This window comes from Bacillus rossius, chromosome 16 (genome assembly GCF_032445375.1).
Source record: "Bacillus rossius redtenbacheri isolate Brsri chromosome 16, Brsri_v3, whole genome shotgun sequence".
Lineage (NCBI taxonomy): Eukaryota > Metazoa > Arthropoda > Insecta > Phasmatodea > Bacillidae > Bacillus > Bacillus rossius.
The window spans coordinates 25,751,503-26,016,403 of NC_086343.1; the positions used below are offsets into that span (position 1 = coordinate 25,751,503).

The following is a 264,901-nucleotide window of genomic DNA, read 5'->3' on the forward strand; positions in this document are numbered from 1 at the left end:
TCCATTCAATTTTTACCCACTTTCTGACGTCCGAATGTGTTGTAATTTTGCATACATAAAAATAACATATGACAATACAATATTTTGGTAACTTAAGACTTAAATGCTAAGGGTAAATGGAGTGGGGCGGTTAGAGGGTCAAAAATCCTTATTTCAATCTATGAGTAATAACCAAGCTTTTTGTGTATCCATCAGGTCGGGGCATGCTGGGAATTTTCCCCGGGATTAAGCTGTGCCCCTACGGGGGGAGGGGTTAATAAAAATTATTTAGAACATTTAAAAAATTTAATGCTTTTATAATTTTGAGTGTTTCCGAACCAAAATTTCTGGTCATGGAGGAAAATGTGCACGGGAAGGAGCGGTAAGGCCCTTACATTTCGAAAATTTCAATGATATTTTCTTTTCAATTTAGAGTTTTTTCGAGGTAATTTTATGGTGGAAAATGTGTCCGGGCTTCGTCTTTCTGCCCCTTGGAAGAGGGATAGGGTGTAATACCACAAAATTTCGAACATTTAAAAAATATATTCCTTTTTATTTAGAGTGTTTCCGAGTTCGGGTTATGGTGCAAAATGTGCCCGGGGTTCGTTAATGGCAATATGGGTATTATATAATGATATTATATGGCCACTCTTCTGGCGTGATGAAGTTTATGATACGAACATTCCATCAGTCCGTATTTATTTCGGCCCAGATGGTGCACAAGTAATTAAACCAATAGTCATTCAGTTTCCAGCGAAATACAGCTATGGTACTGCTAAAAGGTGAATGTTGTCATTAATACTGTGTTGGGCAGCCACCGTGCATTATATGCAATGCTGCACTGTAGATTATGCAGTTGTTTATTTGGGATCGCGTCTGTTATCTGCCGGACAGGCTTATGTAGATCTTAGTCGCGTAAAGTCTCTGGATTGTCTCTAAGTGGAAGAACTTGATTGCTGTAATATAACAAGAAAAGTACCATGTAATGTTGACGCACTTGCTGAAATGACTAGATAATGTCATCATTAATGACTAATTTTTAGATCATGATAACAAATAAATACTTTAACCACTCATAAGTAGTATTTTTAATTTGTTTCAATTACTCATATTCAAAATAAGAAGAATAAAATGAAATATAGTTTTAAAAACTAAAAAAAAAAAGTGCTTTTATCGTTTAATGAACAAAAATCAAAAAATTAAATTTAAATTTGAGTTTTTTGTCTAACAGCCAAATAATATAATGCACCACAACTCTGTAAAACTAAAATCGTGGTGTGCTCTCATCTTTCATTATCCCTTCTTTCATTATCCTAAAATTAGTGATAGAAAATTTAAGACGTGATATCAAGTACCCCACGTTTTTAGTTTTTACAGATTTGTGGTGGATTATTGGGCTGTGGACAATAAACTTAATTTGACATTTAATTTTTTTTTTTAAATTTTTAGGTTATTCAACGATAAACGCGTTTTTTATTACAAATTTATTTGAATTTAATTTAATATATTATGAGTCTAATTTCACTATCATACCTTGAAACAGGATCATTCACACTTTGAGATATTAGCAAATACAATATTTTTCATGCACCGATGCGACCAATTATATAGCGTAGAAAATTTACTATTTACGGAACCAAAATCACACGTCGCTTTTACTGTATCTTTGGATGTTTTTCTGTAGGTCCAGTAAAATAGAGTTTTGACTTTTGCAAAAGATTCATTTGGAAACCAGTTGCCAAGGATACTGCAAAAAAAAACTTATGAAATTTTTACAACACATTCTATGGTATTTTCGCATGTATGAAATATGGTTTTGGAAAGTATACGATATATATACACACTAAGTATGTTAAATATGGACTTCTTTTTAATAAAATCCTAAATGTTTTGAACCCTATATGAGCTTGTACTGGGACCACAAAAAGCAATAATGCCCGGGTTATAATCTGAACCCAGGAGTAATACGAAGTTGCTTTCATGTAAATGTAAACATTTACAAAAATCTGTAATTTTACACAACAATTTCAGTTACATTTACTGTGTAGGTATTTCTCATTTAGATGATCGTTACTAAAATGAAATGTGCTTATGTTATGTACGCCATAAATAATTGTTTTTAAATCCTTAAAATGTATAAAAATTGGAAAAATTACTTTTATTTATTCCAACCGCAAAGTATCTTAGTCAAGGGGTTAACTTCGGATGTGTTCGGAAATGATCGTGTGTCAGTTCAAAGATAACTACCCTAAAATCATCCGCCGAAAGTGATAAGTACTATAACCAGGAATAATTTAACAAAAAAATGTCTTTGTTTAACTGCCTGTTATTACGCAAGGGTAACTTTTTCTAAATGGATGAATCACACGAACGTACACAACCTTAAATAAATAGGTGGTTAGTAACAGGATAAAGTTAACTCGTTAAATTTCTCCATACAAAGTTCTGGTTGGATCTATTATTAACGTGACATCGTCTAATAAATCGATGAACGCCGGCTGCACGCACGAAAAAGTGTCCCGTTACGCACATAGTTCCGTTACTTTGTGTCCCGTTACGCTGTCCGCGAGTGCAGTAATAATAGGTTATGTTACAATTGACTAAAAAATTATGGTGAATCATATAATTGATGATATATATTTGATTACAGTTTATTTATATGAAAACTTGTTCATAATTATATTTAAACTTTATAGCTAAACGCCAGTTTTTAAAATTAATTACATGTCATCTACACGTGAACTGTTTCGTCGAATGTTTATAAAGTGAAGTGAAAAACTAATGTGGTTTTCATTGCTTATTACAACAACAATTTTGGTAATAAAGGTTAATTGTTCTTGCATTTTAAAAATCTGATTACTATTGTAATTTCAAGTATTTATTCTTTTATTATTAAAATAAAAATGATTCAATTTTATTCATAAAAGTATGCAATCATTTCATCAATGTTTTGTTATGACGTTGTCACGTTAAACTATCGTCCGTTAACCGACTTTACAGTCAACCAATTTTTTTTTGACGTGTAAACCTCTGAACTCAGGTACACGCAATTTGGTAGGAGTTATTTTGTGAATGGAACGGAAATCAAGTGGATCGGAAATGCGTAACCATGGTGCGGCCATCTTGGTGGATGACGCGAACCAAAGTTCACAAATAAAATTGGAAACTTTATAGTATTATTGGTTTAATGATTTTTCTCAAGATGGTCAGTATTTTAATGAGATTCCTTGTCTAAAACCAGGTCAGAAGCAGTTTTTTTTAAATATTTTATCAAGTCTTTTTCGCTTTTATCAGAACCGTTCCACTATATTGTCGCGGGTTGAAATTTTGCAGGGTTGTTGAAATCAAATTTAGGGACTTTACTGACGGGACTCTGGGCTGGCTGCTCTGTTCACTCGTCAGCGCAAGTGGCGTGACCATGTAATTGGGGCACGGGGCCGGCGCGGCGCGCTGCGGGCTTGCAGAATTTTGTTTGTTTGTTTGGCCGCGCGCTGGCGCAGCCACGGGCCGCAGTTACTGGGGCGCGCTGTCGTAACAAGCCGCGCGGTGTGGCCTGCACATTGGGGTAGAGGGGGGGTAGTCTTCCCAGATGTTCTAGTTAGTTGTTTAGTAAATTTGACTTCAATAACGAGCTTTTGTTATGGTAGGCGCGGCAGGGCGCGGCAGGGCGCGCGAATTTAAGCGCAAGTGAGTGGTGACTCGGGGCTCACACAGGCGGAGGCTATGCGTCTCACCTGTGGTCACGAGTTGTTAGTTCGTTCGTGATGTAGGAATTCAAGCTTTCGGGCGGAGGCAATGGTCGACGCCAGAGGCCACGAGTCGTTTAATTTAAGTTAGGTCATAATGTAGTCGTCAAGCTTTCGGGCGGAGGCTATGGCCCTCGTCAGGGGTCACGCGTCATAGTTTTTAAAATGTAATGTTCGTTCGGGATTTCAAGGGCAGGAGAGGCCCCTACGTTATTTTTTTAAAGTAATCGATCAAGAAAGGCTTTTCGGAAAATGTGAGTATGGACTTATCTTTGTTTTAATTTTAAGTATTAATTATGATTTGAGGTATTCGGAAGGACTAGGGAAGTGTTTAGTGAAGTTCTCTCATTCTCTCTCTTGTAAGGTCGTTCAATCGTTAAGGAAGTAAAGAGATTATTGTTTTAAATTGTAATCCCGCTATTTAAATGTTCTTTAAAATGATGTTGAGTATTTGACTTTAAGAATAAAATAATTTTAATTAAGTATTAGGTTATTTTGCAAAATCTCCTTAGTTCAGCTCTCACCAGACATCCTGTACGGGATGACGAACCTATGATCCTAGGTACAGTAAAGTATTTTATGAAGTTAAGACTAGTTGATGCCAAGCGAGTTGTTTCTATGTAAAGAGCTACGATTCTCTCCCCCCTCTGAAGGTGGATCGTGACAATATATTTTCAACTTTGATAGTCGATACAGCTGCTCCGATAACGAATTATAATGGCGGGTGCTTAAACTACGTGTGATTTGCGTAAGAAATGTAGTTTTCTTACATTTATCACGGTTGGCATGATTTAAACCAATTCTACTTTAAAATTCGTGTCCAAATTTTGTATCATTTATTTTATTTTTTTGCAGTATCAGAACACATGAATTCGCTTGATACCGAGGTTAGTTCTTTACTCATCAGTGGCGAGTACTGAAAGACTAACTAACTTTTTTTTCTGTTACAGTGATTTACATAAGGAGCGCCATAGCTAAGAATTTCTTCCTTTCGTTTTTCCATCCCGTTGGAATGAAAGGCCGTGTTATATAACCATACAGCCGATCGTAAAACAACAATGATTAGATCCTGCCGATAACGAATCTTCCGGTAGATCGTCTATAAAGTCTCAGTTTGGTGCCATTAAAAGAAAGCTCATGGAGTAGGGCACTTGAAACAATAATTGCATCTCTAGTAGATGTAACAGGCATAAGAAGAGGCTGGTGTGTCCAATTGCTTTGAATAAGTTAACTCTTTATGAAAGCTCAGAGAGTGAAACAGTCAGTCAGTGAGGGGAAATCTTCCCTCTGACATGTGGAAAGTATGTAGGTATACGTCTCATTTTCCTGTGTTATCCTCTCTCACTTTGTGCTTTCACTATCATAAAACATTTATTCATTTACACAATATACCGTGATTTCAATAACTCTTAAAGCTATGTTTAGTACACTGAATGAAAAATTTTTACTTTTACAAAAGATTCATTCGGAAATCAGTTGCCAAAATAATAGTTTGTACTAGCTACCACAAGTAAGATATTAAAACTTTGTACAGCACATGGCTATGGTTATTTTTACATGAACAAATGAATTTTTCGAGATAATAATGAGTATTTCTTAGGAAAATTGGCGCATAATTTTATATTTTGATTGATTTTTTAATAAAACATTTTTTTTAAATCATGGAAAATATAATCGAATAGTTGATGATCAGATTTTATTTGGTTTTATTGTGCTTATTAAAATACGCAGTTAATATTGGAAAGCTATTAAGGGAACTATTTACAAAATACTTGAACTATTTGAGGTAGTTACTGGGATAACACAAGGCATAAACGCCTAGATCAGAATCCTAAACCAGAATTACTGCAAGCACTGTTTTGTAGTGATACAATTGTTTTCATGTATATGTGAAAATGTATAAATATCTGTAATAAAACGAATTTTTCTGTTTCATCTACAAATAAATTATGTTCGCGGTGGTCGAGGTGTATTGTAACTCGTCTCCCGCAGATGCGATTAGGGTTCTTATACTGACGGCGTCATCCAAGAAATTTTATTTCTTAAAGGTAAAAAGTTGCAATTGGTTTGTGCATTATAATATTCATGTTTCAATACTTAACCTGTCGATACAGTCTGACCCTGCTCCATCTAACGTTTTCACTCCCTCTTACATTTGAAATGACGTTTGAGTAGATTTCATACTACAGTCATTCGTTCATAGGTATCTACCAAAATAAAATAATACCTTGTGCACCGGAATGTAATGAGAGTGCTGTGGTCCTCATGTTAAGATCAATCTGGCTCAGATTTATAATCGTCACAAAATAACTTTTCTTTTTTAATGCGTAAGCCTTACAAGAGTTTTTGTATTTTCGAGTTTAACACCATGAAATATATTATCACGATATTTTTGAACGTTGAAACCTTGGAGCCCGATTTAAGCACAAGTTTTTTTTAAGCTTTGATAAGACGAGAGAGTAAATATAAATGTAAACCCTATAAAATGCACAGTGCTGCGTTATTTTGAAAGTAATAGTGTGGTCATTTCTGGAATCACGACCAATATTATTTTACAGTTAAACATTCACTGGTGCGCGGCTAGCTTACCGTAGGAAAACTAAGCAAACTTGGCAAATAGAAATGACATACTTAAACGACATGAAAATGTTCTTTGTAGCGCGAAAACCAACATGGCTGTGGGGCCACCACGCGCGTTACAAGTGAAACTTCACAGGTAAGACGGATAGAACATTTTTTAGGGTAATATAATATTTTCTGACGTGACAACGTCTAATAAATCAATTAACGCCGGCTGCACGCACGAAAAAGGATGACTCATTGTCCCGTTACGCTCATTGTACGCTTACGCCGCATATATCTCTCTTCCACTCGATTGGAACAACCATCGATATTACTTATTCGAGGCACATTCAACTTGTAACACTCCCATTCGTTTCCTACTTTTCCTATCATCGCCCGATCCTAAACAGAAAAACACAGATAGGAAGAAGTTAAATTGCAAACATGTATAAAAGTTACAGTTAAAATAATCTCTTCGTTAATGTAATAAACATATTTGAATTAATGAGTGCAAATAAAAGTAAATTTATCAATTAAATTGTATATTTCATTTCACTCATTCTTTGTATCCATACTAAATAATGATAATTCAATAAAAATGATTCAACTTTGTTCATAAAAGTATGCAATCATTTCATCAATGTTTTTTTATGACGTCACAGACTATCATCCGTAAACTGACTTTACAGACAACCAATTTTAGGGTAATCTAATATTTACAACACGCGTAATCATGCGTTGAAAATAGACCTTCACTTCTAGTGTCTGTCCATTTAATCAATGGAATCTGAGAATGACAATGTGTAAGTTAGCTAAAATATGGAACACAACACCATTGGAAATGTGCATAACAATTCTAATGATCATAATTCTTTGGATCATAATTCACAGTTAAGAGTTTAGAGTCGCGAAAGTACGCAAAAGTATGTAAATGTATCCATGCAAACACATGCAAAACTATGCAACGTATGTAGGCGTAGGGGAGACCGGGGCAGGTTGTAACAGTTTTTGTATTTAATTTTTTTTTGTGTTCATGTATAATACCTAAGAAAAATATTTATTGGGCAAATTATGAAAGAGCCCTTCTTCTTCCATCTCAGGTATTTTGGAAACAATCCTTCTGCTATTTTTTGCTGCACAAGGGGAAAACCGCTTAAGAGAAAAGTGTTACAACCAACCCCGCTCTGGGGCTGGTTGTAACAGACACTGGGGTTGGTTGTAACAGTATTTAAAAGTGTTTAAAAATTCAAATCCAGTAGTTATTTACAATTTATTGCGAACCGTACAGGAAATATTAAAAATATAGGCCTACTTGTTTTCACATATTTTGGCAGAACGAAAAAGTCTTACGAATGCATAGTAGGTACTTAATGCTTACTCGGATAATCCATCTGATTGACAGTTGTGACAAACATACATTTTCGATTTTTTCGCACAAGAAAACTGTGACCACAATTGGCAGTCCAAACAACGAACCCACTCCTCACCAGGCTTGCTTGAAGAAAATGGTTCTAAACACACTAAACAAAAACATTCACTGTCGTCCTCTGATGAGCTGCTGTCACTTTGTAATAAATTTAATTCTTTTGGAATAAGTTTTGGCTTAGCTTTGACACATATGCACATTTGTGGTAATTTCTTCTTCCCCTTCAGGAAGACCCGATTTCTTTGTTTCTCATATTCTTCCTCCAGCGCATTATTTTCCGGAGTGTCTGTCAAAATGGCACTTTTCCTTGTTTTTCTGCCACCATTTATTTTCCTCGGTGCGGTTTTTGGAAGTGGCTGGACTGCTTCCGGGGAAAACAATTCTGGCACGAGTGAATTATTAGTACATGCTTGAGTTTGATAGTCTGGAGATTCCCTTGCCATATCATGTGAACAACTTGGTGCTACGTCTGGATTTGGTCTGTCCGTCACAAACGAAGGAGCAAAATCTGTATCATTAAATATGTCTCTGTTGTGAGGAAAAATTCCACATTTCTCAAATCCTTGTTGGATGTTTATCGGAGGTGTAGCTAGCGGGAAAGCTATTTTTAAGATCGGTGGAATATCATAGATTGTCATCGGCTTAACTGTTGCCTCTGGGGTTTTGTTGTTCCTTAAACATGCATCCATTTCTGTGTTTCTCTGTCTCTTGAGTGGTTAAAAGACACTTTGATCAAGTGGCAGAAACCGATGAGTGCAATGAGGTGGGAACGATAACATAACTATGCCATTTTGTTTAGCAAAATCTAGATAGACGGGAGATATGTGTGACTGATGATTGTCTAAAAGTAAGAGGACTGGTGTTTCTAAGCAAGGACGAACACAAGCGACAAAATGCTTAAAAAAAATCAAAAACTCGGCTTCGGTTGTCCATCCAGACTTATTTGCAGCAGCTATACACCCTGTTGGACCATCTCTGATGAAGTGATCGTAATACCTGACTCTAGGAAAGATGAACATGGGAGGAAGAGAATTGCCTGCAACATTCACTGTCACAGTTTAGGTAACCAACTGTCCTCGTTCGGCTGATGTCATCGCTACAACTTGTTTAACCCCTTTCCTTGCTATAATTTTGTAAGGATTTTGGACAGTAGTGACCCCAATTTCATCTACATTCCAAATGTCATTTGCTGTGAAAGAGACGATCGTTGTAACAGTCGACGGGGTTGGTTGTAACAACTTATTTGAGTTGTTACAACCTGCCTAAAATGACACTACTAGAGAATTCATACATTTTGACACAGTAGTATATATAATTTAAATGCCAATAATATATATGCAAAGCCAGTGTTTAGAATATGTATGTACTCCAAAGACAGTTTTTAAACAATGTAAACACAAATTACAATAATTATGAATATTAAACGGGAAATATTTACTTAACTTGTCGAAAAACAGTCTTTCTCTTCTTGTTTCTAACGAGCGTGTCTGACCGGCGATATGTTGCCATTCACACTGAGAGCAACTACGGACGCTCCCGTGACTAAATGGAGAAGACTCTCTGGTGACTGGTTGTGGAACTAACTGTCGTGTTACAACCTGTCCCTGTTACAACCAGCCCCGGTCTCCTATGTCATAGGCTTACCATCAAAGTTCTTAAGTTTATTACAAGTTTATACGGGAGAGGCAAAACACCGAATGTTTGGGATATAATGGAAAATACCATGCTGTAATAAATAAAAAAATTTAAATAAAGTGATTGATAATTATAAAGAAATAAAAATACATTGTGTAAATGAATTATTAATTTTCAAGATATACAAGTTAATGATTTCGTAATATGAGAGTTAAGGTTTCAATTAAGTCCGATAGACGTCTTTGCTTTCGTAATTCGACTTTGGATGTTTTACAGGCCTGTGTGTCAGTAATTTATGAACCAAAGTAATCTGAAAGACAAAAGTACTCAAAATTCAAAATTATGAGGTTTTGATGGTAAGCTGATGATTTAAGAGTGTGGGAAAGTACAATATGTAAACGTTTATTGGGAAGTATACCAAAACAGGCGTTTCTGCTGCTGCCATCTGTAACGTCTCCGTTATGTTTTAATTCAGAGTTTTTTTATCTTTCGTTTCTTAGTTACCTACAACCGTAAACTTTCTTAGATACGAAGAGTCATAGCCGGTTGAGTGGACCTTGATTTATTTTTCCAGGTGCTGTGTAATGGTTTAAGATCTTGAGCTCCCGGAGGAGTCAAGAAGAAAAAACAAACTCACCGCGCAGTTTAGCTGACGGTTGATTGGTCATTCCTGGAGAATGAAACGGGATATCCGGCGTAGTCATAGACTAGCTGCCTGTCCGCTGCGACCTCGCTCTACCGAGGTGGTTCGGTACTAGGTTTCTGTCGCTGGTGTCCGTGAAAGTGTTGCATTCATTCCGGCTGCAGAATTGATTCCTTCCTTTTGGTTGGAAACTCGAAGGGCATCGCTTTTTTTTTTCTTCTGCCAACGAATACCATTGTGTTTGGGCATTTTTATATCCTTCAAAATTCTTTGCTGCAGTTTATAGGATTTTCAAGAAATCTTCTAGTTGATCGCTAACGAACAATAATTTGAGGCCCAAAACACTTTTTTTTTTTTTTTTTTTAACTTGAGAATAGTCCGCCGTACAGACCACATTCGGGCTCACGAGGGAAATTTTAATTTTGATAGTTTTTTTTTTTTTTGGGACGAGCTTTGCTTCTTAACATTTTTTGCCTCTGACATTTTTCATTCACTATAAATCAAAACTGGTTTATTTGAATTGTCAAAAAACAATGACGAAACCACGATTTTTGGTAAAATTCCTAAATATGTAGATAAATTAAATATTTCCTTAAAAATTTAGAACAGTCACCATCGATTCATAGGAAATTTGCCATACAATGTATAGGTTTGAAATTTCCATTTATGAAACTACTCTTCTACGTGATTCACGGGGGCATAAAAGACTTTTTAACAGAATCCATTATTTTTTAAGAGATCAGTTTAATATTTTTTAAATATTGCCTCACTTATTTATTTTCCTATTTTGAACACAAAATATGCGAATTTTTGACATATCGTAGATCTAAGTGTTGTATGCCAATAGAAATGACGTCAAACGATGGTGCATTTTGTCCAAAATTGGACATAGTGTCTTATGCCTCCAAGGTACAGAAATAACTTCAGTGACTAAGGTACAGTGAGAATAACGTGTTTAGTAACAGATAATAAGCAACTGAGCTATACCGAAAAATGTAAAGTTGTTTAAAAAATATATTTGACAAGGTTGTGAGCATGCGAAAGTTAATAAATTAATAATTTTAACGTCGCTACTTGATATATAATACCGACGCATAAAACGAAAACCATGTCAAAATTGTTCAGTTTCAGCATTTCTCTTCTAAAATAGCGCCGACCAGTATTTTAGACACAAAAGGTTTACCAAAATATAAAAAAAAAAAATCTTATTAAAAATATTTTGCTCTCGTAGACACATAACCAAGGGAATACTGAATGAAAGGGTTGGTGTGAGAGAATGACATCATCATAATATTGTAATTGTTATTATATTTTTAATATTTATCTTTTTAAAATAAAATTTAAATTGTTTTAGATTAGTAATTATTCTATTTAAAAAATTTAAATTTAATACATTTTGTATGGTAAATGTTTGAACTAAACTTAAATGTAAAATTGGTTTGAATTATCAGTAATTGCTGCAATTTTTTAATTTGTTAGTATGTAATTTCATATTTGAAGCCTAGATATAACTTATTTATGTCTCATGATTCAGTGTAACATAAGGCGTACCTTCCTTAACCACGACAAACAAATTTGAACAAAGAAATAATTAAAACATAATAAAACAATAACTGCAAGAGAGAAACAAGGCCCTATCATATGAAGAAAGTAAAGAAATTTGTTGATGAATTTTAGCATATGGAATATTTAATTTTGCACGACCTTGCTGCTGTACTCAAAATTAACGCATAAAGATCATGAATAGAACCAGTCTTTAAAAAATACTAGTTTTTTGACAAAATTAGGTTTTTTAAGTACATGTTATTTAAACTTTATACATACCACAGAGTATCCTAAAGTGTATTAATTAATGGACAATACATATGGCACTATATATTGGGGGCTCCGAGAACTAAGTTCTAAGTGTGGTGTTTGGTGCCGACCGCCATCTTGTATTGTGACGACACGGTAGTCATTTTGGTGTCAAATATCCTAAAATTCCTCAAAATTCTTAATAATATCTCTATTTCGAGGGAAAAATTCCTTTTTTTGAGGGAAAATTTCCCAGGTTATTTGCCGAAAATGTCAGAGGCTTGAATTGTCCCCATTGAGACTGCAACTACACATTTACAAGCCTCCATGGGGAGCTTTGACCATGATATCTTGAATGACGTCAGGTCCACCATCTTGAAAAACAGTAATTTTTAAAAACGGAAAACGTGAAAATTTTAAAAATGTCTAAAAAAAACTTATTAATATTTAAAGAAACACAATACCCCATTATTTTTTAATTATATCACCGTTTCACTATTCTTTAAGGCCACCATTTTGAATATCCGTAATTTTTAAGCTAGAAAATCGGGAAAAATTAAATAAATATAAAAAATTGAATCAATTTTGGCGATAAAATATATAAGAAGGTACTGGTTTCGAAACCCTGGAAGGTCATTCGATTAAAAGTGGCAACGGATCACTCCACGGAAGCCACCAGCAGACTGACTTTCCACCATTAATTCCAAGGTAGATAAAAACGTCAGCGAGTATGACTTCATGACAGCCCATCTTATTTCTTCTGCTGGAGGTCAACATCTCATTAGAGTGCATTCGTATTTACTATCTTAATTTTTTTTGCATTAGTCAAGGATCTAACCTAGCACTTTAACAGATTTAAATCAATCATTATTTTAACAAGTTAATACATTTTTTTATGATTTTTGCATTATTTTTCGTAATTTCTAGTTTAAAATGTACAGATTTTCAAGATGGCGACCAAGATGGCCGACACGAAGGCGGATGTCAAGGTAATAAATAGTAATGCACTATAAAGAAAACAAATTAAACTAATATGAAGGCAGCGCCCTTTAACTTACAAAAACCAGATGTTGACTTCCAGCAGACGAAGTAAGTCGGCGAACATAATTGGCTGCCATGACGTCATCCTGTCTCTTTATTTTCCTTGGCATTAGTGGTGGGAAGTCAGTCTGCCAGTGGCTTCCGTGGAGGAAGGTTCTTTCGCCATTGTTAAACGATTCTACATGAATAACAAGAATACATAAAATATTCATAAGTTTAAACCTGAGAGTTTAAGACACTTACTATTCCCGTTTGTATTTATGCTGATACTTTTCTACTTGATGTAAGAATATTTCATTTTACTAATTATTCTTTTCAATCTAAAATTAAAATATTGACTTCTTTGAATACTTATTTTTTTTTTAAATCATACAGAGAAAATACTTGTTTGAAATAAACAAATAAAATTGTTTGATTTTTACAACAGATTCCAGTGGAATAAGATTATCTAATGTTTCTTAGGATTAAGTACATATTGTGGCCACCTAAATTAAGATAAACATGGATCATATATTTTCTTTAGTCTTGCAGAAGATGTGTAAGAAAATGTTTATTTAATATTTAGCTTTCAGAACTTCAATAGCTTACGTAGTTTGACAAGTATGTTTACAGAAAATTTCCTTTTAAATTGTACAAGTTTTATTCATTTTTTTTTTATTTTGTGAAATACGTGAGGTGTGATCAGGTGTGTTGTAAAGGTGAAGGTAAATCGTGAAAGAGTGGAATAAAAAGCACATAGATATATCCCATGGTTGCTACTTCTAAAAGTTTAGATGAACTTTTATTTGAACCCGTACTTTATAGCTTATAATCCACCGGTATTCGAACTCTCTGCGGTTTTTGAAGGCGATTAATTTATTTACTGCATAATTGTGGCTTCGTGCCATACAGCAAGCACATAAAAATTTTGAACTTTACTTGTAGTATTCATTTTAGTGTGCTTTTTTCATTTTTTATCGTCATGTTTTACTGCTAAAAAATTGGTCTATGAAGGACGAAATTTTATTCAGGCATAGTTGTGTTTCAGGTTGAATAAATATCGCTCATTAAGCTAAATGTCAGCTATCTCTCGATACACAAAAAGGCTTTCCATTTCAGAAACGGTGTCAACTACGTGCATTAGAATAGTTACAGAATAAAAAATAATGTTTGTGATTTATTGATCGATTTCAATTCCATTCACCCACCTAAGTGTTCAACTTTCCTGCGACTTTTATTTATCTTGTCTTACCACAGTAAGTGAAAGGGAACCTTCAGTTCAGACTACTTGCTTACCAATGACAAGTGTAATTATAAAGATACCTACACAAGAAAATATAATTCACTAAAACAAACCGTTCCAATTTACGTAATACTTTAAGGCGACAGAACCAAGACAATTTAAAGTAAGTATTTTAAGATCCAATCAAGTCAATAATTTAGATGTATTAATTTAAATCACATACCATGATTGATAATATTTTCACTAATTGAGAATCTATTCCATACACCAACAAACAAAATATATCATATCACTCAGAATCAGTATAAGGTACAATCTTACTATGCGTATGTTCGTGATGCGAATTGTTTAACTGTACATGTATCCAAACAAACTATGACTTACATGCCTTACTTTTAATATAAAAAAAACTAAATTTTAAACTTATATGGAAAAGATAGTTATATTATTGTGACAAACACCTTATCTTACAAAACATAGAAAATTGCAAAGCAATTTGAATATTTAGACTGATGTATACAAATGTTGTCAAAACTGGTGAAGAATATTTCATTCAATTGAAATCAACATTTATTTATCTAGTCGTTAGGTTGACCACATTAATGTAAAGTTTTCATCCAAGTTCAGTGTTTTAAAAAAGTAAGAAATATTTTACCCATATAAATATATGTATAAATAACAAATTAAATATAGTAAGAAAATTATCAGGGAAATATATTTGAACACATAAATATTATTAAGAATAGTGTGATTTATTTTGAATGTCTAACAAAAACTCTAACCAAAAAAAAAATAAAAATTAGGAACGCCTCACTTCCAAGCGGTATCAACGTTTGTGATAATAAGTCGTATTGATGTTTTTATATCAGTGACATAATTTTTGCATCGGGCCATTTCCGCACAACAACATAAATTACGTTGAATATGTTAACAGAAGATATAACTATTGTCAGAAAAACTTAAGGCTTATAGCCGGAACTCCAGAAATATAATATGACTATTGTTTTTGTTACTGGATCAAAAATTATAAAACAGTGAGAATACAAGCTCATACATATTTCTGTTTGGAATTATTAGGTGCTTCGTTGATTTTTGACATATTTTCTTTGAGTTCTGTTATGTATGTCAATGTATTATTGATTAACCTTGGGAGTCAATGATAAAATTTATAATAATTTATGTAGCAATCTCTATCACACACAGCTGTGAAAACTTTTAATTTTAAGTAATATAAAATTAAATTATAGAAGAAATCTAATAAAAATTAAATTTGAATAACTTTCAAATATAAAAGTTTTATAAGTAAAGCTTACGCGTCATGTATTTTCTCCGGAATAAAAACTATCCTCAAATGTGCCTGGAACGATGTTTGCTCTTTTTAGTTCTACTGAACATTAAAATGGTTCCAACCTTTTAATTCCCAAAGTACACTACTTCACATTTCAACGAAACACATTAATACAAATTATTCATATCATACTTCGAAAGTTACTACCGTTTCCTGCTCTGATAAAAAAAGTGGAAGATTTATGTGGCGTTAATTCCTGAACGTTTTTGTACATTATATACAAACCAGTTTTTGCGATAGATAACGTAAACAGGCAAAAGAGGAAATAGCCAGGTGGATTTATTAACAAAAAAAAAGTTCGGAAAAACATAATCTGCTGATACGTTAAATCATTCAAAGGGAACATTTCCGGCAGTATTTAAATGACAGTCATGGAGTATGGAAAACGAGTTTCCTGAATGTGCGTTTATCTCGCTTCTATTCGCAAAAAAAAAAGAAAAAAAAAAGTCTTTGAATACGATTAAAACGCAGCGGCTACAGCAGTTAATTAGGTTTAATACCACCAAAGAAACGGTACACAGTGCGTAAGTTGACCTTAGCAAGAAATTTACTTGCGCAAGTATAGCAAGTTAATTTTTTGTTTGGAGTAGCGAGGTCACGACTATTTCTCCCAAACAGCAACCGTAAAAACACATGTTTATGTGTATATATGTCTATGTGAATATTTGTTTATGTGTATATGCTTATATAGGTTTAATAAGCATGCAGGCTAAAGTGAAAGCAGTATTTTCAGCAAAAATTATCAAAATCAGTGTTAGGAAGGAAAAATCACGGCCTGAGTTCAAAATATAGTACAATGAGCAAAAACGAAAATCTTCGGCACTTGCACTAATATAAAAATTGGAATTTTTTTCGCAAATGATAATATTTAAAAAAAACTGATTTAAATTTGTGATGTAGTCTCAAATTTGTCTACGTTCTCTACGAAATCGGAGCCATTTATGAGCAGACTGGAGTTTTAGTACCTAGCACATGTAGGCTAACAGAAATAATACCGCTAAATATAATATTTCTACCTAACGTTACCCAAAATTATTATAGGTATCATCCCAATCATCATTGTCGTTATCACTACCGATTTATAATACTAACCGTCGTTGCAGTCAATATAAGTAGTATAGGAATGACGGTCCGAGATCAGGATGCAGGATGTGGTGGTGGTGTCAGCGTCCGCCATCTTGGATTTGTGACGTCACGGCGGCAAAAATTCCTCAAAATTCCTCAAAAATGACTCAAAAAGACTCAAAATTTCCCGTTTTAAGAAAAAATTTCCCGTTTTCGAGAGAAAAATTCCCGTTTCGAGGGAAAATTTCCCGTTTTATTCCTTCAAAATCCCAGCGGCTGAAAATTCATAAAACTGGCTTAAGCATCCTTAACTCAAGCCAACGTTAAGCCATTTATAGGATTATGACGTCACCGCTGCAGTTTCCGTTACGCCCGCCATCTTTAAATTTACTATCCGATTTAAACGAATTTTTTTTTAAATTTATACAAAAATTCAATTAATAAAATTTTAATAAAAAATATTTAAAAAACATACGTTAACGACACGGAGCTCGGAGTCCTCGGTTCGAACCCGGTGAGGGCGAAAAAAAATAAAAATGGCGACCGATCCTTCCACCACGGAAGTCACCTACAGACTAATCTACCACCACCAATAACAAGGTCAACTAGAATGATGTCATGTCCGCCATCTTGTCTTCGATGCTGGTAGCCATCATCATCTTGTTATCGTCGGCGAGAGTGCGCTGACGCCATGTTAGTTTAATTTTTATCCGCAAGAGTGCAGTAATCATTTATTATTGCTGTGACACCCGGCATCTTGTCATTTGACCGCCATCTTGGAATCGTGTAATTATTAAGCTAGAAATTCGGGAAAAATTCCAAAATTCATTAAATAAATCACTCATTAATTTACAGATTGATTCGATCAGTTTCAGTCCTTGGTTCGATACCCGATCGATGCAATAATGTTTAATTTGATGTAAAAAAATAATAATTTCATTATTCCATGTTCAACATTCTTAAAGAGACATAAAAACCTCTACTGTCATCATCATCCTATAAACCATCAACACCACCATATTGGAAATTCGTAATTGTAATGCTAGAGATTCGGGAAAAAGTTCAGAAATCATTAAATAAATTTCCAATCAATGTACTGATTAATTAGATCGACTTAGGTCCTTGGTACGATTCTGGACAATGAAAAAAAAATAACAATTTAACATAATAGTGACAGGTTCGAGAAAAAAACAAAAACAACACAAGTTCTTTCACAAACATAATATTTATTACATAATATATATTCTACTACAGGATCACTTACGAAAGCCAGCAATCTTATAATCATTTAGTTCCGCAGCGGTGTGAAATGACTAATTCTTAGCTCCAATCGGTTTATACTAGACAGAGTCCAGCCAGAACCTTTACAGACATAGTCCACCTCTTCTTGACAGAGTTTCTGGATACCGTATTTAACAGTTTGCTTCACATCGTTAGAACTGTAAATTACTGCAGCCGATGTCTTGAATGCACACTTCTTCACTTTGTCATCGAACGGATATGGCTTTCCATATATACAGTCCAACCACAAGTTATATTTCAAAGGTCCGTTTGTTGCTACATCATCAGTAAGCTGATTGATTATCTTCTGTCTGATATCGTCAAGAAAATTACAAATGTCCTTCGACTCACCGAACGTATTTAGATAATAGTAGTCTTTCAACGTTCCACGAAATGCAGACTGCGCCAAGTAGAAGCCATTATCGTTCACTTGTAATGCTCCGAACACAGTCTTAGGTTTAGTTCCATGTTCAGACTTCATAACAATCGGTTGCTGGGCATCTGTTTTTTTGGTTGTACGCTTTCGTGTCTCCAATCTAAAGCGAGGAGTCGAAATGTCGGCAGGTAGTTCAGTAGTAGGAGCACAGACTCCACCTTTACATTTTTTCGCATGATGTCGCAAACTGTCAATTCGAGTAAACCATTTAAGGCACTCATCACATCGAAACTTCATGCGAGAAGGATTCTTCGTGCATTTGCTCCGCTCATGTCTTCGTGCATCATGGGAAAATGCGAACGACGTATCACAGTAGCTGCAAGGATACCGTGGTGATGAAGACGATCCTTTCAGACCCGATCCAGATACAGGCGTTGCAACAGTAGTACCATTTCCAGGCATTCTCTTATGAACATCGATGCATCGTTGTTGTGACGAAACCTTTACTTTCTGCCGCACAGCAGGACCTTTGCATGCCTTCATGTGCGTTTTCATATTATCTTTTCTGGCAAACTGCTTATGACATTTCTCACAAACAAACATTTTACGATATAGGTTCTTGACACATTCGCTCCTCTCGTGTCACCGAGCATTGCTGTTGTTTGAGAAAATCTTGTCGCAGTAACAGCACCGATGTTCGCTAGTTGTCAAATCAGCATCCATTGAAGTCTCCATCGAGGTCGTATCGTCGATCGTCGTGGTTTTCTGCACATTCAGCTCAGTAGTCATTAAGCTATCTTCTGCTGGTGGTATCACATCTGTTGAAATCTCCTCCAATGTTGACGTCGTCGTCGTTGCCAACGAGATCTGCTCTACCATTGTCGTCGCTGAGGTCAAGGTTCCCGTAGACGATGGTACAACATCCACCGAGTTCAGCGTTAAAGTCGGTAAAGATGCCATCGAGTTCTCAAGAACATGTAATTACGCGACTTATGCACCAGATGAAATAATCTAGGTGATCCTTACACCATCGTCGACAGTAACAAACTGAGCGACCTGCTGTATAGGACTCGCTTATATACATGCACCGGATGGAATAATACGCTAGTCAAATCAAGAATCATTTACAATAATACTAGAGTCAAAAAAACATTAAAAATAGAAGGACCATCAACGAAAAGGCAGCACATTTGGAAGCACCGACAACGAAAAGACAGCACCGACAACAAAAAGGCAGCACATTTGGAAGCACCGACAAAGAAAAGGCAGCACCGACAACGAAAAGGCAGCACCGACAACGAAAAGGCAGCACCGATAACGAAAAGGCAGCACATTTGGAAGCACCGACAAAGAAAAGGCAGCACCGCCAACGAAAAGGAAGCACATTTGGAAGCACCGACAAAGAAAAGGCAGCACCGCCAACGAAAAGGAAGCACATTTGGAAGCACCGACAAAGAAAAGGCAGCACCGACAACGAAAAGGCAGCACCGACAACGAAAAGGCAGCACCGACAACGAAAAGGCAGCACATTTGGAAGCACCGACAAAGAAAAGGCAGCACCGCCAACGAAAAGGAAGCACATTTGGAAGCACCGACAAAGAAAAGGCAGCACCGCCAACGAAAAGGAAGCACATTTGGACGCACCGACAAAGAAAAGGCAGCACCGACAACGAAAAGGCAGCACTGACAACGAAAAGGCAGCACCGACAACGAAAAGGCAGCACCGACAACAAAAAGGAAGCACATTTGGAAGCACCGACAACGAAAAGGCAGCACCGCCAACGAAAAGGAAGCACATTTGGAAGCACCGACAACGAAAAGGCAGCACCGACAACGAAAAGGCAGCACATTTGGAAGCACCGACAACAAAAAGGCAGCACCGACAACGAAAAGGCAGCAAGCACATTTGGCAGCACCGACAAATAAAAGGCAGCACCGCCAACGAAAAGGAAGCACATTTGGAAGCACCGACAAAGAAAATGCAGCACCGCCAACGTAAAGGCAGCACATTTGGAAGCACCGACAAAGAAAAGGCAGCACCGCCAACGAAAAGGAAGCAAATTTGGAAGCACCGACAAAGAAAAGGCAGCACCGCCAACGAAAATGCAGCACCGCCAACGAAAAGGAAGCACATTTGGAAGCACCGACAAAGAAAAGGCAGCACCGCCAACGAAAATGCAGCACCGCCAACGAAAAGGAAGCACATTTGGAAGCACCGAAAACGAAAAGGCAGCACCGCCAACGAAAAGGAAGCACATTAATTTGTCATTGACTCCAATATTTATTGGCTCCAATATTCATTGGCACCAATATTCATTGGCTCCAATATTCATTGGCTCCAATATTCATTGGCTCCAATATTCATTGGCTCCAATATTCATTGGCTCCAATATTTATTGGCTCCAATATTCATTGGCTCCAATATTTATTGGCTCCAATATTTATTGGCTCCAATATTTATTGGCTCCAATATTAATTGACTCCAATATCCATGAGCTCCAATATCAATTGGCTCGAATTGCTCCAAAAGTTTCCATCAGCCTTTTGGCTCCAACAGACTTTTGGCTCCGATAGTCATTGGCTCCAATAGTCATTGGCTACAATATTCATTGGCTCCAATAATCATTGACTGCAATATTCATTGGTTCCAATATTCATTGGCTGCAATATTCATTGGCTGCAATATTCATTGGCTGCAATATTCATTGGCTTCAATATTCATTGGCTCCAATATTCATTGGCTCCAATATTCATTGGCTCCAATATTCATTGGCTCCAATATTCATTGGCTCCATCAGTCATTGTCAACTACAGTCTTTTGGTCCCAAAAGTCTTTTGGCTCCAAATATATTAGGCTTGAATTCTTCGAGTCTAAGAGACTATGAGACCACATGGCTACGAGTCTAAAATGATCTAGCTGGTTACGAGTTATACATGGCTTGCTCGGCTACAGAGCTACGAAGTTTCTAGTACACAGGTTTACATGACTGCGAGGATACAGGACTACAAGTCTGCAAGAGTTCTTGACTACGAAGCTACTCGTCTACAAGGCTCCAATTGACACATCTGTCTTCGATGGAATTTTCTCTTTTGCTACATCTACACCATCAGCATTATGTTATAAGATTACAAAGCTACTTGCTTACATAGCTTCAAGTCTACGAGGCTCCAATACATCATGACTACGAGACTATCGATGCCATTCTTCTTATGCGATCGATAGTGAACAACCCGCATCCCGCATAAAATAAATATTATTTTACCTGCAAGCAAAACGTGACGTCATCTGATGTTGAAAAGCGGAACTGCTTGCAGCAAGTACCTTTGCATGAAATAAAATAACTCTCACCACTGAATAGTGCTATTGTAGTCAGTTAGAGACATAAAGTTTGGTAGCCATGCGGCCAATTAGTCATGCATTCTCGTAACCATGCGTTCTGGAAGCTTCGTAGTCCTATAGCCTCGCGATGACGTAACCTTGAAGACTTGCAATCGCATAGTCTCGTAACCTCATGGCTCGTAGTCTCGTAGTCATGATGTATTGGAGCCTCGTAGACTTGAAGCTATGTAAACAAGTAGCTTTGTAATCTTATAACATAATGCTGATGGTGTAGATGTAGCAAAAGAGAAAATTCCATCGAAGACAGATGTGTCAATTGGAGCCTTGTAGACGAGTAGCTTCGTAGTCAAGAACTCTTGCAGACTTTTAGTCCTGTATCCTCGCAGTCATGTAAACCTGTGTACTAGAAACTTCGTAGCTCTGTAGCCGAGCAAGCCATGTATAACTCGTAACCAGCTAGATCATTTTAGACTCGTAGCCATGTGGTCTCATAGTCTCTTAGACTCGAAGAATTCAAGCCTAATATATTTGGAGCCAAAAGACTTTTGGGACCAAAAGACTGTAGTTGACAATGACTGATGGAGCCAATGAATATTGGAGTCAATGAATATTGGAGCCATTGAATATTGGAGCCAATGAATATTGCAGCCAATGAATATTGGAACCAATGAATATTGCAGCCAATGAATATTGGAACCAATAAATATTGCAGTCAATGATTATTGGAGCCAATGAATATTGTAGCCAATGACTATTGGAGCCAATGACTATCGGAGCCAAAAGTCTGTTGGAGCCAAAAGGCTGATGGAACCTTTTGGAGCAATTCGAGCCAATTGATATTGGAGCTCATGGATATTGGAATCAATTAATATTGGAGCCAATAAATATTGGAGCCAATGAATATTGGAGCCAATGAATATTGGAGCCAATGAATATTGGTGCCAATGAATATTGGTGCCAATGAATATTGGAGCCAATAAATATTGGAGTCAATGACAAATTAATGTGCTTCCTTTTCGTTGGCGGTGCTGCCTTTTCGTTTTCGGTGCTTCCAAATGTGCTTCCTTTTCGTTGGCGGTGCTGCATTTTCGTTGGCGGTGCTGCCTTTTCTTAGTCGGTGCTTCCAAATGTGCTATCTTTTCTTTGGCGGTGCTGACTTTTCGTTGTCGGTGCTTCCAAATGTGCTTCCTTTTCGTTGGCGGTGCTGCATTTTCTTTGTCGGTGCTTCCAAATGTGCTTCCTTTTCGTTGGCGGTGCTGCCTTTTCTTTGTCGGTGCTTCCAAATGTGCTTGCTGCCTTTTCGTTGTCGGTGCTTCCAAATGTGCTGCCTTTTCGTTGTCGGTGCTGCCTTTTCGTTGTCGGTGCTTCCAAATGTGCTTCCTTTTCGTTGGCGGTGCTGCCTTTTCTTTGTCGGTGCTTCCAAATGTGCTTCCTTTTCGTTGGCGGTGCTGCCTTTTCTTTGTCGGTGCTTCCAAATGTGCTGCCTTTTCGTTGTCGGTGCTGCCTTTTCGTTGTCGGTGCTGCCTTTTCGTTGTCGGTGCTGCCTTTTCTTTGTCGGTGCGTCCAAATGTGCTTCCTTTTCGTTGGCGGTGCTGCCTTTTCTTTGTCGGTGCTTCCAAATGTGCTTCCTTTTCGTTGGCGGTGCTGCCTTTTCTTTGTCGGTGCTTCCAAATGTGCTGCCTTTTCGTTGTCGGTGCTGCCTTTTCGTTGTCGGTGCTGCCTTTTCGTTGTCGGTGCTGCCTTTTCGTTGTCGGTGCTGCCTTTTCTTTGTCGGTGCTTCCAAATGTGCTTCCTTTTCGTTGGCGGTGCTGCCTTTTCTTTGTCGGTGCTTCCAAATGTGCTTCCTTTTCGTTGGCGGTGCTGCCTTTTCTTTGTCGGTGCTTCCAAATGTGCTGCCTTTTCGTTGTCGGTGCTGCCTTTTCGTTGTCGGTGCTGCCTTTTCGTTGTCGGTGCTGCCTTTTCTTTGTCGGTGCTTCCAAATGTGCTGCCTTTTTGTTGTCGGTGCTGTCTTTTCGTTGTCGGTGCTTCCAAATGTGCTGCCTTTTCGTTGATGGTCCTTCTATTTTTAATGTTGTTTTGACTCTAGTATTATTGTAAATGATTCTTGATTTGACTAGCGTATTATTCCATCCGGTGCATGTATATAAGCGAGTCCTATACAGCAGGTCGCTCAGTTTGTTACTGTCGACGATGGTGTAAGGATCACCTAGATTATTTCATCTGGTACATAAGTCGCGTAATTACATGTTCTTGAGAACTCGATGGCATATTTACCGACTTTAACGCCGAACTCGGTGGATGTTGTACCATCGTCTACGGGAACCTTGACCTCAGCGACGACAATGGTAGAGCAGAGCTCGTTGGCAACGACGACGACGTCAACATTGGAGGAGATTTCAACAGATGTGATACCACCAGCAGAAGATAGCTTAATGACTACTGAGCTGAATTTGCAGAAAACCACGACGATCGACGATACGACCTCGATGGAGACTTCAATGGATGCTGATTTGACAACTAGCGAACATCGGTGCTGTTACTGCGACAAGATTTTCTCAAACAACAGCAATGCTCGGTGACACGAGAGGAGCGAATGTGTCAAGAACCTATATCGTAAAATGTTTGTTTGTGAGAAATGTCATAAGCAGTTTGCCAGAAAAGATAATATGAAAACGCACATGAAGGCATGCAAAGGTCCTGCTGTGCGGCAGAAAGTAAAGGTTTCGTCACAACAACGATGCATCGATGTGCATAAGAGAATGCCTGGAAATGGTACTACTGTTGCAACGCCTGTATCTGGATCGGGTCTGAAAGGATCGTCTTCATCACCACGGTATCCTTGCAGCTACTGTGATACGTCGTTCGCATTTTCCCATGATGCACGAAGACATGAGCGGAGCAAATACACGAAGAATCCTTCTCGCATGAAGTTTCGATGTGATGAGTGCCTTAAATGGTTTACTCGAATTGACAGTTTGCGACATCATGCGAAAAAATGTAAAGGTGGAGTCTGTGCTCCTACTACTGAACTACCTGCCGACATTTCGACTCCTCGCTTTAGATTGGAGACACGAAAGCGTACAACCAAAAAAACAGATGCCCAGCAACCGATTGTTATGACGTCTGAACATGGAACTAAACCTAAGACTGTGTTCGGAGCATTACAAGTGAACGATAATGGCTTCTACTTGGCGCAGTCTGCATTTCGTGGAACGTTGAAAGACTACTATTATCTAAATACGTTCGGTGAGTCGAAGGACATTTGTAATTTTCTTGACGATATCAGACAGAAGATAATCAATCAGCTTACTGATGATGTAGCAACAAACGGACCTTTGAAATATAACTTGTGGTTGGACTGTATACATGGAAAGCCATATCCGTTCGATGACAAAGTGAAGAAGTGTGCATTCAAGACATCGGCTGCAGTAATTTACAGTTCTAACGATGTGAAGCAAACTGTTAAATACGGTATCCAGAAACTCTGTCAAGAAGAGGTGGACTATGTCTGTAAAGGTTCTGGCTGGACTCTGTCTAGTATAAACCGATTGGAGCTAAAAATTAGTCTTTTCACACCGCTGCGGAACTAAATGATTATAAGATTGCTGGCTTTCGTAAGTGATCCTGTAGTAGAATATATATTATGTAATAAATATTATGTTTGTGAAAGAACTTGTGTTGTTTTTGTTTTTTTCTCGAACCTGTCACTATTATGTTAAATTGTTATTTTTTTTTTTCATTGTCCAGAATCGTACCAAGGACCTAAGTCGATCTAATTAATCAGTACATTGATTGGAAATTTATTTAATGATTTCTGAACTTTTCCCGAATCTCTAGCATTACAATTACGAATTTCCAATATGGTGGTGTTGATGTCTTATAGGATGATGATGACAGTAGAGGTTTTAATGTCTCTTTAAGAATGTTGAACATGGAATAATGAAATTATTATTTTTTTACATCAAATTAAACATTATTGCATCGATCGGGTATCGAACCAAGGACTGAAACTGATCGAATCAATCTGTAAATTAATGAGTGATTTATTTAATGAATTTTGGAATTTTTCCCGAATTTCTAGCTAAATAATTACACGATTCCAAGATGGCGGTCAAATGACAAGATGCCGGGTGTCACAGCAATAATAAATGATTACTGCACTCTAGCGGATAAGAATTAAACTAACATGGCGTCAGTGCACTCTCGCCGACGATAACAAGATGATGATGGCTACCAGCATCGAAGACAAGATGGCGGACATGACATCATACTAGTTGACCTTGTTATTGGTGGTGGTAGGTTAGTCTGTAGGTGACTTCCGTGGTGGAAGGATCGGTCGCCATTTTTATTTTTTTTCGCCCTCACCGGGTTCGAACCGAAGACTCTGAGCTCAGTGTTGTTAACGTATGTTTTTTAAATATTTTTTATTAAAATTTTATTAATTGAATTTTTTTATAAATTTAAAAAAAAAATCGTTTAAATCGGATAGTAAATTTAAAGATGGCGGGCGTAACGGAAACTGCAGCGGTGACGTCATAATCCTATAAATGGCTTAACGTTGGCTTGAGTTAAGGATGCTTAAGCCAGTTTTAGGAATTTTCAGCCGCTGGGATTTTTAAGGAATAAAACGGGAAATTTTCCCTCGAAACGGGAATTTTTCCCTCGAAAACGGGAAATTTTTTCTTAAAACGGAAATTTTGAGTCATTTTGAGTCATTTTGAGTCATTTTTGAGGAATTTTGAGGAATTTTTGCCGCCGTGACGTCACAAATCCAAGATGGCGGACGCCGACACCACCACCACATCCTGCATCCTGATCTCGGACTGTCATTCCTATACTACTAATATATTAATGATCATAGTCATAATCTTCATCACAAGTTCGTCAGAATAATCGTCAAATACCTTATTCCTACTATTGACGTCGTCACACACGTTATCACCATAGCCATTACTATTAGTTGTTCGCCCCGAACTCAGAATTCACGTTGTTCGGTTTTTTTAATATAGAATGTACTGACCGAATTGAGTACCTAAGCCCACTTGTTATCAGAACTTGTCTATTTTTGTCCGCCTGTCATTTTTGTCATGTTTGCTTGCCATACATTATTTTCCCAAACGTTTCGAAGAATGAGCCTAAACCTGGAGGTAGGAATTGTTTGCTTGATTCCTGTCAATGATTTAACGGCCAGCTCCGGTTTTTAAGTTCTCAGGCCACCTGCCGGCTTCCAACAAGTATTCACAAATTTATTCGGAAAACAATTCCCAATGTTTATGCACGTTTCTTCTGACATGACTATTTATAGCAGGGGCATACAGATAAACCCCTAAGAAAACAGTTTGAAGTAAAATAATCAACCAAGCGAAGCAAGGTCTCCGTAAGAACTAGAGCGGTCAGCGTTTCTACGTTTAAATGTGACTGTTCGACGATAAATAACTTCCGAACGCTTGATTTTATCTTCGTAAATTTTGGTAGGTAAGCAGGCATTACCAATGTATTTTTTTTTAGTTCGTGTTCAAACTTAAAAGGTCAAGGGGTTTTTGATATATAATACTTATGTATATTTTTTCAAAATAAAACGCATTACTTGAAATTTTTTTGCTTTGAACCCAAAAAAAGATAGTGTCCAAAGGACCATGATACTGTATGCTCCAAAGTGAACTACGAAAATTGCCAGCAATCAAAAGTAACAGATTTAAGTCTACTTCAAATGATTTTTTTTGCAGTCTTGAGACGACTGTACCGTCTTGCGCATTAAATAACTTATGCGAGACAGTTCTATAGACAAGACATAAAAAGTGAGTTGTGACGGTAAGTAAAAAGATGTAACGAATGTCAATTGTCAGCCATTTGCAAATTCGAATGGGAAAATCTGTCGCCGATATTCACGAAAGTGAATAATCAGTATTAAAATCCTAGATTAGTACGAATTGTTGGTGCGACTGACGCTCACTTTAGCGTCACCCGCCGGTACTACCGTGGAGCCACCGCACATTTATCGCAGTTCGCGTGTAAGTGAAGACTGATAAAAGTTTAAAAGAATTTCGTTTAAAATATTTTTTGTTACCTGTGGAAAATTGGATTATTTATAAAACAGAACTACATTACCTTTTACCTAATGTTAAAATAAAGACTCATAAAATATATAGTTGAAAGATTACCTTAGTAAGAAAAAAAGGAAGTTAGTTTTAAAAAAGAGGAGTGAAATATATTTCTAGTAAAAATGCTAAAAAAATCTTTTATTAAATATATATATAATTTTTTCTGATAGTCTTATTCGTACAATATTCGCAGGAATTTTTACGAAAGTGAATGTCAATAAATATGCGAATATTCGCGAATGTTCTTTACATAATAATTCATTATATAACGTAGCTTTGCGAGTTCTCAGTTCGAGACTACCAGTATAAAAGATAACCCAACGATTACATTCTTACACAAGTAGTGTATATAATTCAGATACATAAAATTGATTGTTTTTTTTCTTTAGTTTACTTTGAGGCATGCAGTACCATTACATCTCTGAAAACTATTCTCTTTGAATCCCAAGCCAAAAATTAACATAATGCTTTCGATTTTGAAAAATAAATGATCGTTGGCTACAAGTGTATTTATCGAACACATCAAAATTCTTCGACCGTTTATTATCATGCACGAATTAAAAATTTCCATTGGCCATGCCTTTCTACTTAAAAATTTCAGTAACATCCACTGAACGGTCCGAAAGTTATCGCCGGACCAAGAAACATACAAACATACAAACTCCGATAGCTTTAGTTGATACGAAAGAACTCTATTCGTTCGATCTATCACTAACACCATCATCATAACCATTATTGTCATATTCATGACCTTTTTAGTAAAAATCATGATTACCATCGTATAGCAACTAAATCAACTCACGACCAAAATCTAGCCGGTGATCTAAAACGTGTAAACTTAAAAAGGGAACATCCGCTGACAGAATCCGTTAATGAACGTAAACAGGCTCTGACAAGTGAATTCCTAACATGACGAAAGAAAGGCCTGCTCTCCCAATGATTGTGATTCAAGGAAAATGCGATTTAGGGAGAAGTACGAAAAGAACCGAAGAAATCTGGTGGAACCCTAAAAGAAAAGCAAGGTGAACAGCGTGCAAAACGGAAAATTCCCTCGCCTACAGGATAGAACTGAGAGTTTCATAAATATCTACCAAAAATATAAATAGGTATTTTTCCGTTAAAAATTACACGAAGTTGTTTTTTTCTAGAATTTCTTTGTACCTGCGAATTCCGTAATAAATATGTTTTACACTTACAGACTTCTTCTGGGCGTACAAGCCGCTCTTTTTGCCTTGTTTATTTAAAAAAAAATACACAGTATCACATGATATTTTTCCTCAACCCCACGAAATATGAAGTAAGCGTTTTGGGACCTCCAAAAAAATGCCGGGCCAAGTGTATCTAATGGAGGTTGAAATTGTTTTTGTTTCAAGAATAGACAAAATCTTTTAAAACCTTGTCAACTTCTGCTTTTCATCCATCGTGCACGGGTTATATCGTGTGCTATGTGCCTAGTGGCTTGTAGGCCCGCGTTCACGACGGGTAGAAATCTAGAGTTCAGTCGAAAGTAGATACGTACATTGTAGATAATTGCATACTGATACTTTATTTCCTTCTAAAAACAAGCAAGCCACAATTGTTACGAATCATGCCACAATTAGTTTTATAGAATCACTTTTCTGCAAAATCGACAGAAATGTTTGAAGTCAAAATTAACGCAGTATGGTAAATGATACTATTCAAATTTTGATGTCAATTACCACTATCTAATTTTTTTTTATCGCCAGAGACTTATAACTAGAGACTGGAAAAATTCGCGGGTTCAATGACCTCCAGGATAGACTTCAGTATACTCTACACACTCGGGAAAATGCCACCTGTTCATTGGCTGCTGACTTGTGAGTCGTCTCGACTGAGTATCTGTGATTGGACACTTCTGTGAGTGAGGGTCTCTAATTGGCCCTCATTACCCCAGATAAACAGTGAACCAGTGGTAGAAGCAGTACTTAGGTGTAATTATTTTAATTGTAGCATATAACGAAATGAATCCGTGAATATTTCAGGTCTCTACTTATAAAATTCGATCAGTATTTTCTTTGTATAATGTTGCAAGAAACGACCTGGGAACCTGAAATGCCACATGAAAAGTGTCTTACCAGCTGGGATGGAATCACTGGTATCGCCCAGCAAACATCGCCAGTAACGACAGTGATGCGAGAGCGTGGTTCTACCACTCTGTTGGAAATTGCAGCAAATTAGCGGACTTTTAAACGAACACTTCACTGCAAAAATAAAAATAATAAACTAAGTGCTCTCCGTAATTCCAAATAATTTGAGACCCGGAAAAAATTCGCGATTTCGTTTCACGATACGCCAGAATCCAAATGCGCACAGCTTTAGGCTGCTTCTGTGATTGGCGAAGTGTTGACTTAGGAGGACTCCGAGCCAATGAATAACACTCGAAAATAAGTAGTTTCGCATCACAAGCATCAGTGTCAACAGGTGTAACGAGTCAGTAGCCAATGAGCGGGTGTAGTTTTCCCAAGTGCATAGAGGATTGTGGAGTCTATCCTAGAGGTCATAAAAATCGCGAATTTTTCCTGTCCCATCACATAACTGAATCTTCATAGAAACTACGTCCGGGTTCCTACTACTGAGCTCTGTAATCAGTTTTCGACGGAATAAACATACGAGAGATTTTGTTCGATGTACACAAAACAATGTTCAATATGTTTGGTTACGCCAGGGTCAGTAAAAATACTGTAGGCCTACCCATAAAGTAACCAAATTTCCCGAGTTATTGTAAAAAAATATATATATATGTATATAATTATAACCAGAAAATTTTTACACATTAATTTGACGTTTTTTCATTAAGAGTTTTTTTTTTGGAATATTGTTATTCTAGTAAAAATAAATAAATTATATATAATTATTATATATTTATTTGCTTGGTACCTTCAAATCCAGAATTTTTTTTTATGAGTTTAACAAACAAATTTGCGCAAAGAAAGAGAAAAACCAGCCAAGTCACGTCTAATGTTTTGCAAACACTAAACCATGCAGCACTACTTACAAAAACTATCAGCAGGTAACCAGTTCACATTAACAGCAGCATCGCGCTGGAAATGTAAACGCTACCCAACCGATTAAGACCAGCTTCATGCGATTTTTGTTGAGCAGTGCTGGCCTAATGTTTTTTCTTCATATAATTCATTAAATAACTGCTTAGTATATTATTTATATCTTTAATAATGTTATAGCATGCTCTAATTCTTTCAGTGTTAAATAAAGTTATTTATTGCAGTCCGTTAGAAATTTTCAAACCTGCGGAATTCAAAACTTTGTGCCCTTTAAATAATTAACAATCAAAAAATTAACACAATAACGTAATAATGAAGTTAAATAAATATAAAATTATTACCGTAATACAGCCTTGTACGTCAGGTAGTTCGGAAGCCCTGTTACACCACGCATTACGTTGTGCAAGTTGTTGTGTGTTGCGTGTTGGTGTTTGTGTGTGCGCGCGCGTGCGTAGGAGCAATAAAACTCCCATCCCCCTGCATGGTTGCCAACTTAGGTAACCAGGGTGAAACAATGCGGGGTAAAAAAGAAAACTGCCCAGAAAAAAGAAGAACAAGAAATATATTATTTTCGGCGGAAAGAGAGCTGCGAGATTGCGTGTAGCGATACGCGCGAGGTAAAAAAAAAAAAAAAAAAAGAACACTGATAGCGGCAACGTGTGTTTGCTTTTTGCACGCAGGTGCGTTTCTCTCGTAGAACGCAACCACGTGAACAATGCTAGGGGCGCAGGAACTGGATGACGTGGTTTCGTTGTTAATAATATTACGTCGCTCGCGAGGTTGCGAAAATTATGTAACGATACTATATATATATTATACTCCGATCGTCCATTTGGTGAATAAACAACTTTATTACAACAATGAAAGTTTGCTTAACTATCTGGCATCTAAAATTCCGTATTTTTGTCATGGTTTCACACTGAATCAATAATACTGTAACGTGGATAAAACTGGTTAGAAAAGGATGGCCCAATTAATTAAATACAATTTTTTACAACTATTTACACTATTAATTTAATTAAAACACTAAAAATGTCTGTCCGCAAATAAATCACTCGTTTAGTTCACAAACACAGCTTCCACGCTGGAGCTTGACTCGACAGTGGATCGTCTCTTAGCTCGCACCTCTGTCTCGTGGCGAGGGGGGACTCACCACAACGCCGAAATGCCACAACGCCGAAATGCCAAGTTGACCACAAAGCCGACAGCTAGAAAACTGCTGTGTACCACAACGCCGAATTACCACAACACCGAAATACACTAACGCCGAAAAATGTCATTGCAGGACTGCCACAAAGGTTAGGTTAGACTAGGTTAGGTTATACTAGGTTAGGTTAGACTAGGTTAGGTTAGACTAGGTTAGGTTAGACTAGGTTAGGTTAGACTAGGTTAGGTTGGAATAGGATAGGTTAGGTTAGACTAGGTTAGAATAGGTTAGGTTAGACTAGGTTAGGTTAGACTAGGTTAGGTTAGAATAGGTTAGGTTAGAATAGGTTAGGTTAGAATAGGATAGGTTAGAATAGGTTAGGTTAGAATAGGTTAGGTTAGACTAGGTTAGGTTAGACTAGGTTAGGTTAGAATAGGTTAGGCTAGAATAGGTTAGGCTAGGTAAGGTTAGGTTTAATTGTGGTATTTCGGAGTAAAGGTACATATAAGAAACACACACAAATTCATTTAGTTGTTATTTCGGCGTTGTGGTACACAGCAGTTTTCTAGCAATCGGCGTTGTGGTCAATTTTGACATTCGGCGTTATGGTATTTTGGCGTTGTGGTAACGACCCGTCCCGAAGCACTGCCTCGCACAAGTCACACGTCCGTCGCACACAAAACAGTCGCTGACGCACCAGTCTCCGCACACGAAAAAGCCCGTCTTTCGTCGAACGCCTTCTCTCACCAAGGGGGTCACTCGACGTCTTCACTTCACTGCCTCGGAGGTTGGCGTCACCCATTTTATACCCCTCAGCCCCCCTTCTGGAATGTTCTCGCACTCCTTTGATGTGTCTCGTCATCAGGTTGAACTTAACACTGGAATCTCCCAGAACACAGGGGTCCTAGTTACGCCACGTCACGCAGGTGGGGCTCTGTAGCTTTCCGAACAAGCAACAGACACAAGATTTCAATAGAAAAGCGCGAGGAATAGGGTACAAGGCACCATTGCTAATCCAATCAGGCGCGTAGCGATAATGGGCCGTACCCCACCCCACAGGCGAGGCGCGCGTGCTGGCTGGAGAACTGGCATGCCTCTTCCCCCCCCCCCCATCTACTATCCTCGAAACAACTCAGCTATGGTTGATAGTTAACAGATGTTCAAATCACTTAAATGAGTAAAATTTGATGGTTTTGAGATCCTTAGGAAGGCCAGTCTATATTTCAATACCAGCATTAGTTGAGAACATGTGATCTTGTGCTGAACAATTCGGACCTAACCGTTTTTGTGCAACCTTTGTCATAAAACCATGGAAATCTTTGGTTTTTAGCTTTCTCAAAAACCTAATTTTTTATATTTACGAATATAATCACTTACATAAAGAAATTTTTTCCCACAAAGGACACATAAAAAGTTTCATTCAAAAGTTTCTACAACACGATTACCTACCCTTTGTACATACTATTTGTTTAAACTAGGTTTTTAATTATAATGTGACCTTTACATTCCTCAAACTTTTTCAATAAACACTTATTAAAATAATAGAACTGTTACGAATATTTACCTAATATTATTTTATTAATTTGTTTAAATTAATGAGCATAACTACGAATGAAAAGAAGCATGAAGTGTCAACAAACTTTTTTTATCTTTTAATCATAACAATTATTTCAATTAAGTGAAACAAAAAGGCAACAAATGTATTAAGCTTATTTTTTATTTATAAAATGAGAGTAAAATGCTACTTTGATCACACGGATTTAAAAATATATATTATTTTTAAAATATATTTAAACTTTATTTTTATTTCCGAGAATAGTGTTTTGTGATATAAAATCCTTCCATTTTTGACCAACATATGGTATCTCCCTTTCCTATTCATCAAAACAATAGCAGTTGAAAAACTCTTAAATGGATCTTATTTTACTTCAATTCTATTTCATGGATAAGTAATGCAGTTTAATGGGTTTGTATGGACTGATTAAGCAAAAACTTCCCTCTTTTTACTATCTCTTAAGGTGCATCGTTTCAACATATAACGCATGCAAATAATTAAGCGGTAATGATACAACATGGAATTTTGTGTGTCATTAGTAAAATTGTAGTGAAATATTTCAATAGTTATCTCATGGTTTGTTAGATGTTTCTCCTGTAAAAAAAATCGGTGTAGTAAAATAAGTACAACAAGGTCTGTATTAAAAAAAATCTCATATTATAATAAACCAGCAATATTTATAGTGTAGATACCAATGAATATAACACATGCACAAGCGTGTCTACATGGGTGTGAAATCCAGCCAGTTGGTCAATAATTTCTTCTAATGTTTCCACTCACCAATAATTGACTGGCGTTTAACGTGACAGAAGCATCCAACACGTTTCTCTAAATCGTCGATTCAACTCTCGACTCACTCGTGGCTGTGTGTGTCAAACACGTAGGTGCAAGACGCTAAACCTTCTTTTTTTAAGAACCGGTTAGAGTTCTTTACGAACACGTCATTAGCGTAAATAAAGCGGTTTATTATTTGGGGGTACGGCGACCAGTGGGTCACCATGTTAGCAACATCGACACACACTTTAAATGGGACAATGTATAAGTAGGCCTTTTCCCCCTTCTCCTTAACTGAATAACCAAGTTTTCACCACAGGTCGTGGGGGAGGAGAAAAAAAAACCTGTTATTCCAATCCCACCAAAGAATTATTCTATTTAAATTTTTTAACGTGACAACTTCTAATAAATCGATGAACGCCGGCTGCACGCACGAAAAAGGATGACTTTTTGTCCCGTTACGCTTTGTCCCGGTACGCTCATTGTACGTTTGCGCCGCATCTATCTCTCTTCCACTCAATTGGAACAACCATCGATTTGACTTTTTCGAGGCACATTAAACTTGAAAAACTCCCATTCGTTTCCTACTTTTCCTATCATCGTCCTATCCTTAATAGAACAACACAGATTGGAAGAAGTTAAATAGCAAACATGTATAAAAGTTATAGTTAAAATAATCTGTTCGTTAAAATAATAAACATATTTGAATTAATGAGTGCAAATAAAAATAAATTTATCAATTAAATTGTATATTTCATTTCACTTCTTTTTTGTATCCATACAAAATAGTGATAATTCAATAAAAATGATTTAATTTAATTTATAAAAGTATGCAATCATTTGATCAATGTTTTGTTATGACGTCGTCACGTTAAACTGTCGTCCGTAAACCGACTTTACAGACAACCAATTTTTTTGTTTGTAATTTCAGTGTCCCAATTTTTTGCATGAACGCAATTTTTTTTCCATTGTGCCCGTTTAATTCGCGGTTGGCGAGAGAAACCGGATACATCGCACCGATATTCAGTCGGCCCACTAAACCACATCGGGATCAGAGTTTTAAGTTAAGCCCGCTCGTTTAGAAGCGACATTGCCATGGTAATAGCAGACTGTGTTATTTGGCTTCTTTCGTGTTAACCAACGAATCACACTAGGTTACGAGGATCGTGGGTTCAACACACTGAACCATGGTCTGACTCAAATGTTTGAGCCCCTATCACCAAAGATAATCAAGATGATTTTTCTACATTCATTCGGCGTGAATAATAGAAATGTGAAAATTAAAAATTTTTCCAGCCAGTTACTAAAATTCCAATACATACACAACTAAAATTTGTTTAGGTAAGGTTTTATAAAAAATATTTAGACCTCCAATCAATTAATAATTAAGCATGTGTTAACTGTGCATGATAAATAAACATACTTCAAACTAATTTTTACTATTTTCTAACGTCCAAAAATTTAAGGAGGGTAAAAGAACAGAAATATTTTCATAAAAGATTTTTACGTTCAAATTTAGCATAAATGAAGTTAAGTAACTGAAAATGCGTTAAGAACGTTAATATTTTTGAACAAATAGTTTTATTATTATTATTTAAAATTTGTCCACAATGTTTCTGAAAATAGGGTACTGAAGTTATTTCGAAATCACAACACTGAATCGGTTTGAAATAATAATAAAAAAAAACAAATATCGATGGACATATATTTTTTCCTTTATACGTTTTTATTAAGTGTGTTCAATTCATTGTAAACTTGGTTTAGAGCGTCACAATACAAGAACAATCCTAATATTTGCGTAATAGAAACCACAGGTGGTAAAATATTAGACTTTTATGAATATATGAAGTCAAATTAGGTCACTGTAAATATATATTAGTATCTACTGGTAGGTCCAAGGACAAGAGTAGGAGTGCGGTGTGTGTGTGTGTCGATGTCCACCATCTTGGATTGTGACGTCACGGCGGCCATTTCGGACGACCTTACCATGACACTTGAACTTTAACTTCAAAATAATCCCCAAAATTACCAAAAATGATTCAAAATTCCTCAAAATGCGAACGACATATCACAGTAACTGCAGGGATAGAATAATCTTTCAGGCTCGAACCAGATTATTAAACTTTGGTAGTACCAATTCTGGTGTACTCTTTAAACACATCAACCGATCGCTATTGTAACGACCTTTAACTTTCTGCCACGCAGCAGGACCTTTGCATGTCTTTAAGCGTCTTCTCAATTTATCACTTCTTGCAAATTGCTTGCCACATTTTTTTACAGCCAAAAATTTTGCGACGTAAGATTCTTAGCACATTCTCTCTTCTCGTGTCGACAAGCATTACTGTTGTTTGAAAAAATCTTATACAATGTAACGATCATCGATGCTCGCTAGTTGTTGGCGAATCACCAACCAATTGACGTATCCATCGCAGGCGAAACGTCATACATAGAGTTTTAATCTGCAGCCGGCACTATATTAAATTGAATTCTTTTCTTCTGGTGGTTACCACACCTGTTGAAGTCTCCTCTAGTGTTGTTGGTGACGCTGATACACATTCCGCCGGGATCTGCGTCGTCGCTGACGAGATCTCCGATCTCCGCATTAGATGCTACAGCTGCCGTCAAGTTCTTCGTGGTTGTCATCGAAGTTGCCAACGTGATCCGCGTCGCCATCTTCATCACTGCCACCATAGTTCCCGTAGACGAAGGTAAAGCTTTTATCGAGTTCGACGTTAAATATGGTAAATATTCCGTCAATATCTCAAAAATTAGTTAACTAAGTGACTTATGTATCAGATGAGTCAAACTAGGTGATCCTTACATTATGGTAGCCAGTAAAAAAACTTAAGAGTTACGTCGTCCATACATCCCTTATATACTCATGGCCGCTGGAATAATATGAGTCAAAACAATAACAATTTACATTAATACACGAGTCAAAATAACATTACAAAAGGAAGCACTAAAAAAGGAAACACAATTAATAGAACATACATTGCACGTACGTTTCTACTCAGTAGGATTGGATCCCAACAAAAGGATTCGATCAGCCACAATATGTGGTAGGAAGCAATGACTCCAGCTGTCTTTGGCTCCAAATGTTTTTGGCTCCAACAGTCTTAGTCTCCAACAGACGTTGGCTCAAAAAGTCGTTGATTTCAAAAGTTATTGGCTCCAAATGTCATAGGCTTAAAAAAAAATCTTTGGATCTAAATGCTCCAAAACTTTAATTGCTCCAAAGATCCAATTGCACCAAGTACTTCAAAGCTCCAAATTCTCCAATTGCTCCAACAGCTCCAAATGCTCCTAAACTTCAAGTAATCTAAATCAAAAACTTTTTTTTCTCTCGCGTGCATTTGCACTCTGCTTACAAGAGAACACGAAACTCTAAAGTAGATTTTTGGGTTGGTTTATAACGAAGAACAAGTTATTTGAAAGTACAAGGAACCATTCGTTTGTTTGATTTCCACTGTTCGCTGTAAAGTCCGTAAATCTACCGCAATTTAAAACAGTGCCATGACCAAGTTATACCGTTGATGTTAACTGTAAATGTTAATTTTCACTGTGGTTTCTACTTTTAAAGATATGATATCAATCCAGTTCTTGTAAGAAAGCTAACCGTGTTCCGGATTCGTAATTTCATTTTTTTTTTGTGGCAGTTTCCTGAGCGCGCGTCAAAATGACGGTCATTAAAACTCCCAGTCCACACGTCAGGCCGAATTTCCTCGTTAGTTATTTGCCGCTAATGAGGTAGAAAGCGAGGATTTTTGGGAGGTAGGGGAGGTGATAAGCGATTTAGTTTAGCTTGTCTTAGCTCGCGCAGTAATTATGTGCTGCGTCGCTGAACATTTAGTTTTCTTTTTTTTTTCCGGTAGTGGGCGAAGTCATTTTGATGGCACCGACTTTCTCCGGATGAAAAATTCCGTATCTTCGAAACTCCCTCCAAATTCCTTACCATTTATATTTAGGCTACTGTACATTGCAAATAAAATTTTTACGAATGAATTTTTCTTTGAATAAAATGTTTATTTAATATCTCGTCGAATTCGGGTTCGTTCATTCTCTAGTTGTTTTGTTAAAAAAAATTGATTTAATTGTGTAGAAAAATGTGACATTTTAATAGATAAAAAAACACTTTATTTTTATATTTCTGTCTCCATTGGTTTTGTTATGTGAGGGCAGCTATTTTTGCTTGCGTATGGTATAATGAAAATGATGTTGCTGCACTATTGCTAGAGATTGATTAATGTTTTAAGGACTGGAAAAATACGCGGTTTCAATGACGTCTAGAATATACTCCACGATCATCTACGTACTCCGTCAAATTACACCTGCTCATTGGCTACTGACTCGGTGACTCCTGTTAGCTGAGGTGCTTGCGATGCGATACTTCTTTTTTTTTTAAAGGGGTTTTCCATTTTCTCAGAGTCCTTTCAGGTAAACTGTGGGCCAATCACTGAGGCGAATGAGTTTTGATTCTACCATATCTAGAAATGATTCCACAAAATTTTCCGGTCTTTATTAATAGTTAGGAACGGGAAAAATTTGCTGTTTCGATAACCCTAGAGAGAGACTACACATTATTTTGTACACTCGGACAAATAACGGTAGTTCATTGGCTACTGGATTACCAATCTTCTCAACCGGTTTGCCTGTGATTCAAAAAAACGTCTTTTGGGGTTTCTCATTAGCTCAGAGTCGTCCAGATAAACAATGTACCAACAGCAAAAACTGCTTAATCGCACACACACAAAAACACACACACAAATACATATATATATATCCAAGGTAATTATAAAGTCCATGAAACATTTAATAAAATCGGTACAACGAAATGGAAAAGAATAATGTAACAAATTATATACCGAGTGAAAGAACAACTCTCGAATTTTTTTTTTAATGTAGCGCCAAATAGCTATTTAAAAAAACAACCGACAGGGGCGCTAGTGCATATAGTTGCTGAAAATGGCTGCGAACCAGGCAGAGAAAGCCTTTTGTGTGCTTGAATACTCCCGTAGCGAATCGGTAGTGAGTGTCCAAAGAGCTTTCCGTGACAAGTTTAACAAAACACCACCAGATTACAATAGCATAATGAAGTATTACAAGAAATTCGAGTAAGACGGCTGTTTGTGCGACGCAAAACGGTCGGGTCGACTAGGCGTGTTACAACATATAGTTGATTTTGTACGGCACGTGATGGTGCCGAGTCCCAAGAAGTCAACTTATCGGGCTTGTGCAGAATTGAACATCCCTCAGCCAACAGTGTGGAAAATTCTTCGTAAGCGATTAAAAGTGAAGCCGTACAAATTGCAGCTTCTGCAAGCCACCAGCCACGATGACAAATTGCTCCGAATGCCGTTCTGCATTGCCATGCAGAACCGTCTTGAAGACGATGACTTTGCAAGCAAATTAATCTTCAGTGACGAAGACAATTTTCATCTCTCAGGAAGAGTCAACCAACACAACACACACATATGGGGGACAGACAATCCACATGCAACTCTATAACACGTCCGAGATTCGCCAAAAGTTAACGAGTCTGTGCCATGTCAAACAAGACAGTTTATGGCCCCTTCTTCTTCGCTGAGAGAACTGTCACTGGTATCACCTACCTCGACATGCGGCAACAGTGGCTTATGCCACAACTTGAAGCTGATAGCAGGGACTTCATCTTCCAAGATGGTGCTCCACCTCATTACCACAATGTGGTAGGAGATTATCTGAATGAGACGTTGTCACATCGCTGGATGGGCCGTGGGGCGGCCGCTGACCAAGTGCTACTCCCGTGGCCACCACGATCACCGGACTTGAACCTTGCGATTTTTTCTTGTGGGGATACATCAAGGATAGTGTTTATGTTCCACCTCTACCACATAACCTTGACGAATTGAGACACTGCAACGTAGCAGCTGCTCATCACTCCTGATATTCTGGGTCGGGTATGGGCAGAATTGGACTATCGATTAGATGTGTGTCGTGTGACGCAAGGTGGACACAAAGAACATTTATAACTAGTGAAAAAAAAACTTTGAGAGTTTTTCTTTCATGTGTTGTATAATTTGTTACATAATTCTTAGCCATTTCACTGTACCGATTTTTTGAAATGTTTCACGGACTTTATAATTATCCTGCATATATAAATAAATAAGTTTTAGCGTATCGCGAAATGAATCCGCGATATTTTCCTGTCTCTATCCAGTTATTGGTTTATTCTATTTATGATTGTGTCCAGACTACCTAAGGTTAGTGGCATGAATTTTCGCGAAAATATCTAATATGCCCGCACTAGCCATTGTTTCCTTGTAAAGGGCGGCCGTCTGCAAGAGAAGCCATTGCCTTATTTGGACGGACCATTCAGGACGCGTTTGCTTCCGCACTCGATGGCTGTGATTAGCTGCTGGCAGTAGACATGTGCCTGAAAGAAACCTAGCCGACCAAGAGAAACAAAACCAAAATGCTTCAAAATTTAAACACTCAGTTGGTCTGGAAATATTTTCGCGAAAAGTACATGTCCCTACCTATGGTGAAGTGAGAACGGATTTCAAGAGTATATTTTTACGCATTCCGGCCTCTCTTCGAGTTTTTGCTGCAGTAGGTCCTTTGAGATGATTATTTTTCGCTGGCAAGGTTTCTTTTAAATATAGTCTAGAAAAAAACTTACGCGTACTTTTAGTATTTTCATTTGAAATATATTCTCATTCACAGGGACTTTTCGCATAATAAAAAAAATCTGATCACTATAAGACTTCTATAAACGTATGCCTAACCCAGAAAGTTCTTTCTTGTGATTGGCGGCCATCTTCAAGAGAATACATTTTCCTACTTAGCATACCACTCAGGACGCGTTACCTTCGGCACAAATGCTGCCGTTCGATTGACGACAATACACTGTAAATTATTTTTTTTAAAAAAATGGGACTGAAATAATTATGTATGCTTACAGGAATTAGTAAATCAGTACATTTTCATGAAATCAACTGTATCGCTACAAATAAAATGTTTGCCGTTAAACTGGGCTCGGATTCTTTACCGGGCATTTATGCTTCGGGTTGTCCCAGTACCAAAAATCGTTAGTAATTTTTAAACCGTTCCCTGAATAGCTTTCCAGCATTATCTGCGCAGTTTAATAAGCATATAAAACAAAGTTAAGTCAAAATTTTCGATATTTGATTTTTAAATTTATGCTTGTATAAAGACTTCTATGCACTAATTTTCGTAAGCGTGACAAGAAATAGCAACTCAATATTGTTTCCGGAGATATATTTAATATCGCCTATGCAAAAATAACCATCGTTGTACTAATTTACAACATATTTCTTGTTAGTTTAACAAATGATTTCTTGGCAACTGTTTTCCAAAGGAATCCTGTGTGAAAATACAAAAAAAAAAAAAAAAAAAATTGTGGGGCTGTATCGAAACACACGGCCGTTGGTTTGACGTGAAACATCTGTGTCAGCGAGTCACTTAGAAATGCATTTTTTTTTTTTAATAAATGGAACAGAAATTTCAATGCAGCCTTCCAGATATTTTTATATGTGTACATTTGCATGAAAACAACTGTACCACTACAGAATAGTGTTCGCAGCAATACTGGGTCCGGATTCTTACCCGGGAATTTACACTTTGTGTTTTCCCATTACCTCCAATAGTTAAAGTAATGTGAAAACCGTTCCCTGAAAAAACTTTCCAGAATTAACTGCGAATTTAATGCATTTTGAAAATTTCAATGGCATATGTAAAAAAAATGCATTAAATCAAAATTATTCATTGCATGAATCGTTTAAAAAACATATTAACTGCAAATATTGATAAACATTATAAAGCAAAAGAAGTCAAATATTTGAATATTCTTTTATATTTTACATGATTCATATAAATTAAACTTGAATGAAACATAGACATGTGTCGTTCAAAATTACAATATATTAGTTGTAGTATTACAAATTATTTCTAGACAACTGGTGTCGAAAGGGATCTTTTGTTGAAGTACGGAAAAGAAATTGTGTGCAACGTAATGGATCCGTGGCAAAAAAAAACGTGCTTCTACAAATACGAAGCGACGAGATCAAACAAAGCACCTGGGTGCAGCAATTAACGATCCGCGAAGCCGGCTAACAGAGATGTTTATCTGCGCAGGAAATTACCACGTGTCGCATGCGCTTCAGGCTGCAAGGATTCGCTCCCTAGAGCTAATCATCTCGTAATGGGTTCCACATGCCTGGCTGTGAAGAGTTTTTTTCCTTCATTTATTTTTCGCGAATTAATTACGCCTGTAACCCACGTTTCGTGTCACAGATAACGGTGAGGATTTGAAAAGAATTGCGAACACTTTGCGCAGATTTTTTTTATTAGGATTGACTAAACTTTGTTCGTCAAATTTCTAGCACACCCGGTAAGATAAGTGCTACGGTTAAAATAATGTACTCTTCGTTTGCATTTTACACTCTCGCATAGTTAAATACTACACGATGTACAGCGATATTCTTTTACTTCAGTTAACACTGTCATAATTTTCAGTATTTAAATACCCAGAGTAGAATGAACTAAATTTTAATCGCATTTACATAAAAAAATCTTTTTTAAATACGTTGCATGTCAATGTGTGATTTACCATGTTATTAACTCGTGCATTCCAAAACATATTATATGAACATAATCTAATTTCATGTTTTGAATAAAAATAAATATCTTAAGTAATTTGATACATACATGCGGTGTGCAGAGCTTCCGAGAAAAAAAAAACACGTGGTTTGAAAACTGCTTAGTATTTTGAAATTGGGTTTGTTAACGAAAATCATTTAAGAATATGTTAAGGGTGGATGAGTAGTCTGTTTCTGTATCTCTTTTTAAACTGTATTTTTAGAAGAGTTAAAATGGATGGATAAAACACATGTTTTGAGAATAATTTTTTGGCACGAACATCGATAAAGATTTTAGAAAGCTCTCAAGTGACTTGCATTACACCTTTACCTTCATTTCTCCGCGATATATTGCAAAAGTTACCAATCTTATCTTGTAGTTTCCCTATGCTCGACGAGAATCTTTGTGGCAGGTCGCAGGATTGCGCTTAGAGGCGATACCGCGCTATAAGCACCAGCGAGCGTCGTCCTTACCATTCCGCGTCACTAACACAAATACACCCGTCGCTAAGCGAATCCATTATGTATTTTTTTAAATTAATTTTCCTGCGAAATGATGGGATGATTTATTAGTTTATAAACAATGTTATAGTCCTTCTACATCTTTGATTTTTCTTCCTTTGCATGTGACTGCCTTTAATAACATTAATGGAGATGAAACAAAGAACACAATTGAAGAAAAAATATGTTTTGTACCATCTGGACTATGTGACAAACAGTTTACAGTTAACTGAGAACGCAAGTACACATTTATTTTTACCAAAAAAACACACATTTTACCGGACAACACTAAGGCCAACAATATTTCAGTCGTACACACAATGTTTACAAGCTAACTTGGTTTTTTAAAACTTTTTTTTGGTAGTGTAAATAAATCGCATTTACACTAGAAATGGGTGTAAATGTTTAAGTATAATTATTGGAGCGAATCTTTTTCCCCTGAAGAAACTTTTATTATAAGTTGGCAAAGTTCCTTCCCTTGCTTCGAAAGATTAGAGGAATCAAACTCGTTCCACACTTCATTGACATAGCCAGTGAGAACGACGCTATCACATGTCATTTGGTCACTCAATTGTTATGATTGCTAATTTATAAGGGCTATAGTTTTAAATAATTCATTAAAGCTCTGCTCTTCAATTAATGTTTCGTCACAAATTTTGTCACCCGACATTTTCTAGTAGCAGTAAAAAAAAACTCAATTGTCTAGAGATCAGAATAATTCATGATTTCATTCCAAAATCTTTTAACTTTCCGCTGCTTCAGTGATTGTACCACAGTTTTTCTGAAGGATTATGAGCTAGTTATTAACCCTCAACGAAGGAAGTATCGAATCAAAAGCAACTCAGTTAACAGGTGTCACGTGTCAGTAGCCAATGAGCAGGTGTAATTAACTCGGGTACATAGAGGATCATGGAGTTCATCTTGGAGGTCACTGAAACTACGAATTTTTTCATTGCCTAGTAATAACTATTTGAGTGACATTTTACAGCTCACAAGTATATATTGTTTAGTAAACATATGGTGATGTAATTTGTGACAGAAAAAAAAATGCAAGAGAGCTATCGTGATAAATATACAGTTTTTAAACACAAGTAACGGCGTTTGACGAATAAATTAATTAATTTTCGTGTCGAGTGAGACCCGAGCTAAAGTTTAAAATGCTTTCAACTAAGTCTGGGCTTCTGGTGAGCCCGACGTTCCAGCATGCTAAGTTGCAACCATCAATCATAGATAGAGACCGGAGAAATTCGCTGATTCATTCGGCGAAAGGTTAGAATTCAAATACACATACCTTTTAGATGATTTTGCTATTGGCTTACTGTTCATCTGGACGAATCTCAACCAGTTATAAACCCTCACCCAAATAAGGATCGAATCACAGACAATCCAGATGAGACGACTTATAAGTAGAGACCCGGAAAATTCACGGGTTCATTTCGTGTTATGCTAAAATTCAAATAATTATACCTTAGTGCTGCTTCTGTCATTGGTTCACTGTTAATCTGGAGGACTGAGGGCCAATTAGAGACCCTCGCTCATAGAAGTGTCGAATCACAGACCACCCAGTCGAGTCAGCAGCCAATGAACAGTTAGCATTTGCCCGAGTGTGTAGAGGATATTGGAGTCTATCCTGGAGGTCATTGAACACGCGAATTTTCCGGGTCTCTACTTATAAGTCAGCAGCCAGTGAACTTGCGTTATTTGCCTAAGTATACAGGATAATGTACAGTCTATCCTGAAGGCCATCGAAACCGCGATTTTTTCCTGTCCCTAATCATAGAGCGTGGCTTCATTTCAAAAGCCAAGAAGTATTCACATAGTACATTCTGTATCTGGAGGAGACATATTGATATATTCAAATTTTTACTTTTACATGAAATAATACTATATCACCACAAAACAGTGTTCGCAGTAATACTGAGCTCGGGTTCTTACCCGGAGATTTATGATTTGTGCTGTCCCAGTACCTCCAATAATGGTTGCTTGTAAACCGTTACCTAAATAGCTTTACAGTATTAACTGTGCACATAATAAGCACACTAAAAACACCAAAAAGTCTAAATATTGAGTATTTAATTTTCCATGGTTTAAAAGACTTTTGCTTGAGTGAAACATCAATTAATATACAAAATAATGCGCGAATTTACGTAATAAATACTCAATATTATCTCGAAAATTGTGTTTCAAATATGCAAAAATAAGCACGTTTTGTTCAAAATTACAATATATTTCTTGTAGTGTTAAAAATATTTCTTGACAACTGGTTTCCAAAGTTATTCTTTTGTAAAATAAAAGAAAATTCTTTTCTGTGTAGACTCTAGCCACAAAGGCTTGAGATCTTGATATAAAAGATTTTGATTCACCTTAAAAGTTTAATTTCAATAATACCTTCTTACAGTTAAATTAAGAATATTTTTTTGTTTGTGAGCTATCTTTGAGCAAATACTATCGTTTAAAATCTCTATGGATAAGAATGATTTGTCGTTTGTATAGCATGTATTTTTCGCGAGAAATTCTTAGCTCTCCATAGACTGCAGTAAGGCATGCCCGCGGTTTCTTCCTTCTGATTGGCGGTCATATGCAAGAATAGCAATGAATTTTTTTTGACCACGCCATTTAGGACGCTTTTACTTACACATTGAAATGGCTGTGCTTTCCTTTACTAGCAGTAAACGTGTAACTGAAAGAAACTCAAGCAACAGCGTAACACAGACGATGCTAGAATTTTTAACCCTCAAAAATTTTCTTGAAATTGTCTTGAAATACTTAAAGCCAATTGGCGTGAGAACTTGGCGTGACAATACGAGGTACACAGAAGGAGCTACATTGTCTTGAGTAGTATTTCTCAGCAAAAAAAAAATGATAAGTAAAACTAAAACATGTTCGTGGACTGCAACTGTCTTTAATGTCTCGTAATGACGGCGTGTCTAACGAGCTGTTGTGGCAGCAGCAGGAAGTTGACAGTTGTCAGAGCCGGCGAGACGTTTCCACAGTTTCCGAGGGACGTTGCCACAGATCACAAACCCCACCACCTTCCAACCCCCCCCCTTTTCCAACAAGCGTCCGCCACAGTTTGCAACACGCCCACAAGTGTCGCTCCGGAAATTCCAACCGGCGCTCTCTCACGGGGAAGTCATTGACGAAACAAGACTTCCCGTTCGCACGCAGACGACTCCATCTGGCGACAATTTTTCCACGGCTGGGACGGCAACAGTCCACGTCCACGTCCACGTCGCCACCGGGTGGGCTGATTTCACACCCGCCTACACCCGGGTGTCGGGTGGCCGATTATACCCACCCGCCGAGCGTTATCTTCACGTCCATCCGACATCTGCACGTCCGCAGGACAACACAAGACGAGGAAATATACAAGAGAGACTATACAGTACAGACAACAAACAACGGCTAGATCTGTCCTCCAGTTCCTCTCAACCCTGCTGCCTTCACCAGCTTCTTTTGCCGACACCGATGGCCGATATCAGTGCAAACTGTAAGCTTCCCTCACCAATAGGTCTTTTACAAAATATTTCTTTCCAAACCAGTCGCTAATGAGTAAAAACATATTGTAAATTTTTACAACAAATTACTATGGTTATTTTTTTACAAATATGAAATACTTTTTTTCCGAGATAAAACTGAGTATTTCTTACGAAAATTGGCACATGATTTTAAATAAAGTTTCATTATAAAATATTTTATTTTCAAACCATTAAAAAGATAATCGAATATTAAATAATTTGATTTTTTTGTTTGATAATGCTTATTAATGAGCGCAGTTAATATTATAAAGAATTTGTAAAATGTTCCCTGAATATCTTTCGTCATTGGAGGTACTGGGACAACACAACACGAAGCATAAATTTCAGTTTAAGAATGTGAACCCAGTATTACTGCAAATTATCTTTTACAGTGATACAGTTCTTTTAAAATAAATTAATGCAAGAATTGGCAAATATCTGCAAATTGACATGAGTATTTCCGTTCCATTCTCAAAAATAAAATAACGTTGCACGGAAGTTAACGGGCAGTATACGTAACATCTCTTACACTTATCCTCCACAGTATCGTGAGCCCCGGCATCTTTTATCAGGTTGTCGGATCCGTGCGAAATAGACCCTAATGATGCCGGTAGATGATGACGTAAGATAACCGCTGCTGCTGCTGCTACTGTAACTCGCACACAATTTGAGACATTGAAAAAACGCTCAACGTGTAATTGGCCAATCACAGGAAACCCAGTTGAAGGGTCTCTCCAGCCAGCAGGGAACACTTACACTAGCATGCGATGGACGGTGAAGTCAAACCTGGAATTTCTCCGGTCTCCAATGATTGTGTGCTCGGAAATTGGACAAATATGCGTGTCTCTCCAGCCAAGGCTGCTGGTATATGGCCACGTCATGGCTGGTGCAGACTAGTTGGTGGTCCACTATTTCCTTCCGCGAAGTTGTGGTGAAGGGAGGATAAAACCCAGTCCCAAGCCAAAAAGGAAATCTCATTCTTGTAAAAAAAAAAAAAATCTTTGACCCAGCAAGAATTGAACCTTATATGTAGGGACCGGAAAAATTCGCGGGTTCAATGACCTGTAGGATGAACTCCATAGTTCTACGTACACTCGGTAAAATGCACCCACTCATTGGCTGCTGTCTTGTGTGACGTTCCAGCGAAGCAGCCTGTGATACGATAAAGCTTTGGTTGGGTGTTTCTCATTGGTCCAAAGTCATCCAGGTGAGTTGTGAGCCAATAGCAGAGGCAGCACTAATGTATAACGATTTGTATTTTAGCCTATCGCGAAATGAACTCGCGAATTTTTCCGGTCTCTACCTAAATGTTTCAAATACTGCCATAGGTATTCCGTTTTAAATAACCAAGATTTATTCCTTCACCAATATTTTTTCATGATTTTTTTTTGAAGAACAGTTCTTACCGTCAAAAAAACTAAAGGATAGAAGTAATACATGTTATGAAGTTGGTTTAATCATCAGTACGAATTTCAGCAGTCCATGAAAAAAATCTCTCGGATGCAAGAATAATCGAACGGAAAAATAAAATTGGGGCGAGTTTAGTTGTGGCCGAGCCTTTGTGGTTTACGTGCGGAAACGTTAACGATCGTTCAGGTGCTAAATTCGTTTGCTTCGAAGGTTACGACGAAGACGGCGCGTGCCACTTCCCGTCGTAGCTGCTCTTGTGGCAATCAGGAAGAGTCTGGCTCCTTCGAAGGTGCTGACAACCCACATCTAATGCACTCCATCATCTTTTCACGTCACTTTAACACTCGCACGAATTATTGAAGCTGCCCCGCTGGTAGAGATTACGGACTCCCTGGGGGGTGCTGGTAGTTGAAAAGGTGTCTCGGTGTTCTCTAGATTTTTTAAAACAGGACTAGGACTTATAGATAGAGACCGAAAAAATTCGCGGATTCATTTCACGATATGCTATAATCCAAACAACTGTACCTTTATATTGCTACTCTGATTGGCTCACAGTTTATCTGAAGGACTTTGAGCCAATGAAAAACCTTCAACCAAAAAAGTATCGAATCGCAAGCGTCCCAGTTGACAGGTGTCACGAGTCAATAGTCAATGAGCAGGTGGCATTTGCCTGAGTGTGTAGGGGATTGTGGAGTCTATCCTAGAAGTCATCCAAAGCGCGAATTTTTCCAGTCTCTACTTACAAAGCTTTTTGAAGTTCCTCCATATCCGCTCTTTCTTCGGCTTGCCGTTTTCTTTGGAACCGAGTTTGTTTTCGTTGCATTAACACAGACATTTTTGCAAATTTTGACCTTTTTGACATCTGCAAATTAATAAAAAATATTTTTCCTATTGCTTGGTGTTGAGCCAATGTCATTCCATGTTCAATGAGTACTTGTGAGGTGGCTACCATCGACACCTTGGTAGGTGTTGTAACATCACGCGATTGTTAGATGGACTGCCCGAAATATATTTCCGTCTCTTTCTCACACGCCCGCCACGCCTAGGCCTGCGCATCAGTTACCGCAAAGACCTCGCTAGCATAATCTCGTAAGTATAAAACTAGTAAAGAACTTTCTTTCAGTTCATTACTATAAGTTTATTTTAATGAGATGTGTCATCAATTTGGTTGCAACGTAAATTTTACCTTGGCTGCTAACCAGAACTGACGTTTTCGCATCAAAGCGTGCAGCATATTGTACTTTACAATTTAATTAATTGGTATGCAATTCAAACTTACTGTTATTCGACGTAAATTAAAGTTTTTAAATAATTTAACGTACAGAAACCGTAAAGGTGAGATTACTGCATATCAATGGCGACCCCATAGCTGTATCAATTGTGTACATCTTCAAAGGTTACGGTTTTATTAACCATTGAAGTCTCCAGATATTTTTCTAAGCATCGATTAATTGATAGGGACCATTCATTTCTAGGACAGACTTTACAATCCTCTTAATATACAGGGAAAAATCTCATGTTCATTCGCTGCTGGATTGTCCTTGATTCGCCATATTTGAGTGTAGGGTTTCTCAGTGGGTTATGGTTCTCCAGATAAAATATGTATTAATCGAAGGAAGCGGTATAAAGGTATACTTATTTGGATTGAAGCATGTCGCGAAATGAGTTTGCGGTTTTTTTTCCGGGTCTCAAATGATCGATGTTCAGAGACCTGAAAAATTCGCTGATTCATTTTTACGAAATGCTAGAATCCAAACGACTGTACATTTATATTGCTTCTGTGATTGGCTCTCAGTTTATCTGAAGGACTTTGAGCCAATGGGAAACCTTCAGCCAAAAAAAAAGTATCGAATCGCAAGAGTCCCAGTTGACAAGTGTCACGAGTCATTAGCCAATGAGCAAGTGGCATTTAGCCCGAGTGTGTAGAGGGTTGTGGAGTCCATCCTAGAGGTCATCGAAAGCGCGAAATTTTTTTCCAGTCTCTACTAATGGTCGATGTACTTGGTTCGAACGCCGTCAAACCACCCGGGAGATCTCCCCAGGGCGGCGGGACCGGAGGACCGACTGGCGAAAACGTCTGCCATGGCTGGCCAATCCCCTTCTAGCACATGATGCACGTGACCTTTTCTGCATGGTTAAAAACCCGCATGTTTAGAGCGTATAGGGCTTGCCCTGAGACGCACTTAGAGTCTTCCCTACCTAGACCCCTCCCTTACACACTTAGTTTTAACTTAGGTTAGGAAAACAAACACCCCTCGAGGAAGGGGGCAGAGTCCCTGCCATCCCAAGGCCACCGGCGACCTTCAGGACGCGCGCGCCAGGTCTGGTGGGCGCCGCCACGTGCTAACCCCGGTCTAGCGGAGGGGGACCCCCGCGGAGGGGGGAACAGGGGAAAGAGAGAGCCGCCCCGGACACACCACGTGGTGGGTGGGGGGCCGGAAGGGGGGAGGGGGACTGGTCTAGCTAGAGGGAGAACGCGGACCCCGTGGAGTCATACCCCTGGGGAAAGGACGGTGGCGGGTGGGGGTCACGCCACAAAACTGTTCTAATTCCCCGCCGTCGACGGACACCACGCGCCAAGAGTATTTTTCCCTTCACCTTCGACTCGATTCGGGGACCTCCTTGTTGCTCAGGAAGGGGGAGAAGGTTCCCCCTTAAAGGTTCCCCACCCCCTTAAGGTGCCCCCCTACACCACGCCGTTTGTTACGACAGTCGAAGCCACGCGCCTGGAAAAAAAAAAAATTTACTGCTTCGTCGGGAAAGGCACCGTCTATTATCCCCCCCGCCTTCACGACTACACCCCCCGACGACTTTACCCGCCTTGGCGCGCAAGGCCCGGGAGTGAGAGTTGACGGAAAACTTAGGGGAGGTTGTCCGCCTGAGAGGGGGGAAAGGGGAGGGGGCACCATCATCATCACCATCCCCTCCCCTACTACCACCTCCAACGGCAAGAGGGGGGAGGGGGTGGCTGCACCACTTCACGTCCGGTCCGGGAGAGAAGGTTTTTTGTACACTAACTTGGATGTCCGCGGCGTCAGTGCGCATTCCGCCGGTGTGCGAGTCGGTCCTCGGGGGAGAGATAGAGAGAGAGAGAGAACGCGCATGACGACCACCTATACGACGGCCGCGCCCCCAAAGGATTCGAACCCACGCCACAGATGCTGAAGACCCAGCGAGTGTTCGTGTGTTGAGGTGTTACCTCCCCCCGGTTCCGACTGTTTGTTTGTTGTTTCGACTCCTCCCCCGCACACGCTCGTGTCTGGCCCGAGGACTCGACCCGTCTGACGATGAACTGTAACCTGTGCCTCGTCGTGGCGGGCTGCCTTCTGGTCGCGGCGTCCGCGGAGCCGCAGAAGAGGCGAAAAAGTGAGTACAGTTTTAACGCCGGACAAAGCGCACTTCATTTTTGAAATGTTTTTCGCCCACAGTACAAATTGTTTCTTTTGAATTAAAATCCTAGGCAATGTATTCGTGAAAACGCCGTAAGCACCGAGTTTGTGTCATTGATACAAACTGTCCAATACAAATATGTACCTTGACGCACCTAAGACGACAACCTTTTATTGCCGGCAGGGTTTAAGAACCTATCACTATTAAGTTCACTCTTTTTTTTCTTAGGCGAACCAAATTTTATATTTGAAAAAATAAGAAAATAAACTGCTAAAACTTTTTCGGGAATAATTGTTTTATGTCTTCGCCAAGAGAGCTAAACCACGGTTCAGTTTTTTTTTTTCGTTTTATATATTTTCCAACGGGTTGGTTTTAATAACTCAGTCTTTAGTTATATTGAGCGCCATGTTTCAAAATTGATGCCCCAGTGCTGAAAAAAAAACAGAAGTGGAATACAAATTAAAGCTGTCAGTCAGGCAATTTGTCCATGTTCCTTGTCATTACAAACCATCGAATGACTTGCTTTGAGTGATTCAGGTAAAAATGAAAAGAAATAGCTGGGGGTTCGAGATCAGCATGGCCAGGTCGTGATTCGAACCCAGGACCCGGGTCCAGAGTTCTCTCGACCACGCGGCGCAGTGCGACTCGGCGAAGGCTCTTAGCTGCAGGTCAGAACGTCTCGCGCTTAAAACCGAACCGGCACTCGCTCCAAAGGGCGTTACAGACATAGGCGCTGGTTTCACATTTATAAAGCTCGGGTAGGTAATGATTTCGGAATGAGCTATACATAGGGGCCGGAAAAATTCGCATGTTCAATGACCTGCAGGATGAACTCCATAGTTCTACGTACACTCGGTAAAACGTCACCCACTCATTGGCTGCTGTCTTGTGAGACGTCCCAGCGTAGCAGCCTGTGATTCGATAAAGCTTTGGTCGGGTGTTTCTCATTGGCCCAGCGTCATCCAGGTGAGTTGTGAGCCAATAGCAGAGGCAGCACTTCAGGTATAACTATTTGTATTTTAGCCTATCGCGAAATGAATTCGCGAATTTTTCCGGTCTCTAACTATAGAGTAGGTGTGGTCCAAATTTGAAGTCACTCCGGACAGTAATCGGAAGGGGCATGCATATTTCTCGAAAAGATCCCGAGACTAGCTGAAAATATAAAAAACACTGTATCATCGTCTTGTGTTTCGTGATTGGGTGAGTTTCTATTAAGTCCATGTTGATTGTTACAACACCAATCACAATAATTCAGTGCGGAAGCAAATGCGTCCTCAATTGCCCGGCCAAATAGGGCAGTGACTTCTCTCGCAGACGGCCGCTAATTACAAGGAATTAATCGTTAGCGTGAGCACACCATTATTAAAGTCTAATGAGCGATCAGATTATTTCACTAAAAACACAAGCCTCTGGTAATTGGTAGGGATGGGAAAATATCGCAAATTCATTTCACCATAAACAAAAACTCGAATACAGATGTATTTAAGATGCTTTTTGCTATTGGCCCAATGTTCATCTGAACGACTCTGGGTCGATGAGAAAGCCTCAAACAAAGAAGTAGCGAATCACAGGCAAACCAGTTAGGACGACTCGCAAGTCAGCAGCCAATGAACTAGCGTTATTGGCCCGAGTATACAGAGGACTGTGTAGTCAATACTGAAAGTAATTAAACACCGTGAATTTTTCCAGACCCTAGTTAGCGCTTAAGCAAAAGAAACCGTAGATGTACAAGTGCTGCTAGAATTTCGTTAAAATGACTTAAGGAACATGCTAGGAAGAACTTAAAAAATTTCACAATTAAATTAATAACTTTTAACAAAGTTAAAAAAAATACATGGGAAAATTTTAGCAATTTCAATCATAACAAAATAAAGAATATTTACATGGCAAAGATTTTACACATGAAACCGTAAATTCCTTCTTACGTGATATATATATATATATATATATATATATATATATATATATATATATATTGGTGTAGTTAACCTCACGATTCTTATATTTATGTTTTTATTTTCTTAATTTTACCCATTTGCGTCAATTTTAAAAATTCAGCGTCTAATTAAAATCCTAATTTTCATAATATTCAACATCCACTGGAGTGTGCCTAAGTGTACCGTCTATTACATAATGTGACTAACTTTTGGGCCGGTGTGGATAAGTTGTATATCTCACTGGATATTTAATTTCATGGGGGTACATCGTAACCCTGTACCCTTCTGGGTAATGACTTCTCGTTGCCGTCCGGATAATTAGTGACGATGAGGCGTGATGAGATACGAGAATGAATTGAATGGCTCATTGTACCATGGGGAGGAGGGAAAATAACCGGGAGTATTCGGAGAAAACCCAGGTGGGGAATATCGAACTCTGGTTGGTTGTTTGTTCTCTTGGGTGCGAAGCAAGCGATCCGACACCATTCTTAATAACCATGGTCTCCCCTTAATGAGCCCGCCTATTTACGAGTTTGTTCGTGTTCGTGATGCGGAATGATAAGTGCCACGCTCGCTTGTGCATAAAGCACGCTATGGCCTCTAAGCGCAAGGCTCTGCGTGCATAGGCAACCGTGACATTTTAATGTGAAGTGATGAATATAACGGTGTTAGCAAATCATATGAATGTTTTCAAAAATATTGACGGGTATTCTCGTACCTAAAACTAAAACTCTGAAAACACGCGTATCGACCATTTTTTTTCTCCTAAAAAAAAAAAAGTTTTAAAACGAAACCCTGAAACAAAAATACCTACTTACCAGACCTAAGTTTATTAATTCATAATTTTTTTTTCGAAAACAGTCCCCACTGAGATATCTTAAACCTTTTTAGATTTTTTTTTATGCTCTGCAAACTGTATGTGTGCCCGGGTAGGCAAACACTTAAAGCCGTTCTCACACTATGCGGTGGGACAGAAATTGTTGCCCGTTGCTTATCGGCGATTTATTCTAAATAAATTGATAACGTGTTCGAGTTTGATAAAATTACTTAGATCTCCTTAAAGATCTTCATCGTACACTCTAATAAAAGTAGTCAAAAATATTCAGTCATAAAAAAAGTGTGTGTACACGTCAGACGTTATAAATCTATGGTATTACTAAAATATTAAACTGAAACATTTTAAAACACATATTACAACAATAAGTATGTGTTTGTGTTTTTTTTTTCTAAAACGAATGAAATTAGTCTGTGAATACTTGCTACAGACAAACCATAAATTTATTGAGCTGACGCAACATTTCAGATTTAACAGTAAAAATTACGTCAAAAATTTTTTTATTTTTCATGGCGACAAATATATATGTGGGCTATCAATTTCTTTTTCTTTCTCCACAGTATGACGAACCATGCGCTGTCTCTACATTTCAGGGTAAACTAAAGGTCGACAAAATTTGTAATGAGTATTTTTTTCAAGTTATTTCTTTTAACGACTATAAGTAATAAATTATTGAAATCTAGTTGTACTGTTATAAAGTTTTTTTTTAATGCCTGCGCGCGGTGTCAATTACACGGGTCCACCAGATTTTAGAGATTTCCGAGTCCCCCGCAGATAGCAGCACCGTGGTTCAACATTTCCGTTCCAGTCGACTACCGTTCCCGTTCACGGAATTCCGGGTGCCAAGAGCCAAGATGTTGCACATAAAAAAAAAATTGGTTGTCTGTAGATACGGTTTACGGACTATAGTTGACGTGACAACGTCATAACAAAACATTGACGAAATGATTGCATACTTTATTGAAAATAAAATTGAATCGTTTTTATTGAATTATCACTATTTTGTATGGATACAAAGAAGGAGTGAAATAAAATCTACAATTTAATTGATAAATTTACTTTTATGTGCACTGATTAATTCAAATATGTTTATTACTTTAACGAAGAGATTATTTTAACTATAACTTTTATACATGTTTGCTATTTAACTTCATCCAATCCGTGTTATTCTGTTAAGGATAGGACGATGATAGGAAAAGTAGGAAACGAATGGGAGTGTTTCAAGTTCAACGTGCCTCGAAGAAGTCAAATCGGTGGTTTGTTCCAATCGAGTGGAAGAGAGAGATAGATGCGGCGCAAGCGCACAATGAGCGTAACGGGACAATGTGCGTAACGGGACACTTTTTCCGTGCGTGCAGCCGGCGTTCGATTTATTAGACGTTGTCACGTAAAAAATTAAAAACGCTGTGGAAGCTTCAACTCCGGAGGTAGCTTCAGCTGCAGAGGTAGCTTCAGCTGCAGGGGTAGCTGCAGCTGCAGAGGTAGCTTCAGCTGCAGAGGCGCGAACGCGCGGAGAGGACATCGGCCCAGCGAGGGGCGCGGCGAACCGGTCGTTGACGCAGGTCAGTGGCTCCCAAGGGGGGGGGGGGGGGGAGTCGTTGAACGGCGACTGTGACCCGCCTGAGTCACCCGGCGGACGCAAGGTCGAACCACGCGTGCGGTCTGCGGGCCAATTGGCCAATGGGAGTCCCCTCCCTCGCTCCCTTTTCTTCCTTCATTCTATCCGTCTCCTTCCCGTTTGGTCCACGTTCGCGTGCCCGAGTGCACTGTTGTTGTCTTTCGTTCCGTTTTTGATTCCCTTCTGCAGCTCGGAGGGCGTCAACCCAAGACCTTGCAAAGTCTTTTTTTTTTTTGTTCGGGACGTCGGAAAGAACCCGCGCCTGTCCAACCATTAGGCCAACGAAACCAGTTTTTTTTTTCTCCTTCTTCTTCTTGCGGGCGCCCGTTCTCGAGTTCAGGGACACCGCGGTGCGCCATGGAAACAAAGACGTCACATGCATTCTTTTAACCACGGGAAGCCTACAACTCACGTAGTTTCGGTTCCCTACCACGTTCGTTAAACTTCGGATTTCTCTCAAAAATTGAAATTTAAAAAATCTAAGGGTTGGGTTAGGTTAGGTTAGGTTAAGTTAGGCACAACATGCTTGTTTTCATTAGAAAATTCTGATTTAGCGGCTGAAGTGGCGTTAATACCAAAACGCAAAACTTCGGAAATCTTCGGAAATTCTTGCAGGGAACCGAAAATACGTGTTGTAGGCTTCCCTTTTAACCACGAAGGTAGATGAGGGGAAAAGGGACAGTTTCGGGGGTCACCAAACAAATATTTTTGTCTCCGTTAAACGTATTGGCCGTGAAGGTTTTAATGGTTTGTGAGACACGACAAAAATAATGCCGTCACTTATTGACCGAGCGAATCCACATCTCCGTAACCACTAGAGCTATCAGCGTTTCTATGTGTGCGCATGTTTGAAGTGACCGCGTGCGACCATAAATTTTCGAACAGTTGATGATTTAATTTTTATAAAATTTTGTAAGTAGGCAGATATTGGTGAGGTTTTTTTTAAGCGTCACTTCAATATCTGGCCTGTAGTTAAAAGAGGGTAGAAACCATGAAACTGCATGCCTCAAAGTGTACTAAAGAACGTGGCAAGCAATTAAATGTAACAGATTTTTGTCTACTACTTTTGCAAACAAATTATTCACTATGTTAACTTTTAATATATATCCACAATCATCTATGTTTCATATTATTTTGTTCTAAGCTTGTTGATAGCATCTTACGACTAAAGTTTTTTTATTTTAGTTATGGATTTAAAACTTACGTCACTAAAAACGGAACACCGTGAGGTCTCATTTTGAAGACAGTTTTCTACCTACAAAATTATTTTTTATTGCCACTAAAGGTTTGATGGGGGTTTAACTGACAATTTTTAATATGCCGGTCACAATTTTTTTTTCAGTACAAATTTTATATCGTTAGAACTTCTTGTTTATAGCGAAATTTTATGACCGAATATTATGGATTCAATTTCACGTTGATTTCTAATTGATTTAAATTAATTGGTCAGTTGATTATACGTTTCTTTAAAAAATTGTGATATCCAGTGAATTCAACTGATCGAACATGCATTGTGGCGGGTAGGTATAGTACGCCTACGATAAACATGCTGTTCAGTCGTTTGTTCTAAAGCTAAACTTGTACAACTTGTGTGTCTGATGATTTATAGCAACCGTAAACCAGTACACATGTAGGAATACTTCATGCTGCTGCTTTCTTCTTAATCATGCCATACATTTTGATTTCGGTTTATGTTTACAGTAGTTTTCCGGTTTGTAAAGGACTTCGGATTACGATTTCATAAATAATTTTGATCTTAGTAATCCACGAATACATCGTGTTCCATTATTTATTTAAAACAAAAAAACTGCTGAGATAAACGATAGTCGTAATATTGATAAGCTAGAACTGTTTCAAGCGAATTTTTTGTTATAAAATAAATCAATTACAAAAAGGGATTCAGAAGGTATAAGAGATTCATAGTAATGCCGTTGCCAATAAGTACTTAGTATGTTTAAACCCTACAAACAAGTCAAATAATTTCATATTTTAAAATTTTTTGTACAGATTATAATTAAAATTAGAGCTACCAACATTAAATTATACAAAGCTAACTAACCCATGTGTTAAATCTATATAATACTTAAGACTTTGGTTTTAAGCTAATGTTTTCGCGACATAGACGCTTATCGGCTAAGCGGGTAAGGAAACTTTCCCAGCCGGCGTTTAGCCAGCGGACGAGAGTATTGGCTAGCCTGTGAAGGATTAACCGTATATGGGGGGGAATGGAGGGGAAGTGAGAGTAAAATAGTTGCTGGTGACCTTCTGGGGCAGTCGGTGCACTTGCATTTCCGGGTTGAGCCCCGCCCCGTTAATGCATTCCGTCACCGCCAATGACCTCACGGCCTCGGCCTAAAGGTTCGTGAGGCGCAGAACCCACGGAGAGCAACCCGACTTCAGCTTGCTAGTTTATCTATGGTTGTGCCGCAACTAGCCGGTGCCATCTATGGCTGTACCGCAACTAGCTGGTGCCATCTATGGCTGTGCCGCAACTAGCTGGTGCCATCTATGGCTGTGCCGCAACTAGCTGGTGCCATATATAGCTGTGCCACAACTAGCTGGTGCCATCTATGGCTGTGCTGTAACTAGCTGGTGCCATCTATGGCTGTGCCGCAACTAGCTGGTGCCATATATGGCTGTGCCGCAACTAGCTGGTGCCATCTATGGCTGTGCCGCAACTAGCTGGTGCCATATATGGCTATGCCGGAACTAGCTGGTGCCATATATGGCTGTGCCGGAACTAGCTGGTGCCATATATGGCTGTGCCAGAACTAGCTGGTGCCATATATAGCTGTGCCGCAACTAGCTGGTACCATATATGGCTGTGCCGCAACTAGCTGGTGCCATATATAGCTGTGCCGCAACTAGCTAGTACCATATATGGCTGTGCCGCAACTAGCTGGTGCCATATATGGCTGTGCCGGAACTAGCTGGTGCCATATATAGCTGTGCCGGAAATAGCTGGTGCCATCTATGGCTGTGCTGCAACTAGCTGGTGCCATCTATGGCTGTGCCGCAACTAGCTGGTGCCATATATAGCTGTGCCACAACTAGCTGGTGCCATATATGGCTGTGCCGCAACTAGCTGGTGCCATATATGGCTGTGCCGCAACTAGCTGGTGCCATCTATGGCTGTGCTGGAACTAGCTGGTGCCATCTATGGCTGTGCTGGAACTAGCTGGTGCCATCTATGGCTGTGCTGGAACTAGCTGGTGCCATCTATGGCTGTGCTGTAACTAGCTGGTGCCATCTATGGCTGTGCTGTAACTAGCTGGTGCCATCTATGGCTGTGCTGCAACTAGCTGGTGCCATCTATGGCTGTGCTGCAACTAGCTGGTGCCATCTATGGCTGTGCTGCAACTAGCTGGTTCCATCTCTGGCTGTGCTGTAACTAGCTGGTGCCATCTATGACTGTGCCGCAACTAGCTGGTGCCATCTATGGCTGTGCTGGAACTAGCTGGTGCCATCTATGGCTGTGCTGTTACTAGCTGGTGCCATCTATGGCTGTGCTGTAACTAGCTGGTGCCATCTATGGCTGTGCTGCAACTAGCTGGTGCCATCTATGGCTGTGCTGCAACTAGCTGGTGCCATCTATGGCTGTGCTGCAACTAGCTGGTGCCATCTATGGCTGTGCCGCAACTAGCTGGTGCCATCTATGGCTGTGCCGCAACTAGCTGGTGCGATATATGGCTGTGCCACAACTAGCTGGTGCCATCTATGGCTGCGCCACAACTAGCTGGTGCCATCTATGGATGTGCCACAACTAGCTGGTGCCATCTATGGTTGTGCCACAACTAGCTGGTGCCATCTATGGCTGCGCCACAACTAGCTGGTGCCATCTATGGCTGCGCCACAACTAGCTGGTGCCATCTATGGATGTGCCGCAAATAGCTGGTGCCATCTATGGATGTGCCGCAAATAGCTGGTGCCATCTATGGCTGTGCTGCAAATAGCTGGTGCATCTATGTCTGTACTGCAACTAGCCGTAAAGCTTTGAAGACACGACGTTATTTTCGACAGTTATCGTGTGTGTTGGTGTGTGTGTCACTGTGACACCTCTTAAGAGTGTGCCGTCTTTCAGAGTTTATCGTGTGCTCAGTAAATGCTTTCAAAACTATCCGAAAAAAAAATATATGTCAATGTCGAAGAGGTAAAAAAAAAAACTCCGATCATTAGTAAACCGAAGAGTACACCGGTATATAGGAAGGACAGGGAAATTTATTATTCCATCATAGCGTTACAAGGTCACCGCTCAAAGTATCAGAGAGGCGTGTAACCGACAAGAAGACTGAGCGTCAGGTCATTGCCTGGCGCTTAGAGGCGAGGAGGCAAGTGCTGCGCCAGCCAAGTGGCAACCTTCGCGTCCTTGCGCTTCCGGAGCTCGTGTTTTTAGCAGTGCGGCCCCCCTCAACACACCATTCATTCACTCTCTCTCGTCTCTTTTCAGTCCCATTCGACACTGCCCAGCCTTCCCGGACGCCTTAAGGCCACGTCCGTCTCAAGGTCGGACGTGACAAACGTAGAACTAACGTGCACGGCCGCAACTGCGCCTTAGCTCGGTCGGCCTCAGAACAAGGTCGTAGCAGTGGCACCGCTTTGCAACGTAGTAGTTTCTACTACAGAAAATTGGTTGTCTGTAAAGTCGGTTTACGGACGATAGTTTAACGTGACAACGTCATAACAAAACATTGATGAAATGATTTCATACTTTTATGAATAAAATTGAATCATTTTTATTTAAATAATAAAAGAACAAATACTTGAAATTATACTAGTAATCAGATTTTTAAAATGCAACAATAATTAACCTTTATTGACGAAATTGTTGAAATAAGCAATGAAAACCACATTAACTTTTCACTTCACTTTATAACCAGTCGACGAAACAGTTCACGTGTAGATGTAAGTTGTGTGTTGCCGTTGTCTTTCGTCTCCTCGGACGCATAGGCCAATCGAGTGGAAGAGAGATAGATGCGGCGCAAGCGTACAATGAGCGTAACGGGACACAGCGTAACGGAACAATGTGCGTAACGGGACACTTTTTCGTGCGTGCTGCCGGCGTTCATCGATTTATTAGACGTCACGTCAAACAAAAATTATAGATTGCCTTCCGTTATTTAGTTCATGTCACCTGCCGAAAACCCGGCAATGTTAATATTTTTTGTTTTTAGTCAAGAATTTAAGGTGTTTCACTATATCTATGATTCACATTCATTCTATTTTACAAGTTTTATTCTTCCGTGTATGTTTGACGTCATATATTATTTACAATATTTTAGACATTGATACATAAATGCATCATTTTACTATTTTAAAGTATTTTTTGAGCTGGGTAATGCACAAATACTAATTAGTTATTTTAGGGTCTTAGAATAATTATTACTTAAAAATAATTAGAAGTAGAAACTGTCAAAAATCCCAAAATAATAGACGAGTCTGAGACTGAAAGGGGGGTTGAAATACTATTTTCTGATGTAAAAACAGACTTATTATAAATTTTTTCGGACCCTACTGATATTTGTTCGTTTGGTAGGGTTTTTCATCTCAAATCTACGCACGGCTGCTAAAAGGTAAAGGGGCATCATGATTAAAGTGCTTTCCCAGCGACTTCTTTACCTACTCGGTGTTCATAAATGTGAGTCGTAAACATGCGATCGAATCCGTGATTCTAGACGTATGAGTATGAAGCGTTAGCAATCTTAATCACGGGATATCTGAAATTCCTAGGCCAAAAAAATTGCGTTAGGTACCAATGATATATTTCTTTATTTTAAATATTTATTCTATGTGGCAAAATTAAGATCTGGTCTTATCCTTACCCACATAGATGTACAGGTAAATTGATTATAGAACAAAACATGTATAACTTAGTTCAATACAAAAAAAATTCTAGAAAGTATAAAAATATTAAAATTAATGTATGTGATATTAAACATTGTCTATCATATGTATAAGTTATTAAAAATGGACTTTAAAAATATCTTCACATTATACCAAACAATATATAGTGGGACTAGCTAAAAACTAATCTTACGTTGTACTAACTACAGTAATAATGTTTCGAGATAGAACGTTTTATACAAACTTATGTATACCTATATTCTAAAAATATAAAAACATTTCCTATAATAACATATAACAAAGTCACACTCATTTACGCATATTTAGTCACACATTACTGATTCTACAGCTAAACCTGAGCATGAGACCCTTGCAAGTACCTTATCAATGTTTTTTTAAGAATCGAAAATAACATTGAAGCCTCATTTTTATGTGTGTTGTAAGTGCAAATTTCGCTTCATTTGATGAAACTAGGTAGTTATGAACTTCTTTAATTATACTCAGAAAATGTTTTAAAGTACAGCCCTGTTTAAAAAAACATATCTTTAATTTTTCGCTGGTTGTTACTGTAGGAAATTTACTCCTTGCAACATTGCCACCACGCATCGCAAATTCCCTAGCAAAAAAAAAAAACCCGCTTAATACAAGGTCTCCAATACTGTAGGATTTCCCAACGACACTTTCTAGTCGCTGTGTCCTTTGAAAACCACGTCTTGCGAAATACTGAACTGTGATTGTTCAATGTTCTGTAGCTCCTCTGTTTGCTTTTTCTTAATAAGTTAAAATTGTTATCATGCCATTTCGATATCGTGTAAGTTTAAAATTGCCATTCTCATTGGTATTAATTGTAACTTTTGTTAATATTAAATAAATATAAAATATATTTAAGTAACACTAGTACAAATCAAGGCATGACCACATAAATATAACTGCTTAGCTACAAAAATAAAAATACTTTTCTAACTTTATCAAAAAACAATTTTATTAGGGCCTATACATCACCACAAAATATTTGGCGGTGTAAAAAGGTTTCTATAGTAAATTAATAATACTATAAACCATTTTATAGTGTACATCGACAAAATATGTTTTGGTGAATAAAAATTCAATTTAGGCAATATTTACGTTTTTTTTTAAGTTTTAATGTGAAATTTTGTTCGCAATATCGTATTTCATCACAGAATTGAACATATGTCTATAAATAGCGTGCTAGTTTGCATCGGGTTTCACGAATGCTTTTTTCCCCTCTCAGAATGGCGGGCAGCCACCAGTATCCAACAGCGCTAGCATTCAGGAAAACAAGTTTTTGTCGTTTAGCCTTTTACTTTGTTCCGCATGGATTGCGAAGAAACAGAGTCACTAACAGAAAAAAAAAAAAAAAAAAAAAGTAAAACCAAGCCAATAATTTGGCATTTGGGTAAGAAGTAAGAAGAGGTTCGTAGAAAGTTTTACACTTTTTTTATTTACTTTGCATTACACTGTAAAGTGACTCGAACTAGTTTTTTTTTTTTTAACTGAACATTCTTAAATTGGGTTTTCTTCAGTATTTTTCTCTAAAATATTGGTTTGTGTTATAGTTTTAACGTTTATGAATCGATATTTACTAACACTCAGAGTAACATTAAATATGCATCTATATAACATATGCAAACACACAAAAAGACTGGTTTACTCACAAGTTTTGAAAAATAAAAAAAAATGGAAATTTGTCTTTAGTTGGAGATTTTTAAAACTGTAAATAAAAATGGTTAGAGGACATTGAACTATAAATGTACTCTTACCCATTAGTAACACCTGTTACAAGCTTAAATTTGATATTTTTTACTAACTGTTGTTTTTACATTTGTATTAATTAAGTAATACTTTGAAAATTATTTTACAACCCGTTCCCCATGCAAGAAATAAACGTTAATATTTTAATTCACTGCAATTAATTTGCTAGTAAAATATATAGAAAATAAAAATTTCCAAAGATTCTATTTTCTATTATTATTTATTATTTTCTACCTTACTTCTTTACAGTAAATAATTCCTAATTATTAACTTCGTTGCAAAATGTTTATGTTGTTTGACACACTAAATGAAACCTAAAATTGACGTTATGAATTCATTTTCCAAGTGTTTGTACATAACAAAAACTTTCCATGGAGATTAATTTAAAAATATTTTTACCTGTAAAATTATGAAGTATTTAAGGTTAAACGTCTCAACCGAAAACGAATTCATTTGAAACACACGAGGGAATGGTATTAGGAGGGGGGAGGGGGTGAAGGTCCCCGAGAAAACCCCTCTGACTCACAGCAACATTCTGCACATTTTGACCCGGCGGGGAATCGGACCTTTATTGCATATTTTAAAAAATTCATAACGTGCAATATTAAAAAGTCCTTATGGCTTGTGGGTACTGATATTTGCTCTTGTAACCGTACTTTAACATCACTGCACCTTGAGCAGAAATTCGCTGAGTATTCCGCTAAACACCCAACCAACAACAAATCACTAAGAAACAAAGAAAAAATTCTGTACTTTTACGAAAGATTCCTTTGTAAACCAGTTTCCAAGAAATACATTTCAGTACTACAAGAAAGATATTGTATCTTTGTGTTGCTATGTTTTTTTTTTTGCATATATTATATATTTTTTTGAGAAAAACATGGATATTTATTACGAAAGTTGGTGCAAATTTTTATATTTAAAATTATTTGTCATTCAAGCATAGTTTTTTTAAACCACAGAAAAGATAATGAAACATACATTAATTGGAATTTATTTTGTTTTATATTGATTATCAATGCACGCAGATAAAACAGGAAAGCTAATCAGGGAACGGTTTAAAAATCTTAATATAGGCTATATAAATTCAGTGTCCTGATGTTTGTTTCCAGTGAAATCTTCACCAAGTCAACCGATTTCGATGAAAATTGGCATTTATGTGTAATGTTTTCCAACTTGAGAGATAGGATAGTTTTTATTACGATTAATTTTTTATTTGTGTTAACAAAATATAGGTTGACCAAAAATATTGTACACCGATTGGCGCTTCATTAAAATTTAACTGTGATTTACTATAGTTAGAACTAATCAGAGCATTTACTAACAAAATGAACTATGATTTATTATAAGTAAAGGACATCAGAGTATTTAATAATAAAATAGAATTGAAAACGTTATGTTAATCTGTGTTAAATTTTGTCTTTTAAATCCTTTCTAAATCACTCAGCCACAACAACGCGTGGCCGGGTCTGCTAGTAACTAACTATTTTAGGTACTAGGACAACACAAAGCAATAATACCCGGGGTTGAGAAATCCGAAACCAGAATTTCTGCGATCACGATTATTGTGTAGTGGTACAGATTTCATTTTTCACGCGAATGTACAAAAAATGTCTTGTTATTTCACACGAATGTATCTATCTGTTCGTGGCAGTTGTCTCGCTGATACAAACGACTCGACTCGGGGTTCACAGACCGGACAGCCACGACAGAGAGGTTGGAGATCAGAATGGGAAACTTCACTCCCCCGCCGAATTAGGCACACGTAACTTTTTATAGCATCACACAACCTAACCAGCGCACACGCAGGCCCGTGTGCCAAACCTATCCCACAAGACACGCACCCCCGCCGTCGATTCGAATGATTATTCACCAGTGTTGGGAGCACCTGAATTACTATGCTCTTAGCGAGTTATAGAAACTTCGGTTTCTGGCCTCGCCCACGCTTACTGCCCCGGATGGCAGTGTGATGAATCGGCGGCGGCTGTCGTGCAATCTCTTCCCCCCCCCCCTCCTTGGTTAATGGGAATGCACGCTTCTTCTTCCTTCTTCTCGCCCGACCAGACGCAAGAAGACTGTCGGGTCGGACAGATCGTGAACAACCTCCCCCCCATCCCCCTTCCTCAGCCTTTCGGCGGCGGCAGCGGCAAAGACGTTAACCGCGGCGTGTCCGTGTAATGCTGGATCTGGCGGGTCCGCCATTCCGACCGTGACGTCGAAGAGAGCAGTTTCCACGGCGGTTTCCGACGGTGGTCGGTGGTCTGCGTGAAAGAAACCCAAGACTCTGCTGACACACAGATCTATCCCCCCTTCCCCAAAACAACACGGAAGCAGGAAATCCCTGGACAAAAAAAAATTGGTCCTCTGTAAAGTCGGTTTACGTACGATAGTTTAACGTGACAACGTCATAACAAAACATTGATGAAATTATTGCATACTTTTATGAATAAAATTGAATCATTTTTATTGAATTATCACTATTTTGTATGGATACAGAGAAGGAGTGAAATTAAATCTACAATTTAATTGATAAATTTACTTTTATTTGCACTCATTAATTCAAATACCTATGTTTATTACTTTAACGAACAGATTATTTTAACTATAACTTTTACACATGTTGGCTATTTTACTTCTTCCAATCTGTGTTATTCTGTTAAGGATGATGATAGAAAAAGTAGGAAACGAATGGTAGTGTTTCAAGTTTAATGTGCCTCGAAAAAGTCAAATCGATGGTTGTTCCAATCGAGTGGAAGAGACATAGATGTGGCGCAAGCGTACAATGAGCTTAACGGGACACAGCGTAACGGAACAATGTGCGTAACGGGACACTTTCGTGCGTGCAGCTGGCGTTCATCGATTTATTAGACGTTGTCACGTCAAAAAAATATCTTGGTCGAACAAAAATGACTGTGGTAGTGACGTCATAGGTGACGTCACAACCCTCCTACTTTATTCGAAGGAAGGTGCTTGAAAACAAAAATACGTCGTTCTGACAGGGTCTTAATGATACGAAGTGTCGACGGAACATAATTGGCGGAAGGTTACGTGGAGCATTGGCACTATTTTCGATGCAGGATACGTGGAGCATTGGCACTATTTTCGATGCAGGATACGTGGCGCATTGGCACTATTTTCGATGGAGGATACGTGGAGCATTGGCACTATTTTCGATGCAGGCATACGTGGAGTATTGGCACTATTTTCGTAGCAGGATACGTGGAGCATTGGCTTTTTTTTTGATGCAGGATACTTGGCGCATTGGCACTATTTTCAATGCAGGATACGTGGAGCATTGGCACTATTTTCGATGCAGGATGCGTGGCGCATTGGCACTATTTTCGATGCAGGCATACGTGGAGTATTGGCACTATTTTCGATGCAGGCATACGTGGAGTATTGGCACTATTTTCGATGCAGGATACGTGGAGCATTGGACTAAACAAGAAAGAAAAAATAATTTCGATTTGTTGCTTCTGACAAATGAAAGCGATGCTGTACACTACTGCTACGTCAAAAACTTCTCCCAACTTGTGAGACTTCAGGTCACAAAACATAAACGTAAAATTTTTTGTGTGTAAGATGTGCTTTAAGCATTTCGCTAAACAACCTCGAAAATCGGGACTAACAGCTATTCAGTGTCATTATTTCCGATGCAGGATACGTGGGACGGACTATACACCACGGCTGCGATGCACCGCAAACAGCATTTAGCCACCTGCCGGCCGTTTACGGTCGACGGACCGGTAGTGACACGTCCGGACAAAGAGCTCCGGTAGGAAGCGGGGCCGATACGGCCGGCCGCCCGCGGTGCGTCGAACTGAACAACTACCCGTGCACGTCGGTGTAAGTTAGGCCGATCCCCGTTAAAAACACTGGTTACCGCAGACGTTTACCACTTTGCAGATTCAGAAAATGTTCCACCTAGATTTTGTTTTTATTTTGACGTGACGTCTAATAAATCGATGAACGCCGGCTGCACGCACGAAAAAGTGTCCCGTTACGCGCATTGTCCCGTTACGCTAATTATCCATTTACTCACATTGTCCCGTTACCCTGTGTCCCGTTACAATAGGGTGACCAAACGTCCCGTAAAAACGGGATTGTCCCGTTTTTTAACGATCGTACACGGGGTCCCGAAAAAGTCTCCCGGGACGCCTAAATGTCCCGTATTTACGTTGGGCTGATGATACACTTTTGTCGCGCCTCTCCTCAGGCCGTCTTCCCCTCTTCTCGACAGTTTAACTCACCCATTTTAGTTACCTTGTTTAATTATGTTTTTAAGTATGTCAGACATACTTATAATAAATGAGTATTCACTGAAAAATTATTGTTTTTATTTATTATACGCCTCACAATTTAATTTAAATTACATATTCATAGGTAAATTGAAAAAGAATTATAGGTCACAAATTAGCAAAAAAAAAGGGCATGTTTCAATGATTACGTCACGATGGAGGCCCCTCGGTCCCCCTTTAGCTGGAGGGTATCGCCCCAAAACCCTCCTTGGATGTGTCCCGTTTTTCCAAGTTTATGATTTGGTCACCCTACGTTACACTCATTGTAAGCTTGCGCCGCATCTATCTCTCCTCCACTATATTGAAACAACCATCGATTTGACTTTTTCGAGACACTTTATACTTGAAACACTCCCATTTGTTTCCTACTTTTCCTATCATCGTCCTATCCTTAACAGAATAACACAGATTGGAAGAAGTTAAATAGCAAACATGTATAAAAGTTATAGTTAAAATAATCTCTTCGTGAAAGTAATAAACATATTTGAATTAATGAGTGCAAATAAAAGTAAAATTATCAATTAAATTGTAGATTTTATTTTACACCTTCTTTGTATCCATACAAAATAGTGATAATTCAATAAAAATGATTCAATTTTGTTCATAAAAGTATGCAATAATTTCATCGATGTTTTGTTATGACGTTGTCACGTTGAACTATTGTCCGTAAACCGACTTAACAGACAATCAATTTTTTTTTAATTGTCCCTTGACCCAAAAAATCATTATCAATTCAGAATTATACACAGAATGAGTACGACCGCAAACTTCGGCTGCAGATTCATCATAACAAAAAAAAAGTTAAAAAAAACAAACTTTAATTCGACTTCTGGTCTGAAGTGTTTCCAAGTTTGTTATACGTTTTTGAAGTTTCCGCTGTACAACAATTTTGTTGTAAATAATAGAAAAAATATTTCAGATAGAAACTGAGGGTCTAATTTATGTTTTATAGATGGAAGTGATAACAAGCGTCAATTTTGTATACGTATAAAAATGGTATCATTGTAACAATTTGACATTGAAACGCGTCACAAAAATAGTTATTTCCAGACTTTTACACAAAATACGGAGATATAGTTCGTTGATGCGTGAAATGAGGAAAGAAGGATAGGATTGGGGATAGTTTTACTAAAATAAAACAAAGAGATGCCCATAAATATTTAAATTTAAAACAATTATTTATTTTTATTAAACGCTCTTTGATAGCACCAATGAGGAAAAAATTGAAAACAAAAAAAAAAAAGGTCATAAAATTTCATCAGGGATTTTGTAAACATTCTAAATACATTATAAATATTATCTGAAAACGTGCTGGATTGTGGCTGCAGTAGAGATCATGTTATATTTTAATAAGTGCATTCAAATATTGGGTCATACTTTAATAGTGTGTTTGCAAGTCTGAGCAATATATTGTCATAGAACCTTAAACTGAGTCTTGATATCAAGTCAGCAGAAGAGCTCAAAATTTTTCTGAACACATACTTGTAATTAAACACTTTTACTACTCAACAGCTTAGGAAAACGAAAGTATAAACAAATTAAAAATTGAAAAACTGGTTTGAAGCTGACTGTGTCAGCCGTAAAATTATTTTTTACCATTATAAGAAAATTATTTGGAAACTCGTGACCAATACACATATTTGCATTATAAGTAATATATTACAATTCTAGTAGGACAAATTAAAAGATTTAAAATTATCTGTTCCTATAAGACAAAGAATTTGTGACTTCTTATGAATAATTGTAAAATAGACACTTTAATTTTTTTAGATCCACAAGAAAATATTTTGGGAAATAGTTCAGAAAGACTTTAATCGTTAAGTTGGATAAATTCTAGATTGTAAACGAAAACCACCTAAAAATAACCAATAATATCGTCTCTGTAGCTATTTGTGTGCGGTATTTTTTAAAATTAATGATCAGTGACAAGATATATATATTCCTAGGTAAATAAAAGCTGTCAGAGTGGGCTTGAATGATGACTTATTAAAGGCATGTTTTTGTTCACACTTCCTCTCAAGACATAATTTACTTCCGCATGGTTATAGTGTTCAAAACAAGGTAGATAAGATTGTTTTCAAAAATAAAGCAAATAATTTTATTTGGTGGGCTTTATTTCTTCAAAAAAATTTTAAAATCTATTACAGTTAACATTCAAGAATGTTGAAATGTTATTAAATAATTTCATTATGAAGGATTTATGATATTCTGAGAAATACGCTGCATTTATGCTAACATAAATTACTTTCAAATTTAAATCGACACTGAAGTCATATAAGGTTACAAATAGTATATATTATCTGTGTTATCGTTATATTACAACTTTATTTATAAACTAAAGATGCCGAAATAAAAAAAATGTTTCAGTTTTTTCCGTGACGAGTGTTTTAACCTCAAGAACACGCAGACTTTCCTTACAGACAAAGGTGATATGCTCCACTTCTCTCCAACTACCATTTTCGACATGACACCACCTGGGTGCTTTTTGTTATCGTATTTTGCATTCTTGAACGTCAAGCGGTGCATTTTCGGAGCACGTAAAGTAGTTTCATTCCGCAACATTCATAAAAAAAAAAACTTTTCTCCATTCGCGTCACGTACTTCCTGCTCAACAACCACCGATCAAGTTGGTGTCGCAAAACGCCGGCTGCCTCCGATCGATTCCATGAGATATATGTATATTTTTTTTCTTTTCTTCCACGCCCGAGACGAAGTACGCCTCTCACGTTGGTCAACCAGAATGGAGAAAACGTCTTGGAAGGGCGCTGTTTCAACGCTCCCAGACACAACGTAACCGCGACTTAGGTGTACCGGTGCATTTTTTTTTCTTTTTCTTTCTTCTCCTTCTCCCTCATTGTCTCCGGTTTACTCCGTTCGCCGGCCGCCCGAAGAGAAAGCTCCGTGGGCCTGGAAGTCTTGACGTGAGGGAATGAGACGTGGGGGTCGAAAAGGAAATTTTTTTTTTTGGTAACTGCGAAGTCTGGGGGCGGCGACTAGGGGAAAAAATAGTGGAAGGGGAACAATATCTCAACGACGCACGTATTCCCATTCTTTCGACACGGCCGCGTGTGGTTGCGACGTTTCGGAGAAACCGTGGAGTTTTCTTGGGAAAAGGGGGGAGGGATCCTAGATAAAATTATGGGTGTGTTTTCCCACCAAATTCGTGTTATTCCCAATAATTCTATCACGTAAATCTATCTAGTCAAGGTGAAATAAAAAAAAATATCCGGATCTAATCAGAGAATGATGAAACTAGAAGGCTCAAGCACGCCACTCACTTCAGAATGCCCACATCTTCCAGATGGCCCAGACAGAGAAAGAAATGACAGTTCGGATTTACCATGTGCCATCGGGTTTAAAAATTCAGATATCCATCTCTACTCACTGAAATTCAGCAACACGTACACCCGGAAAGTGTCATAGACTGTAAATACACTTAGTCTCGTACAGCTACAGATTTTCATTAAAAAATGGTGATATCAATCGTTTTAAAAGTGTGATAAGTTGACGTTAACTATGGCTCATTAATATATGAAATTCAGTGTGAATTATCTGTAACCAAAAGGGTTATGACACGATACCTATAACAGCATTTTGACTACACACTCATTCGCCCAAAATTTTACCCATAAAATTAAAGGTAAATATTTGGAGACTTAAATGAAGGTATAGAAGACTAACTCACCCGTTCCTTAAGATTTTTTTTTTGACGTGACAACGTCTAATAAATCGATGAACGCCGGCTGCACAAACGAAAAAGGGTCCCGTTACGCACATTTTCCCGTTACGCTGTGTCCCGTTACGCTCATTGTACGCTTGCGCCGCATCTCTCTCTCTTCCACTCGATTGGAACAACCATCGATTGGACTTTTTCGAGGCACATTAAACTTGAAACACTCCCATTCGTTTCCTACTTGTCCTACCATCGTCCTATCCTTAACAGAATAACACAGATTGGAAGCATTTAAATAGCAAACATGTATAAAAGTTATAGTTTAAATTATCTCTTCGTTAAAGTAATAAACATATTTGAATTAATGAGTGCAAATAAAAGTAAATTTATCAATTAAGTTGTAGATTTCATTTCACTCCTTCTTTGCATCCATACAAAATAATGATAATTCAATAAGAAATTATTCAATTTTATTCACAATATGCAATCATTTCATCAATGTTTTGTTATGACGTTGTCACGTTAAACTATCGTGCGTAAACCGACTTTACAGACGACCAATTTTTTTTTTTTTTTTTTTTTTCGGTGGCTCTTGTATCGACGGGTGATTGCGAGGGGGTAATTTCGGAGACGAAGGGTGGTCGCGGAGGGCGTGACGTGTCATGACGGAAGGGCGTTGACGGGGACAGGCACGAGCTGAGCTGTTGCGCATGCGCCGCGGACACGGGTCGCAGGACCGACCGCCCCCTGGAGGCCTGCGCACGCCTGCACGCTCCATCGCACGGCTCCACGATCTCGGCAAATGTTTGCGCCGCCGACCACGTTTCACCCGGGTCTTTCCTTTTTTAGGCTACGACGTGACGTGACAAAAACTTGGCCCGATACACTTTAGGTACAACTTGGGAACGAACTTCAAAAAACTCAGAACAGCAGTAAATAAGACTTTTTCAGAATTTTTACATAGCTTTAAAAAAAGTCTGTACTATAACAAAAGTATCATTTAGAAACCCAATTACTAGAGACCGGAAAAAAATTCGCGAATTCATTTCGCGATAGGCTAAAATACAAAAATAGTTATACCTCGGTGCTGCCTTTGCTCTATCGGCTCACAACTCACCTGGATCACTCTTGGGCCTATTAGAAACACCCAACCAAAGATTTATACGAATCACAGGCTGCTAAGTTGGGACGTCTGACAAGACGGCAGCCTACAAGTGGGTGGCATTTGACCAAGTGTACGTAGAACTGTGGAGTTCGTCCTGCAGGTCGTTGAACCAGCGAATTTTGCCGGTCCCTACCAATTACCAAGAAATACAGGATGGAGCAAAAATTACTTGTCGATTTTGAAGGACTATTAATAAAAAACGGACCAACTTTCAGAAATAATGTTTATTTTATTGGAACCATTATGCATTCTGGTTTTTTTTTATCAAATTCGCAACATCACTTCAGGAAGATTGTGGCCATCAGCAGCGATGCATTGATGAAGGCGATTTTCGGAACTCTTCGACCGTTTTTCGACACATAGGGGTATAGTGGTGATTTCTTCCCGAATTTGCTTATTAGGTCCTTAGGTGTGTGTATGTGATGGTTGAAAACCTTTTCCTTGAGGTTATTCCCAAAGGAAGACGTCACAATCGCTCAAATTTGGGGCCCGCACTGAACGCATACATGTAATACTTTTTTTTTTCGAGATAATACTGAGAATTTCTTACGAAAATTAGTGTATAATATTTTAATTTGATTGCCGTTTTATTCAAGCATGACTTTTCCAAGCCATGGAAAATAATATCGAATATTAAACAGTACAGCTTTATTTTGATTTACCGTGCTTATAAATGGTCGCAGTTAATACTGGAAAGCTATTAAGGGAACTTTTACAAATAACTATTGGAGTAACTGGGTCAACACAAAACATAAATGCCCAGGTAAGAATACGATCCAAGTATTACTGCCAACGCTATTTTGTAGCGGTGCAGTTGTTTTCATGTAAATGTAAAAATTTCTAAATGTATTTTATCTTACATGATTATTTCTGTACTATTGACAAAAAATCACAGGTTAGAAAAACACATAACATAAAGATCATTTATTATAAAATCACAATTTGTAAAACGTAACTTCTAATGTAATAGGAAAACATAACTCATAATTATCATAGCTTAGAAACACGCAACGTCAAACGACGTAACTTAGACACGACTTAACTTAGAAACACACAAATCTCAACGAAACATTAATTGACGATGTAGAACTACTAAAAGCTTTAAACACTTAGGCCAAATCGTTGCTGTGTTCTACTTGCATGAAGGGAAAAGCCTTTAAGCGAAGCAAAGGCTGGATTTACAACACATGCGTACAGTTCATATGTAAGTAACTTTGTGTTAAAACACTAGTATCCAGTGCTGTTTTTCACATCAACACGCAGTGTGCGTTCGTATTTAGGTGAGTAGCTTACTTCCAAATACCATGTGCGCACTAACATCCTTGTTGCCATCCCCACTTCCAATGTTTAATAACGTATCTTTGAGTTCACCAACCACTTTATTTATTAAAACAACAAATAAGATGACTTCATTCAAAGTTTGCTTCGAAATAATTGAAACTACAAACAAGACGACTTAATTCAAAGTTTTCTTCTAAATAATTAAAACTACAAATAAGACGACTTTATTAAAATAACTTCAAAATAATATTTTAAAATTTATATTTTTACGTATTTAAAATACTGTGGCTATCTGAAACAGATATACATTCTTAAATAGACACAAGTTTAGGTTTATCACTTAAAAGTTTTTGAAATCTTACTTTCTTTAACATCCATGAACTAGCTGATCATACATTCATGAGTTTCATAAACCATATTTTATTTGTAAAAGTTGAATTTTTATAAGTAAATATTTTAGCCACTTGAGAACATTATTTTATGGAATAATAATGTTTTCATTTATTTGTTTTCTTAGAGAAATTTTTGACTATTTGATTTTTGCAAAAGTTTGCATGCTTCATAATAAGCTATAAGAGTTAACCGTTCAAGGAAGACGTTTGACATACAACTTCACGTAGATTATTCATCTCCATGCTAAAAAAATTTAGTGCATGAAAAACAATAAATCTCTACCACAATCATTCCAGACTACTTTCTGTAGCAAGGTTGAAACTCGTCATAAAATTGTTTACAATGTCCATACATCAATCAAGCAAGTAATAACAACGTGGAAACTTATTTACATGTGATTTTAATTATTCCTTAACCACCAATGAAAATTTATTTTCAATATTTTACGAGTACATCTTACATGGAGCTACAATAACTTGTACAAACAGTAGTAAAAATTAGTTAAATCATCTAACTCATAAATAAGTATTATCCTTCTCTGCATAGCTAGAATATAAATTAACATTTTCCTCTTATTTACAAATCAAGTTCACAGAGATGCATAAAATGTTTACCCTTAAAATTGTTTAGCAATATCTTATAAAAAAATTGTAAGTTTTTTTCAAACTATTTGGAACATATATATATATATATATATATATATATATATATATATATATATATATATATGACTAAAAGATTTTGCTATAAATGAGATTCTATATTACTGAAGTACGTTTTTATTTTTATTTAGCAGCCTATGTATAATAATTAAATTTCTTTTGAATTTTTTTTAAATTGCATATTTTTATACTTTTACCTGAATAACTGATCATTCCATTTAATCAAACGTCCAGCTCCCAGATAATTTAAAACAGGAATTATTATAATAATTTTTAGATAGTGCTAAAAATAAATTTAAAACCCCATGAATGTGGTTCTATCTATTGTAAAACAAGTGTATCTGTGTGAATTATGCTGAAGATTAAAGAAACCATTATAGTTTTTTGAAATTATCTGTTTGCGTTAATTCTTTTACGGATTGGGAAATTCGTTCAACTGCTGCCTTGCAAACTTATCACATGACACGTCCCACGTTCCTTTCTGAGCTTTTTTTTTTTCCTTCTCTTGGTTAAGGCCTTCCACGTCAACCTGTTAGCGGTTGTCGCTCGCTCGGAAAATAGACAACGAATGTGGGTTTCGTTGTTTTCTGCGCGGGGGAAAGTTTCCGTCCGGCCAGAGAACCATGCCGCGTCTAGAGTCGGCTTCTAAAGACTGTGCGACCGCGTTTCGTTACTGAATCGAAAGCACGAAAACGCACGACCGCGAAACTTGTTCCGTTACTCCATAGGTTTTGTTTTTAGAAAGATAAGCACAGTGACTTTTGAGAATTCGTCGGCGCGTTTGGCTCACGAAATGGAAGACGCATACCATTTTCTCTTTTCTTCACAATACGCCCTATCCAAAATTATTTAATCGATGATGATAGTTTTTTTTCACTTTGATGTAAAATAGCTACACATTTATGTGCATGCTAACCTAATAATGTTTTCGATCCAGCGGAACGTTCAGGATTTACGACGTAAGTGCACTATTCCCCGCTCTGAATGAACGAATGTAGTAGTAACACACAGACGTATGAGCTTCAATTCACCAGAAATAAATACCCAAATGTTAAGCCTAACAGTCCCTATCGGACACAAGGAAATCCGAAATGAAATTAAGAAAACGAAATGAAATTCAAGCAAACGAATAGGCGTACCAATTTACTCAGATAAAAATTTTTCGCGATTATGAGAAACGTTTTTTAGGTTTTTTAAAATAATATTTATGATTTGAAAGTCTTTTAAAATTAATCTTATATTTTGTTTAGATATAGTAGAATCATTAAATTAAAACTATGAGTAATTTAAAATTTTGGTATCGTTGCTAACGAAATAAAGGTAGGAACAATAGGTAGAATAAATCAGTGACCTAATTAACATACCTCGTAACTCCATTATTGGATTTTTTTACATTTTTTCAATAAGTTTCTCGCAGGTATTTTATACCCTCTCCAAGTGTTTTAACTGAGAAATTACCCTATAAAACGCAATTCTAATTTCAGCTATCCTCTAAACAAATATAAAAAGGTTTGTGCAAGTATTATATTACAGCAATACGTCATAAGTATCCATCTTACCTTGGTATTAAAAATATTTGCAATGAAAAGTTAAAGAGTTAAAAGGATGCAAAGACTTGGTCATGCGCCATTGCTAAGCACATGTATGTCTGTAGAAGAAAACTAAAAAATACCCAAATGACAAAAACACAAATTAAGCAAAATATTGCTGTTTTCAACAGGATATAAACACCACATAATATTCCATAACACGAATATGGTCAACAAACAAAGAAAAATGGACTAAGAGAACGAATAGCATTCGCAGGTTCCGATTCTTACCCGGACATTTATGCTGTATGTTGTCCCAGCACCTCCAATAGTTAACGTTATTTGTAAACCGTTCCCTGAATAGCTCTTCACTGTTAACTACAAACATTAATAAGCATGATAAAACAAAATACAGATCAATTATTGAATATAAAATTATCTTTTCCTTCATATGAAAAAAAAATATGCTTGAATGAAACATCGACTATAATATAAAATAATGCACTAATTTGTTTAAGAAATGCACTGTATAATATCGGAAAAAGGTATTTCATATTTGAAAAATAACAATAGTTATTTGTTTTAAAATGTTACAATATATTTCTTAGAGTATTTATTAAATACTATTTCTTGGCAACTGGCTTACAAAGGATTCTTTCGTAAACGTACAGAATTTTTTTCTTTGTACGTCTGTACATATCATGATACCTAATACACATCCTTATACTTAATACATAGAGACCTGTAAAATTCGGGATTTCAAATCCCTAAAGAATAGACTCCATGAACCTCTATGCGCTCGTGCAAATTACATCTGCTGATTGGTTACCGACTCGTAACACCTGTTGACTGGAATGATCGTGATTCGCTAATTCTTCTGTCAAAGATTTTTCACTGGCCCAGAGTCCTTCAGATTAACTGTGGCCCAATCACTGAAGCCAAATGTCAAAAGTATTTGGACGCTATCCTATCGCGAAATGAATCCGCGAATTTTACAGGTCTCTACTGATACACAACAAGGTAAAATATAAAATTATGCAGGTTCGCAAGTGCACAACAACTGTGCACTTGAATTGAGGACGCTTTTCGCAGATCCACGCCGCAGATGTTCGCGCCGGGGCAGCGGACGTACTTCTTTCCCCAGGGACCTGCTGAACTCCTCCCCCTCCCCGCCCCCTTCCCAAGGACCCGACGAAGAAACGTCTCAGAAGCCTGCGTATCCTCTGCTTTCACTCTGCGCGAAGCCTACTTACTTATTGACCCCCAGTCAGTCCTGAACATAATCCGAAGTTCGGCCAAAACTCGTGCCATTGCACGATCAAAAAAACGAACATTATGTGAAACTTGATAACATTTTCAAAATCATACAGTCCATTTTTTTTTATGTTGCCAACATCCCCAACTGAAACTTTCATTTCAGTTACTATCACACAGCCCGAGCAAAAACCACCGGACCTAAGCACCGTAATAAACGATTAGTTTACGTATTATTAATGCAAATGACCTTACCTCAGCAAACTTTATTTTGCGTCAAGTTCACATAAAAGCGGAAAACCTAACCATTTAAAAAAATGTAAAAAAAAAAAATATTATTTCCTGTGAGAGTTTTAACTATGCAACGGACCTAACCTACATTTCACTTCTAAAAAAAAAAAAAGCGAAGTAAAAGTGAAAAAGTTGCTCGAACGCAAATTGGGCGTCGGACTCGGGGCAAGTGAATAGTAGGTGGGTACATACTTACCTTTCTCTCTTGCCGTGCGCGCGGTAGCCAGCCGCCTGAATAGCGAAGCGTGGGCTATAAAAATGCTTAACTTTACGGCAACTGCCGGAGGAGAGACTCCAGGCGCTGCTGAGAGCTCGGTGAGAGACCGCCATTGGACAACTCCAGGCGCTGCTGAGAGCTCGGTGAGAGACCGCCATTGGACAACTCCAGGCGCTGCTGAGAGCTCGGTGAGAGACCGCCATTGGACAACTACAGGCGCTGCTGAGAGCTCGGTGAGAGACCGCCATTGGACAACTCCAGGCGCTGCTGAGAGCTCGGTGAGAGACCGCCATTGGACAACTCCAGGCGCTGCTGAGAGCTCGGTGAGAGACCGCCATTGGACAACTCCAGGCGCTGCTGAGAGCTCGGTGAGAGACCGCCATTGGACAACTCCAGGCGCTGCTGAGAGCTCGGTGAGAGACCGCCATTGGACAACTCCAGGCGCTGCTGAGAGCTCGGTGAGAGACCGCCATTGGACAACTCCAGGCGCTGCTGAGAGCTCGGTGAGAGACCGCCATTGGACAACTCCAGGCGCTGCTGAGAGCTCGGTGAGAGACCGCCATTGGACAACTCCAGGCGCTGCTGAGAGCTCGGTGAGAGACCGCCATTGGACAACTCCAGGCGCTGCTGAGAGCTCGGTGAGAGACCGCCATTGGACAACTCCAGGCGCTGCTGAGAGCTCGGTGAGAGACCGCCATTGGACAACTCCAGGCGCTGCTGAGAGCTCGGTGAGAGACCGCCATTGGACAACTCCAGGCGCTGCTGAGAGCTCGGTGAGAGACCGCCATTGGACAACTCCAGGCGCTGCTGAGAGCTCGGTGAGAGACCGCCATTGGACAACTCCAGGCGCTGCTGAGAGCTCGGTGAGAGACCGCCATTGGACAACTCCAGGCGCTGCTGAGAGCTCGGTGAGAGACCGCCATTGGACAACTCCAGGCGCTGCTGAGAGCTCGGTGAGAGACCGCCATTGGACAACTCCAGGCGCTGCTGAGAGCTCGGTGAGAGACCGCCATTGGACAACTCCAGGCGCTGCTGAGAGCTCGGTGAGAGACCGCCATTGGACAACTCCAGGCGCTGCTGAGAGCTCGGTGAGAGACCGCCATTGGACAACTCCAGGCGCTGCTGAGAGCTCGGTGAGAGACCGCCATTGGACAACTCCAGGCGCTGCTGAGAGCTCGGTGAGAGACCGCCATTGGACAACTCCAGGCGCTGCTGAGAGCTCGGTGAGAGACCGCCATTGGACAACTCCAGGCGCTGCTGAGAGCTCGGTGAGAGACCGCCATTGGACAACTCCAGGCGCTGCTGAGAGCTCGGTGAGAGACCGCCATTGGACAACTCCAGGCGCTGCTGAGAGCTCGGTGAGAGACCGCCATTGGACAACTCCAGGCGCTGCTGAGAGCTCGGTGAGAGACCGCCATTGGACAACTCCAGGCGCTGCTGAGAGCTCGGTGAGAGACCGCCATTGGACAACTCCAGGCGCTGCTGAGAGCTCGGTGAGAGACCGCCATTGGACAACTCCAGGCGCTGCTGAGAGCTCGGTGAGAGACCGCCATTGGACAACTCCAGGCGCTGCTGAGAGCTCGGTGAGAGACCGCCATTGGACAACTCCAGGCGCTGCTGAGAGCTCGGTGAGAGACCGCCATTGGACAACTCCAGGCGCTGCTGAGAGCTCGGTGAGAGACCGCCATTGGACAACTCCAGGCGCTGCTGAGAGCTCGGTGAGAGACCGCCATTGGACAACTCCAGGCGCTGCTGAGAGCTCGGTGAGAGACCGCCATTGGACAACTCCAGGCGCTGCTGAGAGCTCGGTGAGAGACCGCCATTGGACAACTCCAGGCGCTGCTGAGAGCTCGGTGAGAGACCGCCATTGGACAACTCCAGGCGCTGCTGAGAGCTCGGTGAGAGACCGCCATTGGACAACTCCAGGCGCTGCTGAGAGCTCGGTGAGAGACCGCCATTGGACAACTCCAGGCGCTGCTGAGAGCTCGGTGAGAGACCGCCATTGGACAACTCCAGGCGCTGCTGAGAGCTCGGTGAGAGACCGCCATTGGACAACTCCAGGCGCTGCTGAGAGCTCGGTGAGAGACCGCCATTGGACAACTCCAGGCGCTGCTGAGAGCTCGGTGAGAGACCGCCATTGGACAACTCCAGGCGCTGCTGAGAGCTCGGTGAGAGACCGCCATTGGACAACTCCAGGCGCTGCTGAGAGCTCGGTGAGAGACCGCCATTGGACAACTCCAGGCGCTGCTGAGAGCTCGGTGAGAGACCGCCATTGGACAACTCCAGGCGCTTCTGAGAGCTCGGTGAGAGACCGCCATTGGACAACTCCAGGCGCTGCTGAGAGCTCGGTGAGAGACCGCCATTGGACAACTCCAGGCGCTGCTGAGAGCTCGGTGAGAGACCGCCATTGGACAACTCCAGGCGCTGCTGAGAGCTCGGTGAGAGACCGCCATTGGACAACTCCAGGCGCTGCTGAGAGCTCGGTGAGAGACCGCCATTGGACAACTCCAGGCGCTGCTGAGAGCTCGGTGAGAGACCGCCATTGGACAACTCCAGGCGCTGCTGAGAGCTCGGTGAGAGACCGCCATTGGACAACTCCAGGCGCTGCTGAGAGCTCGGTGAGAGACCGCCATTGGACAACTCCAGGCGCTGCTGAGAGCTCGGTGAGAGACCGCCATTGGACAACTCCAGGCACTGCTGAGAGCTCGGTGAGAGACCGCCATTGGACAACTCCAGGCGCTGCTGAGAGCTCGGTGAGAGACCGCCATTGGACAGACTCCCGCAGAATGAAAGCCGGGATGGTCACCGGTCACTGGAAAAAGGCTCTAACACGCAGCCACTCAGCAATCCGCTGCTTATTACTTATTCCAGCATAAAAAAATATGTATATGTATACACATTGTCCTTGCGCTTACAAAACCTCTTTAAGTTACGCTTGCAGGAATTACTTCGATAAAGCTTTAAAGTTCCATGTAGATAAAAAAAAGGCTTTTTTTACTTTTTGTAGCTCATTCAACACTATTGAGGATATGACGATACATTTTTTTTCCCTTAAGGAAAAAAAGTATTCTTTCAAATATTGTTTCGTCGTTTTTTTTTTAAAATCTTTCAGCGCAGATTAATATATGTTTATTCGTCTAAAATACATAACTTTTAGTTACCTGAAAAATAACTATGTTCTTGAAAATAAAAACCATAGCAGATTTGGGCAAAGAATTTTAAAAAAATAATTCATTTAATAATAGCTTGTCATAGCATTGAATTTTGTTCAATTAACATAATTTGTTTTGGTTACTTTCGTGTGAGACTCTGCTTATATGAAAGCGTTATTTTGAATATTTCACGCTTGGACCACCTCAACATTGAATCCTTTAAAAACATTCGGAAATCTTATTTCCTAGGAATATTTTTTTTATTTCAGTGATTACATTTTCCCTGTAAAACAGCGTCGATGATTAAGTGTTAGTATCTTGACTCACAATGATACGTCGCATTTATACGACATCCGGCCATCTGTCAATCACGTGATCTCCAGCCATTCAGATGGCCCGGATAATTCCCATACGTGCGTCAAGATCTTATGAAGCTTTAACTTTCTATTGACGAACGGATGGAATTATAACTTTAAAAAAGTATCAAAGATATTGTCTATTTTATTTTAAGAGTTTTTTTTAAATTTGGTTTACTATACCTATATTTAACTTTTGTTTGAAAACGCTTTTAAGTTTGATAATTACAACAAACAAAAATAACTGAGACACAAAAGTCTAATTAATAACGCACCGTACTCTAAAATATATATATTTTTTTAAATATTAGAGTAACCGAAATTAGTTTAACGACATAAGTGTAACGTACATGATCGTCAACTAATAAACATTCACATGAAAAATTTTCTCAAAAAGGTTTTTAAAAAATATTATGATGGACATGCGGATCATTGTTAATCTCTCGGCTTGGCAGACGGATGGCAGACGGATGGCAGACATATGGCAGACGGGTAGCAGACTGATAGCATACGGATGACAGACGGATGGATGCCGAATGGCAGACAGATGATAGACAGAAGGCAAATTAATAGCAGACGGATGACAGACTGATAGCCGAAGAATTGCAGAAGGATGGCAGAAGGATGACAGAAGGATGGCAGAAGGATGGCAGAAGGATGGCAGAAGGATGGCAGAAGGATGGCAGAAGGATGGCAGAAGGATGGCAGAAGGATGGCAGAAGGATGGCAGACGGTCGGTGAGAGTGCGTGGGTGCATTGGGATCGAATACGATTTAGCGATATCCTTCACCGGGGGCAACACATTTTGTCGAAGTACCAATATCGTGAACTGCAAAACTCAAACTACCAGTGTTACCCCATAGAACTACCTTTCTCGTATTTATCCAACAAACAACCAGAATTACTGTAGTCAAATCTGCGTCGACAAAGAAAGCGAATCTCATCAGAGAGGATTCAAAATGATATCGTCTAGCTCTTAAGGGCTCCGCCTACCCGGGCACACACACGGTGCGCACAGCTTCAAGAAAAACAACGCGATTTCAAAACTACTCGAGATATCCGAAAGGGGTCTGCTTACGAAAAGCATTTAAGAGTTCTCTGAGCGCCGAAAAGTACTTTTGATTTCGGATTAAGTTTTTTAATTGCATTTTTAGAAGTGTCAAAATGGCTAAAACACGTGTTTTCAGAGTAATTTTTAGACGTAAAACAACCGGTACAGATTCTTGAAAACACTTAAGGTACTTGCATTATACCTTTATCTTAATTTATTCACCATATAATTTAACGGTCACCGCTCAAATTTCAGTTTTCTTGTGACGACGAGAAGACTGCGCGCCAGTTCAGAGCCTTGCGCTTAGAGGCTATACCGCGCTAGAAGCACCAGCGAGCATCGCACATACACTCCTGACGAGGCGGGCCCCTTAACACTTGACTGCCGAGAGCAGTCCCAACCCACGGGAGCCACCCGGTGGGTTCCAACTAGCATTCCCAGCCCGTCCAGCGCTCAATTGTCTCCTTCGCGCGCTCAGCTGAATGCCAACAAACAGCCGACCGTCTTTGGCAAGCGGCGATGGCCTCCCCCCAAACCCCTCCACTCCTCCAGAGATATCACCTGTGAGATCACGATCACGATCAAGTGATTACACTTCAGACCTCACCTCTCCGAAACTGACACGCACTCACCCCGGCCTGGTGCGCACACATTTATTTGGGAATTATTCATGAGTCGCTTCATCATAATTCGTTCACGGCTGCCTGACGAATTCACTCGTTGGAACCGCTACAATAAATCAGCTACCCGGGGGATCACGGGATACCTACCAATTACGTGGCCTGTGCTACCCCGGACCATGCGTCAAAACTGTGAAGACAGCGCCGACGTGCGTTGCCCTTTTTTGGGTAGTCGTTTCTCAAATGATGTGGTTCCTGGAGTACAGAAGCGCCGAAATATAATGGGTCATCGACAGTAACGAACTATTTCTTGAATCTGAATTAATCGTTATCCCACTGGTAAGTAACTCGCCTTTTGACGACAATCAGTCTTTCCGTCAAAACTTAAATTTTTACCAAAAGAGACAATTGTACCAATTCCTTCTAGTTATCACTTAATATTAAATGCGAATTACGATAAAAAAAATAAGATTATGTAAGTGATGCGAATCTTGTAGGACCCAACGCGTTAACAGATATTTCTGTTCCGTGTAGACCCCTGAAGTTGGGTTACTGTTATCTAACTAGGAGCACACATTTTTTTCGCGAAGATGATTTCGGGACTAGCCGAGTGTTAAAACACTGTAGCATCGAGGGTGTTTCGTGTTTGTGGGAATTCCTCTCAGACGCGCGTCTACTGTCGACACACGAATCGCAACCAGGAATGTCCCGGTCAAGAAAGACAATGCCCGCTCTCGCAGACGCCTGCCAAATAAAAAGGAAGAAAACTGTTGGAGCGGGCATACCTTGCAGTCTAGTAAGTGTTCAGAGTTTTTTTTTTTCCTTCGCGGAAGTAAACCCATGCCCTTTGCTACAACATGCTAGGCGTATAACAGGTCTGTTCACTTGTAATTTATCTAGACAGTATTTTAGAGAGCAGCAACTTCGCAGGCGTTACCGGAAAAAAAAGTGAAATTTTCCTTTGCGGCAACGACGCAACAGGGATGAATATCCCTCCACTCCTCCTACACGCTCAATAAGCCTAGTGTCAGCACGCCTTGATAGAGGGCGTGGCCACCTCGCCTGAGTGGGCATTAGCATACAATGACACGTCACCTCTTGTTGGAAACGCTAACCCTCCATGGGCGGTGACACTTGACCCCGAACTATGCATCGAGTGGGGTCAACCTTTCCATTTTTTTTTTAAATTCTTTTATTCCCGTATCACGCTTACAGAAAAGTTTCCGGGGGGGGGGGGGGGGAGGGGTTACACGAGTCAGCAGCCAATGAAAAAGTCGTAAATGGGGCCCCACTTAGTCAGGGGTGTTTTTTTGGGTTAACGAGGAAGGATGATTAGGTTGCAGGCTCGCTGGTGCTTCTAGCGCGGTATCGCCTCTAGCCGCAAGGTTCTGAATTGGTGCGAAATCTTCTTATCGTTCGTGCATAGGGTTAATGGGCTAAGAAATTTAGATACCCTAAAAGGTTTAATGCAAGGTATTTGAAAGCTTTCAATAATCTGTACCGGGTTTTTTGTGCCTAAAAAATCTTTCTGAATACGTGTTTTAGCCATTTTCACTCGCCGTAAGAGTACAGAAAACTAAATACGGAAGCAGAATAACTCATTCGCCCACTGCGTATTCCTAAATATCTTTCGTAAGCAGACACCACACTGACATCTTTAGCAGTTTTTAAAATGCTTGCTTAATTTTTTTTTTCTCTCTCTCTGAATCTCTGCACACGTATGTGGTGCCCCAGTAGGCGGAGCCCGTAAATGACTCACAGATAGAGAATGCTAATATGTACTTTATATATCATGTGATAGGGAAAGATACAAAGCCTTGACCTAGCATATTTGTTTTAAGATTTGTTGATAATGCATTGACGCAATCAAAATATTAATACAGCATGAAAATAAACAGGCATTGAAAACAACACAACGATGACCGCACGGAAAACTTAGTAGGAATCCTATGATAAAACAGTTGTGACGTTTCGGAAAACGGCATATGTTCCCATCATCAGGTACAACCAGTCTGATCTTTGAATATATATACTGTATAGAAGTCGCCAGCCCAGGTTAAAAATTCTAATACGGTTTTGAGGTAGTTGGTTAATTCACCGCCGCAATCGCCACCATCTATAGGGCATCGACTTGTGGTGGTCCCTAGCGGACAAGTTTCGAACTCTTCAAACACCCCTTCCCCCTCCTGTTGAACGACCTCGAGCTGAAGTGAATGATAGGTGGGGGGAGCGGGGAATGACAGCGGGCGACAGTGCTGCGCTCTAACGTGTAAATAACAACTAAGACGATACAGGGCGTTACGGCAGCGCACTGCAGCGGTGAAGTTCCCAAGCTGCTCATCATAGGCTTCGAAAAACGTAGAGTAAATCCTATCCACTCGCGACTTCTATACAGTATATATATTCAAAGGTCTGATATTGGGCACTGTAAAACCGGTTTTTTTCCTTCATCGTTGTGTTGGTGTGTTTGTTGTCTGTTATTTGTCTGCTTTAACTATTCTTGTAAAAACTGTCACGTCTTTGTTAGTCCACTGTGTTCCTCTGTGCTATTTATTTCAAGACTTAATTCCTTTCGCGGAATTCTTGTACTATATGATTTTTTAAAGTTTGACTGTGCTCGTCTGTGCTGTCATCGTTACATGTTGAGTTTCATCGTTTGGTCCATGTGTTCGCTGTATTGTCCAGTGATTCTTATTTTTGCAGTAGGTAAATATAGTAGGTCCTGGGGCAGGGGAGGGGGGAGGGGGATCCGGGGATCCGGCGGCAATCTTTGATTACTTCATTTCCGGCGGCCATCTTGGATTACGTCACTTCCGGCGGCCATCTTGGATTACGTCACTTCCGGCAACCATTTTGTTTTTATCCGCCATTTTGTTTTCTAGAACATTCCGCCATTTTGAGTTTCGTCCACCATCTTGAAAATCTTTATTTATTATCCGATTTTAATGGAAAAAAAATTTAAAATTTATAAAAAAATTAAATAATCAAAATTTTAAAATAAAATTAAAAAAATGTTATTTAATAAAATTTTAATTAAAAACCTACGCATCGAACACCCCACTCCTCTAAATTACAAATACATCATCTAGCACCCCCACCCCTCTGTTACAATAACATCGTCATCGAACACCCCACTCATTCCTGTTACAATTTTTCGTTACATCCACCATCTTGGAAAATCATAATTATTAACTTAGAAAATCAGGAAAAAATATATACACCATCGTTGTCTGCTGGAGGCAGCCATCTTATTTAGTGGAGACTGCCATCTTGATTTCATATGATGGGTGTCATCATCGGTTGTAGGTTTATAAAGTATGTTAGTGTATGTAAGGTCGAGTTACAATTCTCTACCAACATTGTTATGTACCTTATAGACCAAAATCCACAGAATCCACAAAATCCACAAAATCCACAGTCATTTTGCTGTTTTAACCGACATTTTTTCTTAAAGTCTTATCACTTATAGGTTTTAACTAAAATATATGTTATCAATACTATCGTTGTGGATGTGTTAGTTAAAGTAATGATAATTTAAAAAAACCTTTATTACTCCATCTTAGCGGACGAGAAATTTTTCCGAGTCCTAACTCACAAGTAATATTCTCTTCTCATGTTTGCGTACTCGTGTTTTAAAAGCTGCATGGAAGCAGATATTTTAATGTTTGTGTATAATTGCATTTCACCATTCTGTAAGATATTTATAAGTATCAGTACCTCGTGGGATATTGGTTCTATATTAAAAATAATAAACAATATGTAGGTAAAATTGTATTTACTAAATTAAGAACATATTTTACACATCAAAAATTGGGCAAAAACAGAAACAACACATAAAAAAAATGGAAACTTTACAACAAAAATGAAAACTATACATCAAAAACATAATCTATATAACAAAAATGAAAACTGTACAGCAAAAACATAAACTGTACAACAAAATAAAACTATAAAACGAAAAAAAAACAACAGAAAAACTATAAAATTAATGGAAACAACAACCAAACTATTTACAGAAAAAAAATTATTCATCGCATCCAACATATCCGTGGGGGACCGTGCGGATACCATCTTCGCAGATCAACCGTTTGTCGTCCTCCCACGTTATGGCCAGCTTATTGCTGTACTCAGTATAGAGTATGTGCTGACGGGAGCGAATTGCTCTAACGCCTGCCCTCATTGTGCGGTGGTCTTGCAGGGCATCCAGGTAGTCATCGAATGTTATGTGGTTTTTGACCACACATCGCTGGATGCCCTTGGCCTTTTTCTCGCTCTTACCACCACACCTGTAGGCGTAGAGTTTGGCCCGTAGGCTTACAAACTCCTCCATCACTTCTCCCCCACATTCATCTTTGAATTTACCGACAACTTTCTTGTTGATGGGGGAGAAGCATGGGTGGTCGGAAGGGTAGCAGCTGGTGTCGAATTTAGCCATCAGTGTAGGGTTGGCTTTGAGGTCTGAGTAAAAGTCTGCTGTCTGGATCTCATACACAAAACTGTCTGTATCCATATACATCATGTGAATATTGTCATGGTAACGGGGTTTCATGGTATTGTAGTGGAAGTCGTACATGAGAGTCTTCGAAAGATCTAGTACGGCCAGTCCGGCATAGATCGGCTTGTCGAAAATGATGGTCTCGTGATTAAGGTGGACTAGAGACAAATTCGGTTCGTACATTGTACGGTCCTTGAAGGATGGACGACACACCAACTTCTTGAACCTCTTCTCAAAGCACACGAACTCCATTTTGAGCCTCCGCCTTTTATTTTCCATCAGTTTACCAAATGTCGAGTTCACAGCGAGCTTAAAGAACTCCTTCTCGAACTCGTTGGCTGCTGCTTTCCGCTTGTTGGTATTCAGCCGAATATAGGGCTCCAACCATGCCGACTGCTCAAACTGTAGGACTCGGTGTATCTTAGTCACTCTCAACCCATGAGATACTGCTTGCTGTAGGTTTTTGTAGTGGACAATGTAGTGCTCTTTATTTTCAAGTGTTGTCATCAGCTTTGATTGATTTGAGCCGGGCGGACACTGATTTACGGGGAGAAATGGCAGGTCTTTATGACTTTCGTGGAGCTCGGGAGGGTACTCCACATCACACTCAAGAATGTAGCCTGTAGGAGAATCATCTGGAACAGACACGACATCAATTGATGAGTCTGCCCATTGGAAATGTCGAATTGGAAGCGGCAGAGACATCGCCCACCCGTACAAGTTATTTGCATCAATGTACTCCAGGAATGTGGATGGCTTGGATGCATCATATGTCTCAGGTATGTAGGAGTTATTGGCTATGCAATGACGTTTAATGCTTTGCGCTACTCCCCCCCTAATACCAGCCTCCACAAACATGTACATATCATAATCGGTAAGAAGCTCTAGCTGTACACCTGTAGTTCGAAGCATTGCATCGAAAGCGAACCCGGGACAAGAAATATAGTGAGACGGATCTAGGCTGTATGTCTCCAAACAGATGGAACGGAAATTCTCGAATACATCCGCCAAAATCAGAACATCCGTCTTTAGGTACAAGTCAGCGTACTCCCCCAAAGTATCACACTGAAACTTGTCCCAGACTTTCACTGCATGAGCATACTCCATCTCTGAAATCATGGAATCAGTCAGACTATTGTAGAAATCGCCGATAGGCGGAAGACTAGTATCATCTAGTCGAGCAAAAGAATCCACAAAATCATACGGGAAGACACCCTTGCGGGTAACCAACTCCAACTCATCAGGCGCGAAAAACTCAGCAGTACTGACAAACTTGTCTGCCGGCAAGAACTCAGCGAGCGAAGCAAGACCCCGACTCATGAAACGGAACGTATCGACAAACTGAATGCTGAACTTATCATACAACTTCTTGGAAAAAGTTATCAGCTTCTCCTCTGAATTCGGGATTATGAAGATGTCTTTACTGTCGTACCCTAACTTCCTGATAATGAAGTTCTGGTCGTACGTCAGGTTGTGGAAGAACACAATCAACTTTTTTGGTCTGCGCCTGAGAAGGTTGCAGTCATTACATGCAGGCCCCAGATATTCACCGGTAAAGTGATTGTGATCACGAACTTTCTTTGCAGTTCCTCCGAACTTTCCTGCACAGTAGCAACACACTCTTGCTTGCAGAAAAGCAGTGTTCTGTGCATGTGTGAGTGGAGTCATAGGAACAGATGTAGAAAATATTTTTTGTACATCATGACCAATCTCCACAATGCGTGAGATGAACTTATCCTCTGCGTCACAACCGCGATACAATTCAGGCTCTGATGGAAGTGCTGAAGTGAGGTGTGCAGGAATGATGGTGTTATCAGCTTTCACATAAATGCAGTAGCTGTATGCTTTATGCTTTTGATACTGCAGCGTGTACGCTTCATCAGGATTCGGGTGGCATGTATGGATTTTCTCCAGAATAGCTTCAAAGTCGCAATATACCACGATGGGCATCTTATCAGCATGGTGGAAGTTTTTGAACTGCAGAACAGGTGGCTGCCCATTTTGATCGGGGAATGGCATTTCCATTCGAACAGCAGCATGCTGTTTGCAGAGCTCACTGTGTTTTTCCAAACACTGAAGACCAGTGAGCCCACTAACCCTATCCTGATCATCATAATGCTTGAAGCATCTTTTGCAGACATGAATTCGTTGCTCGTGTGTAGTGATTTGGGACCGAACCAGGGCAGAAAAATTTTTAATGTATGTGAAATGGGACGAATCGTCATTAACCAAGAGCAGAAGATCGAAATGAAGTTCTTTTTCTTCATGAGCGACTCGTGCAGGTACAACATTCAGATTCTCGTCGATGCTGTAAATGTTGATGGAGACTCCAGGGTTCTGCTTTTCGAACAGCGGTATTTGCCTGATTGGAGTAGGAAACTCTATGTTCGTGAAGTTGAATTTCTCTTCCAAGTCATGGTATCGCTGGTTGACACGCTCAGGATTCCACCCTTCCACGTACTTCACAAGAATAGACCACTTAAAACACATGTGGTCTTCGAGGTTTTGTGGATTTATCACCGCATGTCTTGACTCGATGGTGGTAGGCAGTGAGATGTAGGAGCTGGCACGGAGTGGATCGAGCTTGTTTATGCGAAGTTGAAGTCGCTTAACGGCCGACAAAGTCCATCCGGACCCTTTTCCCATGTAGTCTTCCTCCTCCTTGCAGATCTTAGAGATGGACCCAGTAACTGCTTCCTCCACCTCATGAACTGTGTAGAGGGGCACATTAACGGTTTTGAACGCTCTCTTGTCTTCGCTAACATCCACAGGTTTTTCGTAATCACACTCAAGCACGATGTTGAATTTGAGTGGACCGTTCTCCTCTATCTCCTCTACAAGTTGGCTCATTATTTTTGCCTCGATGGAGTTCAGGTACGAGCAGATATCCTTGGCAGTACTTGATGTGTTTTCTGCCACGTACGTCTTCAAGTTGCCCTTGAAACCCACTTCGGCGGTGATGAAACCGTGGGCATTGGCCAAACCAGCCCCGGTCACCACCTTTGTTCGGCTGGTCAAAGGCTTGGGCGCAACTGCAGGCTTAACTGCTAATATCCTCTGCTTCTTTGTCGGAGGTGGAGCAGGCCCCTTGCATACCTTCATGTGGGCTTTTAACTTATCAGCCCTAGCGAACTCCTTAGCGCAGTTCTCGCAGGAATGCACTATGCGGTTTGCGTTAAGACCGCAAGCCGACTTCTCATGTCGTCTAGCAAAATCAGCACGGGCGAAGGCCTTGTAGCAGAAGCTACACCGCATTCCAGATGTAGCGACAGCTCCAGTGCATGATGCAAGGTGCTGCTGCATCTTATCGCTGCGTGCGACCATCTTTCCACATAGGTGGCACTGCTGGTGGTCACGATGCTGGTTCTCAGCACACTGACGCTCGTGCCGGTAGCGGTTGTTGCCTGCCGTGAATGTAGCAGAGCAGAAACGGCATTTCTGAATGGTAGATGCCATCATCACGACAATCGGTAGACTGGTCAAACGTACGGAACACGCAACGGTAGCTCGACGCACGGAGAACTATAACAAAAGAATTAAGAATACAATGTAGCTAGATGTTAACACGAAAAAGTTGCAAACATAACCTCAAAACTCTAGCCCTCAAGCTTACTGACCTAAACTTATAGCAATGTTACTAAATAAAAAAAGTTGCAAACATAACCTCAAAACTCTAGCCCTCAAGCTTACTAACCTAAACTACTAGCAATGTTACTAAATAAAAAAGTTGCAAACATAACCTCAAAGCTACTCCTTCATGTACAATCCTAAAAATGGTAGGATATTTAAAGTACTGATAAAAATTAAAGCTGAAAAATATTCAATGTTAACTAAGAATAATTGATTACATAACCTCAAAAATACTCTAATGCACATCCCAAAAATGCTAGAATATTTAAAGTACTGATAAAAGTTTAAACTGAAAAATTTCTGGTTACCTGCATATAAGTGCACAGAGAAAAAACAAGCTAGCTGATAACCTAAAAAAAGCTGAGAAACACGCAATGTTAACGAAACATGTAACATACCTCAGAAAACGATGAAGTGTAGCTGTAGAACACGAAGTAGCGTTGGCGGTAGAAATCGTGGTAGCAGAGAAACTCATACACGAACTAGCTCACTCAAACTCTAAGAACACACTGAAGCTCCGACAGCTAATCCTGTCCTTTTATAGCCTCGGACCTGATTGTTCTTGGAAAAACCATTAGGAACAGAGTATTTCTGTTGTATCCACCAATAGGAATGTAGTACATGGAAGTACCATTGTCTTCGGAAAAACCCGGCATGACTCATGTGCATGTCGTAGCAGGTCTGTGAGGGGTGGGGGTAGAAATGTAACCTGACAGCCAAACATGGGAAACCACTCTCGGGTAAAACCACTAATGACCTAGGTGATTAGAGATTAGGGCGCGAGGCACTGCCTGCATCGTGACTCATCACTCAGGAATTTCGTCTCGCAGTGCCGAGGGGACCCAAACGATAGACTTGACCATGCATGTTATAAAAGGTACATTAGTCCGCGACTTTGTGGCACCATGAGGCGCTCAGGAATGTCTGAGCCTGCCACAAACAGCTCGTCAAAGTGTCATCACGAAGCAATCTAGCTGCAGTCATGACGCGCGTGCTACAACAGGCCCGTTAGTCACCGACTTCGTGGCGCCAAGCTGACACTCGGGTAGACAGGTAGCTAAATGATAATACTATTAATGCAAGGAAATAAAAAAAAATTGGATATGTTTAATAAATTTATTTGAAAGTAAGAACACATTACAAAACTAAAACATAAAAAATTTATTCTACATTTATTATGACCAACATTCGTTTAAAAATTTTTAGCATTTCATTGCGAACACTGTTGAATATCCACAGTATGACACATTTTGCGGATGTTCCAGGAACCAACCCTTTTCACAACCATTTAAGGAGACATTCCTTAAGCTCTCTTTTCATTGGTCAAATAAAACATCTCCCTCTCTTCCCCTTTTACAATGATGCTGCTTCAACATCACGCTAAAATTCTGTAAGACCAAAAAAAAATTACTTTGCTTAAACCTTACGGTAGAAATTTCATCCTAGGATGCTGTTACTGCATCTAGAAATAAAAAATTATATTATCTCATACAGGTTTTATTTACATGCTAGACTTAACCATCCTACCACACACATGCACACACTTACACACACATGCGTGCGCATGCGTGCACTGAGATGAAATACATACCTGCCCACATAAGCTACTTTAATTTACAAAGGCAACATATTAAAACACATAATATTTAAATTTTGTGTAGATTGGATGGTACCAGAAACCATACTGCAAAACGAGTGGACAACACTCCAGTCTTTACTAGGATTGGGCTGACAGATTGCCTATGGAACGTCCTTGTTGCCTTCAACGACTCAGAATTAATACTTTTATCCATCAAAAAACAACAACAGTTTAACTAAGCAAAAATACACCCCACATCCCTCAAAAAATTGTTATTACACAATACATTATTTACATTGCAGGAGACCGTGCATACGAAGTGCGCAGCTTCAGGTTAGAAATATTGATTAAAATAACTGCTAAAGATGCTAATTTGTTTATGAAAAAATTGGACATGAAATACAGACACTTGGCTATTTACACACACATACATACATACATACACCCTGCATTGCTTCAGAAGGAAGTACGATATTTTGAAAACTACTCAAGACTTACATCTGTGTATGAAAAGGAGCTAAAAATTAAAATTTTTTCAAAGTTAATTTTAGAGATGAAACATCATGTGCAAGTCCTTGCATGCGAGAACATTTTATTACGCAATTATCTTCATTTTTCCCAAACCATAGGTCTGATGTCTGGATACCACACAAATCTCATACTTAACATATGCACTACGAGATGACTGCACGCCAGTCCAAGCCCCCTGCGCTTAGAGACGAAACTGCACTAGAAGCGCTAGCAAGCATTGCAATTATCTCGCTTCACTTATGCAGATTCACCTCTGACTAGGTGGACCTCCTGAAACAGTAAACATAGTCCAGTGAAACACATTAAAATAATGCATTTCAAAATAATTGAATAATATAAAACACTACATATTTCTAGAAAATCACCACGCAACTGACAGCCCTTTCAATCACAATTCTGCGAATGCTATCACAGAATGCTATATTTAGAAAGAAAGGATCATTCATTCCTTCATTATGGAACACATTAATACATCAAATGAAGAAAAACAAAAAAGGCACACACTTCGTTCTTAGACTCGTGCTGCCCCCTTGACAGAAAGAAAAGATTTTACACATAAAATAGTATATATTTCTTTTCCAGCGATGAAGCTGTACTAATATCACCTTGACAAGCTTAGATGATCTAGGGAGAGACAAAGTAAATATATTAACAAAAAAAGTCGACTATAAAACAGTTATAAACAAAATAAATAATATACCTTCGATTACAAATTTTGCTCAATGTAATAAATGAGAGAACACAAACATTTGCTTAAATCACTATTTATCAATTTTAAACTCTCGTGTACGTCAGGAAAAAATATATAGTATCAGTCATTATTAGTTGTAATGTAAAAAAATGCAAAACAGTTTCTTGGTGGGATGTGGAATGCTCACTCACGATCGAAAAAAGGAGGGGCTTCGCTGTAACTCAAGGGGAGAGGGAAACCATCTTCAAAGTTGACGTTTCTCATATATTTGGATATATAGTAATCAAGCAAGTAATAACATTTGGGGGTATAATCTCCGTCTGATTAAAGTTTATTTGCTAACATGAATTCACAAATTAAACGAATCTCTGAGTACATTTGCTTATCTTTTATAGAAAAAGATGCACAGATTGATTGTTTTATCATGAATAACCAGGAGCACACTAAAAAAAAAACCAGGAGCACACTTAAAAAAAACCAACGAAATTCTCGCCAATAATAACCAACAGCACACGAACAATAGAAAAAAAAGATTTGTCAGTAATAACATGCAGCATGCGGAGAAAATCACCAAAATATTGTCAAGAATAACCATCAACACATGTAGAATACCAATAAAGACCTGACATGAAAAAGGCTGAAATGCACGGAGAAAATCATCAAATTCTTGTCACATAAAAAAAAGCAGAAGCACATGAAAAAAAAAGCACATGTAGAAATCTATCGAAATTTCATGTGAAAAAATACGAGCACTCAGAAAAAACCATCAGGGAGAAGATGTTTAAAAATATCATGAATTATCAATTTTTATTTAAAAAGTTCAAATTAAATCCTGCTAGAACTCTCATGTTGCTTAAGTAAAGAGTTCACAAGCTGACTTGTGCTAGAACTCTCATGTTGCTTAAGCAAAGAGTTCACAAGCTGACTTGTGAACTCTTTACTTAAGCAACATGAGAGTTCTAGCAGGATTTAATTTGAACTTTTTAAATAAAAATTGATAATTCATGATATTTTTAAACATCTTCTCCCTGATGGTTTTTTCTGAGTGCTCGTATTTTTTCACATGAAATTTCGATAGATTTCTACATGTGCTTTTTTTTTCATGTGCTTCTGCTTTTTTTTATCTGACAAGAATTTGATGATTTTCTCCGTGCATTTCAGCCTTTTTCATGTCAGGTCTTTATTGGTATTCTACATGTGTTGATGGTTATTCTTGACAATATTTTGGTGATTTTCTCCGCATGCTGCATGTTATTACTGACAAATCTTTTTTTTTTCTATTGTTCGTGTGCTGTTGGTTATTATTGGCGAGAATTTCGTTGGTTTTTTTTAAGTGTGCTCCTGGTTTTTTTTTTAGTGTGCTCCTGGTTATTCATGATAAAACAATCAATCTGTGCATCTTTTTCTATAAAAGATAAGCAAATGTACTCAGAGATTCGTTTAATTTGTGAATTCATGTTAGCAAATAAACTTTAATCAGACGGAGATTATACCCCCAAATGTTATTACTTGCTTGATTACTATATATCCAAATATATGAGAAACGTCAACTTTGAAGATGGTTTCCCTCTCCCCTTGAGTTACAGCGAAGCCCCTCCTTTTTTCGATCGTGAGTGAGCATTCCACATCCCACCAAGAAACTGTTTTGCATTTTTTTACATTACAACTAATAATGACTGATACTATATATTTTTTCCTGACGTACACGAGAGTTTAAAATTGATAAATAGTGATTTAAGCAAATGTTTGTGTTCTCTCATTTATTACATTGAGCAAAATTTGTAATCGAAGGTATATTATTTATTTTGTTTATAACTGTTTTATAGTCGACTTTTTTTGTTCATATATTTACTTTGTCTCTCCCTAGATCATCTAAGCTTGTCAAGGTGATATTAGTACAGCTTCATCGCTGGAAAAGAAATATATACTATTTTATGTGTAAAATCTTTTCTTTCTGTCAAGGGGGCAGCACGAGTCTAAGAACGAAGTGTGTGCCTTTTTTGTTTTTCTTCATTTGATGTATTACTGTGTTCCATAATGAAGGAATGAATGATCCTTTCTTTCTAAATATAGCATTCTGTGATAGCATTCGCAGAATTGTGATTGAAAGGGCTGTCAGTTGCGTGGTGATTTTCTAGAAATATGTAGTGTTTTATATTATTCAATTATTTTGAAATGCATTATTTTAATGTGTTTCACTGGACTATGTTTACTGTTTCAGGAGGTCCACCTAGTCAGAGGTGAATCTGCATAAGTGAAGCGAGATAATTGCAATGCTTGCTAGCGCTTCTAGTGCAGTTTCGTCTCTAAGCGCAGGGGGCTTGGACTGGCGTGCAGTCATCTCGTAGTGCATATGTTAAGTATGAGATTTGTGTGGTATCCAGACATCAGACCTATGGTTTGGGAAAAATGAAGATAATTGCGTAATAAAATGTTCTCGCATGCAAGGACTTGCACATGATGTTTCATCTCTAAAATTAACTTTGAAAAAATTTTAATTTTTAGCTCCTTTTCATACACAGATGTAAGTCTTGAGTAGTTTTCAAAATATCGTACTTCCTTCTGAAGCAATGCAGGGTGTATGTATGTATGTATGTATGTGTGTGTAAATAGCCAAGTGTCTGTATTTCATGTCCAATTTTTTCATAAACAAATTAGCATCTTTAGCAGTTATTTTAATCAATATTTCTAACCTGAAGCTGCGCACTTCGTATGCACGGTCTCCTGCAATGTAAATAATGTATTGTGTAATAACAATTTTTTGAGGGATGTGGGGTGTATTTTTGCTTAGTTAAACTGTTGTTTTTTGATGGATAAAAGTATTAATTCTGAGTCGTTGAAGGCAACAAGGACGTTCCATAGGCAATCTGTCAGCCCAATCCTAGTAAAGACTGGAGTGTTGTCCACTCGTTTTGCAGTATGGTTTCTGGTACCATCCAATCTACACAAAATTTAAATATTATGTGTTTTAATATGTTGCCTTTGTAAATTAAAGTAGCTTATGTGGGCAGGTATGTATTTCATCTCAGTGCACGCATGCGCACGCATGTGTGTGTAAGTGTGTGCATGTGTGTGGTAGGATGGTTAAGTCTAACATGTAAATAAAACCTGTATGAGATAATATAATTTTTTATTTCTAGATGCAGTAACAGCATCCTAGGATGAAATTTCTACCGTAAGGTTTAAGCAAAGTAATTTTTTTTTGGTCTTACAGAATTTTAGCGTGATGTTGAAGCAGCATCATTGTAAAAGGGGAAGAGAGGGAGATGTTTTATTTGACCAATGAAAAGAGAGCTTAAGGAATGTCTCCTTAAATGGTTGTGAAAAGGGTTGGTTCCTGGAACATCCGCAAAATGTGTCATACTGTGGATATTCAACAGAGTGTTCGCAATGAAATGCTAAAAATTTTTAAACGAATGTTGGTCATAATAAATGTAGAATAAATTTTTTATGTTTTAGTTTTGTAATGTGTTCTTACTTTCAAATAAATTTATTAAACATATCCAATTTTTTTTTTATTTCCTTGCATTAATAGTATTATCATTTAGCTACCTGTCTACCCGAGTGTCAGCTTGGCGCCACGAAGTCGGTGACTAACGGGCCTGTTGTAGCACGCGCGTCATGACTGCAGCTAGATTGCTTCGTGATGACACTTTGACGAGCTGTTTGTGGCAGGCTCAGACATTCCTGAGCGCCTCATGGTGCCACAAAGTCGCGGACTAATGTACCTTTTATAACATGCATGGTCAAGTCTATCGTTTGGGTCCCCTCGGCACTGCGAGACGAAATTCCTGAGTGATGAGTCACGATGCAGGCAGTGCCTCGCGCCCTAATCTCTAATCACCTAGGTCATTAGTGGTTTTACCCGAGAGTGGTTTCCCATGTTTGGCTGTCAGGTTACATTTCTACCCCCACCCCTCACAGACCTGCTACGACATGCACATGAGTCATGCCGGGTTTTTCCGAAGACAATGGTACTTCCATGTACTACATTCCTATTGGTGGATACAACAGAAATACTCTGTTCCTAATGGTTTTTCCAAGAACAATCAGGTCCGAGGCTATAAAAGGACAGGATTAGCTGTCGGAGCTTCAGTGTGTTCTTAGAGTTTGAGTGAGCTAGTTCGTGTATGAGTTTCTCTGCTACCACGATTTCTACCGCCAACGCTACTTCGTGTTCTACAGCTACACTTCATCGTTTTCTGAGGTATGTTACATGTTTCGTTAACATTGCGTGTTTCTCAGCTTTTTTTAGGTTATCAGCTAGCTTGTTTTTTCTCTGTGCACTTATATGCAGGTAACCAGAAATTTTTCAGTTTAAACTTTTATCAGTACTTTAAATATTCTAGCATTTTTGGGATGTGCATTAGAGTATTTTTGAGGTTATGTAATCAATTATTCTTAGTTAACATTGAATATTTTTCAGCTTTAATTTTTATCAGTACTTTAAATATCCTACCATTTTTAGGGTTGTACATGAAGGAGTAGCTTTGAGGTTATGTTTGCAACTTTTTTATTTAGTAACATTGCTAGTAGTTTAGGTTAGTAAGCTTGAGGGCTAGAGTTTTGAGGTTATGTTTGCAACTTTTTTTATTTAGTAACATTGCTATAAGTTTAGGTCAGTAAGCTTGAGGGCTAGAGTTTTGAGGTTATGTTTGCAACTTTTTCGTGTTAACATCTAGCTACATTGTATTCTTAATTCTTTTGTTATAGTTCTCCGTGCGTCGAGCTACCGTTGCGTGTTCCGTACGTTTGACCAGTCTACCGATTGTCGTGATGATGGCATCTTTCAGAAATGCCGTTTCTGCTCTGCTACATTCACGGCAGGCAACAACCGCTACCGGCACGAGCGTCAGTGTGCTGAGAACCAGCATCGTGACCACCAGCAGTGCCACCTATGTGGAAAGATGGTCGCACGCAGCGATAAGATGCAGCAGCACCTTGCATCATGCACTGGAGCTGTCGCTACATCTGGAATGCGGTGTAGCTTCTGCTACAAGGCCTTCGCCCGTGCTGATTTTGCTAGACGACATGAGAAGTCGGCTTGCGGTCTTAACGCAAACCGCATAGTGCATTCCTGCGAGAACTGCGCTAAGGAGTTCGCTAGGGCTGATAAGTTAAAAGCCCACATGAAGGTATGCAAGGGGCCTGCTCCACCTCCGACAAAGAAGCAGAGGATATTAGCAGTTAAGCCTGCAGTTGCGCCCAAGCCTTTGACCAGCCGAACAAAGGTGGTGACCGGGGCTGGTTTGGCCAATGCCCACGGTTTCATCACCGCCGAAGTGGGTTTCAAGGGCAACTTGAAGACGTACGTGGCAGAAAACACATCAAGTACTGCCAAGGATATCTGCTCGTACCTGAACTCCATCGAGGCAAAAATAATGAGCCAACTTGTAGAGGAGATAGAGGAGAACGGTCCACTCAAATTCAACATCGTGCTTGAGTGTGATTACGAAAAACCTGTGGATGTTAGCGAAGACAAGAGAGCGTTCAAAACCGTTAATGTGCCCCTCTACACAGTTCATGAGGTGGAGGAAGCAGTTACTGGGTCCATCTCTAAGATCTGCAAGGAGGAGGAAGACTACATGGGAAAAGGGTCCGGATGGACTTTGTCGGCCGTTAAGCGACTTCAACTTCGCATAAACAAGCTCGATCCACTCCGTGCCAGCTCCTACATCTCACTGCCTACCACCATCGAGTCAAGACATGCGGTGATAAATCCACAAAACCTCGAAGACCACATGTGTTTTAAGTGGTCTATTCTTGTGAAGTACGTGGAAGGGTGGAATCCTGAGCGTGTCAACCAGCGATACCATGACTTGGAAGAGAAATTCAACTTCACGAACATAGAGTTTCCTACTCCAATCAGGCAAATACCGCTGTTCGAAAAGCAGAACCCTGGAGTCTCCATCAACATTTACAGCATCGACGAGAATCTGAATGTTGTACCTGCACGAGTCGCTCATGAAGAAAAAGAACTTCATTTCGATCTTCTGCTCTTGGTTAATGACGATTCGTCCCATTTCACATACATTAAAAATTTTTCTGCCCTGGTTCGGTCCCAAATCACTACACACGAGCAACGAATTCATGTCTGCAAAAGATGCTTCAAGCATTATGATGATCAGGATAGGGTTAGTGGGCTCACTGGTCTTCAGTGTTTGGAAAAACACAGTGAGCTCTGCAAACAGCATGCTGCTGTTCGAATGGAAATGCCATTCCCCGATCAAAATGGGCAGCCACCTGTTCTGCAGTTCAAAAACTTCCACCATGCTGATAAGATGCCCATCGTGGTATATTGCGACTTTGAAGCTATTCTGGAGAAAATCCATACATGCCACCCGAATCCTGATGAAGCGTACACGCTGCAGTATCAAAAGCATAAAGCATACAGCTACTGCATTTATGTGAAAGCTGATAACACCATCATTCCTGCACACCTCACTTCAGCACTTCCATCAGAGCCTGAATTGTATCGCGGTTGTGACGCAGAGGATAAGTTCATCTCACGCATTGTGGAGATTGGTCATGATGTACAAAAAATATTTTCTACATCTGTTCCTATGACTCCACTCACACATGCACAGAACACTGCTTTTCTGCAAGCAAGAGTGTGTTGCTACTGTGCAGGAAAGTTCGGAGGAACTGCAAAGAAAGTTCGTGATCACAATCACTTTACCGGTGAATATCTGGGGCCTGCATGTAATGACTGCAACCTTCTCAGGCGCAGACCAAAAAAGTTGATTGTGTTCTTCCACAACCTGACGTACGACCAGAACTTCATTATCAGGAAGTTAGGGTACGACAGTAAAGACATCTTCATAATCCCGAATTCAGAGGAGAAGCTGATAACTTTTTCCAAGAAGTTGTATGATAAGTTCAGCATTCAGTTTGTCGATACGTTCCGTTTCATGAGTCGGGGTCTTGCTTCGCTCGCTGAGTTCTTGCCGGCAGACAAGTTTGTCAGTACTGCTGAGTTTTTCGCGCCTGATGAGTTGGAGTTGGTTACCCGCAAGGGTGTCTTCCCGTATGATTTTGTGGATTCTTTTGCTCGACTAGATGATACTAGTCTTCCGCCTATCGGCGATTTCTACAATAGTCTGACTGATTCCATGATTTCAGAGATGGAGTATGCTCATGCAGTGAAAGTCTGGGACAAGTTTCAGTGTGATACTTTGGGGGAGTACGCTGACTTGTACCTAAAGACGGATGTTCTGATTTTGGCGGATGTATTCGAGAATTTCCGTTCCATCTGTTTGGAGACATACAGCCTAGATCCGTCTCACTATATTTCTTGTCCCGGGTTCGCTTTCGATGCAATGCTTCGAACTACAGGTGTACAGCTAGAGCTTCTTACCGATTATGATATGTACATGTTTGTGGAGGCTGGTATTAGGGGGGGAGTAGCGCAAAGCATTAAACGTCATTGCATAGCCAATAACTCCTACATACCTGAGACATATGATGCATCCAAGCCATCCACATTCCTGGAGTACATTGATGCAAATAACTTGTACGGGTGGGCGATGTCTCTGCCGCTTCCAATTCGACATTTCCAATGGGCAGACTCATCAATTGATGTCGTGTCTGTTCCAGATGATTCTCCTACAGGCTACATTATTGAGTGTGATGTGGAGTACCCTCCCGAGCTCCACGAAAGTCATAAAGACCTGCCATTTCTCCCCGTAAATCAGTGTCCGCCCGGCTCAAATCAATCAAAGCTGATGACAACACTTGAAAATAAAGAGCACTACATTGTCCACTACAAAAACCTACAGCAAGCAGTATCTCATGGGTTGAGAGTGACTAAGATACACCGAGTCCTACAGTTTGAGCAGTCGGCATGGTTGGAGCCCTATATTCGGCTGAATACCAACAAGCGGAAAGCAGCAGCCAACGAGTTCGAGAAGGAGTTCTTTAAGCTCGCTGTGAACTCGACATTTGGTAAACTGATGGAAAATAAAAGGCGGAGGCTCAAAATGGAGTTCGTGTGCTCTGAGAAGAGGTTCAAGAAGTTGGTGTGTCGTCCATCCTTCAAGGACCGTACAATGTACGAACCGAATTTGTCTCTAGTCCACCTTAATCACGAGACCATCATTTTCGACAAGCCGATCTATGCCGGACTGGCCGTACTAGATCTTTCGAAGACTCTCATGTACGACTTCCACTACAATACCATGAAACCCCGTTACCATGACAATATTCACATGATGTATATGGATACAGACAGTTTTGTGTATGAGATCCAGACAGCAGACTTTTACTCAGACCTCAAAGCCAACCCTACACTGATGGCTAAATTCGACACCAGCTGCTACCCTTCCGACCACCCATGCTTCTCCCCCATCAACAAGAAAGTTGTCGGTAAATTCAAAGATGAATGTGGGGGAGAAGTGATGGAGGAGTTTGTAAGCCTACGGGCCAAACTCTACGCCTACAGGTGTGGTGGTAAGAGCGAGAAAAAGGCCAAGGGCATCCAGCGATGTGTGGTCAAAAACCACATAACATTCGATGACTACCTGGATGCCCTGCAAGACCACCGCACAATGAGGGCAGGCGTTAGAGCAATTCGCTCCCGTCAGCACATACTCTATACTGAGTACAGCAACAAGCTGGCCATAACGTGGGAGGACGACAAACGGTTGATATGCGAAGATGGTATCCGCACGGTCCCCCACGGATATGTTGGATGCGATGAATAATTTTTTTTCTGTAAATAGTTTGGTTGTTGTTTCCATTAATTTTATAGTTTTTCTGTTGTTTTTTTTTTCGTTTTATAGTTTTATTTTGTTGTACAGTTTATGTTTTTGCTGTACAGTTTTCATTTTTGTTATATAGATTATGTTTTTGATGTATAGTTTTCATTTTTGTTGTAAAGTTTCCATTTTTTTTATGTGTTGTTTCTGTTTTTGCCCAATTTTTGATGTGTAAAATATGTTCTTAATTTAGTAAATACAATTTTACCTACATATTGTTTATTATTTTTAATATAGAACCAATATCCCACGAGGTACTGATACTTATAAATATCTTACAGAATGGTGAAATGCAATTATACACAAACATTAAAATATCTGCTTCCATGCAGCTTTTAAAACACGAGTACGCAAACATGAGAAGAGAATATTACTTGTGAGTTAGGACTCGGAAAAATTTCTCGTCCGCTAAGATGGAGTAATAAAGGTTTTTTTAAATTATCATTACTTTAACTAACACATCCACAACGATAGTATTGATAACATATATTTTAGTTAAAACCTATAAGTGATAAGACTTTAAGAAAAAATGTCGGTTAAAACAGCAAAATGACTGTGGATTTTGTGGATTTTGTGGATTCTGTGGATTTTGGTCTATAAGGTACATAACAATGTTGGTAGAGAATTGTAACTCGACCTTACATACACTAACATACTTTATAAACCTACAACCGATGATGACACCCATCATATGAAATCAAGATGGCAGTCTCCACTAAATAAGATGGCTGCCTTCAGTAGACAACGATGGTGTATATATTTTTTCCTGATTTTCTAAGTTAATAATTATGATTTTCCAAGATGGTGGATGTAACGAAAAATTGTAACAGGAATGAGTGGGGTGTTCGATGACGATGTTATTGTAACAGAGGGGTGGGGGTGCTAGATGATGTATTTGTAATTTAGAGGAGTGGGGTGTTCGATGCGTAGGTTTTTAATTAAAATTTTATTAAATAACATTTTTTTAATTTTATTTTAAAATTTTGATTATTTAATTTTTTTATAAATTTTAAATTTTTTTTCCATTAAAATCGGATAATAAATAAAGATTTTCAAGATGGTGGACGAAACTCAAAATGGCGGAATGTTCTAGAAAACAAAATGGCGGATAAAAACAAAATGGTTGCCGGAAGTGACGTAATCCAAGATGGCCGCCGGAAGTGACGTAATCCAAGATGGCCGCCGGAAATGAAGTAATCAAAGATTGCCGCCGGATCCCCGGATCCCCCTCCCCCCTCCCCTGCCCCAGGACCTACTATATTTACCTACTTTTTGCATACTTGAATTTTTTTCCATGACAAACAGTGAAAAACTGCAATTGCGTTTTTCCAAATAATTGTATTGAATCAAAGTTCCTCATAACATGAATCATTTAAAGATCGTAGCTATAATATTACAATTACAACAAAGATAGCGTTTTAAGTTACCAGCTAGAAACTGATGCCTGCAGTGTATTTTAAACTTAAGAATCAGCGGATGTATTTTATTTATTTCTAAAATCTACGTCAAATAATGTAATTCAGATCCCAAACATGACATTTGTTTTAAAATATGGAGTGGTGGCAGCAATATTCCGTAACTACTTGTATAGCGTCTAAACTACAGGCTCTTTTTTTTTTTTTTAATTTTTAGAATGCACAGACGGCTCATAAATTGCATAATACTTGTGCAGTCACAAATGAATTAGCTAGCGATGACTATTAACAAGTGGTTGTAGGCATGGTTTGTTTCATGGTCACGTGTATTCGTCGTGGGGCATACTCTCTTTGCACGGCGTGCAACCATTCGCAATGCGCGGATAAGCGTGTCGCATCGTCCTGATGAGGAGAGACCGTTGCTGTCTCTTTCTCACTGTTAGATGTAAGGCGAAACTGGCATTTTTCTCTCTCGTGTAACTTAAACAACTGACGATTTTAACACCTTCTCTCGTTTCCATTCCGTAGTACACATCTCTCAAACAACGACAATATTAATATTATTAGAAAATTCATATTTACAAGATGGTTTTACAGGAAAAAGAACAAATCAGAAAATGTTTCACACAATTTATTTCTGAAGAAATAACATTAGATACCATTAATATCATTTCAAACAATAATGTAAAAAACAGAGCAATGGCTCGGGCTTTTAGGCTGAGCTGCAAAGTTACGATTAATGACCTGCCGCTATCTTGGATTTTAAGGACCTCGACCTTGAACTTTGGCATGACTTGAATCATATTGTATGTTTTTGATGGAATTTGCTGAACAAATTGTATTTTTTATTATTTCTTAAAAACTATTAAAAAAACGGATGTCTTGAAAAAAATATTTAAACGTAAAACAGTGGTCTACAGTTCGAGCTTAGGCGAGAGAGAAAAACAAATATTTACTCTCATTTCAGAGTTGACCTCGTGCATTGGACTACAGTAATGTCTTAATAGTCCCTACCGCCCCTCCCAAAAAAAATAGATCATTACAGAACATATGTCCGCTTGAATGCAATGTGGGAAGCCGAAAGTGATCTAACAATTCGGTGGAAGGGTTGCATAAGCGGTCCGTGAACCTGACACTGTTGCCAAGTTGGAAAGGTGTTAATCAGGAGTAGGCCAGGACGTGGCTAATGGCAGAGAGCCGCCTCGCTCCTCGCTTCGCCCGAAGCGACCAGATCCTGCGAACCAGGAAGTCGTTAATGGGACGCGCGTTTTCCAGGCAATGTCCTGCCACTCCTGCATACTAATCACTTCGTTGAAGACCACTCTGAAGCGAATAAAAGCCCAAGTGTGAAGTAATTAACGCTTCGGGTCCCGGGTGAAATAGTAATCGAACGAGTTTTTTTTTTTGAAGTTACACTTCTAATGCGACTTCCAACAAAGTTGCGTTAAACGTTTAACGCTCCTGGGGGAGGGGGAATAGAAAGAGAGAGAGCGAGAGTGAATGCTATTGTAAGGAACTAAGTAGAGAGTAAGAAAAAAAATTAAGATCCTGACAGTTTGTAGTGTCGTCATATTTGTTTCAATTTTTAGTACCCTTTTTGTATATTACAATTTAAATTGCAGAAAAAAATCATGTTTCATAGACACATAAATAGTGAATGTGTGTCATTTCTCTATGTCCACGAGGTCTCACCGCGTCAATTTTCTCCTTGGGGCGAACCCGTCCGCTTAGTTAAATAAACAGCTTTTATCGTTGAATGATTTCATGATTTATTTCAAGAAAATCTGCTCTCATAAAAAAGTTAGTTTTATAGACATTCAATAGGTCTCTCTCTCTCTCTCTCTCTCTCTCTCTCTCTGAAAATCAATCTATGAATCGTTACAAATTTATTTCCTTTATTTTTTTAGTTTGATTTCATACAATATGATTTCACTAAAAATCAATTTATACCCCTTCCTATTTTCATTTCCACATTACGAAGTTTCACTTTTTCCGCGCGGAGGGACTCGACGCACTATTTTTGCATGCAATTAAAGACTATTTTTTAATGATGCCAAAGAAGTATAACTTCTTACGCGCTTACCTAAGAACATGCACCTTTTTTTTATATAACAAATTTAAGTGAAGTCTGAAGCACTAGTAAGATCACAAAATGTGCCTTTCATACTAACTGAAGCCAAGATGAAAAAGCTCCGGTTGAGAAAACGCAAAAAAAAAAAAAAAAAAAAGTTTTTTTTTTTTTAATGCGAGTCATGCTGATGACGTAAACATTAGCTTTGAGACCATGCCTGTCCTACAATGCTTTGACTGCATTACAACTTACACAGTGAGGTGGTGAATAGGTGAACAATAGATGAAAATGCTAGTTAGTTATGCTGCAACATGTTGCAAACCTGTTTATGATGCCGACTGTCTTAAGGTTTTTTATTTACCAGAATTAAGAAAATGGTTTTTTTTTTGTGGATAAAAACAGATTTTAGCCAATGACATGCATCCACATCTTGATCCCATCTGCGCTACAACCATATACATTCAACGCAAAACTGATATCTAGATAAGGGAATTTTGATAACAGCGTTGGAGGGGAAATACTGTACGAAAAATGGCTTCCAATTATCTCCACTAAATAAAATTGGACAGATAACATAATAAATTTTTAAAATAATATTACTTTTTAAATTTAATTTGGATCTGATCTGATAAAACATTAAAATATTAATTTAATTTTAAAATTAAATATTTCATCTGAGTTCTGTATGGAGTTTTGAACTAGTAATTATTTATATGAATTTTTAAAATTTTAGAACGTCTATAAATTTAACTCACTTTAATACTTGTTAATATTCAGAGAATGTTTAAAAGTAATAGGCACATCATTTATTTTTCACATATGATTTTTTTTGCATGCGTCATTCATACAAACGTTAGTTTAGTTATTTCCCCTTTATAACCTTTTTAAAGCACCCATGTGCTTTCCACAATTAAAAAATATTCGTTGTGACGTAAACGAACTCCATTTTTGTGTTTGCTAGAAATGATTCTGTTTGGTCGATTCCATATAGTATCCAACTTATGATAGAACCCATCCTATATGCAAAATTTTCAATGGGACCTACAGTTATCTATTCGGCAAAAATTTGCCGTACTAGACACTTTTTCGACGAAGTCATAATACCCCAACATTATTTGACAAAACATTAGGCAAAGTTTGACAGTATGCCAGGGCGTTAAGAAGATGGTTTACAAAATAATGTTGCTTCCTATATATCGTATTTTCGCAAATGACTGTAAATAAATGCATAATATAACCATATTTACTGTTCATCAAATGCATTTTTATTCTGTACTAAACCAATTCTAATTCGGTGTTTTTTTTATAAACTTTAAAGTAAATTGTTATGTCAACTTCAACATGTACTGAAAGCATGAAATCATGTAATATACATTTTCAGATTAACCGTTGGTATGTATTCTTCGTCTTTAATCTCTTTAGTTGTTGCCTATCATCCATAGTTAAATAAATATAAGGTTTTTCCCAAACCCTTCCACAAAAAATTCAGTTTTCTATTGTATTGGCAAGCCCTATTTTTTTTATCGATTTAATGAACGATCTACTAAAAATAAAGAGTTTGATTACAAAGACTACATACAAACGTTTTATCGAAAAACTGTATACGACATGAATTTTGTTTTATGCTTTCATGATAAGATTGACATAAATAAAAAAAATGTGCTTCAAAAACTTTAATTAATTACATGTTATGTAGGAAAAAAATCTTTTATAAACAATCAAATAGATTTTGTTATGAATTTATCTAAAGTCATGTGCAATAACACGAAACATTAGAAGTAGAATAATTTGGATATACAGGGGTGTATGTTTGTTAGTGAGGCGGGATGATAAGCGCGACGCTCGCTGGTGCTTCTAGCGCGGTGTCTCCTCTGAATTGACGCGTAGTCTTCTCGTCGTCACAGGACAACTGTGAAATTTGAGCGGTGACCGTAACATTATATGGCCGATAAGGGAAGATAAAGGTGTAATGCAAGTCCCTTAAGTTTTTTTAATAATCTGTACTGGTTGTTTTACGACTAAAAATTACTCTGAAAACATTCGTTTTAGCCATTTTAACTCCTCCAGAAAAACAGTTTAAAAACATGATCCGAAATCAAAAGTACTTTTCGGGCCTCAGCGAACTCATAATGCTTTTCGTAAGCAGACCCCACTCGGATATCTTGAGTAGTATTGAAATCGCGATGTTTTTCCTGAAGCTCTGCGCACCGTCTGTGTGACCGGTTAGGCTAGCAGGGCGACCTGGAACTTCTCCTCACCAAGTACATCCCTCCCCCCCCCCAAAAAAAAAAAAAAACATGGTGTGGCGTCGTGCCGAGGATTCGCGAGGTTAAGACCACGTCGTGCTGACCTTGAAACCACATCCCAGCCGAAGACCCCTCCTCGTCGTCTCTAGAGGCTGCAGAGAGTGAAAGAGGGGCGGGAGGGGAGGCGGGATGTGGGTCAGCCGGACTGGCCAGTTCGCTTCTGCTGACGTCATCCGCGACGGCTTGTCGGACACAGCTATTCCTGATGCACAGTAGCTCGTCCGGAAACCTTTAAGGGCACGTGTGTGTGTCCCGCTCCAGGTCATTGTTTTATGTTTACGCTCCACACGGTTAGACTTGCCGACTTTTACGAAAGTCTGAACTTTCACCAAAATTAATATTTATACATATTTAATTAGCCTTTAAAGTTGCATTTTTAACTTTTTTTTTAGTTTGGATAAGGAGAATGATATGGCATATATAACAGGAACGTTTTAGGTTCGAAGTAAATTTCAATGGCTTGTTATGTGAGATATTTCTTTCAGAAAAAAAAAACATTTAATTTTACCTGAAATTTTACATTAATCAAAACTTTTATGGTTTAAAGACCCAAAATTGTCCAGTTATTTGTTGCAATTGGTTCACATTATCCATATTGCAAAAAAAAAAGTTAAAAAATTAAATAAAATTAAACTTTTTACGTTTATTCTTAAAAAAAATAATAACATTGCACATGTCCACATAATTCATGATAGAACTACTGTTTACGCAATAATTGGAGCAGTTTTGCAAGCAACACTGTAAAATTAATTTCTTTTGTCATAGCATGTAGTGAAACATTCACCATTTACTGCAAACAGAGAATTGTGCAATTGAAATGTGTTTAGATGTATGGAAAATAAATTCCAGGGTATCTTTATACCGCGAAGTTTTTATGACTTAAACAATTTATAAATACTTCACGAACGTCAGTAAATTGCAATTGTGATTCTAGTCTTGTGTGTTCATAAGGTCGAAAATATTATAACTACGAACAAATAAAATGTTAAATATCCTTTTCACATCCCAACAAACCTCTTCCTGCATTTATCGTATTCAGCATTGCCCTGCTTAATGAACCAGACGAAGAAAGTTGTGAAAATTTTAAAATCAAGAAATTTTTACTATTTTTCCCTATAATATTTTTTTGCAAACGTTTATGTATTAATAAGTAAAAAATATAACTTTTGCATTAACAGAATCATAGAAGCAAGATTCCCGTGTTTAAAGTTTTTCTATTTGCTGCCGACATGATTTGGTGCGTATAAAGAATTTCTGGAGTAAAACTATGTTTACACATGTACGACCAATTAAGTTTTTTCGTACCGTAATTTCAAAACTACCATGTACATCTGTGTCATGATCATCTTTGTCAAACCCGTTAATCCACCTTCATACTACCTACACACTTGACAGTTTTATCTGATATGCAAACCGGCTTGCTAATGGAGCTGGCCACTTATATTTTACGTGCACACGTTTAAGTGAGTTATCACTTAAACTGCTTGGGTTAACACCCCTGTCATGAGTCGCAGGCCAAAATTAAAAAAAAAAAAAAACACACATACGGTTAAATAATGCTTCCAAGTGCATATTCACCGCTTTTACACACTTCAAAAATAACTATTATATTAGTAAAGTAAATATTTTAATTTTATTTAAATTCGTGTTAGGCAAAAATGCTTCAAATATGATAATGTTCCAAGATAAAATAGCTTTATTGTAATAATTATATTTCAAATAAAAGGAAACAATATGTATAGGTATTTTGAAAACCATTAAAATGAATCTGAACGTTTTGTCAGTCAAAAGTGGTATTTATTGTAAAGTAAAAAAAAAAAGCATTTACAACTTTTTTGTCCAAGCTATGTTATTAGGGTGCTTGCATTTTACTTTCCCTGCACGAAAATGTTCCAGTTAGAATAATCTCTTTCAAATAGAGCGCGTAAAGTGAAACCATCGTTAAACGATATATGGGAATAACATAAATTTGAATTGTGAAATATTTTTGTCTCTATTGCTGTGTTTTATTGCGAAAATACAGTGCAAGAGAAAACTTTTCATCATAGCAAAAATGTTATTCCTTTCGTGGATAAACAGTATGTCCATAAAATAATATCCCAGTTATAAATTTTAGTAGTATCAACTGTGTTTTAGATTTTTGCTTCAAGACGACAATTAAATATTAACTCAAAACAGTTTTAGATAGGCGCATGCGCGAGTACTGCTTTGTTGTTTTCTCGCCCGCAGCGCCACCTGCACAAAATGGCGACTCCTGGGCGTAAAGCGTTTTGTGTTCTGCGATTTGCTTTTATCTTTGAAATATTTTTGCAATGGGAGTGCATGATTTCATTTAAGCTTTTGGACATACGCCATTGCTAAGCGCATGTATGTCTGTAGAAGAAAACTACAAAAAAAAAAACAAAATACATATTTTATGTGGTGTTTATATCCTGTTGACAACAGCAATTTTTTTCTTAATGTGTGTTTTTATCTTTTGTTTTATTTGTAGTTTTATTCTACAGACATACATTTGCTTAGCAATGGCGTATGTCCAAAAGCTTACATCAAGTGCAATTTGCTAACAGTGAATTTGTATTTCAGTCCAAGTGCATTTCGTTTAATGTTTAATAGTATAAGTCCCTGACCGTTGGATTGATGGTAATTATTATCGAGACGACAAGAGTTCTGTTTACGCTTGCCTCCACCTTCACATCTGATGTAAACGCCATGAGATTTTTTTTCCTTCGGGGCTTTATAAAAGATCGTGTCTACGTTACGCCGCTACCTAACGATTTGCCAGAGTTGGGAGAGAGAATTTTAAGAAGCTATTGCTTCCGTAACTCCGGACGTGTTGACCAAAATGTAGGAAGAATTGGACTTTCAGGTTTGGCTGACATTTAGTTTGGATGTCTGCCGTGTAACTAAAGATGCTCATGTTGAACATTTGTAAGAGTAACAAACTTAGTTTACCTTCAATTTGATGTATGATTTGTCTTCTCAATAAAAATGTTAAAATATATCACTGAAACTGGGACATGCTTTTATGGACACCCTATATTTCTCGGTGGTTGGGGGGGGGGGGGAGGGAAAGGGGGGAGAAAGTAGTTGTGCCTGCGTTGATGCATCGCTTACGAGGAACACATGAGGGCGGGCGATCAGTCAGGAAGGAAGCGACCAGAACTGAGAAAAGACCCCGCTGCTGAAACACCGTGAAGAACAAGAAGAAATGTTTGCCTGAACACCGCCCAGCACGTCAGAACATGAAGTGAATTTACGGACTTTCTAAACGAAGGCTACTCCTGCTCAGAATATTAAAAAAAAAAGTACTTTCACAGAAGATTCCTTAGGAAAACGATTGCCAAGAAATAGTTTGTGATACTACAAGAAAGATAACGTGATTTCGTACAATACATAACTATGGTTATTTTAGCATATATAAATACGTTTTCCGACACAATAATTAATCTCACATATTTCGTTGTATCATGCTTATTTATGTGCGCGGTAAACAATGGAAAGCTTCTCAGGGAACGGTTTACAGGTAACTTTAATTGTTGGTGTTACTGAGACAACACCAAGCATAAATGCCCGCGGTTAAGAATCCGAACCCAGAATTACTGCAAACAATAATTTGTAGTGATAGGGTTTTTTCCGTGTAAATGAACAAATTCACAAATATCTGTAATTTTACATGCATATTTCTGTTCTATAAAAAATTTATTAATATTTACATTTAATGGTCATTTGTGTGTATAGTTGTGTTATGTCATCCCCTAAAGAAATCTGAAGAAAACAAATTGGTTGTCGGTTAAGTCGGTTTACGGACGATAGTTTAACTTAACAACGTCCTAACGAAACATTGATGAAATGATTGCATACTTTTATGAATAAAATTGAATCATTTTTATTGAATTATCACTATATTCTATGGATACAAAGAAGTAGTGAAATGAAATCAACAATTTAATTGATAAATTTACTTTTATTTGCACTCATTAATTCAAATATGTTTATTACTTTAACGAAGAGATTATTTTAACTATAACTTGTATACATGTTTGAAATTTAACTTCTTCCAATATGTGTTATTCTGTTAAGGATAGGACGATGATAGGAAAAGTAGGAAACGAATGGGAGTGTTTCAAGTTTAATGTGCCTCGAAAAAGTCAAATCGATGGTTGTTCCAATCGATTGGAAGAGAGATAGATGCGGCGAAAACGTACAATGAGCGTAACGGGACACAACGTAACCGAACAATGTGCGTAACGGGACAATGATTCATCCTTTTTCGTACGTGCAGCCGGCGTTCATCGATTTATTAGACGTTGTCACGTCAAAAAAATTCCTGCTTATGTGTTTGTAAAGTGGTTAATAATTTTCTTTTACAAGAGATGACTGAGGGTTGGATCCAGTTACGGTTATTTTCCGCGGACCACGTAAACACTAGGTGGGCTGGCTGTCTTAGCAAAGCCGTGGGAGTAGAAGAAACAATGGAGGAACTAAGGCCATAAAAAGAACATTACGCCGTTCTTCGGGCATGTGGACATAACGTGCCATTAAAGAGCTCCATTATGTCGGGTTATAGCAGTCACAGCATCAACCATCTGACTAACAAAGCTGAGAAAAATCCTATTTACAAGAGGAGAAAAAAAAACCTTTTTGGTCACATCCTTCAGTAGTATAGGATAGCCGGACCGAGGACTGGCGCTGGCGCGTGGAGCCGGAGCCGGTGTCCGCCATATTGGATTGTGACGTCACGGCGGCCATTTTGGAGGAGTGTAACGGGACATAGCGTAACGGTACAAGTTTGACCTTGACCTTTGACCCTCAAAATTCGCAAAAATTGGGCAAAAATTGCCCAAAATTCCTCAAAATTTCCATTTCTGTGGAAAAAAATTCCGCCAAATTTTTTTAAAAAATTCTAAAAATTAAAAATTTCTCTTTTCGAGGGAAAAATTCCCGTTTCGAGGGAAAATTTCCCGTTTTTAGTACTTAAAAATCCCAGCGGCTGAAAATTCCTAAAACTGGCTTAAGCATCCTTAACTCAAGCCTCAGTTAAGCCATTTCTAGGAATAAGGATACCATGACCGCCATCTTGAATTATGATGTCATCGTTGCAATTTCCGTTACGGCCGCCATCTTTAAATTTATTATCCGATTTTAATGAAAAAAAATTTAAAATTCATAAAACAAATTAAATAATAAAATTTTTAATAAAATATTTAAAAAACAAACATTTACGACACGGAGCTCGGAGTCTGCGGTTCGAACCCGACGAGTGCAAAAAAAATTAAAAATGACGACAGATCCTTCCCCCGAGGTGGCTGCAGGCATACTGACTCCCACCACTTTTTATCATCATCTAGTATGACGTCATGGCCGCCATCTTGTCTTCGATGCTGGAAGCCATCATCATTGTATCGTCGGCTAGAGTGCGCCGATGACATGTTAGTTTAATTCGTATCCGCAAGAGTGCAGTAATCATTTATTACTGTGACATCCGCCATCTTGTCATTTGGCCGCCATCTTGAAAATCCGTAATTATTTAGCTAGAAATTCGGGAAAAGTTCCAAAATTCATTAAATAAATCACTCATTAATTTACATATTGATTCGATCGATTCCCGTCCTCGGTTCGATACCCGATCGTTGCAATAATGTTTAATCTTATGTAAAAAAAATAATTTAAATAAACCATGTTCAACATTCTTAAAGAGACTTTAAATCCTCTACTACCACCATCCTATCAGACATCAAGACCACCATATTGGAAATTCGTAATTTTAATGCTAGAGAGGCGGGAAAAAGTTCCAAATTCATTAAATAAATTTGTAATATATATACTGATTGATTGGATCGACTAAGGTCCTTGGTTCGATCCCTGACCGATACAAAACAACTTTAATTTAAAAAAAATACTAAAAAAGTGTTAGGTTTGAGAAAATAAAAACAACACAAGTCCTTTTAAAAAAAATTTTATTACATACATACTACACTACTACAGGTACAAAAAAACACTGACAAATTACTAAAGCCTTTTGGATTCCTCGATTCAAACAGTCTTCTTATTGTACGGACTAAGACTTTTACATGACTTTAAATGTCTATCCGATCCGTTCATCACCACAGCCAGAGACGGACTGAAGTTCATATCACTCATATAGTCTCATTAGCCGGTACAACACATGAGTCAAATCAATAACCATGTTCATTATACGTCTCGGAGCATTTTTTATAATGACGATGTAAGCTATCGAGACGTGAAATTAGTTTATTGCACTTATTGCACTGAAATTGTATTCTTTGAACATTATTAGAACAACCGCTTCTTTCATCTCTGCGAGCATTTGAGGTGATAGTAAATGACGCACCACAGTATTTGCACTGATGCGAAGTACGCTCTTCATTAATTGAAGTATTCAATGATGATGAAACTTCAGTTGATGGTGGAACAGCACATATCGAAGTCTCCTCCAGTGTTGTCAGAGGCGTTGCCAACGGGATCTGCTCCAACATCGTCGACGCCGACGTCAAGGTTCCCGCAGTCGATGGTACAACCTCCATCGAGTTCGTCGTTAAAGTCGGTAAAGATGCCATCGATTTCGCAGGAACAGGCAATTACGCGACTTATGCACCAGAAGAAAAAACTAGGTGATCCGTACACCGTCGACGGCAGTAACAAACTAAGCGTCCTGCTGTCTAGGACTCGTTTATATACATTAACCGGTTTGAATAATACGCTAGTCAAATCAAGAACAATTTACTAAAATACTAGAGTCAAAACAACATTTAAAAAAATAGAAGCACCGACTACGAAAAAGCAGCACATTTGGAAGCACCGACAACGAAAAGGCAGCACATTTGGAAGCACCATCATCGAAAAGGTGGCACATTTGTCATTGGCTCCAATATTCATTGGCTCCAATATTCATTGGTTCCATCAGTCTATTGATTCTATCAGTCTAGTGACTCCAACAGTCATTGACACCAACAGCCTTTTTCTTCATCAGCTCCAATGATATTTGGCTAGAATGCTACGAGTCTAAGAGACTATGAGGCTACAATTCCACGAGTGTACAAGACTCCTCCAACTACCTTCAAGTGTATAAAGCTCCAAATGCTCTATCAGCTCCAACACGTAATGTACGCAATGTACGCGCAATACATGCAATTTACACACAATAAATGTAAATGATTACACAGTACACACAGGAAACGGAATGTACACACAGTACACACACAGGAAACGGAACGTACACACAGTACACACACAGGAAACGGAACGTACACACAGTGCACACAGGAAACGGAACGTACACACAGTGCACACAGGAAACGGAACGTACACACAGTGCACACAGGAAACGGAACGTACACACAGTACACACAGGAAACGGAACGTACACACAGTACACACAGGAAACGGAACGTACACACAGTACACACAGGAAACGGAACGTACACACAGTACACACAGGAAACGGAACGTACACACAGTACACACAGGAAACTGAACGTACACACAGTACACACAGGAAACGGAACGTACACACAGTACACACAGGAAACGGAACGTACACACAGTACACACAGGAAACGGAACGTACACACAGTACACACAGGAAACGGAACGTACACACAGTACACACAGGAAACGGAACGTACACACAGTACACACAGAAAACGGAACGTACACACAGTACACACAGGAAACGGAACGTACACACAGTACACACAGGAAACGGAACGTACACACAGTACACACAGGAAACGGAACGTACACACAGTACACACAGGAAACGGAACGTACACACAGTACACACAGGAAACGGAACGTACACACAGTACACACAGGAAACGGAACGTACACACAGTACACACAGGAAACGTAATGATCACACATACAGTAGCGGAAACACACACAGGCTTAGTTGGAAATCAGAATACAAGAAATAAAAACATTAAATTTTTACTTTCAATATTTTATTACTTCTCAACATTACACAAATACAAGTAAAACAAGCCATTATTGTATGTAGCCAGCATTCCTCAGTTCCTTGAGTATGAAGGATATTTCTTTGATGCACGAATAGTTTCCTGCACAAAGCGAACCATGTAGAAGTCTTAGCCGGTCAACCAATATGTTTGGATCTTTCCATGATGTGTAATCATTCTCTTCTACCACCATCTTCCTTGCACCTTTATAATAAATATTATGATCTCTGGTGTCTTCCGTTTTACCACCAACCTCAGGGTAACTTTCATGTTTGAGACGGTGATCATCACAAGCTTGATCAGATTTATTTAATATATCACGTCGTTTCCACCGTTTCGGTCTCAGGACATCGCCACATTCTTCGATCTTGACAGCTCTAGGTGCTTCATCACAGTCTATGCCTTTGTCAACAGCCTCAGAGTCACTGTAACAATCACTGTAGAAGACATCCTCTTCACCCAGATTACCGTATGAATTCGCTATCGATGATGTCGAAGTGTCTTCATCGTCTTCATGCTTCCTTTTTAGGAGTCCATCATTTTTACAAAGAATGGAGGATCTACTGAATATAGGCTTGAATGTATTCTCACTTTTCACGGTGTTGATACTTCCATTAGTTTCAGTCTTCCCGAAGCCATTAGCATCCTTCAATTTATGTTCTTCCTCACGATCGGGTGAGCTAATACCATCACGCTCAGGACAAGGAAAAATTATTGTCATAATGCAGATCACTCTTCTTTAGCCTAGTGGATCCATCGGTGTTCTCTATGCCGTAAGTAGTCTTGACTTTACATGTTTTACCATGTCTTATTAAGCTGTCAATTCGTGTTAACAACCTGCTACAACGATTACAGCTTAACAGGTTGCGTAGTGGGTTTCTAGCACAATCATTCTTCTCATGACGTCTAGCATTCCTTCTTATGACAAAATCCTTGTCACAGTATCTACAGCGGCTTCCTTCCGATTCAGCTATAGATATCAAACCACGATCCATGATAGCTTCTGTGACTAATGTTAGATACAAACTGTCAGTTTTCTCCAACTGGAACCATTTCTTAAATAGAGTTTTTGAAATATTTCATCAGCGAGACTTAAGTTATCTAATGCAAAGCAAATTGATGCAAGTAGTTCCGGCTGTCGTCAACAGATGGCGCCACGTGTTGCTTGCAGGTAAATAATATATATTTCATTAATGTAGGATGCGGAACGCTCACTATCGATCGCAAAGGAAGGTTGGCTTCGATAGTATCCAAGGAGAAAAAAGTTCGTCCTTCCTGCTAGTGCTTCTCAGATTTCTCACGGTCCGCCATCTTGGATTACGTCGTCACGACGGCCATCTTGGATGGGTGTGACCTTGACCTTTGAACGAAACCGCAGGAATGATCGCAAGCACACGGATTTACCATCAAAATATTGATAAGAATAATCAGGAGCACACGGAGAAAACCATCATAATATTGGCAAGAATAATCAGGAGCACACGGAGAAAACTGCCACAAGTTTTCTTTGATATCATTAAAAAAAAATTTAAAAAAAATAAAAAAACGAAAAAAAAAACAATTCAAACAATCTGGCTTGTACTAGAACTCTATCTTTGCTCAACAATGAGAAGTTCACAAGCTAGCAGAATGTTTGAATTTTTTTTTTTCGTTTTTTTATTTTTTTTTAATTTTTTTTTTAATGATATCAAAGAAAACTTGTGGCAGTTTTCTCCGTGTGCTCCTGATTATTCTTGCCAATATTATGATGGTTTTCTCCGTGTGCTCCTGATTATTCTTATCAATATTTTGATGGTAAATCCGTGTGCTTGCGATCATTCCTGCGGTTTCGTTCAAAGGTCAAGGTCACACCCATCCAAGATGGCCGTCGTGACGACGTAGTTCAAGATGGCGGACCGTGAGAAATCTGAGAAGCACTAGCAGGAAGGACGAACTTTTTTCTCCTTGGATACTATCGAAGCCAACCTCCCTTTGCGATCGATAGTGAGCGTTCCGCATCCTACATTAATGAAATATATATTATTTACCTGCAAGCAACACGTGGCGCCATCTGTTGACGACAGCCGGAACTACTTGCATCAATTTGCTTTTTACATTAGATAACTTAACTCTCGCTGATGAAATATTTCAAAAACTCTATTTAAGAAATGGTTCCAATTGGAGAAAACTGACAGTTTGTATCTAACATTAGTCACAGAAGCTATCATGGATCGTGGTTTGATATCTATAGCTGAATCGGAAGGAAGCCGCTGTAGATACTGTGACAAGGATTTTGTCATGAGAAGGAATGCTAGACGTCATGAGAAGAATGATTGTGCTAGAAACCCACTACGCAACATGTTAAGCTGTAATCGTTGTAGCAGGTTGTTAACACGAATTGACAGCTTAAAAAGACATGGTAAAACATGTAAAGTCAAGACTACTTACGGCATAGAGGACACCGATGGATCCACTAGGCTAAAGAAGAGTGATCTGCATTATGACAATAATTTTTCCTTGTCCTGAGCGTGATGGTATTAGCTCACCCGATCGTGAGGAAGAACATAAATTGAAGGATGCTAATGGCTTCGGGAAGACTGAAACTAATGGAAGTATCAACACCGTGAAAAGTGAGAATACATTCAAGCCTATATTCAGTAGATCCTCCATTCTTTGTAAAAATGATGGACTCCTAAAAAGGAAGCATGAAGACGATGAAGACACTTCGACATCATCGATAGCGAATTCATACGGTAATCTGGGTGAAGAGGATGTCTTCTACAGTGATTGTTACAGTGACTCTGAGGCTGTTGACAAAGGCATAGACTGTGATGAAGCACCTAGAGCTGTCAAGATCGAAGAATGTGGCGATGTCCTGAGACCGAAACGGTGGAAACGACGTGATATATTAAATAAATCTGATCAAGCTTGTGATGATCACCGTCTCAAACATGAAAGTTACCCTGAGGTTGGTGGTAAAACGGAAGACACCAGAGATCATAATATTTATTATAAAGGTGCAAGGAAGATGGTGGTAGAAGAGAATGATTACACATCATGGAAAGATCCAAACATATTGGTTGACCGGCTAAGACTTCTACATGGTTCGCTTTGTGCAGGAAACTATTCGTGCATCAAAGAAATATCCTTCATACTCAAGGAACTGAGGAATGCTGGCTACATACAATAATGGCTTGTTTTACTTGTATTTGTGTAATGTTGAGAAGTAATAAAATATTGAAAGTAAAAATTTAATGTTTTTATTTCTTGTATTCTGATTTCCAACTAAGCCTGTGTGTGTTTCCGCTACTGTATGTGTGATCATTACGTTTCCTGTGTGTACTGTGTGTACGTTCCGTTTCCTGTGTGTACTGTGTGTACGTTCCGTTTCCTGTGTGTACTGTGTGTACGTTCCGTTTCCTGTGTGTACTGTGTGTACGTTCCGTTTCCTGTGTGTACTGTGTGTACGTTCCGTTTCCTGTGTGTACTGTGTGTACGTTCCGTTTCCTGTGTGTACTGTGTGTACGTTCCGTTTCCTGTGTGTACTGTGTGTACGTTCTGTTTCCTGTGTGTACTGTGTGTACGTTCCGTTTCCTGTGTGTACTGTGTGTACGTTCCGTTTTCTGTGTGTACTGTGTGTACGTTCCGTTTCCTGTGTGTACTGTGTGTACGTTCCGTTTCCTGTGTGTACTGTGTGTACGTTCCGTTTCCTGTGTGTACTGTGTGTACGTTCAGTTTCCTGTGTGTACTGTGTGTACGTTCCGTTTCCTGTGTGTACTGTGTGTACGTTCCGTTTCCTGTGTGTACTGTGTGTACGTTCCGTTTCCTGTGTGCACTGTGTGTACGTTCCGTTTCCTGTTTGTGTACTGTGTGTACATTCCGTTTCCTGTGTGTACATTCCGTTTCCTGTGTGTACTGTGTAATCATTTACATTTATTGTGTGTAAATTGCATGTATTGCGCGTACATTGCGTACATTACGTGTTGGAGCTGATGGAGCATTTGGAGCTTTATACACTTGAAGGTAGTTGGAGGAGTCTTGTACACTCGTGGAATTGTAGCCTCATAGTCTCTTAGACTCGTAGCATTCTAGCCAAATATCATTGGAGCTGATGAAGAAAAAGGCTGTTGGTGTCAATGACTGTTGGAGTCACTAGACTGATAGAATCAATAGACTGATGGAACCAATGAATATTGGAGCCAATGAATATTGGAGCCAATGACAAATGTGCCACCTTTTCGATGATGGTGCTTCCAAATGTGCTGCCTTTTCGTTGTCGGTGCTTCCAAATGTGCTGCTTTTTCGTAATCGGTGCTTCTATTTTTTTAAATGTTGTTTTGACTCTAGTATTTTAGTAAATTGTTCTTGATTTGACTAGCGTATTATTCAAACCGGTTAATGTATATAAACGAGTCCTAGACAGCAGGACGCTTAGTTTGTTACTGCCGTCGACGGTGTACGGATCACCTAGTTTTTTCTTCTGGTGCATAAGTCGCGTAATTGCCTGTTCTTGCGAAATCGATGGCATCTTTACCGACTTTAACGACGAACTCGATGGAGGTTGTACCATCGACTGCGGGAACCTTGACGTCGGCGTCGACGATGTTGGAGCAGATCCCGTTGGCAACGCCTCTGACAACACTGGAGGAGACTTCGATATGTGCTGTTCCACCATCAACTGAAGTTTCATCATCATTGAATACTTCAATTAATGAAGAGCGTACTTCGCATCAGTGAAAATACTGTGGTGCGTCATTTACTATCACCTCAAATGCTCGCAGAGATGAAGGAAGCGGTTGTTCTAATAATGTTCAAAGAATACAATTTCAGTGCAATAAGTGCAATAAACTAATTTCACGTCTCGATAGCTTACATCGTCATTATAAAAAATGCTCCGAGACGTATAATGAACATGGTTATTGATTTGACTCATGTGTTGTACCTGCTAATGAGACTATATGAGTGATATGAACTTCAGTCCGTCTCTGGCTGTGGTGATGAACGGATCGGATAGACATTTAAAGTCATGTAAAAGTCTTAGTCCGTACAATAAGAAGACTGTTTGAATCGAGGAATCCAAAAGGCTTTAGTAATTTGTCAGTGTTTTTTTGTACCTGTAGCAGTGTAGTATGTATGTAATAAAATTTTTTTTAAAAGGACTTGTGTTGTTTTTATTTTCTCAAACCTAACACTTTTTTAGTATTTTTTTTAAATTAAAGTTGTTTTGTATCGGTCAGGGATCGAACCAAGGACCTTAGTCGATCCAATCAATCAGTATATATATTACAAATTTATTTAATGAATTTGGAACTTTTTCCCGCCTCTCTAGCATTAAAATTACGAATTTCCAATATGGTGGTCTTGATGTCTGATAGGATGGTGGTAGTAGAGGATTTAAAGTCTCTTTAAGAATGTTGAACATGGTTTATTTAAATTTTTTTTTTTACATAAGATTAAACATTATTGCAACGATCGGGTATCGAACCGAGGACGGGAATCGATCGAATCAATATGTAAATTAATGAGTGATTTATTTAATGAATTTTGGAACTTTTCCCGAATTTCTAGCTAAATAATTACGGATTTTCAAGATGGCGGCCAAATGACAAGATGGCGGATGTCACAGTAATAAATGATTACTGCACTCTTGCGGATACGAATTAAACTAACATGTCATCGGCGCACTCTAGCCGACGATACAATGATGATGGCTTCCAGCATCGAAGACAAGATGGCGGCCATGACGTCATACTAGATGATGATAAAAAGTGGTGGGAGTCAGTATGCCTGCAGCCACCTCGGGGGAAGGATCTGTCGTCATTTTTAATTTTTTTTGCACTCGTCGGGTTCGAACCGCAGACTCCGAGCTCCGTGTCGTAAATGTTTGTTTTTTAAATATTTTATTAAAAATTTTATTATTTAATTTGTTTTATGAATTTTAATTTTTTTTTCATTAAAATCGGATAATAAATTTAAAGATGGCGGCCGTAACGGAAATTGCAACGATGACGTCATAATTCAAGATGGCGGTCATGGTATCCTTATTCCTAGAAATGGCTTAACTGAGGCTTGAGTTAAGGATGCTTAAGCCAGTTTTAGGAATTTTCAGCCGCTGGGATTTTTAAGTACTAAAAACGGGAAATTTTCCCTCGAAACGGGAATTTTTCCCTCGAAAAGAGAAATTTTTAATTTTTAGAATTTTTTAAAAAAATTTGGCGGAATTTTTTTCCACAGAAATGGAAATTTTGAGGAATTTTGGGCAATTTTTGCCCAATTTTTGCGAATTTTGAGGGTCAAAGGTCAAGGTCAAACTTGTACCGTTACGCTATGTCCCGTTACACTCCTCCAAAATGGCCGCCGTGACGTCACAATCCAATATGGCGGACACCGGCTCCGGCTCCACGCGCCAGCGCCAGTCCTCGGTCCGGCTATCCTATACTACTTCCTTCTATCAAGTGTACTACTCCCAAAAGTAAACGACCGATTAACCCACAATATTTTAAATATTTATGTCTATTCAAGATTATTGTAAGTTTTAAATCTTTGAATAACGATCAGTTCTACGTCCTTTCTATAAATGAGTTAAAGAATTTTAATGAAGTAAATTCTTCGCAGAAGGCTTACACAAATTGTTCATCTAATAAAAGAGAAATCCTTACTGCTCCCTCTTACTTATGTTTTAAAGCAGGTACAGTGCGTGGTAGTGACAGTATATTTTACGGAATTAATTTGTTTGTAACAGGCTATAAATTCAATGAAAAGAGATTTCTGAACCGGTCGCAAAAATGAATTAACCCGGATTTCTTCCAATACGAATTTATGTTTGTGTGTTTTGACAGTCGCATTACGTCCGCCCCAGTTCGTCAACGGGGGAGAGAATTTCTCCCGGCCGGTAAGGCGACGGGGCTTAGGAAAGTAGTTGCACCGATGTAATTACCAGAAGAGAGCTAGCTCAGTGTGGACCGGTTTTGTACCGGGGTCTGAATTTCCCGTCGATGCGGGGCTGATCAGACGCGATCGTTCGGACCTAAGGCGAGCACGTGGAAGAGCTTGTAACGTTGATTGGAGAGGGGGAGGGGGGCTGACTGAACGAATTCCGTTTAGGTTGAGGGGTGGTGGGTGGAGAGAGGGGGGCGTGCCGGTTGACGAGAAAGCCTCGGGGAGACGAAAGAAAATCCGGCGGCTCAAATTGACTGGTTTCACTCGCCGTCAGCTGGGAGAATTTATTTTTCCTTCCGCGAGGACTCTCTTCTGATCGCGCGGTCTTCGGTAGTCTTACAGCTGTCCATCCCGTTCAGGCGTTTGGGGGAAAGGAACAAAAAAAAAATCTTGAGGTATAAATGGGCTAGCATTAAGGGGGTGGCCTCCCATTTCAGGTCACGATTTTACATTTATATAAATCACCGATCAACTGTAAGAATTTTTTTCAATAGTTTAACTTTCACGAAATGCAAAATATATACAGCGCTTATTTTTACATGCATGGGGCGCTTAATATACAAAAAATATGGCACAAAGCGCCTCAAGCTTTTTTCTCATTTATACTAGTATTGCTTATATACTATTGTCATAAATTAAATTTAAAATTATTTTTTACTTTTTAGTTTGATAATCTTTAAAAGCATGTTTCTTTAGTTTTTTAAACTATATTTATTTTGCATAATTAGCTGCCAAAGTTACATTTTCAACGTTTTTGGGTTGTACAAATAAGGATAATTTAATTTATTGCAGAACTGAAACTTTTTAGGTTTAACTGCAATGCCACTGACTACATCATTTATATCACAAAAACTCATTTAATGTTTATTGGCTGTCAAAATCGTAACAAATTTGAGAATTTGGAAATGCCAGGTAAGTTTAATTAATATTATCTAAAATAAATTCAAATTATTCTGCCGCTGTCCATAAAAGATTATTTCCAGATACCAATTCGAAGTGTTCTCACTATGTTCACAATGGCACGATGTTTGCGACACGATGCATGCGACGTAATCATTAATGTTATATCCTTAACAAAACCTTCGATTCATTTGTGATGTACAGCGTGACCAACTTCGCGGACGCAACAGGCTTTACGATGTGATATTATGAGCTTGTGGGGTAAAAGGGGTTAAGTCCCAAATCATAGTTTTGAGAAAATCGCGATTGAAAATTATCAGGTTTCTTGAAGTCAGTTTTTTTTTTTTTAGCTCTATTAACCGCTTTAAAACTTTAGAAACTCATTAATTGTTTTAAAATAATGTCTCTAATCTCCGTTATCAATTTTAAAAGTAAATAATTCAATATCACTATGTATTAACCATTTGTGACGTAACCCATTTACGCAACAAGCACAGAATATATTCTATTTCATTCAAGTAGCTGGGGAATTTAACAGAAAAATGCTTCAAATAATATTTAAAAAAAAAACGATTAAACTGGTGTAATGGTAATAATATAATTTTCCTTGTATCTTTTCTCGTTATTTTTTGTTCTTAAAATTTTAAGTGAAATCTTTGAAACGTGATCACACAGTGATTTTTGAGTGAATGTTAAATTTTAATCAAACATTTTGCTATCGAAAATGTCTACTTATGAAGCCTGTAAACATTTATCATATTCGTGTTTTTTTTAATGCGTATGCGATGACAATAAACATTTAATTTACTATCGTCTATTTTTGTTTGTCACACGGGTGATAAAACTGTATTTTGACGCATCACGTATTTCGCGTATTTCGGTCAGTTGGAATTCTCTATACAAGAAAGAAATTTAGTTCCCTCTTTTGAGGAGGATGAGTCAACGAGGGTGGAGGGTGGGAGGAAGCCTCGGTCCGAAAATAACACTGTAGCTTTCTCCAGACGCGTCACTGGAGCCTGCAATACCTGAACCTGGAATGCGCGGTCTCTTGACCCGGCACATCCTGTATAACGGTGCGCGCCCCCTCCCTTTTTTTTCTCTCCTCTTCATTTTTTTCTTCTTCTTCTGGTTGCCCTACATTTACCTGTTGGGTGAGCATCTTCATAGGCCGGTTCACAAGCTCTTCGCTGTGCAAAAAAAAAAAAAAGTGAAATGAACAAAGTACTGCAGTGAAAAGGTTTTTAAAGCCCACGCCTAATTGGTCACACATGCGGTGTGCAAATGAGCTTAATAAGAAACCACGAGATTTGAAAACTCCCAAGTAGTTACTCTTTATAAAAGAACTTACGAATACGCTGAGCGTGTATGAGTATTTCTTGTTCCGTTATTTTCGTTTTCAAACTTTTTTTTTTGAAGAGTAAAAAAATGGGCTGAAAAGACATGTTTTCGGAATCAATTTTTTAGACGTGAAACTCCGGTACATATACTTGCGAAGGCACTTAATGGACTGCATTGAACTTTCATCTTAATATTCTCCGCCTCGTAATGTTACGGTGAACGCTCAGAATTCCATGGTTGCCCAGTGCACGACAAGACGACGGGGCGGAAAGTTTGAGAGCCTTGAGCTTAGAGGCTACACTACGCTATAAAAACCAGCGAGCATCGCTCTTTTCACCTCGGCTCACTAATAGACACACCCCTGTCTAGGCAGGCCCCCTTAAGGCCCCCGCCTACCCGGGCACATACACGGTGCGCAGAGCTTCAGGAAAAAACAACGCGATATCAAAACTACAAAATATCGGAGTGGGGGTCTGTTTACGAAAAGCATTTAATAGTTTCTGAGGGCCGAAAAGTACTTTTTATTTCAGATTAAGTTTTTAAACTGTATTTTTAGAAGAGTTAAAATGGCTAAAACGCATGTATTCAGAGTAATTTTTAGGCGTAAAACAACCGGTACAGATTCTTGAAAGCATTTAAGGGACTTGCATTACACATTTATCTTCATTTCTCCACCATATAATGTTACGGTCACCGCTAAAATTTCACAGTTGTCCTGTGACGACGAGAAGCCTGCGCGCCAGTCCAGAGGAGACACCGCGCTAGAAGCACCAGCGAGCGTCGCGCTTGTCATCACGCCTGACGAGGCGGGCCCCTTAATGCAGTACATTCAGGACCACGGCCTAACCGGATTAACGAATTCGCCGGATTATCGAACGTCAAAATAATTTGAATGGGAATATCTAATGTGAAAATTTGAAATGCAGAACGCATGAAAACTGGACGCACTGTACCAAAATGAAATCCGACGGTAGAGATAAACTAGGAGCGAACTGGAAACCCAGGCAGTCCACTAGTGCCACCCGGCGGCCGAGGTCTTAAGCCGGGAAACACCCGAACAATAAAAACCTGAACACGAGCGGCTCAAAAGAGTGAACAATTACAAAATGTGCCGAAACACGAGATGCCGGATTAAATGCTTTCTGCCGTATTACTGAGTGGACCTTCAACGCCATTGAACCTTTCGAATTTTTCTCTTCATAGTTGCTATTCAAAACTGCGAACTATATAAATGTAAATGTGGGTTTTCCTTGGTTATAAAAACAAAAATATATACTAATGTTATAAGGCTGAAGAGTTTGTTTGTTTGTTTGAACGAGCTAATCTCAGGAACTGGTCCGATTTGAAAAATTCTTTCGTGTTGGATAGTACATTTATCGAGGAAGGCTATAGGCTATATTATATTATCAATAACATTAGGGATCCTTACTAAAATTCCAATTTAGAATCAAATGCGTTGAAGGGGGTTAGATACAACATGCAGTACACGTACGAAGTGTGTGTTGAAAATGCCGCAGGCGCTAGAAGTTTATTTCCTATTGCCTATTAACATTGTTGCCACGTACTAAATGCCTTATCATTCTTAATTTTCCCATACGAGTAAAAAAGACCCGTGTGATATTAACAACGAAGCAATCAGTACCCTCATATAGAATACATAGAGATAGTGTGAGGTATATATGTAGATATAAAGAGATAAATACAGATAGAGAGATACATAGATATATAGGACTATAGATGTAGATAGAGATAAATATATATTTAGAGACATGGATAGATTATTTGTATATGTGTAACTACTTCAAACATATTACAAAACAAAACTGAATGAGGTATTGCAATGCATGCCGAGCATTAGCTAGATAATGGAATCTTTTCAATATTAGTAATCCCTTATTTTTAAGTTTTTTTTTCTATATTGCTTTATAGAGTCTAGATTACATACAGACCAGGTAAATAACTATAAACTGGCAGAACAACGTCTGTCGGGATCTGAAAGTGATATAAATTATTTTGCACACTTGACATTCAAATTAAGAAGACAATTACTAACTACATCTGATCTCTAAACAGTTCCCTTTCACCCTGTGTTCAGCCCGGGCAACGCTGGTTACTGCAGCTAGTCTAATATAAATTCAATAAATAAATTATATTATTATAAAATAATGTTATCATACTTACCTTCTATGTAGATATGCTATAAACGATAAAAAATTTTATGACAACATAAAGCTGTGGAATAATTCCTAGAAGTTTTCTTTTTGATCTGTAAAATATAATAGAAATTATATAACAGTGAGGGATTTAAGAAAAGAATACCAACTATTTTTTTGTCTTCGGTCCTTCTGAAATAAATAACACACAGTACTTGTCATTCATGCATATTTCACCAAAATTATGACAACTGAAAGAGATTCATAGCAGCAAATCACGCCGGTCAGGTTTTCTTCGTTTTACCAAGCTTCCGTATGTGCAACAGGTGAAAACATAATAATAAAGATCGTGGGCTTTCGCAGCCATTTTCTGAAATTGCTTTGCTTCTGGACTGTAGCCGCACTCAAGGTGAATACATCACAGACGTTTCGGTCGAAGTTGCAGACTCCATCATCAGGGTATAGTTACCTACTGAGTTTTCCGATCTTTTAAAAGGCATTAAAAGTCATAAAAAGTTCTCCAATACCACATACAAAGCAACACTTGATGTTTGTTTACGAACGTTGAAAACCTAGGAAGATCATTGCCACTACTCCAGAGAAATTTAAAATGTGAGGCAGGTTATGGGACTAAGTTTCGCGTTACCGTCTGTGAACATTATTTCGAGCCCTAGCTACTATTTAGGCTCCATGGAGCGTGCCTTAAAACAGTCCTTTTGTACGTTGGAAATGTATCGTTGTTACAACTTCAATTAGCGCCTGGAGTGAGGATCACACTGTGGTATTGTTTGCTGTAGACACTCGCGAGACTTTCTAATGTGATGATCACGTGAGAAGATACCTTAGTCATCCTTCAAACGCTCTGAGCTTTCTAGTGGCGTCCGTTGGGCACCAGGCTTTGGTCGAAAAATTATGTCTTCCCCACTCTCACAAGTGTGTCTGTAAATCATTGGTGCTTTATTTCCAAAATTCAACACGAATTTTAAATTAACGCAACCAGTGTGTAAAATATCAGTTTATAACGTTCCTGCATCTCTTAAAACTTGAATATTCAAGTATAAAGATTGCGGAATCTACAAAATAATTTTTTTACAGTCGTAGCACAAAAATAGTTTCGTCCCATTTAATGGCTGCCACTGGCTACGATACATTTGTATGCGAGAATCAATAAAGTCCTATCATGCACTTCCATTAAACGGAAACACTTCAGAAAAGTTCGAAATTAGAGAAAACTGCCATTAAAGTGACATGCATTGTTATTAACAAACCTTTACTCGGATTTATTTTTTCAGAACACAAATAGGACTTATTACAATTATATAGAAACTCCTTGTGAATTCAAAATCCAATAAAACACAGCTGAATATTATTTTCTTTTACTGTCTACATTGTATACATTTTTTCAAACCTTATAAAACATAGGACCTTTCTTTCCTAACTACACACACAAAAACAAAACAAAAATTACAAATTTCTATTAAACTTTCCACAGTAATTCTCTTAGGTTCCTAAACCAAACAAATACCCATGGTTTCACAGAGGCTTGTATGAACGTATTTACTACCGCTCCTTATTAGTAACATCAGTGATATTATTTTCAAAATATTCATATTTATGTTGGATACTTTAATGTCGTAACGGTCTGGATCTGATGGGTGAGACATTTTCCCTTCGAGCACTAAGCTAATATTTAAATAGAACACTGGTACCATCAACACAATTATAATTCAGCCAGTTGTACCTTGTTAACATATCTATTACAGTAATATAAAGTTTGTTAAAAGAACATACCGCCATAAAAAACGTGAACAAGTCTTTCAGTACTTACCATAGATGTGTGAAATCGAAATACGGTAATGAGAAAAGTCACGTTTTCTGAAGTCGCAAATAAAACTACTAATACCAAACTAGGACACGAAATTTAACGTAAAATTCATTAAATTTATGCCATGCGTGATTAATATTTATTTAAGAAAATACTGTTTTCGACCACATATAAAGACCTGAATCGCGCTTAGTTTCCTCATCCACCGCTAGAATACGTTTCCAGAGCAGCTACGTCGACTATTAAATCATTTGATGAGCAGACCGAAAACTATAGTATAACGAAACGGCTCCGGCAAAAGAGAAAAATGACTCGAAAAAAAATACTTAACCCTGGCTTTGGACCTGATTTTTGACAAGGAATTCAATTAAAATCCTGTTTTTTATTTCTTTTTTAAATTTACAAAACGGTTAATACTATAAAGTTTCCCTTTGGCTTGGTGAACTTTGGTTCGCCCCATCCTTTCGGAAGGCAGCACCTTGGTTACATATTTCCGTTCCGCCCGACTTCATGATATTGCTCCCACAAAATGTCGAGTACCGAGAGCTCAGATGTTACACGTACAAAAAAAAAACACTTACCTGAGTTGTTTTAAGTGCTGCATCCTGGCGATGAATAGATTCGCGAAGTGTTCGATGATTATCGATTGTCCGGTCGATTGGGAGTTGATTGGGACTGTAGGAACCGGCCGAGAGTGAATTAGGCGCGGCGAACGGGGGGCGATAGCTCAAAGGAAAACTGTCCCGGGCGCGGAGAAAGCGCCCTGTTATTAGGGAGAGAAATGCGAGAAGAATGCCGCTCTCGTTCCTGGCCAAGAGTGCGCGAGGGGTTTAATGGGCCGCGACGTCTGTGGGTTTGACGGCCGGTGGTGCGAGCCAAGTCCGGAAGGTGGAAAGGAAAGAAAATAAAATTGGGCAGTCGTTAATGCGGGGCCCACCCACCTCGAATTCGCACCCGAAGTGAAGGCACACGCGTGCCAGCCGCTAATTGATTGTCATTCAGGGGAACTACTTTCCCTTCCTTGCAGCGAGTGCGCGCTTTCCGAACCAACGATTGCGCAACTTCCACGATTTTTTTTTTAGGATCCCGTATCTCAACCTCCAAACTCAACCAATTTCCAAACACTTTTTTTTTTCTATCCGATTCCAAACGAGTCTGAAAAGGAGAGAAAATTATTAATGACAGGCGACGCGTCATTTACTCTCACATCCCCCCCCAAAAATTATGCAATCAATGTTGTGAACGTTTCTCTTAACGTCAGTTCGAGATTTCAGAGAATTTGCATACCGTATTATTCAACGCGCAAAAATTGAAATTTTTAAATTATGGCTCCCCCCATTAACCAAGCGTCAGGGCGTTAGATTCTTAATAAGGTAAAACGAGTTCCGTCACAAGCCTTATCCTTCGGGATAATTTTGGGAGGGTCTGTCGTGTGGCACAAAGCAAAATTTAAAACATTTATTCCAGGGAAAATAGTGAAAGATCTATCATTTTTACAAACTTCTATTGCTAAAAAAAACAAACAAAAAAAAACAATATTGAATGAAGACACTAAAGAAAATAAAGGGCTTGTTCAGAAATCATAGACAGATTTTCGATTTTGAAAGATATATCCTGTTCCGGTAATCCATTTTTAGTGACTCCAAAAACTTTAATCATTTATTAGGGTAAGACAAAGTATATTTACATCGTGAGGTGAATGAAAAATTTTTTAAAAATTATTTTCTCGTAATTTTTGTGTCATAATAATTAAGGTAAATAAATATAACGGTTTATGTGCCTGTAAACCGTCAAGAAGCTTAGAGCAAATTTCTTATGATGGTTACAAGTATAAACAAACACGAACACAAAATATTGAAACAGCAATTGCTGATTTTCTATAAATATTTACTGAGGATTAAATCTATAGCAATTTTCCAACATTTATTTAAATAAATATTGTGATATGTTTATTCGTAAGATATTGTTAAATTAATTACTGTGGACAGCAGGAAATGAAAGAAAATATTTCCTTATTTTTTTTAAGGAAATGGGGCTTTAATTACAGTAAGAAAAAATTAGTTTACACTGTCAATTCTTTTATCAAATCAATAAATATTGTTGATAGATAAAAAATAATTTTTGACCCTGTAGGTACTAGTTTTGAGAAATGTGAACGATATAGGAGAAGCAGTATAAAAAGTTCATTTCTTTAGCTTGACGGATGACTGAAAAATAGTTTGGATGAATTAAATTCATTTTATTAGTTAACAAGTACATTAAAATTAAAATAATTATTTTTAATACACCATCTAATAAAGTTGGTGCACTTCACCATTAAGTGGTTCATATTTCTTGGGGGAAATAAACATACATTTCATTTTGAAATATATATTATATATATATACATCTGTGTGTATTTTACTAAACTAACTACCTCAGAGTCATTGTAGAGAACGTGTACAATCCCTGATGATTCTCACTGTACCTACCTCACATGAAAATTTATTACCATTTAATATATCAAGAATAACATCTATTTCCTCACTATATACCCAACAATTGTAAATATAAAATTATTTCAAATTACTAACTACACATGCAGAAGACTTCAGGTAGATCCACCTGTGAGATGCCATGAACATGTCTGAAGGTCGTAGTTAATGAAAACCTCATAATGCTAAGAAACAAACGTCTAATTTTCTTACCGTTTAGTTTATTCTCAACGCTGAAGATGCCTGCTGCACTGCAGAGCCAAACGTCGGTATATCCTACCACTGTGACGTGGCTTAGCTTCGAAAGCATTTATATATTTTATCAAACAACAAAACTCTTATCTAAGGTTTTGACGCGAATAAATTAAATATTTCGGGATGCCAGTCTGGAAAGTGGAGTGTAACGGAAAAAGGATAGATTTTTAAACCCTAAAAAATGTTAACCGGATTTAGTATATTCGTGTTGCGCACATATACAGGTGTGTGAGCGTTTACGCATATGCCATTTAAAACACTTTTGTATATTTACAGGTCGCATATGCAAGATTCTCCATCGTTCCGATTTCGGGTGACTTAAGTTACTTTCGGTGCCGATATCGGACACAAGAGTCAAACAATTCGAATCAAATAAAATTCATCATGCGCAGTAAACTATTTTTAAAGTTTTTTTTTTTTAATGTTAACGATTTAACAACTGTGAGGCGAAATTACGAATAGACTAATAGTGCAATAAAAAAATGCAATTTCGAGGCATACGGCGAATTTATACAATCGGAATTGCAACAAAAATAAAAGGCGATTGGAAGAAAGAACAACTAGTGAAGATTCCAAAAAGGTGCCACTCACCGGTGTTGAATGAAGCAGACTGCAGGGAGAGGAAGACAGTTAAGATGGAGAATGTCGTTGATAGTAGTCGCCGAGACTGAAACACAAAATAACAATGCCATTGAAACGATAAACAGTTGATTAAACAAAACCCATTTACAAGACATATCCAAGTTAAAAACTTTCGGCCGTGCCCCCACATAGCATGTACCAGATTTGTTTGTCTTTTTAAAAATTTTTGACATGAATTTCCGAAAGGAATATGATTGCTTTCAAAACTAGGGTTGGGTTGTCACATCGGCTGAGGATTACACACAGCTTAAAACTCGTAAACTATGAAAGCTACAGAGTTGAAGTAAACACATCTTTGTAGAGCATGCTTCGCTCGTGGTTGCGACGTATGACTCACCCGGTTAACGTTTGCAGTGATGACGTAACGAACTTTGGTGTGGAGCGCCAAAGTAAAGTCTATGAGAGCTGTGACTGCGAGAGTAATAGACCGATTTGCAAGATTTACACTTTATTGCTCGTGAGTGAGCACTGAGTGGGGCTAGTTGAGTGAGATAACTATAAAATTTCTAACTTTGGTTTTGGAGCCATCAATTGGAAAATGCCTAAGCGAAAACGGGTTGTGTTGGAGAAAAGAAAGAAAACAAGCAAAATCGCTCGAGCAGAAGGAATTTAAAATGCAGAGAAGTGTCGTAGGTACCGAATGAGGCAAAAAGTAGCCGAGAGAAATGAGCCAGTGGGGCAAAACGATCCCCCGAACGAGGCGCTAAATTTGCGCTCGAGCGAGCCTCAGCCGTCCGCCTCGCGAGAAGCGACGGGGAATGCAGACAATTGTCTGGTATGTGGACGTGGATATGCCCTCTGATGATTCTGATGTTGATATGAAGCCAGTTAAGCCAGTGGTTGTGCACGATGGCCCAAGTTTGTCACAGTTCGGGTGTCGCAATTTTTTTGTTTGTTTTCTGGCGTGGCCGCCCGACCGTCAAGTAAGACGTTCTTTTGAATTCAAGCCAAAAAAATAAAGAAACATTGATTTTCTCAAATTATTTTATTTATTTCATACACAACGTTCCCGTAGACGATGGAAATTCGTGAAACAAAACCTCTGGCGGTTTGTTGCAGTCCACAATACGGTCCACCCAGAATTGTTTGTACCCGAAGCTGAAGTGTTTGGACGTGGCAGTGAGACGCGTTATGTTGGGGAAGCCTACATTTCACAGACGAGAGAGCCACACCCGAAGTTCCCCGAAGTTTTACATGATTTCACAGTATCTTTAATATCCTAACCAAATCAACCGTCCACAATGTTTTAAAGTATTCATAATGTAGCTAACCTAACCTAATTGACCATTAGTATCCTTTTATCAACACCGCCATAATTATTTACAATGAACCAAAAAAAAAAAAAAAAAACCGAAGATGCACGATCGGGAGTTTGGCTCTATCGTCTGTGAAAAGAAGGCTTCCCGTTGTGTTGAAGGTCGTCGCGCGCGCGGCCAAAGAGGAATCAACGCTAAGAGGTGCGTGTGTGTGTGTGTGTGTGTGTGTGTGTGTGTGTGTGTGTGTGTGTGTGTGTGTGTGTGTGTGTGTGTGTGTGTGTGTGTGAGAGAGAGAGAGAGAGAGAGAGAGAGAGAGAGAGAGAGAGAGAGAGAGAGAGAGAGAGAGAGAGACGGTATGCGAGCCGTGTCGAGAGATGCGCCGATTCGCCTGCCGGTCCACGGAGGAACCAGTTTCTCGTCGTCGTCATCTTCGGCGGCTGCTGCAGCCGGGAGTCTCCCGGCCTTCTCCGAGGTCTGGATCAAGGTCGCGACCTCTAGCGAGGGTCGACGACGTACCTCCCTCCCCCCCTCTCTCGACGCAACCGCGGCGCCTCTTCGCCGACGACGTCTCGTCTGCTGCGCTCTCTTCGGAGACGAGAGAGAGGCAGCGCCGGGGACCTGGGTTCGTGACCTCCCTTGAAGCCTGCTTTCCTCTTCCGACGCGACAAACGGTTTGCTTCCCAAATTCATGTATTTTTTTTTTACGTTCTTTAAATTATTCACGCAACGGGAACTTTTGATTAAAAACTATTTTTTTTTTGTAGTTTTGCCCTTTTTATGTCATGGAAAAAAAACTCTAGAATGCAAAATAAGAAATATTATATAGTACAGGGTCAGATATTATTTCTTTGCTATCAACAATAGAATCCTGTTGATTGATTTGATAACAGAATTGACAAGTGTGAATTCAGAAAATTTCGCATGAAAATTCAATACTTCGCTTTGGTTTATCACGGAGTCAGTGTGTTTGCATGTCACTTGTTTCACCTGCGATTCTGTTCGGAATCACGTTGTTCAAGCCAAGCGACTCCAGACAACGACCGCGAATGCCTGCGACCTTTACTAAAAGTCTAATTATTATAGTCAACCCTAACCTGAGCTAGGAACATGTAGTCGTGTTGTATTCAGTTTTTTAAAGAAATCGATTTTGTGTAGCTTTTGACATGTATCACTTAAATCCAATAAAATTTGGTAGTTAATATAGTTATTTACTAACACAAGCAACAGACGTCAGTTACAGCGCGATATTTCATGGGCTGAAATGTTTCGATTGTGAACAGATTGCGCATGGTCTGATATGCAGGCGCTTGTGTTTTTTTTTTTTTTATTATTGAGAACTCAGCCTCTCGCTACTGCGTGCAGATAACAACCGGTCGCTAATGGCCAGTTGAAAGGTTCTGCGTTTTTGATACGCGATCCAACGATCTTAGCAATGGAATAATCTGAAGATCATTCTTCTAAACGTTGCCCCAACACACACGATCTCAGCTCGCGCGTACTAAAGTTCACACATCTCCAATCCACGACGACAGGTGGTAGCAGCAGCGTCGAAGGAATTCTAGGTGCACTTCTGTTGCCGGGCTGGAACGAAAACGAGTCGCTAAAAATCGATTGTGAGCCGATAAACAAATTGTAGATGCGGTCGTCACGAGAAAGCAGCACATACAGTCGCTGCCTCATTTTTTTGAAATTTAATAACGACTGAAATCACATACTGGTTTTTAAATGTTAATACAAAACGTAAATAGATTATATGAATAGGTTTTAACTTAAAATACAATTTTTTTATTTGTTATGGAAAATAAATCAACACGAAATTATATATTTAAATATTTGACTAAAAACAACAAAGAATTTAATGCTTTAAAAATATGGGTATTTTGCGTGAGAATTTGTTGTACCATTATAGTAAGTAAAATATGTTATAAATGTTTTGTATATTAATTGCATATATATATGTATGTATATAGGTTAAAAAAATACTCTGATATTTACGTCAAATTAAATGAACCTGCGTAAAGATCGTGAAAATTCCGGCCGTGTCTGCTGGTGCAGCATAGATTAAAAATCGTTTCCAAGAACCGAGATCGTTTCCATGAACCGATCCGAGACTCGGTTCACATGGGAGTTAACGGCGATCGACGCTCAGCCTTCAACAACACGATGGTGCAACAGAAAAGACGTGGTGGAACAATGGACAAATCGACAAATGACTTGTAATCTGGCCTGGACTTTTATGGTGCAACATGCCATAAGCCGTGGGTTGGAGAGGAGGGGGGGGGGGTTGATGATACCATCATCAATATCACCTTGACAACACTCTGTGTGGAGTGAAAATATGCTGGGAGCGCGTGCGACACCTGTGTACGCCTCCCACAGACCCCATTCGTCTTCCCTGGAGTTGATGGCATGATCCTCTCTCTCTCTCTCTCTCTCTCTGGCCCTTGGGGCTAATTTACGACTATCTCCAGCGAGGTTTTGGATCCAGCCTCCCACGAGATTTATCTTCCCGTTGTTAAGTATCAGGGAGAGAATATTTACACCGTATCAGCTTACAGACGCGGCGCCATAACTTACTGGTTGTTCTCGCAGCTGAAGGATCAAAATGGCCTTAACATGCTAAACAGATTATCATCTCAAAGAATACTATTTTTTTTTGCTCTCATCCTACAATTCGATTTACTGATACACTTTATATATTTATATTGTATGTGTTAATAAAAAAATTACAAATATATTGTCTACTCAACCAATTGAAATTGTATTAATTATTTTATTTTTTATACTTTATTTGTTATGATTTAACATAAAAATGCTGCTAGTTTAATTCTGCATGCAGTAACAAACTAACCCCCCCCCCCCCCCAAAAAAAAATTTAATTCGTTGAATTTTATCAAAAATACTTATTGTCAAACATGACTTTTAAAACTTTAAGTAAAAAAATAAGAATCACATAAATAAACGAGAAATATCTTGAACACCTTTATTTACAACGTACTCGAACATTCATAAAGTAGCAAAATCAGTTTTTTTTAATTTTATTAATGGGCTCCAATTTTTCGGGCTCTAATTTTTCGATCTTCATTTAGTACATGATTATTTCAGCCAAGCGAATGCATACTTTAATACGATTTTATTACTTTCATGACATTTTTATTTGCGTAATTAATCCGTGGTGTTTAATCAGTTGTGTAAAACGTTATACCTATAGTATTACCTGCCAGTAATACATTTTCAAGTGATTTAGTCTGAAAAATATTCGTGTCACTTGAAACTGCTAAGAGATGTTAAATAGTTTAAGTGTAATATCGTGTACAGCACCATTAAAAATAAAACGTTTTGTTGGTTGATTATACATAGCTCCAAAGGACGTGTACAATAGTGAATAGTAACTTACAAGTCACTGATTATGTATTTAAGAGTTTGCAATTTCGAATCAAGAACAGACGAAACTCAGATGTACCACCAACGAGCAAATAATTCTATTCGGTTTATGTAGAATTTAGGAACAAATATAATTGTTTTTAATTTTTAGTTTTCGGATGTCCCAAACAATAGTGGGTGTCACGTTAACCCACGTTTTGCTGAACAGGAAGGAGCTTTGTTGGAATTGCTAAGTGGAAAGTTTCACAAAGTGCGAGAGTTGAAAGTGTGAATGGGAGAACAATATTAGCACTTTTTCAGCCCCACTTTCAGTCCGAACACAACAAACACACCACATACTATATTAAATGTATATAGGTAAAGGGTTCATTGCATGACTAAACATCGTCTAATAGGAAAAAAAAAAGTTTTGTCGAGAATAAATTTAAAATCTTAAGAATGCCGATTTCCTTGACGAATCACAAATAAATGCGTGAGAACAAGTCTCAAAATTATTTCGTGGAAAGATATTTTACGAATGTTAGACACGAATTCCATGAAGTCCATGAAGTTGCAAGCGCCAAGAATCCTGCTGGACTAGGCAGTGCCAAATGATAATGGAAACATTTACATCACTGCTCGTTTTCTTCAAAAATAAAGCCCGTTTACAAAGAATAACAAAGGTGAGTGGCATCACAATACTTGTAAAAAAAACTACAGGAAAAAAAATTTCTTTTACAAAATAATTGATGATAAAATAGCATTGTTTGTGGGGCGGTTTCTTTTTGTATTGCTGTCACAGTATATTTGATACCTCAGTGAAAAAAAGTTGTTTTGTTATTTATATACTATAATATCCACAGAGAAAAAATCTGCTTACACATTAATGTACTTACGTACTATTAAATTCTCATAAATTAACTCGTAATCTATTTTATTATCAGGATACTTGCCCTACCGAGTTATTCATCTTACGGCAGACTTATTTCTGTGCGCGAAATCAAGCAGAGAAGTAGGGTAAACCTTTATAGCCAAAAGACTGGTTTAAGAAAACCATTGCACGGATTACAGTTATTTTTTTTTTAATTCGAGAAAGTTGACTGGTCCAGAGCTGGTTACACGGCGTGACGAATTCGCCAAATAAGCACGCTGCCTTCGTGAAAAAGGAATACAAGAAAATTCGTTTTCTAGGTCAGGATCTGGTTTTATTCGGGTGCCATCGTTACTTTTTTTTCGTATTTGGAGGAGGGGGTGACTTGTGGTGGAAAGTTTGAAGCTTCAGCCGCACAGAGTGCCATGCTCGCAATGTTCGCAATGTTCACTACGTGAGTAAAACATAGCCAGCTGTACCTCAGGTGTCACTGGCCACACCAAGCCGTGTTCGCTATGTTCGCAATGTTCGCTAGGTGAGTAAAACATAGCCAGCTGCACCTCAGGGGTCACTGGCCACACCACGTCCTGTTCGCTATGTTCGCAATGTTCGCTAGGTGAGTAAAACATAGCCAGCTGCACCTCAGGGGTCACTGGCCACACCACGTCCTGTTCGCTATGTTTGCAATGTTCGCTAGGTGAGTAAAACATAGCCAGCTGCATCTCAGGAGTCACTGGCCACACCAAGCCGTGTTCGCTATGATCGCAATGTTCGCTAGGTGAGTAAAACATAGCCAGCTGCAACTCAGGGGTCACTGGTCACACCAAGCCGTATTCGCTATGTTCGCAATGTTCACTACGTGAGTAAATCATAGCCAGCTGCACTTCAGGGGTCACTGGTCACACCAAGCCGTGTTCGCTATGTTGGCTATGTTGGCTATGTTGGCTATGTTGGCAACGTCGCCGGCAATTTTGCCAAAACGTCGCTGAACTTCACACATGTGGAGATATTTAAAAAAATATATGTTTTCGCGGGGAAACCGGATCGTGCTTCTGCGTTTGATTTTTTTTATGAAGTTTTGCTTCTTTCAGCATTGAGCTTCAAATTTTCATGTCGACGGAAATGTTCATTGAAGAAGTACGAAAATACAAATGGAATAAATCGATGGGAGGAATAAAGAAGGCGGATAGAATATGCGGTACATTGCAAATTGCTTGTGCTTTGATTTAAAAGGTAATACTAACAAACTGAGTTGTGTTTATAATCTGTAATAATCCGTAAAATTGACTTCGTCCTCACACGAAAATGATTCACCAAATAACGATGAAATTCTTTGTTTTATTATTGTAAAACGTGCAATTTGAGAGCCAGCAGAAAATCTTGACGTTATTGCGAACTAGACTTGATCTGTCCGGCCACCTGGCGCAGCGAACATCCTCTAAGAGGGGGGGGGGGGGGACACAGCCAAACTTTCTGTGTGGCATCGACCTTAAAGCAGTCATGTGTTCAACCCGAAACACCGCGTTCCGTTGAGTCTTCTAGTTTTCTGTTTTTTAGATGTTTTTTGACGTGATAACGTCTTATAAATCTATGTACGCCGGCGGCACGCACGAAAAAGCATGACTCATTGTCACGTTTCGCCTGAGCCGAGCGTGCAATAACCGGCCAACCACCGTGCGAGATAATCTTCTATAATATCAAACAGGTTTAGGCGGGCTTTTTAACTAATTGTTCGTGATTATATTTAAACAAATTATTTAAATTAAATTTGCAAAATAAATGTTAGTAATATTTGAAAATTAAAAAGTACGCAATATTTCATCAATGTTTTCTTATGATGTTATCACGTAAAATTATCGTCCGTAAACCGACTTTGCAGACAACCCCCCCCCCCCTTTTTTAAATCCACGGTAACCGCTGTCACCACAAGTCAAGAGGTGGTGAGTTGTTGCGACGTGATTTACCGCGACTTTTCCTTCGGTCGCTTCTGGGACCACTTTCCAGCGGAGGATCGACGGCCGGTTCGCTTCTGCACTTGCTCCCGTTTCCAAACCACTCAAAAAAGCAGACGGTGAGAAGACCCGCAGCAAAAGAGAGAAAGAGATGGAGAACGAAAGAAAGTCGTTATTAAATTAGCCAAAGTGGTCACATGCGCTTTCCCACACACACGCGCCACGCATACTCCCAATTTCTCCTCCGCGAGACTTGCGCAAGTCAGGTTTCAGTGGGATAAGATCTGAGCGCGGTCTCACGATTGTACTTGTTTCACTGCGTAAAAAAAATTTCTCGTTTTCTCACCCTACTTCATGCATGGTTGCCAATAAAACTAATCTAAGTACGTAATTTTTTCCCCTCTCCCGTTGTATTTCGTAGATAAGGACACGAAAGGACGCAAACACTTTGTAAAAATATTAACAGTCAAATTTGTTATATCAGTTGCATATAACATTAATTATTATATCAGTTTTAGAAATTTTCAGCTTCTGTCGAGGATGAACATTGGATCTTCGTTAATTTGCGGATTTTTTTGTTCATTTATGGTTGCTGAGTTTCTTGCATTGGTGATTTCTTAAATATAGGTTTTTATCTTTGGATACCATTGATCGCATGCTTTTAATTTGGAGTCAACAACGCAATTATTGCATTAAAATTTTAATGGCAGTAAATAGTAGACAATATTTAGTTGTGCTTATATTAAATAAAATCAATCAACACAAACAATTCAGCTTTCTTGATCAAACAAGTAAAAGTCTTTTACAATCATCGGAATGGCAAACATGAATGAAACGGATCAAAACCTATCAAGCAATCAAAATTTTCCGTAATGAATAACGTATAAACTAATAATAATAGAGAAGCAACAGTGTTTTCGAATAATATGTAGCTTATTCAAAATAAGAAAAAGTCTTGTAACAGTTTGCAAAGATTAAATTTTACTGACACTATGTTGGAGAGTTTGCTAAAGAGTTTCTCTTCTTTGCATCCAAACATTCGTTGACGGGTGAAGTGCGGGTTTAGAATTTTGTATTTTTAAATGTAAAAGATTATCACTTCCATAGTCTGACTTTCTGAAAGAAATATATGAATACTAAATATGACACACATAAATATATAACTTTTCCATTGAACCATAGCTTTAAAATATTCATTACTATCGCAAAAAAAAAAAAAAAAAGCAAATGTTAAAATGGTTTGGAATTGCTTAGCAAATACATGGACGAGCAGAATTTGTGTGATTATAATTAGTAGAAAATTCTAGTGAGAAGATTGAGTTCATAAAATACGCTAATTTTTTAATATGACCTCGAAATTTGTTATTAAGTGATTATAAATAGCAAAGAACAATCATAACTTATTTGAAAAGTGTTCCGCACATTAGTTAAAGAGGTTTTGCGATTTAAATTTAAAAACTAAGAATTTGTCGTGTGCTTAAGTTACGTATCTATGTATACAAAGACAATGGTTTACAATTGTAATGTAGGTGTCGCGAAGGCCCATGTGTGAATCAGCTGTTGACTTACGAGTTTACAGCAATAGTTAACAATCATGGGAAGCGGCAATCAGAGCACGGTTTAATGTGTTGTTGGCGCGAAATAATGTTTCCTTGGGGAAAGCAGGCACGTATATTACGTTATATATATATATATATATATATATATATATATGTATATATATATATAATACACTTACCTATAGCACGAAACAATTATAAAATTAAAATAATTTGCATCATGTCAAGACTCTTAGAATAAAATTTTAACAAATATTTATTTTGGAATTTTAATTTGGTTTTTTTATTTCGGGAATAGATTATTCTTGTGTGTTTCTGAATAATGTTTTTCAATTATAAGAGTCAATAAAAAGGTATTTACAAATCATGAATTTTAAATTCACAGCCATTTTATGTTGTCTTGGAACAGATTATATTAGTATGATATGAGAAAAAAATATTTACTTATTAAAGTTCAAAGTTGATTTTTGTACGAATTCTAGGTTTCGAGCGGAAATATTGCAATTCTGAGGTTAAATCATGCATATGTCAGGTATTTTAAGTAGGTACATAATCAATGATACCGTGAAAAAATTATGAATTATCAATTGTCAAAAATTCATAACTTTGCACTTAAATATTTAAATGCTTAAATAACATGGCTGCATTTTGGCTAGTATTCACTGGCTGGAATTAACATCCAATAATTCAATCATAAACAATAAATTTGCAGTATTTCTTAACCGTGTGCTCATCGGCGTACAGGTTAAGTTCATAATTCATAAGTTTTTCAATCGTAAATCCTCAGATATTTGGGAAATATACAGTTCGAGCATGAGCTCAGATTCTTGTCGAGGGAGATGACGCCAAATGTGGGAGGTGGGAATTCAGTGTACTACACGATTCAAAATGGCGGCCGTTTGATTACAAATAGATCAGCTGTACATGTATTGGAGGTTAAATGGGAGAAAAATGTCCATTTATATCATTACATTTGTATTACGAAGATTCGTTTGCGACTTATAATATATATTAACATATTAGTAACAAGTAATAATGATAGGCCTATCTAATTTTCTTCCGAACAGCTTAACTACAGTCTTTCATAAAAGAAAGCTAGAACAGATGTTTCAGATATAAACTAACGTTCGCCATATTGGTAGGTGAAACTGCTTCACGTCCGACAGCTAATGCTCCAGCTGTATCCTTTGCTTGGTCTGTAAAGCCTCCTTTGTGGTGGCAAGGCGGGCAGCGCTCCTGCCGGTGGCTGGGGGCACTAACCAGCGAGCGCCTCCAAGATGGCTGCCACAGCGGGCCCAGCTGTGCACGCTTCGCCAGTTCGGGCGTCGGCAGCGGGCGCCCGGGCGCCGCTGGGACGCTCTGGTGGCGACGTTGGGCACCGGCTGTTGCTGCATGATGAGGGGGGTGGGGGATGGCGGGCAGCGCCCCTGGCGGTGGCCGGTGGCACTAACCAGCGAGCGCCTCCAAGGCGGCTGCCACCACGGGCCCAGCTGTGCACGCTTCGCCGGTTCGGGAGTCGGCAGCGGGCACCCGGGCACCGCTGGAACGCTCCGGTGGCGACGTTGGGCACCGGCCGCAGCTGCAGGACCAGGGGGGAGGCGAATCGCACGGCGGACCAGCGCCGCGGGTTGCGCAACCGGCAACAAACATGCCTCCCGCCGGCGCGAATCAAGCCGCGGTGCTAGAAGGGACTTTCGGTCATGGCTGGCGGCGGCCGCCGGGCAGCGGAGGAAAACCGCACAAGGATTTCGCGGAATCCAGCGGCAGTTCCTCGGGGAATGGCTGAACTGTTGAACCAGCAAGTAAGTTTGAATCAACAGTCCGTGATCGCCTGCTCTGCCACGTTCCTTTCTTTCTTTATGTGACTCTAGCACGTTTCACATCTCAGCATTACTGTAGGAGATACAGTGGGAGCACTGAATGTGCTTTTTTTTTAGTAGTCTTGACTTTATGCAGTTTAACGATATTTCATCTCTTGTGCCATGCGAATGGCAAGAATTTAGCTCGAGGACGCATCCCGTTGATCTGCAGAAAAATTAACTTTATCAGTAGTCATTTATATATATTAAACGTTTATTAAAACTAAAGCTTAATGAAATGGTGCTTGGTTTTCAAACAGTCAAACACATTTATAGTATCTTAAAATTGTTTTAATGCTATTTATTAGAGTAAAAATGTAAAACAGTTAAGTTATTTTATTGCATTTAAGTGGACAAAATGCTTGCTACCGATCATTAATTTAATTAAAATGTCCTAAGCATTACACTGAGTAGTTCTACGCGCACTGTCTTTTTTGGAAAATATTATTTAAAACGCAAAAAATTAAATATTTAATAAAAGTTATGCAATTTTTATCTATACAGTTGGAATTATGTGTGTATGTTGGGAATTTAATTCAGATTATTGTTACCGTCTGGCTTTGAATTCTCACAAAATGCCACGAAGAAATGAGAACACCGAACAAACACAAAATCTGTAACAAAACTGTAACCTAAAAGTCTCTTAAATAAGCTGTACAAAATGGACCGATTTTTAGCGATGGTGTCTCTGATGTAAGCTCAGTTTTTCAATGATCTCAAGTAGTTTTGCAGAAATGTCTTTCTTCAGATCGACCATGTTTTCACATAATCTCTCTTCATTTAATTGGTCGATGGACCTATTTCCTGGATGTTTTTTTCCTTTGGTCCGTGTTTTATTAGTAGGCGTTTTTCTTTTATGTACTTGACTATCTTATTAAGCACAGATAGAAGTTGTAACTGTCTTATCACTGTATTAGAACTTATTAAAATATTATATCAGCTGAAATATCTAAACAATTGTGAAATTTTGTCAAGTGTAAATCTTAGAAAATACCATTAGTATGTTGAGTGCTGAAAAGTGAAAATTACATTTTCAACGTCCCTTTGTATAGAGGCAATGATGCTTCCTGTATTGAAGTGGCCATCAAGCTAGAGATACTAGCTCCGGTATTTTGCAACATTATTTTGAAGATTAAATGGACTGCGAGTAATCTAGTTATGGCAGTACCATCAAGTAAAAGTTATAATTTTAAGTTACTAACTTTTCAGATACATCGCAAAAAAAAAGTAGGGGTTTTAAATAATTTCTACCACTACGCCCGAGAAGATTCCAAGAACTTGAACAATTAGAGCGAAGCGATAAAAAGCTCACATCCACGCATGCTCATATCTTTAATGTGGTTGAATTAGCTGCGGAGATCAAAGAAAGATTGGTGTTAGTGGTCCTGTCATCCCAGAAAATTACTTCCTTAATACCAAATGGCCCATAATTGCACTATTGCAGGAAAGCTAATGGAGAAAGAGGGTTCTTAAACGAGTGTCCATTATTTTGTTCTCTTAAGTAGAAGGGGATTGGAGAACCATGAATATGCCTCTCCTACCTGTGTAACTAGAAAGCATCAATTTTTGAAAATTTTTATTTTTATTTATATTAAATAAATAATTTTCTTAATGTGTATTCGCTTGTGATTCGCAAAAAATTTAAATTAAAAAATATTATTTCGAAGTGTGATTGGTTACCATTTATAAATTCCTTGATTGATCCTTGCACTGAAAAAATTTATTAATATTTTTTCTACAAAAGCCATTGCTGGTTTACACTGTATGTCATACAAAAACCTTAGGAACGGAAACAGAGATCAGTACATAAACAAACAGAAAACAGCCAAGATTAGCTTATGTTAAAAGTTAATTGCATAGACATAAAGAGACAACCGTTGAATAAATTTATCAGAAAAATGTGACAGCACCGACTAATATAGTCGGATTACAACGATAAGACATTTAAAGTAAGAACAGTAAAGACTGACAAAAAAAATTGGTTGTCTGTAAAGTCGGTTTACGGACGATAGTTTAACGTGACAACGTCATTAAAAAACATTGATGAAATGATTGCATACTTTTATGAATCAAATAGAATCCTATTTATTCTAATAATAAATGAATAAATACTTGAAATTATACTAGTAATCAGATTTTAAAAATGCAATAATAATTAACCTTTATTGCCGAAATTGTTGTTGTAATAAGCAATGAAAACCACATTAACTTTTCACTTCACCAGTCGACGTAACAGTTCACGTGTAGATGTAAGTTGCGTGCTGCCGCTGTCTTTCTTCTCCTCGGACGCATAGGCCAATCGAGTGGAAGAGAGAAGATGTGGCGCAAGCGTACAATGAGCGTAACGGGACACAGCGCAACGGAACAATGTGCGTAACGGGACACCTTTTCGTGCGTGCACCCGGTATACATCGATTTATTAGACGTCACGTCAAAAATTAACCTTTTTAACACAGCGACAAACAGACATATCCGACGATGATACCAAAGAGATATTCCAGTACAGTTCTTGTACAGTCAACTGTATGTTCCAGAAACTCGTTTCGATTGTCAAAAGGATGAGTTTAAAGTTCCGTTTTAATTTATGATTTAAATATGCCACCATTATCGAACACCGTTATAATATATGGTAGATATTTATGAAGTATTCATCCTAGATTACTTGTGTAAAAGTTCATGCAACAACACATAACTGTTGTAAACTATGGTTTAGAATTCTTTATATAAGTTCAATAGGCTTTCTGTTGTTGGTCCAAAAGTTTGGTGTTGCTGTATTCTTAACATATCGCATAACATTTGCTTGATTCCTTCTCTATTTTATTTTCTAAGGGTAGTCACGTTGTAGCCATTTTTCAGTGGAAAAATCTGTTTTGATTTACCCATGATCATGATTATTATCATAATCACCAACATTATGATTTTCATAACCACCATCATCAAGTAAACCATCATTATTATCATGATCACTACCACCATCATCAATACGATCACCATCGCCAATTATCATGATAACACTACATCAACATAATCATTGTCATACTCATCATTAAATAGTCAGTAGCATTATCTCTTCATTGTCATGATCACAGACATTATTTTCACGATCACCACCATCATTAACATGTACAACACCATCATCGTTATAATGATTATTATCACCATACATATCAACATGTTTACCATCACAATTATCATGAATATTCATCAGATTAATTATTATCATATTCATCATAATCAAATAGTTAATATTCTGATCACCTCATCGTCTACATTATCATAATCACAAGCATTATGATTTTCACGATCATCACCGTTATTAAAATGTACAATGCCATCATCGTTATGATGATTAACAGCATTGTAATTATCATGTCCACCATCACAATTATCATGATAACCATACATCTGATTCATCATCATGTTCATCGTCATCAAGAAGTAAATTAAATAATCACCTCATCGTCTTCATAATCACAATCACAAAGATTATGATTGTCATGCTCACCGTAATCATTTTCATGATTTACATCACCGTAATTATTATCATCGTGTTCACCGTCACCATTATCATGATGACCATACTTCAGCATCATCAAGTGTTGAAACGCGCGCAGGGTTTCCGATATGAATCACGTGTCGTCGGCGCTGTGCGCGGTCAGCGAGCGGCGAGCCTCGCCGTGTGACTTCCTCCTCGCCCGGAGAACAATGGCGGCCCACCCGCGGAGCAGACGCGCGCGGCCGGCGGTGTAATCCATTAGCTCCAGGGCCCGTTAATCACCGCTCATTAGTCTCGTCTCGTCCCGTCTCGGTCCAGGCGCTCGGAAGGAGACGCCGACAAATGTGACCGCGGGCGACGCTCTGTCGCCGCAGTTGTAGGACGTGAAATAAACACTCGCGAAACAATGTCATATTTTCTATGTGAAACTTTTTGACGTGAATACGTCTTTAAAATTGCTTTCATAGTGGTAAAAAATTAAAAAAAAATGGTTCTCTGTAAAGTCGGTTTACGGACGACAGTTTAACGTGACAACGTCATTTCAAAACATTGATGAAATGATTGCATACTTTTATGAATAAAATTGAATACATTTTATTGAATTATCACTATTTTGTATGGATACAAAAAATGAGTGAAATTAAATTCCAATTTAATTAATAAATTTACTTTTATTTGCACTCATTAATTCAAATATGTTTTTTTACTTTAACGAACATTATTTTAACTATAACTTTTATACATGTTTGACATTTAAATTCTTCAAATCTGTGTTATTCTGTTAATGATTGGACGATGATAGGAAAAGTAGGAAACGAATGGAAGTGTTTCAAGTTTAATGTGCCTCGAAAACGTCAAATCGATGGTTGTTCCAATCGAGTGGAAGAGAGATAGATGCGGTGCAAGCGTACAATGAGCGTAACGGGACAGCGTAACGGGAAAATGTGCGTTACGGGACACTTTCGTGCGTGCAGCCGACGTTCATCTATTTATTAGACGTTGTCACGTCAAAAAACAAAAAACGATTGATAACAAAATCGGGGGATACAGTTTGATGTTGCAGCTACATATCTATAATCTCTATCCGAAATTTAATTACATCACTGGATAGCTAAAGGATCAAACAATTCGTTACGCTAAGTGAGGACTGGGACGCATCGCGCGCGGTGGAGGGGGAAGCGCCGCTATTTTGAGGTAATTTTGCTGCGTTTCGAGATTTTCCGTTTAGTATAAACTTTTGACTCTGAGAAGCTACGACGTTCGTTTGGGTTTCAGTCGTCAGCTCTCGTCAAAAAATATATATTGCATGTATAAAACATTAGTGTAAAAACAATGAATATACATATATGTTACTTAACGTTTTCACGTACAAAACACGGCCGTGTCCGTGACACAGCCACACCCCATTTTTTTACAACCAGCAGGTAACGGAATTAACGAGTGTAAAGAATGTCACGAATTTTGCTCGATGGCGCGGGTTTTTTTTTTTTTTTAAAATAAATTTTTGAATTGAAATATCTTCACAGCTGTTTAACAATTGCAACAGCAACGCATGCTTTCTCATAGTTTTGCATTCTTTCGCCACTTTTAATTCGCAAAACTAAATTCCGAAACCTAAGGTTCAGTGGTTTAGAACATTATGTCAATTTTTATAGCCGTTTCCAATATTGTTATGTATAATACTTAAGCTATCGCAAACACATTGATTAGTTTTTAGATTCCATTGAAGACATGGGCAGACACTATTATGTGAAGGTTTTTTTTTTCAACGCATGTTCACGTGTGTTACAAATATTAGAGTAGCCAGAAAATTTTTTGATACCGCTCTTATCTGTGAAGTTTCACTTCCAAAGCATGTGGCAGCGAAGAATCGATTTTTTTATATAATAATTTGAAGTGAAACTTATTCACCGAGTTAAAGCGATGACGTCATCGGATCGTGACGAATGGTCGCACTACCAGTAAAATTTAACGCTCAGGGCGTCTCGGAGATTGTGACGACCGTGAAGAGAGTGGCGTTCAAACTTTCATTGCGATTGGTCGCCATATTGGTTCCACTTGCGCTTCTACGGCGACACAGAGAAATTGTGTGTTGCGAGGTCTTGTAGCTTCTGGATAAGTCTGAAAGCTCTAGATTTTACTAAAAAAAAACTACTGTATTTTAAGTTTAGTTAAATTAAAAAAATACATATAACCTGTAATTGTACTGTAATAATATTAACAATAAATCCCCTCTAACAGTGAATTTATGCATCATAGTTTAGCCATTAAATAAAATTATCATAAAAACACACAGTTGGCATCTTCAGCACTGCCGTTCGTGTGTTGATGAATAACTGCAAATGTTCTGTGAAGATTCACTTCAAAAGCGCGGAACGGACACGCAACAATGTTTTTTTTGACATGACAACGTCTAATAAATCGATGAACGCCGTCTGCACGCACGAAAAAGGATGACTCATTGTCCCGTTACGCTCAATGTATGATTGCGCCGCAACTATCTCTCTTCCACTTGATTGAAACAACCAACGATTTGACTTTTTCGAGGCACATTAAATTTGAAACACTCCCATTCGTTTCCCACTTTTCCTATCATCGTCCTATCCTCAACAGAATAACACAGATTGGAAGAAGTTAAATAGCAAACATCTATAAAAGATATAGTAAAATAATCTCTTCGTTAAAGTAATAAAGATATTTGAATTTATGAGTGCAAATAAAATTAAAATTATCAATTAAATTATAGATTTCATTTCACTCCTCCATGTATCCATACAAAATAGTGATGATTCAATAAAAATGATTCAATTTTATTCATAAAAGTATGCAATCATTTCATGAATGTCTTGTTATGACGTTGTCTCGTTAAACTATCGTCCGTAAACCGACTTTACAGACAACCAATTTTTTTTTTTCAATTTTAGATTAGTGTGAGCACAACACAAAGGTATCTTGTACACGATGGCAAAAAAAAAAAATACGCGGATTAAGGGAAAATTCCAGTAACTTGACAAGGTTTTCTCAATCCAGCTGTCTGCTGTCTAGCGTCAGAGTCCCGGGATGCCTCATGTGGATGAAATGGGTAAAATAACGTAACCCTATCAATAACAAACCGATTTTATTTGTGCCTAACAAAATAATGTGTTATATTATTAATTAGTTATGCACCGATAACATTTTTTTGCCTGCCCCTCCTCCAATAATATATTTTGTTATAATTTTATTCCTTAAATTGACCACATTAAAAATATATCTGGCATTGACAACAATTATTATCATCTTTGTTATGTCTGGGATGTTTTTATTCTCCTTTAAGATGTGATAAGTCGTGTTTTAGAATCAGGATACATATATTTACTAAAATATAATTGAATTAAAATTTAAATTGTCTCACTTGCTTTATTATTTCTTTTGAGGAGTGTCAGCCTACAAGATTCGTATACAAACTAAGCAATCACATTTTAAAATAGTATTCTCAAACTATTTTCTAAGACTGTGTGACCTCCAGCCTTGGTAATCTATTTATTTGGAATATATTAGTGTTAAGTTATCTCTTTAGTGAAAATATGGTACGCGTCATTCCCACCTCTTAAGCTCAAACCGAACTCATATATTGCAATAGAACAAGAATTCTTAAGCCAGAATTTGCATAGGGTAACGTGGACGTTTTACTGACCTGTAAGTACTTACCTACATATTAATTTTACTTATGTTGTAGTAAATGTATAATGTTTTAAATAATATATCATATTAAAAACGATGAATTTATAAAATGCACCAGCCATAGTAATCTTACATAATGGACAGTTTTTAGAGTTATTTTAAATAATAATTTTATTGTTTTTTTTCCCTTTATGGAAGGTAGAATGTCACACATATTAGTGATATTTATTAAAACGATAGTTTTGTTAACTTAGGTCAGCGAAGTTTTAAAAACAAAGTAAAATGTAAACGTTATAAATATCGCAAATTGTGTTTTTCCATACGACCGCAAAATCAAGCGACTGAGGGACAATTTGCATTTATATTCGGGAACGATCAGGTGTCAGAAGATCTTAGGTTTCTCAGAAAAGAGATAATGAAGATGATGAATAAAATTATGGTGAAAGCTAATTATGAATATGGTTGATTAGGATGAAGATGATAATGAAAATAATAATGAATATGATGATGTCGGAAATAAGAATGATGAAGACGATAATGACGATAATTATGAAAATGCATGTGGTTATGGTGTAAATTAAAAATGATGAAGGTAATGGTGGTGATTAAAATAATAATTATGAAGTCGATAATGGATGTGATTGTCAATACGATGATGGTTTGAATAGGTATTTGTTTATGGTGTAAATAAAGATGATGAAGTTAATGGTGGTGATTAAAAAAATAATGATGAAGACGATAATGGATGTGATTGTCAATACGATGGTGGTTTGAGTAGGTATTTGGTTATGGTGTTAATAAAATTGAATGTAATGGTAGTGATTAAAATAATAATGATGAAAACGATAATGGATGTGATTGTCAATACGATGATGGTTTGAATAGGTATTTGGTTATTGTGTAAATAAAGATGATGAAGGTAATGGTGGTGATTAAAATAATAATGATGAAGACGATAGTGAATGTTATTGTCAATATGATGGTTTGAATAGGTATTTGTTTATGGTGTAAATCAAGATGATGAATGTAATGGTGGTGATTAAAATAATAATGATGAAGACGGTAATGGATGTGGTTGTCAATACGATGATGGTTTGAATAGGTATGTGATGATGATGATGATGATGATGATGATGATGATGATGATGAAGGTGGTGACGAAGAGGACAGTGCGTTGGGCATGTGTGTCGCAAGAGACGACGGACAATAGGTGCGTTGCGGGGAGATTAGAACAACGCACACGCACTGCGAGACACGCGCACGCACGCACGTGAAAGCTGCTGGTGGCTCATTCTCTGGAAACCCGCCCCCGTGTCACCGGAAGTAGCGGCTCGTGACGCGCCAGACACGCCGTGACGTCACGGCATGGTCGCGGAGGAAGCACGCGACAAGAACGTAATATTTTTTTTTTTTTACGTTTAAACGTCTAATAAATCGATGAACACCGGCTGCACGCACGAAAATGTGTCCCGTTACACACATTGTTCCGTTACGCTGTGTCCCGTTGCACACATTGTTCCGTTACGCTGTATCCCGTTACACACATTGTCCCGTTACGCTATGTCCCGTTACGCTCATTGTACGCTTGCGCCGCATCTATGTCTCTTCCTCTCGATTGGCCAATGCGTCCGAGGAGAAGAAAGACAGCGGCAGAACACAACTTACATCTACACGTGAACTGTTTCGTCGACTGGTTATAAAGTGAAGGAATAAGTTAATGTGGTTTTCATTGCTTATTACAACAACAATTTTGGCAATAAAGGTTAATTATTCTTGCCTTTTAAAAATCTGATTACTAGTATAATGTCAAGTATTTATTCTTTTATTATTAAAATAAAAATGGTTCCATTTTATTCATAAAAATATGCAATCATTTCATCAATGTTTTGTTATGACGTTGTCACTTTAAAACTATCGTCCGTAAACCGACTTTACAGACAACCAATTTTTTTTTCGCAATTGACAAACATGTCGGGCGTTGCTGTGAAGAGCGGACTTTCTCAGGATACGCTTTTTACCACTTTACATACTACAATTCTAATTTCCTCAGTTTTCGTATGTAAAATCCCCAATAAATTATTTATCGTTCTAGTGTCAACGAACAAATCAAAATAAACAATTTCATCAAACGGTTATCAGCAACTTCCTTTGACCGTTCAATTGTTTATATCAGTTACTTTCATAGCAGGAAAATCGTACCAACAGTCAAATAACATTTTGCGTACATGCACGGAAAAATAAAATATTTTTATGAAAAATAACAGGAATAAAATCTAACTTTTTTGTTCACACTTTTTTAGTTCCCAAGAAAGTATTATTTTTTATTTTTATTTTAATTTTTTTTTAAATTTTTTTATATAGGCCCTAGTAATAATCTTAAGCTCTAATTATAACCCAAATTAATATTGTTACGACCTATGTCGGGAGAACTGGGTTCGTAAGGGATACCTCAATTATGATTTCGAATTAAGTTTCATTATAGTTTAATTATTAATATTTACATTCCTAATAAATAATTGCGCTAAGCAATATTCGAACAACAATCACTGGTACTTAAACATGTTTATTTGCAAGTCACTCAATGTCTGTCAAGTACCACATTTCGAACTCCTCACTGGAGCTAGGCTCGACAGTGGTTCACCCCTTACTTAGCGCCTGTCCACACACACAGTCTCGCGCCACTCAGTCGCACTCTCTCGATCCCGTCGCTACTCGTAGAGCCACTTTCGAGGGTGTCTCTCACCCTCTTCGCCGTTGTCGCACTTCCCTTCACTCGCGGAACTCTCCGAACTCTCGGAACTCTTTCGGAACTCTTGCGGCACCCTCTCGGAAATTTCCGCGAAAGCCGGCTTCGCCCTTTTATACAAGTGTGTCGTGTTTCCAGAACCAACAAGAGCGGTTGTCAAGAGTCGCGTCATCCCGGACCAACCCGACGCCCGAAAAATCTATAAAGGCGGCGCCCGTTCACGCCGCTCCGCGCGGCGACCCGCGAAATTCCCAAGGCCGCTCAGCGATAGATAACAGCGCCGAGCAAGGACGATGCGTGGGGAGCGGACTTGGGGTGGGGGGGAGGAGGAGGAGGACGGTAGCGACGACCCTCTTGCAATTCGGCCAGGCACGCGTGGCATAACTTAACGTGACATGGTGCGTGACGTCAGTGACCGTGCAAGGCCCGCCAGCCAGCTCCGAACCTGGTGCGTTTCGCGGTCCTGCCTGCGCTCGTAACAATATGTAGTAATCTTTATATTATAACACGTATGACTAGAATGCAGGCTACACCATGACCCACATATTCAAAGTTTATGTGAGCCACGTATTTTTAAGACATAGATTGTCTGCTTCTGTGGACAAATGGGGCTGAAATTGTTGAGACGGCGCGCTGCGTCTCCTCCAAAGTGTCTACGTTGCCCAACGCCGGACGGAGAGGGGAACAAGGCAGTATTCGTCCTCAATAGTACAGAGGAACGACTTCGTGCTCTTCCCACCGCGAGACAGCGCGGCTGATGGACTGCAGTCTGCGATTGCTCGAAGCCGCGCAACATCGTCGGGAACAGACAGTCCCACGGACCGGTCACGATCCCGTCCAAACATTCAACAATCCCTCAGGAAACAAGCTGCTTTTACCTTGTGTACGTTATACTTCCTTGGCATTGTAAAAAAAAATATTTTTGTATTTTTCACGAAAAGAATTAATGTTAATAAAACCAAAACATTCTGGAGTCCTGTAAATGCAATTGGTAAAGTATTCATTCAATCAAATAAAATATATATAAATAAATACTTATTATTCAATCTTAATATAAACAGGTGTATAAAATTTCCTTTTAATTTAGTAAAACGATAGAGATAAATCTTAATTAAAAACAAAATCTATAAATATGTAATTTTAAAGAATAATTTAATAAATCGTACATTGAGGAACAGGAACTTAGTTATATACACAATTGAAAAACTTTATAATAACAATTTATAATCCCTGTATTTAAAATAAATATTTTTTTGTGGACCAGTATTCAGGATCAATCACTAAAGTATATGATTAAAAAGCACCTTTATAATTCTTTTTTATTTATACTTTTTTAATCCTATCAATTTTTGTTGCATGTTGCGCACGGACCACAAACACTCATTTTCAACAATTTTTTTTTCATAACGCGTATAACTAAGTATTATTTTAAAAATATATTATGTATGGAATGTTCTTAGGTTCTAACACCGTATGCAAAGGCTTCTTACCTGTTTATTTATGCTGTGTGTTATCCCAGTACCTCCAATAGTTAAAAGTCGTTTGTAAACCTTTCCCTGAATGGCTTTCCAATATTAAATGCACACATTTATAAGCATACCTAATACAAATAAATAAAGACAAGTTTTTTGAATATTCGATTATCTTTTGCATGGAGTTAAATAAAATAAAAAGTATACTTAAATAAAACATCGGTTAGAATTAAAACTTTCGCGACAATTTTTGTAAGAAACTATCTCGAAAAAAAAAGTATTTCATATACGCAAAAAATAACGGTAGCCTTGTGTTTTTGCAAAGTTGCGATAACTTTCTTGCAGTATAAGAAACTTTTCCTTTGCAACTGGTTTTCCAAAGGTATATTTTTTTTTGTGAAAGTGCAGAAAAATAAAATTGTTTTCTGTGCGCGAACATGGCTGCACCGACGTCGAATACTCCGCGAGTCTCTCCCGGTCGGAGGACTCGGGAAAGCGGCTGGTGATTTCTCTCCCCCGAAAATCGCTGGCGCGGCGCGAAAACGCAATGTTCGGGCGACAAACACGCAGCAATCACAACACCCCTCCCCCCCCCCCCCCTCCTACCCGAGGGGGAATGAAAGAGAAAATTCTGGCCCATTATCTTCGGCGGCGGCAGGTAGTTTTCCTACGTGCTCTTGTGGTGGCTACAAGTCCGCTTCCGTCGCCTTACGGCCGTAGAAAGTTAGCGCGAGTAGGAGGTATGCCCAGGGGGTGGGAGAGTGGGGGTACATTTTCCGAAAGAGGAAAGGGGGTACGCTTTTATCGGAGAGACAGTGTGTGACGAGCGATTGGACACGCTTCACAACCCGAGTGAAAGCATTTAGGCCTTTGAGACGCGCAAGCAAAACCTCTGAATTTCCCTGTCACATTCGCGCAGTCCTTTTCTGACTGACGCGTCGGAGCCGATTCGCTCAGATGCGGACACGGCATTCGATCGGGAAGCCTTCTTTTCACAGACAAGAGAGCCAAACGCTCAATCGTGTATCACAGGTTTTTTTTTTTTTTGGTTCATTATAAAAGGTTAGGGATAGCTACATATTAAAAAGTTATTTGCTAATCAACCATAAAATGAGTTTACAGTATTTTTAACGTAGCTATACTTACCTAATATAACCAACAATCCACAATGTTTTAAAGTATTTATAATGTAGCTAACCTATCCTAATCGACCGCAAAATTTAATGCCACACCGGTTTGTACAATGAGATAGAACGGGAAAAAAAAGCGAGCCTGAACTTCGGGGAACTTCGGGTTTGGCTCTCTCGTCTGTGAAACGATGGCTTCCCCATTCGATATGTCCGCGTGATCTGAAACGCGTGGAGCAGATCTGTCTGATCGTAGCTGGCAAACTTCAACTTCCAAAGTCAGACAGGTCAGTAAGCACCATCGGTATCTGACGTCATGAACGATATTCGCCAATGAGTATCATGAAGTGTTTAAACGAACTGTCAAATTACACTAAAATAATTCTCTCTAAAAAACGTCTTGATAGTATGTTTTTTTTTTTCATTATTTATTCTTGGGCACAATTGTTTAATTTAGTTTTTCCGTTAAGTAACCAAAATTGGGACAACAGATAGTGACAGTCCCCACAACTTACCAGGAGCGATCTTATTTATTCACAGAGGCTTAAACTTTGTAAAAAAAATTCACTAAAAAAATATGTTCAACTCAACTTCGCACATATCTCGAATGCCACCCTTATTTTAAGATTGTGAGCCTTAAAAAACAGCAGCAGCAAATTTAAGAAGGACCTAGCAATAGTAATAGCTGAAATAACACAAATAAAAATGTTTATAATATATTGGTGCTTTAACGTTTTGTTCGCTACGGGTGAATTAAAAAAAATTTGGTTGCCTGTAAAGTTGTTTTACGGACAATAGTTTAACGTGACATCATAATAAAACATTGATGAAATGATTGCATACTTTTATGAATAAAATTGAATCATTTCTATTTTAATAATAAAAGAATAAATACTTGAAATTATACTAGTACCTAATCAGATTTTTAAAATGCAAGAATAATTAACCTTTATTGCCGTAATTGTTGTTGTAATAAGCAATCGAAACCACATTAACTTTTCACTTCACTTTATAAACAGTCGACGAAACAGTTCACGTCTAGATGACTTGTAATTAATTTTAAAAACTGGCATTTAGATATAAAGTTTAAATATAATTATGAACACGTTTTCGTATAAATAATCTGTAATAAAATATCTATCATCAATTATATGAATCACCATAATTTTTTAGTCAATTGTAACATAACCTATTATTACTGCACTCGCCAACAGCGTAACGGAACAATGAGCGTAACGGAACAATGAGCGTAACGGGACAATGAGCGTAACGGGACAATGAGCGTAACGGGACACAGCGTAACGGGACAATGAGTGTAACGTGACACAGCGCAACGGAAAAATGAGCGTTACGTGACACAGCGTAACGGAATAATGTGCGTAACGGGGCACTTTTTCGTGCGTGCAGCCGGCGTTTATCGATTTATTAGACGTTGTTACGTAAAAAAAAACAAAATTGTTTTTCCTTTGCACACTTAGAGGATGAAAAATAACTTAAAAAAAAAAAGCATTGGACTGAATGATTTATTACCAATTATCGTTGTCACTTGCACATGACCGCCGCTAATTTCTCGCAAGGAGAATTATATACCAGCAATCTTAAAAGAGGAGAAAATGATTTCCAGACGAACGTAACGACTCGGGTTGCAATGCAATGATTACGAACTAAGAGCTGCTAATTACTCAATAGCATGGCACACGTCTTCCAAGAGGGCATCGGGTGGTTAGTTTAATAACAGCCGTAGCGTTGAGTATTGTCTCACTAGAATGCCACCTGGAGAATATTGTAGATTTATTCCCTTATTTATTTCCTTCCAATCTGCACACGATTCACATTAGATGATGTAATAGTTTTTATTAAAAAAAATGCCACGTAAACCCCCTTAAATCTTCGTAATTTTCTTCTGCGACGTGTGTTCATTAAAGTAAATACCAATTTTTTTTTACATGTAACATTTTAGCTCTCGGTATACGGCATTTGGTTGGAGATACTTCGTGAATGTGACGGGGAATAAAGAGAACGGAACTTTTTAACAGACGGCGCTGCTATCTATGGTTTATGGCATGAACCAAAGTTCACAAAGCCAAAGGAAACTATATAGCATTAACTATTTAATAAATTGTAAAAGAATAAACAGTATTTTAATTAACTTCCTTGTCGAAAGCCAGGGTTTAGTTAAGTATTTTTTCGCTTTTTATTGGAGCCGTTTCATTATAAAGTCTAAAATATCCATCTGCTTATCAAATTATTAAATATTCGACGTAGTCTACGTACCTGCTCAGGCAGCGAAATATAGTGCCGGGTGCCGAGATTACGTGTGATTCGCTTCAAATAAATGTAGTTTAAAACACAATTTTTTGTACATACTTATTACGCTCGACATTTTTTAAATAATTTATGTTAAATTTCATGTCCGGATTTTTTTATAAGTGTATTTCTAACACGCTCGTTACCGAGCGAGGTAAGAAGTTACATACACATCATTGGCGAGTACTGAATTAAACACGCTCAGATTTTTTTCCCTCTTTACTTTACTATTTTACACCTTGTCATGAACTGAAACTTAGATTATATTCCAGAAATTCGCGGCCACGGTCTAATAAACAATATGGACTTTCGGGCTAAGGCCGGGTCAAAGGGGTAAATTATACCTACGCGTCGCTCTGCATTGCAGCAGGCATCTTCAGGATTGTAAAAAAAAAATTAAATGAAAGCCAGAGGCTTGAAGTCTCTTCCTATCGGCTCAGGAGTTAGGAAATAGGCCTGTAGACCCCTGGCAGTCTACAGATGTCCTATAACTCAACGTTCAGCCGAGAGCAGTTGATAGGGCCAGTATGTTACGATTCCGAATAAAAAAAATTAAAGGGTGGTATTTTTTGAGTAATGAGCCTTTTTTCAAAAACATTTTAATCCCAAACAGGTTAGTATTACTGTAAGTTTGTACTGTAGTTAGTGCTGTAGTACTGTAGTAGTAATTAGTAGGTACTGTTACTGTAGTTAGTACTGTAACTTAGTATTATTTGAATTCCACAGCCCAAAAAGGTGTTTCTAGGTCTTTTTAATTGGAAATATTCTCTTCCTTTTTGATGCGGACATTACAAAATTTACCACGCAACTGACGGAGCTGAACGTTCACCTAGACCAAACACTCAGTTGAGGTCCCGGGGCTCATTCCAGATACCGAAATTTCAGTTTAATATTTCAGACACGACTTCACGCATATAGGCCTAACACTTACGGTCCCCATGTATGCGCTCGGTTTGTGTGTCAGTTATCCACTTGCAGCGGCATGTCTGATAGAAAAAACATGCAGTAAATTAAAGGGCCTTCACAACGAAGAAGTTAACTCAAACAAAGAGCTCTTCGTAATTTCAAATAAATGAATATTCGTAGAAAGTAAGCAATTTTTTCGAATTCGATTTGTAACTTTCCTTCCAAACATAGGTGGACAAAAGAAAAGTGTTCTTACTGTAGACTTAAACAGTTTTGGAAATTATTTTTGAAATAACAAGATCATTCTATTGGATTAAGATGTAATGTAAGTTATCCCAGTGTCAGTAAAATTACAAATATCCCTGAAGAAAAAAAAATTGTCACCAGCCTTCTTCGCAATTTGAAGGTTAAATTTTTTTTTTAACGGCGCCGGTGTGAAGTTTACTGCGATGTTCTGTCCGGTGAAATATCCGGTATTCAGCCTGAGAACTGGGAATTCAATCCCTCTCCTGTCCAACTGACAGTTAAATTCAGTCCCGTTAGTTGTACGGAAAATTTTCGCGACTGCTACATATAAGGAGAGCTTCCTTTCATTTGTGTACAAAAGTGCAGGTCCCTTCCAGAGCTGTGGGATTTGGAATAAGTTGTTCGATGAGGCTATATTGTTTTCGCGGGAAAGCTGAAAGTAAACAAGCCACAAGCCAATAGCGAAGTGGTATAAAAAAATGTTCCCCGCAGACTTTCATCTTTCAAGAGACCTGACACAGCTGATTAGGGAGGAGAAAAAAAAACGGGTGAAACTGAACTGTGGTTACGCGCGCTCCGTTCATTTAATCGTTAAGTTTATTTTACAGATCAGGGTTCAGGTAAACCAAAAGATAAACTGAGTTCGTTCAGGGGCGTGCCTAGTCAGGGGGTGTAATGTGTGTTAGTGAGGTGGAATGATAAGCGCGACGCTCGCTGGTGCTTCTATCGCGGTGTCTCCTCTGGACTGGCGCGCAGTCTTCACGTCGTGTATCGAGCGGGGACTGTTACATTACATGGCGGAGAAATGAAGATAAAGGTGTAATTCAAGACCCCTTAGTGCTTTAAAGAATCTGTATTGGTTGTTTTATGGCTAAAAAATTACTTTGAAAACACGCCTTTTTGGACATTTTAAATCATAAAAAAAATTGGTTGCTGTAAAGTCGGTTTACGGACGATAGTTTAACGCGACAACGTCATAACAAAACATTGATGAAATGATTGCATTCTTTTATGAATAAAATTGAATAATTTTTATTGAATTATCACTATTTTGTATGTATACAAAGAATGAGTGAAAAGAAATCTACAATTTAATTGATAAATTTACTTTTATTTGCACTCATCAATTCAAATATGTTTATTACTTTAAAGAACAGATTATTTTAACTATTACTTTTATACATGTTTGCTATTTAACTTCTTCCAATCTGTGATATTCTGTTAAGGATAGGAAAAGTAGGAATCGAATGGGAGTGTTTCAAGTTTAATGTGCCTCGAGAAAGTCAAATCGATGGTTGTTCCAATCGAGTGGAAGAGAGATAGATGCGGCGCAAGCGTACAATGAGCGTAACGGGACACAACGTAACGGGGAAATGTGCGTAACGGGACATTTTTTAGTGCGTGCAGCCGGCGTTGATCGATTTAGTAGACGTTGTCACGTCAATAATACAGTTTTTAAAATTTAATCTGGAAACCAACCCACTTATCGGCCCTCAGCGAACTATTAATTTTTTTTTTTCCGTAAGCAGAACCCTATTCGGATATCTTGATCTCCGCTGACACCAGTGTGTGTGTGTGTGTGTGTGTGTGTCCGGGTAGGCGGGGGGCCTTAACGGATTGTGTCTCCGTGTAAGGACCGGGCCCGTACCTTACGCTCTCGAGACGAATGGCGCCGGGCTAGCTTGAGGTAGGTCGCTGCCGCGGGCAGCTAGCTGTGTGTGTGTGGGGGGGGGGGGGGGGGAGTGGGGGGCGTGGTCGCCCACGGCACCACACAAGGTCATCAGGCCCCGCGCGCGCGGGTGCACGCAACTGCAGTTTGCATGCATGCATTTTGACCCCTGCTGCCTGCGCTGGCCATGCGCTCCGTATACACTCGCCACTGTGCAGAGAATCTTCGAGTGTACTGGCTTCAAACCATTTCGGAGGTCTTCGCAGCCTTGGCGGATCCAGAAGGCGGTGGGCATAGTGGCAAGGTCTACCCCCTCCCCCCTGAACAATGAATAATTTCTGATTTTTTCCCTTCATCATAGTTTTCCAAAAAAATACTTAAGTATTATTTTACTGCAGTGCTATGAATAATAGGACGTTTTTGAACCAGAAATCTAAATTCACAGGACTAAATAAGAACTAAAAAATTGTCGTTCAGCTTCCAACCCACCGTTAAAGAGAGCAGCAAGCTAATTGAGACCATGCTAAACCTACTGTTTGGTATTTCAATTCTAATTATACTGAAATTTATTTCAAAAAATCATTTGGACCCTCCCTGAGCCTCATTCTGGATCCACCCTTGTTTCGAAGATGTATGCTTGCTTACGTAAGCTATTTTACTTAAACTACTACGATCGTAGGTTTTATATATTAAAAAAAAATTGTTTATTCGTAAACTTCATATCATTCGGCATGCGGCATTTGGTAGAAGTAACTTCGCGAATGTAACGGATGTTGCATGGAGCGGAAGTGTGTAACCACTGTGGCGGATGACGTTATCCAAATTTCAGAAGACTTAAAAAAAAAAACATCTTAACCCTGGCTTTCGACCTGACATTCGACAAGGAATATTATCAAAACACTGCCGATCTTAATAAATTCATTAATCAGTTAGTACTATAAAGTTTACCTTTGTGAACTTTGGTTCGTGTCATCCGCAAAAGATGGCAGCACCGCGGTCACACATTTCCGTTCACTTCCGGCGCATTCACGACATCACTCCTACCAAGTGCCGCATATCGAAGACAAAAATTTTACGTATAAAATTTGGTTGTCTGTAAAGTCGGTTTACGGACGATAGTTCAACGTGACGTTATAGCAAAACATTGATGAAATGATTGCATACTTCTATGAATAAAATTGAATCATTTTTATTGAATTATCACTATTTTGTATGGATTCAAAGAAGGAGTGAAATGAAATCTACAATTTAATTCATAAATTTACTTTTATTTGAACTCATTAATTAAAATATGTTTATAACTTTAACGAAGAGATTATTTTAACTATAACATTTATATATGTTTGATATTTAACTTCTTCCAATCTGTGTTATTCTGTTAAGGATAGGACGATGATAGGAAAAGTAGGAAACGTATGGGAGTGTTTCAAGTTTAATGTGCCTCGAAAAAGTCAAATCGATGGTTGTTCCAATATTAGTGGAAGAGAGATAGATGCGGCGCAAGCGTACAATGAGCGTAACGTGACAAAGCGTAACGGAACAATTTTTCGTGCGTGCAGCCGGAGTTCATCGATTTATTAGACGTTGTCACGTCAAAAATAATTTTATAATTTTACAGTAACCTGTATTCGACTGGAGAGCTTTACAATACCAAGGTAGTTTTTTTTTTCCGCGTGGTCGCGTGTTGCGTTCCTCGTCGAGAGTCTAGCTGGAGGCGCGCAACTAGAGCGGCGCTAGGAGGGGCCTAGGGCGTGCCTGAAGTCCGGTTGCACCGAGGTCGCTCCTTGACGGGCACAACCCCCCCCCCCCCTCCTCCTGATCATAGATCACTTCGACCGCCACTGGATCCGCCCCGGGCGGTCCCGCCTTGCAGCTTAACGGTAACACTGCTCGCTTGACGCCTGGGGCGGCAGCAAACAACAGAAATTGACTTTTACGCCAATGCAAATGGTCTTACGTCTTGTTCGTCACTGCAACCCGTGGAAAGAAAGCCCGCTTTGATAGTGAATTACCAAAAAATCGTGGGTTCAGTAATGGAAGTTAGAAACCACCCATTACCACGTAGTTATAAAACTTTTTTTTGAGTTATGATGAAGAATATGGAAAAAAAAAAAAAACAAATTTTATAAATTACGTTTGCTGCTTAAAGCTATAAGTTATAACTGCGTGAGAGCATATGCATGTTAATTTGTTACGTAAAATGTACTAAATTAGTTTGAAAATAAAACGTTTACGTCTTGCGTGTGAACATATTTAACTGGATGAGCTACACATGAGCACAACATATCAACAATTTTCGTTAAATGGTGCGCGCGCATCTTTGCATACAGAAATTTCACATTATACAATATTTAAAAAAAAAAAGTTTTTTTGCTAGAATTTGAGCAGTAAAAACAATTTGCAGTTGTGCTCATGTAACTGGCCTTAAAATTACCTATTTTCAATTTATCTCCGAGATCACACCCCGCAAAATAACATTTTTTTTTTTTTTCAGAATATTTTTTTTGTAACACACCTAAAATTAACTTTTTTTTAATTTTGTTTCACAGCCAAAAAAAAATCCGAGGTTGCAAAACGCGAATTTGGTCACGTGTCCGACTAGGAGTAAGTGGATGGTAAGCTAGGCGGTGACCTCGACAAATGCACATAAGGCGAACCGCCGCTAGGTGACATTGTGACGTGTCTCAACTAGACCAGTTCGGTGAGGTCACGCCCAACACTTAGTGAATCACTCACTGCAACTCTTGTCGCCCCCGGGTGGGCCACCCTGCAGTTAACGGTACACCGAGATTGCCTGACCGAGCTACGCGCGACCTTCTACAGCACTACTGGTCATTAAGTTGAGGCCGATTTCACCGAGGTTATCTACTCGTACTAAGAGTACAGCGAAAAGGAAAAACGTTGTGCGTGTGCTTAACGTAGCTACAGCGCTCTGGATATGGAAACATTTCAATTGTACTTTAATTCACTACTTTGAAATTAATACTTTACTAAACACACTCTCTTTTTTTTTTGTCTACAAACTTCAATTTGAAAAATTAGTTAAAAGATGGCGCAGAGTTAAAAAAAAGTTGTCTATACAACATTCGCTTATCCGAGATTCCTCAAATCCAAACGTAAAAATAAGAATCATTAACTCATCACAGGACTGAACTTGATTTTTTTCTGTATTTAACTCGAGACAATTCTATAAAAGTAGGTTTATTTTTTTCCAGTTTTTTTGTCTATTGTTTTGTTAGAATATAAAACTAAAATTATATAAAAATGACTTTTGAGGATCAGGCAAATTTTGTGCCACTATAAATCCTTGCTCCTTGTTTTATTACATTTCCACTTCGTAAGCAGGGGGCAGTGAGTCAGGTGTTTGAACGTGATATTCCCGTCAGGACTTGATCACAACTGACATGGGGCTCCCTGGAGCCACAGGGAATTGCATGCCAATTCATCGTGACTCGGAGATGTTAAGAGGAAGATCCTACAAACGAGAAGCGGAGGCAACCCATCCAAGCATCATTGCCACCCATTTCTCCCCTCCGACCTATCTGCCAACCTGTGGTGTTGACTCAAGCGGAGAAACCCATCCTGGGATTATCACGAGGCGGTTATCCAAGAGTATCTCGGGGGAGGGGCAGTTTGTCACCCACCACCTCTGTGTTGTGAGCTGCCAAACATGTATAATTATTAATATTTTTTTTTAAATGCTAGTAACACGGGAAACAAGAGTCCTATGTTTCAGAGCAGCTATGGCTCCATGGTAAGTAAACAGTCTGTTAGTACAGGCGGACAACAGAGTGATTTCAGTGCAAATAAGATGATTCGGTAGTTTACTTGGACGGGGAAAATTGAGGACCCCAGCAACGCAGTAACGAAAACAAAACGTTCTGAAAGCTTTTGTGCAACCACGGAAGGTTCTGTGTCAGACTCTGTTAACGAAAGTTTCCAGAAGGAACAACTGGCCTGAGACGTAGCAGAAACAGATATATTGTGACTCGCAAGCTGCAGGGGGAGTTTTTGGTTCAGGGACGTCAGTTAGTATGTAGAGTCCACAAGAGACACAGGGAACCACCCTGTACCAGCGATCTGTACTACGAGTTGTAAGAGTGACTAAGACAAGAATTGTAATCATGCTGTAGAGTAACTTGTAATCGAATGTAGCCCGTTGTACGCCTCATTCGTATTAAGTGAAATAAACAGCAAGAATATTTCTGTGAGGATTAGTTAGGTAATTGCCTTTCACTCTCCTACCTACCCACTCAGCGGAAGAGGCATCCATTCCGCTCGGGGATACAACATCTGCACATGCAAACCTCAGGACACACCCCTTGCCGCAATGTCTCTAAAGGTCCATGAAGATACAGACGATAGGTTAAGCCAATTCAAACTCAGGAATGCACTGTTCCTGAATACGGGAACAGAAGTAAGTTACCGAAACGTCACAAACTGTTTTTTTTTACATGCATGCATCTTTAAAATTGCTTCCATAGTGGGAGGCAATTAAATAAACGAATGATAAATTCGGGGGATACCGTTTTGGTGTTGCAGCTACACATCTATCATCTCCATCCAAAATTTTAATTGCACCACTGGATAGATAAGGATCAAAGAATTCGTTACGCTAAGTGAGGACTGTGACGCATCGCGCGCGGAGGTGGGGGAAGCGCCGCCATTGGCCATTCTGAGGTCATTTTGCTGCGTTTCGAGATTTCCTTTTGGTATAACTTGACTCGGAGAAGCAACGACGTTAGTTTGAGTTTCAATCGTCAGCTCTCGTCAAAATCTATCGATTTCATGTATATAAAACATAAGTGATAAATAGTTACTGTGTAGATATATGGTATTAAAATAAAAAAATAGCGTATTATATGTTTTGTATAACAAACATTACATGTTACGTCACGTATTCACGTACATTGCATGACACAACCACACACCTCATTTTTTTCCCCCCGTGTTTTTGTCTGTGCGATCGTAGCTGTGTTGGCGAGAACATCTGTTCAGTTCCGTCGCTGGATTCGTCTGTGCTTCTGTGTGTGGCCCGAGATTGTTGTTTGCTTATTGTAGCAGTCTCGTCGTTGTCAAGAGTCCACCGTGTTGGGCCCCGTGGTGTTGTACGTGACTTCTTCTCCTTCGAGGTAGGGACCTGAAAAATTCGCGGTTTCGATGACCTTAAGGATAGTCTACACTTTCCTCAGTACACTCGGGAAAATAACGCCAGTTCGTTGGCTGCTGACTTGTGGGTCGTCTCAACTGGTATTGCCCGAGATTCGTCACTTCTTTGGTCGAGGGTTTTCTCATTGGCCCAGAGTCGCCCAGACGAACAGTGAGCCAATAGAAAGAGCAGCTTAAAGGTGTATGTATATGAATTTCAGACTATCGCGAAATGAATCTGCGAATTTTTCCGGTCTCTACCTCGAGGCGATGTGCCAGTGACCTTGAAGGGTGAAGTGTGGGAGGAAGAACAATGGAGGAGGAGGAGGAGGAGGAGGAGGAGGAGGAGGAGGAGGAGGAGGAGGAGGAGGAGGAGGAGGAGGAGAAGCAGGAGGGTAAAATAAGGGGAGGTAATTTCGATGGCCAAGGACTCGCTTCTTCGTGCCTAATTAATCCCCCGGCCGCCGTCGGCTAGGGCCGTCGCTTCCTGGAGCTAATTGGACGCCTGGCGTCGCACGCCCGCCTCTTGTTCCGAGGCGCCTGCTCGCTCGACGTCTGCGAGGGAAAACATGCTCCAAGTAAACAAAAAAAATTTTGTTTGTCTGTAAAGTCGGTTTACGGACGATAGTTTTACGTGACGTCATAACAAAACATCGATGAAATTATTGCATACTTTTATGAATAAAATTAAATCATTTTTATTGAATTATCACTATTTTGTATGGATAAAAAGGATTGAATTTAATTGATAAATTTACTTTTATTTGCACTGATTAATTCAAATATGTTTATTACTTTAACGAACAGATTATTTTAACTGTAACTTTTATACATGTTTGCTTTTTAACTTCTTCCAATCTGTGTTATTGTGTTAAGGATAGGACGAAGATAGGAAAAGTAGGAAACGAATGGGAGTGTTTCAAGTTTAATGTGCCTCGAAAAAGTCAAATCGATGGTTGTTCCAATCGAGTGGAGGAGAGATAGATGCGGCGCAAGCGTACAATGAGCGTAACGGGACACATCATAAAGGGACAATCTGCTTAACGGGACACTTTTTCGTGCGTGCAGCCAGCGTTCATCGATTTATTAGACGTTGTCACGTCAAAAAAGATAGCAGTCTTTTCGTTAATCCCGTGACAATTGCTTGTCATTTTAATTCGCACACTCGCTTTCGTAAAAAGGCAGAGATGATACGTTTGATGGTATTTATAACGCCATAAAATGGCGCCTGTAGACGATTATTACCAGATTTGCAATCATTCTCAAGAGAATTAAGCTGAATAGGTATCAACCGCAAAAACATCGAAAAGAAAGCTATTTGTAGCAGGCAGGTACTTTCAACTTCAGGCATTTCTATATCATTTATGAAATATGCTTTGACGAAGACAAAATTTTGGAAAATTATGTGATAGAAAATTGCTATGGCCAAAAAAACTGTTGAAAATACGATGGTGTTGTTTTGGTTCTTATACCTCCCCCCTTAAAGGGAAGTGAAAGTAATCGAAAGACGCCGTAATGGTATAAATATTTTTCATGAAGTAAAATGTTTTGGTTGCATTTTTTTTATGTGTACCGTCCTAGCTCTCGTTATACGACATTTCGTAGGAGAAATTTCTTGAATGAAACGGAAGTCACATGGAACGGAAGTGTGTAACCACAGTGCTGCCATCTGTAGCGAATGGTGCGAACCAAAGCTCACAAAACCAAAAAGGTAATTTTATAGTATTATCTGTTCCTAGTGATTTTTAACAAGATGGACAATATTATAATATAATTCCTTGTTGAAGATAAGGACCAAAACTGGATTTTTTCTTTACGTATTTTTACCTTTTATCGGAACTGTTCCTTTGCATATTTTAACCTTTTGCGCTACAAATCGAATGTTTCGATAGTCGACGTAGCTGGTCTGGCAACGAATTCTAGCTGATGTTTGGGAAACTACGTGTTATTCGCGTCAAGAAATGCATTTTAAAGCACAATATGCGTATACATATGCATATTTTTTACGCTCGGGTTTATTTAAACAATTCTAAGTTAAATTTCGGGCCCGATTTTAGTATTATAAGTGCATTTACAACATGCGAACACATAATTGGCTCGTTACCGAGGCTAGATGTTATGTGGCACATCTCTGGCGGGTACTGAAAGACTGGGGAAGCCTAAGATGTCCACCAAGTTCTGTCCCTGCCCGATTACACCCGAACAATTCACCTTCGGCCAACCTCGGGTTTATTTACATATATTTATATTTCTCTGTTTATTTTAATGTAGCTATACTAACCTAACTAACCGTCCATAGTGTTTGAAGTGTTTTAATGTAGGTAAACTAACCGACCACTTTTAATATTTGAATTAATTTTTCCTGCGCAAAAATAAAACAAATCCCGAAGTTGGCCGAAGGTGAGTTGTTCGGGTGTAATCGGTAATGGCAGAACTTCATGTGCAATTTAGGTCTCCCAAAAGACTGGTTCACGTGATTTTTTTTTCTAGCAATGGCGTATGAGCGAAACACTTAAATCAATCTTCCTCATTGCAAGAATCATTCAAAGAACGTAAATAATTTTTATCGTCTAATATTGAAGTTTTACGATCTTTAAAGCAGAGAATATAAACTATTAGATGTTCAAACACCATAACACAGTTTCTACTGGCAGTATTATTACAGTTGTGTTCAATTCCAACATTTTGTTCTAGGTTCAACGCCAATGTATTCTTTTAAGAAAGATAATTCTATCAGCCAAGTCACTATTCCATTCAAGTATTCCAATATATATTATACTACGTTTTAACAAAGCCTGATTCTGAAAATCAAGCGTTATGAAATAGTAATCGTTAAACAAAATCATTGAAACCAAGACAGCGTCAATCATTTCCCACAGCATGTTAGTAATTTCATCTTCTTTTAGAGTAAATTATTCGTTGACTATACCTTTAAATTTATTACGAGAGCTCAAATGCATTTAAAATGGCATCAATATTTTGTATATATATTTTTAATGTGTTGTACATTAGCGATAAAAACTTACACAAGTATACCTCAATTTGATTACTGTCGTGAAATTCTTGAAATCTCAACTCGCAAATGATGTTTTGTAAATATCTGGTGGCTAAAATTTTCAAACTAACAACAAATGAAATTTTCTTCAGTAATATTACTTAAACCAATAAATGTTTATTTATTATGATTAAAGAATTATCGATCTCCCAATTTTAGTTTAGCAGCTTTATTGAATTCTAATTTTCTAGGACGCTTAGCTTACTCTTGTCCTGTGTAACGAATGTATAAGTTTCCACACTCACTAGAAACTTGTTCACGTGTGAATTTAAAACAGAAAAATTACTGATTTGCTATCACGTTAGCGGTCTCCACTGAACTGTAGGCATTATTTTCCACAGTACAACAGCTTGTAAACAAACATTAACTACTGACGATAACTGGCGTGTGACTAAATAAATAAGGCGTTTGCAGCTAGTGAACCGTTTTCATCATCTTAGAATGACAAAGGCAGTGGTATTTTTTTTTATTATTTTCTGTTTGAAATTTCTAACCTGCCGCATTATAAGACAACTGTTTATGGACGCGCGCGCTCACCATGAAATAACGGTTCATTTCATGTAATTAACTGTTTCCTCCTGTTTTGTTCTCCTCGGACACAACCTGCTCTAAGTGCGCGCAGTTCTGGAACAAGGCTTTCAACTTTTACACAACCTGTCGTCCTCCGCCATGATCCAAGATCGTCTAGTTGCAACGTTAATCGTATTTAAACGGTGCACAAAAAAAAAAGATACCTTTTTTTTATGCAACTGGCATCACATGGAACTAAAACATGTTTCGTAAGGGCGTGATAGAGATTTATCAAGGGACTGCCACAGTTACATTAGCGATTAATGTATGTATATATGTGCGAGTCGCCTTGTGGGAGGTTTAGTCATAAGCAGCGAGTATAAAAAAAAATTACCCAAGCGAATAAACGCAACGTTCCCACGTCAATGTTTTTTTAGGTAGTTGTTTATTTATAATAATATTTTTTTTTGCAAAAATGACATGTGTTAAAAGATTTTCTTTTTATCAAATTATTTTTTTTATTATTTTAAAGAAATATTTTAAGTATGTACTAAGTAATCACAAATATCTTACACATACTTAATTATTTAAAAGAAATCGGTTGAGTGACAAATGATTTAGCGTAATTCAGCATATATAATAAATGTTTTTAGTCATATTTTCGTGTGGTATAAGTAGGGTAGACTGGGTACGGTTGAAACGGTGGACGGTTGAAACAAAGCGGATATCTCGACACCGTGCGTGATTTAGTGAGGGGTACAAGGGGAGAACGAAGCGGGCGACAAGTCGGTATGAATGGTGTGGTAGTATACAATGTCGCCTGGTAGTTTAGATTATTTGTCGTTGATGGTGTCAACGTGAATATTCCTGGCAGCTAAAATTGAGCTCTCACACATCCATTTATATTTCTTTCATGGATATTGGCCAGAACCGGATACACTTTAGAGATAACTTCTTCAATGTTGGTTACGATCTCACCAAGGTCTTTATCAATGGCAATTTTTTTTTGTCCGATTCAGGTAGGCCTATGTACTTTCCAGTCACCAATCAAAAAGACTTAAAATTAAAAAAAAAATCTCAAAAATTAACGCAGAATTATTTTAAAAAAATAATGCCGAGCGTGACAAATATACGAAAAATTGTTTTTCCAACAAAAATTTCTGGACGCGAATCAAACGTAGTTTCCGCACCCGCCACTAGAATTTGATGACGGAGGAGCTACGTTGACTACCGAATCATTCTATTTTGCGGACATAATTTTTAAACTAAATAACGAAACGGCTCCAATAAAAAAAAGTATTTACACCTGATTTTCGACAGGGAATTTGATTTTAAATACTGGGCATCTCATTGAAATTCATTAAATTATTTGATAATATAAAATTTCCCTTTGGCTTTGTGAACTATGGTTTGCGCCATCCGCCACAGATGGCAGCACCGGGGTTGCCAACACATTTCCGTTCCACTCGACTTCAGTCCCCAATTAGCGAAATCAACTCCCACCGAATGCCGTATACAGATTATTCCAACCTTACAGCCGGCGTTCTCGCGTTCCCCTCGCACATATGCGCCCTAATTAGGGTAGGGTGGGAGTAACATTCTAGATCACTTTGATTAAACATTCCAGAGCTTTAAAATGAACAGAAATGTGAGGGATCGCTCCATGTTGATCAGGAGGGTATTAGAACTTCGGCGCCAACCAGCGGCTGGGGGAATGCCGTACACCGAGAGCTGAGATTCCACACATCAACAATGGAACTTCTTCACGTGAGGTGCACGTGGTGATGTGGGCAAGACCACCACCTGTCGTCACGTAACCACCACTGCATGCCAGCTGCGCTACAACGAACGCGGTGGTTGAGTAGGAGAAACCTAGGTCCCTCAAGGTCCATCTGGCGCAAAGGGAAATCCTCCCCCCCTCCTTTCCAAACATGAGAGACGCAACCACGGCGGTCTTCGAGAGGGGCCGCAGAGCAAAGAGGACGATGGACGTGGAAGAGTGAAGGAAGACGGGAGGTCGTAACTGGAAAGTGCTAGGTGCGTTGGGGAAGGCAAGCTCTCAAGCGACAACAGGTGGCGGGAGTTTCCGGTCGGGCGATAACGAAACAACCGCTTCCTCAGCTTTCCCTGACGTCGACGTCGACGTCGACGTCGAAGACGCCGTCTGGACGCGATCACGCGCGTACGCGTGTCTCTGTATTGGCAGGTGTGGTGAGGGTCCGGACATTTCTGGAGGTACCGTTCCCACGACCAAGATACCAACACTCTTGAATTATTTTCAGTTTTCATGAGTACTACCTGAAATACTCCTGCTTTGCTATTGGGCTTTCCAGATTTACAATGTATTTAAAATGTTCATTTAAATAGTGAAATTATAAATTTTCATTAACTAAAAAAAAAAAAACTTTGATGTAGAATATTTTTAACTGCCACTGAATAAAAAGAAGATAGATAACTATTTTATTTAATCCAGTTGATTCTGGCTGGGAAATCTTCCGAGGTCCATAATGAGGCGATGACTGAAGGTTCCCTGGTCCAAGATGGAAGTCGGTATTGGGCCCGGACGTCTAAAATAAATGCCCAATCACCACGGAGGACCAAAATGAGTTTGCCGTCCGGCATCCCAACCCCTCAGTTTTTTTATTGCACTCTAAAACATTTATTTTTATTTTAATGGGCCCCAGGTTTATTGACTTGATGTAAGCTTTTGGACATACGCCATTGCTAAAGCACATATATGTCTGTAGAAGAAAACTACAAAAAAGACAAAAACACAAATTAAGCAAAAAATTGCTTTTGTAAACAGGATATAAACACCCAATAATATTCCGTAACAGGAATATGGTCAACAATCAAAGAAAAACAAAAAAAAATGGCTTAACAGAACGAAAAAAAAAAACCACAAATGATGACAGCACAAAAATATTGAACCCAAAAAAAATTCAGCACAACAGTTGCAACGAGACAAACAACACGATAAAACGAAAAGACGAAACAAACAATAGTTTTCTAAACCAGAAACAAGCGACTTTTGAGAAATAAAGAAATGTGTACATAAATATGCTGTATTTGTGTTGTCCAGAATAACTATTTAGTTTCATCGTTGGGATCATCTTTTGTCAAAGGTTGCTGTTTTTTTTAATCTATATTTACTGTTCTTATTGTCTCATCGTTGTCAGCCCAGTGTGAAATATTTCTCTTTTTATCTGAATATCATCATTCCACAGAACTCTCTGGGCAGTCTGGGCACGTAAAATGTGACATCGGTCATTATTAGCTCGATCACAGTTTTGTTGTACATTATTGATGTTTGTTCTATGCCATCCAGTTCAAAGCAGCAGCAGCCTGAAAGTTATGTCCATTAATTTAATTTAAATAAAAATATTTTTTTTTTGTTTCCATCGTATTCTATTTTTTTTTCCGGCGCGAATCTCTTGATACTGGTTCATCAACGGTTGTGTAATGTGTTCGTAGACAGGTTGGATGTCGTCTTTGAACTATTTTGTTCTGCGCTGCTTCGCCCAAGCTTCACTTCTATATTCATTTTTTTTTTTTTTGGATTCGTAAACCTCGAAAGAGAAGAGCGACACATTTCGGACATAATTCCGGGCATTTTTTGGGCCTGTGCGTACTTTGACCACCCCGCGGTCACACCCATGGCCGTACTGAGGTACAATTATATGGAGTAGGAACCAAATTTCGTAACTCGCGACATTTACGGACTACTAACTGTAGTACCCGGCATCGCCCGGACTGAAACATCACAACGTAAGGGAGCATCACTGCTGAGTTTCAAATCTGTAAGGGCATACACTTTAAAAAATGGAACGTCTTGTTGATTACATAATCTGGGTGCATCAAGGCTACGCTTCAGCAAAACCGGTACGCCAATCTTAAAGGTTTTTAACAATATTTTTAAAAATAATTTGCCATATTCTTCAGTTCCCTCAAAGAAATTGCATAAAATTCTAGCATTGGCATTTATTCAGCCACGATTTGTCTTGATAAGCGATTGCTGAGCAGGGTGACTTCAACTTTAGGGCAAACATCCGATGTTTTTGACACACTGCTGTCTCGGAATAATGTTTTTTTTTTAGTCACCAATAGACGGTATTAGTCATCACCGGGCCGTAGTTTTCGATACGGCAGCACACGGCAAAGATATCTCGCCGATACACAAGAGACGCGAGCAACCATCACCACGAAAAATAAGTGAAAGGCCGTTCCGTCCGGGAGAAAAAAAAAGAAACGAACTCTCTTTTAATTCAAACATTCCCATTGTCCGGGCAGTCCAGTGTTTATTTTTCTTCGGCCGCCATTGTCGAAGGAGCGTTTAGCGGGGTCCGTCATTGTGCTTCGTCCACTTTCATCGCAACGAACTTCCTGACTCCTGGGGTCGACCGTTCACCGGCTCCTGCCGAAGAAGGCTCGCCTTCTTTTCAGCCGAATCGCGCTGACCCGCCTACAATCCGCTCTGGAAACTAGGTCCAGCCAGTGATCTCACGAGGGCGTTTGTTACCTTCCGCTCTCGTCAGTATATTTTATTTATTTATTGGCCTATTTTTAAGTGGCGAAGTTAAGGCGCACCGCCTTGTCTTACACTTAACCACACACATATTTACTAACTAGGTACATGCAAAATAAAACTGATAAATGTTATAGCCTACACATGCCTTTAATACATTTAAATAAAAACTGAATTAACATATCAGTACAAATATGAAAATAACAAAAAAATATAGCATCTAAGATATACATGAGCTACCTGAAGTATCATATATTATAGTATTATAGGCATATTATAAAAATATTCTCACGTAGCACACTCCTATGACTGCGTGCTTGTTTCCGTGACTTTTCTAATGTCGATTTCAAAGAAAGAAAAATTTTTTTTTTAGTCTACGGTATGTGGCGTCCGGTACTTGAATGAAACGGAAGTCGCATGGAACGGAAATGTGTAATCACGGTGCTGCCATCTGTCAAGGACGGCACGTACCAAAGTTCACAAAACCAAAAGGTAAGTTTAAAGTGTTAACTGTTTAATAATTTTTAAGAATATTTTAATTAGATTCCTTGCCAAAAATTAGGTGTAAAGCCCGGTTTTAGTATATATTTTTTTAAGTTTCTTTCGTTTTTATCGGAGCCGTTTCTTTATAGGTATATTTTTACGTTTCGGTCTGCTAATAAAAATATTCAGTAGTGGACGTAGTTGCAAAAAAAACACAACCCATGACTAGGCGGGATCCTTTAAAGTACAAATAATGTAAGCACGGGACGCTCTTAAAACTATGGGAACAACAGTACAGAAATAGTGCATGGCGTGTAAAATAAAAATAAAAAGACTGTTGCTGTGACGTGGGAACGGTCTTTTAACTGCAAGCATGTACGTACGGATCAGCCCAAATAAGCCACGACGGAAGCTTGCTTTTGGAAAGTCCTCGAGGACCGACGTCATGGTCCGATCGGTCCTTCTTTCACTCCCCTTTTCCCCTCCTTCCCCTCCTCTCGACGGACTGAGCCACCAGGTGGATGACGAAGGACGATGCGCACTTTCTCCCGAAAAGCGAGAAGCTGACGTCGCTCTCGCACTTGCGCCGAGGAGAAAGAGAGAAAGAGAGAGAGAGAGAGAGAAATTAGTTTCACGCCTCGTTAATGTCGACACTTCCAGAAGTGTAATTTGATGGGTAGGGAAGGGGGGTAAGGTTGTAGTGCTCGTTAGGCTCCCGCTTGTGGTACGGTCTGGTGGCAACCAACGCGGGCCAGAAGTTGCCTCGTCACCCCGTGGGGACTGGACCAGAGATCGAACAACTCACGTGGGAAGGCTGAGTAAACCTCCCGCGCCCCGTCTTTGCGACGGCACGTCAGCAGGGAGACAGCAGCTGCCCAAGTCTCGCGATGTGGCGGGGCCCTCGACTGCATGTTGCGTTAGAGACAGCGGCGTATCCAGGGAGGGGGGGGGGGGGTTTAGGTGTTCAAACCAACCCGCCCCCCCCCCCCTTTTGCAGCAAATCTTTAATTAATTTCTTATTCATCACTCAAACAAATTTCATATTATCATATTAAAATTAATAAAAATTTTACCAAAACAATATTTAAATTTAAGAACCGAAAACTGCTAAAATAGCACTATTTTACACCTCAAAATCCAAATTTTCCCGGGGGAGGACCCCCGGACCCACCGCTTTAATACGGGGGGGGGGGGGGGGGGGGGGCATTCTTCATAACACCCCCCATACACAAATCCTGGCTACGCCACTGGTCAGAGACTTCGATTGACTTTTTTTTTTTTTGCCTATTTCCCCCCCGAGAAATTATGTTATCTTTTTAGCGTGTAAGATTTGCCATGTAGGTATGTGCTCTATCATCCTTTTTGTATTTTACTCATTTCAAAGTCTGCAAAAAAAAGACAATAACCTTCTGGCATTGCAGCTTGTATGGATCGGAATGGTTTGTTGTGTATCGTTATTGTAGTATTATTGGCCTCGCCTACTACGTAATCGATTTTCTCATCGAATAAAAGCATTTTTTTGAAAACCAAAACCAAAGACTGAGCGTGAACTTCGGTTGATGCTTCACCTTTAAACAAAAAAAAAAAGTGGGCTAGCTTTTTTAGTGCTAACCTCCGGTAACGAGCTAATTCACGCGGTCTCGTGTTTCAAATACACTTTATAATACGAAACGCGGACAGAAGTTTAGCACAAAATTATTTAAGATAATGCTGAGCGGGATAAATATATTCAAAAATTGTGTTTTCAAATACTACGGTTTTTTTCGTAGTTTCCGCACCCGCCGCTGGAATTCGCTGCCGGAGCAGCTACGTTGACCGTGGAATCATTACATTTGCAGAGCGAAATTTTAAAACCACATAAAGAAACGGATCCGATAAAAAGCTATAAAAAAAACGTAACCACAGTTTTGAAAATGATTTTATACCAAGGGCAATTTCTGCTCGTAAAGCTTTCTGGCGTAGGCTCTACTGTGCAAGGTGATCTTGTTATTTACTTGCATGTTACTGATTCTCCCGCAAGCTTAGCTTTCTTTACATAAAGTGGATGTTCACGATTAATAGTCACAATATCTTACGTTTCTTCATGAATCTTGCTTTACAATTCAATCCCTACACATATTTCTCAAATTTATCTAACAGCTTAAAATAAAATTTAAAAAAAAAAAAAATTGTTTGTCTATGTTGACTTGATACCAGCTTAAAAAATACATTTGCTATAGAATTTAAATGTCAAACGAGAGTTTGATTTGAATGTAGTTTCTAAGTGCAAAGTAGTAATAACTGACCTGTTCTGATATGCCTCGAGATCAAGACGTAATCATGCACTCAGTACGAAGTGCATCGTTGCGGTACGGGACGTAATCATGCACTCAGTACGAAGTGCATCGTAGCGGTACGGGCTAGGCGTGAACGCATTCATCACTCTCCTGCAGTTGCAACACCCCCGCGGTTTCGCTAGGTGAAAACCTGCCTCGCAAAAGGAAACGCGCTCTATCAACTATCGGCCTGTTCTGGACGCGATGCCGTTAGTTCTGGACCGCACCCCCCCCCCCCCCCTTCAATAGACGTCAGGCGGGAGTTATTGCAATCGCGGTTGCATGCAACGTCGAATGTGTGTCAGCGGGAGAGTCGGGTGCATTCGCGGACCGGTCGCGTCTTGCACGTAAGAAGTGTGTGGGGGGGGGGTTAATTACCTCGCCAACTAGTAGTTTTCGCTATCAGGCACTATGTGCAATACCGCGACCCGACTTAAGGCTCAGTCAGACGCCATGTTGGTTTTTTTTTTACGTGACAACGTCTAATAAATCGATGAACGCCGGCTGCACGCACGAAAAAGTGTCCCGTTACGCGCATTGTCCCGTTACGCTCATTGTTCGCTTGCGCCGCATCTATCTCTCTTCCACTCGATTGGAACAACCATCGATTTGACTTTTTCGAGGCACGTTAAACTTGAAACACTCCCATTCGTTTACTACTTTTCCTATCATCGTCCTATCCTTAACAGAATAACACAGATTGGAAGAAGTTAAATAGCATACATGTATAAAAGTTTTAGTTAGTATAATCTCTTCGTTAAATTAATAAACATATTTGAATTAATTAGTGCAAATAAAATAAATTTATCAATTAAATTGTAGATTTCATTTCACTCCGTATTTGTATCCATACAAAATAGTGATAATTCAATAAAAATTATTCAATTTTATTCATAAAAGTATGCAATCATTTTATCAATGTTTTGTTATGACGTTGACACGTTAAACTATCGTCCGTAAACCGACTTTACAGACAACCAACTTTATTTTATGTGTCACATCTTAGCTCTCCGTATACGGCATGTGATAACGAGTAATTTTATTTGAATGGAACGGAAAGTCACGCGGAACGGAAATGCGTAATTACTGACTCCTGCCATCTGCGTCGGATAGCGCGAACCAAATTTCACAAAGCCAAAAGGAATCTATGATAAACTACGCGCAGGAAGAAACCAGGCTTCTGTAGCTTCCTCGATAGTTAATTTATGAATTTTTAAAAATCATGTAAAAGAGTGATCTTTTTAAATTTTTTTTTGTTCAATAAATGAACCCAGCTTTTCTTTGGATATTTTTTTCGGACTTTTTTAATCCAACCAAACTGACAACCACACTTTTCTATGAAAAAACAAAAAAAGTCCACGTAGATGTAACTTTAACAGTGTAGGACACAAAAAATTTTGTATTTCGCAAAATGTGGTAATTTTGTAGTTATAAGAAAATCTTTAAAAATTAATAACACCTAAACTAAAGATAGCCTATCGTTGCAGCTGTAGGTATTCTTTACTTATATGTAAAATAATATTTCAATAAAATTTAATATATTTCTCGGCAAAACTTTAGGTTCTATGTGCTATTTTATTATTTTACACAGTGGTCTTAAACTTTTGACCGGTACTGTACATTGTAATGCCCGCTTTCTTGTGTTTTTTTTAAATGTGAAACTACTTTTTACTATGCCTGTTTTAGTTTATCAACTATATTCCAGAGCAGTTTCACTGAAGTTTTATTTTTACATCAAAACGTTTGGTATGTCACCTAATATTTATAAAAATGACTATATGCTGGTTTAGGTTGATACACTTGAGTCCGACATCTTTGTGTACCATTTCCGTTAATCGAATTTCGTTCCAATTTTTTACGAAATTACTCCTACAAAATTCCGAATGCCGAGTACTGAGATATTTACATATAAAAAATCTGAATATTACTGTATTAAGAAAAAAGAAACAACGGTAGTGATTTGATAATGTACTGAAGGGTTTCCATTCAGCGGGTGAGTTCCACCCAATAAGGTTTTAACTTGCGATAATTACGTGTCGGTCATTAGGGGAATATAATTTTAAACTGGACGTGTTGAAACGTTCAATTTTTAAATCTTCTAGTCCAATTTCATACGTTGTGGCCGTGTTTGTAGTTGAAGGGGGGGGGGGGGGGGGGGTTGTGGTTGTCCTAACAGAATTAAATATTCTGATCTCCAAACGTGTTCCTCAAAAAAAAATCTCCGCCCGCACGTGACTCCACGGACAGTGACTAATCTCTCGCCGCCGGAGATTAATGTTCTTCACTTCCCTGACGAGCTTACACCTGCCGTGTCCATAAGAAACCGAGACCTTCCACTGGGGCAGCGCGGCGCGGCGGCAGCGCTCTTTTCGTTAAGCGATTTCCCTCAGCAGGCCCAACTCAACCACTAGGAAACTCTAAGAAACGTGCCTATCCACACGGTTGCAAAATTAACAGTAAATGTACGGTCTCTTTCTACGAATAAAGCACCTCGAACAAGAGTAGGGTCTTATTATCTTTGAAAGATTTGTGCAATGGGAGTGCATGACTTGATGTAAGCTTTTGGACATGCGCCATTGCTAAGCACATGTATGTCTGTAGAAGAAAACTACTAGTCGCACCTGTTTGTTTCGTACCATGTGCGTCTCTGCCTGAGGACGGGAGCAGATAGCAGTTCCCGAAACGTCGCTTGTTTCTGTTTTATAAAACTGTCGTGTTTGTTTCGTCTTTTCGTTTTGACTGTTGAGCTGAATTTTTTTGGGTTCATTATTTTTGTGCTGTCATCATTTGTGTTTTTTTTTTTAGTTCTTTTCTGTTTTTGGAAATCTATTGATTTTGTTTAGTCTTTTCGTTTTGCTGTGTCTGTCTCGTTTCAACTGTTGTGCTGAAATTTTTGGTTTTGGTATTTTTGTGTTGTCATCATTTGTGGTTTTTTTTCGATCTGTTAGTCCATTTTTCTTTGTTTTTTCTTTGTTTTGTTGACCATATTCCTGTTGGGAAGTATTGTGTGGTGTTTATATCCTGACAACAGCAATTTTTTGCTTTATTTGTGTTTTTGTCATTTGTGTTTTTTGTAGTTTTCTTCTACAGACATACATGTGCTTAGCAATGGCGTATGTCCAAAAGCTTACATCAAGTCAGTAGGGTCTTTGTTATTAAGGCCGATGTCACATTGTGTGGTTGATCAGAAGCGGTAGTTTCTACTCGGTGATTTCTTATAGATCGTGTTCGCTTTTGATAAATTTACTTTAGGAGGTTTGGACCAATCGCCATCTTGGATTGTTCATTTTTATAATAATTCTAATTTTGATCGTACTATATATCTCAACAAAAATTCCGTTGATATAATTATTTGATCGAACGTATTGAGTTTCGAGCGTAACGCCTCTCGTAATTTTTTCAAAAACTTAACCTCTAAGAAAATTGTAAAACGGGGATTCTACCCAAAGAAAGTTTGTTACAATTTTTTTTTTTTTTTTTTACATAATTGTGTACAGACGAAAATTTTTTAACTGATTTGTTACACGTTATAAACATGAACTAACCCGAATTTCTTGCAAACTTAGAAGTAAATCTAATACTAATATTAGACTGTGCTGCCAAAAATCATTACCTTTGATATTGTAATTAAATATTCGCCGACCATGTGGTCGCGCTGCGCTGTGTTGCCACAGTGGTGCCAGCGGAACCGTGTGGAGTCGAGCGAATTTTCCCACGCACACGGCTACAGCCGCGGTGACAACAACCTGCCCTTTTGTCCGCCCCGGACCGCACAATGCCGCCAACCTGCCGGCGAAAATACGCGCCGCGCGAACAATAGGCTGCGTGTTTCCCGATTGCATAAAGGCAAAAAAAAAAGAGCGGGAAAAGGAACGTGTTTCGTGCGTGTGCTTCGCAGCTACGCAACGTGCAACGAGTAACACGTAACACGTAACCCGTAACCCGGCAACTACCTTGGAGTTGGGCAACGGTTTTCCCAAGACTTGGCTGAAAACTGTAGTTACGTTAACTAAAAACCACGTTATTAATTTGTTTTGATGGCCAATGGGCTTCGGCCGCGTCAATGTTAAAGAGTTGACCAATTTTTCGGTCAATATTGCAGCAAATATTGTAATTGGATAATATAGATAAGTCGTCGAAAATCCGCGTTGTAAACAACGTTGTTAGTGCCAGATTTTTCATATTTTTATTTCACATTAATCGCTATTTAATGCGTAAATGGGCTATAAAAAATATAAGAAATGTGTGGAATTATGGTTACAAATAATTTGCATTCTCTAATGATTTTTCATTATTCGGTGATATGCAGTTATAGGCTTCCCAAATTCCAGCTGACAATCCGTAAAAGTGGCAGTGGGTAGAAGCATACGTAAACAAGTTTAAATTTCGCACGTATGCTTACAGCTTATGCCACTAGAATCGCTGTAATAACGTGTCCCGTGCCTCGCCCATATTAAACGTGCGTGAGTTTCCTTTAATGTCTTATAGAATACTTGATTGCAGTCGCCACCATCATGACATCAGTCTCCTACTGAGGAGAATATTCCTGTTGACGTAGCTCAAAAAACTAAATGCAACGAAACCTGAGACAATAGCTGCAGAAAAATTTCGATCCTTATTAGACTCTAAATACCACGGATAGTCATGCATCCATGCTTTGCTACAAAGATACTGGATAAAGCGTGTTTTTTTTTTGTCCAAATAAAGAACCGTACTTTTTTTGCAGGACAACCAAACCATTGGGTGAAGTGTGGAGTTTGCATTGTGGGCACAGATTATAAGTCTTGTGTTTGATTGCAGCGACTATGTTTGACGACCGAAACTCTAATTAGCATTTTTTAAACCGTTATCATGGTGGTTAATTGCCATTTCCTCAATGATTTGGGTGTTGTTGTAGCCTACGGCGAAGGTGAGGTAGAAAGTGTCTATTTCCTTAAATATGCAATTAATAAAACCGCGAGTTTATCTGTCCGCAACTCGCGTATCTTGGAGACAGCGAGACCTAGAGACGTGAAATTTGGTGCTTGGATTCTTCAGGGGATTCATCTGGAAAGTTGTTTTTAAATTGTTTTTTTTTTTTCGACTACATTATCCCGACAATCTTCATATGCTTTCTTCGTCTTCTGGCAACATATGCTTCATTGCCTTTAGTACCATATCCCACTCATTCTGTAATCATCTTTTCCACCTTATTGAGACAGGCTTGGTTAAATAAATGATAATTTGAAGGCCCTTAGAATACTGTTGAATCCAAGATGGCATCTGGCTTAAAATTTCTTCCCAGTTACATTATTTGTAACTATATTTATTTATTTTTCATTCGAGGCGTAGCAGTGACGTACCCGCAAGGATAGTCGTGTGTGATGAGTGATGCGAGAGTGTTCCGTCGGTGGACTTCCTTAGCGAGGCAAGGTTGCATACACTGAGAAAAAGGTTTGTTTGAATCAAATGAATATTTGATTTTATATGGCGAAACAAATATTTAATTGGTGGAACAAAATATTTTGTCAGTTTAATAAAACTCGGTAAGTAACAAAAATGATTTGAGTTGACAAAATAATTTTGTTGGGTGAACAGAATCTTTCCTACTACAAAATATTTGTTTGAATTAACAAAATACATTTATTTCGCCATATACAAACAAATATTTTGTTGAGGCAAACAAACCATTCCCTCAGTGTAGGCTAGTCTGAAATGAACATGGGGCATCCCTACCCTTAAAAACGACGCCTGTTCCCCTCGGGAGTTCTGGGAGGCTTCATGCTTGGGATGGGTAAAATTCATCCTCCGGGAGAAAGCTGATCTCTGAGAAGGCCGTTCACCAGGCGGTGTACCACGGGCCACCGCACCGGGCAGAGTCATCCTGGCTTTTCACTCGTCTCTCCAACTGGATCGACGAGGCGTGGCGGAGCAAACATCACAAACGAGTTGGTGGGAAAAGCATGAGCCGGGAGGAGGGGAGACATGCATGCCTTACTTCGTGGATACCGCTTGAAGAGCCCCCCCCCCCCCTTTTTTTTGTCCAGCTGCACCGTTGCAAATAGCGGTAAATTCACGGACTTTTCAACGAAAAACTGAACCTCAAATGAACGAAGAGTTTTTCGACATCACAAATAACTGGATCCACGTACAAAAAAAACTACGTCGGCTTCCTTCTTTCGAGTTGTGTGTTTCTTTGTAAACAAGGAAAAACCATGTGCGGTGCCAAAAAAAAGGTAAGCTTTTTTTTTTGCTGTAGACTCGAAAAATGTTTTGAATGATTTGTTTGATGTAATAAGTTTACTATTGTTGATTCGCATTTAAAAGCGGCATTCTTCGTAAATTTAAGTTGAAAATTTTTTAACAGTGTAATGGTTCTGGGGCACTCGAAACTTTGGGCGAAGTTCAGTGTTTGCGTTGTGGAAACAGGTTTAAAAGATCTAATATCATGGCAGTGACTGTGTTTATGTAAATTTTTAAGTTTCACTCACAGGTGTGGTTAAGTACAATTCCGGCGATATTTTCTTTTGGGTGTTGCAACGCGGCGATGGAGTGGTGTCAAGTTACTTCCAATGCGTCACAGCATGTCAGGTCTCACAAGGGTGAATTATAAACACACCGACCACTATTCGTATCATAGGAGGCACGGGCAGCTTTCCAATGAAGTGACAAGTAGGTAAGCAGGAAGCCGTGTTAAAGGGTGGGGGGGGGGGGGGGGGTGGCGAATGCATCGTTACAGTAGTTTGACGTTAGGGGCTTGCGCAACCAGTCTCGTCGGGTCGGTACCCGCGGTAACCCGGGTACTTGCGGTGCTTGGGCCTATCTTACTCCCAACCCCCTACTCCTCCTTCATTTTCCCACTCGTCTCACCCCACCCCCCCCCCCCTTGCCAAAGTTTCACGCCACCGACGCTCATTTGCAGAGAGTGTGGCGGACTTGATTCTTCGTGCTGCGAGAAAGATTACGTCGACGATGAAATCTCTTCCGGGGAGAAAAAAAAAAACGAAGATGCAAGTTATGGAAACCAAGGATACAAGCTGAAATATGCCCACATGTATTCAGCTTTTTTCAGTTCCAACAATTATCAATATATATATATATATATATATATATATATTAATTTCCCTTCATTCAGACAAACCGCATGAAAAAAAAATATATATATATTTATTGAGACTGTACATGCTTGAAGAATTTTTTTTTTTCAGTGGTTGATAAAAAAAAATTATTCAGCCTTGAGCCATGAATGATTTATCTGTTTGTTCTAAACAACCAACATTAAAAGAAAAACTGCCATACATTATTCCGACTAAAGAGACTGTCTAAACAATATGGCGTCTTTCAAGGACTAACTAACCGTGGCCAATTCCAGGGACGTAGGTATGAGGTATATTGAGCTGTTGTCTGTTCCGATGTTAATTTCACTGTTTAGCAAATGTATATCAAAATAAATATTATCTGTGTTAAAGCCGAAATATAAGAACTATTTTTTATATAGCATGAAAGGAATTCATTAAAAAGAATTTCAAAACTTTTTAAAGTGAGTACTGTTATTTATGTCCGGTATTTAACGTCGGCATGATCTGTTAATCGTGAAGATTTATTACTGTAGCAATTTTAATTTTTTTGTTCGCTATTTTCGTCACCAGATATCTAATAAGCATTTTTGTAGAGGTGGAAAATGCCACGTAAGTAATATATATTTACTGAACACATGGTGACTTTTCACCTTGTTAGATAACACTTAGTTAACTGAAGATATTATTCGTGACTGTTTACTGAATGCCGAAAGAGATCAAATATGCTATTTTTACAGGAATAACCCTTAATTCCAAACAACACCCAGAATACTAAATAACAAGCATAGTACCAGATTTTTTTTAAAAAATAATGATAGCATAAATATAGCCAAGAAAAAAATCACATTAAGAATGAAAACTATTCCAGACAACAGCGCAACACACTACAAGAACCAGAGAACAGAAATTAATTGAAAAAAGAATATGAAAAAAGATATTGGCCTATCAGTTTATTTATTTTATTTACTATCTTTAAGGTTATCCTTCGATTATGTTATTGTCAACAAAGACTGCAAGAACACTGGGGCGTACGTAATTAATTATTATCCCCAACAAAAAAAAATTGAAGGAATTTAAAATCAATATTTAAAATAAGTTATGTCGTCTCCCCCCCCCCCCTCTTTTTTTACATTTCACAAAATTTAAATTCTACGTATTCACCAGCAAGCATACAATAAAAAAAAATTATAATATTTTCTTTCGCAAAGAGAATATGCCGATACGAAAGCAAAACATGCCTTAATAGAGACGTGCTGCAGTCCAGCTCAGTCCACAATTTCCCTTCAGTTTTACATTTGCGCATGCGCACACGAACAATGTCGGAGTAGCTGTTTTAGTTGGCGTAGTTTCAAATAAGAGTGTAGGGGAGAAAAAATACTGTTTCGGTTGCATAACGCTTTTTCTTCCTGCGGCCGCCTCAACCACCATCTTTCAAAAAAAAAAAATCAAGCGAACCGTGATTCGGCAAGAAGACAGAACGGGGACAGTTTTAGCGAGGAACGGACGGAATCGTGGCTGACGTAACTAGCTGTGACGTCTCCCTGCTGACCCGGCAAGACTGAACCTTTGCTGGAAGCCATGCCTGCGCAGGGCACGTGACGGCGCTGCCTATTGTTGCGAGCGCACCGCTTGCGTGACCGCGCGCGTATGACGCGAGTTCGGAAACGTGACCGAGCGCGTATGACGCGAGATCGGAAACGTGACCGAGCGCGTATGACGCGAGTTCGGAAACGTGACCGCGCGCGTATGACGCGAGTTCGGAAACGTGACCGCGCGCGTATGACGCGAGTTCGGAAACGTGACCGCGCGCGTATGACGCGTGTTCGGAAACGTGACCGCGCGCGTATAACGTGAGTTCGGAAACATGACGGCGCGCATATGACGCGAGTTCGGAAACGTGACCGCGCGCGTATGACGCGAGTTCGGAAACTGTGACCGTGCGCGTATAAAGCGAGTTCGGAAACTGTGACCGTGCGCGTATAAAGCGAGTTCGGAAACTGTGACCGTGCGCGTATAAAGCGAGTTCGGAAACTGTGACCGCGCGCGTATAAAGCGAGTTCGGAAACTGTGACCGCGCGCGTATGACGCGAGTTCGGAAACGTGACCGCGCGCGTATAACGCGAGTTCGGAAATGTGAGCGTGCGCGTATAATGCGAGTTCGGCAACGGATCGAGTGGGCACAGTTGAACACACGGTGGTAAGAAGTCAGACAGGGCGTGCGTGCGAACTCTTCGCCACTTGGGTAACCGAAGTAAAACTTCAGCTAAGGACTGGGGGAAACTCGCAATTTCATTGACCTCTATTATAGTCTCCATGGTCCTCCGTGTACTTGGACAAATTACACCTCCTGACACGTGACACCTGTTAACTGAGTTGCTTGCGATTCGATACTTCCATCGAATGAGGGTTATTCATTGTCTCACACTGTTGAAAATCACAGTAAATTAACGGAATTACCAACAAAGAATTTACCTAAAATAAACGAAGAGTTCTTCGTAATTACATAAAAACCTAATCTTCGTAGTAACTACGTTGTATTTCGACTTCCGAGTTGTGCGTTTCGGTCTTAACAAAGGCAAAACAGACGCATGTACAAAATAAGAATGTTTTTGGTGTGGAATTAAACAGTTTTTTTTAATGTTTTGTTAACATACCAAGAATATACTTCTGGAGTCATGTTCAAAGTAAGTGAACTCCAATAATTTGAAAAAAAAAAGTTATCCGTAAACTTAAGGTAAACATTTTAACAGTGCAGAGTCGTTAAGTCAAACTGTGGTCCAGTCACTAAAGCAGAAAGAAGTATAACATAATCGCATTCTAGGCTATCGTTAAATGAAACCGCGAATTTTTCCGGTCTCTTAACTATATAACTTGTCTCATCCTTGGATTAGTGTGCTCTTTTAATGGAAATCAATATCGCAAAAACAGTTAAAAAATATCAATAACAAAAGAAATGTTAGGTATATATACCTACTTAATCATTTTAAGAAAATTACTAACGTAAAAATATTTTTATTAAAGTAATATCTTAAAAAGTAGTTTACAGAATATAATTATCAATTTGTTGAGCATCTAACGTGCGTATTATCAAACAATTTGCTTGGGGTGTTGGACAGCTGACATTTCCAGCATACCTAGTAGCAATATAAGAACCGCTGTATCCTAAATCAGCGAGAATCTTGGAATGCAGTTTATGAAGCATGTACTGTAAATGTTAAAACATATCATTTTCATAATTAAATAAAGCATTATTATGTCATGCTCTTCTTAAACGTAAACGCTTGATGAGGCCACGTGCTCCTCCTTGGATAAATGCACACACAAAATCTTGCATGGCTGAAGTAACTCAGTTCGCAGAATTTTCAAAAACTAAAATGTCGCCAGCAATACGACGACTTATTCGAAAGTACAGATTACTCAGAAACAAATGAAACCAACTTACACGCAACGCAAAATGGAAAAAACTGGTATTATAGTCAAAATCGCCATCAGTCATGAGGTCAACTTTGCGTTCTGCATGTTTGCTAGGGCTGAGGAGGAACTATACGAAACCACATTCATCTCCTGATGAACCTAACAATGTTGTTTAGATACTTCAACCGAGAATAAAATGATAGAATACCTGAAATCTTTAGAGCTTACGGACAACGAAAATAAATTTTTCCTGGAAACAGAAACCAGTAGTGCTACCACCAATTACACGTATTTTTTAATGATTCTATGCTTACTTATACATTCCCGTCTTGCTGGAAATATGAACTGGTTCGACCAATTGTAAAGATTTCGTCATCCTAACGCGGAATCAATTCTGCTTGCCCTTTACAAAGAACTCCAACATATTAAAACACCAACAACTCGTTACGTTTACACACAATAACAACCAACTTGATAATTATTAATCTTGATTCCGACCGTGTACAGGACTTCTAAAGGTAACTGAATAAAAACGCACAGCTATGGGTAAGAAAAAAAAGACACGTGAGTCTAATGACACTAATTGATTACAGAAAAGTGTTCGACACAATCGACCGCAGTATCCTATAAGCCAAAATTTGTAGCATTTTGAATGAATGATTGAGTGCATGTCTGTGGTTTGAATCATGCTTAGTTGAGTCACCAGTGCGTCACGATTAATGATTGCCGATCAACGTGGAAAGCTATTTAAGTTGGTGTTCCTCAAAGGTCCATCCTAGGTCCTAAGCTTTTTTCCCCCATCTTTATCAACGACATAGTAAGCCAAATAACTTACACCAAATACCACATTTATGCAGACGACTGACAATTACTCATTGACGCCGACAAAACTGCACTGTGCCTATGATTCAAAAATTTTTAAAAAATTTACCTCGAATCAATTAGCATGTGGTCTCATAAAAAATGGCCTTATTATTAATCCAGTTAAAACGCAAGTTATTTTAAATGGTTCTTCACATCTCTTTATAGTGCGTAAAAAATTATTTCCTTCCAAACGTCACTTTAGGAGGCACAAAAATTGAGCTTTCAAGTGCTGTTGAGAACTTGGGCATTGTCATGGATGTATACCTATCCTGGGAGGCGAATGGGACCCATGTGCGTAAAAAAAACGTATTCTGCAATTCATTATTTCAATCGTCTAAAGAATTTTCTGTAATTGCACACTTGTGCAGTCATTAATTTTACCTTATCTTGATTACTGTGACATAGCATAAAATAACACGATGTCGTACCTACCCTCTGCACTTGGTAGGTAACACAAACTCAACACCCGACTAGTTTTATTGAGTGTTAAGAAAAATAATGTTAAAAAGCACGTCCTTAAAAAACAGAGAAAATACATTACGATGTTGAAGTGGGCATTGTATTGCATCAATATCAATTGTGTTAATCATAATAACTCTGTTAAATCTGTTGTAATATTTGGTTTTCATGAATACATGAATTAAAATATAGTCCCCAATCTTTCATTGTAACCCGCAAACATTTGTTACTAGAATATGCGAAAAATGGCATAACACTAAAATATATATAAAAAATTTGTTTACTTACAAAATAGATTTTTATAAAGAAATATTAAATTACGTAACGATATTTGTATAACAATCTTATAAAATGATTATTCCTTAACTGCCGGAAGTTGCTAAATATATCAAAAAATTTGAGCGCATTTATATTCAAAGATATAATTAGCAGTACGTAATTACTATATAAATAAAATACACCAGTTTAGATTTACCGTCAAAAAAAATCCGTCTGACAAAGTCCTATACAAAACGCTAGGGGGAGAGTGCAATTATTTAATTTAAAAAAAAATTACTTCTTGAAATATAACCTTGAAAAATGTTATATCTACCAAACCAAGTTTATGTTCGCCCACTGAGGTGCAAGCAAAACAGTAACGAAGATTCTGGCCTACGACCACACCAGCAGAAATTCTAGTTAATCCAAACCAACACCATCTACAATCAGATCAGCTGTAGCTACTCACAAGTTTTTCTCGTTGCTGCAGCAGAAACACTAGTAGCTAATCTCAAAACAAGGCGTTTAAAATTTATTCGTGCCTTTAAATAAATAAATATGCCCTGGCCTGTCTCCGAAAGCCGAACAAACGTGCTCGAGGCTCAACGTGTGAAATTCAAAAGTCTCGTGAAAAGTTCTGCACCGCGCCCGCGCATGGCCTGTGCACTCCAACAGTCGCCCGGCCAATTTGACTCCCCGCGCGCGAGGCGCTAATACGAGGTCTCGCCTCGGCTAGCAGCGGACTCTCAATGTCTCGTCACTGCGCAGCACATACCAGCCAACGTCTTTATTACAGGGCAGCCAACTCACACTTCCTATTGCCAACTGTCACCTAAAGTCTGTACAAGAAGAAACTGATTCCGCACTCACGCGCCATTCTCTAGCGATACAATAAAATTAAAAGCAACAAGAAATTATTAAAAAGCCTATGATAAATAACTTTTTATTAAAAAAACTAACTATCGGTTAAATATATGTAACAACATTTTAATATTTAAATAAATATATAAAAAAGCCAACAATGGTAAACTTTATATATATATATATATATATATATATATATATATACTAGCTAAACCCGGCCACGCTTTGCTGTGGCACAGTTTAATATTAATTCATTGTTTAATTTAATATTTTACTGTGCATGGCTGTGGAATGTAATAGAAGAAATAAAAATGTGTTTAGCTTAAATATTTTTATTGTAAAGCTAATGGAAGGACTACATTCCTTGTTTTCCCATTTTTTGCATAAACATATAGATCAGATGGTTTACCGACTCTGAAGCACCCGACATATAACTGTCCATGAGAGAAGCATTCATTTTCTAAATTCAAACCGCACACTTGCAAAGATTGTCCTTGTGCTTTATTGATGGTCATAGCGAACGCAAGGCGTATTGGAAATTGAAGTCGTTTGAACTCGAACGCCATATCTGTCGGAATAAGTGGCATTCGTGGAAGTAATACGTCTTCACCTTTATGAAGTCCAATCAAAATTGTTGCTTCAATAAGATTATCCATTAATTTTTTAACTACTAATCGTGTACCATTACATAATTTAGGCTGACAGATATTTCGAAGCAATATAATTGGCACACCAATTTTCAAATTCAAAATATGTGTTGGTAATCCTGGAACATCGAGTGAATTGAGAAATTCCGTTGGAAAGTTCACTGCTTCATTTTGGTGCACTACTGAATCAATAGATTTGTATGTCATTGTTTCACCTTCGATTCTGTTTATAATACTATTGTTCATATCGTGTACGTCAACATTTTTAGCCGCTAGAATGGCTCTTTCGCTCAACCATGCATGATTTTTGAATTTTGTTTCGATGTTTTGGAATACCTTGTCTACTAATTCCTCTTTTGAATCTACGATGTTGCATAAATCAGATGATAAGCTGATTTTTCCTGTTTCTAGATTTGTAGGTACAGTGCCGTTACCAACTTCAATTAATTGTCTTGAAAATATGTCTGCTGTTGGATCGTTCTGAAGTTTAACTCGCATATTCGTGGTTAAATGCATTTTTTTTACTGTGCTCCAAAAATTTGAATATTTTAAGCAGGCATGCAATTCATCAGCAGGTGTTGAGCGAGGTATCACTGGGAGCGTTTGCCTGAAATCACCGGATAGTAACACCAACACTCCCCCAAATGGATCTGGATTATTTCGCAAATATTTCAGTGTATGGTCTAATGCTTCCAATGACTTTTTGTGAGCCATTGTACACTCATCCCATACAATGATTTTGCACGTCTGAAGAACTTTTCCCATTCCTGATGTTTTTGAAATGTTACATGTTGGACTTTCTGTGCATTGCATGTTTAGTGATAGTTTAAGAGCTGAATGCGCTGTTCTACCTCCTTCCATTAATGTTGCAGCAATACCCGAGGAAGCAAGAGCTAATGCAATATGGCCATTTGAACGGATCGTAGCAAGGATTAAGGAAATTAAGAATGTTTTTCCAGTTCCACCTGGAGCATCCAAAAAGTACAATCCACCGGATTGGTTGGCCACAGCTTGTATGATAGTATTATATACTATATTTTGTTCTTGAAGGAGTCTCGGTGTATTTTCCTGGACGAACAATTATCATAACAACGTACGTGATTATAACAAATTATAATAGCAATATATAAGATATAAGCTATAAGATAAGAATTATTTAATTTTCAAATGTATTGTACGAAATGTATTTTTTAATTTAAACGTATTTTTATCAATAGAGTCGAAAGAATATACTTTCAAATTAAATAAAGTTTTTTATTCTTTCTTGAAATATATATATATACATATTTGTGTAAATTATAATCGTCAAGGCACAATGGTCGAGTAGCCTGATGTGCTTGAACTTCGACAATATGGTACAGCATCGTCGAGCGTGGTCACAATTAAGTTGGGTGACCATGATATTTAGTTATAGAAACTTTTTTTTCCGACTTTTCCGGTGGATTTTCCCAAACTTTTATTTCATATAAACACTCTTCTGTTAAGATGCAATGTTCTGTAAAAATTTCAATCCAAACCATCGTATACTTTCCGAGTTTTGCGGCCAAATACATACGGAAGCTAAATTTTTATATATATAGATATATATATATATATAATGTTTCAAAGTCAAAACAGTATTTTCGCCAGAGGCTAGGTAACACCTCAGTAGTAGGTGACTGCTGCCTGATGATGGCGACTGCAATGTCGACCGAAACGTCGATGAATTATTTGCCAAGGACACGGCTACAGCCCAGAAGCCAAGCTACTTTAAAAACTAAAAAAAATGTGGTGTTCTGTAAAGTCGGTTTACGGACGATAATTTTACGTGACAACGTCATAAGAAAACATTGATGAAAAATTGAATACTTTTTAATTTTGAAATATTATTGACAGTTTTTGCAAATTAAATTTAAATAATTTGTTGAAATGTAATTACGAACAATTAGTTATAGAAATAAACTGAAATCAAATCAATGTCAATAAATTGTTAGTTTGAAATTACGAAATTGGATAAATAAATCAATTTTTTTTAAAATTACTGCTTTTAAAAAGCCCGCCTTAACCCGTTCGATATTATAAAAGATTTTCTCGCACGGTGGTTGGCCGGTTCTTGCACGCTCGGCTCAGGCGGAACGTGACAATGAGTCATGCTTTATCGTGCGTGCTGCCGGCGTTCATCGATTTATAAGATGTTATCACGTCAAAAATTCTTCATACATATCAAGGTGGATAATTGATCACGTGAAATGTGTGATGGAGGAGCTGTTCTGCTGCCAGTGTGTGACGCTCGGTGACTAGACGAGACGCCTTGTTGTTCGCAGCGGTGGCGCGGTCGCCCATCCCGGTGGTGGACCAGTCGGCGTCCTCCTCCTGGTGGCAGGACGCCCAGGTGCTGGGAGACGGCGCGACGGGCGGCGGCGGCGGCGGCGGCGCGGGCGGCGGCTTCTTCACCAGCACGCACGGCCTGGTGCAGACGCACCCCGCCGGCAGCTCCGACTTCAAGTCCTTCGACTTCGGCAACCGCGCGACCGAAGAGCTGCGCCGCAACCCCTCACTCACGCCCGCCGACGAGTGCGCGCGCGCCTGCCGCGAGAACGAGCCCCCTCGCATCTGCTACTACCACTTCACGCTGGAGCTGTACAACGTGCTGGGCGCGTGAGTAGCTGTCCGCTCCTCCGCCACTACCTCCCAGTTCCTCCTCGTGTCCTGGGTTACGTCAGGGGCTCTTTATCTACCTCTCACGGATCTTCCTCGCGTTATCAGGTGGTCTTCTGCATCCCTTCCAGTTCTTCCTCGTGTCCTGGGTTAAATTAGTGGCTCTTTATCTACCTCTCCCGGATCTTCCTCGCGTTATCACATGGTCTTGTGCATCCCTTCCAGTTCTTCCGCGTGTCCTGGATTAAATTAGTGGCTCTTCTGTGCCTCTCCCGGATCTTCTGGTTTACATTGCAGGTCTTCTGCAACCCTTCCAGTTCTTCCTCATGTCCTGGGTTATGTTAGCGGCTCTTATCTACCTCTCCCGGATCTCCCTCGCGTTCTCGTTTACATTGGTGGTCTTCTGCAACATTTCCAGTTCTTCCTCGTGTCCTGGGTTAAGTTAGTGGCTCTTCTGTACCTCTCCCGGATCTTCTTCACGTTATCACGTGGTCTTCTGCATCCCTTCCAGTTCTTTCTCGTGTCCTGGGTTACGTTAGCGGCTCTTCTGTACCTCTCCCGGATCTTCTTCACGTTCTGGTTAACATTAGTGGTCTTCTGCTGCCCTTCCAGTTCTTCCTCATGTCCTGGGTTATGTTAGCGGCTCTTATCTACCTCTCCCGGATCTTCCTCGCGTTCTCGTTTACATTGGTGGTCTTCTGCAACATTTCCAGTTCTTCCTCGTGTCCTGGATTAAATTAGTGGCTCTTCTGTGCCTCTCCCGGATCTTCTGGTTTACATTGCAGGTCTTCTGCAACCCTTCCAGTTCTTCCTCATGTCCTGGGTTATGTTAGCGGCTCTTATCTACCTCTCCCGGATCTTCCTCGCGTTCTCGTTTACATTGGTGGTCTTCTGCAACATTTCCAGTTCTTCCTCGTGTCCTGGGTTAAGTTAGTGGCTCTTCTGTACCTCTCCCAGATCTTCTTCACGTTATCACGTGGTCTTCTGCATCCCTTCCAGTTCTTTCTCGTGTCCTGGGTTACGTTAGCGGCTCTTCTGTACCTCTCCCGGATCTTCTTCACGTTATGGTTTACATTGGTGGTCTTCTGCAGCCCTTCTAGTTTTTACTCATGTCCGGGGTTACGTTAGCTATTCTTCTTTATTTCTTCCGATCCTTCCTTATGTGTTCAGCTATCTTGGGGGCTATAAGGTTCCCTCTGCCCAGGAACTTGAATATAGAGAGAACACAATGAATGAATTAATTTACCTGAAATTGTAATATTTTTTGAAGTAAAACTTTTCTACAACCAGAAGAGTAATATCAGAACCACGGGGTAGTAGAAGTGAGTAGGTAACTGAATTAGAGTGTGTAATGTATGAAACGTTTGTAACGAATATTGCTTGTTGGCAAAGGTTTATTATCATCAAAGTGCTAAATCAAAATAAAATTACAGATGCCAGCAGCACCGAATGATTTCGCATACTTCCCAACACTTATGATATATGCATAAAATATTGGGATTTCCTTACGTTTACAACTAATTTAGTATGTATTTTTATGGTACTCAGATAATTATTACTTATTCCCTATATTTAAGTGTTTTTACAGAAATAAATTAGATTAAACAAAGCAGTTTTCTGTTGTCATATATCTGAAATTTTATAGTATACTTCAGGGATAATATGTCCATTAAACACTAACAGTGATCCAAGTACAGTTGTATCGCGATTAAAAATTACAAGATGACTATTGATTTTTGGCTGTCTCTCGTTTATAAACCTTTTAAAAAAAAGTGTAATGTAAACACATCACACTTGTGTGAAAATTGGGAGTGGTAATTATGGATTGTGTGCATTGTTTTGTGTTTAGTGCGTGTCAAGTGTGCGTTCCGAATGCCACCAATACCGTGTGGAGCCACTGCCAGTGCGTGCTTGCTGACGGAGTGGAAAGAGGTCTTCTCACCGCCAACCGGATGCTGCCTGGACCAAGCATACAGGTGAGAGGTTTCTCTTATCCCCACACTCCTAACATCATTCAGTGGGTATCACGCAGTGTGCCAGATAGTTCAACCATACTATAAAAGAATCGTTTCGGAACAACACACTAGTTCAACATTTACAACCCAAATTGAAGAAGGCAGCTTTTTTTGTCACTTTTAATGAAATTATAATGTTCATATTGCTCTGCTTCCTTGCTCTGTTATGGTTGTCATATCATCTAGGCATTTAAAAATTTTGTTTTTTGATGTTTCCTCCAAAAGTAAAAGCTATAGTGATAAATTTTGCGACAAAGCATCCTTAAATGTTTTCAGCCACACTAAATATAATTTAAACAAACTGTTTACTTTTCTTGAATGGAACGCATGTACTACTCACTGCAAAAATTTAGATTAGAGTAGACAAAAAGGTTGGTGTGCTGAAATGAGTTCCAGAACACGATCTACATATTGTATGCTATCTGGCAAAATCTTAAGAACTGATAACCCTTGCATATTGTTTGAATGATCATATCTCATGCCTTCCAAAAAGGGTATTTGGGTTCAATTCCCGAAATTGATCGATTCATAATTTTATCGCAAATGGTAAGCATGGCATAGCGTTACGATGATCAGGTGTTTTTTTTCTTGTTATATCTTTGGCCCCCTCCCTCCCTCACCCATAATTGCATTCATTCTTTGCTCGATTCTCATATCATCTCTACTGAAATTATGTAAACGAAAAATTATATGTTTTTCATAATTCATTCGTTAATTCACCCATTAGACACATGTTAAATTCACGATCACGAAACTTCCTTCCCACTCCAAGATCTTGTAGAAGAGCCACTAAAAAAAATTTGTTTCTAAATGATACAAAAATATGTATTTATTCCGCCACGTTTGGAGTTACGGCAATGCTGAGTGAATGATTTTTCCAGATTATCGAACGTGAACGTTGTTTTTGATGGGACTACCAAGTGTGAAAATATGATATGCGAGATGTAACCTGCTGTAATACAGGAAACAACACTGAGCTTAGATGAAAACCGGCAGTAACGATAAACTCTGGGCGAAATTAAAATGCTGGCAGCTCAGAAACGGGACCAAGGCCAAGAATCGGAATCCGCCCGGAAAAAATATATATGAACGCAAGCGGTTCGGTTAGAATATTTGCCAGGCATAAAATGCAAGGGTTTAATACATTTTACTGAGTTACAATTCTATGTCACCATGATTACGTTTAGTTAAAGCGAGCATATTTCTCTAGCTGAGAGAGGTAGTTCAAACATCAGTGTTTGGTGACTGAGCGTATAAGGTCCAAAGGCTGCAGACAGTGACCAAGATTGTTTGGATAACCGTGTGTATTGTTTTTTCCTCTTGCCAAAACAAAGCTGTTCTACATAGTGTTTAGTGATCAAATGAATAAATTTGTTAGAAGGCTACTATTGACCACATACATTTGGACATTTAAAACTGTGTTAAGCCATACAGTGCCGCATAAGGAGTTGTTGTCCAATTTCAGGTCATTATTTCATAGTACCTACTTTTTTGTATCATTACAATTATGAAAAATTTTCAAGGTTAGGTCAAAATTAGATTAAACATTCTGAGAGAAATTTCAGTTACATCACAAAGTAACCATTATCATTGTATTTAAACCTAGAACGTTTGTGATATTTATTCCTCTTGATTCTTCTTATCGGTACTGCACAAAAATGTTAACAATGCAAATTTGGGAGTAACTCAGGCAAAAAAAAATGTCCCCACACTTGATGGAAGTTCAGCCAAAAAGAAAGGTTGCTAATTTTAACTGGGTTGAAAGTAGATATGAAATAATGTAGCTGGGATGGGGCGTACCTCCTTAGAGGACCGCGATGATGTGTTGGCCTCTCGATCGGGAAGCCTTCTCGGCAGCGACGAGGGACGATGCACGGTTGCAGGTCTGCGAGAACGACAAGGTGGTGATCGACGTGGAGAACGCGATGGACGGCCTCGAGGTGACCATCCACTGGCACGGCGTGTGGCAGAAGGGCTCCCAGTACTCGGACGGCGTGCCGTTCGTGACGCAGTGCCCCATCCAGCAGGGCAACACCTTCCGCTACCAGTGGAGGGCGGACAACGCCGGCACGCACTTCTGGCACGCGCACACCGGTGAGCGCCCATCCTTCGGCCAACACTCGACGCTATTACATCAGACTACCTGTTTTTTTGATGTGAAACTTCTCTGCTTGAGGTGGACTACAATTTTTCGAGCGTTGCGAAAATTTCCGATTGCACGAGGGGATTAGTTAGGCACGTGGTGGGGGAACCAGAAGAGAAGGAGACCGCCGCAGGAAAGGTAGAAATAACGCATCATGCTTACTGGCTTGCATACTTGCCTACCTGCGCAAAATAGCATACTTGCATACTTATTATTGACCTGCGACCTCAGCCAAAGAGAATTATGTTCCCTATACCTAATAGCGTAATAAGCAAGAAGACTCACTTCTGTCGCTCGTGGACTCCATGTACACAACAATTTTGTTTATTATACGAAAACTTATAAACTGTTGAACTGATTTCAACAATTTCTTCCACTCTTATAAAAACTAAATTATTTGTTTAACAAAAAAGGTTTTATATTAAAAATAATGTTTTAACTTAATCCAAACAAAAAAGAATCTTCTGCACTCTGGTCTTTTGACGATGAAATCTTTAAATATATAAAATATAATTAATTAATACCAATACTGCCACATTAGCCACAACATCTTGCACATATGCGTTCAAAATTTACTTAGATAATAGATTATATATGTAAAGATAATTACATAGAGACATTATATATATTGACGACCTGTTGCCTTCTGCCGATTGATGTGGTTGACTGATGTTGGGCCAGGGTGCCAACTAGCTGTCTTGGTGTATGCCTGAGAGACAGTTCACGGGTAGAGCAAGACTCGTCTCGGGGTGTGACGTCACAAAGTGGCTGGCAAGCAGCAGGTGTTGGCCCGACAGACAACCTAATTATGTTCTGTTGCAGCCACCAGGGACGCCATGCTGATGATGGGTGCTAAATACTTGATGAAAATTACGGTAGCTCTGATAAGATTGGTATAGGTTCGTCACGGCATGGTATGTTATGTCACGTGTCTGTGACCAATAACACAATAACTCATTGCTGTCGAAAGTTTTTGAATATTTAAGGGCGTTCTGGCCTTAGGTACTCTGATAACAGAACAGCTGGCGACGCCCTGCATTGGATGTTACCGACACGGAACATCGAACACGAGGACAATTAGGCTGTGACAAAGATGCGCAAATTGGCTGAAAATACACCATATGCCGGCTACCCTGTCTAACCATACCATGATTACAAGAGCATACCATAATGCACCATGTATTCCATGAGTGAATATAGGAAACATAAGTTATTTTAATTGGCCCTGAGCCAGCAATTAAACTATCTACATGTAGGCTAAAACTTAGGGCCCCCTAAAGTCCTCTGACCGTATTAAATAATAATGGTATTAAAGGGCGCAGTGATCACCTATCGCAGTGGACCTGTGCAGGTGAAACTGTAAGCGTCTTTTGACGAAGTCCAGTATGTAAACCCTAGTCCACATCCCGCGACCAGGGGAAATCGATAATTGCGTAAAAAATTTAAACATCCCATTTAAAGCAATGCGGTTGGTGAGCTCAAGCCAGCCATGGAAGGATAGCAACAGAGCTGATGAATGTGCGTCTCTGTGTTGTCGTTTTGTTTGTCCACTTTATCTATTATGTATCATCTTAGCCACGTCTGTTTCTCGCTGTTTTATTTTGGTATTTTTGTGTTTATTTTTACAATTGCTCGTCATTAACAGCCCAAATTGTCAGTCTGTGCTGTAATATATTTTTTTCTGACTAATTCCTTCCACAGAATTTTCTGGGCTGGCTATATTTGTTAACTTTTGACATCGGCTGAATTTGGTTTTTATTCTTTAAATTTGCATATACATTTTGTTTTTGTTTTTGAGTTTTCTTGTGGAATGCAAAGTAACCAGAAATGGTGTATGTCCAAATAAAATCTTAAATCTAAACATTAGTTACTTAAACATAACTTTGGCTGGCACTATTTGAAAGATTATTCTGTTCCACACAACCATCTATTTTCAAAGAATTTTAAGAGAAGGTATCAATATTTTAGTAAAAATTAATTCATTGAAAGTAGAGCTGGATAAGTTTACCAGAGTGAGGCAATGTACCAAAGGAGGCCTAGCTAATAATGCAGGAGCTTGGCAAGGGTGGGTCTTATCTAAAGTGAAAATAGTTGGAGGAGATTGTTACCAAGTGCAATTTATTGCCACAGAAGGTGATGCCAATCTAAAACCTGTGTAAAATAAATCAGGGCCAGGCTGTAACATGAGGAGGCCTAGCTAATAATGTAGGAGCTTGGCAAGTTTAGGACATATCTAACGCGAAAATAGTTTAAGGAGATGATTAGAATTGCAATTTATTGCCACAGAAGGTGATACCAATATAAAACATATGTAAAATAAATCAGGACTAACTAACATGAGGAGGTCTAGCTTATAATGTAGGAGCCTGACAAGATTGGGACATAACTAACGAAAAAAATAGTTGTAGGAGATGTTAACAAGTGCAATTTATTGCCACAGAATGTGATACCAATCAAAAATACCTGTAAAATAAATTAGGACCAGACTGTAACACGAGGAGGCCTAGATAATAATGTAGGGGCTTGACAATTTTGGGACATATCTAATGTTGGAGGAGATGTTTAGAAGTGCAATTCAGTGTCACGGAAGGTGATGCCAAACTAAAACACCTGGAAATTGAAACTTGAGGAGGCCTAGAGGAACTTGGCTAGAGTAAGAAGGGAAGGTTTGGATACGCAGAGAAGGAGTGGAGGGAGACAAAGCTCACCAAGGGTTGTGCGTGGTGATGACGGCAGGTCTGCAGAAGCTGGACGGTCTGTACGGCAGCATCGTGGTGCGGCAGGCGCCGTCCCGCGACCCCAACAGCCACCTCTACGACTATGACCTGACGACGCACGTGGTGCTGCTGAGCGACTGGATGCACGAGGACGCGCAGGAGAGGTTCCCCGGACGGCTGGCCGTCAACCCCGGCCAGAACCCGGACACGCTGCTCATCAACGGGAAGGGCCAGTTCCAGGTGAGCCCTCTGTCCCTTCGCCCTGCACGTGGTGTGATGTGGGAGATCGGCGTAGGTGCCAGCAGTGCTGATAAAAGTCTTAAGGCTCAGGACACAGCCAACTGTCTGGTTAGCTGAGCGAGGTACGGGGCTGAGGCGGTGACTATGCTGGGTTGGTGGCCCTAGCCGCTGGTCATTGCCGAATCTCTTATAACTTCCCGATCAAAAAAAGAGGGAGTAGTGATCCCTAGCTGTTTTGTTTAATTTATATAGCTCTGGAATGTAAAAAAGAACTGGAATTTTTTCCCCACTCTACCCTGATAGGGCGCACATGTGGAAGGGACCGTGAGAATGCCGGCTGTAAGGTTGGAACAATCTGCATGCGGTGCTCTCACCAGCTGTGCTCCTACAGCGAATACGGCATATTCGGGACCAAGCCCAATACCGATTTGCTATTTTGACGGATTATTGGCCGTCAATATAATTTTAACAGAAACATCAAAGAAATGTACCCATGATATATGAAATTTTACCTCCTAGAAAACAAGAAAAAGTGTAATGAAAAGTAAACTGACAGTAATGAGCACTAACCGTTCAGAAATATGAATTTGTGGATAATGTCAACAGCTGTAAACCACCTTAAGAAAAATTTAATGCATGCAAACCGATTGGTGCTGGATTACAGAATGTGCCGAACAAAACAATGCCATAGAGTCTATGTGGCAATATAAATTTTTTTAGTAACAGAAAGTATGTTTGTTCATCTGAAAAAGATTGGCCAAAAAAAAAATTGTGTAGTGACAAAGCATACCAGATCTGACAAGTGACCGAGCATGATTGTATGTCTGTGTACCTTCTGTGCTTCGAGTACAATGATTTAATGTAAATTCAGGTTTGTTATAACGAGTGCAAGCATACCAAGCACATTGCTCAGCCAAATTTATCGAGCAAATTTATCAGCAAAAAGTAACCATCGATCGAGCGTGTTAAGACTTAAGAGCAGCTAATAACCGACATATTAAATCAATGTTGATTTTTTGGTGTATAAACTTGTCGAAACATTAACAAAAAAGGTTTGGGGAATAAAAATGTCAAAGCTAAATGCTTCAACTGGTAACACAGTCTATTTTATAAGATGTAATGCATTACCTGATATCTAGATGATTATGCATTGAGAGCTCATAGCAAGGAGAGTTGACCGTGATGCAAATGCAGCAACCAGATTGTACATTTATTTGCATCATACTTCGTGTCTATTGATTGGTACGTGCTCAATATGTAAAATTCCTTTCACTTTGCCATATCAGTTGGATGCAATAATGGGATTTTCTGTAATGAGCACTATCAGCTCAGAAATATGAATTTGTGGTCAAAGTCAAAAGTTGGAAACCACCTTAAGGAGTTTTAATGCATGCAAGCCGATTGGTGCTGGATTACAGAATGTTCCAAACAATAGGGGAACTTGGTGTTTGCCTCAACAGGACCGGAACACCGGCTTCATCACCAACACGCCGCTCGAGGTGTTCACGATGACCCCCGGCCGCCGCTACCGCTTCCGCTTGATCAACTCGCTGGCGTCGGTGTGCCCCGCGCAGCTCACCATCCAGGACCACGACCTCATCCTCATCGCGACCGACGGCGAGGCCATCCATCCGGTCGTCGTCAACACCATCATCTCCTTCTCCGGTGGGTGCTGACTTTACTCCTTGGCCGACCGCGATGGCTTACTCAGACCGTGTTTCAGGTCTTTCTTGGGGCGGTGAACCATCACATGTTCGTCGGTTAACAGTTTCTATTTACCAGTTACTGTTCATAAACATCTTCCATATCTGTAAACCTAGATGCCTCAAGAGAGTGGCGTGAAAATGTCAATTTCTTGTAATTAACACGGATCAGTCAGTAGGCCCTTTAATGTGTTTTAATTTTTAGCTACTGTATCAAGGATGTTTAGTGATGGATACTAAAAGGTAAGAGGTACGACTTCTCTATCACCGAGAAGCAGCCTTGGGTGATTCACTTTGTCTGAACGTGTATCTGTTGTGTGAACGGTGTTGTGTTTCGGTGTTTGCGCAAGCTAGAGGCACGACTTCGTTCATCGCCGTGAAGCAGCCTTTGGTGATTCACTTTGTCTGAACGTGTATCTGTTGTGTGAACGGTTTTGTGTTTTGGTGTTTGAGCAAGCTAGAGTTACGACTTCGTGATCAGCTTTGGGTGATTCACTTTGTGTGAACGGTTTTGTGTTCCGGTGTTTGAGCAAGCTAGAGTTACGACTTCGTGATCAGCCTTGGGTGATTCACTTTGTCTGAACGGTTCTGTGTTCCAGTGTTTGAGAAAGCTATAGTTACGACTTCGTGATCAGCCTTGGGTGATCCACTTTGTCTGAACGGTTTTGTGTCCCGGTGTTTTCGCAGGCGAGAGGTACGACTTCGTGATCAATGCTGAGCAGCCGGTGGGCGCGTACTGGATCCAGGCTAGAGGCCTGGGCGAGTGCGGGGAGGGCCGCATCCAGCAGCTCGGCGTGCTGCGCTACGCCAGAGGCCCGCACGAGCCGCTCATGGACCCGCCCACCTACGACGTGGGGCTGCCCCAGGGAGTGGTGAGCGCTCCTCCCTCCAGCGGCGGGCGTCTTTAGCTGCAGTCACGGTAGCGATGGGCGCGATGCAGAAAAATATTAAATTTTCTCAACAGTTTATACTCTGTCCAACTCTTCTTCCAGATCCATCCTTCTGTTTCCCGTAACCAACCTGCTTGATACAGAATTCAGTTTTCTATAGAATATTCAAGTGGAGGAATTCGTAATACAATTAAACTTTGTGTATTTGTAAGTTTTGGTTTTACTCAATTCGTTTTTAAATTATTTTTTTGGAAGCATTCAGGTACAATGGTTTTCCGCGAACCAATTTTTCTTAACTAGTTAAAAAAAACTAACTCGCATGAATTGATGACTGTCATATTTATAGTTCGATTGTTATGACGATAAATATTTTATGTATAGTAATGTTTGTTGCGTGGTTTTAAAATAAAACCCGGTTTACAATTATGCGATGTTTTGCTGTCGTATCACATAATTTTCTTCTTAAGTAAATATTATTCCAGCGTTACTGACGAACGCAGTGGGCTAACAATGACGAGAAAGTTTCACCATAACAGTAAATGCAGAAAAACAACAAAAAAAAACTTGATAACACATCAAATATACGAACACAACGTAATTGGCATACGTTCGCCATTTTCGTATATTTGCTACATTGTCCAGTCTTTTTGTTGTTTATCTGTATTCACTGTTAGTTTTGAAACTGTCTTGTTGTTAGACCAATGTGTTCGTCTGCGCTGTTATTATATTTTTTCATGAGTAAATTCCTTTCACGGAATTCTTGTGCTGTCCGGTGTTTAAGTTTGAATATGTCGTCAGTGCTGTCGTCGTTGTGTTTAGATTTGCCTGTTTGACATGAATTGATTTAGGATTGTTGTCTGTAGTTTTATTTTTTTTATTTATTATTCTGCATAGTGCAAAACTGCAATTACAATGAAATTCTTACCTCATCACCCAACATCGTCTCTTAAAGACTTCGATGTCGGAGGGAGTTTAAGGCCCCCTTGTGTCTACAGGTGCTGAACCCGTTGGACGCCATGTGCGACCGCCAGCGCTCCGACGCCGTGTGCGTGAACCAGCTGAAGAACGCGCAGCACATCGACAAGGGCATCCTGCAGGAGCGGCCCGACGTCAAGATCTTCCTGCCCTTCCGGTTCCTGTTCTACCGGCCCGAGCAGCTGTTCGTGCCCAACACCTACAACCGATACCTGGGTGCGCGCTCACTTCCACCGCCTCCCCACCAACACACATACTGTACACAGATTATTCCGACCATAATGGCTGGCGTTTTCGCGTTCCCCTTCCACATATGTGCCCTAATAGGGTAGGGTGGGAGTATCATACCAGTTCTCTTGATTAAACATTCCAGACCTTTTAACGAACAGAACTGTAAGGGATTGCTCCCTGTTGTTGATCGGGAGGGTATTAGAGATTCGGCAATGACCAGTGGCTAGGGCCACCAACCCAGCATGGTCATCGCCTCAGTCCCGTACTTCACTCTGCTAACCAGACAGTCGGCTGTGTCCTGAGCCCTAAGACTTTATCAGCACTGCTGGCGCCTTCCCCGATCTCCCACAGCGCGCCTAAGTCACGACGAGTTACTGCCTCTCGCCGGGAGTGAAATCCTCACCTTCACTTCATGCGACATGCGGGCCATACCCGCGACATTGGCGGAGTAGTTAGTCTAATTAGAAACACCCCACAGCTAACACCAGCGGCGGTTTCAGGGCAAGGCAAGCCGGGCAATCGCCAATTGTCCCGCACCTGTATGGGCCCACGCCGGTGTTTCATCATTTTCATTTTAATTGGACACGAATGGGAAAAGGGGAAAAAAATTACAAATTTAACCAGCATTCAAGCTAAAGCCCTGGTCAAATTGAAATCCATTATTTCGTTTTTGGAAAAACTTGTAAAGCATTTATTGCCACGTATAATCCCGCAATTTGATCGTGGGCAATTATAAAACTGACCATCAGGAAAATTAAAATTTATTAAGATAACTAAGCAAAACCATCATCGAAATTTAAGTTCTAGGCTGGCTTAAAAATTTTGTTTGAAAGATTAATTTTTAAAAAAATTTCTGGTGGACGGCATCTATAAAAGTAAAAAGCCCAGAGCTAGGTCCACCACTAATCCACATGTTATTGCATACGGGGCTGGATGAAGCAAATAATTTACCAAAGATCTGCACAAATAAGTATGCTTTCAGGCATGCCCATAATTTATGTGTAGCCACGAAGGTTGCAGAGCCACAGGTGCGGTACATAAGATTGTAGCCAAGTGTGTGGAAGTAGACAGAAACATTTCTGAACGTCCTGTGTAAGAATGGAACATGTGTATTTGATGATCAACTATCTAGTAAGCCAACGTTGAATTCAATTTTAAATTAATTATTTATTAATGAACAACCATGTTTTATAATGTTTAAACTAACTCTGTTAATATCGGGAACAGGATCCACATTTATATGACGTATTTCGCTCCGGATGATATAAGGAATAAACCATATGAGTGGCCAGTATTATCACTTGTAATGTGGGGATCAGATAGATTGTACCCCAGTCAACGCAACTGGAGAGTTAGTTGACTGTGGCGTGATTGTGGCACGCTGGGCGCGGTGAAACTGTGGTGATTCACCATTGCCTCTTGAAGTATGAAGACGAAGGGAAAAATGTCCTGGGACCTGGGTGGGAGAACACCCACCAACTTAAAAAAAATAATAAACCGGAACAGGTTGGGATTCAAATCGGGGACCCTTTGCTCATCAGCCGGGAACTCTTAATCACTGGGCCATCATATCAGGTATATAACCCCCAGAGCCCCCTGAGTTTTTACCTGTTAAATAACATATATGTTACACTGGAATATAATTCACTAACTGGTATCTATCATTCACACACTTAAGTGGAGGTTTTGAAAATGATTCATGTTAAAATATCACGTAGTTTGAAGAAGTTGTAATTATTACAAATGCAAACTTGGTCATTCGCTCATCGCCTGATGTCTTCGAGAAATAAGACGTTTTAGTCGAGAATGACATGATAGTGATTCGACTTCTTGGTTGCTGATTGGGAATTAAAGACAATATTTGATGATTCAAAATTAGGATGGTTGATTTTTCTATAAGATGAATATAACTCACTTTTATACCAGCTCATTTTAGTCAAATGAACTAATTTGGGAGTAATCTTGCAATAAATTGAATCATATTCAACAGTTTTGCTATCCAATTCCACCGATGCTATAATTTTTCTCTCTCAGATTTGTACTGCTCATACAGACCCTCCAATTTTTTGTAAATAAAATCGTGTTTTTATGGTTTGGTTAAGAATGAATTATTTGAATCTGAAATTATTTACCCAAAAATACAAAAAAAAAAAAAAAACAACTGGCTACTACACAGTATTAAGAGCAATTTTTTATCAAAAATTTTTGTTGAAACCACAAGAAAATTTTTTTATTGTCCTGCTGGTTGTTGGCACAAAACTATTTAAACTTAGTTATTGAACTGTTGTCTGCCAAAACGTTATTTTGACGGTACCATGAAATAAGTAAGATGAATTGTCACCAAATATTTTCAGGTCGCCACAGAACAATTGCATTTTTACTTGGGCTTTTTGGTGGAGATGCGTGACAGAGACTATAGTGATCTGTGTTGCAGAGCGTCACTTGGCTGCTGTGTATCGACGTATTTGGAGTTGGAACTTACTGGGGGAGACGGGGCTGTGTGCTTGCAGTTGCGCCGAGCGGCGACCACGTGATCAGCCTGGTGGATGAGATCTCCTTCGTGTTCCCGCCGGCCCCGCCGCTGTCTCAGATCGACGACCTGCCGCCCGAGCAGTTCTGCAACGGCGACAACCGCCCGCCAGACTGCGGCACCAACTGCATGTGCACGCACAAGGTCGACATCCCGCTCAACGCCGTCGTCGAGGTCGTGCTCGTCGATGAAGGTCGGTGCCCGACTCTCCACCACCTCGCCTCCATCATACCACATCACTTTAGCTCTTTAATGCCTACCAGAGGTCGGTGCCTGACTCTCCGTCACCTTGCCTCCATAATACCTCATCATTTTAGCTCTTTAATGCCTAGTAAAGGTCGGTGCCTGACTCTCCGTCACCTCGCCTCCATAATACGTCATCATTTTAGCTCTTTAAAGCCTACCAAAGGCCGGTGCCCGACTCTCCCTCACCTCGCCTCCAACATACCTCATCACTTTAGCTCTTTAATGCCTACCAAAGGTCGGTGCCCGACTCTCCGTCACCTCGCCTCCATCATACCTCATCACTTTAGCTCTTTAATGCCTACCAAAGGACGATACTTGGCTCTCCGTCACCTCACCTCCATCACTCCGCATCACTTTAGCTTTTTAATGCCTACCAAAGGTCGATACCTGGCTCTCCGTCACCTCGCCTCCATCATACCTCATCACTTTAGCTTTTTAATGCCTACCAAAGGTCGGTGCCCGACTCTCCACCACCTCGCCTCCATCATACCTCATCACTTTAGCTCTTTAATGCCTACCAAAGGTCGGTGCCCGACTCTCCGTCACCTCGCCTCCACCATACCTCATCATTGTTATATCTTTAATGCCTACCAAAGGTCGATTCCCTACTCTCTGTCACCTAGCCTCCATCATACCTCATCACTTTAGCTCTTAAATGCCTACCAAAGGTCGTTGCCCGACTCTCCGTCACTTCGCCTCCATTATACCTCATCACTTTAGCTTTTTAATGCCTACCAATGGTCGGTGCCCGACTCTCCGTCACCTCGCCTCCACCATACCTCATCATTGTTATATCTTTAATGCCTACCAAAGGTCGATTCCCTACTCTCTGTCACCTCGCCTCCATCATACCTAATCACTTTAGCTCTTTAATGCCTACCAGAGGTCGGTGCCCGACTCTCCGTCACCTCGCCTCCATCATACCTCATCACTTTAGCTCTTAAATGCCTAACAAAGGTCGGTGCCAGACTCTCCGTCACCTCGCCTCCATAATACCTCATCACTTTAGCTCTTTAATGCCTACCAAAGGTCGATTCCCTACTCTCTGTCACCTCGCCTCCATCATACCTCATCACTTTAGCTCTTTAATGCCTACCAAAGGTCGGTGCCCGACTCTCCGTTACCTCGCCTCCATCATACCTCATCACTTTAGCTCTTTAATGCCTACTAAAGGTCGGTGACCGACTCTCCGTTACCTCGCCTCCATCATACCTCATCACTTTAGCTTTTTAATGCCTACCAAAGGTCGGTGCCCGACTCTCCGTCACCTCGCCTCCATCATACCTCATCACTTTAGCTCTTTAATGCCTACCAAAGGTCGGTGCCCGACTCTGTCACCTAGCCTCCATCATACCTCATCACTTTAGCTCTTTAATACCTACCAAAGGTCGGTGCCCGACTCTCCGTTACCTCGCCTCCATCATACCTCATTACTTTAGCTCTTTAATGCCTACCAAAGGTCGGTGCCCGACTCTCCGTTACCTCGCCTCCATCATACCTCATCACTTTAGCTCTTTAATGCCTACCAAAGGTCGGGGCCGGACTCTCCGTCACCTCGCCTCCACCATACCTCATCATTGTTAGCTCTTTAATGCCTACCAAGAATGCTTGAATTATTTATATTCGGCATATCTCACTATCTTACCATCATCTTACCATCATCTTACCTCTAAAGTGTATGATTATTTGTTCTTTTTACAAGGAAAATTCTTGAAAACCCAGTTTCCAACAATAACACTTGTAAAACTGCAAGGCATAGCTTTGTATGGTTGTCAATGGTAAAAAAAATATCTGCCTTAAAATTTTACAAGTGATATCGTTGGCAACTGGGTTTTCAAGTGTTATCTTTGTAAAAGTAGATAGAAAATTTACAGTGTATATCAGAACTTCATCATACGTTACTATCTTACCTCAATCACTTCTCACCATATTACTTCCATCACACCTCGTCATACCTTTCTGTTACACCTCATTTTACCTCTATCAAACACAACCATTTTGACTTATTTAAACTACTTCAGCTTTCTGCCATCTTATCTCCACCATTATTCACCACCCTAGCTCCATTGCACTTCACCATATTGCCTGTATCACATCTTACCATATTACTTCAATAACACCTCACCATGCTATGTCCATTACACCTCGTCACACCTTTATCATATACAGCCCGGTCGGGGGGTTACGCTTGTGATTCAAGATTTGTTTTGTAATGCTTGGGTTTATCCTAATAGGGCAAAAATTACAAGTCTATTTTTAAAAAGAATTGAAAGGAAAGATTACTTGTAATATGTTATGCACACATCATGTATATGGTTATGGCAACTGTAAAGTTTAAAACTTTAGATCTTTTTTTAATTCAAGCTTGAAAATTTGTTTATTAAATAATAGAAAGGAGACATGAAACATTATTTGCCCCACGGCTATTGGTTTCTTTCGATCGCCCTGATAATACATCACTATTTTAGCTTTATCATCTTCTTGTGTTCACCATCGTTCCATATCGCCATCTGATCTTCACCATGACTGCCACACATACCCCATTACACTTTGCCATTTCCATCACACCTCATTATCTTACCGCAGATCATACATTCTTTCTTACTTCCACCTCACCTTACCTCACCACACCCAAAAAGAAAAATGAAAACTGCTAATTTTAATTTTTAAAAATATTGGACTTTGTTTTTTTTGTCTCGTTTTATTTAGAGATTCCTGTACTTTTAATACTATGATAGCACACAGAGAGATACAAATCTGAATATGTTAAAAACATAATAGACATCCGATCATTGCAATAGGATTCAATAAAATATTCTCTTCAAATAATCACTTTGTGTAAATTGTTATTTTCAATTAGCTTGTTTACATTAAAAACGTAAACTTGGGTTATTATATGTTATATTAAGATTAAAATTTTAATAACTTTTTATTTATCTGTTTAAGCTTTTAAAAGATATCATTAGGTCACATCGCATTTTCTCTTTTGTAATAAAATCGTGTCATCGATTCTGCCCCATAGTTGCTCGCATCATGGAATGTTAGTGGTTGTAAGTCGGTGGGATATACCTATGCAGTGCTATTGTGATCTGCTTGCACCACGGCAATAGATCCAGCTGATCAGCAGACAGTATGAGGTACAAACGGTTTTCCACTGTATTCTGAGAACAAAAGTCAATTCAGCTGTTCAGCAGTCACTGTGAGATACCAATTGGTGTTCATTGTATTCCAAAGACGAAAATGAATCCAGCTGTTCAATAGTCACTGCTAGACACCACTTGGTGTCTATAGTGATCTGAAGACTAAATTCAGTATGAGATACTGATGTTTGTCCATTGTATTCCACAGAAGAAAAAAAAATCAATCCAGCTAATCAGTAGTCAGTGTGAAATATCAGTGGGTGTTTATTCTTATCTGAAGACTAAAATCATTCCAGCTTATCAGTAGTCTGTTCGAGATACCGATGCTTGTCTAGTGTGTCCAAAGACGAAAATGAATGTTTCGTATTTACTATGAGTTACCATTGCGTGTCTATAGTGATCTGAAGACTTAATTCAGTATGAGATACCGATGTAAATCCATTGTATCGGTAGTCAGTATGAGATATGAATGCGTGTATATTGTGATTTGAAGACTAAAATCAGTCCAGTTGATCAATGTTGAATGTGAGATACGAAGGGGTGTCTAATGTGATTTGAAGACTAAATTCAGTATGAGATACCGATGTTTGTCCATTGTATTCCACAGACATAAATCAATCCATCTGATCGGTAGTCAGTGTGAAATATCAGTGGGTGTATATTTTGATCTGAAGACTAAAATCAGTCGAGCTGAACAGCGGCTAGTGCGAGATGCTAATGGACTTCTCTGTTGTGTTCCGCAGTGCAACAGCCGAATCTGAGCCACCCGTTCCACCTGCACGGCCAGGCGTTCAACGTGATTGGTATGGGCCGCTCGCCCGACACCAACGTCAAGAAGATCAACCTGAAGCACGCGCTGGACCTGGACCGACGCGGACTGCTTCACAGGCAGTTCAACCTTCCCCCGGGCAAGGACACCATCGCCGTGCCGAACAACGGCTACGTGGTGCTGCGCTTCCGCGCCAGCAACCCAGGTCAGCCCGTGCTTTTCTTCTTCCTTCTTCTTCTTCCTTCTTCTTCTTTCGTCTTCCTTCTTCTTCTTTCTTCTTCCTTCTTCTTCTTCCTTCTTCCATCTTCTTCATTTTCATCCATTTGCCTGTACAAGTGCGCACTGTGTTCACAGTTATCCTCCAACAACGTTCATTCTTAACTTACACATGCAGTAGGTAACAATTTCCATTTTCTTATCATTGCATCACTATATTCATCATCATATATATACAAGGTTCTTTGTCTTTATATAATACATAACGACTAGCATTTAAGTAGGTGATTGATGCAATCAACACTATTTTTTTTTCCACACAGCCTTGGCATAGACAGAGCATTGACTGTCATGTTGTTTATCAAAATTCAAGTAAGTTACGAAAGGTGTCTCAGTTTTAAACGATTCTTGAAATCATATATATATATATATTGCTATTTCGACTTTCTCTTTACAAGCCCATAAATGAAGGAGTTGAAAAGATGAAATTGAAAATGAGAAATGTCATTATGTTAGAACATGACACTTCAATTAATGTTCAGTCATTGAAACGACACAAAAATGTTTATTTTGATGAATCTTTGCTTTAGAACCAATTTTCTACTTTATTTTTTCTGTAATTTCGTTAAGATGAAGCTATAGAAACAAAAAAGACATCTTAGTTTCAACTGTTGTTGGGCCACAAAAATTGTTTTTATTATTGAAATTTGGCTTCGTTAAAACATAGTATTCAATTTATTGGAATGTCGTAATTGTAATAGTGACTTGTCCTACATATATTTCCCTTGTGGATCCATGTAAGTTTTAATTTAATTTATTTTTGTGAATGACTGCAACCATTGACGTAGATCCGGTGGGCAGGGGGGCGCTACCCCCTTCCCTGGATTTAAGAAGCCCCTCAGTGAGGGCGCCAGCTTGCACTTGCAAAATTGTGACCGTGAAACGGGGCTGTTAAACTTAATTTTCGAAACTAATTTTCATGGAAAACTTTCTGTATATTTTTAAGTTGTCTGCTTCTTTCATGCGTATGGGCATTTTACAACATATAAGCACCCTATCCCTAAATGACTTTTGTTGGTTAAAACCTACGCGCAAAACTGTCGGGCCGTGCGGGCCTCCATCGAAAATTTTCACGGCCCCCCTTGTAAATACTACAGATTTGTGCCCCTGACTACAATTGTAACTATACTGTCAATAGACACTATGTTATGGTCTGAATATATCTTAATGAGTGATCGCTAGGGACACCTGTATTTCGCAAATAAATTTCGTGTCAGGGCATTTCACAAAATACTGTAGATTTTCTCCTGTGGTTATTGGCTGAGGTTGGTGAGAGGTGTCGTCCCGCTCTTGACGGGGCCAATGAGAATGTGGTCACCGTACTGCTGCACCCTCACAATTTGCCATTACAGTATTTTGTGAAATACCTTGACATGAAATGTATTCGCGAAATACAGGTGTCCCTAGTGACCACTGTCTAAACGAAGGCGAATTACAATACTAATACGACTGAAAATTGTTATGGACTGGCAACCGTTGAAACCAATATTACATATTTTTAGACTTTCTTGATATTGTCTCTTGTCTAACGGATAATGTTCTCTCTTGTTGTCCACAGGCTACTGGTTGTTCCACTGCCATTTCTTGTTCCACATCGTGATCGGCATGAACGTGGTGTTCCATGTGGGCACGCACGCCGACCTTCCCCCGGTGCCGCAGGGCTTCCCGACCTGCGGCAACTTCCTCCCGCCAATCAGCTTACACTGACACGCCCTCTCTTAGGCGTTCGTCCCTGTGATTCGCACGCTCGCCTGCGCGGAACTTTTCCCCCCCTTCCCCCTTTTCAATGAGAACTCCTCCCACGTCCTCGTAGCTTCTCGAACTTTCCAGCGTGTTGGAGTCGACGCGCGTCTTTTCCGTGTGGGTATTCGAGAGTGTCTGCGACGAGCACGGAGGCTTGTGAAGTATGCGTCGGTTTTCAGTTCAGTGTTTCTCTGGCGCGACCAACTCGTGATTCCATTAAACATGTTTATGGGTGGGATTATTATCCCATTCAGTTTAAAGGCGTGCATGAACTGTAAATGTTTTTAAGGTTTTTTAGCAAAGCAACTAATGAGATTTAATGTAGTCGCTGGGATATGAACCAAATAACTCATGCCATCATTACATTTAGTAAGGAAAAATATTTTTTTATTATAAAAATGTTACTCTGAAACATAAAGTATTGGTAAATAATAAATACGTTTTTATATGTTTACAAGCCTAGGGAAGCACACTGAAAATCGATTAAGCAGGAAATAGTTGTTTACTGTATTGAAACTAAAAGTTAGACCCCAATCTTCTCATTTTATTTTCATTTATCGCCTTATTGACCCTGCCGCAATTTTAACTGGCAACCTCAAGCAATGCTTTTTGGTTGCTGTGACTTCGATGCGGCAGGGCGATAAACCATTTTATCATTCATGGTACTTAAATTAATTAATGACAGGGTCTATTGAGTGCAATGTGTGTATGTAGCTATGTATTATAATTTTTGTATAGTTAATAGTTATTTGCAAGAAAGTATGTTTGGAACATATTTGTTTCAAATTTTTCCTGTCAATGTTTTTGTTGTTGAGAATTATTTATAATCTTGTTAGCCAGATTCAGTCAGGGTATTACTGAATGTGAATTTATGAAACTTTCACCAACAGCAATCATTTTTTTAAAAATATATAAACCGTGTATGACATGTATTATTCTCAAGATATTTATTAAATTAAAAACGAAGTTAACTACTACTATTTGTATGTAACTATGAAGTTACCGTATCCGTTTTTTTATACGTAAAATACACAAAATTTTTTTTAAATATGCTATAGCAATTTTTGAATAAAAGGTCTGGTGATATCGTGTAGCATTAGTTCTTAATGCATTGAAATTTTCATTACATTTAAAGAATTGTTTTTAATTGTTTTCTTAGCAAAAAATGTGTAATAATAATTAGAAATGCTTACCTTAACGGTAACAAATTTTTGAAAGTATTTGAATAATAATTATTTTATTATGTTTTTGATGATAATTAAATGCAATATGCTGTGCAGGTATAAAAACGTAGCAATTTTAAATGTTCCACACTTAGTTTGAGATTAACAGTTGAGTGCGGCAATGAAAAAAAAAATGTAATTAAAATTTGTTCGGTCATTTGTATTTTATGATTAGATGAGTTCTGAATATGTAAGTTCTCATGCAAATATTTGAGTATAATGGTAAATAAGTCTCATCTACTATAGGGTTTTGTAAATGTCTATTGCATGTACCAAAGCATGTGAACAATTCGCATAAGAACGCTCATCATTCGCAGTTTTATTTTATTTAGCAACTCTAAAAATATTTCTTTAATTTCTAAGAAAGCTCAGATTTCAACTGTGATACTTACTTATATAAAATACGAAGCCTGAAAATGAAGTTAAGTAATAAAATGTAAAATCATATTCATGCAAACAACTAAAAAATGTTTTGTAAAATAATTATCATTAACAAATTTGTAGTAAAAATTTTTCTTAAGTGTGCTAAAATTAACAGACTACTTGTGTAGCAATTTGTGTAGCAAGAAATATTAAATTGCTTAGAGTTGAATTCTTCACGAAATTTTGAATAGTTAAAAAAATATATAATCTAATTGATGAAGGAGTTTTCTTATTTTATTATTGTGACACATTTTTAAACATCTTGCCACCTTAAAAATTAAAAATTTTGAAAATCATAACGGAAATGTGCCAACATATTCTGTAATCAAACTTGGTCAATATTTTAATACGTAAATAATTATCTAGGAATACTTAAGATAATCCTATACACAGTTACAAATGCAATTTCAATCAAGAAAAAAATCATAAAATGTTTGTACATTATTGCGACGTTTAATTGAATGAATTCAAATTTTGCTTTGGTCTTCTATGCTATAACACAATTCTGTAATCCATAACTTTGTCTACGATGATTTTCGTTGTGATATTTATATACGCATGCAACTTAAATTACGTTATGCTAATAGAAATCGCATGTGTAGATAACCTATGATGTTCGGAAACTGATGTGCAATATATGTTTTGTATTACTATGTATAATTTTTTTACGCGTGTTTTCAATTTAATTGTAAATATTTTGTGAGTACACTATTTCCAAATAAAAGTATTACTGATTCACGTGCAGTTTTCTTCATTTATATTGTTAATAATTCCTTATGAGCGTTAACACATTGAAGACAATAAAGGTGTATATATATATATATATATATATATATATATATATATATATATATATATATATATAGGCTATATATTAATATAATTCTTTTTTAAGTTTGTACTAAAAATCACAATACATTAAGGTATTGCTAAAATATATATTTACTGTATATATGTACAAACATAACGTGTGTAAAAAACATAAATGGAGAATTTTATAAAAAATTAAATATTCCCAAAAAAGCATTAATTTTTCCTTAAAATTAATTATTAAATGATTTACAGGGGTCATTTTCTTTACACAACTTACGGGTGCTTAATTTTGATTCGTATCAGTAGCATATTACAAAAATGGTTTTGCGTGGTATTTTTAATATGTGTTAATATTTATTTGAGCAAATACAGATGTAGTGTGTATGGTATTTTCATTTATTGTAATTTTTGGTGGTTTTTATATTGTATATTTAGTTCTATTTTAAATATCTTATCACTCTTTTGGTGGTATTATTTTCACTTAAGGATATTCTTTTTGTAATTAAAAAAGCACATTTAATGACACATAAAATGTGTGATTCAAATTCGTTGTTATCCTCAAAAGACTAATTTATTAATTATTTTTACTACTTCTTTGTGCAAAAAATTCAATTAAATATTTTCAAAGAATTTTTCAATGGAAAGCAAATTATATGAAGAAAAAATGTAATGGACGATAATGCCTAAAAAGTAGTGTGAACAGCCTTATTCAATTTGCTAATATTTTACATTTTTAGTGGTTTTTGTAAATCCTAACTAATTACAATTCAGCTAATGTTTTTCTAATATCCATTTCGATATCACTTATAATATTCACATTTCTAAAAAGTTTGTAAAACAGAAAGTGCTGTGCTTCACTTTGGATAGAACACTAGTATTTCTTTCAAATTGTGGAAAATAGAAATTTGTTGGAAAAATTAATAGATATTTCAACTAAATCCTTCCTTAATGTATGTGAGGGCAAGGGAAATATTTTATCGTTGATAAATAATCGACACAGAAAGAGTTCTTAAGCCACACTTTCCAAAAACTGATATATGGTTACAATCAAGTTTATAAACAACTCAAAACGATAGTATGTGTAAAGAGAGGGGAGGGGGATATTTTCGGAAAGTCTTTTACTGCGGTGAAGGGACCATAGTGATATAAAAAATATGAAAAATAGAAATGAAGAAAATTTGTCACACAAATTGTTGAGTAACATTTTATAAGCTTTAGTTACAAATATTTAACAATGTCTACTTGCCCCTTGTTTGCAAAAATCAAATGGCGGTGAAAGCTTGGCTTGGCTAACACATTTAACCTAACTTCACTAATAGTACTTCTCTTCCACACAATAATAAAAGGGCGAAACACCATTTTACCATTTTACCATTTTCCCGCCCTCAGACACGCCCTTGGTGACTGACAAACTCATATTCTAAACTAATTCTTAACCACTTCAGATGAGATAGAAAATAGGAAGTTTGGTGTCAGGTATATCTTGTTCTGTTACCGACAGGAAAACTCGAAAAAATTGAATTTTTTAATTTTAAACCCCCGAAAAAAAAAATTATAAATATATATCCCGAGTTCATGAGATTTCTTATTTTCATTTCGGAAATAAATTTTTTTCCTCGAAATTTTATTATAGCATGAACCGAAAAAAAAGATTTTATTTACAAATATTGCAAATTATTTTTATTTTTTACCCTACAAGGATTTTTTTATGGAACAAACAAATATTTTCCCTATCTATTTGGCGTAGGAACAACGGTGCACATAGAGCGATCTAGCGGTGGCTTATAGAACTGGCTGGGCGACCTTACCACATTCTAGCTTTGAATATATATACTGTATAGAAGTCGCGAGTGGATAGGATTTACTCTACGTTTTTCAGAAGCGTATGATGAGCAGCTTGGGAACTTCACCGCTGCAGTGCGCTGCCGTAACGCCCTGCATCGTCTTAGTTGTTATTTACACGTTAGAGCGCAGCGCTGTCGCCCGCTGTCATTCCCCGCACCCCCCCCCCCCCACCAATCATTCACTGCAGCTCAACGTCGTTCAACGGGAGGGGGAAGGGGTGTTTGAATAGTTCGACACTTGTCCGCTAGGGACCACCACAAGTCGATGCCCTAGAGATGGTGGCGATTGCGGCGGTGAATTAACCAACTACCTCAAAACCGTATTAGAAATTTTAACCTGGGCTGGCGACTTCTATACAGTATATATATTCAAAGATTCTAGTGAGACTACATTTCACATTTTTTACCCTCTTTGCACGCAGTAATATACAATCAGAAGAGAAATTGCATAAAATTATGGTTATGGATGTTTTGTCTTCGTACAGAATAAACAAAATTAATGATTTTTGTAACTATAAGAAATTCAATGTCAATAGCTAAGATAAAAGAGGTTAACGTTACGAGAGAAAATGGGTGTGTATATTGTCATGCAAAATAGAGTTCCAGAGAGATTCATCATGTAAAATTTAGTAATTTAAAAAACTCCTGAATGATTTATTTGAATACTATATTATATGAGGATTTTGGAATAGTATATCGCATTTGATTTATAATAGCTGCGTTATTAGGTACTTTAATCATATTTACCATGTCATTGACTTTTAATTTTTGTCTGTAGTATATGTAGGTACCTAAATTTTGTAGAAGCATACGGGAAACTGGTAAGGAATACGTGAGAGTCGTGAGACTAGTGATTGCAGCGAACCTGGTGGCGTGAAACTTGTTACAATAGTACAATCTAGGGGTGCGGAGTGTAAAAATAGCTAGGAAGCAATACGGTAAAGTGTCTCGCGCTCAAGCGTGGCTCCAGAAGGGGGGGCGGTGGGGGCGATAGCCCCTTCCGAGACCAATTTTATTGAATAGTGTATATTTATGTACACTTAAATATTTAATTTCATATGTTCAACTTTTATCTCATCAAAAGTTGCATGAAGCTAATAAGGTTCTGTATTTTAAACCTGTAATTTGTGAATAATATTCAAAGGCCAATATCTGACCACTTTAATTTTTTGCAACTACGACCTTTCTTTGTGCGATAGCCCCTCCCGAAAAGTCATCCTGAAGCCGCCATTGCTCACGCTTCGCCAATGTTATTTGGCCAGAGTTTACCATTTTGTCGTATTACGATATTTGTATAAAATGTTGTATGTACATAAACCCTCATTGTTAAAAACGACAATTATATAACCTTAAATAATGGAATCATGCCGAGGATGGGGCACATCCGTAAACTGAAATGATGTGAAAAGTGCGTAACTTACTAGAAGAATAAGTAATATACTAGCTTTAATAAATTATTTAAAAAATATAAACTGAACGATTTGAATTTTAAATTACATTTATAGCATATGTGCTGTAATTCGTTAGAAGTTTTACGTTGATTGGTTAAAAAACTGGTAGTTCTAAGGTAAAAAGAAAATATCAATATTCCAAAATGTTAGTAGTTTGCTATTTCAACGAATGGTTAGTTTAAGTATAAAAATTACAAAGTTGTGATGTCGTGAAATGGTAGATTAGGTTAGGTTACCTTCACTAAAGGTACTTTTTTATACAGTGTAAGGTTAGTTAATTTACTCTGAAAATACATTTAAAAATTAGATGGTTCGTAAGGTTAGGTTAGCTTATGATAAATGTTTAGTTTAACGGATGAAGGAAAATTTTTTTTCTGGGAGTGGTGTTTTTAAACACTCAAGACCTTCCTATTAGATTAAGGATGCCACCTGACTAGGCGTATGAGTTCTAAAAGCCTTAGGCCCGTTGGAGGTTTAAGGAGGGTGGGATATAGGGGCTAAGGGCGATACTGGCTCGGACGTCACACGCATTTTCACCTCTATGCGCCAGGCAACGACCTGGGGTGCAGTCTTAGCGTCAATAACGCGCCTGTATGATACTTTAATTGGTCATCCAATAATTTCATGGTAGGACATTGAAGATAAAGGCACCCTGCACTTCTCTAAAACATTTACAATACTGTGTGTAGAATTTTTCAGAACCAAAAAAACGTTCTTGAAATCATCACCCGTTTCAGCCTTTTTCACTGTCCAAAAAATTCACGTTAAAGACGAAAAAGTGGAATCAAATTTGTGTAGAGAAAGTGTAAAGGCTGTTCAATGCGGGAAGCCTAAGATGTACAAGTTCTGTCCCTGCCCGAACACGCCCGAATATTCACCTTCGGCCAACCTTTGGTTCATTTATATATATTTATATTTCTCTGTTTATTTTAACGTAGTTATACTAACCTAACTAACCGTCCATAGTGTTTTAAAGTGTTTTAATGTAGCTAACTTAACCGACCACTTTTATTATTTGAATTCATTTTTCCTGCGCAAAAGTAAAACAAATCCCGAGGTTGGCCGAAGGTGAATATTCGGGCGTGTTCGGGCAGGGACAGAACTTGATGTACATCTTAGGCTTCTCGTTGAATGCTATTCGCAATCAGACATAATTGATCAATGTTGAGTGGTTTGTAAAGGGCGCGTTAATACCGGTTGTCGGCCCAGCCATGCTGCCAACTTAAGAGACAATAACTCTTAAAGTTTAAATTGTGCAATTAGCACTGGCAAATTCTGAAGAAAAAATGTCATAGTAACCAGACTCCTCCCTGAACACTGAATAATTTTCAGATATTCTCTTAATTCCGTATTACAGTTTACCAAACTTACTTAAGTATTATTTTACTGCAGTGCCATAGATAATAGGACATTTTTGAACTACAAATAATATGTTCCAAATTTTTAAATTGTAAATTTATTAAAATTGTATTATAAAATTTGATGTAGCCCTCCACTGACCCTATTCTGGATGCACACCTGGCATTATCGTCAGAGCATAAAAAGGCCATGTTAACTATTTGTGTGTCTCTGTTTTACTACTAATTTTGCTAAGTGTGGTATTTTATTAATACCTACTGGAAATAGTTTCATACACAATTTAAAGATGGTTTAAGTTATTACAACAATACAAGGGCACCCATGCCCGGGGTCAAGTCACCAAGTCTAGAACCACTTATATATACATATAATTATATAATACTTATATATATAATACTGCGTAGCTAGAACCAATCTATGGCTACTTACAAATTGCCATTCGTCTTCCAAAATATTAAGAATACTTCATTCCCCAAGTATAGCCTCCAGCCCTCCTTTTCTATCATATGGGTGCCCTTTCAACAGTAAATACAGATTAATTTTGTTAGCCTATGCAGTAACGCGTTCGCCGGCATGCGCGAGTCACTAATATGCTTGATATAGAGTGGGTCATATATATGTTATGCTTTGGAAACCAAGCCATGACTGTTTTCCGCGAGGGATATCTCTAATTTTTGTCGCCGCCCTACTGTGCCCTTGATACTAGCTGCAACTTGATCCTGTGGTACCCCAGAGATCCTTAGGAATATAGCGTAGCCGAGGCTGTTTAAGGATTCCCTGACATTTAGAGACGGTACCAAGCGAAACTTTACGATTACAGTAGTATCACTCGACTTCCCTTATGATGACGTTAAAAAGATTTAGTAAATAAGTATGTTCTACTGAAGTAACTTAAAAATTGCAAGTCGTTTCAAAACATGTACACATAAGGAGACCATTTAATCAAATGCTAGTTAACCAATGCTACTAAAGTATGCCGCAATCCATTTCATGTTACATGAAACAATTAATAACAAACAGTAGTGCAGCTTTGCCGATCCTGGGGGCAGATGTAGGAGTGAGGAGATGGAGAACGGTCCATATTGTATTTTATTGTATTGTGACGTCACGGCGGCAATCTTGGGGGGATCTCTTGACCTTAGATATTTGGCTGTGAGAAATGTCGCAAGGATTTTCGCGAGAGACGATTGCTCGAAGAGGCACGCCTTAGCCTGCAAACAAGCAGGACTGTGATTGTGGAAAAAAAACTCGTGTTGGTTGGTGAATTACTGAGTAAGGAGACTTCGACGCACGCATACAACAGGCATACCTGTAACTGATGTGGAAAGAAGTTTGCGTTCTCTCGAAGGTGCTCGGAGACACGTATAACGAGAACGAGCGAAGAACTTGCTTTTTTTGTCGTGACGAGTGTCATGCATGGTTTACTCGTATATTGACCATTTGAGAAGAAAACCATGTTATGGAAAAAAAATAACTTATAGTTAAAAAAACTAATAAAATCACGCTTTTTCCGTTGAATGAACTAAAAATTTAAAAAAAATAAAATGAAATTTTTATTTCATTTTATTTTTTGTTCAACAGCCAAAAAATGCACCAAGGCCTTAAGTTATCAACATATTTTATTGTCAGAGGTTCTTTATACGTATGCAATATTTCAACACATTCCGACGTCGGAAAGTGGGTGAAAATTGATTGGACTGATTTTATTACTGCACAAAGACACTAACGGGTGTCGGATGTAAAAAAAAAAAACTCTAATCCTCATGATCCTGGTAAGGATAAGGGGACAAACTATTTAAATTATTGCATTGTCATCGGTCCTTGACAAGAATGCAAAGTTTCAGATCAATCCGAAGTTTTGAAAGGGGGTGTGAAAATCACGTTCAAAGATTCTGTTACATAGATACATACCAAGCTAATAAAAGCGTGTTAGAAATGAAATGGGGAGGTTCGTTCGCCCACTGTGCACCAGTTAGCGTATCATTCTGCCCTGCGAGTCAATGTTGAGACTCGTACGCTCAATGACTCTTAAACAGTTGAACGAATACTCTTCAACGTCGCGACTCAACGTGTAACACAGCCCACAAGATTGTTCTCGGCACCTTCAGATCGAATGAAAATTGACTGAACCCGTTGAGACCGGCGTTCCATGGAATGCTGGAAGATTTTTTGACGTGACAACGTCTAATAAATCGATGAACGCCGGCTGCACGCACGAAAAAGTGTCCCGTAACGCACATTTTCCCGTTACGCTGTATCCCGTTACGCCCGTTGTACGCTTGCGCCACATCTGTCTCTCTTCCACTCGATTGGAACAACCATCGATTTTGACTTTTTCGAGGCACATTAAACTTGAAACACCCCCATTCGTTTCCTACTTTTCCTATCATCGTCCTATCCTTAACAGAACAACACAGATTGGAAGAAGTTAAATAGCAAACATGTTTAAAAGTTATAGTTAAAATAATCTCTTCGTTAATTTAATAAACATATTTAAATTAATGAGTGTAAATAAAAGTAAATTTATCAATTAAATTGTAGATTTCATTTCACACCTTCTTTGTATCCATAAAAAATAGTGATAATTCAATAAAAATGATTCAATTTTATTCATAAAAGTATGCAATAATTTCATCAATGTTTTGTTATGACGTTGTCACGTTAAACTATCGTCCGTAAACCGACTTTACAGACAACCAATTTTTTTTCCCCATCCTTGTGGCTCTCTTGCGCCAAATATTACTTGAACCTTGTTCACTCTTGTGAAGTTTAATTTTTGGCTGTAATGTAGCCTACCCATGATGAAACTGAACCATTTCAAGACGAGACTTGAAGATGTGCATTCAAGTCGATTAATATTGCTATTTACCTATCGCACGATGCAGTGGAGTCTGTAATTTATAAAGATAAAAATAAATCACTCGCGAAGAGCAAGAATACAAGAGAAGAGGAAGAATGCTACTACAAAGGTATCGTATGGACAATTAGTCTCGTGCGTCGATTTCAAGTGAAAACAAGAAGACTATTCACATTGAGGAATAACATTTATAATTTGCTGGTTTGTACTTGTCCTAGTGTAAAACTTGTGAAATAAATAAATAAAACAAGATTTTATAGAAATCTGACATAAAATCTGTAAAAATAAAAAATCAACATTGAAATAATATTACAGTTTCAGTGTGCTAAGGTTACAAAACATTCATGACGAATAGGGAAAAAAATCTATTACCCAAATATTTAATACCGAAATTCTTGTAACCTTATTTTTTACTTCGGATTTTCTGATATTTCATTGAAAAACCATAGGTTAGCTGATTTCATTTAAATTTATGAATAGCTGTAACTACTGTTTAAATAACACTTTTTTTTGTTGTATAATCTATACTAATATTGTTAGGCTGAAGAGTCTGTTTGTTTGAACGGGCTAATCTCAGGAACCACTGGTCCGATTTGAAAAATTCTTTCAGTGTTGGATAGCACGTTTATCGAGGAAGGCTATAGGCTATATTATATTATCAATAACATTAGGGATCCTTACTAAAAGCCCAATTTAGAATAAAATGCGTTGGAGGGGGTTAGATACAACATGCAGTACACGTACGAAGTTTGTGTTGACAATGCCGCAGGCGCTAGAAGTTTATTTCCTATTGCATATTAACATTGTTGCCACGCACTAGATGCCTTATCATTCTTAATTTTCCCATACAAGTAAAAAACACCCGTGTGATATTAACAACGAAGCAATCATTACCCTCATATAGAATACATAGAGATAGTGTGAGGTATATATGTAGATATAAAGAGATAAATACAAATAGGGAGATACATAGATATATAGGACTATATATGTAGATAGAGATAAATATATATATTTAGAGACATGGATAGATTATTTGTATATCTGTAACTACTTCAAACATATTACAAAACAAAACTGAATGAGGCATTGCAATGCATGCCGAGCATTAGCTAGATAATGGAATCTTTTCAATATTAGTAATCCCTTATTTTTCAGGTTTTTTTTCTATATTGCGTTATAGAGTCTAGATTACATAAAGACCAGGCAAATAACTATAAACTGGCAGAACAACGTCTGTCGGGTTCTGAAAGTGATATAAATATTTTGTACACTTGACATTCAAATTAAGAAGACAATTACTAACTACATCTGATCTCTAAACAGTTCTCCTTCACCCTGTGTTCAGCCCGGGCAACGCTGGGTATTGCAGCTAGTGTATTTAATAAAATTTTAATATCTTAAACTTTGAATGCAGCATCGTCATAGTAAAATAAAATTTTGGTTTATGTAATTACAACCATTCCACTAACTATAACATATTTAAAACCAAATAAATTAAAAATAAAACAATAAATACATTATCTCTAACATGAAATATAACAAAAACTTAAAGTTAACAAGGTGGCTTTAATAGAAAGCTAAAAATTACATGAATCAAAACCATTAGAGGAAAGTAAGTAGTTTCCTCATTTAAAAAAAAGGCACGTGTACCAAGTTTATGCAATTTGCGATGTTTGAAATCATTGGACGGATAAAAAAACACAATTTGCTTTTATAAGTACAGAAATACCCTGAGTGCAGTCTTTTTTTTGTCTCTTCTATATATTAATTGTAAAAAAAAATTAATGCACTTAGTTTTCCAGAAACTTATTTTTCACAATGCTTTACAGTTGGAAGTGGAGAAAGATCGTTAGTTAACACCTTATCTTTTTAGTACTATATCAGTAACTTTGTACTTAATTTAGTTTATTTTTTTCCTTGACAGTTCGACTCCTAGATTATTGTAACCAACAGTTGACCCGCCTGTGTCTAATTATCGTCGGTGAAAATTCTCAAATAAACGCAAGACGTATAAACGTAAAATCTGCATCAACATAGGCTACTTTTACTTTTGTGTTGAAACCCCTTTTAAAAATATGTTTGTAAAAAACGTAGTGAAATTTTAAAAGAAGAAAAAAAAGGCTTTGTTAGGTTAGTTTAAATTTAAAAAAAATTATAATTAATTTACAATAATGAAGGAATTCAAACTTATAAACTACGATAAAAGCAAACTATTCCGGTACCGGGAATCGAACCCGAGCCTCCTGGGTGAAAGCCAGGTATCCTAGCCACTAGACCATACCGGATCATGAATATCCTTCAGCTTAAATTTAAATAAACATATTAAGTTATATGTTTGTATTTTAGGCCTGTTCTACGAACACTTGTAAACGGAGACGGATCACATAACTGGAAACGAATGTTACGTAATATAAGACCATCGCGTCTGCTGCTTCCACAAAGCAAGGAGAAACTTAACAAATGGCAACCCATGAGCTGGAATAAAACGGTTACAAATGATTTATTTAATTAAAAAATTAATAAACTTCGAGTTCATAGCGTCGTAAGGATTTACATAAATAATAAAAATAAATCACAAAAATATAGTAAAAAACTAGATTTTATCGTATTTGAAAGGTTTTTTTTTTTACTTATTTAAAACATAAACTAAGAAGGCTACTACCGCGGGTTAAATCCTCGGCTTCTTTCGGTCGCACAAAGTAACACAACCGGAATAGCTCTCAGCATTCCCGAGCTAATACGTACGGGTCCCTGTCCGCACACGTGCCATTGTACAGTGAACTCCCTACTATCCGCGGGCGAATGATCCGCGGTGCGGATGATCGGCGCATGCTACGAAAAAAATACAGCTAATATGAAAATCTGTATTTTATTACAAGTGAGCAAATTTGAAATCTACTGACGATTGTATTGTGTGCAGTATACAGTAAAACGCCACAAGCCTTTTCTAAATTGTATTCTTGTTACGAAGTAAGTACCGAACACTTATGTTTACTACATTACTGAAATGTATTTTGTGTTAATTATTCAGTAAAATACAAAAGTTTTAGCATTATTTAAAAAAATTTTACTGTTTACTGCACATAGTTTATTAAATTTTTAAGTTCAAATTAATGTTTCCTTTTATGTTTCCAATTTTAAGCTCTTTTGCAGATTATCCGCGATTTTCACTATCCGCCTTAGCCCTGCCACTTAATTTCGCGGATAATCGGGAGTGTACTGTATATACTCCCTTCCGTGAGATCCGTATCTGTTTACATGATCCGTTCCCACTTCCCGTCCCCCTCCATCAACCCCCCCCCCCCCCCTAAATTGATAAATGGGCCTTGTGCGGTTCAATCCTGTTTTAAATTATAAGCAAGTTATAGAGATAAAATCTACTAAAACATAAGTGAGCGACATTCTCAGTGCTCGGACAGTGATGTTAAACAACTAACCTCGATAACGAGCAAATTAATGTGTTCTCATTGCAAACACGCTTACAGTATAAAACTCGGACACGAAATTTAACGTGGAATTATTTTAAATAATGCCGAGAATGGTAAATATACTAAAAATTTTGTGTTTCAAACTACAAATTTTCAACACGAATCACACTTAGTTTCCGCAACCGCCGCTTAACTTCGCTGCCGGGGAAGCTACGTCGACTGTCCAATCATTTTATTAGCAGAGCGAAATTTCAATCTTTATTATGAAACGTCTCCGAAAAAAGCGAAGAAATCTTGATCAAATACGAAACCCTGAATTCGAACCGGACATTCGACAGGAAATTTTTGACGTGAAAACGTCTAAGAAATCGATGAACACCGGCTGCACGCACGAAAAAGAATGCCACATTGTCCCGTTACGCTTTGTCCAGTTACGCTCATTGTACGCTTGCGCCGCATCTATCTCTCTCTTCCACTCGATTGGAATAACCATCGATTTGACTTTTTCGAGGCACATCATCCTTGAAACACTCCCATTCGTTTCCTACTTTTCCTATCATCGTCCTATCCTTAACAGAATAACACAGATTGGAAGAAGTTAAATAGCAAACATGTATAAAATTTATAGTTAAAATAATCTGATCGTTAAAGTAATAAACATATTTAAATTAATGAGCGCAAATAAAAGTTAATTTATCAATTAAATTGTATATTTCATTTCACTCCTTCTTTGTATCCATACTTAAATTGTGATAATTAAAAAAAATGAACCTATTTTATTCATAAAAGTATGCAATCATTTTATCAATCTTTTGTTATGACGTTATCACGTTAAACTATCGTCCGTAAACCGACTTGATATACAACCATTTTATTTTTTTTAAATACTTCCCATATGGTTAAATTTCATCAAATATTTAATGCTTTAAAGTTTTTTTTTGGGCTTTATGGACTTATGTTCGCACCATCATCCACAGATGGCAGCACCGTGTTTGTTACACATTTTCGTCCCTTGACCTCCGTCGCATTCTCATAGTTACTAAAACCAAATGCCGTACCTATACCGAGAGCGAAGATGTTAAACATCAAAAAGTAAATCCACGAGACAGAGACGCTCGAACAAATGAAGCTAGAAGAGTTTGAGTCATCCTCACGGCAGGACACTGGTCTCACATTCGAAGGACATCGTTCAAAACTCGGTCCGTTCCATTCTGATTTAGGATTTCCGTCACTCCTTGAAATTAATTCCAGGCACATGCTGGAGAGATCCTTAAAGTTAAATGTTCAACGGTATCCATCCAAAGTTTCTGGACACTATTCTTGTGAGAGAATATGGCATCCCAAAGAAGCCATCTAAAGGAAGATGCATTCCGGGCTAAATAAATTGTTTAAAATGTGCCATTGAAAAGTTTATCTTATGTCATTAATATTAATATATTTATTGAATCCAATAATATACACAAAAAAAATTTCTGATAGTGTTATGCAGTTGGATAGAATTTATAGATGGTTTAGTAAAATAGAATTCCAACTACATTATTAAGTGGATTGTAATATGCCTGATGTCCATTTGGAAAACCTCTTAAAAATCAATGGTTCAAGTTGGTGATGAATAAAGGCTAGTGAAACTTTTGAAATTAAAATATCATATAATGATTCTTTGGCGACCAATTATTTCTGTTCTGTTCTAATATTTAAGTAGCATCGTAACTGCTGCAAAATATAGGCTTTATCCAAATACAAAGGGATGCGTCTATAGCCCACACATCCCTACGTCCCTAACGCCACAATGTAAAGGACACATTTATAAGGGATGGATGGTATCCGACAACTTTTCTGTTAGCACCACATGTTGACAGTAGCTGTGGTTCTAATGTGCACGCAGCAACTTTGAGTCGTAGTATCTACAAAGATTCAGCAAAACGTAAAAAAAAGTAAAAAAACAATCAGTTTCATACAATATCAAAATTCTAATGTAGCGTGCTTGTTAAAAATTTGAGCGATTAATTAAAAATTTTTGATATGAATCCCAAAATATTAAAAAATACTATCAATAAACATTATACTTTAAACACTCATATTTACGTTTATATTTGTCACTGAACTGTAAATTAAACTATTTTATGTATTTGGCAAATATTATGGCAAAAAAACCTGGAGCAGTATCGTGTACAAAACACACAAAACACTTTTTCGAAACTAATGGACGTAGGGCTGCATCAGTGTACGAGAGTTTCGTATCCCTATAAATCTCGTGTTTATTTGACGCATGTACGTAATACATCAGCATTGTGAAGAACCTGGAAGCAACGCAAAGTTAGCCGCTTCCACTACGTGCACTTTTAGTCGATCACCTAGCTAAGAGATCTATTAGGATGATGCAGCCATAGTCTTACTACCAAGGTAAGCTGTGTATTATATTGCCAAAAAAAGTAAGTTTATGTATCAGGTAAAAATAACTCTAATGCACGCTATGAAAATTTTCTCGGTGTAATTAAGTTAATAATTTGATGCAATATGGACACGAATGGCGGAAAACCCAAAAAAATATTTCCACACTTCGTAAGCAGAAAGTCATGAAAACATCTTTATTGATACAAACTACCATGATAAGTTGAATTCTTTCAGTTCCGTTAAAAAAAACTTATCCAAACAATCAACACTGGAACTTCTCGTGAATAAATTATTCCCCATATTATTATGTAATGACTACATGCATTGAATATGTACAGTTCCGCCGATATATTTGGGAGCATATCATAGACATAGGCTCGGTAAAGATCGACTATTTTTAGACTGGGCATTAACCTAAAATTGACGTAAGATTTTAAAACAAAACTGTTAAAATTAACACATGAATCCAGGCCATTAGTTTTTATTTGCAAATTGTGTTTTGCAGATGTATGCAGTTGTTAAAATTAATTAATGTAAGTCATTATTTAATAAACATATATAGCCAAAAAAGGCACCAGTTACGTACGCCATGAAACATGTTCTTAAACTACTGTTGGCAATTAGGTTGTTCAATATTGGACACACAACTGTATTATTACGCAGGTTACGCTGTTGATATTACCAAATATTGAATACCTAATATTGGTAATAAATGCGCGAGACAAGTGATGCCAGCGAACCTAGCGGTGAGCAGATTTCCTATATTTTAAGTGCGCGAAACTAGCAACAGTGGTGGCATCTAGCGGCGTGGATTGTAAAATAGTTTTAAAGCAATGCAGTCAATTGTCTCGCGCTTCGCCAATGCTGATTGGCTAGAGTTTCCCGTATTGTCCTGTTACGATATTTGATATTACCCACCATTAGCCTATTGATTAAAACAACAAGTTTTCTGATAAACGTTGCCAAAATTGATGGTGAAAACTTGGTGAAGTACGTTGTCACAAAATTACCGCACAGTTATCGTACACTATCCTACCTCCCCCCCCCCCCCCCCCCCTTCTCCAGCCAAAAAAAAAAGTGCAAAAATTCAATGACCCATTAAACGACTTCCAAAATTAAAATATCTTTGTCAACATTAGAAGTATATTTTTACAGCAAGAATAATTAGTTAAATATTACAATAAAATTAACACACACTGCTAAATAATCAAAAACTTAAATGCAGTTCCTTTTTACTTGAGCTGAAAAATAGTAATTTATTTACAAATGAGATTAATTTTGAAGTTTATTTTTTTTTAGAAGTTATGTGTTACAATAATTAACTCTGCATGATATATCTGGGAATTAAAAATAATACAAACACTGGCACAAAAGTTTTAAATCTTAGAACATAAGATATGACTGCATAGAACAAAGTAATTAAATATTTACTTATTTATTTGAAGATTAATTTATGAAATATAAAACGAATGATTATAATTTTCCTACTTGCACATTGCCAATTTGGATATTCCATAGTTTCTGCAATGGTACGGTACACAAACTCTAAAAAAATAAGAAGACTTCCTAGAACAATTACGAATACAACTTTGGTTTTTTACTGAAAACATAAATTGACAAAAAAGACAAAATATTATATATTAGGAAAAACAAATTACCTAATGAAAAATTACTGGATACCGCGGAAGTTTACACGTTCACAGTACACATACCTATGTTACCGTATTTCCCCAAAATTACTATACGGGTTGGCAACACTGTGTCTGAGGATCCCAGAGACGTATTGCTGCATGGTGGCGCTGACTGCAGGCAGCGGCGTGGAGCTGAACTGCAAGAACTGCTGGACTGATACAGCCGTCTCCTCCTAGCACAACCCTTGCCCCTGGATACACACCACCCGCACTGCTCTTTTGATGAGACGGTAGGTTGCCTATCAGGCGCTCAGGTTACTGGCTTTATGCTAAGTACAGTTTGAAAGTACACTAGCGCCTACCGCAATAATTTTTTGGGTTCTCGAGGCAAGTGAGCGAGGAAATATTATCGACTTTCACCAAAAAAACTTTAGGTGCAAGTGATAAAGTTTGTCGGTTTTGTGTCAAACTGTGGAAAATAATGGCCTAACCACAGAATTTGAATTTAAAGATACAAATATAACGCAATTTCTTTGAATAGCTCGTAACTTTTAACGCATCCAACAATTTAAGTTATACCTATAGGTATATAAATTTTTTTCCATAGTTATAAAAAGGTAAAATGACCAATTTACTGTCAAAGTCTAAATTAAACGTAAAAAATAAACAAAATTAATTTGTCATCTTTATTAACGCACCAATAGGGTATTTTCTAATTTTATTACGTTGTTTTAAAATACTAATTGAGCGTTACCATACACAAGTCACAAAAGCTATCAGTGGGTTTCTTAAAAAAAAATAATAATGGGTAGGTATCGAGTTTCGTAGGGCTAGACTATAAAGATGCATGCTGAAAGGAATAACTTCATTTTCTTAGAACTATCATGGAAACGATAAAAACCCAGATTTTAAACAATATTTTAAATAATTGGTCACAAAATTGAATCTCAGACCCAAATTTAGCACAGTTGTCACTAAGGCGTTACCTGCCATAATTTTGCAATTTTTTTTCATGTGTCATAAATTAAGTTTACTTAAATTTAATGTGCTGAAATAAATACACTTTTATGATCAAATATATTCAAGTATAAATACATAAACAAAGTAATGTCGAGTGAGTGTATCTTTTCCCAGATACCGTTTCTTATTAACACGATAAAAACCTTTTAAAAAATCTCAACAACGTATGCAAAATTCAAACTCTGCACAAATTTCCTGAATATTCTATAATGGTTGGACATTCAGAGTAGTGCCCTCATAACTCCTAGCATATGACGTTTTTATATTGTTTTTTTTTTTTAACTTTTACAGGCGACAATCTTGTTCCAAGTTCAAAATAAAGGAAATATTACGTTTGTCTTTTTGAACGTTTCAAAGTTTTTCAGAGAACAAAAAAACCTACAATCATACATCGCTAAACTTGGGAGGCAGTTAACTCATTTAGGTGCAATAAGCTAGTAATATATTATATGAAAAATAAAAACTAGTAATAGCACGGTGTTTAAATTTTACTAGTTTTTCCTTGCCGGGTTCTAGTAGAAGGAGTTGCGAAGGTCAAATCTAATCTTGACAAAGGTTAAATTTGTCTCAAAAATTATAAATGGATTTAAATTTAAATTTTATAATCCACAAAAATATAAAATTAAAAAAAGTTTATTACAATTTTTTACTTTTCAAATGCTAAATCAACGAAGGCTATCTTTCTTAGTTTACATAAACTTTTCACTACATTACAGGAATATTGACTTGCTGTTGAAAAAGAATTTTTCCAATTATTAAGTTAAATATTTTCATTACGGTTAATGAAATAGTTTACAATGTTAATTTGATCTAGGTTACCTGTAACTGTTTTCTTGCAATTATGTTGACGCACACGCAGGAAAGCATGTGGAAATTACTTAAGAAACACACGCTACTTTAATTGTGGCTGCTAAAATGTCAAAGTAACCTGTTGCACTAACAAATTTTTGTCCCCAAACATACCTGTAATAAAAATTTGAAAGAGTTATATGGGACAAAATATCGCTTTCAATTTTCTCCATCAAGTACAGTTTAATAGATAACATTCAAAGTACATGAATGTTTATTTTTGGACTGAGTTTGCTGAAAGTTTTCAGTAATTAACTTATTTTAAAAATAAATTAATAAGTAACAACACCAGTTGAAATTTTCTACTTGTTATAAATCACACATTTATTTGCTTATAAACTGACTGTAAATTGTAATCACACATTTATGTGGTTGTTAAAATGTTTTGAATATATTATTCGCATATTCAAGATAAAATACTGTACTGCAGTCAATCGTATCAACATTATTTTGTCTCTACATGTGGTTTAATCTCCCATATTTTTATCGCCACTGTAAATATTCATTGTAATGGCTTCTTCCACATTTTTAACCAACTTTATTGGCAGCTGTTGATAGTTTAATTTGGACAATATAAGATGGCCTTCACAAATTCAGCTGCTTAACCAGCTGTTGCGCAACGCACATTGAATATTTATGTTACATCTTTGAATAATCATAACTCTCCAACTGGTTTGATTAGAGTATCCAGAGCTCTTAAACACCACCAGCAAAAAAATAAAGAATCATCATTTCAACATAAATAAGAAAAAAGTACAACAAGCATATACTTAATATGAAACTACCATCAGAATCAACCAAGTGCGTTTATAATTCGTGCAAAAGTGATGTTTTGTTAAGATTACCAACTAAATAAATAAAATGTTATTGTCAAAATATCTTATAGGTTTTCGTTCTGCCAAAAAAAAAATGGTTTTAAAACCAAATAATTTTTTACAAACAAAATTTTGGTTCCAAAAATGTTCCATAGAATAAAAATAAATCTTTTAAAATATCACGGGTTTGGTATAATTTTTTTCTTAGTATGATATTCTTTATGGTTCAAGATTTTCTGTTGTTAAAACTTATACATAATTGCTTTACCTGCAAACAAACATAACATGCTGCGTAATTTGGACTTTCAACTTACTTTTTTTGACGTGACAACGTCTAATAAATAGCTAACGCCGGCTGCACGCACGAAAAAGTGTCCCGTAACGTACACTGTCCCGTTACACTGTGTCCCGTTACGCTCATTGTACGCTTGCGCCGCATCTATCTCTCTTCCACTCGATTGGAACAACCATCGATTTGACTTTTTCGAGGCACATTAAACTTGAAACACTCCCATTCGTTTCCTACTTTTCCTATCATCGTCCTATCCTTAACAGAATAACACAGATTGGAAGAATTTAAATAGCAAACATGTACAAAGGTTATAGTTAAAATAATCTCTCCGTTAAAGTAAATAAACATATTTGAATTAATGAGTGCAAATAAAAGTAAATTTTTCAATTAAATTGTAGATTTCATTTCACTCCTTCTTTGTATCCATACAAAATAGTGATAATTCAATAAAAATAATTCGATTTTATTAATAAAAGTATGCAATCATTACATGAATGTTTTGTTATGACGTCACGTTAAACTATCGTCCGTAAACCGACTGTACAGACAACCAATTTTTTTGTATACTGTGAAATATGTTCATACAAAACGTTACACAAATTTCTCAAAAATGATTAAAACAAATTAACAAGAATAAGAGATTTACGTGTTGTTCTCATCCAAGTCCACGGTGAGAAGGATTGGTCGAGGAAAAAAATAGGAGCACCCGTATAAAACACACCGTTACTAATCGCGGGACAAATATCCAAGTATTAAACCCATGTCGCCTGAGTGTCATGCGGTCTGACGATCCAGCAACCAGCAACCATTAGCCCTTACTACTCATGAATAAATATGAACCATGCAGCAATTTACGATAGTCCCCGATTGTATCAATATGTCAGCAATGATTCCTTACACACACGGCCAGCAGGGGCTTATGTGCCGACGTGTCACAGGTGCTCGGTATCCCCCCCCCCCCCCCAAAAAAAAAAATCAATAAAATGAACTGAAGTACGTAGTGCAAAAAATAATACAATTCTGTGTTAAAAATTATAAATATACTAGCAAATGCTAGGTATAGGCTATGTTAAATGTCTCACTCAAATATTTTTGTTAATATTACTCATTCACATATACAAAGCATACAGGTACACATATACAAAGAATTATTCTATCCCTCTCCCTAATTCTCTATCTCTCTGTATACATCTCTTTCTATGCATATTTCTATATCTCTCTACATATCTATCTTAATATATAGCTACCTAGTCTATCTCTCTTTATCTCTTTATATCTATATCTCCCTCCATATGCCTATATCAATATAGCTCTCTATATACTGTATGTCACTCTAAAGAAATGAAAATATTAAAAATCTGTGTTTTTACCTTTATATTTATATCTATCTTTTTACCTGTTCCAAGTGTGACATATGTATGTGAAACACGCGCATATTTTAATGTAACGTCGCATCAAATTTTCAAAGAAATTGGTGAAGAATTTACGGAGATTTGAGATTTTGAACGAGCGAACATTTACATTTCTATTCATAAAGATGACCTACAACCCGAAATCTTTTCACCTGATTCCTTGAAATGTTACAAGTAGGCTATCTACAATAAAATTAGGAAAATATCTCTTAATTTACCGCTGAAGACAAAATTTTAGAGTTTCTTGAAACACAGTTTTGTACAACAAAAATATTTCATTTATAATAAAAATTGGGAGATTGATAGGTAGGAATCATTCGTTGCAACTAAAAAAAAAAATTAAATGGGATGAATTAACATATTGCAAAAATTCACAACGCACTGTGTGGCTTTACCTCGAATGTGATACAAGCACGCAGAAGACTCCTGTGATCATGTCGGCGGGTTTGGTGAAAGCACTTGCTTTCCAACGCTGGCGATCAGAGTACGATTCCCGACGGAGACTTTCCCCGGGTTTCTCGCATGTGGCAAACGTGACGGACGTCGCCGGCGAGAGTATATAAAGTGTATTCATCCCAGCCTATTCGTTCCATCTACCTTCACTGTGTCTTGATTTCTGATTAATCGTGGGAGGCCAACCGGCGTCGAGTCTGCAAATTTCGGTGGAGCAGCCCTCGGCCGTGGTTGTTTCTCGGATGGGTGACCGTTTTGGACTGCGAGGGAACGACGAAATTGCAGTTTGTTGCTCGATCAGCACCCACGTTGAAGGCCCTGACGGGGGCGCGGAATACTGCCATATCGGAAATATACCATAATGACAGTATTCCGCCTGGCCTCTTCGAAAAAGGTGGAAAAGTACCATAAAGGAAATCTGCCATAAGTTCAAAAAACGAGGCGGAATTCTACCATATTTCCTTATACACTCCATGGAATGAGTACAGCTGCTTTGCTCTCAAAGTAGTGTATAGAATACGTCGATAGGTAGCACTGTTGACCCCCTAGCCGTTTCTTAGGTTAACTTAAAAGGCTACAGATAGCGCTTCTGACGGTTACTTTCTGTAGTTCCAGTCATAAATCAACTCAACAGATCGCGCACTAATATAAACAAATGTTTCCAAAAATGGGTTTTAGGAAGCAGCACTGTATAATTAGAGCCGCGATCTGTAAAAATAAAAATATGGTACTTTTCCTCCTGTTTTGACGGGGGAGGTGGGGCGACGGAAGACTGCCATACAGGAAGACTGTCATACTGGAAGACTACCATACTGGAAGACTGCCATTCTGGAAGACTACCATACTGGAAGAATTCCGTCTGGAGGCGACGGAAAACTACCATAAGTTAAAACGCGACCATACAGTCCTAATACTCGAAAGATATGAGTTAAATATGTCTATTATCTTAAAAAGAATTTGAATAAATAAGCAGCATAAAAAGTCTTGTGATTCTAGTTAATGTTTAACTCCAGGTCACTAGTTGAAATGAAATGCAATCTAGTGACCGAAAATCACAGTTCCCTGACAACCGACGGTTAAGTAAGTAAAATATTACTTTATCTATCTATATATATAAATTTATATATAAGAGATTTCCACCTATGTACTGATTCACCACGATATCACTGGAACCATAAGGCCTAGAGTCTTGAAATTTGGTAGGAATATTTCTTTCGCCGAGTAGAGTACGAAATTCCACCCGCAAAGGGGGTTGCGGGGGTGTTAATAAAAAAAAATCCACATTTACAAACTTCAGCTCTTATAGGTATAAAACTTGGCAAGAATATTCTTTTTGGCATGTTAATTTACCAAGAACGAGTTTTATGAAATTCCACCCACAAAGGGCCGTGCTGGTTTTTTTTTTTTTTAATAACTTTAAATCTATAGCTCCTACAGATTTTAAATTTGGCGAAATTATTATTTTTGCCATCTTGAATTTAACTGAAAACGAATTTTATGAAATTCCATCCACGAAGGAGATTGCGGGGGCGTTATAATGAAAGTAAAAAATAATTATAATAATTACAGTTCGGGTTATAATGAATAATACAATTAACAAAATAGTGTTACCATTTATGCTTCGTGTTGCCCCAGTACCTCCAATAGTTAGTTATTTGCCAACAGTTGTTGAATAGCTTTCCAGGGATTAGCTGTGCATGTTAAGCACGGTAAAACAAAAGAAAGCCATAAGTAATATTAAAAAGTTAACTTTTCTGTGACTTTAAAACCAAATAAATAAAATGTTTATACAATAACTTCATGCTTGTAAGCACATGCATATTTTAACTAAACACACTCTTTTAATATCTAACATTTATTTCAAAATAACTTTACCATCGACAGTGCAAGCTCTTCATGTGTTTTTACTAGTCTATATATCTATATAATTATTGTACAGCGGGATTGTAAGTTTGTTTGCAGGAAAGTAACTAAAAAATTCCCAGACTAGTTATACAAATTATATTTCACTGTTATGAAATTACATAATTCATGCTCAACGAACAACATATAAACACATAAATGTGTTCGTTACCGAGGTTAGATGTTACTGCACGTACTGCACGTGTTAATGACAAACGAAAATACAGTAAACTCGTGGAATAACATCATGTCAGTGTTAAGAAGACTGCTAGTATCCGCTCTACCACTCTGGTTCTGGGGTAGAGCGCCTGCCTTGTGACTTGTAGGACCCGGGTTCGTGCCCCGGCTCCTCCAAGGCGGATTGCCCAGACAAAATGGTGGCATTTTCTCTGGTAGGAATACAATCCCTTGTAACAAGTCAGGCTACCAAAGAAACGGTGGGTGGAACAGAAAAAAACCTTCCAGGTGGCTTCCAAATGGGGAGCCCGTTTCTTTTCTTGGGCTCCCCATGCGGTGGCCATTCCGGGGGTTTCTCCGCGGGAACGGAGTTTTGAAAAAATATTTTTTGTAGTTTTGTAGCGTTTTAGTTTTTAGTAACTGTAGCATTATCATTCCAACATGTTATAAATAAAGCTCAAACAAACATTTAAAACGTTACAAATAATTTTGTTTTTGTACAAAAATATTTTAATTAAGTGTGCATCAGTCAGTGAGTGGTTGTGTGTTCAACCATTTATTGGTATATATTCTCTTGAAGTATTATTGACGGTTAAATTCTAGCCAGAAACCTTTGTTTTGTAGTATTTTATCGGTTTTTGAAGAAAAAATATTTATAGGCACATGAATTTTATTCCTAAAAATATTATATCTGTAAAATTACATAGTTTTCAATCAGGAATATCGTCTTTAACACACTTTTTTTAAATAAATATTTGTGTGTGTGTACCAGTATAAATCCAGATGTAAATAAAATATTATATTTATTTAAACATGAGCAAAGCCTTTGATACTTTCCAACATAATCTTATGATTAAAAAATTTGTAAATTTTAGGCCTCGTCAAGAAATGCGTGGTGTATATGTTTTAATTATCTTACAAATAGACTCTTTACAGTCAAATTTTCAAATGCAATTTCATGGTATTAGGTGTTCTGCAAAGTAGTAGTTTATCTCAACTACTCTTTAATATTTAATAAATGACATTCCAGCTGGAATCAGAATTGATCAAGAAAAGATGCCGATGAAAAAAAAAAATAATTGGGAAATATGTTTGTGAAACTATTCAGCAAGATATTTCAGCTGTCCGGGTCTGATTTTCAAGTTAACAAACGTCTCTGAATTATTAAAGTATAACCTTTAGTAAAAAAAGACAATTTAATTAATCAGAACTATCACATAGCAAGTAATGACCTTAAACTTGGTGTCCTCTTTTAAGACCTTCGAGTTATATTGGATGCCAAGCTTTTTTCCACCAACATGTAGATAATACTATTAGCAACACATGAAGATCTTTAGGTCTTATTAAATTTAAAACTTTCTCTGCATCAAAAGATTTTAATTAGAAAAAAATTGAAAGTATGCAGAAAAAGTTTTTAAATTAATATTTAAAAATTTCTGGCATTTAAATTATTTTGAATATGCTTCATTCCTATATAACCTATTTGCATTTTCTATTTATTAGACGTTCGATTAGTGATACACTTTTTATTTTAAACATTTTATTACCATAATGACTCGGTTTGGATTAAGAATTCCAACTTGCAATTACAGAATTAGTGACACTTTTCAAACCATTAGTAACTATAAAATGTGTAAAAAATAATAACTCCTTTTGAATAATCTATAATTATTCATTGGTAAAACTTTTGTAATCTGCATATTACACCATTTTAGTTTCGGTTTAAGATTTTTGTGAAAACCAAAGTAACCAATTGGTTAACTGAACTTTATCAATCTTTATCTATTTGCGTTTTGTGTTGTTTCGTGTTTTGTTGCATTGATGTGTATCAGTGTATATCTTGTGTTAATGTTTTTTAGTTGTTATTTTATGTCATAATTCGTTCATAGGTGCTGTAAGGCACAAAACCTGATTTCAATTATACCTGACTGTTCTAATGAAGCAGGATAATATGCTACGCATAGTAATATATTTTTATTTTTTAATACTTTTGAAAGACTGCAAGCCTGTGCAAAGCCCATCAACATTGGAAATGTACGAGCCCTGTGCCAACAAACTACACGACACAAAAATATTTCCCCCGAATTTCAGCATCTTAAAAACACATTTTGTAGTTTTTTGTGTTCAGTCACAGTCGTCGTAATAAGAAGACAGTGAGTGCTACCTATATTACATTTTTGGAAACATTTCTTTCCTCTCGTCCGCGATCTGGATATGATTTGTTATTGCAACTATCACCGTCTGAAGCGCTATCTGTACGCTTTAAAGTTAACCTAACATCTATAGGGTTGACAGCGCTACCTACCGAGTATTCTATACATTACTTCGAGGGACAATGCTGCTGTAGTCATTCCATGGAGGGTGTAAGAAAATATGGCAGAATTCCGTCTCGTCCTTTGGACTTATGGCAGGTTTCCGTTATGATACTTTGCCGCCTTTTTTCGAAGAGGCCAGGCGGAATACTGTCATTATGGTAGTCTTCCGTCGCTCCGGCCCTGACGAATCCCAACAAGTCTTTATAATGTTCCTCGCAGGCAGAAGACTACTACAGGATGGGAAAGGGGTTTCTTAGTGGAGGGATGAGCGAGGATGTTTCCAATGAAGTTATTTTCGCTTGCGTAACGTCGGTAAGCCGCTGGTAACGAAGTGCGTCAGCTGTAACTGGAGTCCGCTACAGCGTTTAAGGAGAAAAAGGAAGGGGGGGTAGGAGATGACGTAATGGACCGGGAAAGGGTCAAGCGAGCATCCGTCCCGTCATGTTGAAGACGACGATGGTTATGAGGATTTATGGTGAGGGGGAAAGGGGGGCACCTACTGCTCTTACACTCAAGTCACGACATAGAGGCGTGCGTGCTGAGGTAAAAAAAAAAAATACAATCTGATGGGATGTACCCATCTCCCCCCTTCCTCACAAACATTGCAAACAGCGAACACTAGTATCGAGTTTTTTTTATACACGAGTCTTTCTTTATCGAACAGAGCTTTTTTTTTTAAAAAATAATAACGTGTTTCGGGTTTTGATAAATCGATGATATATCCCGTGTCACGTAACTTGACACAGATTTGACAGCTCTCAAAAGAATTACCTGCGCTTGCCCATTTCTGCATTCGTCACTTACCAAAGCACCTCGTGCTGTTACTTCGCGCATTTAGTTGTTTGCAAACACTTAAGATAGAAAAAACCCGTGGCATGAAGATTACTAGATCTTTGATACTATTTTTGAGAAAGGTCGAATATGAGGCAAGTTACATGAAACTTAGTATAATAGTCGAATATGAGGCAAGTTACATGAAACTTAGTATAATAGTCGAAAAAAAAACTAAACATTCCAATACTTAAACTGTGTTTCGTAAAAAATAATAAATCACGTTTTGTTGTCGGCATGTCGTATATATTTTGCGCCGAAAGAAAAAAAAATAAAATTTTCTTCCATGATGAATCAAACACTTCTGCTACAGGAATATACGTATCCATGCACAAGTCAAACATAATCGCGTTATGTTTAAATACTTTGGAGTAATACACGGATACTTAAATTGTGTTTTTATTTCAATAAAATAATTTAAATAATTTTTGGGTGTGTTGTACGATATAATATAAATTAAATGCATCGTCAATTTACAAATAATGTAGATCTAGTATTATTTATTACCAAATGTTTTTTTCATGTTTTATTTTGTACGTTAGGGTTATGGCTTCAATATGAAAAAAAAAACCATGGAAGTGTGTACTTACGCGTTAGAAGTAATACTTCCTTGGCTTAGCAAAAAAAATAAACTTTAATTTTGCATGTAAATAATTTATAGGAATAAAATAATACAAGGAGTGGACTGATATTATAAATATGTTTGGCATGAATGATTTAGTCAAATAAAAAAATTAAATAAATTCCCAATATTCCATATTTAATTAAACACGTGTGTAACAATAATTATTTCATTCAGAATATTGATTGGTATGAATTTTATTGAAAATAAAAATCAATAAATATGTTAAATATTTAATCTAACATTATTTTAGTTATTTATTAAATACAAATAAAACAATATATAATGCAAAAAAATTATACAGACAGAAAAATAATATCAATTATACACTTGAAAATACACTAGAAACATTTTATGAACACAATTCATGCCACTAATATTTGCAATAGATAAATGTTTTTAATGACATGGAACAGTATACAATATCAATCACTAAAGTATTCGATTTAAAAGCATATATATAATTTTTAGTTCTATGTAGTATTTCTTTATCCGATGAATATTTTGTAACATGAAATTCACTCTCATAATTTTTCATGACGTGCATAAAGAAGTATAACTTCAGAAACGTGATATGCAAAAGTGAGAGTTATTCTTTTCATGGAAATACATCGTCACACAACACTAAGTGCACTATGTGTGAGATGTTCTATTTTGTGTTTAACGTTATTGTATGTTAATCAAGTGCATAATATCAAGCAGATGACATGATTGACCCGTTATGGTATTTCCGCACTGAAACTTCACGACCTGCCCACTATAAATGAAATGCTAAACTGTACATAATGAAAAAAAGAAACATATATAAAATGCTCCGTGGCGGACTAAAAGGGGTAGGGGGATAGAAATAATATTATACCACCTGAAGTTATAAAGAAATAACAAGGGCCCCTGGCCTCCACGTGCCTTTTATTTAAAACGAAACTTCACAGATAAGGATGATAGGGTACTCTAATATTTGAAACAAGCGTAATCATACATTGAAAACAGACCTTTATTAACTTGTGTCCGTCCATGTCGTCAATGGAGTATAAAAATGAATATAAGGGTTTTTAATAGCTTGAATATGATGCATAACCCTAGGGAATTTTTTAAAAAATAAGCTTTGTAACAAATTCTAAATGCAAACACAGGATCCAACCTCTGAGTTGAAAGTTAAGAATTGCGAATTACGAGTAGCTTTATACAAATTCAAAAGTAGGTAAACGTTTTCAAAGGTATGCAAGAAGCACACAAAATGCATAAAAATGTTGCAAAATCATGCAGAAGTATGTGGGAAAATAATCATGCGCTGCAGCCATCTTAAACCCGCTGTAAAGATGTTTCAATTCAAAACTTTATTTTTGAAACCGTGCACAATCGAGCCAAAATCTTTTCATAAGTTACACACGTAAACTTCGTGACCTATATACTTTCATAACCCCGTGATTCTGATATTACTCTACCGCCTGTAATTGGTTTCTCTTCAAAACTATGCGAAATCTCGGAGAAGGCAGTGTGTTATTTTGGGTGATGCCAAGTGAACTGTTACAACACCTGGAACCACAAACCACAAAGGGTGTGATGCATGTTGATAAATATAATGTAACTCTCCAAACCTCTTGTTGACGTAAGATTTTTGAATACAAAAATTATTATTTTACTTTTTTTTTTCAACTTTCCTCTCGAAGTAAATTTCTGTATGCACCACTGAAATTTTTTTAGAAAATGTGATCACATTTCTTTTTCATCATCTACATTTCCTCTCGTGATGTACTTGTAAAATTTAGGCCTTAGTTTGACTGCTTCATTTGCATTTGCCTTTATTTTATAGTTCATCTTGTAAGTTTATAGGTATTGAGCAGAAAATGCAAACACGAATAGTGGAAGGTTCAAATAACATGAGAAAAGAATTATTTTTAAGTTGTTGTAAAAATAATTGTTTTGCTTTGCCTCATACGTGTGCTAAACATGAGCTTTCAAGCTGCTCTACATAGTCTTGTTTATAATTGATCAATTGTATGAAAATCATCATTTATCAAAACATACTATTTTAGTAGAATAGTTTTTTGCAGAATGTTGTGAATACGACTATTGAAGAACAAATGGGTATTATGATTTTTCTTATAGCTTTTCAGGAATCGTTCGCTTCAAATTTGACTGCAGTTAGGGGAATAATAAAACCACACTACACTTTTTTTTTTTTTAGTTTCGTAGGCAAATACTGTAATTTTTTTTTCTTATTTTTGAAATTCTCCTCGCGAGTCATACTTATTGATAATTAATGATAATCGTAGTATAATTGGTGAGCTTTTAAGAAAATCGATAATGCTAAGTAATGGATGGTATTAATTTATGCAAATGCTGAAAGAGACACAAAATTGTATCTTGAAAATCTTTGAACACCACATTTTCCTGAAATTTGAATATGTGAGATTGCTTTTATGTAGTGTAATAAAATTTCATCTCGATTATTCATCAATTTAAATGGTTAACTTTGTACACGTGTTTTTATAAATATTGAATACGAAGTATTTATTTAAAAATCTTAATTGTTTGTATTTATCCTTTACCAACCGTATTTTTAATATCACTCTAGTCCTTTTATTATTTTATTTTTATTAATTATTTGTATGTTAAAAATAAACATAACGCCAACTAAGCATAACATCTAGCGCGCCTACATAAACACACACACATTTTTTTGTATCGTTTTACTGACCTTATTTCATTTTCGGAATTCCATGTGTATATTTAAACCATTCTTGTCTGGTTTTGTCATTCTTTTTTTTTCTTCGACAGTTAAATGTCATGCAATAAAGTAATATGATATAATTTTCTTTTCTTATATAAACAAATGAATTTCTCCCATCCAAGAAATCAAAAAACCATTTCACAATGATCTATACAATTTTTACTTTCAAAACTTCTGACTATTCTTCCTGAAAAACCAAATAAACTAACTTTTTTTTCTTCAAATAATAAATCAGTTTATTTACTGATGAATTATTTGACTGATGAAGATATTTCTTAAACGTTTAAATATGGTTATTCATATTTAGTAGCTTATGTAAGAAACAGCTAAGTATTGAATCATATACAATTTAAAATAAAGACATAAAATGTATTATGATTTTTTTCATTTAGTATAATATAAATCATAAATACCGTAGCACTTTACACAAGAAATTTGTGAAAATAATGTTAAAAAAAAGGAAATAATACTTAAAAACATTATCCCTCACAGAATATCTCACATTCAATGCCAGAAACCTTTAGGAACACAAAAAAAAAAAAACGAAATAGTTTGGAACCGGCTGATTTCGACATGTCTACTGTATTGGCAAATCGTAAAGCGATGGTGGCGCCATGCGCAGAAAGGCGAGATTCGATCTGTTTCGTCTTCGGTGCATGGTGCCGTGTCGCTGCGTTGCGCAACCTGTTGACCCCGGGAATTCACCCTTGTGTCGGTGAGTTGCCGGAGGGGGGAGGTGGTGGTAGAAGGGAGTAAGGGAGGGGGAGGTACATTCTGCGGCATGACCTCATCACCTCGCCAACGTTCGCTCTGCAAGCAGGCGAGGTACCTTGACTGTCGACAATGCAGGTCACAGATATCGTCCTCCGCGGACGTGTGTGACCTTCACATCCCGAATCCTTCTTTTCAGGAGGACACACTCTCCCCTCCTTCTCACTCTCTCTCTTCCCTCTCCTCTTCGTCACACACTCCCCCCCCCCCCCAAACAAAAGTGTAGCTCTTTTTTTTTTTGGACGCGATGGCTTGGAGGTCAGAAGACGGGAAGCCTTCATTTCACAGACGAGAGAGCCACACCCGAAGTTCCCCGAAGTTCATGCTCGCTTTTTCTCCCCGTTCTATCTCATTGTTTAAACCGGCGTGGCATTAAATTTTGCGGTCAATTAGGATAGGTTAGCTACGACTTCACAGTATCTTTAATGCAGCTATCCTAACCAAATAAACCATCCACAATGTTTTTAAGTATTTATAAAGTAGCTAACCTAACCTAATTGATCATTAGTTATCATGAGTTACAATGAACAAAAAAAAAAAACGAAGATGCACGATCGGGCGTTTGGCTCTCTCGTCTGTGAAAAGAAGGCTTCCCGTCAGAAGACACATCTCCCACTGCGGCTGTCCTCTGGATAAGGTTTCAGGGGCGGACAGTCGCGGGCATAGATATCGCAGGGCTTTGGGTCACACATGTGTACTTCAGCAGGGCCCTGGAGTGTTCTAGAGCAGCCTTACCGAGTGGCCTTAAGGGCATTGAATAACCCCCACACATCAGTCCTCCGTAAATTGAAAAAAAAAAAAAAATGAATAACTACTTCAAAAAATCTTAACATGAATTCGATGAACGGCTTAGATGCTTGTAACATAATTTCTAATAAATCAGCTATAACATAATGATTAGAATTGAAAACACATAAAATATTTTGCCCAGTATTTTTTTAAAAAAATATAAAGGAATATTTATGTTATTATATTAAAGGAGGAAGATAGGAACAAAATACGCCACCTTGATTTCGTTGACTTCTTTCTTTTTTCAATTTTGACGTGACGTCTAATAAATCGATGAACGCCGGCTGCACACATGAAAAACTGTCCCGTTACTCACATTGTCCCGTTAAGCTGTGTCCCGTTACGTTCATTGTACGCTTGCGCCGCATTTATCTCTCTTCCACTCGATTGGATCAACCATCGATTTGACTTTTTCGAGGCACATTAAACATGAAACACTCCCATTCGTTTCCTTCTTTTCCTATCATCGTCCTATCCTTAACAGAATAACACAGATTGGAAGAAGTTAAATAGCAAACATGTATAAAAGTTATAGTAAAAATAATCTCTCCGTTAAAGTAATAAACATATTTGAATTAATGAGTGCAAATAAAAGTAAATTTATCAATTAAATTGTAGTTTTCATTTCAATCCTTCTTTGTATAAAAGTTATAGTTCGAATAATCTTTTGTTAAAGTAATAAACATATTTGAATTAATGAGTGCAAAAAAAAAATTATCATTTAAATTGAAGATTTAATTTCACTCCTTTGAATCCATATAAAATAGTGATAATTCAATAAAAATGATTCAATTTTATTCATAAAAGTATGCAATCATTTCATCAATGTTTTGTTATGACATTGTCACGTTAAAATATCGTCCGTAAACCGACTTTACAGACAACCATTTTTTTTAATTTATATTTCCATCGCGTCAGGGGTGTGATTTTACGGAAATGAAACTCAAAGTTAAATTTATTTACCAATGCTGGGGTAACAGGTGCATTGGTAAGTACATTTGTGTACAATTGTTGTTCCTTAAAAAGTATTTAATTTGGTTTAAATTAACTTCTCTCAAACATTTTCATTCAAAATAACTTGCACTTATTATTGGTTGTCGTAAATTTCTGTACCGCGGACGCATAAGACTCTATGTGAGATAAATCATATTTTTTCATGAGAGCAGTTTAAATAACTTTAAATGATTCACTTTTTTACTGAACTATTTTCTACCCAAAATATGTAGTGTTGTATGCCACTAGAAAGAACGTCAAACCGTGGCCAATGGTGTATGGTTACATTTGCATTTTGCCACAAAAGTGGACATAATGTATTATGCCAACCAAGTACACACACACTCACACACACACACTCACACACACACATATATATAGGTTTGTTATCACCTGGTTCAAAAACGCATGTTCATAATGACTAGTTTACGCATCGGTTACGCTGTTGTGATTCCAGCATAGTAAGTAAATTTTTGTTTTTGTTGTAGAAAATAAAATCTACAAAAATTTTTCCGCTCCTCTAAGCTGTTTCAAAAATTGTGAAAATCTCCTAAACAAATGTACCCAAAATTTCTTGCATCTTGTAAATGAAATTTTTTAATCTCATATAAAAATTACGACATTATTCGATTAAGTTCCCATACGTCACCAATAAAGCTAAGGAACTTGTAAAAGAATTACCACGGAACGTTGCGCAGGGCCATCCTGCGCATAGTTAAAATGCACAGCCCAAGATCTTATAAAACCTACCTTTACTACATTGTCTTCAGTAATAATCAAGTGGGACGACCTCCAAGGCTGAGGTTCTGGGTTCGAATCTCGGATAGACGTGGTGGAAGCATTTTATCTCTATTCACAGTTTAGAAAATTTTCAACTAGTTAAATAAATAATCAAAAATAATAAAACACAGAAATGAAAATCACCAGCAAGCCAAACCTTCAATAAAAATTGTTTTGTAATGGTTATCATGCTACAATACTACCAAAATGGAAGATGATACGAGCTCAGCACATAGGTATTGTATATTTAAAACTCAAATTCAAGCCAGGAATCTCAAACAAATCACAAAATTATGTTTGAATTTAAATGTATAGTTGTCAGTACAAGTTTGTCATTCTTCATTTTCACCTTTCATTGAAAGGAAAAGTAACTTACAGACATCTGAATTTTGTATCTACATTCGTTGTTTAATTTTTCTACATTATTAGGTATTTGTAATTTGTATGCCATGTAACGTGCGTTAAAGTTGCATAGTAATTATCCACTATAGCAAAAGTAAATTGCTTCCCTTGCAATAAAGTATAGATTGTCTGGAGGACCTTGCTCCTTCGAGAAACCATCAGTTTGAATAAAAAAATCAAGGGACGCGCTGTCCATGCGACTCGAAAGTCAGTAGCCAATGAATATGTGACATTTTATTCACCAGAGCATTTACAAGACTGTGAAACCCATCCTCAATGTCACTAAAGCATAGAATATTGGCAGGTCTCTTTCGATGAGTTCAGTTTTGGGTTATTTAATATTTAGTTTTTCTTTTTCATGAGAAGTTTCTCGCTTCTGAAGAAATTGACAGGGAACGCCTGCCAAAATCAAAGCCAGATGTTTCTTGACCTCAAGCTAAATTACTTTTGTATCGGAATTTTAATAACCAGGGCCATAATCGCCAAGCGAATCAGGAACATGACGTTAATGTTACCCCATTCGTACAGTCAACTCGAGAAATAAAAAGAAATATTTATTTTGGGTAATAACCACTGGCAGATATCTCCTATTTCTGTAATTTCTTCGTAGTAGAACATCACACGTCATCCCACAAAGTGCGTCAGAGACTTAATCCGGAAGTGCTAAACCCAATCGTCTCTGTCCGTCATTCGTCCATCAATCACAGCCAATCAGATGGACCTGAAACTGTATTCATCCGTCCGTCAATGTCCGTCAAATGTTTTGGCAACTCATACTTCTGACGGTTGGACGGATTGGTTGCTAACAGAATACAATCATGTGGATAATGTTTTTGTTCGTCCAACTGTTCGGTGTTTACATTTTTCAAGGTTACATTGCTGTTCAAAAATTTTTAACTGTCATACGCCACTGTTGGTTTTCTAAGTGAAAAGTTTTTTTTTTCCATTGCTGGGTCTGCCAGTTTGTCTCTGTGTTGGCGTTGTATTGTCTAGATTATCTGTTTTCGTATCGTCGTTGGGTTTGTCTGTCTGTCGTAATGTTGTCGCTGGTCTGTGTATTTTCTGTTCTGGTTACGACAGTCTCGTCCACTGTGTTCGTCTGTGCCATTATATTTCTTCCACCTAATACTCTGTGCTATCCATCCATTCTAACATTTTAAATAGGATAGTTATGGCTGGTTTATTTCTGCTTTTTTTAAAATTTACCTATTTGTCTATTCTAGTGTTTATCTATAATTTACAGTGAAAACCAGCAAATAAAGCATGTCCATAAAGTTTTGGTTATTAAAATATAACTTAACATTTATGCTGTTAAAACTTAAGTGCAAACAATTCAATTATGGCTTGGAATTATTCAGATTATTCGCTAACACTTATAGTACGGAAGCTTAATTTCTCTATGACGTAATTAGCAATTAACGTCGAAATTAATTTCTGTGAGATAAAACATGGATAGTTGGCTGCAATGATCTGGGGGAAATGTTTTGACGGACGGATTAAGTCGTGTTGCAAATCGATTGGCTTATACATGGAATAAAGTATGACGGACAGGAATATGATAGAGGGAGGCGACGGGATATTTTAATTACAGCTTCAGTGAACCAAGACCAAGAGAACGTCGGCTGTAAATTGCACTTAGTTTTATCGTACACAAATGTTATCGATTAAGATGATTCTGTCTAGTGTTAAAATTTAGTAATCAGGCATATCTAGTTCAAACAGTCTACATTGAACATCTGTTTGCCTGATAACGCCCCATAGGAATCCTTCCAGAATAGCTAACCTTTCTCTCTCCAATAGCGTCATTAATCAAAGTCTAAATTAAATAGACGTGATCATTTATTGACAGAAATAAACAGTTAATGAGCGAATGACCGCTGTTCTTATATTTATTATGGTATATTTAGCGCAACAACGGCAAATTTACAGTACATTTTCTCACAGGTGTGCAAAATGAAATAACGAATTAAAATTATTTATCGATAAACCAGGAAAGCACAGATAGGAATCAAACACCGTATGTATCCTACAGTCAATTAAAATTTTTATTGGAAATGTTAAAAAAAATTGTTTTAACTTGTTTACTGGTTATACAAAAAAATATATTTCTTGTAGAGGACACAAATTTCCATTTCCTGTATGTAGGAGTGGCTCAGTTAAAATCATACCAAAAACTGAAAATTTGTCTATTTTGACAAATTCTCATTTCCTTTTAATTATTAAAAACCATATTTTTTTCTTGAGAAAAATATACTGAAACTATATACAGAATGCCTTTCAATAAACATGGACTCTTTTTTTTTAAGTGCTCGAACAGGGCAGTAGCTTACCAGAACCGGGTTTAGAGGTCAGGAGGCCTCGGGGCAACAGAGGAGCGGAGGCCCCCTGGCGTCAAATTATTTTCCAAATAAAATGAACAATTTTTTTCAGTCGAGTTTTCCAATAAATAATTTATTGTGAAATCAAGTAGATTCTCTTAGTATTTAAAAAAAACATACATAAATATAATCGGAGACAAGAATTATATGAAATTATTGTGGGGGCCCTCCGTTTGTGGAGGCCCCGGGGCTTTCGCCCCGGTTGCCCTCTCCTAAATCCGGCCCTGTAGCTTACAACTGACGATAAATTATTTCTCAAAATTAAACCATCTGATCCCTCCGCCGACTATTGGGGTTCCGAGTTTGTGGACCACGGAGGCAATGCGGGTGACCTATCGCCAGAGGCTGGGTTACGAGTGTCGAGCTATAATCTTCCGATGGGAGACGTCGGAAGTTGTGGATGATGGCCTTCAACTAACGGCAGTCTCGGTGGACGCCAGACACTTCCCCCCATCGCGCGTGTGTGGTCGTTCGAGGGATGTTTATTCTTCAGCGCGAGGGAAAAAAGTATTTTCGCCTTAGAAAATGTCCGAGGCTTCGCCTTGGTTTCTGAAAGTAGTCGCCGGTCGGTCGCCCCAGTTCGGGGAAATGTCAGAGGAGCGTCAGCAGACCGCCTGTTGCGCCAGAGGCCGCTTCTGCTGCTTCTCTGCCTTCTTCCCCGCCGCTCCAGGGCGACCTGCGAAAAGGGACCGGCTGGTATCGCCGATGAGGCGCTTCCCCCCACCCTTTCCCAAGAGGGGCCGACGGCTGATCCGAGGTCGGGGCCCCCCCATACCCCTACCTACCACCACTCTCTTCTCCCAGAGCCCCGCCGACGATGACAGGTTTGCGCCGCACCCGAGGCTGCCTCGCGTTCGGCAGCCCAGCCGCTCCATGGCCGCTTGCCACGCACGACCTCAGCCGATGTCTCCGTTTCGAACTAAACGACTGCAGACCAGAAAAAAAAAATTGGTTATTCGAACTTACGACTGCGGAACAGAAAAAAAATTCAGTATTCGAACTTACGACTGCAGAAAATAAAAAAAACTGGGTATTCAAACTTACGACTGCGGAACAGAAAAAAAAATTGGGTATTCGAACTTACGACTGCAGACCATAAAAAACTGAGTATTCGAACTTACGCCTGCGGACCAGAAAATAAATAGGGTATTAGAACTTATGACTGCAGACCATAAAAAATCGAGTGTTCGAACTTACGATTGCAGATCAGAAAAAAAATGGGTATTCGAACTTACGACTGCAGACCAGAAAAATAAATGGTTATTGGAACTTAGGACTGCAGACCGGAAAAAAAATGGGTATTCGAACTTACTACTACAGACCAGAAAAAAATCGAGTGAGCGAACTTACGACTGCTGACCAGAAAAAAATTGGGTATTCGAACTTAAGGACTGCAGACCAGAAAAAAAAATTGGGTATTCGAACTTACGACTGCAGACCATAAAAAATAGGGTATTCATTTCGCGATTCGCCAGAATCTAAACTCGCTCACCTTCATGCTCCTTCAGTGACTAGACCACAGTTTTCCTGGACTCTGAACAATGGAAAACCCTCGACAAGAGAAGTGTCTAATCATAAGCATTCCAGCTGACAGGTGTCACGAGCCAGTAGCCAATGGGAAGGTGAAATTTGCCCAAGTATGTGTATGATCGTATACTATCCTATAAATGAGTGAAACTGCAAAATTATCCAGTCCGTACTTATGACTTAAAGTCATTATTTTTTTTGCTTTAGATAAAACGATAATTTTATTTTGGCTTAGCGTCCTTTTGACTAGACATGGGTACAAGCCCTTTGACAGTTTAAGAAGTTACTTTTCTAATATTTTAAATTAACTCGTTAGTTTTTTTAGTATATAACTTTAAACTTTATGACTTTGTGGTCGAAGGAAACGACGCTCTACTTGGATCTCCGTAACCGAATGTAGACAAGACTTTGTCTTCTACCTAACCACCTCACACTATGTGCTCTTCACATTCGCTAATCACACACATAATATACTTTAATAGTTCTAAAACAACTATGCCAGCGGATTTTTTTTATCATTACATTAAAAGTCCCAATAATTAATTATTATTCCCATAATATATTGACATAGGTATTCATAAAAATTTGTTTTATATAATGTAGTTATTGGAAAAAATTGGCGAAATGAGTGTCTGAAATCTTTTATTTTGAGTAATAAATGAGAAGAGAATAATGTGTGTCCATAAGAATCCAGGAAGTGAAAAGAATATTTGTTGTGAATGTTTAAGATTTTCAACTACATAATATATTGCCTTGAAGTGGTCAGCCAAAGTCTTGAAGCGTTTTCCGAAAGTAAACTTTTTTCTTCCAGTAACACAAAATAACTTCTGAAAAAATTAATACTCGGTTCATGTTTTATTTTTATATTTTAACGGCTAACGTTAATTTATAAAAAATAAATAATATATGACTCACTACATCATAATATAAAACGAAAATCACCTGGGTCATCCCTTTACACTTAACCAGAAAATAACGGGAAAAAAAGGGGGGGGGGCTGCTTAATTATGTTGGAAAGTGGGCGTAGCAGACAAAAATATATCCACCAGTTCACTGCAGGCTTCAGCATGTTACCAAATACCATAACAGTAAAATACTTGATGTTAGTCACCAATGCCATGTCCCAGTGAGTACTGGCCAGAAACCGCCCGTGGTATTTTTGGAAAGACGGGCGATTCGATCATGAGAAATCTCTGGTTTGACGGTCGGCTTCCACAGTTTTGTAGTAATGGTGATTTAATTTTTATTGCTCGGTGCAACACTAGTCTAATGTCTAACTCAACAACAGATATATACGGGTCTATGAGAGATGTGATACGAAAAAAATTTGATTTAAGAAAACATTCTTAAAGAAGCGTAAAAAGCGTGTTTCATGACAAATGTTCAATACATCGTAATTTTTTTAATGGAACACAAATATTTTTTTTTTGTAAAATTACTGATGTTGGTAAATTTTTACATTAAAATGAAAACCACTTATCACTACATAATAGTGTTCGGTGACATATTGAGTTCGGATTCTTACCTGGGCCTTTATGCTTTGGGTTGTCCGAGTAACTCCAATAGTTAAAGTTATTTGTAAATCGTTCGCTGAACAGCTTTCCGGTATTAACTGCGTGTACATAAAAAACATGAGTAATCAAAATAAATTAAAATTGATGAATAATCAATTACTTTTTAAATAATTTTAAAGAAATTATATTTGAATGAAATATAAATAAAACTATTAAATAATGGACCAATTTTTTAAAGAAATTCAAAAAACGTACCATACATGCAAAATTACCATAGACGTGTGTTGTACAAATCTACAATATATTTCTTGGGGTATCAAAATCTATTTATTGGCAATTAATTTCCCAATAAATTTTTGTTTGAAGAACAGAAAAAAAAATTCCAAAAATTGTACATTAAACTTTTTAAAAGTGGTGCTAATAAAAAAAACTGAAGACATTGTTACAGTTTCTACAGTTATATTTAATATTTATATTCTGAATACCCAGTAATTCCTCGATTAAATCGGTAATCATCATGTGGCTCTACTACGAATTAAACTTAGTTCCTCGATGTAAACGCAAATAACGATCTTTGTTTCTATTCTATTCTATAAGAATCCGAGCCCAAGTTTCTCAGATAAAAAAAGAAGTAACTTTTTTCATAGCTTTTTTTATTCACATTAATCATTTCAGTCTATAAAGGAAATCCGATACGTCCCATCCATTATTTGTAAATGTACCAAATAGAATATAAATAGGCTTCATTCACCATGCTTCAAGATCTACGACTTATACGATATATTTAATTAACGCAGTTTGAAACTTTTTTCCAGAAAAATGTCAATGACAATGGTTTCTCATGGGTCGCACATTCTTTTAAGTATCTATCGTGTCGACAAAATCATGTTAAAATTTTCATGTTGTTATTTTAAATACGGATTTACAAACAACACTCCACCTTTGTAACTGTGGAAAGCATTTTACTCCTTAAAATAAGTTGCATTATTTACAGGCAATATATCATAGTCATAAAGGTGATACACAAAAGCTGTAGTCACGGTAGTTTAAATGACGTACACGTTTTTTCTTGCTTTGGGTTAAATGTTTAGTGAGTGTACGTAATTATGAGATTTTTAAGGTAGTTTTTTTTATACGTTAGACTTGGTGATTGTGACGAGAGTGTTTGCTGTGAAAACTACGAAACGCTTCTCAAATGATGCGAACACTTGAAGCTACCCACAATCCCTCTTCGCTACTCCGCAGACAACATTACTCAACCCATTTCAACTCCCTCCCCCCTTCCATCACAATTTTCCATTTGTACATACAAAAACTCATACACCATAGAGTCTCAAGTGGAGAGTGGATGGCACTTGTAGGATTGGAAAACTGTCGCCAACAACAGTGGCAATGTGTGTTATTTGCTCAGCCATTGTAAGCCGGTGCATAAAAAAGAAATGCTAAGTTTAGAGACTGGAACCTTTAGAAACATATTTTAGCCTATCATTGGAACAAATAATTTTTGTCTGCTTGCAGCAGGCTCGAGTAATAAACATTGTCCCCTTCCTTCCCAAAATGAATTTAAGTCTAACAGATGAAAGAAAAAAAAATTCGCCTTGGCGCAAAACATGCTGACGTCAGATTAAAGATGTTCAACTCGTGAGGCGAAAAGTTCGTGTACTATATTTTTTTTCTGCACCTATTATCTGCAACCTTTCATAAAATTGCTTTGAATGAATGACAGACACAAAGAGTGGAAGTAAGAGAGTTAGGCATGATGGAGAGATGTGCTCTTGTAATTGAATAATTTAGTTGTTAATGTCATGCCACGTGAATTAAAAATCTGCAGTCAAAACGGCTCCAAATCAGTGAAATTGGACACAAAAACTATTTACAAAAAATTGAACAAATTTACATAATAATTAATTAACTGATGCTCCCGCTAAATTAGAGGATTTAAACAATTTATTTCTGAGTTATGAGCTCTCTGATTTATTAGTGACTGTTACTAATCATCCAGTGAATTTCATTCTTCGATCACAGCCATATGTCTTTCCTTAGCTAAATACTCAGTTATCTTTTAACCGATTAAATTCATTTATTTAGAATTTAGAGTTCACTTGCAAAAAATTATATGTTCTGTAAAATAATAAATATTCAATAAAGACCTGTTTTATGAAGTTTTTTAAGACAATCAACGTCTACTTTAGTCTTACCTTAAATCGTATTTGGTTAATTAATTGATGTGTAAAAAAATTTCTGTATGGAGCTTCTGACGAAAAACTCTTTATTTTCTATATATCTTTTATAAGTCAATAAAAATTGAGCTTTTTAAAATAGCCGCATAAACTGAGATTTAATGAATTAAAAGACACTGTATTTTTACTAATTTTTAAGAAAATATTATAAATAATTCCAAATTTCACAGCACACATTTTCGTGTTCTTAACTCATTCTAGGTTCTCAATTCCACAAACTAACTCTCTTAATGTTTTGAATCCATTATTTAACTATAAATAATTGTTTGGATATTATATTTTGTTAAAATTTCGGAAAATATTTAATATATAAAATATAAAGGTAGGTAATATTTCAGGAGACAACCGCAGTATTATACAGGTTGATAAAACGGGTCTTACATGCGTATTTTAACTTTCTACAGATATTAGTGTAATTGCGTTTTCATGTAATTTTCTTCAAGGCCAACTAGCAAGAATTTTCCAATATAAAGAATTGCATTTTGTGGTTTTTAGAAAACAAATTGGTCATCTGATCTATGCTAACTATGTTATCATTTCTTTGTAAATGTCAGGAAGATTACTGTAATTATAATTTTGTGTAGCAAATGGGGTAGCGGTCATACAGTTGAAATAATTTTCCGAGCCTTTACAGCTGGAATATGCTTACCAATTTCTCTTCTGTAGTACCTACTGTTCTTTGAAAATTATTTTCATAAGAATTTGCGATCAGCAAAAAGATAAACTCCAGCTTGCAGTGTGAGGATAAGCATTAAACTGTCTCTAGAATTCACTGCCGGAGCAGCTACGTAAACTTTTGAATAATTTGTTTAGCAGATCGAAATTCTAAACTTTATAATGAAATGACTCCGATACAAGCGGAAAAAAGACTTTAAAATATTACCCAACCTTGTTTTCGACAAGGAATAATATTAATATACTGCACACATTGGTAAAAAAAATTCATTGCCGTTAGCTTTGTGAAATTTAGTTTGCGCCATCCAACACAGATGGCAGAACGCTCCTTGAATTTCGTCGTTTTCAGCGAAATTGCTCACACCAAATGCCTCATTCCTAGAGCTAAAGTGGTTATTTAACTCGTTGCGTCCTTGCGTATGTTGTGTTTTCACGTGAATACGTCTTCAAAATTACTTCCATGGTGGGAGACAATGAAAAAAAAACGAATTATAACAAAATCGGGGGATACAGTTTGGTGTTGCAGCCACCTATCTATTATCTCCATCTGAAATTTAATTAAACCACTGGATAGCTATAGGATCAGAAAATTCGTTACGCTAAGTGAGGACTGTGATGCATCGCGCGTGGTGGAAAAGGAAGCGCCGCCATTTTGAGGTCATTTTGCTGCGTTTCAAGATTTCCATTTAGTATAACTTTTGACTCGGAGAACCTGCGACGTTCGTTTGGATTTCAATCGTCAGCTCTCGTCAAAATATATCGATTGCACGTATAAAACATTAGTGTAAAATAGTTACAGTGAATATATAGCGTTACGTGCGCGTATTCACGTACGACACACGGCTGTGCCCATGACACAGCTACACATCACTTTTTTGTCCCTCCCTTCGTTTGTCGCGTGGTTTATAAGGCTGGCCTCAGCTTCATGCGGCGTCCGGACATAGCAGCAGGGTCGCGCTCCCACACTCGCTGTCCTCCCACAGTCCTCCCACACTCCTCCCCCAACTCCCCCAACTGGAACCAGGAAAAGTGAAAGGTGCGAGAGCGGATGGTTCGACGGACCGCAACGGGTGTCGACCCTTGAATCTCAAAACGGAACTGGAGATGGTGTTCGTGCAAACCATTTGGCGTTCGAAAAATTTAGCGTTTGAGACAAAAAATAATAAAAAATCTTCCACCTCTATCTTGATTAACAAATCGGTTGATTCGTAACCTTAGAAGATGCTCAAATATGAAGTTGAAATTCAAAATTTGTGATTTTTTTTAAACGTATACCGATATTAAAAATAAATTTATTCTTGCAATACCTCTTGAATCCTCATAGCATCACGTAACATTTTGACAAACCAAAACGAAACTAAAGCGCTACGTGTGAACGAGCAACTATCACGTTAAACTTTAATCCGCCGAAAAGGATTTGGGCATTTTATAGTGCGTGTTACTGAATATTTTACACCGTTTGGGAATTGGTACCTACGTGTTTTTAATGATAATTCTTCAGCTTGAGCTGATCGTTTGAGGATCGCGGGCTGTGTTGCGACTTGCTTGCAAGCGCCAGGTTCGGTGGACCAGCGGTGCGGAGTGTCGTGACAGCTTCAAGGTCACGTCGTCTTCAGTTTCCGTGAAACTCAAATATATATTTTTAAAAAATTGGTTGTCTGTAAAGTCGGTTTACGGACAATAGTTTAACGTGACAACGTCGTAACAAAACATTGATGAAATGATTGCATACTTTTATGAATATTTTTTATTGAATTATCACTATTTTGTATGGATACAAAGAAGGAGTGAAATGAAATCTACAATTTAATTCATAAATTTAATTTTATTTGCTCTCATTAATTGAAATATGTTTATTACTTTAACGAAGAGATTATTTTAACTATAACTTTTATACATGTTTGCTATTTACCTTCTTCCAAACTGTTAAGGATAGGACGATGATAGGAAAAGTAAACGAATGGGAGTGTTTCAAGTTTAATGTGCCTCGAAAAAGTCAAATCGATGGTTGTTCGAATCGAGTGGAAGAGAGATAGATGGGGCCGCAAGCGTACAATGAGCGTAACGGGACACAGAGGAACGGGAAAATGTGCGTAACGGGGCACTTTTTCGTGCGTACAGCCGGCGTTCTATGACAGCCGGACTAAATGTCCAAGTGCCCGCCCTTGCTTAGTAGATATTTTCTGCTCTTCCAACTCTTCTTCCTGAGCCATCCTTCTGTTCCCGTAGCCAACCCGCATGTAATTAATGCATGAAATTTTTCATCCCGCATGTAAGTGCCCAGGGTTTTCACTGTGTCTATGCAGGTTTTACCTGGGCACAACTTATCTAGTTTATAGTCTAGAATAGTCAGTGAGGGGAGTTAGTCATGGGCGCCAATTGCTGCCATGGCTGGCCAATCCCCCTCCTAGCACATGATGCATGCTCCCTCTCCCGCATGGCTTAAACCCTGCATGATTAGAGCGTATAGGCTTCGGCCTGAGACGCACTTAGAGTGTATCCCTAACCCAGGCCCCCTCCCAAACACACTTAGTTTTAATTTAGGTTAGGAAAAAATAAAAATAGCCGGACTAAGTCAGCCGTGACGATCGCCTCCAGGGCGCAGATGATTGGTCCGTCGACGAACCAATGAGGTCGCCGGCCAAATGCCAGTGGAAACTCACCTCGGCTGGACGCGGGAGATCTTCCCGCCGCGCCGTGACTCGTGAAGGGTTAGGGTGGGGGGGGGGGGGATTGGAAATTAATAACGGGTCTGAGGTCGCGATATTATGTCCGCGCCGCGTTATGGTTCGTGATTGGGAAGGGTGGGGGGGAGAGAGGGCGTACAGGGCGATGCGCTTGCAACACTTGGATCACCCGCGGGTCGCGAACCAGCCCGGAACGATGGTTTCATTATTGGTCAACCGCAGAGAGAGAGAGAGAGAGAGAGAGGCAGGCAAATCAACCGAAATATCTTCGCTGCCAGTCTCGCATTAAGACCTAGGTTTACAAACCACGCCGACAACACAAGAAAAGCAAGACGCGAAAAAAAGTTTAATTACATATTTATTTTTTCAATCTTGCTTTTTCCGCATTTTCAATACTTGACGTAAAGTGATCCCGAAACTTTTAAAAGTCTCAGTCATTATGTAACGATACGTAACGATAATGTTATATATTGTTAAATATTAGCACCGTTAGAGAAAATAATAATTTTTAATAAAATTATTGGAAATCATTTATGTTCTATTGTTAGACATGAATCATATAGACTCCCGGGAGGAAATAAATTTACTACGTTTTTATGATTTCAAGTTGTTTGGTTTGTGATGCCTTGCTTCATGTGTGCTTTTTACCACACAGGGGAAAAAAATTGTGTACTTTTACAAATATGTCTCAGTTGGCAAGAAATATATTTTAATACTACAATAAATATATTGTATCTATGTATAAAACATGGTTGTGGTTAATGTTTTTAAAGCATGGAAAATATAATCAATAATGAACATTATTTTGTTAAATTATGCTTATTATTGAGCTGTGTTAATACCTGAAAGTGATTCAGGGAACTATTGGAGGTACTAGAACCACACAAAGCATAAATGCCCGAGTAATAATATGAACCATAGAAGTAAGTGATACACTTATTTTAATGTGTGTGTGAATTTACAAATATTTGTGACCATACATATATATTTCTGTTTCATTTACAAAGAAAATTTATAGTGCACCATGATTGTCTTGCGTAGGTAGCGTTTTGCGTTGTTGCGGGGTTACGTTCCTTGAGTAATTAATAAATCCGGGATAACTTATCTGAGGCCATCGCACCCGGCTGGAACAGCGATAGCGCGTCAGACGCAACGAGGAGAATCCGATGCGACTGCAAATAACCAGGTCATTGCATACATGCAGTTCTATAAAGCCCGACAAATAGAAACAAGCAATTGGATAGAAAAAAATATTACGTGTGCAATCCATATACGACAGCCATTTTTAACAAGCTTGTTTTAATGAGTTATATTACAGAAAAAAATCTAAATCCACGTACGAATATTTGTTTGGAAAAATCATTGTATGTACACGTATTTAAATCATTTCGTAATATAATTTTGAAAAAAGTTAAAAACGGAAAATAAAGGAATTTTTAACTAACCAGTTCAATAACCATTCAAAAACAAAATTATGACTTTTACAGTAGTATATAAAAGTTTTTTTGCGTCTGGAGTAGGAGTGATGTGTGAGATGGGGTCAATGACCTACCACCATGATGTCACCGCGGCCATCTTGTATGAACTTGACCTTAACCTTGACCTTAACCCGAGTGACAATTATGGTTCCACTATTTTTGATTCCACTATCTTGGATTATAGAACGTTGCAATTTTTGTTACGCCCGCCAAATTGTACGTGTATGACGTAATATTTTCATTCTCCAATACGGTCTCCATCTTGGATGCAAGAAAAGTTACAATATTCGTTTCGGCCACCCTTGATCCTAACGTAATGACCATCATTTTGTATCTGAGGCCACTATCTTGGATGATATCACGACCACCATCTTGGATTTTTCTATTCCTCTGGAGGCCTCCATCTTGGTTTCCAAAATCTTTGTTTCTTTTTTTTGTTCCAAGAGAGCGCCAGCATCGCTCTGTTTCAGGCACGTAATGTCGATGTTACATTACCTGCAAATGATATTGTGGTCCTTATCGACATATCACGTTGAATATTTTATATAAAATACATTGTAACCATGGTGATATGAACTATTATATCTAGGACCTCTGGGTTGGAAAACATATGCCTTTGACCGCACGGCCATCAAGACATTTACCAGACCAAACTGCCATATTTATTTTCAATATTTGCTACCAGGAGTGCTAGTTAAAACACATCGCCTGCTAGAGAGCGCTGCCACCATCTGGTTTTCAGTAATCCATACAAGGAGCACTAGTATCACATAGTACATATGCCATGTATAGATTGCGTAGCCGCAATATTGATTTAATTTTTACCCGCTAGAGTGTAGTAGTATACAGCGGAATCCACAATCTTATTTATCGCTTGGACGCCAATTTGAAATTCTGTAATTTATATGCTATAAATTCGGGAAAAATTCCAAAAATCATTTTGAAAAAATTGGATCGACCCTGTTTGATTGAAATTGTTTATTCTAGGTTAAAAAATGTATTTATTAAAATATGAATGATTTTTAATAATTAAATTATAGTAAATATTTATTAAAATATCCTAAAAGTGACTTACAATCCTCATCTACCAGCCTCCCGTAAGGCAATGACGACATAAACCGTCATCATATAAATCTGTAATTATTAAGCTGAAAATTCGGGAAAAATAATTCCAAAAAATCATTAAATAAATCGCTTATTAAAATAATGATTGATTCGATCGATAGCCATTCTTGTTTCGATTCTTGATCAAAACAAAAATGTAATTTAATCAAATACCACATAAATCTATCAAAAAATGACAGGTACTAGAAAAAAAATTACAAAAAAATTATAACGAAAATTTTACAAATACAAAAAAAAACCAAATTACAAGCGATATAGATTTCTACTGTCTTCTTACAAGGCAAAGCGAGTCCTTTGCATGTAATTTCAGGGCAGTTACATGGCAGTTGATTAACCAGGCACATCCAGTCTGTAACAAGGCACGTGCAGTTAGATGACCAGACCCGTCCAGCCGCTTGGTCAGGCTAACACGACCAGTTGGTGGCCAGGCAGCTCCAGTTGGTAGTTAGGTACATATAGTCACTAGTCAATAAGCCCTTTATTTGACACTTAGTCATGTAAGATGTCAAATGTATAGACCAGACGACTCCGAACCAAGAGACTAATCGTGACCTGACTACAGACATAACAATCCAAAATCAACGAAAAGAACGAACGTGATCCAATTGCTTTAAGTGCTCAAATGCTCCAACTGCCCAAGTGGTCCAACTGCTCCAACAGCTCCAAGTGGTCCAACTGCTTAAACAGCTCCAAGTGCTACAATGCTCCATTTATCTAAGAGTTCCAACTACCAAAGTGCTACAACTGTTCCAACAAATCCAACTGCTCCAATGCTCAAATTTCTCCAAGTGATCCAAGTGCTTCAAAGCTCCAAATGCCTCAATATTCTAACAGCTCCAACTGCTTTAACAGCTCCATGTTCTCCAATACTCCAACTGCCCAAGTGCTCCAACAGCTTCAACTGCACTCATTGCTCCAAAAGGTCCAAGTACTCCAATGTTCTAAGTGCTCAAATTGCTCCAAGTGCTCCAATACTCTCTTGCTCTAAATGCTTCAATTTTTCCAAAAGCTCCAATGCTCCAATGCTCAAATGCCCTAATGCTCTAATGCTCCAATGCCTCGATTTCTGGAATGACCTTTATATCAATCCCCATTTTGCTAGTCTTTGATGCTGAATTTTTTCATATTTATGTATGAAGTTGTATTACGAGAACTCAGTCTTAGTTATAAATCATACTTCGAGGAATAAAGCCATTATTTTTTTAATCCAAAATATAATTTATGTTTCAATTTGTTACGCATGCAGGTTAAACAAGTCATTACTGTATGCAACTTGTTGTCCTCAGTTATTTGAGAATGGTGACTACTTCGCGCATTGCAAACATAACTCAAAAATTCAATTAAAGTGATAACACAAAAATATTTTAAAATTCACATTAATGATAAAACAAAATAGTTAACTTCAAAACGGAGTATCACACTGGAGGTTTGAAATGTTCAAATGTGACGACTGTAAAGAGTCTTGCAGTTGCCCGAATCTCTACACGATTGATTATTCCACCTTCCACTTCCCCTAATAATCATCGAGTGCCCTACTCCTGCGTGTTTCTCAACGTTTTTGTTATGCTCTGATGAGTCATCACCTCGTCTTACCCTACAGGCTGTGAATAACTAACTTCAACAATGTATTATCCAGAACTTAAGTGCGTTCTTTCATGCGGAGTTTTACGAACGTTATTTCCATTGACGCTAAACTCCACCGAAAGGACCGCTGAATAACGACGCAAAACGTTACTCAGTTTTTCCGCTACTCCCTGATGAGTCATCACTTCGGCTTACACTACCTGCTTCTAATAATTTTTACTTTAAAATAAAAGTTACCTCTGAACTTAATTATGGCGTTTTACGAGCGACTTTTCCGTCGATGTAGTACACTACCTGAACGGTCCACTGAATGACGACGCAAAACGTGCATCAGGTTTTTTTTTTCTTCTGGAAGGAGAGAGTGCGCTAGGAGTTAGCACGAGTTGCGTTCTCTGTGCTTGACTCAGTCGCGACCTTGAAATGCGGACATCCCGTGCTGCGGCGAAGGGGAAGTGAGTTCACGCCAACGTGGGTCAACCCGGAGGTTGGCTTCTGCGAAGGTCTCTGGTTTTTAGCGCGTCCCGCTACAAGTTTCACGATTACACATTCTTAGGACACTTTCCCTGGCGTTTTTTTTTTACCATGATCAGCTCACGTCCAAATCACATTGTTCTTAGGTAGATTTCGAATAATGTTGTCGTTACCCTAATACAACTTTCGGAAAATGTTTACCTTGTTTTACGATTCATGATCCCTAGACCCAAAACAAATTGTCATAGCAAAAGTATATATATAACCTTTTATGGACTGTGTAACTGCCACAATTTCGCACAAATAACTTCCAGACTGATACACTAAAACACACAAACGTAAAACTGTGGTCGATTTCGTTGATGGGAAATTCTACGAAACTCCTTCAATATGAAAAACATTGTATACCTTTAAGGTTGTTAGGTCCCTCGTACCAAAATCGCATGTTTGTAAGATTTGTTTGATAAAGGAAGAAAAAATAAATGTTGAGTGGGGAGGGGGGAATTAGCACAGCTACTTTTGCAGGTAAACTAAGAGACAGGAAAAATTTGGAGGTTTAATTACCTCTAAAGTTTACTAACAGAATCCTTCATGTTCTCGTACAATGTCTCCAGTTCACTGGCTGCTCACTTGGGAGACAAGCCCATAGTCAAGGAATGGAAAATTTCGCGAATTCAGTTACCTCTAAGGTAGACCCCACGAACCTTTGGGCGAAAGTCACTTGTTCATTGGCTACCGACTTGTGATGCGTCCCATCCGGGTAACTTACGATTCGATACTTCTTTTATTGGAGGTCTCTGACTGGACCAATAGTCCTCAAGATCAACGGAGAGCCAATAGCAGAAGCGGAACTGTTTCAGCACATCACGGAAACT

General features: G+C 38.2%; 1 protein-coding gene and 1 non-coding gene across 2 annotated transcripts; one reads left to right on the plus strand and one right to left on the minus strand.

The window, feature by feature from the left end:
* The first annotated feature begins 51,122 nt into the window (after positions 1 to 51,122).
* Positions 51,123 to 216,148, plus strand: LOC134539936 (uncharacterized). Its single transcript, XM_063382300.1, has 11 exons — positions 51,123 to 51,492; positions 193,813 to 194,146; positions 195,996 to 196,122; positions 198,045 to 198,255; positions 201,041 to 201,261; positions 202,722 to 202,926; positions 203,652 to 203,836; positions 204,850 to 205,045; positions 207,571 to 207,783; positions 211,720 to 211,950; positions 213,580 to 216,148. Exons 1-11 carry the CDS (start codon positions 51,414 to 51,416, stop codon positions 213,726 to 213,728), a joined length of 2,151 nt encoding a protein of 716 aa, XP_063238370.1. The 5' UTR covers positions 51,123 to 51,413; the 3' UTR covers positions 213,729 to 216,148.
* Positions 216,149 to 225,950: 9,802 nt separating this feature from the next.
* On the minus strand, positions 225,951 to 226,022 carry Trnae-uuc (transfer RNA glutamic acid (anticodon UUC)). Its single transcript has one exon. It is a non-coding gene; the product is annotated as a tRNA-Glu (tRNA).
* Positions 226,023 to 264,901: the final 38,879 nt, after the last annotated feature.

What these genes read in the sequence shown, in the direction of transcription:
- LOC134539936 (XM_063382300.1), top strand. Translation starts at nt 51,414, where the DNA reads ATGAACTGTAACCTGTGCCTCGTCGTGGCGGGCTGCCTTCTGGTCGCG. An exon ending in CTTCTGGCACGCGCACACCG is followed by an intron (nt 198,256 to 201,040) that starts GTGAGCGCCCAT and finishes TGATGACGGCAG; the next exon opens with GTCTGCAGAAGCTGGACGGT. An exon ending in ACGGGAAGGGCCAGTTCCAG is followed by an intron (nt 201,262 to 202,721) that starts GTGAGCCCTCTG and finishes TTGCCTCAACAG; the next exon opens with GACCGGAACACCGGCTTCAT.